This window comes from Puntigrus tetrazona, chromosome 7 (genome assembly GCF_018831695.1).
Source record: "Puntigrus tetrazona isolate hp1 chromosome 7, ASM1883169v1, whole genome shotgun sequence".
Classification (NCBI taxonomy): domain Eukaryota; kingdom Metazoa; phylum Chordata; class Actinopteri; order Cypriniformes; family Cyprinidae; genus Puntigrus; species Puntigrus tetrazona.
Window position 1 is genome coordinate 3,423,149 of NC_056705.1, and position 288,358 is coordinate 3,711,506.

A 288,358-nucleotide genomic window follows, 5' to 3' on the forward strand; every position below is an offset into this window, starting at 1 on the left:
TATGTGTATAAGTAAACTTTTAATTCTAAAAAATAAATAAACTGAGCTACGCCTGTTTCAATGAAGTCAGCAAAGTAAATTTGGAGAAAAAGGATTTCAAATTTTCTGAAGGTTCCAAAGCAAAATCACCCAGCACCCTGCATCTTTCCTCCCACTTCTTTTCTTAATATTCATTTGTGGGGGCTTTTTAGCAAGCTGTTTCACTGCCTTTTTTCTGTCAATCACAAAAGGAGTGTATAGACACACAACAAACATTAAAGTTGAACCTCCTCACAGGAGGCCCCAACCAGAATTAACTCCTAAGAGACCAAGTATACCCTTTTACACCCAAGGGTCAACCATCCCAAAACACAGGAAAGACCATATATAGAAAGAACATATACACACATAAATATCTACAGAATAATCAATATTAACAAGACGCATACAAAAAACTAAACAATAAATTTATACATACATTACAAATAAACACAATATACGATAAACCCTTGCTTAAAGTAGCCAGTAGGCTATTTCCACACTACCCAGAATTCCCTACGATGGCATTAAATGGGAAACAGGAACACGCTTCCTCTTAAACCCCCAGCCTTGAATCATGTTGCAGTCATAAGCCCAGAGGAAAGGTAAGGAAATACGAAATACATCTACTGATGTCTAGTTTTTTCTTAGACAAAAAAAAAAGAATTCAGTCTATATCAATAATATTAACAGATATAAAGATAACTTATCACATTGTCACATCATTACTAGATTAATAATCACAATAAACGGCATAGGTTTACTTTTGATACTGGATGTACACAACAGATGTACTTTCCACAGAAAGAAAGCAACTTGAAAGCACTTCACTATATCCTTAAGATAAAGGCCTACACTGCCTGGGGCCACGTAAAGTACATTTTCCTCAAGGTCCCCCTAGTGATACCTCCTTCTGACTGCTATTATAATTTCGTAAGAAAATCTGTACCATAAGCAGAACATTATTTTATTTTTTTATCATTTGGTGATAACTAATCATAAGGAAATTTTATTTCTATGTTAAACTCCTACTACTGGTATATACTAATTTTTGTATTATTTATTATCATTTTGCATATTCATTCTTTGATAGCCGGGCTAAATGAGTAAGCACTGTTCCTGCTGTAACTGTTATCTGTAAAACTGTGTTTTTCCATCGTAAAACAATTATGACCTATGCTTTCAAAGTCTAATGCAGAAATATTTATTCATGCGTTTATAACCTCTAGGTTAAATTATTGTAATGCTTTATTGGGTGGTTGTTCTGCACGCTTGATAAACAAACTTCAGCTAGTCCAAAACACAGCAGCTAGAGTCCTTACTAGAACTAGGAAGTATGATCATATTAGCCCGGTTCTGTCAACACTGCACTGGCTCCCTATCAAACATCGGATAGATTTTAAAATCTTATTAATTACCTATAAAGCCATGAATGGTTTAGCTCCTCAATACTTGAGCGAGCTCTTATCACATTATAGTCCTGCACGTCCGCTGCGTTCTCAAAACTCTGGCCATTTGATAATACCTAGAATATCAAAATCAACTGCGGGCGGCAGATCCTTTTCCTATCTAGCACCTAAACTCTGGAACAATCTCCCTAACTCTGTTCGGGAAGCAGACACACTCTGCCAGTTTAAATCTAGATTAAAGACACATCTTTTTAACTTAGCCTACACATAACACCCCAACACACTTTTATTATTCAAATCTATTAAAGGATTTTTAGGCTGCATTAATTAGATCAGCTGGAACCGGGAACACTACTCCTAAAATACGATGTACTTGTGACATTGTAAAAAGAATGGCATCTACACTAATATTAGTTCTGTTTCTTTCTTATTCTGGTTCACAGTTTGTATCCAGACTAGATGGTGGATCAGCACACAGAGATTATGTTCATCAGAGACCAGAACACCTAGATGTGCTCCGTGGACAGATCACCAGATCCTGAACTCTCAGTCATTTCCTAAATACCACCCTGTACTCATATAATTTTCATAAAACAACAAAAGAGAATCTAGGTATTACTGTAATTCACATTTATACTCTTCATTTCTGATTTTCATATAAATGATCACTCTCCTAAGTCCCTGAAAGGTTGAATTGTGACTATATTTTTTTCTTAATAATTGTTTTCTTACTTAATAGCAAGCATAACAGTATAGATAAAAGTGGGCAAATACTAGTCAAATGTCACAGGTTTTGTTTAGGTTTAAGTAATTTGTCTTAAATCATTTAACACATCTCCCTGTAGCCTCCTCTACTGGTAGTTTTATCATCACTTTCCAAGGGTGTGATGTAAGGGTCCCCCTTTTCCTGCAGAATGGAATCCAGAGGCCCTGGTTGAAGGTCAATCCGTGTTCGGTCTTTTCTTTGCGTCTCATTAAAAATCACTAATATTATAACAATATATTATAATATCTTTTGTATTTCCAGTTATATTACTGACCTAATACATAATTTTATCTGACTCCAATCTTTCATGATTTTATTTATATTTATTAAAAGGTAACTGCTGATCCCTCTAGTTGTCATTAAATTTGGATCATTAATTAACTATAATATTTCCTAGTTTTGACTTATCGTTCGTTAGGAGTCTGGGTCGCTTAGAGACCTTGTTTGGCCAGAACAGACTCACGACACATCTGGGCTAGTCCAGGTCTTAGTCAGAGGCTACCCCGTAGATCGCTTACCTTAATGCAGCCATCTCCTCGATCAAAAAGAGTCATTTTTTATGCGTTCCCTAAGTAATAGCATGCTAAGCCAGTTTGGTGGCCAGAAGTCAAGATCTCAAGATGGCTCCATCCATCGATCGTTGATCTGACTCACCCTAGCACGACAACAATGCAGAAAACCTCAGAAGTCACTAACCTACTAGAAAAGTTATTTCAGATAATATTATAAGTTAACCAAGATTAACATTTATTTTGCCAGGCAAGAAAAGTTTCCAAATTGGTATAATTCATAAACATTTGCACAACTGATCAGCAGTACAAAAATAACACAAAACAAAATAAAACAAACTTAAAAGGTCAGTATACCTGGTCTTTAAAAAGTACATAGTGTAGTTTACTACAAGGTGTTGTTTACTCTCCTTTTGAAGTCCTTTTGTTCCTTTGGATATCCCTTCTCAGATTAGTCTTATTGCATTTTACAGGTTTTGATTCACCTCCTTACAGTCTGTTCTGCACAGGTCTAAAAATCTGAGTCTTTTGGCAGGCGAGTGTATTGGTTATAATAAGATATAGTTTTACTATATATAGGTTAAATACATTACAAACTAAATACTAATATAAAATAGAAATAAAAAAGTTGTATAATCTGCGAGCTGGGTCATTCGGAGGCATTGTGGCGAGGCTGTCTGGCATCGGAGAAGCATGTCGCTGAGATGCAGCTTAACTTCTGGCTCACTTCTAAGTGCAGCCCTACTTTATAGGCTACAGGTGCAAGTCAACACTTTTTGGGAAAGTCCCGTACAGCTGGAGACCTCCCTCTCAAGAAGCTCACTATAAAAAGACAGCCATCTTATCAGTCTGCTCTTCTGCGAATATGTCTTCTTTTCTGTGTAGGAAACTCAGCACTAACATTCCTATTCTTCAAAGTTCTTACTAATACATATTTTATTTCTGGCTATACTTTAACTAAATGCTACATATGTCATACTTAATGTCTTTTCTCAATAAACTACTTTTAAATATGATGCTATGGTGGTCTTTCTTTCTACTATTCAATAAAGTGAATACAATACTATGTGTACTGTACATCTTATAAATACTTATCAAATAAAAGAATACAATATCCTGTGTGGTCTCTTCTTCTTGATAAATCAGTATCAAACACAAGGTATCACTCAAATAAACAAGGCAACCTTACAAAATCGGAAAAACTTTCTGTTTCCCTCAACACACTATAGTCTGAAATATGAAATAAAAATGATGTTCCTAGCATTTTACAAACTCCTATCTGTTTGTGAAATCAAATTAATTGTTTACAAAAAAAGTACATATTCGCTCCTCTTTCTGAGATGCTAATGGAATTTTCCAACATTGGTTGGCGTGTATTCGTGTTGTCCTTTCAGCTACTTCACAGCTGTGTGTGTAGTCAGAAGCAGCTGCAATGGTCCCAAACACCTTTTTGACTTCCAGCTCTTTCTACTTTTTTGAATAGAGTCAAATTTATTATAGTTTTTTTCTTATTCTCATATACATGAAAACAACTGGGAGAGCTTTAACCCATGTAAGTCCTGTTTCCTCACACACAACACATAGCCAATTTGTTCTTATTGCCTCATTGACAAAATGTGTCCTATTATGTGAAATGATTTACTCTGGTGTTCCCAATTTTAGGACTATTTCAGTCAGCAGAGCCGTTGCCACTGCTGCTGTGCATCCTGCTTTGATGTTGGTTTTTGACCACATCAAGAAAAAACTGACAAAAAAAAATGTACCTTCACATGGGACAAGTTCAATAAAGTCAATCATCAAATATTTAAACGGGCCTGTTGGATTTGGCTGTGATACTTGAGGCATTTTGATGCCATTTGCCACATTGTGCGTGTTGCCAATGATGCATTTTTTAAATTAAGCAAAATTTATGAAGCCCTCTGTAAACCACAATTATTTCATTTGTGATATAATTCTCCCTTTTGATGCATGATCTTTCCAGCACATTAATTTCATGAAGTTAGGAAAGAATTTTTATGGTAAAAATCGCATTACTTTTATCAGAAAAACATAAAGAGATGCACGCTTTTTCTTCATTGCAGAGAGCAATATCAGTGTACGTGTGTGTGTTGTTGTACTTGTGGGTTGTTTTCCCCTCTGGACCTCTCCCTCTTTCCCTGCTTTCCATTCTCTTTGCCTCAGTCAGCTTTGTCTTGCGAGCTCTCCAGATAGTCTTTGATCCATTGACCATCTTTCTTGCACAGTCTGCATCTGGTGCATTTTCTGGTCCATGATCATCAGTTTCAAAGATCAGACAGCCATGGCTCTGCCCATCAACCTTCTTTGCTGCTTGCATTTCTTCTGCATGCATAACGTGCTAAAACAGCATTCAAGAGTCTGTTTCTCCATTCGGTTGTTGGTTTTCACTGCTCGCGTAAGCTCAGGTCTCAGTCCATTCAAGAACCAGCCCCACAGATGACACTCCCAAGGTGTCGGGTGGATTTCCTCATTCATTAGGCTTTGTTAAGACACTGTATTTGTTGAATATCTCAACAATGATGATAATAGTCTTGTACAGACTTCTCTCTCCCTTGGCAACAACTGATCTTTGCTGTGTCCACAAATGCTGGAAAATTGTCTCTCATGGTTTGAGCCAGTCCTTCAACAGCTGTCCGGTATGCCACATTGGACATGTGTCCAATCGCTGTGCTTTCTTCGATAGTTCTGTCCCTACAGTTTTCTTTCTCTCTTTTTTGCTTCTGTTATCCATCTATTTACTGTCTACGAACAATCTTTACACACGTTTCACACAACAGCAACACTTTTACAATCTCGTAACAAAGAGTGTTCCCTTTTTTGGAAAATCATGATACTTAATTAATTTTCTCCATATCTTGCATGCATTTCTGGCCATAGTACTTTTTCATCTGATAAAATACAGATGTGTCACATTTCTCAATATGACTTCCCCATATTCCTGCCTCTTTCTTTGTGGGTTACCCCAGGCCCAAAAATCTGTTGAACATCTTCAGTAGATCCAGCTTTTTACCCAATCACCAGTTTCAAATTTCCGAAACACCAGCAAGCATCAACTGTTCTCAAGAGACGTCAGCTGTGCAGCATCTGTCCATGTGAATGTATTTCTTTATGTAATTTCTTGATTGCATTACCACAGTCAGAACCCAGCCAATATGGTTAATCTCTCCCCTTTTTTCCATTTTAGTTTAACAATTACTTTCACACTTAGTTTTTCTATAGAAATATTGATTTATCTCTTCCTGATGCCACTCAGGTTTGTTTACTGATTCCAGTTGTGTCCCTCTCCGGGCCCCAGGTGGCCGCTCCCTGTAACTGTAAGGGCCCTATCATACACACGGTTCAAGGCACAGCTCAAGTGTGTTTGCTAGTTTCAGTCTCATTTTCCTGTCCAGCACCATGTCATTTCATTAGCAAATGCATATTTTGCTATTTAAAGAGTGCATTAGTAGAAAATTCACCTCTTGGTGGGTCCACAGTGCATGTTGACTTTGCTAATTATACACAGGGATGCACAGCAGCACACATGCCAAAAATGTAAAACTAAAGGAATACAGTGTAAAGGAATATTATTGCACTGTCTTGTTGTTGTTTTCCACACCCCATGTGCTCTGTGTGTGACCTACCTTCTGTCCTCTGTTAATTGTCTCATTACGTTCAGGTGTGTCTTGTTAATTAAATAATTTCCTTTCTCCTATAAGAGTTCCTGTTTTTTCCATGTGATATCGTCTGGTCTTGTCTTTGTATGCGCGTTTCCTGTTTACCTGCCTTCCTTCCACTGTGGATCATTAAAGACTGTTAGATATAGATATAGATATAGATATAGATATAGATATAGATATAGATATAGATATAGATAAAAACTGACTCATCAGACAGAGCTTTTTGAAAGCCTGTATCCAACGCAGATGATTAAAAGATTGGCCACTTAACATATAATTTCAGTGAAACATCACTCATTGAACACCTCAGTTGAATCAAGTCAGTATATTATTTTCAAGTTGTTCATTCAAATATAGAACCTGCTCTGTCAAAGTATTTTGAGAAGCGTTCAGTATTTCCGCCAACAATATAATGTTGAAATAAATGGTGTTTTTTTTCATGTCATGTTATGTTATTTTGTTAAATTGTCTTGTATATTTTATATTGATACTATACCTAAAATGTCTCAAACGGTTTTCAAATGGATCTCAAAGAGCCCTTGAACATGGCGTGAGTGAGAAGTTATTTTGTTATTTCTTTCATGGTATGAACATCATTGCTCCCAGAATAATGTAAAATGTATATTTTTATTGTCAACTAAAACAATAAATGATTATTTTTCACAGTATGTCATACATATAATAAAATGTTATTTTATTACCACCTTCGTTAAAAGACATGATAGTGACGTGTGGTCATATTTAATTATATATTTCCATATTAATACACTGGCCTTTTGTCAGTTGACAAGCTCTTGTTAGTGCAATTAATTGAGCAGCCACACCAGTATTCGTTATCATCTGGTTTATAGCATGATCCATCTACATACCAATGAGTCCCCTCCTCCAGGACAGATGCAGACACATCTGGCCTTCAAGCCATAGAAATTTGAATCCTGATCAGGCAGTTGTGATCCGTCTCCTTGAATTCACCCTGTGCTAACAACAGAGGTTGGTTTCAGGGTTAAATTAGCAGTAGCTAATCAATCAATCAATCAATCATTTTTATTTATATAGCGCTTTTAACAACACAGGTTGCATCAAAGCACTGTACAGTATAATGTAGAGCAAATAGTATTGCTTCATAACCTTAAAGTCTTTGAGCAGTCATATGCTGAGTAGAAATGTTTTGCATAATAGCGCCTACCTGATGGGAAGTATGTACAATCAATCAATCAATCAATCAATCATTTTTATTTATATAGCGCTTTTAACAACACAGGTTGCATCAAAGCACTGTACAGTATAATGACAGGGATATATAGTGACGAGAGTGACCAATTTCTTATTAAATGCAGAGACGGTCTCTGTAGTCAATTCAACGATAGTCACTAGAAGTTAAGTGTCCCCAACCAAGCAAGCCAGAGGCGACAGCGGCAAGGAAACAAAACCCCATGCATATAGAATGGAGAAAAAAACCTTGGGAGAAACCAGACTCAGTTGGGGTCAGTTCTCCTCTGACCGGACGCCCAGCACTTAACCTCCAGTTCAATTTTAAAGCGCAGCTGTGTCAGGTAGTGTAAATGACTTAGTGTGTGTGTGTGTGTGTGTGCATCAGGATCTGGTGATCTGTCCACGGGCGCATCTAGGTTTTCTGGTCTCTGATGAACATAATCTCTGGGTGCTGATCCACCATCTAGTCTGGATACAAACTGTGAAAACAGATTGAGAAAGAAACAGGACTAATATTAGCGTAGATGCTATTCTTTTACGATGTCACAAGTACATCGTATTTTAGGAGTAGTGTTCCCGGTTCCAGCAAATCTAAGTAATGCAGCCTAAAAATCCTTTAACGGATTTGAATAATAAAAGGTGTGTTGGTGTGTTATGTGTAGGCTAAGTTAAAAAGATGTGTCTTTAATCTAGATTTAAACTGGCAGAGTGTGTCTGCTTCCCGAACAGAGTTAGGGAGATTGTTCCAGAGTTTAGGTGCTAGATAGGAAAATGATCTGCCGCTCGCAGTTGATTTTGATATTCTAGGTATTATCAAATGGCCAGAGTTTTGAGAACGCAGCGGACGTGCAGGACTATAATGTGATAAGAGCTCGCTCAAGTATTGAGGAGCTAAACCATTCAGGGCTTTATAGGTAATTAATAGGATTTTAAAATCTATCCGATGTTTGATAGGAGCCAGTGCAGTGTTGACAGAACTGGGCTAATGTGATCATACTTCCTAGTTCTAGTAAGGACTCTGGCTGCTGCGTTTTGGACTAGCTGAAGTTTGTTTATTAAGCGTGCAGAACAACCACCCAATAAAGCATTGCAATAATCTAACCTTGAGGTCATAAACGCATGAATTAATATTTCTGCATTAGAGGTTGAAAGCATAGGTCGTAATTTAGATATATTTTTAAGATGGAAAACGCAGTTTTACAGATGCTAGAAACATGATTTTCAAAGGAAAGATTGCGGTCAAACAGCACACCTAGGTTCCTAACTGATGATGAAGAATTAACAGAGCAGCCATCAAGTGATAGGCTGTGTTCTAGATTATTATATGTGGGGTTTTTAGGTCCAATTATTAGCACCTCTGTTTTTTTCAGAATTTAACATTAAGAAGTTACTCATCATCCAGCTTTTATATCGACTATGCATTCTGTTAGATTCTCAATTTGGTGTGTATCACCAGGCTGCGCTGAAATATAGAGCTGAGTATCATCAGCATAGCAGTGAAAGCTAACACCATGACTCCTGATAATATCTCCCAGAGGTAACATGTAAAGGTTGAAAAGTAACGGTCCTAGCACTGAGCCTTGAGGAACTCCATATTTCACTTTTGATCGATATGATACCTCCTCATTTAATGCCACAAACTGATAGCGGTCAGATAGATATGATGTAAGCCATGCTAAGGCGCTTCCTCTAATGCCAACATAGTTTTCTAGTCTATCCAAGAGAATGTTGTGATCGATAGTATCGAATGCTGCGCTAAGATCTAATAGCACTAATAACGAGATAAAACCACGATCAGATGATAGAAGCAGGTCATTAGTAACTCTAATGAGAGCAGTCTCAGTACTATGGTACGGTCTAAAACCTGATTGAAATCCTCACAGACACCATTTTTTCTAAAAAGGAATACAGTTGTGAGGATACTACCTTTCTAGTATCTTTGACAGAAAAGGAGATTAGAGATTGGTCTGTAATTTACTAAGTCTTTGGGATCAAGATGTGGTTTCTTAATGAGAGGTTTAACTACAGCCAGTTTAAAGGTTTTGGGAACATATCCTAATGACAATGATGAATTAATAATGTTCAAAATAGGATCTATGACTTCTGGAAGCAGATCTTTTAATAGTTTAGATGGAATAGGTCTAACATACATGTTTCTGGTTTAGATGATTTAACAAGTTTGTACAAGTCTTCTTCTCCTATAATAGAGAAAGAGTGTAATTTTTCCTTAGGGATCTAAAGCTCATTATCTGATGTGAAACTGTAGTTGACGGCTGCATAGTTACAATTTTATCTCTGATGGTATCAATCTTAGAAGTAAAGAAATTCATGAACTCATTGCAGCTATACTCTTGGGGCATATTAGCACCTGCTGATGCTTTATTTTTTGTTAATTTAGTCACTGTACTGAATAAATACCGGGGTTGTGTTTGTTTTCTTCTAAAAGGGATGAAAATAATCAGATCTTGCTATTTTTAATGCTTTTCTGTATGACAGCATACTCTCCCGCCAGGCAATACAAAATACTTCTAATTTGGTTTTTCTCCACCTGCGCTCCATTTTCCGGGCTGCTCTCTTTAGGGTGCGTGTGTTGTCATTATACCATGGAGTCAGATTGTTTTCAATCAATGGATGTGATAGAACAATGCGCTCTGCGTCCTGTGCCATGATCGCTGTAGCAGCCAATTGTGACTAACCCACCGCCTTCGAACCAGCCAAATTACTCAGATACGGTTCTGTGTTAAAACCTTTATGTTTCTAAACATCCAATTTCTTGGTGTTTCGCCCCTTTTACGGTCTTAAAATTTCCTGACCCATCATACAACAAAGAAGTCTCCTCAGATTTAATGCACTTTTCACAATTTTTAGGATGCCCAAATAAAACACAAAATAAATTCCACAGTTTAATATTACCTTTTTGATATTTAGGCCAAAAGAAAACTTTCAGATCTGTCTTATTCATGAAATCCCTCTTTGAGACCGAGAAACTCTAGCTAAGTGTGGGTACTGAAAAAATTTCAGTCTAATATCATTCACACTTCTTCCCACATACATTTTGTGAGGATAACCCCAATAAAACATACAAGAATATCCCTTTGTTTGCCAAATATGATTCAAACAAAATGATGTTGCGAGAACACATTAAATTTCTCTTATAGGCAGGAAGAAAGAAATTAAAGCATTTCTTACCTGTCACTTTTCAGAATATCCCAGAGGAGCCCATAGTTGTTAAATAATTAACATCTTTTACGGTCCCGTTGTTCTCGTAAAATAACTCTAGACAAATTCTCTAACATCTGTATGCATATATCTATGAGAGATGCTACAGAACAGTAAGTAAAAACTAAATTGCACGTACACAGAAAAAGGGAGGGAAAGCATCCATTTGGGATAAAGAATAAAGAAAAGAGTTGTAGAGAGGACAAGGACATGAGGATCTCCCAGAGGAGAGTGTCAAAATCAGTTATGTAACAGTTATCTAATGCTATTTACCTCAGCTAAGTTATTTAAAAAATATTACAATATAATAACAATAAAACAGATATTGTAGGAACAATAAACAATAGGTACATATATGCGGAAACCTATTGAAATATGGGGAAATCATTAAAAGCATTCAAAAGCAACTTATTATATTTTCACCCTTATCTTACCTCATGTTGAATCCGTTGTAGTATATCAACATCTAAAATGTAACATAACATAGGTATAGAAGGCAAAATGCTAATTTGTCTCAATATATTGTACAGTATATGTGTAAAGTTGCCATTTATTGCTGTAATATTGTAATTTTAAATGATTGTTATTGAGATATATTTGTTAAATGTCTGATATATTACCATATAACACAATTTATAGTTTTGAAAAAATAGAATTGATATACTAGCAGATACTTACAGAAATCAGATTTTATGCAATCTGACTCCACTGTGACGTTTGCATATGTGAACAGTTGGTTTTTGGTGAATAAAAACTACATTTTACTCTAAATTTTAGTTTATAATATATTAACATATTTGTCATACTTTACTGTACATACTAATATTATTTTTTTTCTTTTTGCAGATATGCCTGGGTCGTTTAGCACATGGCTATTGCTGTCAGCCATCTTGGATTAATGATGTCATCAAGCAATACATTTTTGGAATACAAGATAGTAGACACTGTTACTATATTGCCGTGTACCTACTGATACTGCCCTCAAGTGGTTTGGAGAAAATTAACATGAAATGAACCTTAAATTGCAGATTGGTAATTGCACGTTGAAGTTCTAGTAAAACAAGTAATTTCCTTTTGCCAGCTGGAAGCACCATGATTCTCAGTCATTTCATTCATTTTTATTTATATAGCACTTTTAACAACACAGATTGTATCAAAGCACTGAACACTATAAAGTAGAAGAATACAATGATAGGGATGTTAAGATTGAACAATTTGTTATTTAATGCAGAGAAGGTCTCTATAATCGATAATCACTTGCAATTAAGTGTCCCCAACAAAGCAAACCAGAGAAGACAGCGACAAGGAATCAAAACCCCATCCATACAGAATGGAGAAAAAAATGTGTAAATGACTTTTTGTTTGTTTGTTTGTTTGTTTGTGTGTGTGTGTGTGTGTGTGTGTGTGTGTGTGTGTGTGGATGCTGGATGCTGATACAAACTGTGAAACAGATTAAGAAAGAAACAGAACTAATATTAGCGTAGATGCCATTCTTTTACACAATGTCACAAGTACATCATGCTTTATGAGTAGTGTTCCCGGTTACAGCTGATCTAATTAATGCAGCCTAAAAATCTTTTAACAGATTGTTCCAGAGTTTAGGTGCTAGATAGGAAAAGGATTTGCCGCCCGCAGTTGATTTTGATATTCTAGGTATTATCAAATAGCCAGAGTTTTGAGAACGCAGCGGACGTGCAGGACTATAATGTGATAAGAGCTCGCTCAAATATTGAGGAGCTAAACCATTCAGGACTTTATAGGTAATTAATAAGATTTTAAAACCTATCCGATGTTTGATCGGGAGCTGGTGCAGTGTTGACAGAACCGGGGCTAATATGATCATACTTCCTAGTTCTAGTAAGGACTCTAGCTGCTGTGTTTTGGACTAGCTGAAGTTTGTTTATCAAGCGTGCAGAACAACCACCCAATAAAGCCTCAATAATCTAACCTTGAGGTCATAAACGCATTAATTAATATTTCTGCATTAGACTTTGAAAGCATAGAATGTTTTTAAGACGGAAAAACACAGTTTTACAGATGCTAGAAACATGGTTTGCGAAGGAAAGATTGCGGTCAAGCAGCACACCTAGGTTCCTAACTGATGATGAAGAATTAACAGAGCAGCCATCAAGTGATAGGCTGTGTTCTAGATTATTACATGTGGGGTTTTTAGATCCAATAATTAGATTTTTTCAGAATTTAGCAGAAGAAGTTACTCATCATCCAGTTTTTTTATATCGACTATGCATTCTGTCAGGTTCTCTAATTTGGTGTGCATCACCGGGCTGTGATGAAATTTACTGCATCATCAGCATAGCAGTGAAAGCTAACACCATGTCTCCTGATAATATCTCCCAGAGGTAACATGTATAGTGTGAAAAGTAACGGCCCTAGCACTGAGCCTTGTGGTACTCCATATTTCACTTGTGATACCTCCTCATTTACTGCTACAAACTGATAGCAGTCAGATAGATATGATTTGAACCATGCTAAGGTTTTCTAGTCTCTTCAAGAGAATGTTGTGATCGATAGTATTGAACACTGCGCTAAGATCTAATGGCACTAATAACAAGATACAGTCACAATCAGATGATAGAAGCAAGTCATTTGTAACTGAGAGCAGTCTCAGTACTGTGGTATGGTCTAAATCCTAATTAGAAATCCTTGCAGATACCATTAGCTAGGTATCAGTCAGACAGAGCAAATCTAGGTTCTGATCTTTTATCAAATCATTTATATAAAGTTATATAAAGCCAAGTTTTATCATTCCATTCTAATGGAATATTGGCCTTTAGATGTGTTCAGGCCAAGACCCTTATTAAACATGTGAAGTTTGGGGCATATTGGACATTTTATGGCTGAGATATGACAACTTCTATTTCCATGGCAAGACATCACATTTTGTGATGCTACCACGAACACGTCCTTAATCAATAAATCAATCAATCATTTTTATTTATATAGTGCTTTTAACAACACAGGTTGCATCAAAGCACTAAAGCACCTTAATGAAAATTGTAGATCTTCACAACTTACTTTCACAAAGGCTTTTAGATTAGACTGATCAAATAAAATGTTGATATCATTAAATCTCTAGGAAGAGGTTGTTACAGAGTAAAACATGTCACTTCCTGTTGCCAGGTGGTGGCGCTATGGCTATAAAAATGGGTATGTAGATCTCTTCAGGTCAGGAGTTGTATCAAATGTGAAAATTGGGGTGGACTGATTATTGTGTAGCTGAGTTATAGCAGCTTCCGGTTTCATGGTAAAATATTTAATTTTGCTAGGCTACCACGGATGCTGTTGAGTCATTTTGCCACACCTACTTCTACAACTCCTATAAGATGTCAATTTTCACAACGTTTGAGAAATATAAGGCCCCAAAAATTGTATTAAATCCTGGAAAAGAATAATAATAATAATAATAATAATAATAATAATAATAATAATAATAATAATAATGATAATAATAGAGTAATTCCAAGTGGGTCCTCGAACCACAGTATCTGGTTATGAATTATTTCACCCATGTGTTAAACTTTAAGATGTGTTGGAAACTTTTTAGCTTCCTTTAAGAAGAAACCAGGAGATTCTTGGTAAAGCAGGAGTTCCTTTTTATTTGGGTGCCGTAGTCATCTGCAGGAAGTCTTCAAGAAATCTTTAAGAAAATATTCAAGAAATCATCAAGAAAACTAACTAAGACCCAGCACAGTGGAGTATACAGGTTTCAGGAGAGGAATACATAGAGGTGGAGAGCACTGAAACAAAAGCATGCAAATATGGAACAGGAGCTTAGCCCAAAACAGAAACTTTTTCTAGCCTTGATCTATTTAGCATCCAAGTGTCATTCAAATGCATAGGCACTATATAAACCCTCAAAGAAAAGGTAGAGCTGTACCTTGAGAATAGCATTCATACTTAACTTGGGAAACCTGCCAGATGTTCTGGAACTGAAAGACAAAACATTACTTACTCTGGGCTTAGGTTTCCTGTTCTTGAAATGTAAATCACAATATACATTCAGCGTATACTGTTATATTGGAATCTGTGTTTAACCTTCTAAAGGTTAAATTTGTAATACAACAGATGTTTTGCGCAAAAAAAGTTACATTTATCAATTTATCTCCTTAAATATAGTATTGGGACTGTTGTACATTTAGGTATGCATGAACTCGCAGTTTGGATACCCCAAGAAAACATATTGACTTCCTTCATATACATTTCAATATTTTTAAATATAAAAATGATACAAAGAATATTTTTTTTTACCCGTTAGCTAGAACCTAATGAAATAAAAAAACTTTATGCAGGGACATGAATCAAACAGATTTTAAATAACAGACTTTCGAATAAAAACAGAAAAAATAGCAAAATGTGGATTTTTATTTGTGTTTATTATAAAATTATTTAAAAAAAAACAATAAAAAATGCAGTGCAGCTCGCAGCCGATTAATTATGTATGGATTAATGTAAAACAAGGTTTTTTATGTGCACACCCTTTTTTAACACATCTTGACTGTTGTACAATCTGACATTAGTCTTAACTGAGATCCCACTGTGTGACATGATCATCATGTTCGTACAGCTTGACAAGGACACAACAGTGGAACAGTGTGAGCTCAGCTTAAGCTCCATTATGAGAGGCATGTTTGAACAGCAGGCGGAAGGACTGCATTTATTGAAGCTGCTTCAGCACAGCTGCATCGTGCTTAACAACCCCTTCAGCTGTGATTTATTTACAGTGCAGCACAGCCTTTGTACCCAATTACTTTCAGCCAACAGCACTCTGACCGCTTTTCCCAATGGTTCTGTGCGTCACTGAGCAACACCATTAGCAACCACCCTTAGCAACATAAACAATCAAGAAACCAGCATTAAAACTGTGTGTTATGTATTTCAGTAAAATGAAATGTCTGTTATTTATTTAATGACGTATGAGTGACTCCTTCTTCTTTCATTTTGAGACTACACCCTTCCTCGTCTAATAAATGCTTCTGATGCAGAGATATGTTGATGCGTGCATGCATCTGAGATGGGATTATTGTGATATCTAGTTTTCTGTTTCCAGTATGATTATATATGTTCATATGTGCATCAGTTTACACTATAATGACGCATGCCATCTCATGAATCAGTCTGTTTTAAAACTAAAAAACGGAAAACAGATGTACTGAATGCCGATAAGCACAGCCTTCAAACGTTAATGCTTACATAAATTATATTGTATTAAGCATTGTTTGTTTACATCCTGTTGAGTCTCGCATTATGAAAACAATGTTTGGGATACCATGATCAAAATTCAGCATAGACAGTTTGATGTTTAATATTCATCCAAATTATGGCGTAAACCAAAATGTCTGTGTATTAAAATAGCATTGTGTTCAAAATATAAATAGATGGTTATATTAATGTCCAGCAGAGCAAACCAACACTGTGATGTCACTCACTGTGGTATTGCAAGATGGTGCTGCCTTTGTTCCAAAAGACATCCTTTTTTCATTAATTGACAAATATAAAACAAATATGATGTAGACATCACTTTACTAAATAATGTAAACTTAACTGGCTTCCACTTTAAAATTCTATTATTTTGTGATTGTAAAAAATGACCACTGTAAAAATGACCACCTGCATGTCATGTCCAGGTCTCTGTACTTAACTGCCTTTGTCATTGGATTTTTGGACATTTATTATCAACCCAGTTTGTGCTTGTTAGGCAACGTCCACTTTAGGGTGTCAAATGGGTGTTATAATGAGCAAAGGAATAAAATAAATAAATAAATAATAAAGTGGAATAATAATAATTACTATTAGTAGTAGTATTAGTAATGGTAGTGACCACAGGCCTCAGATATTTACAAAATAGATCTCCATGGACCATAATAATAAAAAAAACCTTAAAAGTGGGCCAGGTTCTAATATGAACCCTTTTACTATGACAGAACCTGTAAACTGAGCCTTCTTGATGGCTTAAAAAGTTGGTTTGAAGGTTATATTTTTAATTACATTATATTAGTGTTATATCTTAAATCTTTATATTCATCTCAAGCTTCAAATATTTGCATGATAAGGAGTACATTTTTAACGTAATAATGTGTGCAGTTTCACGATGAAGGACAATTTATTATAGACAAGAATGAAACTGAACAATGTCAATATAAAAACAATATAAAATATCTTTTGGGATGCTTGAGTACCTCCTATCCTTTAAGTATAAAGGATAGATAAGATACTATTTCATAAAATGAGTTTATAGTAAACTGGTTAAAAAAAGGCAAGTTGTCAAATACTGTCAACATTTGATCATTTATAATAGTATTGTTTTACCTAATATACTATGTCTGAAATATAGTTCATGAAATCCATAAAACCTTTCTCAATACTATGGCACTTCATTATCATATGGCAAATACAGATATTAACCAAAGAAAAAACGAACAAAAAACCTTCAATAATGCATGGTTTGATCTTAATAATTTATGTTTAAAGTTACTCTCTAGTGCAGATCCCTTATCAAGCCTCATCCATATGTGTATGCATGTATAAACATATTATTATGTTTAAAGTAACTAATTAAGTTCTAAAAGAAAAATTATATACTCCAATATAGACTAGGCAATTGAACACTATTTTTGAGGAAGCCATATAATTCAGATATTTATACAAAAAAAAGGAAATCTCTATGTCAGTCCAATAGGAAGGCAGGTCTCTGATAATCAAACAGGCTGAAGTCTCCCTGGTAGCTAGCATAGAGCCGACGGACATCTCGTTGGCTGATTCCAGTAAAATAGCGTTCCACCTTGGTGCGGTTGTAGCGGGTTATCCCTGGTGGAATATTGGGGTATGACACTAGGTCAGCAATACCAGCAGCTTTTAGAATATAAGGAGCATCACGTTCCAGGGTCTCATGGTGACCCACAACATTGTAAGAAATATCACAAGGAGCACATAGATCAGCATATGTCAGCCAGTGAATAATGTTGTCGCCAAACTGCCTGTCCAAGCGCTGTCGGCCTGACTTGTCACCCAAGTACCGTACAAAGTCTTCAAACTGAAGACCCACACTTTCACTATCATCATTGTGACTCCTGCGATATTTGCGAATGATGGCTGGGGCAATGTTATGTTTGTACCAAGGTTCAAATCTTGGGTTCTTCACAAACTTGTCCTTGAAAGCAGATATCAGACGCTCAAATGGGTCTCTCACAATAAAGAACTTGAAATAGGAATTTAACCTGTGAACCAAACAATAACACAAAGTCAGAAAAAGAGTATAAGATCAAATATGTAACAAATCATTCAACAATTTAGCATACCATTAGTTCTGAAAATGAAAATACACCATATACCAGTTATGAAATAACAAATAGCCTAACTTACACAATGTTTAAATAGCCTAGGTAGGGTAAAATCTACGTATAGCCTAAAGATTTTTATTAGCAAAACAAATAACAACGTTTGGATGCATGTAGGGCATACACCTTGATGTAAAATAATGACATTTTTTATATATATATATATATATATATATATATATATATATATATATATATATATATATATATATATATATATATATATATATATAAATAAAAAAACAAAAGCCTTCTATCCACAGATTCAAATTTGATGGCAAAAGTCTTGGCCTTAAAGATTGGATGGATGTATAGGAGACTTCATTAATTATGATAAATCGGGTTTTCTAAAGGAGATATTGGCTGTAGACGATATTCGTAGGCTCCTTTTATTATCATTAGAGACTTTGGCCCAAGCAACCAATAAGTGTAACTATGTAATTGCACCAATAAGTTGTATGAACACATCTCATAAAATTTCACTTTAAACAGATGATGTTTTGTTGTTTATTTTAAATATCACAGACTCTGTTAAGGAATGCTTAAAGTTATCATTTGGTGAACTGAATAAATCCATACTTAGACCCCTTAATTCAGCTGCTAAATCAGAAAGTCAGGCTTTACCCACTATGATTCCTTAATTATCTTGGAATTAAAGTTTTGTCCTCATTATCATGCATTTCTAAATGGAACCATCAGTCTCTATGCTGGTCTCCACTTTGGCTCTTTATGGAAGGATAGCCACTATTAAGATGAATATACTTCTGTGTCTAAGTATAATCTCTGGCTCAACCTATTGGCTATTTTAAAGAGCTCAATACAACAGTATCAACATTTTTGTGGAAAAGTAAATGGCCCAGAATTAATCTTAAATCTATGCACCAGTTGAAACCTCATGGTGGCTTATGCCTACCATAATTCTGGTCCTATTATTTAGCATACCAGATGAGACCATTTAGGACTCATCGCTTAAGATTCATCTGTGCCATGGCGGACCTTAGAATCCAATATTATTTACCCATTGCATCGACAGGATTTACCCATTACAGGAATATCTAAAAGACTAAAGCATCTGATATCAATTAGTACTGATAGGGGGCAGGGTTTCTCTCTCAATACTGACAGGTTTCTATGCCATTTTGCACCTTGTTATCTTCATGTGTTCAATACTTGTGTAATTCAATTCATGTGTAACTCTATCTTTATCTCACTTTGAATAAAAGCATCTGCTAAATGAGTAAATGTAAAGGTAAACATAAGAAGTCAATTGAACTGAACCTTTGATGAATTTCTGTGTCCGTCATAGAGGACAGGCGGGGTAAACCATTTCTTTCATGATCATGAACCAGGTTCTCTGGTATAGCTTCAACTTTTGAGAACATTCCTGAAATACAAAAAAATTGAACATGTTTTAAGTCAATGGAGATTTGCAGGTTGCTTTATACTTAAAATGTGATGCTGAATTAGGGGAATTATACAGTTTAATGGGAATTTTGCAGTTTCCAAATGTTATTTTATCATTATGGACAATTGGTTATTTTACCTGACGACATATCTTACCATTAAGGACAATTAGAACCTTCTTCCACTGAGTATTTCCAACTTTGGGTGTCTGACAGAAGAGAATTTTATGCTTGTCACACACAAAAATGCGGTCCAAGACAAACTTGTCCACAGTTGTGTGGGTAAGGTTCCACATAGTTGAGTTTCTGCAAACAGTTGATAAGAGCTCCAGACGCTTCTCATTCACTGACTGCCAGTCTATGGGCTCCACCACAGAGGGACCAACTGAGGACTAACACAATACCAATAAAACAATTTTACACACATGCACACATACATGACAGCCAAAAACTAAATTCACTAAACTCAATTAGATTTTAAATAAATTATAAGGGAACTCAGTGTACACCAGTGTTGGGGAAAGTTACTTCACAAAGCAATGCCTTAAAACATTGTGTTACTCCTTAAAAAATAACTAATTATGTTATTTAATTTTTATGGAAAGTAATGTGTTACTTTTTTAAATGAGCAGGGCTTGATTGATTGTTTTGAATATGAGACGTTCTATTCATAGCAAATGTAAAAGTCCTTTTGCAACAAAAAATCTAATGAATAAACCTGAGAAGAAAAAAGTAAATTCATGTCTGTACATTAGAATACAGACGAAGCTTCAAAACTCTTCAGCATTTAAACAATTCAAGTCATTTGTGCTTATTAGTACGGTTAAACAGGATCAAAGGTCAGCAGCAAAGTCATTGGTAAATAAAATGGCATACATTTGTATTACAATTTAATTATTGCAGGTATGCATCATTTTTTTATCAGTTTTGATAAATGCTAAAACAGTTTTTTTGCAAGTGAGATGAATTAATGCACATTTACATTTGACCTTCTGATTTCTCTCATCATGGGGACAGGAAGCCTGTGAACTTGCTTTACTCTACTTGCTTACTGTAATGTGTTACCCCCAACACTGGTGTACACTAGCAAGCGGTCTTACCAATATATATGGCTGTGATGCTCCCTTGTCTGACCACTGGACTGCAGTACGTTTTGTCGTAACAGATGGAAAGGTCCAAACAAACATCTCTCTCCTCTCCGCATAGTCTGAAAATGTATAGAAGGGAACTCTCAGTTTCTTTTGGCCACTGAATATAAATATACAAGCTGTGGAATATTTTAAAATGACAAATACAACATAGAAGAAAAGCAAATCTGGTTTGACAGGTGGGGGGACCAAAACTGAGTAAGGGGCTAGAAGAAACAATTATTCTCCAGTGTCTCCAGAGCTGTATTCTTAACACACACACACACACACACACACAGTGGTCAAGGAACCCCTGTAGTGAAAATTTCAGTCCTAGAAATATGTTTTTGTTTGTTTTTTACTGTCACAAATGTCAATAGCCAGTCACAACAAGGAATCCAATCATTAGCATATCATTAAATGGGCTGTAGGGTTCTCTAGTGAGAAAGAAGCCAGGTTAATTCTGTATTTCTTCTGTAGATGCTGGTATTCGTTACTTTTTTTCTCAAAGGTATGTGCTGTTAGTGCATATTTATTTTACTGCATATTTAGTTTGACAGTGTGCATTATCATAGACTTTCATTTGTTGTTTTCTTTCCCCATGTGCTCTGTGTGTCACCTAATTTATGTCTCCTGTTGATTGTTTCATTTGGTTCAAGTGTGTGTAGTCAATTATCGTCATTACCTCCCCATTAAAAGTTGGACTCTGACTGTTTGTCCAGTCTCATCAATGTTGTGCATTTCTATTACCCGTCACGTTGAATTGGTCGCTGTGGACTATTTTGTGATTTTTATCTTTGTGTGCTCCTGATTTACCCGTGTTTTATTTAAGGGGACTGAACACCACCACCGAGCGCAGTTGTCCAGGGACGGTCCTCCAGAGACCCTAGCCATCTACATTGATTAGGTGCTGATGTCATTCTCTCCATTCACCGTGGACATCGCGGAGGACAACAGTCACAGCCAATGCAATAAACATAAGCAATATCTGAAGCGTCAGAAAAACTTTCAAAAGATCTATTTCGATCACCATAGTGTTTATATCTTAACTATTAAGTTTGATCCCAGTATTTCTGTGATAATATGAATGAATACATAAACAATACTGTGTAACTTATTTGAAAAGACTGTTTGTGAAGCTGTTACCCAAACATGGTAACTGTCTGCTCTGTGTCAGCGGCAATGCAAACACAGACTTGAATGTTCTGATAAGAATTTTCAAAGGTTTATTAGACACGGGCAAATCATTGTCAATTAAAAATTATTTAAACGTGCAGCTCTAGTGTACCTATATCAGTATTTATTCAAGTACACACACTTTTTAACTAAAAGCTCTAATATTAGGATGCTGTTCATTGCAGCTATATGAACACAAACCACAGCAGATGTGGTTAAATATAAAGGCATGCTTTTATTCTATTTGCAATTCGTTTAGATCAACATGATCACATCCCACAATTTTAAGTTAACTCAAGTCAAAATTCTAAGGTCAAAATGCGTACAGGTTGGCAGTTCTGAACATAAAACCTGAGATTACAGATTACTTTGGCAGCTACTTCAAACATGTTTTTAATGTTGTCATATTGTGTGTAATTTTAATTTAAAAAAAATATTTTAAATTAATTTGCAGTAGGTATGTAATAAATTACAAACAACATTTCAAAATTTATTAAACAGCCAACTATGTTTATGGTTATGCAACACCCGTTTGCACCGATATTAATTTTTTGTTTTGTTTTTGTTGGGTTTTCTTAATGTTGTGGAAGTGCAATTATGGATATTATTTGGACCAGTTTGGTTTGACTATGGAGCCTATAAATAGTGTAAATAAAGCCTTGAGAGCTAATATAGCGTTCAGTTTTGTTTTTTAGAAAAAATAGAAAAAAAAATAAACGGGGGGCTTGCCATCAACGGATTTCTAGACCTTTCTGTTCCACCACAACACAAAAAAATAGAAGAGTATTTTTACTGTTTTCTGATTGTAATCAGATTATTTTTTCTGACAGGCTTTGAATACAATGATAGGCATGGATAGTAATGAGATTGAACAATTGGTTTTTAAATGCAGAGACGGTCTCTGTAATCAATTCGACGATAACCACTAGAAGTTAAGTGTTCCCTAGAAGTGCTAGAAGTTAAGTATCTTGCTAAATCACTTCACACATGAGATTGTTATTTAGCATAAAAGGTTATACATACCACCCCTTAGTTTAAAAATAATTTACTGATTGTTACAGCTTTATTCCTTCAAATTTTGCATAATACAATATACAAAAGTAATACTGCAAATTAGATTTACTTATGTTGTAAATTGCAGGCCGGAATCTAAAGCATTAACAGATTCTTAGTCATGTCTAATTTTTTTTAAATATTTAGTTTAAAGAAGTAGAAGAAAAGAAATAAAAAGAGAGATAGAGAAATCCTAAATAATAAAAACATTTGGAATTTTTTTTATTTTTCTAAATATTTATTTCATTTGTATAAATTGAGCAGTATATGAAGATTTCAATTGCAAAAACCAATGCCACTTTGAAAAACAAATTTAAAATTAAAATAAGCATAGTGCCATGCATTAGTGTTGTCCAGGTACCAAAATATCTGTATTTGACACCAATCCACAGTTCTTGGTACCAATATTAGTATCAAAGAAAAACACAAAAATGCTAATTAAACGTCACATTTTTTTAATTAATAAAGTGAAACAAAAATAACCTGTACAAAATCAGTGCTCTTCTTTGTTTTATGCTGTAAATTAAAAGTATGAAAAAAGTAAACAAGTTTCAATGAAAGGTATTTGTCATTTTTCTGCTGCTGCTGAAAAACAGCTGTGAACTGCAGTCTGTTTTAGGGTTTTCTGGGGTGTTTCAAGATCTTCCTTAGCCTGCAGCTGTAAAAGGAAAATATAGTATACTTAATAAAGAATGGACTGAGTCTGACCAAATGCAACACTAGATCACTGACTCCAGCTAAACTATAACATTTCAGTAAATTACAAACCTCAGCTTTTATGATACATTTTTATAAGATTCCATATATTTTAAGAAATATGTATACGAAATGGGTACTGTACTGTAACTATACTTTACAGTGAGAGTTTATTTGTTAGATAACATGACATTAACAAGACTTATGGTTCATTTCTAAATTTACTAATACATGAATGAGCAAGTGTTTGAATTAAATAACATTCAAAAACATTAATCAATGTTGTAAAAATATATTGTTAACTCACTGTAAGCTGATATTAGACAAAAACATGAAGTCTTTTATTAGATACAAAGCATGCTCACACAGAGACAGAGATTGTGTTGTAGATATAGATATTTGAAATAATAAAATGCTTATTGTGTTAAAGTGCTTACAGAAAGTGTCCTGTTTGTGATATTTTTCATGTTTACATCTAATCATAATATGGCATAATTGTCAAAATGTATGTGTGTATAAATTAAGTGGTAAGCTTTGACTAAATGCAACTTTAAATGCAATAATGTTTTTAAAATATCTGCGTGTCAGTACCTTAAAAAAACAAAACAAAAAAAACTAAGCAACAGAATGAGATGAGTGATCCTTTGCTGCAATCTAGTGGTTGCATTTGCAATGTCAGGTAATGCAGCAAAGACATGTACCATTTTTAACCTTTAACCATTTATGTATCTCAAAATAAAAAAACAAGATTAAACACATATTTGGCAAGGTTATCAGAGGTCGATCAGAATGAAACTCCATTGGCATGTTCAACTCATTGCCCAGACACCAAAGTTCTGTGAGGATTTTGAAATCATCACCCAATATACATATCATTTGATGGATCCCCTAATTATGCACATACCTTACCTCAAGAACCACTGTTGTCAATTAAATATTTACAAATATGTGAAAAACCCATTTTTTTATTTTATGAAACTGTGTGAAAACGTGTCAGTTGACTCCTAACAAGCTAAGCAGAGTTTCATGGAGATCAACCCATAGGTGACGCTATAACAGTTAAAAAGGCCTGAAAATCACAAAATTTCTACAGAAATTGATCTCAAATTGTAGAACATGTAAATATATTTGCACAAGCACTAGCTCATCATATTATATGATTAATCTCATTCTGAGCATTTTTTCCTCTGTGACTAATGTTGTCAATCAAACAGTTCATTAAACATTCTCAAATATTTCCCACCATTTTAGAGCATCACAACGCATTTGCACTCTTTTGTCCATTACATTCGGCTCCCTTGTAGAACTCCACATTTAAGTCCCCTTCTATCTGAATAACTTCTGTTACAAAAAAAACTTGATATATTCTCCAAATAAATTTGCATCCAAACAATTAAGCAATTACTGATGGTCTGCAATTTTTCCAAAAGATTGTTATCATCAATAAGGTCATGCAGCTGTAAAATCTAATAAAACTGCTCCACATATGCTTTTTGTATCTAATACCAATTTTTTCTCTTTTTGTCACATAATGGGTGATTTATTTATGCTGTTATAGATTAAAGAATCAACAAAACATCAGTGCTAATCTAATTATGTTTGTGTATTTGCCCCAGATGAGATTAGTCTCACAAGATTTCACAGGTTACCTGACATCACAAAACTTACAAAGTTAGCTTTACTATATAGTTAGCCAGCGTTCGGAAGCGTTGGCATTCACTCAGTTTATTCTTATTTTTGCCCGGTGTTTTAGGTGTTTGTGGAATATTTACAAAATATACTGTCATCTCTCTTGTGGAGTTTTCTTGGGTTTATTTTTCTCAGATATTAGATGACTCATCAAGGCTTTTAGCAATTTCAGCCACTACTTTGGATCTGCTCTTGGACGTTTGTTCACGATCTTCCACTGGTGAGACTGATTCAAATCTTGTATATAGTTTTCACAGACTTAAAGGCATACAACATTAACAAACACTGCTGAGACAAACTTTTACTAAGGAATAAATAGATCTTAAACAAAGGTAAGTAAGGGTGGGGTTGACCTAGCAGCAATGGATGATGTCAGCATGCTTTCTAAATAGGCACACAATCATTGGCTGATAGGAGAGGGTCTCTGTTAGAGATTTATTCATAGAAATATTGCAGACGGCAATTTTATGCTGCCACATTAAAAATAAAGTTTAAAAAAATAAAAACGTTAATTGCTACATTCAAATAAAGTCACAACAGTGTCACTAAAAATAAAATACATGTGTGTATATATATATATATATATATATATATATATATATATGTGTATGTGTATGTGTGTGTGTGTGTATGTATGTTACTTAATAGGCTTTTTTATAGAGTAGAATGGCTGATAGTAAGACAAGAACAACTGTTACTTCTTGCCCAACTGGTTAATGAAAAGAATATAATCTCTGACCTCGGACTCAACGCATGACATAAGCCTCATTCATAGCATAAGGTCAGAAGAGAATAGACAAACAAGGACAGAGCAATACTAAACACCAGTAACAAATTAAGTCGAAAACGACTTAAGTTCAAAAAAATGTGAAGAGGATTTCACTTCTACAAATGAATGCAGCTTACATTTTACGTCTCGCGCCATACATCGATTCTGTAGTCAGCTAAAAAGAATATAAGTATTTTTGTTATAAAAACCCATCAATCTGCTTTGGAAGACATGTTAACCCCCTGGAGGTGTATAGGTTAGTTTTATGATGGATATACAGGTCCTTCTCAAAAAATTAGCATATTGTGATAAAGTTTATTATTTTCTGTAATGTACTGATAAATATTAGACTTTCATATATTTTAGATTCATTACACACAACTGAAGTAGTTCAAGCCTTTTATTGTTTTAATATTGATGATTTTGGCATACAGCTCATGAAAACCTCAAAAAATTAGCACATTTCATCCGACCAATAAAAGAAGTGTTTTTAATACAAAAAAAGTCAACCTTCAAATAATTATGTTCAGTTATGCACTTAATACTTGGTCGGGAATCCTTTTGCAGAAATGACTGCTTCAATGCGGCGTGGCATGGAGGCAATCAGCCTGTGGCACTGCTGAGGTGTTATGAAGGCCCAGGATGCTTCGATAGCGTCCTTAAGCTCATCCAGAGTGTTGGGTCTTGCGTCTCTCAACTTTCTCTTCACAATATTCCACAGATTCTCTATGGGGTTCAGGTCAGGAGAGTTGGCAGGCCAATTGAGCACAGTAATACCATGGTCAGTAAACCATTTACCAGTGGTTTTGGCACTGCGAGCAGGTGCCAGGTCATGCTGGAAAATGAAATCTTCATCTCCATATAGCTTTTCAGCAGATGGAAGCATGAAGTGCTCCAAAATCTCCTGATAGCTAGCTGCATTGACCCTGCCCTTGATAAAACACAGTGGACCAACACCAGCAGCTGACATGACACCCCAGACCATCACTGACTGTGGGTACTTGACACTGGACTTCAGGCATTTTGGCATTTCCCTCTCCCCAGTCTTCCTCCAGACTCTGGCAGCTTGATTTCCGAATGACATGCAAAATTTGCTTCCATCCGAAAAAAGTACTTTGGACCACTGAGCAACAGTCCAGTGCTGCTTCTCTGTAGCCCAGGTCAGGCGCTTCTGCCGCTGTTTCTGGTTCAAAAGTGGCTTAACCTGGGGAATGCGGCACCTGTAGCCCATTTCCTGCACACACGGTTTTGAGTAATGAACCAGGCTGGGAGTTTTTAAAAGCCTCAGGAATCTTTTGCAGGTGTTAATTAGTTGATTCACATGATTAGGTTAATAGCTCGTTTAGAGAACCTTTTCATGATATGCTAATTTTTTGAGATTTTGAGGTTTTCATGAGCTGTATGACAAAATCATTGATCATTGAACTACTTCAGTTGTGTGTAATGAATCTAAAATATATGAAAGTCTAATGTTTATCAGTACATTACAGAAAATAATGAACTTCATCACAACATGCTAATTTGTTGAGAAGGACCTGTATATGATTTTCAAAATAGTGGCCACTATACACCAACATTAAAAGGGTGGGTGAGAGTGAGTAAATTATCACCGAGTAAAATTACACTCCTCAGCCTCCCTGGGAAAGTCTATGTCAGGGTACTGGAGAAAAGAATTCGTCCAATAATCGAACCTCAGATCCAGGACGAAAAATGCAGCTTTAGGGCTAAGGGCTGTCCAGTCACTGTATAATCTGAGCAGGAGCTTGGTTGGCATTGCCTGCAGTAAGTCAGACTTGTTCCTGGTGCATGTTGGACTCCGACAGGGTCTGCCCTTTGTCACCGGTCCTTTTCATCTTTATGAACAGGATTTCTAGACGCAGTCGTGGGCCAGAGGAGTCCACAGGATCTCATCTCACGGATGATGTTGTCTTGTTGGCTGCATCTAGCCAGGAACTACAGCGTGCACTGGGGCGGTTTGCAGCCAAATATGAAGTGGCTAGGATGAGAATCAGTACCTCCAAGTCTGTGGCTATGGTTCTCAGACGTACAAGGGTGGCTTGCCCCCTTCAGGTTGGTGGGGAGTTCCTGCCTCAGGTGGAGGAGAAGTATCTTGGGGTCTTGTTCTTGAGTGAGGGAAGGATGGAATGAGAAATTGACAGACTGATTGGTACAGCTTCTGCAGCAATGCAGTCAATTTAATGGTCTGTCGCAGTGAAGAAGAAGCTGAGCTGCAAGGCGAAGCTCTCGATTTACCAGTCGATCTACGTTCCTACTCTCACCTATATGGCTCTGGGTCATGACCGAAAGGATGATACAAACGTAGGGGGCGCTCCCTTAGAGATAGGGTGAGTCTCTCGGGAGGTGCTCAGAGTAGACCCGGTTCTGCTCCATATCGAGAAAGGCCAGCAGATGTGGCTTGGGCATCTGTTCCGGATGCCTCCCAGTCAGAGGTGTTCTGGGCATGTCCCACCATGAGGAGGCCCCAAGGAAGAACTAGGACACGCTGGATTGACTATGTCTCTCAGCTGGCCTAGGAGTGGCTCGATGTTCCCCTGGAAGAGCTGCAGAAAGTGTCTGGGGAGCGGGAAGTCTGGGCATCCCTGCTTAGACTGCTGCCCGCGAACCCGGCCCCCGGATAAGCGGTAAAAAAAAAATGGATGGATGGATACGAATCAAAATATTAAATTATAAATATTTTTAAAAGTGTATCTGGGTGAAATCTACATTTGTACATGAGACCTTACATGCTTTTTCTTTATATAAGTTGCCAGTAGCGCAAAATGAAGGGGAAAAAAAAATCTCTAATGTATTGATTCTTTCTTCAATGATTCTGAATCGATTTGGAATATTTCAGTTGCTTAAAAGGACACTTTTTTTAATTAGCAATTGTAAAAGTAGCCTACTTAATAAAAACAATAAAGTTAACTTTGCAAAAAATCTAAATTTAAATCTAAATTTACATAAAAATAAATATAAATTTTTTTTTTTTAATGTATACCAGGAACACTACTCATAAAACACAACTTGTGACATTGTAAAAAGAACGGCATCTACGCTAATATTAGTCTTGTTTCTTTCTTATTCTGGTTCACAGTTTGTATCCAGACTAGATGGTGGATCAGTACCCAGAGATTATGTTCATCAGAGACCAGAACACCTAGATGAGCCCCTTGGATAAACCACCAGATCCTGATGCACACACACACTAAGTCATTTACACTATTTGACACAGCTGTGTTTAAAACTGAACTGGAGGTTAAGAGCTGGGCGTCCGGTCAGAGGAGAACTGACCCCAACTGAGTCTGGTTTCTCCCAAGGTTTTTTTTTCTCCATTCTGTAATGAATGGGGTTTTAGTTCCTTGCAGCTGTTGCCTCTGGCTTGCTTTGTTGGGGACACTTAACTTCTAGCGATTATCATTGAATTGATTACAGAGACCATCTCTGCATTTAATAACAAATTGTTCAATCTAGTCATTATACATCCCTATCATTGTATTCTTTTACTTTATACTGTTCAGTGCTTTGATACAACCTGTGTTGTTAAAAGCTCTACATAAATAAAAATGATTGATTGGTTGATTGATTGATTGATTGATTGATTGATTGAAAAATTTGGCCATGTGCAGTGATATTGAAAACTGAAAATGTGATATCTTCCCAGTGGCACAGGCAAGGCTTAAGCTGGTCCCAGACTAAAATGTATGTTTAAGCTGTCTCAATTGAAAATATCTTGCTCTGATGCATCTTAAAGTATGTCTGTGTCATTGTTCTGTGTCAAGATGCACAGCTGTAATGTTTTTTTATAAATTTAGGAAAACTTGTTTAAATATCTTAATTTAACTAAGGCCTAGTCCTGGCTTAAGCTAAGCCCCATTTGTGAAACTGGGCCATTGAGTTGATAATAATAATCATAATTGACCTGAAACGTGAAATCAATATTTACACCCCTACTTTTAAGACAGCAATACTCACACACAGGTATTCCAACTATTAAAAAAAAAAAAAAGTGTAAAAACTTCAATGTTGGTTAGGACTTTAAGAGACATTTGCACAGAAGAATTAAATGGGGAAAAATGTAGATCAAAAAACGTTTTGGAATCTGATTGTGATTCCCAGAATCGGAATCAGATTGAATAGTGAAGTGCATGAAGAGTCCCACCCCTATATAATACTATATGCCGCAACCCACCCGCCCTGGCAGTGTTCAGTGTGTGGTTTTCACTCTCCTCATCATTGCACAGCTTGACACTCTTCTCAGTATTCCGCTGTATGAATGTGCTTTTTTGCTCATGTAGTAGTCTACCGCTTATGCTCAAAGTCCGATTCAATAACAAAGCGCTACTGTGCTGTAACATGCTATATACTGGGCAGCCTAATGCTACCCTCTCGTGATGCTATGCTCTGCTCACGTGCTCTGATAATAATAGCTTTGTAGGATTATGGACCTGTTTTGCTCCTGTTTCTGTTCAGTGTTTCCTTATTTGGTTCCTGTCCTCGTCTAGTCTAATTTGTTCATCCCCTGCACCTGTGTTTAATTAATTATCCTGTGTATTTATGTTCCTGTCTGTGTGATTCTCTCTGTTGGGTCTACTTAGTTACTCCAAGCTTCTATTGTTCGCGGTTAGTTCAGAGTGCATTAACTGCTAACAAGCAAAACAGTTGTTTTTAATAATGCATTGGTAAACGTGAAAATGAAACATTAATTTTGTATTTCTAACTACAACCTGTCACTAAAGTTCACAATTCCATCCGTCCGTGTCATCTATTCCTCTAAGGAAACCAGTGCTTCCCAAGCCTGTCATTTTGTATGCATAACTCACCTGATTCCACCCATCAGCTTATAAGTAGTGACTGTGAGAATTAAATTTGGTGTGCCTGATTAGGGAGACATACAAAATGCGCAGGGCAGTGGGTCCTCCAGGACAGGTTTGGGATTCACTGCTCTAAACGAAGACACACTTCGGTGGTGGTGCAGGATTTCCAGGCTTTTTTCAAAACTGTCTGCTCGCTCGTAATTATCTCTTTGCGACTTCAGTTACTGCCAAGCAGGGTTTTTCTTTTCAATGCAGAATCGCCTCGAATCCTGTCTTTCTATAGAACATTGCCAGAACATGTTAAAACAATGTGCATGGCCTGAGTAAGTAAAACAAGTTTTTTTTTAAACCATATAGCTTTTGTGTCTTAATACGTTGGCTAACGTTATATGAAAATGAAGAAATTCTGTTAGTCTATAGGTTGATTTTTCCATTTCTGCATTGCTTGAGCCAAATCTGAATAAATCAGAATTATCTGAATAAATAAGGTTATGCACTGGTGTATGTTTTGCAAGCTCTGCCGTTTTTTCCATTTATTGACCTGCATAAAATGAAATGATGATAATGAGCAAGCATATGGCATGATAGTGACCTATTTTTAGCAGAATTCATTGGTAAATTTGACAGTACATCAAAGAAAGCAGATTTCAAATAAAAAGAATAAAAATAAAAACTGTGTCTATATAACTTGAAATAGTTTTATTTTTATTCTTTTTATTCTTTTATTTTCTTTTTTTTACATTTTTGAGGGTTTTTCAACTATGTATTTTTAAATATTTAATTTTAACCTGTTGACCTATAACAACATCCTTGACATGAGGTAAATTAATCTACAGCCATATAACCTCCACTTCCCAAGGTATGATGTGTGTAATGAAGTAGAGGTTCATCTTTTACAGATATGTAATTCTACCACACCTCTACCATATCCACTACATTATCATCAGATGTCTCATCCAAACGAGTTTCAGAAAAAGCAACAACATGAATTATTTGACAGCAACTTCAAGTATTTTGTTCCCAAATCTAAAAATTTTCAAATTAGCATACTTTACATATTTTTGGCAAGAGATTCTTGTCAAATCCTTCTTCAAAGATCACATTCTGATATCTGGGCTGCTAGAAAGTCAGCTTTCCCATCTTTCACCATCCTTGTGGTTAACTTTTAAGTCCTGGAACTCTTTCACGACAGCGTCTATTCTTTTGCTCGTTGTTTCCATAAAGGTTTACATACAAACTTTAAAGTGGCTTGCTTGTTGTTGCAACAGTTTATAAAAGGCTTTCTGTTTCTCCATCGGTTCACGCACCTGTTCATGTTTGATGTACAGACTTCCCTTTGTCCTTATGACCATGCTTTCCCACAGCAACAACAAAATTTAGATGCTGACTCTACAACTGGTGGAAAAAACTGGGTGATTCCCAATTATATCATAAAGCAGAGATTCGAACGCCACTGACCACAAGTTTGGGCTCTGCTCTCACAGAGAATATTGATTTATATAACATACTTTATTTTAGAATGTTATATTAATTCAATGTTAATTTATATTATATGTTATGTTATATTTACTTTAAGTTAGAAATAAGGTTTAACTGATTAAGTTTCAACATTTTTATTTTTAAATGTAAGTAAATAACAATTGGTTGAAGCCAGCCAATGGTGAAAGTCTTTGCGTGAAGAGACCACGCCCCATTTTTGGATTTCCAGTCTGCAGTTATATCTACTTGGAGAATCTGACCTATGGCTGTTTAGGTGCATGGACATGCTTCATGTGTGAACAGCTTGATAGTGAGTTAACAGACACAGAATTAACAATTTTAACGAGTAGTCATTTTTTCATACTTTGCAATTACTATGGCAATGTCCACCTCAAGTGCTTGACATGAGCACTTATTTGACTTTTGGAGGCAATTGTACCCCTTGCCGTGTCCTGTGTAACTTCAGAAATGGGATCGATTGCGTTGATCATCTGAAATGCATGAGTGCTGTGCAAACATCATTTAAATCACCATATCATATTTAGTTTTGAGTAGTGTCAGGTTTCAAAGTATTTTGAATGCTTCTTGCTAATGTGTACGTTCACAGTGGGAGAGAAGAGACCAAACCCTTTGTGGACCTGACCTAGTGGATTAACCCTTCAATGACAGAATTTTCATTTTTGGGTGAACAATCCCTTTAAAAACCCATCACACCTGCACCATCTAAAATTTTATGAAAAAATAATCACGAATTGAACTGAATGGTACTCATTTAAATGTCACTGGATAAAAGTATTTGATAAATGTAAATGTATTTGAGTTATTGTGTTAGTTGATTTGAGTTAATGAGTTAATTTAAAATATTAATACATTTGCAAGTGTTATTTAGAGTTGGAAGTATTGCTTTGATTACATTGCTTTGTGTGAAAGGACAATTTGGGTAGTGTGAGGAATTGATTATAAACTATGGACTGTGAACTTTAAGCAAACATTAATTATAAACCAGCAGAATATTGTCAAAGTTGTGGCATACTCTCCACATATGGAAACACTCTCCCTGATAATGGTCCTTGAATGTTTGTGTTTCTAAAGATTACTGGCTGATTTTGGGACTGGACAAACAACACTCCATTAATTAGCCACTAAAGAGCAAGGACACAATGTGAAATCCACCAATTAGAGAGACTGTCAAATCTCAATTTTGGGGTTTTTTGGAATATTTTGTGTTTTCTGTGCCTTTGTTTTTTGACCTCTATAGAAATATTGCTGATGTTTCAAATGTTGCTGTATGGCAAAAAAGTAATAAACACATACCACCTGGTATTCTGAAGCTGAAGTTGATGAACTTGCTGATGAACATAAGGATAAGTAACACCCAGCCACAAGCACCAACCAGCAACCAATGACGGCGCATCATTCGCACATGAACAGGCTGTTAAATCCTACAAAAAAAAAAAAAACATAGCAAGTGTTAGTTTCTGTTATTATCATTTGCTGTTGTGTGCATTAAAATTATCATAATTACCACAGCATCTATATTTCCAACTACAATATAATGTACATTCACCACACATCATTTATGAACACCAAACAACAAAAAGACCCCACTTCAGAGAGCAGGCGTGCCTCATAGAGGGGGCTCTAGCCTGAGTGCTTGTATCCACCACAGCCTAGGAAAGGCCAGAGAGGTCTATCAGGCCCCAGATTGTGTCCATCCCCTGAGAAAGGACGTCCTTCTTCAGTGGAATCTTTCTAGGGACGGGCTGTTGAGAGGAGCATGGTATCTGTGAACCAGGTTTGGGTGAGCCAAAACAGCGCAAGCAGCAGAACCTGCTTCTCATCCTCCCCAATCTTGATCTGAGCCTGCGTGCAAGCAGGATCAGAGGGCAGTCAACAAAATAAGGGCAAAAAGGGTGACTTAACCCGGGTGAACGACACGTCCCGAAGTGGAGACAGGCTGCTGGAAGCAGCACTTTCCTGTTCTTCCCAATCACACAGTAGCAATGTTGTGTTCCGAGTCAGAGTGTGAAGAAGCAGTGCATCACTCACAAACTGTACCCGGAGCATAAGGCCCAGAGATGTGGGATCAGGGGCAACAGCAGTGGGAAAAGTCCTTGGCCCTCCCCCGAGGTTGAGGGCACAGATGTGGACAGATGAGGGGAAGAACCTCCCTCATCTCTGGGCATCTCTGGTTTCTGTACTGCCCAGAACTGCTGGGCAAAGTCCTTGACAGTGTCGCCTGAAGAGGACAGCCTGGGAGATGGGTGTGTTAAGAAAACACACTTTGTCAGCGTCTTACAAAGTGCAGGCCCAGGGTGATCCATGCACTGAATTGAAATCTCCCGCAGCTCAAAGTTTTCTTTCTTTTTTTCCTCCAGTGCTTGAGTAGCGATCGGCCCTCAGAAGCAGAAATCTTCTTATATACCCATATGTACGAAGAGCAGCCTGGCATGCAAATTCCACTCGCCAATTTTCATTGGCCTTTTCTCTAAAGCTCAGAAATTATTGGGTTCCCAGATGTCAGTCAATAACATTGTGACTGACTTAAAGGAAACCATAAATTTTACACAGCAATGCAGTATAACAAAGTATTGCATCACACACTGGTATCTCATGTAAAGTTAGCGAGAATAAATGCTGTTAATAAAGCTAGAAACCCACTTAATACAATTCGATGTGCTTACAGACATTTATTAATTCAAATATATGCAATGGTCTTATTTGTATTATATCGGTGTTATCTTTAACTTTGGTTATCCATTGCTTTAACTCTTACTGCTTTCCGTCTTCATGAGTCTCCCTCTGTTCTGCATGCGGAATACAAGTTAGCGCAGCTTTACCAAGAAATTAAGCAAATTCCATTAAAATGATTCATACAAGGTGGTAAAAAACTTTATGTTTTTATTGGTTAATCAACGTTTTCACTGCCGTTGCCTGTTGATTCTGGAGGGCTTTGGCAGATTTCTATGACTCTGGCAACACGATTGCTAAAAAAAAGGTTTGGATAAAAGCTCTAATATAAACATACACTACTGGAAGCAGCACAACCAATAGCTATGAAATCAAGAGAATAGACTACTGGAGATCAATTTAATATACACATTCATGGAAAAATAAAGTAAAACTAGGTGATTCTGATAGTGTTTAGGCTGGCCCCCCACCACTGATATAAACTTATATCTGCCTAATACTGGCTATCGTCCACCCTGCTTTCCAAGATATCGGCCATATCGGGCGACCATTAATGAAAACTAAAGCATAGCCATACGGCCTAGGTCCGACACTGAAGTATAAATCAGCCTGTAGAATGAGATCAGACGTCTGTTTATTTTCTATTATGTGTAGAGTTTTGTAAATACGTGAAACTAAGCATGTTTCTTCAGAGCAACTCTGTAAGTATGTTCTCTGTAATTAAAAAAAAAAGTTTGGCAGAGTTTGAATAAGGCACTGTTGCCTTTTTTATTGTTACTTTAATAAGGCACCATGGCAACACTGTTCAAGATATCCAAAATAATTTTAATGAAAGGTAGCTACACATTAGCGCAGTCATGAAATGTTTTTCTCTAGACTTCCACTACATGTGGACTGTGTAAAACTACTGAAATTGCTTGTTTGCCTCGTTATATTGATTGTTCACCAAGATGACTCCTAAACATTAACTGCTCTTCACCTGCTTCTATTCCCTCTTTTTGGTCTCACAGTTTAAGCACAGAGAAGTCCCTGTCTGCTGCAGTCTTTCCAGTACTGAAAACATTCTTAATTTCTTTGTCGGTGATGAAAGTATTTCTACTATTTTGAAAATCATTTTGTTTCCTTAAAATTTAGATGTCCCCTCCTTGCACACCTCTGCTTGGTTCAATCACAGTTTAGGGCAAAAAAAACCAAGGACCACTGGTTAGAAAGTCGTTATAAGAAAATTGGCCTTGTAATATACTCCTTGGAATATACTGAAAAGACTTCAAGCAGTACAGGAATAATACAGCTTAATACAGCTCAATCATTGTATTTCTATACTTTCATTAATAAGTATAAAAACAGGCCTAGAACATTTTTACTATGATTAAGAAGGTAAAATAGCCTTCTGTGTGTGTGTGTATGTATGTATGTATATATATATATATATATATATATATATATATATATATATATAGGAATCTGATTAAATGTTTGATGCTTTCATGTTTTTTTTTTTTGATACCTGTCAACACCCTATCTCTGTTCTTTCTTCTAAACTTTTTTCTTCATGCCATACCCATTGCTTCTTTAGTTTTGATGCTGTTGTCGACATAGTGGTTAATGAGATACTCAGGCTTTCCAATTCCTCTACTTGACTTCCTGACACTGCCCCTTTTACTGAAGAATTACTTGACTGCTTTGACATATGGGGGTCATGTGACGTTAGTAAAAAGAGCATTATTTTGTGCATGTAGCATAATGCACATACTGTACATTATTGTCTCTCCTCTATACCCCGCCTTCCTGAAAACATGCATTTCTACAAAGCTCATTGTTCTGAGAAGCAAGGTGAGCTCTGATTGGCCAGCTATATAGTGCGCTGTGATTGGCCGAATACCAGAAGCGTGTAACGGAAATTTTTGTAAACATTACCATGTCTACATTTGTGATCAGAGAAATGAGTAGCGCCAGACTACTCTGCAAAGTTTAAATTGTCCCACTATGTGCAGAGCCAGCATAGGATACTCTCCAGGTTCAGGTATTAGTCCTACGTAAATGTGCTGAACACTAATATTTGGATCGAACTGTTCTGGCAAAGTGTTATAAATACAACCTAACCACTAATTACTAGTGTCCTCTTTTGGAATCACAAACAAAATAGTTTGATTTTCACAATGAAACACAGCATCTCCAGAACATGGTGCGAATAATAGTTCTGCCTTCTTTCTTTGTGTAAACATTTGGGTGGTGTTATGAAAATAAACCCACACAGTGACATAGAGATTTACTTTTACATTTACTTTAAGTCATAACTTAAAAAAAAAAAAAAAAAAAAAAAAAAAAAAAACATATCTCTAAGACTTTACTCTTTCCAACTATAGGGTTCTTATCTATGCACTAATCTATGCACTAAAAGAAAACTTGAAATCGCATCATATGACCCCTTTAATACATCAATGTCATCTGGAACTGTACCATCTAAGCTTAAGATTTCTGCTGTCACCCAGGTTCTTAAAAAGCTTGGTCTCAAACCTTCTTTAAGTAACTATAAACCCATTTCTAACATGTTTTCTCTCTAAGATATTAGGAAAAGTTATTGCTTTCCAGTTACAGGCCTACTTAACAGCATAAAACCTTTATGAGCCCTTTCAAACTGGCAATCAGTCCTGGTTATTATTCTTACCAAACTTCTCTTAACCTCTCATACTGGTGCGTTTAGCGCTCTTCTTCTGTTAGATACTCTTCTGATGGCTTTCAGCAATTGGAATAACTGGCACAGTCTTTGAATGGTTTTCCTCTTAATTGAACAATTGTCATATCTCAGAAACATAAATCATCCACCAAATTCATCAGTTCTGGTGTACCTCAAGGTTCTGTTTTGGGCCCTCTTCCCTATATGCTACCAACTGGACAAATAAATATACGCTATGGAATTAACTTCCCTGTTATGTAGATGACATTCAGATTTATTTTAGTGTTCCTTCCACCTCATTGTTCACAGTTCACCCAAAATGAATATTACCATTAACCCTCAAGATATCCTAGGTATAGAGATGAACCTTGGAATTTATCTATTTATTATTATTATTATTATTATCAGGGCAAACTAAGGAATCAATGCATGTCAGTAAAAAAAAAAGAAAATTCATATTTTAAAAAATTTAATTAAAAAAAAAAATAATGTTTTTAACTTCCGCTTACTGTTGTATGCATATTCACGAGAGGCCGGCCTCTCCAGACAGATAGCGTAGGACACATGCATGTGTGAGTCTTGTGAAAATGCATGTGGTTGTTTACAGGAAGCTAAGTTTTACTTTACCAAAGGAAACCTCTTGGTCTCCTCTTGGCTTATATCGAAATCCGACATTGTGCTTCTAATTTGTGTAGACGCCCATTTTGTTCTCTCCCTGTCATGCTTCTACATTCATCCCTAATCATCACCATGTGCGCTGTGCATATCTGGAATGGTTCCTTCTATGACATTTAGCAGAAGGAAGAGAAAGGTGTTCAAATTGTTTTAAATATTTTTAAGAACAATTTTAATAACTAACTGATTTGATATGGGACGCTTTTATTCAGTTGAAAAAAAACATCTGCCCATACTATTATAAGGTTGAAAGTGCAAGGACAGTTTAATATAACTCCTATTGAATGCATCTGAAAGAAGAAAGTCATACACCAAGAATGCCTTGAGGGTGTGTAAAACATTTTTGAGGCGAACTAACACTTTTAACAGCTTGCATCAAGAACCTTAGCTTCACACATCTTCTTACAGGTGAGATGAGAGAACAAAAAAAAGTTGTTGCAGATCAAGATTGGACAGTTAATTCAGAGTGACGCATGACCAGGCCAATCAAACGTAAGCACTAGTTGGGATGTAAAACAAATGTAAGACTAGAGGCAACCCATTCAAACCAGCTCAGATACGGCTACATAAGGAGTTTGAAATATCATCTTGTTGTAGGACTGGTTGCTAATTTGATAATGATAATTATCCGGATATAATTTTCCTTGATAAAATAATATGAAGACTTCGATAAATGTTCAATTTAATGTTTATGCACCAAAAGCGGAACAAAACAGCTCGACTCATTTGAATCGTGCTACACGGACCATTTATCAGCTCAGATCAAAGTTCAAAGTGCCACAATGCTCGAGCTCACTAAAGCTGTCCTGTATTATCAACCTTGGAAAAGCCAGGATCATTTTTCTTAAAAAACGTTTGTGACTGTGTTTATCTGAAAAAAGAAAAGAAAAGTCATATACACTAGTATGGCTTTGGGGTGAGTAAAATATGCCATTATTTTTATTTTTGGGAGAACTATTACTTGAACTCTGAGAAGAACACAAATGAGTTTGTGATTTAACCTAGTTTAAAGTTAAACAGGAGAAACATTGTGTGCAACGAGACTGTCAGAAGGCTTTTAAATCGCCATCATCCACCATGGATGTACTGTAACAACACTCACTGTACCATGGTATTGTGACAGAAATGTGGGATATTCACATTGTATTTTATTACAGAGGTAATGTATATAATTGTTATGTTTGTGATGAAGCTATAACATGTGTGCATTTATACCAAATGTGTTTAGACTAACGTTACTGTTTTTCATACAAACAGGCTACCTTTAAAAATCATATATTTCTAAAAATCCTATATTTCTTATAATAGTAAATTTTATAATAATGGTTGTAAATGTGTTTATCATGATTTAAAATGTATGCTACTATGGAAGACCAATGCTTAATTTGTTTTTTTAAATACATTTAACGATTTAAAACTGACGTTGCTAACACTTTTACAGATTATTTTTATTATTATTATTATTAATATTATCAAACAATCCAAATCTGTTTCTTAATTTGAAACAATGTCAATCCTTAGAACATGCAGAAAGCAAGAAATACATTTTTCTATTTAGATTTATTTTTTGTTAAGGTCGTTAAAATAGTCATATGAAAAAGTGTTTCATATACATATGTAGATATGTTTTATATATTTAATTGAGGTTGACATATTATTTGATATAATTAAAAATGTCATTTTTTTACTTATTGGAGAGCATGACTGCTGCTTTAGGGATTTGTTTGTTTATGGGGATTGTTAAATTATGCAACATATTGAAAAATGTCAAAAAAATATTAAAACAAAAATGATTTATTTCCCTGCATGCTGAATGGTCAACCATACTGGCTGCATCCTAAAACTGAATGTAACCTAATATAAATTTTAGTTTATATATATATATATATATATATATATATATATATATATATATATATATATATATATGTGTGTGTATATATGTGTGTGTGTGTGTGTGTGTGTGTGTGTTTAGTTACATAAATTGGCCTAAACATATTTTTGTGTTTAAACGTTTGGGAATATTCATGCAAAATTTAAATACACAAAATAAATCACATAATATCATATTGAAAACTTTTTAGTTGAGAACACAACAGCACAGAAACAGAAGCGCATTGCGTAACGTTAGTCGTTTAGTCAGTGCGGTCCGGGGAGAGCTACTGCGGACTTTGCAGAAAGACTTAAGCATTATAGTTTGTGTATATGTCAGCTTTGGTAACGAATATGATTATTACAATACTAATTATCCGCTGGAAATAACGTCAAAGTGGAAAAAGTTTGTTAAAATGTACATTTTGACACAAAATGTTTTGTTTTTTGTTTTGTTTTTTTCAGCTGTCACGGAAACAAACACAACAGTGACATCTCATACCCCGCGTCCTAATGTGCATACTATCCATACTATCTGCCCTAAATAGTATGGAAATTACTATCTACAATTTAGGATGGAGACTATGCACACTGGGACGCAGGCAGAGGCAGTGAGTGACGCATAAATCAAGGACGCCTTAAAATGACGATTAGCTTAACGATATCTCCGTAGACAGATTGTGAAACGATCACTGCAATCAAAGGCGCCTTTCTGTCTTCATACATACATTAAAGATTTCGGACGCAGCCATTGACTGCCTGTATATGTAAGTTACACAATCTTAACAACTCCAGTCCCAACCTTCTCAATGTAAATCGTCGGTCTCTTCTGTCATCTCGTCTTGTCCGGTTTTCCACAATAACTGGGGCGCTGTATTCCGCTGAACATTAGCCGCGACCGAAATCAGTCACTAGTTAAGGCTGACCCTATTCTGTAGAGTAAATGTTCCAAACAGAGAAAGAGGGAAGAAAATTGATGTGCAAATTAAGACGTTGATGTAATTATAGCGCGCCAAAGAGCGCGCCGGAGCTGACGCTTTTTCTTCGTCTTCTTCTGTGGATTTACTGGGAATGAGGGGAAAACCGCCATACCGCCATCTACTGCTATAGATGTATATTGTATCCTTATGTTTAAACAAATAACGTTAAATAAACATGTTCTAGAGTTTCAGTTTCCTCACATAAATGGGGGGAGATGTCCCCCTTAAAAACAATGTGTGTTTTCTATATGTGGAATGATGATCAGCCATTATGTTATTACAGAAAATAAAAACATTTGTTAATTTAGCTATGGTATGCAAAAATTATTCATCTTTTGATTAATCTCAAAGTCAAAATTGTTCCATTAGCCTACTTGTTAATATCCATATTTAATTTTTAACATGCCATAATAGAAACACTATGAATGCAAACTTTATGATTTCAGTTAATTAGTCTATAGGGTTTAATGAAAAGTGAAGATGTCTGAAATGTCTGTCTAATTAATGGAAATATTTAATATTAACACAATTTATTAAAATATCCTTTTTAAAAAAGGGTCAATTTTTAAACATTCTGGAAAAGGTTCTAATTATAATCTTCACTTAAATGTGCATGAATTACCCTCATTAGTTAGCCAGCACTTTATATAAATGATTTGATCAATGTTTACAACCTAGATTTCCTTTGTTTAACAGAAACCTGGCTAAAACCAGATGAATACATTACTTTAAATGAGTCTACCCACCAAGATTACTGCTATAAAAATAAGCAACGTACAAAAGGTAAAGGGGGAGGTGTTGATAGGTGATTTATAGCAATATTCTTAGTACTTCTCAGAGGGCAGGCTTTAAGCATAACTTGTTTGAAGTAATGGTACTGCACATAACATTATCTAGAGAAGCATGTGCTTGTGATAAATCCTCTGTGATATTTGTATTGGCTACTGTATACAGGCCACTAGGACACCAATCAATCAATCAATCAATTTTATTTATATAGCGCTTTTAACAACACAGGTTGTATCAAAGCACTGAACAGTATAAAATAGGAGAGTACAATGATAGGCATGTATAGTGATGGGATTAAACAATTTGTTATTAAATGCAGAGACGGTCTCTGTAATCAATTCGACGGTAATCACTAGAAGTTAAGTGTCCCCAACAAAGCAAGCCAGAGAAACCAAAACCCCATCCATACAGAATGGAGAAAAAAAAAACCTTGGGAAAAACCAGACTCAGTTGGGGCCAGTTCTCCTCTGACCGGACGCCCAGCACTTAACTTCCAGTTCAATTTTAAACGCAGCTGTGTCAGGTAGTGTCAGGTAGTTGTCATTTCAACTACATATAGCTGTGTAGTACATAGTGAAATGAGACAACGTTTCTCCAGGACCTGGTGCTACATGGAGTCACACTTACAACACAATACAAAAGAACTCACATATTGAGCTAAGACAGTGTCTTAGCCACATAAAGTGCAAAGTGTACAGACTAGTGCAAACAGCAGGGGAGTAGAGTGCAAACCCAGTGTGCAAACTAGTGCAAACAGTGCAAAGACAAAAAAGTGCAAGGCAAAGACATAATTAGTGCAAGAACACAAAATACAAACAACAATAAATATGAAGTGCACAACAATAAATATGACGTGCAAGAATGAAACAGGAAGTCCATTCAGGTGTGGTTATTGAGGAGTCTTATGGCTTGTGGGAAGAAACTGTTAAGCAATCTGGTTGTGAGGGCCCGAATGCTCCGGTACCTCTTTCCAGATGGCAGGAGGGTGAATAATGTGTGTGAAGGATGTGTGGGGTTCTGTGCTATATTGTGGGCTTTGCGGATGCAGCGTGTGGTGTAAATGTCTGTGATAGAGGGCAGAGAGACGCCAATGATCTTTTCAGCTGTTCTCACTATCCTTTGGAGGGTCTTGCGATCTGATACGGTGCAATTCCCAAACCAGGCAGTGATGCAGCTGCACAGGACGCTCTCAATGGTCCCCCTATAAAACATAGTCAGGATGGGTGGAGGGAGATGAGCTTTCCTCAGCCTCCTCAAGAAGTAGAGGTGCTGCTGGGCTTTCTTGGTGATGGAGCTGGTGTTGAGTGACCAGGTGAAATTATCCGCCAGATGAACACCAAGGAAATTACACACCTGATTCAGATCATCAGCTCATTAATAGAGACTACAAGAGCTGAAATGGATGTGTCAGACAAAGGAGAGATGCAAAATGTAGAACGTGATTGGGAACCACTACGATAGGCTATATAATCTGGACCAGCAACACAAACAGGCTGTGCCGTCTGCCCTGAGTGGTAAGGACACTTTAATTTTGCTCCTCCAAATTTGATAGAACAAAAGAGAAGCAGGGATTTTTATTTCAAATTAACTTACTGCATGAATATATCAGTTTTACTGTTAGAAAGGCCTTGATAGGTGGCCTAACATTGAAAGGCAGATGGTGTAGGCAGAAAATTTTGATCAAGGGTGCACAGGGACAGTATGTTGGATATTATGAACTGACTAAAAAGAAAAAAATTCAAGCTTCAGTAAAGAAAGCAGAAGCAGAACAAATGTCAGTGATGTCTCCAGTAAGTGCTCCTCCACAAATTATTAAGCTAAGCCCACCTACAGCAATCCCTCCAGCTACACACTCAACCCCTGCACCCATAATTAATGTGTAAAAAGCCAGCACAGCGAGGGAAAGGCAGGCCTTATACTGGTCTTCCTTGCGTATATTGGGCATGTGGGCTGCCCGGACATAATAAAATTGACTGGCCCACCTATCCTTTGCCAAAGCACTCTCAGGGTGGAAGGTGGAGAATTGGCCACAGCCTAACCAGGTACAGTGCAGGGCCCGGTAAACTCAAGATTTTAAAAGCTTGTGGTTTGAAAGGCCTTAAAGATAGACATATTGTCATATACTCTGTGTTTGGTTTTAGTTATGTCCTTATTTAGTTCTTCCTGTTCCTGTCTTTATTTAGTGATTATTAATTTAATAAATTCCACCTGTTTTAGTTCTCCCTGATTGTTTCCTAAGCCCATTCTGTTCAGTCCTTTTTTCCATCCTTAATGTAGCTAAAGGAAGCAAGTTTGTATGCTGTGTGTGATGATCAAACTCTGCTTCATTGCAATTCTGTGTGGCACTCAGAACCATTTTATGTTACAAACGGCTGCATGGTCACAATTTTATCTCTGAAAGTATTGATCTCTGAAGTAAAGTAGTACATTAGTCATGACTGCTGTAATCTTGGGGAATGTCAGCACCTGTTGCCGCTTTGTTTTAGGTTTTGTTTGTTTTCTTCTAAAATAGACAAAACAATTATCAAATCTAACAGTTTTTAATGCTTTTCTGTATGATAGGATACTTTCCCCAGGATGCTAGACCAATTACTTCTAGTTTTGTTTTTCACCACCTGCGCTCTATTTTCTGGGCCTCTTCATGGTGCAAGTGTGCTCATTATACCACAGAGTCAGATTGTTTTCGTTCATCTTTCTTAAGTGTAAAGGAGCAACTGTATTAAAAGTGTTAGAAAAGAGAGAATACATTGTTTCTGTTACATCAAGTATTTCTGCAGTATTGGATGCGCTAAGGAATTGAGAAGTCAGGAAGATTACTTACAAAGAACTTTTTTGTGGTACAAGTGATGGTTCTACCTTACTTGTAACAAGGTGCAGAGTTTACGGTTAAGGATCAGATAATCAGAGGGTTCTGGTTCTGTCTGATCAGCCCTAGGGGACTTCTGTTCCATCTGCACTGCACTAAAGGGGCCCTGCTCCTTCTGCACCACCCTGGTGGACTCCTGCTCCAACTGTTCTACCCTTGGTCCCGGTTTCATCCTGGATATGCCTTAGTTCCGGGGACTACAGCATGGACCTGGCCCTCCATCTCTCCCCCTGTTCTGCCTCCGTTCTACTGCTCTCCTGGATTGTTCTATGTCTGGAGTGTCTGGAAGCCGTTCCTTGTGGGGGGGCTCTGTCATGAATCTGGCCCTCAATTCCCATCACGCATTGCGCTGACGACACACACACACCTGATTTCACTCATCACACACTCACCTGCTTACACAGCTGCTTCCAGCTCATGTTATATAAACCTTGGACTTTCTCCCATTCAATTCTGAGTATTGCTTCAGCATTTATCACTTTGTGATAGCTACATTAGAGCCAGTTTGTTTTCCTAGTTTTACCTTGTCTGTTGTCCCGTGTTCTGTTTCTTGCCTGTGTATTTCAAAACATATGTACACACAGATTTTAAAGCATATACTTCCTTTAAAACTTGATCAAAAGTTTACTAAATGTACTTTCAGACATTTTGTGTTCTAACAATGTCAAAATGCGGTTTTCTTTGTTTTATAAGATTTACTTTTATTACTTCTACCAGGGATCACACTACTTTTATAAGTTTGATTAATATGTTCTCCATATACAATGAAACAAGAATTAGGTTGCAATGTTTTTAAGTACAGTGTTTGAGGAAAAATGTTATTCGTGATAGCACACATACAACTCAGAGATGTCTTTTTGATGATTTGAGTGTTTGCTCATCTGCAATACGTCTAGAATGTTTCCATTTATATGTCAAATAAACATCTATCAGTTGTCTTTAACATGCTTAAGATTTAGAATGTATGTAAAACTGGCATCGGAAAGATGTCCGTCAAATATTTGTAGACAGATTTGTAGCAGATCAAGAGATTTTTAACAAACGTTTTCAGATGTATTTGTGCTATCTGGAATTTATTTTGTTTAAATCAATCATTTTTATTTATATAGCGCTTTTAACAACACAGATTGCATCAAAGCACTGAACAGTATAAAGTAGAAGAATACAATGATAAGGATATATAATGACGAGATGGAACAATTTGTTATTAAATGCAGAGACGGTCTCTGTAATCAATTCAACGATAATCACTAGAAGTTAAGTGTCCGCAACAAAGCAAGCCAGAGGAACCAAAGCCTCATCCATACAGAATGGAGAAAAAAAAAACCTTGGGAGAAACCATACTCAGTTGGGGTCAGTTCTCCTCTGACCGGACGCCCAGCACTTAACTTCCAGTTCAATTTTAAACACAGCTGTGTCAGTGTAAATTACTTTGTTTGTTTGTGTGTGTGTGCATCAGTATCTGGTGATCTGTCCACGGTGCGCATCTAGGTGTTCTGGTCTCTGATGAACATAATCTCTGGGTACTGATCCACCATCTAGTCTGGATACAAACTGTGAACCAGAATAAGAAAGAAACTAATATTAGCGTATATGCCATTCTTTTTATGATGTCATATCCAGCATGAAACTAAAAAGTTCTATATGCTGTGTCACATATTTGGATTCTTTGTTGTTGTTTTCTCTTGTCCTATGTGCTCTGTGTGCCCTACCTTCTGTTAGTCGTCTCATTGTATTCAGGTGTGTCTAGTTAATTTTGTAATTTCCTGTGTGTATATAAGTCGTTTGGTTATATTCTGTCAGCTTGCCTGCCTGCCTGCCTGTAGTATTATTGTCCTTGTGTAGAAGATTAAAATTGTTAAAGTTATATTTTTGTCAAGTGCTCCTTCCCTTAAGCACACCGTTACAAGCTGAGCCAGTTTATTACATTTTCCTAGGTTATTATTATTTTATTATTATTTTACTCAAATAGATATAGATAAGTAAAAAAACTGCCTATACAGACCCCAAAGATCCAATATTTAATATGTTGAAGTTGCTAAATACAAAGAGTGAAGTGCTATCTTCCTTGAAAGAGGACAGTAGCCCATCCAGCTCCTCCAGGAAGGAGCCTAAAATGTGCCCAGTGAGGCGCTAAATTACCACAATCAGGATTTTTATAGGAACTGTTACAGTGATCGCATGAAATTTGAATGAGTCGTAATTGCATAGGAGAGAGTGGGTAGAGTATTTCCAATAGTTTGAAATTAGCAGTCCAAACGGTGACAGTGCTAAAACAGCAAATAAATACACAGCAGTCTAGGACACTAACTAGACTGTGAAGCTAGACTGTGAAGGGTGTTGCTGCTTGTTAATAAACACATGTTCATTAAAAAGATTACCTTTACTTAAAATGGTGAAGTTTAATTCACAATTTTTGAAATCTAAAAAGTTACCCTCTTGAGCCCCTTGAGCCTCACAGTCAAAAACTGTTGAAAGCAAACTCAGTCTCACAGGCAGATGAGTGGCTGAAAGGATTTAGTCAGGATTTAGTCAGTACAATCCCACCCGTCAGTAACCTAATGGCAAGTACTGGCTTTTACCGGGCAATATGGCTGGTTTCTCCAAAATATAGACAGAATCCCTGCATTTCTGCTTCTCCTCTGACGAAAGGCGAGATCTGGCCATATGAATAGGCTCAGGATCAAGATAATTCATAATTTCAAAAGGGATATATGAGAAATGGCCCTGTGGGGGAATAAGTAATCCTTGATGTGTCTGTTGGAACAGCCACCTCAATCTGAAATCCACCTGAACGGCCAATTCTATTAGGTTATCCACAGAGGTGGGTAATAAATCTTGGCCTTTTTGCATTGCTTCTCACGCTGGATCCATACTGGTTGATTCATTCTGTCACAATGAGGAGTCTTAAGATCCAAGTGCGAGTGCAAACAAGAGTTTATTTAGGCATCAGCAGAAGAAAGAGATAACTTTTAGAACTCCAGCCAGAATGAACTCTGTAACATTAATGTAATACTCCCAGAAGTACAGATAATTCAACAGAGCAAGAACCAGGATACAGAGACGAGTTGCACAAGAAACAAGACAATATTAAAGAATCAACAAAGACAATATACATCATCATCTAGATCAAGCAGTGTAAACAAGCTGCTACAGAGTTCTCTGATGAGCATCAGCGGTGATTCTTGGCAACGGAGAGGCATGCATGCATACATACACAAAACACACACACAAGCAAAATGAACACACGACCCATAGACCGTGACACTTCACAGAACATGTCTTTATGTTTACAGAGTAAAACAGAAACTGCCTTTCCATGTATGTACATGCTCAGAATCATCTTAAAAGGACTTATGAGCAACTAATCATTTATATGCATAACTGCATATTATGCATGTAACCTACACATTTAACTATCATGTGCTAATTACTCATTGTGTATGTATTTTGAATAATTATTGAATGGTCTATAGGTTCATAATCTTATTTAGTATGTGTGTGTTTGAATCTCCTTGTTTGAAACGTTTCCTCCAATCAATTCTTAGTCAAATGTACCATTTTCTTGTTATTGTCACATCTTTGCACTTTTTGTAGTTGTTTTCATGTTCCACGTGCTCTATATGCCCTACCTTTCGTTTCATTTAATTATATCATTGTCTTCAGCTGCGTCTTGTTAATTTAGTAATTTAATTGATGTATTTAAGTCCCGTTTGTTTCAGTTCAGTTTGTCCGATCGTCGTCGTTAATACATGTGGTTCTAGTCTTGTCTGCCTGCCTGCCTACCTGCTTGCTTGTAACTATATTGTTTATTTCATATTTGGAAGATTAAAAGACTTATTTAAAGTACAGTGAGAGCACAGAGTAGAGCCCTGCCCACTGCACAATGGCTGAGGATGAGCTGATAATATATCTGGTGCTGCTGGATCTGCAAGAGGACCATCCATCGCCTCGGGATTCCTCTTCTCCAACTTTGCCTCATCTCTCCATCCCTCCGGCTCTGTCAGGCTTCTCCATCCCTCTGGCTCCACCTCTGTCACTCTGGTTCTGCTCCCTCCATCCCTCCGGCTCCACCTCTGTCACGCTGGCTCCGCTCCCTCCATCCCTCCGGCTCTGTCAGGCTTCTCCATCCCTCCGGTTCCACCTCTGTCGCTCTGGCTCTGCCGCGTCCTTCTCGTCCCCCATCTCCGCATCAGTCGCCAAAGCCTGAGGCGTTGCCTAGGTCCTCCAGCGCCTCTGTGTCACCCTGCTCCACCACCGTCGGTCGGCCCCATGGAGTCGATGGTCGTTCCTCCTCCATGGCTTCTCCCTCTGTTGGCTCCACGATGCACCCTAATGGCTGTGCTCTGGATCCCACTGATCTCCTCCTGCTCCGGATCCCTCCTGTGTCTTCCCTGGCTCCTCCCTCCATCTGTACCTCCTTGGACTCCCGTCCTCTACCAGAACCTCCTCCCAATATCCGTCATCCCCATTTCTAAGTTTTTGTTTTTTTGATGTTACTTTAGGTGCGAGGACGCACCATCCGGGAGGGGTGAGTAATGTCACGCCTTTGGACTCTTTTGTTGTTGTTTTTGTCTTGTGCCATATGCTCTGTGCGCCCTACATTTCATTTCAGTTCATTGTCTTATTGTTTCACCTGTGTCCAGTTAATTTAGTGATTTCCTGTGTGTATTTAAGTCCAGTGTATTTGTATCTAGTTGGTCCGATCGCCGTCGTTAATACGTGTGGTTTATGTTCTGCCTGCCTGCCTGCCTATTTCGTATTTAGAAAGATTATGTTTAGAGCATTCTCGTCTAGTGCTCCATCTCTAGCAAACCACACACTGACAATACCTATATTGTTTATTTTGTATTTGGAAAGATTATGTTTAGAGCATTCTCGTCTAGCATTCCGTCTCTCGCAAACCACAAACTGACAATACCGTTGTGTAATAAACTGCAGATGGATCGTCAAGCTTCTGACTCTTTGCACCTATAGTACAGAATGAGAGAATTCTTTCCTCAGGGGATCTATAGTGATCTATCTGATGCAATTCTGTAGCTGATGGGTTCATGGTTACAATTTTATCTTCAATGGTATCGATCTTGAAAGTAAAATAGATCATAAAGTCATTGCTGCTGTGATCTTGGGGAATGTCAGCACCTGTTGACACTTATTTTTTTATTAATCAAGTTAATGTATTGAATAAATACCAAGGGTTATGTTTATTTTTTCTAAAACAGATGAAAAGTAATCAGATCTAGCAAGTTTTCATGTTTTTCTATCCTATAGAGTACATTCCCATTAGGCTATATGAAATACAGAATCAGACTGTTTTCTTTATCTTTCTTAAGCGTAAAGAAGCAACTGCAAACAGATAGTCCATGGTTTTTGTTACATCAAGTTATTTTGCACTACTGGATGTGCTAAGGAATTGAGATCATCAGGAAGATTACTTACGAAGCAGTCTTTTGTGGTGGAAGTGATGGTAATATCATACTTATAACTTAAGTAACTTTTATAAGGTTCTGTCACACAAAAAAGGCAAACATATTTGATTGTGCTACTGTAAGGAGGTGAATCAAAACCTGTATATGCATTAAAAATGATCTGAGAAGGGATATTCAAAGGAAAAAAAGGACTTCAAAAAGAGAGTAAACACCCCCCCACCCCCTTTTGTGTTTATGACACCCTCTTCACCTCTGCTCTTCCTGCTTCCCCTCCTTCTGCCCAAAAGACTTGGTTTAAAGTTCATTAGGAATAAGGCATTATATGTAATGTCTTGTGAACCTATTGTTCTTCACTTTCATGTTAGGTCTCATTTGAAAGGTCTCAAATGAGACCAAATGAAATTGGCCTGGAAGATTAAGAACTTGATAGAACTGTGTTCTGTTGAGAAGGAGGTGTGTCCTCCTTTTGGGTCTCTGAAATGTTCCAGCCAGGTGTGACACTGGAGCACGGGAACCTAAACACCAAAAGGTTTATACAACTACATTTGGCATCTCTTTGTCTGGTCTGAGTATATAAGGAAAGTGACAAAACACAACAGGGTGTGATTCTGTAGCCAGATCGGCCCGTAGTGTGGTGTATGTTCTCTTACACTACACTATGTACTTTTTAAAGACCAGGTATGCTGAACTTTTAAGTTTGTTTTATTTTGTTTTGTGCTATTTTTGTACTGCTGATCAGTTGTGCAAATGTTTATCAATTATACCAATTTGGAAAAGGGGGACCCTTACACTACAAAGAAGTGTCTCACATCAAAGACAGAACAGAAAGACACATCTGTGGTCGGCTAGCTGGCAGGGTAGCGCAGGGATGCAATGGGCAGTGTAACTGTCACGATTGAGGGGCCTGAGGCGTGCGGATCCATGTGCAGGCTTTTATTAAACAAAGGCATGGTCATAGCAGGCAGGCGTCAATCAGGGCAAACAGGAGTATCAGAGGCAAGGCAACAACAAAATCCAAATACAGGCAGAGGTCAGGTCAGGCAGCAAACAATCACAGAATCTAAAGACAGGCAGGGTCAAAACCAAAGGATCTACAACTTGGAAAACTCGGAAACTCAGAAACTACAATACATCAGGCAAACAATGCAACCTGCAGGTGAGTGGCCTGCTTCTGAATTCATAGTCCAAGAACAGGAAGTAGTAGCAGAGGGAGTGAATGCAGATCACCCAGAGGTAAGGGCTCCCTCTGCTGGCTTGGTGACAGTAACATTTGGACCAATCAGACACAATCTATTTGTTATACTTAACAAATAATTCCTAATGCCCCTTTACCCAACCAAGGGGCACAACTATGGGTCTGTGGACCCCTCCCCCGAAATGCATCTCCAAAAGCCAGAACAGGCCCCATAACTCTGGTTTATGGTCTGAAGAATTGTTTGCAGAACAGTTCTTTTTTTGGAAAGAGACATAATGTCCTCAACATTGGAATTTTTTATAATTGATTCACAGGAAAACCTTTCTTTAAATGATCGCACATCCTTCAGGTCATTGAACATTTTGTAGTTGTTCTTGTGTATTATCTTTGGTATTGTATACTGTTTTATGCTTGTTTATGATAGATCACCAGTTAATATCACCCCTCCACCATTGGCTCATTGACCCACAAGAGGTGTGACCTTCACAGACCTCAAAAGGCCTCACTTCATTGCCCCACCTTAATCGTCTTCTATATTTTGGTCTCTTACATGTCTACTTCTCGTCCTCTGAAACTGGCACCCCTGTGGAACATCTCAGTTGCTGTTCTGTGGGATACTGAGGAGATGAGTACTTGAGTACCTCTGCAACCCTTAGGTTTGTGTGCCAGGCCTCATAAGGCCTTGACTTTCCATTTAACCAAAGATCCTTGGCTCTTTTCACCTTCTACATGGGAAGAAACTCTCAATCATCATGAGTCAGAATATCTTCGGAGTTCATCATTTTTCAGACCGGAAGAACATGAGAGCAAGTCCAAAACGTTAGTACCATCAAGACATTCATCTGAGACCGCATCTGAACCCTCACCATGAGCCAAAGCAAAAATTGTACATATAACTAAATTAAACAGAGATTTAGTAGTAGTATAAACCCCATTATAAATGGTGCTGACTTTTCTAGTATTTTTTAATTTTCTGCTTTTCATGATGGTTTGTTTACCATCAAGCCCTCATGAGTGTATTTTTGCTTGTGTGTTCAATGTGAGTTAGCGTTTAGTTAATAAAATTCTTGTGCATAAATTATATAAGTTTCTGGTTCTGCCTTGCAAATTAATGTTCCTTTATGATTTAGATCCTTGCTACATGCTTTGATGCCTTTGATACTGTAAGTATTTTCTGTGGCCACAAATCTTTTCTTATTTGAATTTATAATGAATGTTTGCTGAATTAATAGATTTGTTGATGGCAATGAAATCCTGGTACAGTTACTACTGGCAGCTTATATAAATAATTGCAATTAATCAAAATGAATTGTAATATATATAATGTAATATACATTTCCCTTAATGAGCTGATTTGCTACAGCAGACATCAAAGATTCCACATCAGAGAAGGGCTAGGGATCTAGGAATCAGGAGACATGCCAGTGAAAGACACAAAGAGTGCTTCTCAAACGGACTTACCCAGACTACATTCTTCCTAGTTCAGTCCTTGTTCAGTCCTCCACTGTGATGTCATCAAGTGCTGCCAAAGCCCATCTCAATTTGAAGGATCCTTTATAAGAAGCCTTCATTTCAGAACTTTTTTAAACAGGCCTACATACTCTTTATTGGGTCTGAGCTAGCATGATCTAACAAGAAACTGTTGCATGTTATTAACTAATGTTAAAAACGTAAGATTCTTGAATTAAATTCAAATAAAATTCATTAAATTATTTTAGAAAAAACAATTTTCATTTGATTTTCATCTTATTTAAGCAGAACTGATACTATTATGATACTCTGTGTACATCACTCATTAATTCATTCATTCATCTATAGTCATGCAGTGTAATGACAGTTCTTTGTCTTTATAAACAATAATAAATATCATTGTGTCACACTTTGGTTTAGGAGGCAGACACAGGCTAAGTTCAAAAGGGATGAACCTTTAATAAGGCAACTTAGGAGTTGGCAAACAGCCGTAGAATCAAACATAGGATGATACTTCAACACAAAAGGACATACAAGTAAAGATAAAGTTTCAGTTCTTTCCTTTAGGCAATAGCGGTTCCTTCGGCAGGCAGATCGAGAGGACAGAAAGGCAGATGGGAAGGTATATATATATATATACAATGTGAAGGTATATATATACAATTTATTTTGCACCCTAAGATTCCAAATTTTACTAGACTTTTCTTAGAGAAGATATGTCTGCAGGGCACAGTTATTCCACTCCAGGCAAAGAAGAAATTGTATAATTTAAAGAGGAAATAAGGTATTATTTCTCATTACCATATAGATTCTAGCTCAGGGATGGCCAACTTTAGTTCTGGAGTTTAGCTCCTACTCTAATAAAACACACTTGAATCAGCTAAGGTCTTACTAGGTATACGGGACACTTCAAGGCAGGTGTGTTGAGGTAAGCTGGAGCTAAACTCTGCAGGAAAGTTTGGGGACCCCTTATAAATTTACTGAAACATCACATGTAAATGTCCTGCATCAGGCCAGGGGACAGATGATGGGAAACCAACTGCAGCAACCTGGCCCTGCTTTGTACTGATGGTAGAGCTATTAAGGCAATCTGCTTCAGTGTCACCCCCAGTCCTAATTTCTTCCATCCAAAAAGAGAAGACAGGGCCAAACTCAGCTGTGCTGGAAGATGAAAGGACAGAGACATCAGACCAGATGGAGAACAGACTGTATCAGAATTATGGACAAAACAAAAGTGAGTTAAATGCTATGCAGTAGATCAATATAGCAATTTTATGATTTGCATACATCAATGAAAAATTTCACCTGTCAACCTTTCACACCATGTAGAATTACACCTGCAATTAATTAACAACACATCTGTCATTCCGCATGTGGGTAGAGATCTGTGCCATCACTTCCATTGAGGTAGTACCACACCATGAGCCACATTGCGGATAAGAATTATATGGCAGCCGGCCAAGCAGCATCTTTGATCCACACTATGGCCATTTTCCAGGTTTTCCATTCCACAGATCTGCAGACATAGGACGGAGAGCCCAGGGAATCCGCTGTATGTGCAGTCTGCTCACATGCTGACTGACATGAGGGAGTTGGTGAAGCTGCTGGACATTCCCATATCTCAGCTTGGCCTATTTAGGGATGCTGTGGGCTCGTTCTCCAAGAAGTTTATAGAGGCCCAGAAACAGTGAAACAGCCATTTTCTGCTTAAGAGTGATTGGTCCACTGCACCTCCATCGTATTCCAGATCTACTTTTGCGCTGCGCTCAAAAAAGCACGAAAGGCCGCTGCGTACTCCTTCTTCAAGAGCCTCTGTTCTAGATCACTGCCAAAGCGATAACAGATCTTTGCTCAAATTCAACCTGGGGACTGGTTTATTGGGATGGACTTAAAAGACACCTATTTCAAATCCAAAGACACAGGCTGTTTCCAAGATATGTGTTCAGTATTTTCAGTTCAAAAGACTTATCAATTCAAAGTTCCAATTTGGCTTGGCTTTGGACCTAAGAACTTTTATGAAAGGGGACCCGGAGCCAGCCGTGAGACTGAAAAAGATGGAACCCCATCCAGCATTGTACCACATCCACAGTCCCTTAGATAACAGGTGGCTTCTTGTCAACAGACAACGAGTTTTCTCAGATGCCTTACTAGGTGCTTCAACCCCTCTCTAGTAGCTTCCTGGAGTGTCAGAGTGGGTGCTGAACACCATCTCAAATGGGTATACACTTCAGTTTGCATGCAGACAACCCTGCTTCAGCAGTATGATGATGTCAAATGTGCAGGACAGAGATGCACCAGTTTTGTAAGTGGAAATTCTCTCCTTGCAAAACATACAACAGAACAGGTCCCCCGAAGAATATAGATTGTGGCCATTACAGCTGGTATTTTCTAGTCCCCAAAAGGTATGGGGGTCTGTGCTCTGTTCTAGATCACTGGTGAAGCGATAACAGTAAAACAGATCTTGATGCACATTCAACCTGGGGACTGGTTTATTGGGGTGGATCTAAAAGATGCCTGTTTCACATCCAAATAGCCCCTCGGCACAGGCCTGCATTCAAGGGCAGAGCTTATAATTCCTGAGTCCTGAGTCCTGAGTAGTTAAGAAAAGATTAAAATAAAAATTCTTTTTCTAAAATTGAACTCTGTAATGACTGTTGTCTGGGAACGATGAAAACTTGCATTACTGGATTACAGAAATTGCAGAAAGTTGCTCTTGTTGAAACTCAAGTTAACCAACAGGGGGCACCCAAGCTTTTTACACCATGTCAGTAGCTGACTTACAGAAAAGAAGTAGCATTCAGTATGTAATAAATGTCGGTGTACAAGCAAAGGAAAGTGTTTTTTGTTTAACCTATCTTTTTTCATATTGTTTAACAGGTAAGCTGATAAAAATCTGTATTGCAGTAATGCTCAGCAGTGCTTTGTTGTTATAGAAACATAGTTCACATCTGAACACATCTGATTTCAAATGTGATTAAGAGTATTTATAGTTATCAACACAGGGTTCATGTGAACATATACTAAATAACTCTTTTTTTAAGAGTTATGCTTCAGTTTATAGATTATTTGCTTGCTTGTACTCATTTTCAAAGAGTTTGTGATGCTTATGTGATGTTATTCATCATACTTTTCCATTATACCTTCATTCAGACCTCTTTGATTGTAATGTTTGTGGGTTTAGAGCAGGTATTGCTTGACATGTTATTGTTTATGATATTCTGTTAAAATAGCTGAATTACAGAACAGAAGTAGCATTCAGTATGTGATAAATGTCAGTGTACAAGCAAAGAAAAATGTGCTCCTTGTTCAACCTGTCATTTTTTCATATGGTTTAACAGAAATAAATGTGTCACCTCAAGAATAGACACCTTCTTAACAACATCCTTCTTAAAAGTGTAACATCTGCAGCATTTTGACCCAAAGGTTTCTTGGGAGAAATCTGTAACAACCCAGGTTTGAACTAGTGTGATGGTGGAGAGCTCTATTGCTGAGACATGGGAGTGATAATGTTGGACCCAGTATTCCAGACAATGTAGATTTATTTACATAAAATAAATGAGCGCTCCTCCGGCCCATAGCCCTACCAGTCCACCAGAGACTGCAATGAGTTGTAGACCCTCCAGAGTCCAGATTAGGGGCTCTCCAATGGTGGCATTTAACATGATGCTGGTATCTCTGGGAGGCCTGAAGAAGGGAACACCTTGTGGTCCTCCAGGTCTGCCGACAGTGTTGGAGAACACATTGTGCTGAGGTAACGCCAACCTGTGACTCTTCCTCTGAGAATATTGGGGGGTATACCCGAACTGGCAGTTGTGGTTAATGTCTGCCATACAGCACAGGGTGGTCTCCAGATCCTAATTAATTTGATTAAGTCTGGCCATTAAACTCTTGATGGAACCCTGATGATAGGCTGACTATGGCCCCAATCAGCTTGTATAAGGCCACCCAGAATCTGGGGCCCTTGATCGGAGACAATATCCAGGGAAATTCCAAACACCTGGAAGAAATTGTAAGGGTCCCCCTTTTTGCAGAATGGAATCCAGAGGCCCTGGTCGAAGGTCAATGCGTGTTCGGTCTTTTCTTTGCGTCTCATTGAAAATCACTAATATTTATTAATCTTTTGTGTTTTCAATTGTAGTACTGACCTTATGCATAATTTTATCTGACTCCAATCTTTTGTGATTTTAATTATATTGATTTAAATGTAACTGCTGATCCCTCTAGTTGTGATTAAATTTGGATCATTAATTAACTATAATATTTCCTAGTTTCGACTTATCGTTCGTTAAGAGTCTGGGTCGCTTAGAGACGTTGTTTGGCCAGAACAGACTGACGACACATCTGTACTAGTCCAGGTCTTAGTCAGAGGCTACCCCGTAGATCGCTTACCTTAATGCAGCCATTTCATCAATAGACTAAAAAAGAGTAATTGTTTATGTGTTCCCTAAGTAATAGCATGCTAAGCCAGTTTGGTGGCCAGAAGTCAAGATCTCAAAAACGTGCCCCTGGCTCCATCCATTGATCATTGATCTGACTCACCCTAGCACGCCAACAATGCGGAAAACCTCAGAAGTCACTAACCTACTAGTTATTTCAGACAATATTATAAGTTAACCAAGATTTACGTTTATTTTGCCAGGCAAGAATACTTTCCAAGGGGTGTTGTTTACTCTCTTTTTGAAGTCCTTTTGTTCCTTTGGATATCCCTTCCCAGAATAGTCTTATTGCATTTACAGGTTTTGATTCACCTCCTTACAAAATGGTTAATGAGTTCTGTTGTCTCTTTAGCCAATGGCAATTTGGGTATGAGAATAAATCGTCCAGCCTTAGAGAACGAGTCCACTACCACCAGGATGATAGTGTTGCGCTGGGATGGAGCAAATGTAGGGAAAGAATGCCTGGGGGATGGGTAAGGGGTGGAGCAGGCCCTGAGGTTGGTGACATGTAGACTTTCCCTGGTTGCACATGGGGCAGACCTCCATGTAGACATTTACATCCTCCTTGATGGATGGCGGCCAAAACCGCCATTGGAGGAAGTCAAGAGTGCAAGCAGTTCCTGGATGGCATGTCAAGGGAGACATACAGTATAGGTGTCCTACAGGACCACTTCCTGGATCTGACTCTTGCACAATCTGACTCTCGCACAATCCTTTTAGGTCCCACTGAAGAGGTGCAATGATTGTAGACCTCTGAATAATCGATGCCAGAGGCTTCTCCTTTGTTTCGGTAGAGTAGGCTCGGGACAGGGCATCTGGCTTGATGTTCTTGGTTTTGAGCTTGTAAGACAGGAGAAACTGGAAACTATCAAAAAACAAGGACCATCAAGTCTGACGAGGGTTCAGCCGCTTAGCCTCAAGCCAGTGGTGCCAATCCTCCAAGGCAAGTTTAACTGCAAGCAACTCTCTATCCCCCACATGATAGTTGCTGCCTTAAAAAGATGTAGCGAATTAGCTAAAACACAAATAATTTCAGATTCACTTTTTCACGGTGGATCACTGAGTTGGCCAGCGATTCACTGAACGAACCGTGTAACATGTGAAAACACTATTAATTAGCATGACAACAAGATCGGCAGTTAAAGACATTAACAAGATACTTCTCTTTTCAAAATAAATATGGCTTTATTGGATAAACCTGAGACACATAAACTAACTTACACATAAACAGACACATTCACACATTCATACGAGTTGCAGGGAGGAAGAAAGTAAGTTCAAGAGAATGAAAATGTGACATATATATAATATGCCATTGTGCATATCAGGGAGTATTTGATCAGAAGTCCTTTTTAAGATGATTTTGTGCATGTATATGCATGACAAAGGTGGTTTCTACCCCAGTTTATAGGTGTAAAGGCAGTTTTGTTTAAACCAAAGATTAATGGTCTTATCAGGAATTTCAGTGTCCAAAAAAATCTTAATTACTGTATGATGCTAGTGATGTGCTGTGTCTTGGACCATTATTCTTGATTACTTGCCCTAAAATTGACTGATGCCCTACACTGATGATAGGAACTTTGATTGGGACTTTAGACAGATCAATAGACTCTCAAAACTATGAACTAGAGGCTGAGGAGCTCTGAAGTAGACAGGTGAGATGGCAAGTAAAAACCCAGCTCAGAATGGTGCCAGTAAACCAGTCGATCCGGGGTTATATCTGCTCAACCAGAGGTAACTGGATACTCTGGTGAGTCAATTTACATAGAAAGTCTCCTTCTGCTGGTGTTGATGAATGGTAAGTCATAGGGACTGAGTGGCCTCTGTTACTCTGCCCAGTCTCAACATTCTGCCATCCAATGTTGTGACTGCATGGGGATGAGGAAGAAGTTGTGTAGGGATTGACTAAGTTCCTTAGTCAAGGATAGATCCAGGAAGTCACCTGCAGCACCAGAATTGATCATGGCCTGGACCTGATGTGGTGGTCCTGATGTGTCCTGGATGAAGCTAACAAGGTCACACAAGGAAGAACTAGGGCAGAAGGGAACACACAGATCTTTTAGAGGCATGGTGACAAAATACAGGAGGTTGGATCTTGACAGAATCAAACTGCATGCACAAGAGAACTCTCTGTAATGTATAGAACATGCCCTGACAGGGAAAAAATTAATAAAAGGAAAAGCACAAAGACATTTTATAAATTGTTCTGTAGTTTTCTCAGCCTCATTGTATCTGATAATAAAGTCTATTCTTCTAGCATCACAAGCCCAAGAGAGTGATTTTTTTTTAAACACAGTGGCAGAAGTGACTACAAAAGGCACACTGGAATTTGCATCCTTAATTATCTGGACGACTGGCTTGTTATAGCCCAATCGCAGGATACACTGGAGAACTAAACTTCTGGAACATCTGAAGCGTCTATGACTGGCAATCAATCTTCAGACTATAACATTTTTTGGAATGAATATGGACTCAAGATTGATGAGAGCACATCCCTCCCAAGAGCGAATACAGTCTTTGGTCAGCTATCTCACCTTGTTCAAACCGGGAAGAGCTGTGATTCTGAAATGTTCTCAGAGACTGTTAAGTTGTATGCCAGCAGCAGCAGCTGTGTTGTGTCAGCTTGGGCTCAAGCAATGCACTAAAAAGTGGCCCCTTGATTCAGCGCGAGGATGTTCGAGCAGGGAGTCTCAACGAGCAGAGTGGTCAGCAGAAAAATTGTCACTACAGATATTGACGGGCTGGGGAGCCCTTTTTGACAAAAGGCCTACTTATGGCACTTGGATGGCATATAAACTACCTAGAGTTGAAGGCAGTATTTTTGTACCCACTATGCCAAACCCTACTCTGCGAATTTATCTGATGAGGAATAGTCATTTCAAAGAGGACAACTATTTGTATGTTTCGGTGGCTGTACCAAGGGACTGTCAGTATCAAAACAGTGGTTATCACATTGAATTGTGGAGGCAATCACAAACGAGACCTGTTTGTGGGGACTAAGAACGAGACCTGTCTGTGGGAAGTACACTCCCACTCCACAAGGAAAATGGCTTCATCTTGGGCCTGTGCAAAGGGTATGTCGATTTAGGATATTTGGCTGGCAGCAGGTTAGTCTTCACAAGACACTTTACAACCTGGAGATTCTATCATTCACACCACTCATTCTTTCTGTGCAGTAATGTATCTACCATTATTTTTTATTATTTTTATGAATGTTCTATGAAGCAGTTAACAAGCTTGGATCTATTGGGTCTGGTTCATTATAATCTTCTCAACAAGTGTGGGGAATACAATACAGGAGCGTTCCCCAAACATAAGCTATGCAGTGCTGAGAGACCGAACTTAATAGGGAATGTTTCTGGTTACGTACTTAACCTTGGTTATAAGACACTGTGTGCACTGCTGTGTTGTAATTCTCTTGAGTCTTGAACCACACTCTTACATTTAAAAGATTCAAGGGTTCAAAGGTGATGACACTAAGCACCAACCTATACTAAAGGTGGCTCCGCCCCTTTTTCGAGCACTTGAGCAACATTGGCTAGCAAAGTTTCCTGGAGCGATGCAATCAGGCTTCAGTTTGGAAGGAGGGGGATAACCCCAAGCGGAAGCTACGCAATGTCTCGTTCCTTCCTTTCAGGGAGCTGAGGTTGTGTATGTAACCTCAGATGTTTTACTATAATTAGAGCAGCAGCAAGCATGTGAGGTTGCCATGGCAACAAGATACATTGCACGCAAATTACTTGTAAAGGCTATGTCTGTTTCCCCTGCGCTAGCATTAAACACGTTAAATAAAAGGCACCATTTTATTCAACGTGTATGGTGCCTTTTATTCAGTGTGTTGGACATTAAGTTAAACTTACAAAAGCAGGCACAGCAGTTTATATTCTGAAAACTAGGTTTTGTTCTGTGCGCATAAATTACATTTGGATGTTAGTGACGCAAAAACCTCTTAATCAAATTAATTTGGGAAAGTCATTAGTAAGTTTGATTTTATTTATTTACACAAAATAACAGTAAAATGTATAAAAATAAATACATTATATGCAAACTTTTGAGTTGAAAACATTATTACTGGTAAATAACAAATATTTAGTAAAATCTTTCAATTCTTCAATTGAGATTGTTCTTTTTTAATTATCATGAAACACTGTCAATGTTTTAAGAATATTGTATAATCTCTTACATCAAAAACATTCCCAAAACCTCCTTAAAATTTCAGTGTGAAAACATTTTACATTTAACATTATAGGAACAATATTTGAAATGTAAAAAATGCATATTTTACAAACATTCTTTAAATATAACATTCAAATATTTTCTTTAAAACATTAACCAAAATGTACAGAATGTTAAAGTTCAGGAAACGTGGTTCCCTGGTAGCTGAAATGTTTGCAAGACAGAAATGCACACACACACCTCGTTGGTACTGTTATGAATACATGTTGAATTCTGGAGTGGAGATCTGATTTAACGATTTTAATTATGATCTTAGGTGTTGTAGGATTACCACAGGGATTACAAACAGGATTCACAAACTTGAAAGATTGAACTTTTCTTTAAAATGAAGTCAGTTGATACCGATTTTAAGTATTTTAGTGTGTGTGTTAACTTGTATGCCAAAACTGATGTTAATTTTAGTAGCCTACATAATGTGATAAATAAAATGAATAAAAAATACTGCATGTTGAATAAATATCTACATTTTTACACAAGGCACAGTCCTTGTTACACACTGAAAGTATGCTAGTAAATGGCACCTTACATAAACTAAGAAAAATACATAAAACTTTGACAATGTTGTAGTAAGAAGCAAGTGAATATCTTGTCAGTTTTAGAATGTGTTTCAGGTGCCATAGAATAAAAAAACATCATATAAAAATGTATTTTATGTCAAATTATCTCCCATTTTCTACAAAGCTGCCCCTTTTAGGTTACACAACTGTTTTGTCATTATATAAGTGAGCTATATAACACACCAATGAGGCCTCAATCCTGACGTCACGTGCTTCTTACGTGAACGAGAGCGAGGCAGACGGTATCACACTTTCCCGTGTCAGTGCGGATCGAGTGGGAACGTCGCAGCTGTCTCCATTTTATTAAAACAACTGATTCACGTTTAATGTTTCTACTAAATGTATACGACATGGACATCCTCTAGAGTGATCGGAATGTAAGAAACTCGGAGAAGGACCGCTTTCAGGGGAATTCTAAGCCAAAGAGTTCGGGAGGATTACGCAAAGTGACGCTGCCGGAGACATTGAGTCTTACATAAAACTAATGGGTCATCTAATCTTTGGTCGTGAATATGCTTTATTCGGAGAAATCAAGAAACTCATCATCATCAGCACCGATGTCGATGTGTGAAAATCATCTTTCAACTTTTTCTCTCGTCGGTTGCTCACTTGTTTGGAGACTCCTGATTTCAAAACAAACCCCAGCGAACTGATTATTTTGAAGGCATAAGTTATACGTTTGTATCTTTTTTTTACCTTACAGCCTTACATGAAGACATTGCTAGATGTGTTAGGTAGTAAGCAGTGTTTAGTTTATTTAGTTTATTTTTTTATTTTTTTATTTGTTGTTGTTTTTTTGCTTTACCGGGAAATGAGCCGCCAGTCATGTAACTTGGGCGTTTTGTTGGGCCTAGCAGTGTGTGAATGGGAACTGAATAGTGTTTAAAAACATTTTAGACTTTGGTCTCGTGGTTATTTTTTTCAGTATTCGTATGACGTTAAAGATGGTGTTTTTGTGAAGTAACTAAAGTAGGACTATTTGTTTTTAATGTAGCCTGGATTTCACCAAAGCTTTCAATCGAAGCCCTATACGTTGTACTTTTGTCCGCTTTCCTAAAAATCATTAGCATTTTTATGCGGTGTAGCAGACAATGGATGCTGGGATTCAAAACCACACCGAACACTATGTGCACGACCTCTCAAACCCGACCGCGCCGGGATTGTGTGCGGAAATGCTCGGGGTTGCGGACGAGGCGTGCCGGGCCGGAGACTTCGATCTGGCCGCGGAGATCTATACCTCTCAGCTCGCCGAGCTCGAGCACACTGACCGTGGCCTCTGCCTGCGGAAAGCGGACGCTCTGGCCCGCGGGGGACGCATAGCCGACGCGCTCGACTCGTACTGCATCGCTGCAAATCTCCAGGAACTGAGACCTGATGAGCTGCAGATTTTAGTCGAAGTTATAGCACGTACGATCCGCATTAAAGAGCAGTGTGACAGTAAGGCAATAAGCGTGGCTTCCAGCTCAGAAAGCAGGTATTTTGAGAGTGACGAGTTAGACGATGAACAGAACTTAGACTTGTTTTCGTGCTGCCTTTGCAAGTGTTTATTGACGGAACCGACGTCCTTGGTGTGTGGACACACTTTCTGTAAGCGCTGTCTGGAAGATGACCTCACGAAAGAGTGCAGGAGCTGCCGCTCGAAACCCAACAAATCACCCAGACAGTTTTCTGCGGACGGACTCCGAGTGAACGTTATTATAAGTGGCTTGATTGAAAAATGGTTCAATTCGGAAAGCAAAGCGAGGCGATACTGGTTGGAAGGGGAAGGTCTTTGGAAGAAACAGGACGTATCCAACGCAGTACTGAAGTTCAACACAGCGATTGAACTAGGTAAGAGACTGTTACATTTACGGCCTTTCACCCAATTTATCGCAATGGGTATTTTATAAAGAACTGACCTACTTTCCGAGACTGTCGAAACGGCCACAGGGGGCGACACTGCGTCTCGTTCTCAATGATGACACTGTTCTGGAACAACGTGACCGATATCATTTACATAATCCGGTTAAATTCGGTTTGGATCGGAGTTCATTGAGCTGTCAGGTAGATTTGAATATGTGTGCAATGTTTAGTTCATCGCAGCAATTAGCAAGCAACAAAAGCTTTCTTGTTGGTTTTCTTTTTTTTTATTTTATTAACCCAGCCCCACAGCCTTCTGCATATGTAGTGCTTTCTGTCTGCAGAGTCAGGCACGATATTACTAAAACTGAAGTAATACAGAACATTTGTACAGAGTTTGTAAATTAAGTGTCGTTTTGTTTAGGTGGATGTCAGACTCTTAATTTAGGTCATATCTGGGCTTTTCAAAAGTAGGTCACTGCATTGGACCTGCTCATTGTTTTTAATGTATGCGTGTCTAATTTCAAAGGCTATTACATTCCAAAGAATAATAATAATCTTTATAATAATTTAATAATGTTAAATAGTTTAATAATGTTCATTCAGAATCACTCAAACAGAACCATTTCTGATGAGACACACAAATGAAACGGTCCTAAAAAGAAATTATATATATATATATATATATATATATATATATATATATATATATATATATATATAATTATTTTGACCTTTTTATACATTTTTATTTTATCATACACAGCAATAACAAGTTTTTCATTACATTAAAAGTCTATTTACCAAAACCTGTAAACCCCCCCAAAAATATATATATTTTAGACAATAAATATTACATATCACATAATAGTAATTGATTTAAGAAGTAAAAATTTTCCAGACAAGACAGTTCCAGACAAGATTCTTGAGTACAGTACAAAAATATTTGCACTTGATGAGGACGCATTAACCTAATTTTGCCTGTCTAGACTTTGGATTCCAAGCTGTATGTATAAGAGATGGTTGAATGCAGACATGGATCCAGTAGCAGGTCACTCAAAGAGACGGCATTAAGCAGAAAGCTGAGCTTGTGTCTCTCATGAGCATCACTGCTATATTTATGAATTACAGTATTGGCAGAAATATCTTCGGTCTTTCACATGGCTGTACGTAGGCGTTCTGTGGGCTGCATGTTTTCCTATCTCACAATATGCTCCTTAGGCAGTTAGACAGTAAACACATATGTTGCTTGCTTGTCCAGTACTGGCACACAGTCTGTCACAGTCTATGACTTCAGAGACACAGCTGAGTCATATCAAATCCTGTTAATGCTGAGAAACATTGCTCTCGAAAATGATCTTACTGCTTAACCTCCTCCTTAATAACTGGTTGACATGAAAAATGTTAACTGATGGATCTCAATCTCTGCGTTCTTGGGCCTCAGTTTTTTTGCTGTTAAGAATCCAAATCGCAATGGTATAGCACAAACACACATAATGGGTTCGGGTTTTCTGTAAATGGGTAAGAGAGGTGAACAAAGAGTGAAAATATAACAGGAGCAGGAGGTGGCAGGATATAACCTTGTGGGAGCAGGAGGGGGCGGGATGAAAAAAAAGCCAGTCCCACGCAGACCATCACCATTGCAACTTGTTCGCACTTCATGTCACACGCAACTTGAACATTTTGGATCTTGAGATATGAAAATCACTCTAAGCAATATCGCAATTCGTAATTAATGTTGGTGTATCATGCTGCCCTGGACTGAACTGTGTTTGTGTCATTAAAACACAAATATAGTTGCAGCCAAGAGTGGGATGTTTAGTGCGACCCACTAAACACCCAGTGCTTTGGCATATTGATGCCAAAGTTTGCCTGGGCCATTGTCGGCTCACACAGAATACACTGCATCGGTTTGCTAACAGCACCATCTATTGGTAAAATATGATACGCCAGTAAATTATATTACTAGTGGTATTTGACTAAAGTCCTCTTAGGATGGATTCAGCTACAATTATTTACACTCACACAAGTGCTCCCAAATATATTTTTTGGGGTTGCCCAGATTACATTTCAGGAGCTTATGTGACAAATGATTGCATTTTCTCCGCTCACATACTCTCATCTGGACTAAAGGTGAAGCTGTCCAATATTTTTGTCCTCTCTGCTATTTATATTAATTAAACAATTAAAAAAAAATTAGTCTCTTGTAGTTGGCCACGAAGTTTACATGCATCTCAGGAGGGATTTTGTCCCACTTTTTTGTAGATCCTCTTCAAGTCATTAAGGTTTTGATGCTGACATTTGGAAACTCTTAACCTTTAGCTTCCTCCACAGATTTTCTATGGGATCAAGGTCTGGAGACTGGCTAGGTCTCTCCAGGGGTTAAGTGCACCAGCTGGACGTACATCCGGTTGTAATGTAAAATGCACTGTAAGCCGTGCATAGAATTTATACCAGCTGCACCATCTTTCTTGGAAGGGCAGTATAGTCTAAATGCCAAATATTTAATGGCTAATTATTTGTAGCCTGTCAGCCATCCAACAATAAAGCGGCCATTAATACCTCTTTAATTCCAGAACTAAAGTACTGGGACGACTTTGTGCAAACTATATTTCCCAGTACCATTTAAAAGGGTGTCATTTACACCAACAGTTGGTACTAAAACGTGATGAAGCAGCAGCAATGCCGTTTGTGCGTGGTGTTCAACAACAAAAAAAAAAAGACAAAAATAACAACTTTAACAACAGGATCATGGAGGATGTTGTGCTAAGAGCTGTGTTTTTGTTGTTTTGTGGGTTCCACAATAATAGACATGGAATACTGATATAAGTCATTAAATGGAAAGTCAACTGACAGTGCTACATGTTGTTGAGACTGATAGAAGAAAGCAGAAAGCACCATAGATAGTTGATACCATGTTTACACAGTATAGGTTTACACATCGGTTTAAATAATGAAGGGTGAAGCAGTGTTCGGACTCATTTAGCCAATCAGCTTGCACTTATGGCGCTGATAGTTCTACTCAAAAGTAGGGATGGGTGATATTGTTTGCGATATACCATTGAATTAGCAATAATAACAATAAGTCTGTATTTTTGGGATTGTTCATGTCTGAAGTGAAAACAAACATTGGGAAAGGTGGACATGAGGCTGAGGAGGAGCTTGTTGTTAAGCGAGGAGGCCGAATAAATTATGCTGAACAATGACATGATGCAGCAAAAATGTTGGCAGTGTAAAAGCATCTAAAAGGGTCAGGGAAAGACAATACAACCATTTCAAGGACTGACAGCGAAACACTGTTTAGCACTGCAACTCATGTCTCCGATTAAAAGAGGTGGTTTATGATGGCTGAATTCACAAAATGGCCTCAAACGATTAGCAAATGAACTGCAGAGCGTTATGTTTTGTAATACAGGCACAAGTTACATGTCGCCCTCTATGATGTAAGTTAACCTATTCAAACAGTGCTGCACGAGCTCGTGATCTGTTTTTAGCCAAGGTTTAAAGTCCAAATCGGCACTAAAAAAGTGTTACTCGTCAGCTGCTAGGTAACTGTTTCATGCATTTTTAAAAGACAAAAAAGAAAATTTATATAATACTTACAACAGCTATTAATGCATATTATAACATCACACATAGTGTTCAAATTAGTATCTGAAATGTTTTTAATGTTTTCAAAGAATTCTCTTCTGCTTGATTTGAATTATTATGTAATTGTGTGTTCACAGTTCACAGTTGAACACGACTTAACTTCTAAAAGGTTAACGTGTTTTAGCCACACCTATCTAGCCTACAGTCTCCTTAAAATTACATAGTTAAATTCCTGTTCTGTTTCTTTTTAAAACCCTTTTTCCTCCTCCACAGAGCCCTGTATATATCAGCTCCTGGCTCGGCGGGCAGAGCTGCTTATGGAAATGAAGAATTTTGGCCAAGCCATCAAGGATGGGGACGCCATGTGTCAACTTCGTCCCCAGTGGCCAAAGGTAGGAATCCATAAGGAAACACGCATACACAAACCATGGCTCCCTGGGCCAAAATAAATATTCTCTCTTAAAGTAATTTCTATGAAACCAACGCGGTGTACAGTTTTTCCCTTTTTAACTAATTATCATTTCGAATAAACGTCCACGTAAGATGTGTGTGCATGTAAATGGCCACATCTTTTCCGCATAACTTGCCTGTTCTGTCAAGTAAGGCTGGTGGGACTCACTAAATATTCATGGCTATTGTCGCTCCGAAAATCATGTTTAATCAATATATTGTTTCTCTATCTATCTCTCTCTCTCTCTATATATATATATATATATATATATATATATATATATATATATATATCAGGCTTTTTGAACACACATACACCAAAATGAAAGTGATTAATCAGCGATTGCTAGCTTTAATCGATTGCATTTTTTGCACAATTAATCGACAATTTAATCGATCATCTCTAATCACAACTAAATCATGATGCAACAGGAAAAGTGATTGAATAATAGATTAGCCACATTTAATCTATTAATAAGAAAAGTGTGTACCAGACCTGCTTTAGATTATTTAAAAAAGACAAGGTCATGCCAGTGCGACTGCACCAGTCTATGGTGGTTTTCTGGATATTCGTCTGTCACTTTGCTGACAGATGCACAGGTCAAGTATATTGATAAGTAAACAAACAGAAGAGAAAGAAAACGTTTAATCATAATTCAAGCATTTTAACTTTACTGTAAGCATGTTTGACATTTTAAAGCAAGCACAATAATTTATGAATAATTTACCCCAGTGTCATTTCTGAACCCATAAAACAGGCGTTGGCAAGTCTGTTTAACTGGGGGCCAAAAAATAATTATTATATTATACTACTTGATTATAACTACTTAAGTCTTTAATTATCCTGAACATAGTCAAAGGATTTTAACTGAAAAATGCAACTGGTGTATTTTGTAACTGGTAGTGAGCTGTTACTCTGTTAAGTCTTATAGTAAGACGGTCGTTACCAAAAGCCACATATTGTTCATGAAAAATGTGTCAGTGTCTGGTAGAGTAGACTAAGTGAGCAGAGTGGAGTCTCTAATAATTTAATAATCTCTCCAGCTCTGCTTTGGGTTCAGCATTTCCTGCTCCACTCTGTGCTCACTACCTTGTCTCTGTGACCAAAGAAGGTTTGAGATATTACAGTTACGTTCACAATGTATAATAAAAGTGCACTCTGAACATTTTAGCTGCATCTAGTGGTGAGATTGTAAATTGCAACCAAAAGCCAATTAAAACCTATCCACAAAGCTGCAGAGACAAATCTTTACTAAGGAATAGAGAGAAGTATTTTTAATTTAATTTTAAATAATTGTACTTTTTTCTCTCTTCACAGGCGCACTACATTAAGGCTACAGCGTTTAAGAGCGCTGGCCGCAATGAGGAGGCTCTACAAGAGTATTTCTACTGTTTGGCTCTGAAATCTGACTGGATCGCTGTAAAACTGGAGGCCCAAAAGGTATATTAAAAATAGTTTTCATTTTAAAGTTTAAACCCTTAGTTTCTGGGATGTTGAACTTTTCATTTTTTACTTTGGTATAACTTTTTCTGTGTATTTACAGATCTTGAGTCACATGTTCTCTTCGGTCTTTGCAAATGATGGTCTGGCCACGTCCATGCAGCCCCTTCCAGCAGGACCCTCCTCTCGTATCAAACCTTCATCACTTCTCAGCTCTCTTCACTCCTCTCTTCCTAGAGATGGAGCCAGGGCAGGCTGCTCCAAGGTTAATGTGCGCAGATAGAAGTTATTTGAACAGCTACGTTAGATTCATAGCATAGATCACAGCACCAGCAAATCTAAAACTGTTTGTGTGTGTGTGTGTGTGTGTGTGTGTGTTAGGAATCAACAATCAGTTGCAGCAAGTTCAAAGATGGGAACTCTTCTGTTTCACAAAGATCTGAAAACGCAAACTCTGGCCTGTGTTCACTTTTTGTTCAACCAGTCCTCAAAAGGAAATGGACAGAAGATGCTAAGGCCTTTGAGCCACCCAGTAAACAGCTTAAAGAAGGTATGTGCTTTAAAACCATGATGAAAAATACAAATATTGTGAAGAAATAATTAATATCTGACTAAGATCTGTGGCTTGTTAAACAAACTCTCTCTCTCTCTCTCTCTCTCTGTCTCTCTGTCTACATTCTTCATTTCCAGATAAGGCATCTTCATGTAAAACCCTTCCTACCTTTTCTGGGGGGAGGCAAGTTCAATCACAGCTTTTGGACAGTGCAGACTTTGAATGTTCTCTCTGCATGAGGTGATAAACTCTCTGAAAATAAGAATAGTTCACACCGTAGTTACTGATAATTAACTCACCCCCATGTCATTCAGAATGTCTGTCTTTCTTCAGTGAAAAGGAAATGTAAGGTTCTTGAGGAAAACATTCCAGGTTTTTTCTACACATTTTAAATTTAACAGGTACCAATGGGTAGAAGGTGAAAACTGTGTTTTCAAACAGCTTTAAAGGGCTCTTATTATTTTGTAAAAGTAAAATAAATGTATCTTTTTTTTTTTTAAAACTATAAATTCTCATTGTGCACTAGCTCTGAGGTGTACCAAACTGCAATTTGGACTTTCAACCCATTGGTTCTCTTTTTAAGTTAAAAATAAATGACCTTTTTGGATGACATGGGGGTGAATAAATTGTCAGCAAACTTTGATTGTGGAGTGAACTAATCCTTTAACTTTGTAGATATCTAAATCCTCCTCCCTAATGTATTATTCCAGACTGTTTTATGAGCCTGTCACTACACCCTGTGGACACACGTTCTGCCTCAAGTGTTTGGAGCGCTGTTTGGACCACAACCCTAACTGCCCCCTGTGTAAAGAGAACCTCTCCGAGGTAGATATCAGTGCACTTGCAATATAGTCTACACACAGATATAAGGATTGATTCTAATTATTAATTTTGTTGGACCATGGGGCATTAAAATATCTTCTGAGTTTAATAGAATTACTTTGCTTTCTTTTTTTGTGTGTGTGTGTTTTAAACACAAAGATCCCAACTTGATTTTAATCAAATCTGATTAAAAGAATAGTTGAGAGTGACCAAAAAATGACAATTACCCTTTTTTTCACCCTGAAACCATCCTAGGTTTCTATTTCTTCTTTCAGACGAATACAGTTGAAGTTGTTTTTTTTTTTTTTTTTTTTCCAAGCTTAGTAATTCAGGTAGATAGTGTCCATTTATTTTGCAGCTCCGTAAATATCCATAAGTACTGCGACATGAAACTAAGCTATACGCCTTCAGGGGGGTTATCACAAGTCCTCTGAAGCAGATCGATAGGTTTTTGCAACAAAAATATTTCTAGTTTTAAAATTATAACGTAAATGATTGACTGACCACAGAGTTCCGGCTTTTTGGCTGACTTTTGACTCAATGACGTCAGCCAAGAAGCCAGAACTTGCCACTCAGTCAATCAGTTATTTTCGTTATAATATTACAATTAACAACTACTTTAGGTTAGTTTTACATCACAGTACTTGCAGATATATCCGATTTATGAAGCTTCCACGAGCATTACCAAGCTTGGAAAAGCCAGAATCAATCACTTTTATTTATTTTTGTTCATCTGAAAGAAGGAAGTAATTATACGCCTAGTATGGCTTCAGGGTAAGTAAACTATAGGGAATTTTTCATTTTGGGTGAACTATACCTTAAAAAAAAAAAAAAAAAAAAAAAAAACTGAACAATGACATTTAAAGATATGAGACACTGACAATTCCTGTGACACTCTGACAATCTTACTATATCTTTTTTTTCTGCAGTATCTGGCGACTAGAGCATACAACAAAACATTTCTAATAGAAAAACTATTGCAGCGCTTCTTTTCTGATGAGCTAGCAGAAAGGCGAAAAGTACATGAAGAAGAGATGAAAGAATTGTCAAAGTAAGTTGGCTATGGGTTTAATGGTTTTCCTAATGTTTTTCTTGTTGTTAATGCTGTCAATGTAACATTATTATTGTATTGCGGTCATGTACATATTTTTTTTTTTTTTTGTTTCAGCTTAAACCAGGAAGTGCCCATCTTTGTTTGCACTATGGCATTTCCTACTATTCCCTGCCCACTGCATGTGTTTGAGCCTCGATACAGGCTTATGATTCGCAGATCTATGGAAACGGGAACCAAACAGTTTGGCATGTGCATTGCTGATGAACTAAAAGGGTAAGAGACATTTGCAGCATGGGTCTGGATTAAATTTTGGAAACATCTGTTCTGTTTTGCATTTCAAAAGGTTAATACATAAGTAACTGTTATGTTTGTCTTTTTGTTTTGTTTTGAATTGCAGTTAAAGTTAAAAAGAAATATGTTGTGAGAATTTGTGGGGTTTTAATTCTATTCCATTGCATCTCATATGTTTTGAAATGCAGTCTGTGTGATCGGTGCTTCTGCTTTTTGCATTGTTTTTTTTTACATTTCAATGGATCAAAACTTTAATGTTTAATTGACACACAGTGGTTTAGATTTTTTTTAAATATTTGCATAAGGTGTACAATGTTAAAGACCACCTTCAAGTTTTAAAAAATTCCAAATTTCAAAAGATCCCATGCAACATTTTCTGTTTTTGTAAGAATTAGCAGTATAGCGGCACACACATTCATGTGTGGCATGATTTGCTGGTTCTATTTGGTTTGGTATTTATATCCAGAAACCAACTCCCACACCCCTAAACCTAACCATTGCATCTCAGAAGCGTGCCAAAGTTAGTTGCCATTTCATGAGGTCAGGTAATTCACTTTTGCATCTTCTTAAACAAGTAAGCAAATACAGACACATCGTCAAAACGGCTGTCTTGAAGATTATCCAAATTTAAGATGTAATGGCAGTCAGTTAAATAAACAAACAGTTTAGAAAATATCACTCACTGCTCTTAACTAAAGAATTGTCAATTTACTTTATACAGTAATACAGATTTCATAAGCACAATAAAATGCTGTTTACTTGGGTAACTTGTATCCTTGTATCTCTGAGGGCTTAGATAGATAGTAACTGTAACTGAGGTGAGAGTTTTCCTGCCAAAAAAAGAATGATTCACCCAGTTTAAACCAGTGTACACTCCGAATGGACATGGAGCACCTATAACATGCTTAAATGTTTGTGCCAAATTTGTTCCTGCATCTCGCCAGAAGATGGCATCCTATGAATCAAATTAGTCTGTTTTTCATATAGGTATACATTTTAATTATTAAATCATTTAAGTCACGTTTATAGATGCTAGTTTAGAGCACAAACTATGCAAAAGTGGCAGCCCTTTTGGTGCACTCAGTGTCCGAACTCATTCATTGCTTTAACTACACTAGTGCACTGATGTAGGGAAAGGTACAGGGTATAGGAGTTGTATCAGTGTATTCTTCTGTTTGATATGGTTCAGTGCTTTGACACAATCTGGATTGTTAAAAGCACTATATAAATATAAGTGATTGATTGAAGATGATTTTGAACACAACAATAGCCTGAACTGAACAAATTCAGTCCTTTTCACAAACGTTTTTCCTTACTGAAATTCAAATTAAGCTGAAGAACATGCCTTGTAGTGTTGTAATGGTACACAAAAGCAAGGATAAGTAATAAGATTTAGATAAAGGACTTCAGTTAAGTGCATGGAGGCCCTAATGAAGTTAATTGTAAGTCTTTGATGTGGAAATCTTTTCAAGTAAACTTAACCCCATTACTTTAGTCAAAAAGTGTCCCAAAGCTCAAAAATACCTTCTTAAATTCTTAAAAGCTTGTTCTACTTCCTGTTGGTAGTTGTGAGCATTATGATTGTTACTTGCAATAAGTCACATCCATGCCTTCATCAAACATACATCTTAAATTTGAACTACATCAGTCAACATGTAAAAGTTATAGCATCCTTTTTATTCTTTTTTTTTTTTTTTTTTTTTTTTTCTCAAAAATGTCCTACCTTCCAACCAAACCACTAAGTATCATAAATCATTAGCAATTCATCATCCTCAGTGTCTTGGCATTGTGTTGACTGAGTTTGGTTGCATTCACATTAATTCTCTAGGAGTATATAAAGGTTTAAGGTAAGACGACTTCTGTTGAACAGAACATATGACATGCAGTGCAAAAGTTATTTAGTGTGATGAGTCCTATATTTGCATTGGGTTTAGTACATGTATACTTTCATAGCTTTGAACCCTAATCAGAAAAAAGTGTGAATGAAGTGCCTAACATCTTGACATGGAGTTAAATATCTGAGGTATGTGGTTAACAGGTTTGCAGACCATGGCTGTATGCTGGAGGTGAGGGATGTCAAGTTTTTTCCTGATGGACGCTCTGTGGTGGACACCATAGGCATTGCTCGTTTCAGAGTGCTCAGTCATGGCCAGAGAGATGGATACCACACAGCCAAGATTGAATATTTGGAGGATAAAAAGGTATAGAGAGTTTTTTTTTTTTTTTTTTTGCAGTCTGAGCACAAGTCCAAATGAAAAATGGTGTATTTTGTGTTTGTGTGTAAGAGAGTGAGAAAATGACAATCACCAGTCTTCCACACTGACGATGTTTGTGCATGTGTTTTCAGGCTGAAGGAGAGGAGTTGACAGAGCTTCTGAAGTTGCATGACTCTGTGTATGATCAGGCTTTGGGCTGGTTCACCTCCCTTAAAGATGACATGAAGAACCAAATCATCAGCCACTTTGGGCAGCTGCCTGTCAAAAACTCTGATCCACAGGTGAATGTTTGGAATTGAATCATTGTTTATTCTAAACTTTTCTCTAAACTTTCTGCTGCTTATGACACTGTTATTAAATTTTTATTTTAAAATTCTTGCATTTTGCCCTTATAGCAGGGGTGCTCAGTCCTGGTCCTTGCGATCGACAGTCCTGCAAAGTTCAGCACCAGCTCTAATCAGACACACCTTAAGCAACTAATTACAGTCTTCATGATCGCTTGAAAATGAAAGGCAGTTGAAGCTAAACTTTGCAGGACAGGATTGGGCACCCCTGCTTTATAGGCAAGTTAATGTTGTCATTTTTAAAAGGGCAGGCTATTTTAAACGTGATGCCTGTTACAGCTCTTATAATAGTTTGGAAGAGGGCATGATTACCATGGTGTAGCATCTCCTCTTCTTTTCAAAACAGTATGAAAACTTCTGGGCATCGAGGTTATGGGTTTCTAGAGTTTTAATGTTGGAACTTGGTCCTATTTTTGTCTGAAAGAAGTTTCCAGCTGAAGAAGTTGTGGTCATCTTTGACATTTTTTCATTTAATGATGCCCCAAATGTTCTTTAAGTGAAAGATCTGGACTGCAGGCAGGCCAGTTCAACACATGATCTCTTCTACTATGAAGTCATACTGTTGTAATAGTATGTGTTTTGCAGTCTCCTGCTTAAATATACAAGGCCTTTCCTGAAATGGATGTAGTCTGGAGGGGAGCATATATTGCTCTTAAACCTTTATATACCTTTCAGCATTCATAGTGCTTTCCAGAAAAATACAAGTTGCCCATATCGTATGCACTTATGCACCCCCTATACATTCAAGGATGCTAACTTTTGAACTGAACACACTGGTAGGTCTTCCTCCTCTTTAGCCTGAAGGACACGTTGTCCGTGATTTCTAACAACGGTGACAAATATTGACCATAGAACCCTTTTCAGTAAAACAGTTATAGTACCTGCACACTAATGAATCATTAGTTAAGGTCTAGCAAATAGTCAATTCATCCTTTATAAAACATTGTTCCAACATTAATAGGCAATAATAAGCAGTTTACAAACACAGCTATACATGTTTTGTTCTTGTTTTAGATTGTACATTCAATGCTAATGTTGTGTTTTTTTTTTTTTTTTTAATTGCTCAGGATAATCCCAATGGTCCTGCGTGGTGTTGGTGGCTGTTGGCTGTGCTACCGCTGGAAAACAAGGCCCAGCTGACCATCCTCGCCATGAATGCTCTTAAAGATCGGCTGATCGCCATACGCAGGGTCCTCATTTTTGTAACTCGTAAGCGCCCTCGATGATAAATTAGGTCTTGATCTAAATGAGATCATCTACATCAACCCATAGTATGATTCAGGAATGCTGATTTAGGCTGGAGTCCCTGAGGTTTCTTCCAGCGGCCATCTTCATTGTAGCACACAACCCTCACTAGTTACTCAACTGTCATGTTCAGTGAAGAAGAAAAAAAAATAAAAAGCATCTAAATGTTAATTTAAGATCATCAGTTAGCAGTGGTGAGCTAAACTGTAGTCATGCTATGAAAGAGATGATCACTAATGGCCTACGTTAGGAAGTTCTCATTTAGTTCAGGTGCTGTCAGACCAGTTTAACAGTAGCATCAAACATGGGAAACAGTGGGAGGTTTTTTTTAAGCATGTTCGGTCTTTTGGAAATAACACCTCTGTTTTGTGCCTAGATAGTATGACTGACCAAATGCTTCTCATGGGCTTGCAAATATCAAAACTGGCCTTATTGTGCATTGGTGAAACTAAATCCACATGCTTCAGTTTGGAAATGAGCAGTCACTTCCATATTGTAAAAGATGATTAAAAGAAAAAAAAAAATCTTACATAATTTAATATTACACGTACTGCAGCCCTGCTTTGTCTATATATTTTTCTTATATACACATTTAGATGTCTGGTTCGTTCAGAAACCGTAAACTGTCAGAAATTATGACATTTTACAGACATCAATTTAATTTTCCCCCATGGGTTTAAAAGGACACACACTCCTACCTTGAATACAGCCTTAATGATATTTAGTAACAACGACAGGTGTTGTTTTTTATATTTCAAGGGAATGTTTGTGATTTTTGTCATGAGGTGAATATTGATTGGAGAAATGTAAACATTCAAAATGAGTAATTTGTGAACTGGAGCCAAATTGTGTGAAGTCCTACTATCGATCATGTTTAAACGAGCGCCAATTTTTATGTGTGACATGTAATGTACATGTAGAGTGCAATGTGTGGATGGGTGGCTTATGTCTATATGATAATCTTTATAGACTATAAGAGGCCTTTGAGCATTCACACTCATTTTCTTAATTGTTATTTTCTCTGTGATTTGCATGTCTTGTGTATTTTCATTATCAACCTTTTCCTGTGCAAATTACTACTTAAATGCTGCATTTTTGATGTAAATTTGTAAATCAATATGAAATAAATCCTATTTTATATTTTAAAGCAAAAACAACCTTTTTCCATGTGCCATTTCAGAGCCATGAGCTGAATGAGTAAAGTCTGAGACGGTCATCACGATGTATGTTAAAGGAAGTAACACTACGTGCTATGATGTTACTCATACATGTCCCTTTTATTATAGATTGCACAAATTTTACATGAAATGTGATAAATATTGCTCCGTTTCCTTTATCTTCCTTTGTGTTTGGCAGAACACAGAAATTCATGCAGGATTGAAAGTTGTGAACTCTTCTTTTATGACAGGCTAGTTGCTAATGCCTCATTAGACAAGAAACCTTTAACCTGTTCTCATTGTTAAATTTATTTTCAGTGTGTAAAAAATGATGCACCTGAGCTTGACCATATCGTATATTTGAAAATCTGATAGACCCTTTTACAGTATGCAAGTACTTCAGTGCATTACAGCACAGCATATTTATTTTTTAAGCTACAGGCGAGTCAGTCTCTTTTGGTCTTAAGTTTTAGGACAATTTTGATAAAAGAAATGGTTGATTACTGCATACCAGACACTATACATAAATTTAAGATATTTATGCACAACAGATGTATTCTTTACAGAGTGGGCACTTTTTCTGTACCCAACACACTATACCCCTTTCCCCGTTCATAAAATCTGAAAATCTTCTTAAGGGATGATGCTACGTATCTCGCAGGGTACCTGCTGGAAGAAGGAGACTCTAACATGTTCTCAGCCCCAGCAATTTGATCACCAGGATTTTTTTTCTTGTTGTTTTTATTGTTGTTTTATCTATTGCAGGTGACTGCAAATCAGACATTTGAGCCTCTGAGAGTGCAAAATGTATGATCTAAACTAGCATTTAGTACCCATGTAGTACCCCTGACATCACAGGGTCCTTAAATGTTAGTTTAGAAATCTTTCCACATGCATGGGTGTGTTTGGCACCATTAACGGCAGCAATACTTCCAGCGGTGGTGGTGTAACAGCATCAGATGCAGGAAGAGGTAGGCGGCTCAGGGTGTCAGTGTTGCCCATGTCCTTGCCAAGTATGATCAAACTCATGTCAATACAATACTCTGATTTGTTGAGAAATTGGTAGATTTGTTCGTAAATGTGAGCCAAAACAATCACAGTTAAAAGAACCAAACACTTCAACTACTTCAATCTGTGTGCATTGAATTTATTTCATACATAAGTTTCACTATTAAGTTAACATACTGAAATAAATGAACCTTTCCACAACATTCCGATTTATTGAAATGCACCTGTATATACAGCTGTGATATCAATAATATTTATTGATATAGCACTTTTAACAACACAGATTGTATCAAAGCACTAAACATAAAGTAAAAGAATACAACGATAGGGATGTATAATGACAAGATTGAACTATTTGTTATTAAATGCAGAGACGGTCTCTGTAATAAATTCGATGATAATCACTAGAAGTTAAGTATCCCCAACAAAGCAAGCCAGAGGAACCAAAGCCTCATCCATACAGAATAGAGAAAAAAAACCTTGGGAGAAACCAGACTCAGTTTGGGGCCAGTTCTCTGACCGGACGCCCGGCACTTAACTTCCAGTTCAATTGTAAACGTAGCTGTGTTAGATAGTGTAAATGACTTTGTTTGTGTGTGTGTGTGTGTGTGTGTGTGTGTGTGTGTGTGTGTGTGTGTGTGTGTGTGTGTGAGCGCATCTAGGTGTTCTGGTCTCTGATGAACATAATCTCTGGGTGCTGATCCACCATCTAGTCTGGATACAAACTGTGAAACAGAACAATAAAGAAACTAATATTAGCGTAGATGCCATTCTTTTACACAATGTCACAAGTACATTGTATTTTAGGAGTAGTGTTCCCGGTTCCAGCTGATCTAATTAATGCAGCCTAAAAATCCTTTAATAGATTTGAATAATAAAAGTGTGTTGGTGTGTTATGTGTAGGCTAAGTTAAAAAGATGTGTCTTTAATCTAGATTTAAACTGACAGAGTGTGTCTGCTTCCCGAACAGAGTTAGGGAGATTGTTCCAGAGTTTAGGTGCTAGATAGGAAAAGGATCTGCCACCCGCAGTTGATTTTGATATTCTAGGTATTATCAAATGACCAGAGTTTTGAGAAAGCAGCAGATGTGCAGGACTATAATGTGATAAGAGCTCACTCAAATATTGAGGAGCTAAACCATTCAGGGCTTTATAGGTAATTAATAAGATTTTAAAATCTATTCGATGTTTGATAGGGAGCCAGTGCAGTGTTGACAGAACCGGGCTAATATGATCATACTTCCTAGTTCTAGTAAGGACTCTGGCTGCTGTGTTTTGGACTAGCTGAAGTTTGTTTATCAAGCGTGCAGAACAACCACCCAATAAAGCCTCAATAATCTAACCTAATCTAACCTAACTGATGATGAAGAATTAACAGTGCAGCCATCAAGTGTTAGACTGTGTTCTAGATTATTATATGTGGGGTATATGTTTAGGTCCAATAATTAGCACCTCAGTTTTTTCAGAATTTAGCATTAAGAAGTTACTCATCATCCAGTGTTTTATATCCACTATGTATTCTGTTAGATTCTCAATTTGATGTGTATCACCAGACTGCGATGAAATATAGAGCTATAGAGTATCATCAGCATAGCAGTGAAAGCTAACACCATGTCTCCTGATAATATCTCCCAGAGGTAACATGTACAGGTTGAAAAGTAACGACCCTAGCACTGAGCCTTAAGGTACTCCATATTTCACTTGTGAGCAATATGATACCTCCTCATTTAATGCTACAAACTGGTAGCAGTCAGATAGATATGATTTGAACCATGCTAAGGTGCTTCCTCTAATGCCAACATAGTTTTCTAGTCTATCCAAGAGAATGTTGTGATCGATAGTATCGAATGCTGCGCTAAGATCTAATAGCACTAATAACGAGATAAAACCACGATCAGATGATAAAAGCAGGTCATTAGTAACTCTAATGAGAGCAGTCTCAGTACTATGGTATGGTCTAAATCCTGATTGGAAATCCTTGCAGATACCATTTCTTTCTAAAAATGAATATAGTTGTGAGGATACTACCTTTTCTAGTATCTTTGACAGAAAAGGGAGATTAGAGATTGGTCTGTAATTTACTAAGTCTTTGGGGTCAAGATGTGGTTTCTTAATAAGAGGCTTAACTACAGCCAGTTTAAAGGTTTTGGGAACATATTCTAATGACAATGATGAATTAATGTTCAAAATAGGATCTATAACTTCTGGAAGCAAATCTTTTAATAGTTTAGATGGAATAGGGTCTAACATACATGTTGCTGGTTTAGATGATTTAACAAGTTTGTAAATTTTTTCCTCTGCTGTAATAGAGAATGAGTGTAATTTTTCCTCAGGGGATATGTAGTTCACTAACTGATGTGATACTGTAGCTAACGGCTGCATAGTGACAATTTCATCTCTGATAGTATCAATCTTGGAAGTAAAGTAATTCTCGGAGAATGTTAGCACCTGTTCACGTTTTATTTTTTGTTAATTTAGTCAGTATATTAAATAAATGCCAAGGGTCGTGTTTGTTTTCTTCTAAAAGAGATGAAAAATAATCAGATCTAGCATTTTTTAATGCTTTTCTGTACAATAGGATACTCTCTCGCCAGGCAATACGAAATACTACTAATTTAGATTTTCTCCACCTGCGCTCCATTTTCCGGGCTGCTCTTTTTAGGGTGCAAGTGTTTTCATTATACCATGGAGTAAGATTGTTTTCTTTCATCTTTAAGCGTAAAGGAACAACTGTATCTAAAGTGCTAGAAAAAAGAGAGTGCATAGTTTCTGTTATATCATCAAGTTTTTGTGTTGCATTGAATGTGCTAAAGAATTGAGAGAAGTCAGTTACTTAAAAAGCATTCTTTTGTAGTGGAAGTGATGGTTCTACCATGTTTGTAATAAGATGCAGAGTTTACAGTTTTAGCTATACAGAATTCACACAAGACTACATAGTGATTTGAAATATCATCACTTTGCTGCAGAATTTCAACAATATTAACATCCATTCCATGTGACAGTATTAGATCTAGAGTATGATTTCTACAATGAGTAGGTCCAGAGACGTGTTGTCTAACCCCAACGGAGTTCAGAATGTCTAAGAAAGCTGATCCTAATGCGTCTTTTTTATTATTAACATGGATATTAAAATTGCCAACAATTAAAACTTTATCTGCGGCCAGTACTAACTCAGAAAATCAGCAAATTTTTTAATGAAATCTGTGCGGTGCCCTGGTGGCCTGTATACAGTAGCCAGTACAAACATGACAGAGGATTTATCACTAGCACATGATTCTATAGATAATGTTATATGCAGCACCAAAACTTCAAATGAGTTATACTTAATGCCTGCCCTTTTAGAAGTACTGAGAATATTGTTATACATTGTAGCAACACCTCCCCCTTTACCTTTTAAACATGGCTCATTTTTATAGAAGTAATTCGGGGGTAGACTCATTTAAAGTAATTCATTCATCTGGTTTTAGCCAGGTTTCTGTCAAACATGGCATAGATGTGGAATCAGTGCCAACTGAGTTTGGGGACCAAACCCAAAGTCCTGAAATTCCTCAGAATATTTAGCCAGTATTTCCTCTAAGGACTATAGCTGTACTCTGTGTACTCCTTTAACCACTATGCCTAAGGGCATCAAACCAGTCCCATTCCAGCAGACAAGGGCCCTGGCTTCTCATGACAAAGGCAGTGTGTTTTGCATTGCTTTGTACATTACTTCCACAAAATATTTTTCCTTTCACGTCCAAAATTGCTTGTGACCACTGTTTTATTACTCCACTGTCTGCATGCATTTCAGCAGTTTGAGAGGGCTACAGTGAATAAAAAATATGCCCACTAATCAAGGAGCATGGGTGTCCCTTATTTTGCCTCACTGAAAGCAGCAACCCTACCTGGCTGCCATACATCTTGAGGCAGTGATTCTTGTTGTTGATGAAGTAGAAAAGCATTTAACAACGTTGTTTTAGCGGCTAATGCCTTTTCCACTGCCTCTTTAAATGTGAGCATGGGTTCAGCTGGTAGGATTCGGTATAGAGCCTTATACACAACACAGCACATGAATCTATCACGCAGCATTGCATCTAACTGATCTTCAGAACCTGGAATGTTTCTTTGCATCTCCCTTAATGTCATTTGCAGGGTCTTTCTATGTATTCTTCAAAAGCTCAATAACTTAAGCATTCATTAAACTCTTTAATACAGCCAAGCATATTCATGATCAGTGAGCATTCATGAGCATTGTATTTTGTTCACAACTTCTTCATCTACTTATCTGCACAGTCTGTTCGAATCCGCTCATCAGCAGTGTAAGATACTTGAATGACAGGAGGAGGCTGTTGTAATCTGGAAACTTACTGAATTTAATCAAAGCAGGACAGAACTTCAGCCAGCACTTACAACATTCTAACCCCCACCCCCACACATTTGAAAAAAATAAATACAAAATTAGTTTAAGGCTCATTATTTTGACCAGGAAAGCCAATTTAGGTAAAGGATTTTCAGCACAGTACAATGGTTTATGTTTAGTTTTTAGCATGGTATACAATTTTGATTCTCATGTTCTTCCTATTCAAGTAAAAAGATATGTCAGCATCAACTGAAAGCTGTGATGTAATGTGTTGCCATTTTCAACACTCATAACATCATGAGATGGAATCAGTGTCTTACAGTTTGACAGAAAGGTGTGTTTGGAGAATGATTCAGAAATTATGCAAGAATGAATTTTCATGCTTGTCAGTGTTCACATTCAACTATTAAACATTTCCCACAACAAAACCATTACTGTAAGAATCATTTAGTTTTTAGCCGTTAATAAACATAAGTACTAAGCCTTTACAACTGGTGAGAAAACAATATGAAGCAATTTAAACATTTCAAAGCATAATTTAAAATAAGAATAAGGACCAAGCCCAACCCAACTCTTGACAAACAAAGTATGAAAGTAGATTAAAAAACCTGCAATTTCTGCTTGTCCGTTGCTCTACAGATTTTAATTTGCCCGATGGCCATCTGGGAACTGGATCAGCATTAATGCTGACTATGCTTACTGGCAAATTGCCTTGCTAAGGGCTCAGTGATCAGCTCAACTGCGTAGGAAGTGATCAGAAAGAATGAAATGGGTGTGAGCCTGAAGGACTCTATGCCCCTACTGACTGTGCTGCATTCCTCTTCACTTGTAAACATACACTTCCTTAAGCACTTCTCCTGTGGGGATTTGACCACCATTATTTTGAAGTGCGATTCACTTCGTCAAATGGAGGCAGATCCCTATTTGGGCAAACCAATAATTCCTTGATTTTGACCAAGGGAGCAGGTTAACACATATGTCACAGAAGATCACATTTATTTCCACCCCACACGTCTCTTGTTTATGTTAATTAATTTTAAATTAACTACATGTTACGTGTTGCTACTAAAGGGGTGGATTTTCAATCCTGCTGTATTATGTCAGACAGGGAAGTACAAATCCAGAGTGGATAATCTAAGCCATCTGGCTAACTGGTATCTATGCCATGACAGTATGTAAGGTAACTGTAACAGACAATAATGGTCATGATAAAATTGTTTAAACAACATATAACGTGATTGTGTAGGAAATGTGGGATTAGATTTCTCAAGAAATCCTGCTGTTGACTGATTCACAGCAAAGGGCAGGGCAAACAAACAGGGTTTCTTAGAAGACTCACAGTTTAGACAGGCATTTTAGAATGACTGTTGGTGCATTATTCAAGTCTATCAACCAGTTAAAAGACAAAGTTAACACTAATAATTAAGCTCTGCAACAGAGCTCTTTAATAATTCAACAAGATATAAAACAGCCCTTTTGCAGTTACATAAAGTTATTAATTTTTTCATGTTTAACTGAGTGTAATTTTAAAGACTGACAATCTGTAAGTTGCATTTGTTGGTCACATATGGGGGTGTCTCAAAAATGTAATCATTATAAAGCTCTTACATTTCTGAAATGAGACTGCATTTCTCATGCAGTCTCATATACCAAATAAAGTCATTGTAACATTATTTATGCACATATTCTTAACAATCTTGTAATTATGTATTCACCTAAATAATAAATTTAAAAAACAATTTTCAAAAATATCATTTGTGTGTAACTAAAGTTGATTTTAACTATTTCGAGGGAGGAACCGACTTCTCACGACACCGACTTCCTGTATTTAGCTCTAGAAAGTAAGATTCACTTCAGTGAATCAATGAATCGGTTCGTTCTAGTGACTTTTTTTTTTTTTTTTTTTTTTTTTTTTTAAAGGGTTCACTGACCCACCTATTCTTTTGAGCTATCAAAAGTGAGAGTTTAAAAAGTATGTTAAATGCATTTTGTTAGCACGGTTGAGTACAAGGCTGTTTATTTATTTATTTTATTTTATTTATTTATTGATCCCATTATTATGAGGTAGACCTACACATCAGCAATGTTGTTGATTTACATTATAAATATAAAGAAAATTGTCCTCACGTCACAGAACAAATACAAAACATATTAATGTAAGCTATATTACAGTGGGAAGATTTAGAAACAGCTTGAGATCGGCTCCACCGACTCCTAAAAAAAAGAACCGTTTAAAATGATTCACTTGCGAATCGGACATTGCAGGGCACAGGGATCTCCTGCTCCAATCCCATCCAACTCAACATGAATTGTCAGCGTGTGTCCTGCTTTAGAGAAATGTTGCTATAGTAAACAAAACGGACACAGGTATGAAGTTACGGCCGACAGTGTGAAGAGTGGAAGTGAATAGTATTGTTACAGCAAATATTATACAAATGAAAGATGGCGAACGACTCTCCAGCGAAAAGTCTAGTAGACATAGACCTTTCTTCACTAAGGGTGAGTAGCCTGTAGCGACCACATTAGCTTGTTTTCGTTGTCTTTTGCAGTCAATACCGATGATTTCAGAATCCACAAACGTATCGTAGTCTTTGTTTAAACGAGAGAAAGCGTTAAAATCATAATATTTATTTACGTTATATGGAATGGCCATCGTTTAAGAGTTTCGATCTTTCCTTTGTTTGAACTCCACTAGCATACGTGTTAAACACATAGCATGTAGAACTTTATTTATTAAATCCGTAGTTCTGATTTATACTGACATACTTTCGCTGTTTTTATTCGTACCTTTTGTTTTTACTCTAGGACCCAGCCGGGATTTTTGAACTGGTCGAAGTGGTTGGAAATGGTACATATGGTCAAGTGTACAAGGTTGGTTTTTAAATCTAACTTCAAATTAATATTTTTTAAAAGACGTTATTACATCGAAAAGGGGCGATAAGACGTGTCGTTCAAAGCTAGGGGGTGGTTTAAGAACATAGCATGGTATCGAGCACACTTGTGGAAGCTGAACTTCTTTGTCCGTAATGTTGCTTTACAGCTGTGTTTGGGATCAGAGGTTTTCAGGGTAGCCGGTCTAAAAGTATTAAATGACGTTTCAAATTAAAATAATAAGAGTCGTCAGTATCTTAAATTTGAAAGCCAAAACTCATAAAGAGATGTTTTTCACGGGCTGAAAAACAGCAGTCATGATACTGCCTTATATCACTTAAAGGGATAGTTCACTCAAAAAAGAGGATTAGCCTGTGTTTTACTCATCCTCAAGGCTAGGGATGGGTGAGACCTCTTCATTTGTTTTCAATATGATACCAATACTTTTAATGGCCAGTATCAAGTAAAATGTGTAATGATATATTTTAAATGCATTTGAACATGATTATAACACTATTCGGTTATATTTTAATTATACACAGTTAAAATATGTTTACTGTAGTGGAACACTATGGAAATCTACAAATACTAGTGTTAAACTTTGGTCACAGTAAAACCATGGTTCATTTTCATAAGGGATTGCCAGCGATAGCCTGTTGCATGCATAATTATTTATTTTTTTTATTTTGAGATTGTATGATTTATTAACATTAAAAAAAGTTCAGTATGAACTTTTAATCTTCAAATTTAAATGTATTGCACAAACTAGGATGCAGTTTCAATTTGTTTATTTATAATACTTCACACGTATAGGCCTATGTTTTTTTTTCTGCATTGTTCTGTGCAAATGTTTAGAAGGCAGCAGAATGAAAACATGACTATGCAAAGCAATCAATTAAATATAAGGGTTAGTTTACCCAAAAATGTAAATTAGACCGTGCTACTAACGGCACTGCTTCTGGTTACCACAGTTAGCAGAAGTGAGAGAAAAGTGTTTTACATTTAAGGATATTCATCTTTGAAAAATGCATGGATTCACTACAAAAGGCCGTAATTCACCTCTGGAGCCGTGTAAGGCAAGTTTTATTACTCATGTGCACACTTTTATTTAACATGTTTTGGACTGTTAAAGGGAAACACCGGCCCACTGTAATGATGGAGCTCAAAAATGCCAGGACAATTTTTAATGTAACTTTCTATCATATTTGTATGAATGAATAAAGTCACATACACCTAGGATGCTTCGAGTTAAACACAGCTTTGGTTTTTCATTTTTGGGTGAACTAATCCTTTAATTATGTATGGCTTCATACAGAGGTGAAAAGGAAAGCTTAACTTTAGTCATTTTAAAAGTTGGATATATTAAAGATAAAATTTGGTTTTAAGTTTGGTAAAGAACATCATGGCAAGTTTTTATAGAAAAAGAAACATGGTGGAGGATCAAACACATTTTTGTGTTGCTTTGCTGCTTCTGGCAGTGGATGCCTTGACTGTGAGAATTGTATCATGAAATCTGATGATTACCAAACTATTTTATTGCTCAGTGGTCAACGTAGTGGTCATTGTCAGAAACAACAGAGGTCATGGGTCTTCAGCAGAACACTATGTTTACATGCACACGAGTAATGCTGTTATTTCCAGTAATCAGAGTATGGGCTTAATCGTGTTATGATGTTTACATGTCAAGAGCAAATATCTTCAATCTCATTTACATCTAATTTCCATATTCATATTATTCATTAAGAATTAAGGGTTAATTTTTATACTGTGATATATTTACATCCCTCTACAAAGGATTTTTTTACGAACTCTAAAAGAGCGCAGGTGTGTTACCTAATCTGCTTTTTTAATTTATATTACATCTAATGCAATAAAAATGTGATGGCAATTTGTTTGCCTGTACACTGCTGTCGCATTCTACTTCCATTTCCTTCCATTTTTGGATGAGGGTAAGTAACTGGTAGTGGTAGTCTGGTGCTGGTAGTCATTTCTAATCTGAATATGTTCTTACTTCAGTGACGGATCAGACGGATTACAGCGTAATTAAAACACAACAGTCTTTAATAGTGAAACAAAGGCAGCACACAGTATAACATCAGTTACGGCTCTTTCACTTTGTTTGGCATGCTCGAGATGAGTTTTGTGTTTTGCCTTTGTTTAACTGCGCGCCAAAATGAAGTTATGGTGCCGGCTTGGAGTTATATGCTGTCAGTCAAATCGTTCATTAAATATTCTCAATTATGTTAAAAACCTACTTTTGCAAGCTACTCCCAGGTTTTCACTCAATCTTGATGAATCCACTACTGAACAATTCTCTGGACTCTCTGGATCTAGAGAGTCCAGAGAATTGTTCAGTAGTCTTACCCTGGAGGTCCAATGCACTGCAGAGTCTAGCTCCAACCTACCTGTGGTTTTCTAATGATCCTGAAGACACTGATTAGCATGCCTGAGTGTGTTTAATTAGGGTTGAAGCTAAACTTTGAGGTTTTGAGGTCCAGATTTGAGGATCCCTGCTCTAGATCAATAATGATCAAAAAATGTTGAATTTTGTCATTTGTTCAGCTATAATAGGGTCAGTTAAAAAGGGGCATGGCCACATATACCCTAAAACCTACAAAAACACCTTTGTGGTAGTATATAGAACCATAAGAGGTGTCATATAGCACTTTATTGCAGAGATTCTTTGGCTTGTTACTATTGGGGAACCTCTTTTTGCTACTTTTTGTATATCATTAAAAATAGGAAGCATGATAGCACATTTGTCAATGTGTTACACAGAACCATTAGATGTACGATAGATGGGCCAGTATGCTTCTATATGATGATTTTACTTAAGATGAATGATAACTGATCAATTCTTACCAAATTGCATCTTCAAAACATCACATTTCTGTGCTTAAATGCTTAAGCCATCTTTTCTTTGAACTAAACTTTTCTCTTCCTTCAATACACACAGATTTTCCCTTTTGCTTTGTTGGTTTCTCTAGCATTAATGTGTTGGGGCAGTTAAATTAATGTGGCTTAATTGTGGTTTGCCCATATCTGTTATGTGTCCTAAAATGTTACAAAGCTCTTTTCATCCAACTTGACAATGTACTGATGGTTTATACATTTCCTTTTAGATTTTTCAGTGAGTCCAGCAACAATAGGAATGTAATTCTAAACCCGTAAGACTCTCATTTTTGATGAACACAAAACAAAATAAAAACACAAAAAGTAGCCATATGTAAGGCTTGTCAGGTCTTGTGAGGTGACAAAATCACTTACTTGCTCACAATTAACTCACTCTGTATAGAAAGTTTGAGTATATATTTCATATTTCAAATGAATATTAAAATCGACGCATAAAAATAACTTTTATAACGTTTATAACTCTATTTGATATGTCGTATTTAAACAGGGCGTCTTGCTTAAGGAGATAGAATAAAGTGACTTTTTTTCTATCTCCTTATGCAAGATGCTCTGTTTAAACATGACGTATCAAATAATGAAATTGCAGTGGTAAAATATAAATTAAAATTGTTGTGACAGATGTGAAGGGAGAGGACAATTTATATATGCATCAGTACAATTCCAAACAATTCTTCAGTACTCGTTCCTCACAGTGCAATTACAGAAATCAGATGTCTTCAAAGACCCTTTCAAAGAAAGTCTGTTCACTCAGCAGCCATATTTGCAACGGCTCCAGGCAGACAAGAATGGAGGTATATCAGACTGCTTGCTGATCTCACAATTAAATGAGACATTTCAGATCAAAATCTGAAATGAACTGGCCCATGAATGTTTAAAAATCTTCAAATGTTTAAAAAGTTTCAAAGGCTAGACCAGATGGTATGCACATGCCCTGCTCATTTCCAAGTCCCCACTAACAAGGGCATAAGGATGATCGCTTTGATTTGGAAAATGCCAGTGGATTGGTCGATACACGATACTCGTGTCGGCACACTTCTACTATTCCAGCTTATTGTGCATTGCAGTACTCGCTGTCATACACCGATTGGTTGCTGCAGTGCCGCTTTTAAGTTAACCACACCTACTGTAGTGTCTCCCATTCAGTATTTTATAATTCACAGTTTTAAGTTAAAGTAGTTTTAAAGTGTTTTATTAAGTGTTGAGACATTTCTGAGTACTTGCTAGGGTTTTCTGTGTGGCTGAAGGATTGTTGCCAGGTGATCAACTGTTGTTCATACAGTTAAAGTCAGTGGGTTTCAAAATAACTTTCAGTCCCCATTGTATTTCATTGAATGGATTAGAAAATAAAATCTTTTCCACCTTCCTGTAACACAAAAAACAACCAGTGATTTAAGAAAGGTTCTATAATAGATGAGAAAGATAATTCAGTCTTGGGTTTAACTGTCAACGGTCATGCATTCCTACTGTACATTTACCAGGTAAGAATATTTTTCCATATGTGAGGCTGTTGACTAATCCTTTGTTTTCATCTACAGGGTCGACATGTTAAAACAGGACAGCTGGCAGCAATCAAAGTCATGGATGTCACAGAGGTAAAGAAAAAATAATAAAACAATATTTAGAAATGTCATTATATTGCCCCATTTTGGGCCTACTGATAAAAACTAAAAATGTAAATATAAAAGTGGTTGGTATCTGAGTCTGGTAGTAGGAAACTGGGTCTAGATGAGCACAAAGACAGGCTCTACTGCAGTGGTTTTCAGTCCTCATCCTGGGGATCCATCACTCTGTGTAATTTATGTAGGGCTGCACAATATTGAAAGAAACTCACACTGCAGTATTTAGATTTTCTGATATATACATTGAGATATGGAAAATAAAAATCCCCAGATGACTGGAGTAGCTCTAATTTGAAAAAATCATGGTGTCTATGTGTGAACGAAGAAAAATGTCAGTTTAAATATAATGATCAGTATACAAAACATTGCAATATCGATGCTGAAACCATAATTTTGCTTGTCACCCTTAATTAAAGGGTTCATATGATTTTGCTGAAGATCATTATTATCATAACAGAAATATATTACTCTTGTATTCCTTTTGTAGAGTAGGATGTATATCTTTACATGTTCCATTCACTGTAGTGAATGGAACTCCAATTTAAATAATTAAATAACTATTGAAAGCAACAACCGAAAGTTTACCGACAATCCTTTGTTCCCATTTTATGAAAATAAACTGACGAAAAATTAACTATTGTCTGAATTTATTATGAAATTTAAGACCGAAATAATGTTTTAATGTTAATAATGTTTTTTTTTTTTTGGTTTTGGTGTAAATTTATTAGTTAAGTGCTAAACTGCCAATAACTTAAGCCACAGAGAGACTGTAGGCAGCTGTGATTTATTGTATTGCATCAATAGAAAGCCAAATAATTTAAAGCTTTGTAATACAAAATACTTCCAAAACCAACTTTTATTCATGTTTTCGTGCCATGACTGCGAGGGCGGGAACATATGTGATGTACATGCACTCACTACACCATCTCATATAGCGTTTATATGCCGATGAGGACTCTAGCCTACAAGAATCTAAAGGACTGAACTAGGAAGGACGCAGCCTCCGTAGGATGCAACCTTCCATTTGAGATGCACCCTGAGAATTATATTTGATTAGATGATTCAGGTGTGTTTAATTAGGGTTGGAACTGAAATCTGCAGGTAAGTGGCCCTCCAGGAACAGGTTTGGACATCCCTGCCAAAAATAAAATGGAAGATGTCTTCAGTCTTGCTCCTGGAGGGCTATCTAAATGGAGAATTCCAACCCTTTTCCTAGTTAACACCTCTCTGCTAGGGTTGCAGTGAACTTTTTGTGTATGTGAATGTGACTAAGTGATGATTTCTTTATTTTGGGAGAACTCTTCTTTTAAATCAAAGATGGTACTATTCCAGGGGGAAGTCCATATGGGTAGCATAATTCATTTTTAAACGTAATATGCAAAATGGCAATGTGTTTTATATTTTTCCATACATGTATGCAATGTTTAGTGCAAAATTAATATTTTATTTTTCAATTTTAAACCATAATGGATTGTGTGTCTTGAGGCACCATATGCATCGTGCCTGCCTCAGCATTTCATGTTTGCATGCAGCGCGATGCACTGGACGCTCAATCCATTATGGTTTAAAAAGTGAAGAACAAATATAATGCATAGTGGCAAATAGGTAAATAACTAAATGAGAATGAGAATTTTGAGAAAATGAGGATTTTGCAACGGTTTTTGAAGGGGCATGCTAAATATATCTAATCAATTTGGGTAAAACTTTTTCCTTTAAATTTTGCAACTTAAAATGCACTCAAATGTTTTTCATGTACATATTAAAACTAGTGTAGAAAATGGCAAATGTAAATTCTATAATTGAAGACATGACTGACATAAACTCATTTGAGATGGGGGTCATTTTTGACAGAAATGAATGTAAAATTGTGGTGGACACCCATCTGTTAGTCATCAAACACATAGCCTGGAATAAGGGAATTCAAGAAAATTCTTGCAAAAAAACTATTTGCTTCCTATCACCGCCTATCTGAACTAAACCGAATTAGTAACAGATCTCCTTGATGTTTTATGGTTCATAACATTTTTTGTGTGTCTTTCTATCTGCGTTTAGGATGAAGAGGATGAGATTAAACTTGAGATTAACATGCTGAAGAAATACTCCCACCACAGAAACATTGCTACATACTATGGTGCTTTTATCAAGAAGAGTCCTCCTGGACATGACGACCAGCTGTGGGTGGGTATCTGAACATTTATCATGTTTTTCTCGATGTCTGTTTAAATGGTGTATTTCACTAATATTTCAAGGTTTAAGGCCTTGCAGTCTTTCAAGCCGATAGCTATGATATTGAGAGAATATTGGAATGAAAAGAGCACACACCCATGTTTCTCCAACGTTCTTGTGTTCAGAGATGGCAAGCTCATTTTCCAATAAGGATGAAAAATGACTAACTTCTAACTTCTTTCTAAGGTCTTCCCCCCTTTGATTTTCTGTCTGTGCAGTTGGTCATGGAGTTTTGTGGTGCTGGCTCTATAACAGATCTTGTTAAGAACACCAAAGGCAACTGTTTGAAAGAAGACTGGATTGCTTACATCTCCAGAGAGATTCTGAGAGTGAGTGACAACAACAGCTCTCCATTTCTCAGGACTTTCCATTTTTTTTTTATAAACAAACATCTCTAGTCTTTTCAATCTATTTCACCTTTTTCCTCAATGAATTATTTTACTCAGTGTTTGTCCCCAAGGGTGGAAATTTGTGTGATTTCCATAACTTTTACTTCTGAAGTTTATTGTGGAGTCACTTGTTCTTCTCAGGGTCTGGCCCATTTGCATGCCCACCATGTTATCCATCGTGACATCAAGGGTCAGAATGTGCTATTAACAGAAAATGCCGAAGTGAAACTGGGTGAGTCACATTATCTATTTATTTTCTTTAAATAAATTAAATATTAGAGATGCACAGATTGCAGTCTTTTTGTGTATGTGTGTGTGTGTGACCTGATGATAAAGATTTTTTTAAGAACTATATTTGACAGCATATACAAACAAAAATCAACTTTTTTTCCAATGCAAAAGCATCATAAAAGAAATTTAGTGTTCATATTTCAATTTCCCCAGTCAAAAGTTACAGATGTTCTCCTCATTGTGCAGTCTTTTACATTTAGACTTTTTTTAGAATCATAGCTTCATCGGAATTGGTATGAAACTCTGTGACTTTTATGACACTTAGTTTGTGAACACACAATAAATTAGGACATGATTCAACAAAGCTAAATGGTCACTCATGGTCTTTGGTCAAAAGTGGCCCACCATAGAAAATGAATGGGAAAGGGGAAGAAAATTAAAAAAAAAAACAGCTGAAATGTTTTGTGTGTACGATCTACAAATCCCTAACAATGCAGAAAATATTGCACAGCAATGAAGGAGTGAAACTCTAAAAATCATCCAGAGTGCAAAATCAATACATCCACTCACACAGACGCACACACACACACACATTTGTTACACACACACTCCTATGAACTGGTAACTGTAACATAGCAACTATGTAGTTAGAAAACTAAAAAGAGATTGAAATCAGATCAGACCCAGAAGGGTTAGGCTCTGATAAAGCATTTCTGTTCATTTTTGTTACATTTTTATTGGTACATCTCTTTCAAATTTCAGACCTTACTGGATCACTGTTATTTTACATCAAAAACTGACATACTTTTAGAAATTATACACAAAATAAAAAAATTAGATTTTAGAACTGAACGACCCCTTTTCGTCATGCACCACATTAACCAGTTTTGGTTTAATAGGCCCGTTTCACATGACATCAAGCTACTTCCGTTCTGACTCGAAGCAGGGTATTCTTACTTCCGACAGCAATTGCTATCGCTACCAGAATGGAGTTCACCCAGACTTCATCTGGCGTCTCAAATGAACCGAATACTGCTGAGATTTGTCGCTCGAAGTTGAGGGAGATGTTGAAAATGGAACACTTCGGTCACTGATTCCCACGACTCTTTTGCACTTTTTGCTGTCTTTACTGCAGTTAGATATATTTGTCAAATAAACCAAGTTTGTATGATTTGTGTTCTTCAAGGATCTGGATCTCACAGTGCTGTTTAGTGGCTGTGTGATCAGTGAGTCAGCTCTAGACTGCTCGCTCTTCACTGCGCCACTTTTCAAACCCAAGCAGATAAATGGTCTGTCTGGCACGGTTCAAGTGACTAGTGGCTGTTTTATTCTGCTTTTGCTGCACAGCTTTTTAAATCAAATATTTATTTATTTATTGAGGAAGATTATATCACTATAATTACAATTATCATTTTATCAGCCAGCCCTACCTCAAATTATATCTGCTCCTGTGCTCCCACTGTGAACTCTGGTTTATTGTCCCAGGCTGAGAACCACAGGTTTATAGCTTATTCTCACAGCATCTGGAATAATTAAATAAATGACTTAATTTCACTAAAATATGACAGGGAAATTTTAATCAGTATGGCTGAGATAACGTGCTGACGTTTATTGTTGTAATTAAGACCCCATCATTCAAATTGGATGTTTTGTTTTTGTATTTAAGGCTTCATTTTGTAAAATTTAAGACTTTAAAACTGCATTAATATTTTGTCAGTCATTACATATCTGGGTCTTTTGCAACCCAAACACAAGACACAACATGAATGGATCTGCTGCAAAAGTGTAAAACTCTTCTGATATTTAACAATAAAATAAAATGCAGTAATGCCATTCAAGCTGGTAAACTATTGTTTAATATTTCTTGCTCCAGAGCAGTCTGTTGACATATTAAAAGATATTAATCAAAACACAAATATTAAAAGATTTTTGCCTCCTTATATGTTCAGTATATACATATGGATTGACTTTTGAATGAGATTCCTACCCCCAATCTCACCCCCCAACATTAAATTGAAAAAATGCTAATTGTTATAGACTTGATACTGGCCATTTAATTCCTCTTTTAATCACATCACTGTGTCTTTTTTTGCAGTTGACTTTGGTGTGAGCGCTCAGTTGGACAGGACAGTTGGCAGGAGAAACACTTTCATTGGCACTCCTTATTGGATGGCGCCAGAAGTCATTGCCTGTGATGAGAACCCAGAAGCGACATATGACTACAGAGTAAGAGCCTGTCTTGAACATTTTGTACTGTTGTAATATAGTCCTTCTTTTCAGACCTCACTGTAGAAATCTTTCTCTCTTTTTTTCTTAGTGTCTAAGTGTTTATTGGTCTCAAACTCACTTCCTGGAGGGCAACAGCTCTGCACAGTTTTGCTCCAACCCTAATTAAACACACCTGGGGCCAGTTGCATTAACTTAGGCCACCATATTAAGATTTGTGTCTTAAAAACTAGATATACCAACCAGCAGTTGTCCTGGGGTAATCAGTCTCACTTTTCCAATAGAAATAAGACAAATCTACCTTTTCAAAACTGAATTTAAGAAGTTATGACCACTCTTGAAGGAGAAAACTTTTTAAGACAAGCCTACACAGTTCATGCAACCGGCTGATCGAGCTAATCAAGGTCTTTAGGATTATTAGAAACTTCCAAGCAGGTGTGATTTGGAGCTGGTTGTACATGAACTGTGCAGAGCTGTGGTCTTTGAGACCTGTGATTTAAGAATAGGACTAGTCTCAATTCTCGTCCTCGTGGGAAGAAATTTGGAATATTCACACTGTACTTAATTAGTAATGGTATATAATTCTAATATGCATTTGTGATTTAAGCTGCAGAATGTGTGCATTTATATGAAACATTTCTATACTGTGTTTCATACAAATAGTCTACCTAAAAACCATATAGTTATATTTTTACTATGGTATTGAGGTCCTATATGTGTGGGCTTAACTGTTTATCAGGATTTATATGTATGCTACCGTGGGATACCAATGCTTAATAATAAAAAAAAAGCTTGATTAGAATAAATTTAACCATGTAAAACTGAGATGCTACAATTTTTACAGATGTTACTGATTTTGATGATAAACAAAATTTTACCTCTGCATCCTAACTCAAGCTACTATCAAATGTGCAACTCTCCAGAAATGGGTGTGGAAAACTGTGGAAAAGTGGCAGTGTAGAGGGTGAGAAGAGGAGAGATAACCAGTAAAAACACAGACCTTCAGCACACTTATTACACAGACAGAGAATATTAAAACATCTTGAAAACAAAGACTGAAGGCAGTTACTTTTTGTTTAAGCTACTCTTCTTTGCATTTTTGGTCTTAATCATTTTGTTGTTTACCACAATAATCCGTCATGATCGCATTCATGATTAGTGGTAGTGCTGTTTATCAGCAGACGTATATGCGTGTATTTCAATTGCAAAAGACGTGATAAATGTATGTGTGCACTTTGTCCGTTCATGTTCATTTCTCCACTATAAGACGATCTCATGCATGATAAAGCTCATTGATCCAATGATCACAAGAGTGCATTCTCTCTGGTACAAAATATTTGCTACAAATTTGTGTTGGTAGAACACGGAAAACCAACTCCCTGCACTCAACCTTCAGCTCTGGTTGATAGGGTTGTTTTATTTGATACCGGTGGCAAATCAATACTTTTAAAATGGTACTGTGTCTGAACTGATGCTTTAAAAAAAAGCCACAAAATGATGGTAGATGTTTCAAGAATATCTTTTTATTAGACAAAAAAGTTATTTAAATTGAACAATATATTAAAAGTTTAAATTAGACATGAATATATAAGTAAATACAAAACCTAAGCAACCTAACCCAGCCACCATAATTAAACCCCTTAAAATTTTAGCAATTCTATTGCAGAAATATGACCATATTGTCCATATTCTCTGGCCTGCACACACAGGTATGTGTTTGAAAGTGCAGACAATATGAGAAGACTGTTCTGCTTTCCCCACCATCAAGCTTACAGGGTCTTGTCCTGATGAGATCTCAATCTCTTAATGGGCCTGTTCATCTATGGAGATGGCTCCACTTCTAGAGGTTGTTGCCTGAAGTAATTCTCGGTCCTCATCCTCAAACAGCTTTTCTAGGGCTGACTTCTTGGAACACTTCTTGTGATATGGAGACTGAAAATGTTTTAGACAAACTTGCTTCCAAAATGTATTTATTTTAAATAGTCTGTTTCAATATTACTTACATGTTCTTCTGCATTGAGTGACTTGTCCTCCTGATGGTCATCCAGTCTATCTTTCGATTCTTCCTCAGTGTTGTGATCCTGAAAGGCCTCCATTGGAAGCAGCAGAAGTAATATTGTGCACATAAACAGCAATACTTTGTTTTTAGAAACTGTAACATGGCACACATGGGATATAAGACTGAGCATAAAATACCTGATCTGTTCTTACATTGCAAACTTTTGCTTTCTCCAACCGGCCCGCAGCAACAGCACATCCAAGTTTGCCTTTGAAGGGAGGGTCCATCAGGGTGGCCACCTGGAGGAAGTTCTTAATGTCTTTATCCTGTAATAAAACATGACAGACTGTTAGTGTCTTACAGTTAAAATTGTTTTTTGCCTTCTTCCTTAAGCATAAGCTCTTATATGACAATGGAAAATACCTGATATAGTTTCTTCAGATCTCCCCAGACTTTTTCTTTTTTGCCCTATTCAGCCACCTTAAGGTTGACAAAACCTTGAGGTGTACAACAGCTTCATGATTTTAACAAAATCCTCTGCTTTCTGGAAGTCATCATCTGTGAGCCTTTCCAGTCTGGGGCAAAAAAGAAAATATGAAGACAAGAATAAAAAACAACTAATGCTGCTCATTGTTTCACAACTGCTGTTTTTGCCTGTTACTTATCTTTCTCCATTGGCTTCGTTGGTCGAGTCGTTGGTCAAGGGATGCTGCCTGGATGGCGTATACTGCCCAAATCCTCTCCACCATTACAATCACTATGTTCTGACATCCAGAATCATGTTATGTTGTGGCCGATCTGAATCACAAATGCAAATTTTGAATTACAATCTACTGAAGATGATGTTTGATTACTTTCTGAGATCCATGTGATGCGATCTGGGGAAAACTCATTGGATGTCATGCTGAGATGTTTTTAGGAAATTGGAAAAATAAGTTATGTTATTTTTTTTGGTCAAAATGATGTTTTCATTAAATTATTGTTCTATAACATCTTGTCTATCATCTCTGAAAATATTCTGCCAAATTTCACTTGTTTAGTGTAGGAAAATGGCGATTTATTCCAGCAAACAGAAAATACTGTGTCTTTCTCTAGAAGTAGCTGTGGAGCTGCTTTCTCTTAACATCACAAAAACAGTTAACCTACCATATCAAAATAAACCACATAACATATAATAAAGGTGCATCAATGCGAGTTTCCCGCCAGTAAACTATGGCAACTGTGTAAACTATGGCACTTAAAGTTGATTTATTTATTAATTTCAATATCGTGAGATGGCGGAGTGCAAGAAAACAACGCAATCTGAAGTTGCCTCTAAATTAAATAATGTCGCTTGCCTCAATCTGCTCAATCTTGGCGATGTCTGTTCCCTAAAACTGTGTTGCAATTAAACTGTGCTGCACTATTCCTGCTATCTAAACAAACAAGGGGTGATCAAAAGTTCAGAGACTATACCCATGATAAACAATGGAAAACTGTCCTTTTCAGGGCAACGTTATAGTCTGTGTAATGATGCAGTAAATCGCTACACCGTGCGTTGGGTTTTCCTAGATCGCATCACATATAATGACTACGCTACTTACTGAGAAGCTACTGCTTCTCCCCGCAGCACAGTCTTAGCCATGGAGGACCTCCTCAGACACACTACAATAGATCGAAATCTGGCACACCACTTTGTAATGGCACTGATGCTGTAAACCTTCTGTGCGGCTAGGTTTAGGGTGAAGGGCAAAGCACCCCAAATTTTAAGGCTTATGATTCTTCAGTCCAACATCCATATTGCTGGCGTTGTCTACTGTGGCAGTTTTTGCTTAATGTGGTCTTCACTGGTGTAGTGCACAGTAACTGTTAAATAGTGGTGCTGTGCCTATCACATGTGATGGCAGCCTTACTCACTTGTGCTAACTCCTGAATAAAATTTAGTTTCTCAACAGAGAACCATGCAGGAATAAGAGTGTTTGATGGATCATGCCTAGATAGAGTTGGTTGCGAGGATTAAGGGCAGCAGTCATCTCCCTATAAAGGATTAACTAAATTCTCTTAAACATTTTTTTCATTACTTTGATTACATATTTCATTACTTCATTACATTTTTTTATAACCTAAAGCATGGGAATTCCACAGTGGAAAAGTAATTCAGTCCCTTGACCACAAATTTGATCACAACCCTGTGAAGTTCCTCCACTTTCTCAAAGTAGCCTTCTTTGCCAGGGTAAATGGGGTCACTCTTGTACTACTAGCTAGAGAGCCATAATGGCAATTGACATTACATTAGCCTACTACTAACCTGCGGAAAGGCTGCTATCGTCATCATAATCTGTGGACTCCTTTTTGCTAGGGTTGGTATCACTGGGGCTGGGGTCATCCACACCAATAGTGCCAGCTTGTGCACAAGTTATCAAAAACAGTGCATCCCTCTGCTTTCAAGTTTATTTTGTGTTCCTTCAAACATTTTATTAGGTTTGGCATGTTTCTCCCTTTACACTCAACTGCTTTAAAAGATTTGCTGCACGTCGCAGGGTCAGAATCCTTTCTTGTGAAATACAGCCATACTTTAGAACGTTTAGTTTTAGGCATTTTAATGGAAGCATGTTTAATTTAGCTAGCAAAGCTAACAATAGACCACTTGCCACCGTCAGAGCAAGTGTAGGTGTTGCATTCACTCACTTCTCGGATGTTCTCTTTTCTAGACTATTTGAGCTTTTAATTTCTGCTTTTATTTGTGTATATACCGGTCATTTAGGTATTGCTATTTTTTCGGGTGCACCGAGGATACAGGCATGTACAGGCTTATGTTGAGACATACCTCTGAATGACACTGAGGGTAGAAGCTATAGTGTTCTGGGGTTTCATGACCCTTTAAGCATGTGTTTCAACAATAATTTTTGCAAACTATGAGAATAATGGGAAACAAAAATCTTTATTCAACAGTTCTTCTTATCCACTTCTCAGTTCTCCACCATTATAGAGAGTACCATGTTCACTACTGACATCAAACTTTCATAAACTTTTCATAAGAGATTTTGACTTCTGACTTACCACATACAGCAATGTAATTAACATGTTCAACATCCAGAAATGTAGCAAAGAGATCAGTAAAATAATCCATGTGACATCAGGGGTTAAACCTGAATTTTACAAAGCTATGAGAATATTTTTTGTACGTAATACGTTTTCATATCATGTGGATTCGTTGTTTTTGCACACATCAAAGCTTTAAAGACATGAACAGCGTATCCGTGTGACACAATATTGTGACTGCAATATTGTGACGTCTTCTTTGTCTCCCTCTTTCTCCAGAGTGACCTGTGGTCATGTGGTATCACTGCTATAGAAATGGGTGAAGGAGCTCCTCGTAAGTATTCTCAAATTTCCTGGTCTAGTCTGTCCTCTCAGTCCAGTCTCAGTCCAATTCCAGTACAAATAACTAATAACTCTAAATGCTAATTAGTATAAATGGTATTACATGTGGTGTAATGTTATAATTTAAGAGATTCAGTTTTCACTCCATGTAATACCTTATAAAGTGTTTTACTGCAATACTGCTGTCCACGGAGGTTACTGTAATTCAGCTTTTCCATAAGTGTTACCGGCTTTCAGCGAGTGGATTTATAGTCACATATATTCAGCTTGTGTGCAACAGTTTTTGTCTGGAGAACATTTTTTTAATTGATTTGATCATTTATGAATCATTTATCATTTTGACTACATTTGCACATTTGCACTAGTGCATTTTTGTTGTAAAATGGCATTTTAGAATTAAATCGATTCCTATCTACACTGGCATTTCTGCTGCATTTTATCATTGCTGCAAGAAATGCATGAATATTCATGCAGGTAAAAGCATAGATGTGTACGTGTTTACACTGAAACACAACCACTGAGTTTTCAAACTAAAACAGAATCTGCAGCGTTTTTGACATCGGAACCAAAAACAAAAAAGTTACGCATTTTAAAACGAAAACCCACTACTGTGAACAGGGCCTCACACAGTGATGTATTATGAGTTCAGTGTTGAACGGATCAGTAGTTTTAAACGTTCATTAAAAAGCATTGAATTTGCTGGTGTTTTAAAACTGATGAGTGAATTGTGCTTTACTGGTAAAAAGAGTGTGTGAACAGTGATTAAAGGTGTAGACCTGCCATGAGGCCTACATTAAAACTTGCATTCTGCATGTTGTGCAATTACACAGCAGCCCAACTTATACACGCATCCCAAACCACTGATTCATTAAACCCGCTTTGTGTTCCTCTAACTCTCTATTGTACTGGAGTAAAAGTATGCATTTTAATTAGGGAATGTAGTGGAATAAAAGTGTAAGTTGATAGAAATACAAAAACACAGTTTGCAACACAACTCTTCTATGAAGCCTGTATTTATAATACATTATTAAGGTATTCTTAAGGCATTGTAATGGATGTATAATGCATTATAAAAAAAAACATTAACATAGGTTATAACAACATCTCATGATTAATCATAGTAGCTATTTTAATACATTATATTGTTTTTATAAATATTTATTTTTTAATGAATAAATTGATTATTATAATATATATATATATATATATATATATATATATATATATTATATATATATTTTAATACTTTTAATAGTAGAAATTTTGTTCATGTAGCTCGCCCCTGATACTGACTGTTCAACCGCGAAATCTCATGCTGAGAAAAAATTATAATGAAAATGATGTGATCTAGGACATTGCAGTGTATAGATTTGTAAATACTTTAAGGCTCTCTTTCATAGCCATGTTTGAATACTTACTTTATTCAATATGGTGCCCAATCTAACTAAGGTCGAATAAGAACATAAAGTTGGCATGAAAGTATTCCATATATACCCAGTGGTTTAATCGAAGTTTACGTTTAAGGATTATGGAGGCCACTGTGCTCTTAGGAACCTTAAGTGTAGCAGAAATGTTTTAGTTTTTGTAACCTTGGCCAGATCTGTGCCTTGCCACAGTTCTGTCTCTGAGCTCATCAGGCAGTTCCTTTGACCTCATGATTCTCATTTGCTCTGACATGCACTGTGAGCTGTAAGGTCTTGCATAGACAGTTGTGTGGCTTTCCTAATCAAGTTCAATCAGTATAATTAAACACAGCTGGACTCAAATAAAGGTGTAGAACCATCTCTAGGATGATCAGAAGAATTAGACAGCACATGAGTTAAATATGAGTATGACAGCATGTGATATTTCTGTCTTTTTTTTAATAAATCTGCAAAAATGTGAACAATTCTGTGGGGTGCTGTGTGTACATTAATGAGGGGAAAAAAAAACAAAAAAAAAAAACTTCAATGATTTTAGCAAATGGTTCCAATATAACAGAGTGGAAAAAAAAAAAAAAAAAAAAAAAAAAAATATGGGGTCTGAATACTTTCTGTACCCACTGTATATGTGTATGTGTATATATTAGCAGCAGAATGGAGATCAGGATAAAGTGTAGTGTGTGCAAAGATAGATAGCGCTGCTACTGTATCCTGAAAAAAGGACTTGTTATCTGACTAGTTAGCTTATTTTTACAAAAAAAAAGGATATTATCTCTTTTATTAAATGTGTGTGCCACTTCTGAAGTTTTCTGTTTCTCCCCAAGTCTGGCTAAAGCTACACAAAAAAGTGTTTATTTTTATTGTTTTGATGGGTAATTTTTTTGTCTCTTTTTGCAGCTCTGTGTGACATGCATCCAATGCGTGCCCTTTTCCTTATTCCCAGAAATCCTCCTCCACGGCTTAAATCAAAGAAGTGGTAAGATGAACCTACAGTAAACCCTACCCTAAACCTAACCAGGCCATAACAAAAGCAAACTTAAGATAAAAACACATTTACTGTAACAACTATGCAATTTTAATTCTTTGAGCTTTTTTATCAAGACTAATGTTTCACAGGACATTTACAAATAAGCGTGTTTGATATATCAGCCCTAAATGTGGAGCTAATGATATGCCAACTTCAAAATGTGTTATATAGTAAAAATATTTTGCGGTCATAGCTTTGTATTGTACAAAAAATGATTATTTGATGTTCTCTATATCCGGTTGGTTCTTATCCTGATTTTTTCTATGTCAGTAGAGTAAGTAAATGACCAATGTGTGTAATTTTTCTTTGTTACCTCCACCGAGCCATTCCTGTTTGTCAAGAAAATTCTGCCATGATGATGTAAAAGGGGACTTTGACTTTTGATGAAACTGCAAATTTTGCTACACTCCATTGTATTATGGGTGTTATTATGAGTTTTCCTATCTATTTTCACTACACCTCTTTTCACAGTTTTCTCTAGTTGTGTAACATTAAAAAAAAGAATGCCCTTTTAATATATGGACATATTTTAATTTAAAAAAAACAATTTTGCCAATGGTGAATTAACAGACCAAACTTTGCTTTACTCTCTAAGCTTCTGTTCCCATTTTTTCAAAGGTCCAAGAAGTTCTTCAGCTTTATTGAAACCTGCCTGGTGAAGAATTACAACCATCGCCCCTCTACAGAGCAACTGTTAAAACATCCTTTCATTAGAGACCAACCTAACGAGAGACATGTTCGCATCCAGCTTAAAGACCATATCGACCGTACTCGTAAGAAGAGAGGCGAGAGAGGTTAGACACTTCAATACAGAAGTTCTTCTCAGGATTTGTTTTAGCTCTGGCACTAATGTTTCTCCTATCAGCTTCAACCGGTGAAGATGTCAACCATGTGGACACTGGTTCTAGTCTGATAATATAGAGTTGTTGATTTTCAAGCTTCATTGAATGAACCTAGATGAATCGATTTAAATCCAAGCTATGCAAAGCTGTGTTTTCACATGTTAACAAAACTTCACTAAACGTTATTTGTAGTGACTGCCATCCAATAATCACAATAAGCTTAGAACTTTGTTATGAACTTGAAAAAGTAAGGCAAGTTTATCTAAACTTTATATATCTGCATGCCAAAACTCTAGCAGTAATTATTTCTCAGTCATGTAGCTTGTTTTATTTGGTACTGTAGCCAAATTCCTTTTCCTGTGACACAATTCAGTTCATAGAATATATCATTTGATGAGAGGCAGAGTGAAACATGTATCTGTGGATGAGACCAAGTAAACTTTGCTTATTAGCGTTAGTTGTAAAACATACCAATACCACTGCAAACAATATAGTACAAACACATATAAAGGTTGCCAACTGTCTGTGTAATTCTGTTATCTGAATTTTGTAGTGTTTTATTTCATATAGTTTAAATTTAAATATTTTGCATGATCTTTTACCTTTTAGATGAGACAGAATATGAGTACAGTGGAAGTGAAGAAGAAGAAGAAGAGGCACAAGAACAGGAAGGAGAACCCAGGTATAGCAAAACTTGCAGATAACATTTTTTTTGCTCCAAAGTAGCAAATAGATGTTGAAGCTGTGTGCCTTCCTGGTTGGTTTGTCTCAAGTCTTACTGATGTGTCCCCTCAGTTCTATAGTGAATGTGCCTGGTGAATCTACTCTGCGACGTGACTTCATTCGTCTGCAGCAGGAGAATAAGGAGCGATCAGAGGCACTGAGGAGACAGCAGCTGCTCCAGGAACAGCAACTCAGAGAACAGGAGGAATATAAGAGGCAGCTGTTGGCGGAGAGACAGAAACGCATTGAACAGCAGAAGGAGCAAAGAAGACGACTCGAGGAGGTTGGGCTTCAGTATACTGTGTTTATTGATGCTTGTTCTGTGTGAACGCGCGTGTGTTTTGGAGAAAATGGAATTGTAGGTGGTTGCTGTGGCAACAAACAACAGTACCATTATGTTTTGTGATATGTTAACAAACTTTTTTGAGGAATGCTGTTTGTGAAATTTAGTTCTTTGTAGTCCTGTGCGGCCTATTAATTCAGCTGATTTAATATGTCTGAAGTTTAAATGTATAATAATTATTTTGCAAGGCAAGCACATGAAAAAGTGTGCTGATAGGTACTCGCATCACTGACAGTATGATTGTTGTATTACATGTTACTTAAGGTGCCGTTTTGAGTACATCACATAAAAAAGATTGGAAGACACAAGTGTAATTTTTTATAAAATTAATTTTATTAACAAAAGATAGACAAGCGTAACCGCAATTTATCAATGGAAAAGGAATAAAGTGCATAATATGCCTAAAAATAAAGTGATTATATTAGGTGGTGCTATCTCAGTGCCACATTATCTGGTAAGATGAGCTACTGCTACTGCTACTAACAAATAAGGTGAAAAACCTTATTATGCATCAAACAAATATGTGAAAGGATATTTAATAATGGCAAACAACTATGCAATATTTAATGTAAATTAGAAAAAAAATCATAAAATGTCACTAAAATAAAACAATGCCACTCAGAACCTGAATGTATCTGTTCTAGCCTTACAGGGCTGAGGGTGTTTTCACACTTGGTTCGATTGCCTGGTCAGAGCACCAGATCAATTGCTTTCCCCTTTCCTGCCGCCCCTGAGCAGTGTTCATATTTATTTATTTATTTATTTATTTTATATTTATTTTATAAATACAATTTTTTTGCATTGCATGTATACAAATAACTTTAACAGTTCAACATAACATTGTATGACATTGAGTACAGAAATAATAGATTAAAAAAATATATAAAAGAAAGAAATACAGAGGTAATACATCAAAATTACAAATCAGTCAGCAGATCACTATAGTATAATTTTCAACTTTTTTGTTTGTTGTTGTTGTTGTTGTTTTTACACAATTCATGAGGCAAGAGCCATGTTTTTTTCCCCAATCAATCTTATCTATTAAAGAATTCGAAAAAAATTCATTCATTTGTGGCAGAACTGTGGCTCATTTGTGCCATCAAGCCAGCACCCTGTGCTTAGTAACATCGGTGGAGAAGATGGCGAAATGCCTAACATTGCTCTCTGCATATATATATATATATATATATATATATATATATATATATATATATATATATATATATATATATATATATATATATTTACATCATTAATAGCAGTTCATTTCCGTGATTTGGTACAATTGCATTCACATCAGCAGCGAACCGTATGAACCGTACCCCAGACCACCCTTTGTTCACTCCATCAAAAAGAACCCAAAACTGATGTCAATTGAGTTCGAACATGATGAAAATGATTGAACTGTCTTACATTAATTTGTCCATAAATAGTTGAGTTTGTGTAAGATGAGCACACATCACTGTCACTAAGAATACTTATTTCTTTGAATAAATATAAGATTTGTGTGTTGTAGTTTTGTACAACTTTTGCTTGTGTCAGTTCACCAAGATCCAATCATTAAACCTAAAATGTAGCTACTGAGATGATAGAGGGGCTCTGCCATAAAATAGACCCTGGAATGTGCTGACCAGTACACACTTTACATGTATAGGACAATTTTACTGGCATTTAATATAGGAATTGATGCATAGATCAAGTAGGCAATTTCAAATAGAATTCTCAACATTTGAATTGGATCAAGAAGTTAAAAACATCTCTTGACTTTAACAGCAACAGCGACGGGAGCGTGAGATGAGACGGCAGCAAGAACGGGAGCAAAGACGCAAGGAGCAGGAGGACAAAAGACTCAAGGAGGAAATGGAACTTAGGCGTAAAGAGGAAGAAGAGCGCAGGAGAGTCGAAGAGGAAAAGAGAAGGATTGACCTTGAACAGGTGACTTAATAAGATATATTAAATTTATAATGACATGGAACTTCAGCTAATCAATGCCTCTGTTTGACTTTGTTTGTCTGACAGGAGTTCATCCACCGGCAGCTTGAGGAGGAGCAAAGACAACTTGAAATCCTTCAGCAACAGCTGCTGCAGGAGCAGGCCAAACTACTGGTATTAAAAACCTTTTTGTTTCAATTGTCATTGTTTTAGTCCCTGTTTTATGTTTTTGTTCTTCAAATGATAGTGATAGCTGGTTTGTGTAAAATCTAAAAAGATTTAGCTGTACATTAAGGTGTCACATGTCGGTCATGCAGTGTTGGGGAGTAGCTAGCTATAAGTAGCGACACTAACAACCTAACAACATTTTTCAGTAGTGTGACAGTAGCTTAGCTACTTTTTAAGTAGTGTAGCATTTCAAGTAGCTAACTACTTTTTCTAAAAAGTAGTAGTGTAATGTGAACAAACACTATATTCCATTTGACTGGGATACTTTTGTCATTGAAAAGACTTTGGAAATTTTGCTTATCTCCTTTATTTAACACAACTGAATGAAGAGATCCAAGAACTGAACAAATAAGCTGATGTTCTCATTCAGGTGTGCTAAGTAAAATGAGCAGAGCAGGGGGTCCCCGGGACTGGGCTAGAGTGTCCTCTTGTAGTCCTCTTTTAGTTAACATTCTGATTCTGATCATCATGAATTGTATTTTCTGATTGACACGGTCCCTGCACAATGTTCATTGCTCCTTACTCTTTTAGTAGGGGAAATCTGTTATTTCACTTCAAAGGCCTACCCCAAAGACAATACACATCTACACATGATGCACATGCACCAATGCTGTTTGTAGCATTTTTGTTTGCTTTAGTTTCGTTCACAAGAGACTTTTCCCACTTATCTATTTTGTCTTGGTCAGGCTGTCAAATATTAGTATGATGTCATGAAGAGCTTATCCTGACAGTTGTCTTGATACCTGCTGATCCTACTTTATCACTCTGTTCGTCCATCTCTCAGGCTGATGAGAGGTATCGTAAGAATCTTCAGGGTACACCTCATGCTGCTCCAACCAAACTGCCTCCTTTGCTGCAAGGATCTGAACCGTACACCAATGAAAACCCCTCCACTGAGTCTTCAGGCATGCACAGGCCGATGGAACCACAAGTAACCTAAAATAATTTTCTCCTGATTTTCTATTTCTCCTCCCATCTCTGTCTCTGTTTAACAGATTTTCACATTGTTTAAATGTAAGTGTAATGGCTCATTTCCACTAAGTAGTACAGTATGCAGTTATATCCGTTTCCATTGTCAGAAGTTGTGAATGGTTCCAAAATAACGAACTGTACCGTACTGCTTTTTTAGTACTCTTCCATAAGGGTATCTTGCAAAGCAAAGGTTTCCAAAAGGGTGGAGCTCCTGTTCACTCATTCCATTCTGCTGCTCGTGAATTTATTTACATCGGATAATTTTCATCAGAGGGCCCAAACAAAAAAATGTGTATTTTATCATTTTGTTTTCACACAGACAATAAGAACACACAGACAGTAAGCGTTCTTCCTAATTTTCAAAATATTGCTGCTATTGTGTCATGAAATTTTCAGATGAGAATATAGTTATTTAAAACTCAAATCTGAGTATTATTTTTAAAGTGTGCACCTATTTGAAAATTTTATATGCCGAACATTGGGTCCTCAGTGTTTATGTATCCACTTAGAGCAGCCTCAAACTCAGCTCGTCTTTTCGACATTTGCAGTGCAGTGATAAACATGAGATATGATTCCTTTTGAGTAACATTTTATTTCCTGTATATACCACACCTACCAAAAAAGATTACCGATGGCAGTGGAAATGCAAGTTGAATTGGGGTGTTCCGTACCGAATCAGACCATACTGTACTGTACTGTACTGACCTGTACCGCTCAGTGGAAAAAAGCCATTTTAATACCTTTGTATCCGTTCATTTACTTTGAGTGTTTGTTTTATACAGCATATCTTTTTCTTGTGTGTAAACATGTCGTAACAACTAGGGGTGGGACTCTTTAGACACCTCATCTGATCTGGAGTCAGTTTGATTCTGTGATTTTCTTTTTGTTTTGTTTTTTTGGTGCAGTTTGAATTAGAAACATGTAACTGACGCTTTGCCTGACATCTTCTTGATCAAACCAGTTGTTAAGACACAGCATAAGGGTTTCCTGTCGACACTTCACTCGTACAGGCTCTTCATCTGAATGCATCTTAGACTAGAGCCTCAATGAAACTTGTCTATTCTCTGAAATGGTCTGTGTTCTCTGCTTGGTGGGCTCTCAGAAACAAAACCCTTCTTCATGTGATGTATTAGTAATACTATTGTTTCTGCAAGAGTTGCTGGACAGGCGACACTCCCCTTCCATTCTTAAGATCTATGTGGCTGCCATAGCAGCCCCACATGATTTCATTGCAGGACACTCAGTGGGCAAAGACAACCTTGTTTTCCGTTTCATGAAGGGAGCCAGGCGTGTGGGACCCCCTCACTATCCCCACCTCAGGCCTGCCTACTGTACTTAAAGAGGCGCTTCTTTTCAACCTGCAAACGGCCACCTTGAAGTCCCTATCATTTAAAAGCATTCTGTTATATGCACTAGCATCTGTAAAAATGAATAGGCTATTTGCAAGTGCTTTGCTTAGCCCTGTCTGGAATTCGGGTCTGATGACATCCTGAGACCATGGCTTGGCTATGTGACTAAGGTGCTCTCTACACTGTTCAGAGTGCAGATGGTGTCTTTATCAGCACTATCCCCCGCAGAGAGAGATCAGGAATTTTACCCTCTCTGCCCAGTCAGGGCATTGAAAGCTTATGTTGAGCCATCCACCACCTTTAGGTGAACTGATGAGCTTTTTGTTTGCTTTGGCACCTGTTCCAGAGGGCTGCCAGTCACAAAGCAAAGTCTTTCTAAGTAGGTTGGTGATGCTGTCTTGCTAGCTTACTCTTCTTTGGGCCAACATTGCCCCATCCAAGTAAGAGCCCATTCTACTTGAGATATTGCCTCGTCGTTGCTATCCACATTCACCAGGTTTTATAATCTGAGTGTTCCGGCATTACATGACAGAATCCTCACTGCTTAATGGGTTTACTACTCGTTTACTCGTTTAATATGCCTGGCTTATAACTGCCTGCGCTCGCTTTCACTTACTTGGTTGTCCTTCTATTAGCACAGCGTGATTGGACTGTTACCATAGCATCTTAAGCAGACAAAGTACTTGTTCCCATGTCTCAGGGATTATGTTGGATTATTCATTTAAAAATAACTAAACAATTGTGTGTCTGATTGGTCTCCACACTACAGTGTCTAATTGGCAGCAATAATACAGCTCTAATGTACACAAGGGCCACAGAAACAATAAGCTCAGAAACATCAAAGAGAAAATCACAATTTCATCAAATCTTTTTTCTCCCATATGCTGATGAAACACGTGACACGTGGCAGACATGTAAATGAAACTAAACTCCTTAAAAGGTTCTGGATGACAACTGTGAATTAAGTCTCTCATATTTCACAGTTGTTCACTCATTTACTGCTTAGTGTATCTACCCTCCATGTCACTCTTACATGTTGTTCTTTCCCCCTCCCTTAAGGTCCAGTGGTCTCACTTAGCAGCTCTAAAGAGCAACTCATCAGCACCCCATGTGTCTCGCTCCCAGTCCTTCAGTGATCCTGTTCCTAGTTTTGCACATCTTCATCTTCGCCCTCAGGACACCTCTCACCAGCACCACCCAGTGCACACTTCATACCCTGACCACCCACAGCCTCCTCAGTCCAGAGGCCATGAGACCCCTGAGCAGACTCTTGATGAAGAGGTTCCCCCGAGGGTAAGAAAAGGGACCATGGAGTTTCTTTTTAGAGATCTGTGTAGCACTAAGGCCCGGTTTACATTAGTGAGTTTTTGTTTTAAAACGGCATTTTAGAATGAAAATGATCCTCGTTTCTGCAGTGTTTTAGAATCAATCTGTTTACACTACACAACCTAAAAAGCATGTCACATATCTATACTTGTACCTGCATGAATGGTCATATGTCTATATTGTTATTGCTTCAAAATCAAATGTAAGATAATGTGATATTTAAAAGATCCTCTTCTTACTTTCCCGCAAGGTGCCAATAAGAACAACATCGAGATCTCCCGTGCTGTCCCGTCAAGATTCTCCACTACAACCTGGGCTACATAACAACCAAGCTGGACAGAGGAATGCTGGAATGTGTGATCTTTAACAAAATTTCTATGCAGAAGAAGTTTATATTTTATAAGTGTATATTTCTCAAGGAAGTTTTAGTAATTTTGTCTTTTGACCTCTCATCCCTTTAGTAACGTGGAGCCACGGCTGCTGTGGGAGCGAGTTGAACAGCTCTCATCTAGATCAGGTAGTGGGAGCTCCTCTGGCTCTAGTAACTCCAGCTCTCAGACTGGATCACAGGCCACCTCAGCGGAGAAGTTCAGGGTCCGTTGTGAGTATAATTTTTTTTTTTTTAGGTTTTTTTGGTTTTGTTTTGTTTTTTGAAAAAACACACTGACAAACAGGAGTGTTCCTGGAGTGTTATTTTCCTGTGGTGTTGAGCTTCTACCTTAATTAAACACACCTGAACCAAAGTAATTGCTGTCTGAAATCACTCGTATACCTTTAAATAGGATACTGTTTGAGGGGACAGGCACTTTTAGTGCTGTCAGAACCATACTAGATATTATTGAGTGCTCTCAATTCATTCCAACATGCACAAAAATAATGTGTACAACAGTATGTTCAAAGACTAGAGAACACATAGCCAGCCAGTGTTCAAAACTATCGCCTTACTTGAGCTTGTAATGATGTTTGCTAATTTGAGTGGCCATGCTGCAGTATAAGTATATAATTATATTTAATAAATTAAAAAAAATAAACATAGTTGATTGATAATAAATGGCTTCGACCAAACACTTACCATGAGTGAAAGTGGTTTTGTGTTAGCATTCATATTCTCTGACAAATGGCGAAGAAATCCTAAATTCTGCCAGGGTATGTAAACTTATGAGCACAACTGCAGGATTGTACAGTAGAGGTGTGCGATATGTATTGTCTGCGAGATCATAATTTCAACAATGTGCAACTTTAGCAATTATTTAGCTAAATCTATTCAAAACTCTACTACAGAGTGCACACAAACTTTACATGAAGTCTAGACTAGTGCACATACGCATTTAGAGTGTGTTCTTTCACTGCATGATTCAGGCTAATGATATTTTACATTATACAAATTCAAGACATGGGGCAGAAAATTTGTATTTATATCATTTTAAATACCCTAGTTTATCAATTTCACACAAGTGTCTGTTTTCTCTGAAAACCATGATTACAAATGTGATATAGAATTTTTACAACAGTTCAATAAACAAGAAGTTGATTAAGAGACTTGCATTTTAGATACAATATTTCCTGTTTTTGGGCTATTTCGACAAGAACCCTTATTGTAGATACTATTTTATGTTCAATAATTTAATAGAAATATTTTAGAATTTAGTTTGAATCAAAAGGGACCAAATCCTGACTGGACGAGTTTGAGGAGTTGGGGATGGAGGAGGGTAATTAGTTACTGAGCAACGCAAAGCAAGCTTTTTCAACAAGCAGTGGCGACCTATCCAGCTTTGACACTGATTGTGTCCCTCCTGTCTACCTGCAAATAAGTCTTGTGCTCATTCACTCTCTCTGCAGCCTCTTCAAAGTCTGAGGGCTCACCCGTGCAGCGGCCAGAGATTGCTGGGAAGAAGACAGAAAAGAAGAAGGACTTTGTAAGACCAGTTAGACATGCTGTAAGTATCGGCTGTCCTGAATGCTGATTTTTTGTTGTTGTTTTTAAGAAAATAAGTAATCAAATCAAATCATTTTCTTTGTACTGTCTATTAGGGGTGTAACAGTACACAAATATGATGGTCTGGTACATACCTTTGGCCACAGTTTGGTCTGATTTTGGTACAGCAAGGGGAAAAACTAAACTCTTTTTTTTTAAGAGAATGGTTTACTAAACAAGCTGCTCCTTCTTTAAATACATTCAGTTATAGTTTTCTTTAATAGAAAATCTACCTCAGCTTGTGCCAACAATTAGACCTTTTACATTATAAGGCTACTAGGCTTAACACTAAAGATGACAAAACTTAAATTGAATTATTATTTATTCATAAATGGATGATTAAAATTATTTTAAAATAATATGCAAAAATGCAGATTTCTTGTGCTCATTAACTATGCATTATTTTAAATTTAACTTAATAAATAATAACATTTTGTTCAATAACACACTGGTTTGTTGGGGATGGAGGAGGGTAATTAGTTACTGAGCAACGCAAAGCAAGCTTTTTCAACAAGCAGTGGCGACCTATCCAGCTTTGACACTGATTGTGTCCCTCCTGTCTACCTGCAAATAAGTCTTGTGCTCATTCACTCTCTCTGCAGCCTCTTCAAAGTCTGAGGGCTCACCCGTGCAGCGGCCAGAGATTGCTGGGAAGAAGACAGAAAAGAAGAAGGACTTTGTAAGACCAGTTAGACATGCTGTAAGTATCGGCTGTCCTGAATGTCAAATCATTTTCTTTGTACTGTCTATTAGGGGTGTAACAGTACACAAATATGATGGTCTGGTACATACCTTTGGCCACAGTTTGGTCTGATTTTGGTACAGCAAGGGGAAAAACTAAACTTTTTTTTAAGAGAATGGTTTACTAAACAAGCTGCTCCTTCTTTAAATACATTCAGTTATAGTTTTCTTTAATAGAAAATCTACCTCAGCTTGTGCCAACAATTAGACCTTTTACATTATAAGGCTACTAGGCTTAACACCTACCAAAACTTAAATTGAATTATTATTTATTCATAAATGGATGATTAAAATTATTTTTTTAAAATAATATATGCAAAAATGCAGATTGCGCACTATGCATTTTTAAATTTAACTTAATAAATAATAACATTTTGTTCAATAACACACTGGTTTTCTTAACAGACATTACTTTATAATAACTACACACTATGAGTCATTAGGTATGCATTAGTAAATGGTCAATTCGTCTTTTATAAAGTATTGTTCCATCATTAGTAATCAGTTTATAAATACAGCTATACATGCCTTGTTCTTGATTTATTAGCATATCTATTAGAAATGAGATTTAAAGGCTGTTATCTTCCTAACAGAAAAATAAACACAACACAGAGAGACAGAACTATTCATTTCTAGATGCAAAAAATATATACAACCGTACACTTAAATTTGCAGAGGTTTGTTTTTCATTTATCAACTGTACAGTTGTGCTGTTTTTGCATTTCAAAAAAATATATTTCTATGTTCTGTATCCCCCTGTGTTGTTTCTTTGGAAAAAAAAAGTCTCTTTGGAAGATAAATGAGGCTTCATTTATCATGACATCTTCTTTGTAAATGATTTACAATGTCCTCCCTTTAGATGAGCTCTCCAAAACAGACTTCTGGCAACTGCTAAATGCTTTATAACTACTTGAATTAATCATGAATTACAGCAGCAACGTGTGTTAATAAAGCATTGCATACACTGTGCAACTATTATCATGTCTAAATATGTATTAATATACGTTTAAATAATTTATTAGTCATTTACTTACTTTTATAAATGTTCTTTAAAAACAGACAACTCCTAAATAGCTGGTTTGGAAATTATGTAATAATTTAGAAATGATAAATTGATCATTAGTAAAGTATCAAAATACAGTTATTATATATATGCTCAAGAATAAGGCATTTATAGATGCACTGAATTCCTAATTAATGTTGGAACAATGGTTTATAAAGGATGAATCGAGTATTTTCTAATGCTTAACTAATGATTCATAGTGTGTTGCTATTATAAAGTGTTACCGACATTACAGTTGAACAGATTTGGTAAAACATGAGTATATGGTGTAATATTTAGCAGAATGGCATTTTATTTCCACACTGTTTTGTTGATGTTTCCTCATTTGAATCACTGATTGAGCACTTACATGAGGCACAACATGTTAAGTCACGTTTATTTGTGTTTAAACAAGTTTATGGCCTGGACTTGCGCTTCACTTTGCACAAGTATGCAGCACACCACAACACATGGGAAATGTTGCTAAAGGCACTTGTGTTGGGTTTATACCAGCAGCACATTTCTGAACAGTGCCAGAAGCTGTCAGTAATGACACACCAAAGATTTTATTCTTTTCATTTCCTGAAAAGCTGAAATGAGGCCGTAGATGTTGAATAGTTCTGAACAAGACTTTTGACTATTTACTTCAAATTGATCTCTTTTACAGAAAACAATATATTGATTAAAATTTTTAAAGACATGTTGAAAGACATTGTGATCAAAAGCTTGTATGCAAGGAAATATTTAGTGATGCCTCCCCTAATGGGCCATCGGTGTGGCGGTGACATTGAAGCAGGTAAGAGAATGTGAGAAGATTGAGATTAAGCAATGAAAAGGATAATATTCAACCATCTGAAAATGGAGCCTCATTGGTATGCCCATATCTCTGGTACTGAATGATGCAGGGCCTTGAAAATTAGGATTCTAAAAGAAAAGCTTATTCATATAAAATCATATGGCAATATTTTTAATATTTCTTGAATTATAGGCACAGAAAAAGAACATATGGCTTTCATAAAGGTATGTTCAACGCAGTTGTTGATGGAAGGAAACAAGACGCATTTCTTGTTTTCAATATTATTTGCTTTTCAAACACTCTTCTTTTAAAAGAAAAGAAGAAAACCTAAGGTTCCGCTTCCCCATTTTTGAATGTCATCACTGGCACATAATGCAATAAAGATAAATCCAACAGATATTACTAATAGAACTACTAATCTCTTTGTAAAAATGTAGCATTGTGATCCTGCGATCTTTCTCAAGTCATTTTTAGCCTCTTGTAATTTGACTCTGAATCTTAGGTAAAAATTGCCATTTTGACCCATCTCTACAGATTACACCGTAAAATTCATCCAATGCATTTAAGAATTTGAGTTTTGAATTTGAATCTTTCTTCAGAAAAAATATTAAGTAAGAAAGTTTCTGGTTGATTTGATGCGGAATAATGCTATAAATACAACTTTTTAGTGTGAAAGACAGACAGGAATCAGTTTAAAAGTGTTACGTGACTGTTACATGTAACTTTTTCACACCTCCAGGATCTCACTGCTCTGGCCAAGGAGCTACGTGCAGTGGAAGATGTGCGACCTCATAAGGTGACCGATTACTCCTCCTCAAGTGAAGATTTAGATTCAGATGTAGATGATGATGTGGTGGAGCAGGAGCAGGGTAATGAATCCACTTCAGGAGCAGAGGACTCAAGGACATGGTATGTGACACGCTCCCATGATCCCATTAATTAAAGGCATATTAATTAAAACACGTCTTTGCAAACCATACAGAAAACCCACAAATCTTGGCATAAATTGTTTTTCTTCCAGCTCATCAAATCTGAGTAATGGTGAAACAGAGTCAGTAAAAACCATGCTTGTTCATGATGAATCAGAGAGTGATCCAGCCACCACACCTAGCAATGATGTAACTTTAATCGTTAAACAGGTACTTTTTCTCTTTTTTATTTGTCCATTCCATTATATCATAAGTATCATATCACACATTTAGTCTTCACCTGTTCCATATTTGTTTCCATAATGTCTGTGCAGATTTTTTATTTTGGGTTATGTTTTGTCAAAAAAGGTGTACTATTTAGAGCAGGGCAAGGTAAAAGACGAGTCAAATCCAGTGTTTAAGCTGTAAAACAGCATTCCATCCCTCAGACACTCGTTCTCTTTTTAGCTCCATTTCAGACTGAACTGTCCCTGTTCTTGCTTCCAGACCATAGCTGAGAGAAAGCAGTTGCGTCCCATTTCTGGGCCCAGTCTGGGTCCAGGTTTGAGCCCTTCACACAGTCAAAGCCACCAGGAGAGAAACTGCTATGCAGGCCGCATTCACCTGCTGCCTGATCTCATCCAACAGAGTCATCAGTCCCCTTCATCCTCCCCCTCATTCAGTCATGCCAGCCCATCCATGTCCCCGCAGATACCCATGGACATGCTGATAGTCAGTGAGGTATGTCCCCTGCCCCTTGGCACTAAATTCTGCTGCTGCACTATTCTGTTTCTTAAAAAAAAACATTATTTTTGAGGTCTTGCTCTTGCCAAAAAGTCTAAAGTGAGTTTAACATTTTACAAATTCAAGTAGTAGTCCTTCAAGCAACTATGATGACACTGAGAAATATACAGTTTTACTTTGATTTCAATTGTAACCTGTGATTTCAGGCAGTTCAATGTTGTTTCGTGGCGTGGTTGAAAGTTACTTATATTGCAGTGAAGATTATGATCAAATTTATATTGTGGTAAAGATAAGCAGATGAATTTGAAGCCTTGTGGGCAAGGGCGTAGGTTTGATTTTGACATTGGTGGGGATAATTCAGCACCAACCCCCCGCTGTAGCCAGCATACCTATAATTCATAAATAGAGTCAGGGTTTTCATGCTCATGCTCAGCAGCTAATTACACAATTTGATTATAAGTCTTAGAGTTATGGCTGCTCAGTTCATATTCTGGGCTATTCTGCTTATCTGTACATGGTAGGTTTTATTAATAATGTGTTAAATTATTATATAAATATATATAACCTTTTTCTTGCGTTTTTTTTTATTAGCCTTTTGATTTGTCCCGTTTGAAAAGCAAATTGAAGCCATCACAAAATTTGTACATGTAACAACTAATTAATTCTCTGACAAACCATTATTTAAAGATAGAGTGGGCAGTATTGGAAAGGTTAGCAATAGCAAGTTAGCTTTGAAAGCAAGATCCTCCACCCTTCCTGCATAATCACTCTGCAAACCATGCCCCCTCCGAAACACACAAAGGTTACTGACCTCACATGAGAGACAGAACTGGTAGAGGATTAAATCCAGCCTTGTCAGACTACCTCACATCTTATTTACTAGAGAAAAACATTACAATACAAAGTGCAAAGCATAGGAGCTGCACACACCCTGCTTAATTGACCATTGATAAGTTTTAATCAATTGCATCTCTTACCAAAAGTTAATCCAATTCAGATTAATGGTTGACATGCCTAGTTTATATAGTTTTTCTGTTTTTTTTATACTGTTCTCTGGTTTCCCTTATAATGTTAATTAAATTAATATTTTGATTAAAAAGAAAAGTCTATGTTGTCAGAACACACTTTTGGATAAGCATGGCACATTCTAAACTTGGAAAGATGTGATTGGATAACAGTTGCTAATTTCGGTTACGGACATAGCCATTAGCCTTTAACACTTAACTGAGCAATTACAGTACAATGACTGGGCACTAAAACCAACAAATATGATATTTGGAACGCTACGCATCTTCATAGGCCCATTATGTAAACCTTCGCTTCTAAGATAAGGTCTCAAGGTTTCGAAAGGACAGCTGTGTGCCCACCGATCCATCCATGTCTGCTTGATGGCCCCCAAGCCTTATCTAATTTAACTCGCAAAGGTTGTCATCAAACTTTACACACATTTGTTTCACTGCAATTACATCGAGTAGTTTTCATATTGTTAACCTCTGAAGAATCCCTGACCACAAAAAATAAACAAAAGTATAAGTGCTTGTGAGTGAAGGTTTCCCAGTCTTTAATATTGTCAGTTGATTTTACTTTTTCTTCTTTAACATTCTAACCATCTGTGCTTCCTGTTTAGTTACCACAGTATCATTTTTGGTTTTGAAATGACATAACTTGCATCTGTTACATTCAATTTTATGTTTAGATATGATGGACTTGAAGCAAATAATTTTTTTTAAGTAGCCAGTTTCAACATGTTAAATGAGAAGCTTAAATGCATCACCTTAAATTGTTCTTCCCTGTTTCTTGTCTCATTTTTTGTACTATTAATCCCAGGCACAATCTTGCAGCAACACGCTGCATAAACACAAGTCTTCCTCCTCTTTTACCCCGTTTATCGACCCACGTCTTCTGCAGATTTCTCCTTCCAGTGGCAGTTCCCTCAACAACATAGGTAAGTCATTCTGAAGTCATGGAGAAGTATTTCTTCAAGACTAAGGCTTCTTATGTGACAATATAATGTGTCTGTTTTATAGACATTTTGCTGTATCAAATATTCTGTGTTATGCAAATCTATAAAATCAGAAATCGATACCACTGAGTCTCACATTGAGCGGAAATGAGAGAGGCAGTTTGCTCTTAAATAAATTGTCATGTGACCGAAATCCAGTATAGTGTCTTGTGAGAACCTCTACAGATAATTCAATTTCTCTATTATTTTACCCGAATGCTACTGTTAATTATATCTGCTGTACCTGGAAAACAAAGCATTGTTTTTTCATCTGTATTTATTTTTTTCTTAACAGGATTTAGTAGTGATGGACGTCTGCAGGACCCATCCCGTAAGGGCTCTGTGGTAAATGTTAACCCAGTAAACACTCGCCCACAGAGTGACACACCTGAAATCCGCAAATACAAAAAGAGGTTCAATTCTGAGATTCTCTGTGCTGCACTTTGGGGTATGTAGTACACAGCAATAGGCCATGTTGATACAGAAAATAAACAACTTACTGTGTATATTTCATTACTCTACCTTTCCCTTATTTCTCTGTGTAGGTGTAAATCTGTTGGTAGGAACCGAAAGTGGCCTCATGCTGCTTGATCGCAGCGGGCAGGGGAAAGTTTATCCACTTATTAACAGACGACGTTTTCAACAAATGGATGTTCTTGAAGGCCTTAATATTCTAGTGACTATATCAGGTTAGAAAAGATATGACATAACCTACTTGTCAGAGCGTGTTTAAATACTTGTTCATTCCTTCAGTGAATATTTTAAATATTGTTTATAATCGTAACCTTTGTACAGGAAAGAAGAACAAACTGCGAGTTTATTATCTCTCATGGCTGAGGAACAAGATTTTGCATAACGACCCTGAGGTGGAAAAGAAACAGGGTTGGACTACAGTGGGGGATCTGGAGGGATGTGTGCACTACAAAGTCGGTAAGTAAGTTTCCAGCTGTACAATTGGAATCTGTAGGATACGATCATAACACTTCCTTTTCTTTCACATTCTAGTTAAATACGAAAGAATCAAGTTCTTGGTTATTGCCTTGAAGAATTTAGTGGAAGTGTATGCTTGGGCGCCAAAGCCATACCACAAGTTTATGGCCTTTAAGGTGAGTACAATATCTTATCTTTAGGCTGAAGGAGCTGTATGCAAAATTTAGGAATTTTGGAATAGATTCACCCCACAGATCTGACTGTAATTCACAATGTTGATTTAGACCCCACTTACCTGGTTCACTTAATGGAGTTTGCATGCTGCCGCAAATGTTCACGTAGTTATATGGCTTTCCGAAAGTTAGTTGACTTTTTATATATAGTAGACCTAATAAGACAATCTGACAGGTAGGATGAAATGCCAGGACACCAGAAACAACAATCTTGCACACTGAAATTGTCAGCAGTCTACTTCGCATAGCTTTCACATGCAATTTTTTATTTTTCCACATCCTGTTTACAATTGTTCTGGTAGAACTTGAAGGCAGCATTAACCTTACAGTGCCAAGAAGCTCTTTCAGAAAAAAGTTTATTTATATACACAATAATTCTTTACATTTATAAAAGGAATTAAACTCATCTGAAAAATGTAAAATGTAAAAAAAAGAATGATTTAAAACAGTTAAACCGAATGAAAAATATGACATGCTTGCTTTGGCTGGAGCTGATGTTTGTGCAGAAAGAGTTGGTATTGATCCCTCTTTTAAAATAAACTTTTTCTAAAATCTAATGTTGAAATGACCCTCATTTGTGAGGCAGTCTGGGCTGTGTCTCTTAAATGGGGCAGAGAGTGCCAAAATGGGAAGGACATTTTCCCTACAATGACATGCACGTAGAGACAATCTGGAATCACTTGTTCTGAGAGACTTTTTTTTTTTATTTATTGGGAATATAAAAAAAAATGAGTGGGTGGATTTTACCATGAATAGTGGTTTTACAATTGTAGGCTAATTTTCACACACAGCGGCCACAACATATACACAGTGACTTTTGAATAATAGGTCACATTTAACTCAAATGTTCTGAGTAGTGACACTATTGTCTTCAGGTGAAACTGATTGAATGAATACTGAACTGAATTTAGAGCTGCTTTGCATTTGAATTGAATTTGTTTTTATAACTGACAACCTTGCAGTACTGCTGTCATTTCATAAGTGAAAAAGATGTATAACCCTAACACTGTACATTTCTGTGAAGCTGCTTTTAACAAATATTGTGTATTATTTATACATTCCCATGCATGTAAGCTCTTTTAGAACTTTGACTACTGAATTAATGTTATAGAAATAAAGGCACCTTGACAATGAATTGCAGGTTGTAGTAAAGAAAAATGTTTTTTAAAATCGGATTGGTGGTTGTATCTAACTGACATTGCCATCTTGTTTTGTAGTCATTTGGAGACCTGGTTCATAAACCTCTCTTAGTTGATCTTACTGTGGAAGAGGGTCAAAGATTAAAGGTCATCTATGGCTCTTGCTCTGGTTTTCATGCTGTAGATGTGGATTCAGGGGCAGTTTATGACATCTACCTTCCCACGCATGTAAGCTCTTTTAGAACTTTGACTACTGAATTAAGTATTGTCAGAAACTCTTTTTTGATTCCAGCTTTTAACATTATGATCTTTACTGTTTTAAAATGATTTGGAGGACCAGTCATGCTTTCTATAATCACTTTAATCAAATGCTTTGCTTTTTTCCCCTCAGATTCAAACAAGTATCCAGACCCATGCCATCATCATCCTCCCAAACAGCGAAGGCATTGAGCTGTTGGTGTGCTATGAGGATGAAGGTGTGTATGTAAACACTTATGGAAGGATCACCAAAGACGTGGTGCTGCAGTGGGGTGAGATGCCCACCTCTGTGGGTAAGCTTTGTTCCAGATTGCAGAAAACATGCACCTTTCTTGTTTTCTATGCTTAACTAGGCTGACAACAGGGCAAATGGGAGAGTAATGTTTTTAGTAATGCATGCAATTTAAATAGCTTGTTTGAATCTCAGCCTTCAGAAGGATCCCAGCATCAGGAGTAAGGGGATTTTTTTCAATAGTTCTCAGGTTGGCGGCAGCTCACCGCAGTATACATGTGTAATGGTTTTAACTATATTGTGAGGACCATATGACCTCACTTATATTTCACTTAAAATATTTTGACAACCAACTAGTGAGCAAATTTTACTGGTCCTTACTAATTAAAGGGCTTGTACATCAGCCAAAATGTGTTTTTATTTAAATGTAATGTTTTGTAGAAAATATCATTAATCTGAAAATTAAAGGAAGTCTATGCAATGTCAATGCAATTTGATTTATGTCAAGTATATGAAACTTAATAGAACTCTAATTGGAGATTATGAACCCTTCTGCTTCTTTTTGTAGCTTACATCAGATCGAACCAGATTATGGGCTGGGGGGAGAAAGCTATTGAGATCCGTTCTGTGGAGACTGGTCACCTAGATGGTGTGTTCATGCACAAGAGAGCACAACGGTTGAAGTTCCTCTGTGAAAGAAATGACAAGGTTAGACATACACACACATATACAAAAAAGATTCTTGGCCTAGTTTATGGTCTATTCGTACTGACACTAATACTGCTGGTTTTTGACACTTAATTTCCAGCGATATCATCAACTTGATTATCCAGCTCAGTTCAGTTTAAATAGTATAACAGAATTCAATCATGAAATGTCTTTAGCTAAAAATTTTTTTTTTTGTCATTTTACATTACTGACACACTATTTTCCTATATTCCTTTCAAAAAGCAGCTTTAAAGCATCGGTAATGCAAGAGGATGACAGTAAACACTTTTCCAGTTGATCAGTCGTTGAACCATTGATTCTGTGATGTCATTATGCAGCTTAGCTCAGTTCAGTTCAAATAGTATCTGTGCAATTAAGTCGACAATATTTATTTTCTCCTATATTCATGTCTTTCCAAAACTGTATGACTTACTGTCTTACATGGAGTGTAGAAAGAGAGCACTATCTGCTGCAGATATTCTTTGAATACCAATCTTGAATTAAAATAGCAAGTGTTACATTATTTTCCTGACAGGTTAAAAATAGACCTTAATTAAAAATGTACAGCTCACTTAAACTGACTGATATAGATTATTTGCAGCTCAGCCTTTTTAGAACCTCTGGAATGTTGTGTATCGGAGCACCAAGTAGCTCCACAGGCTGTCCAGCAGCTCCTGGAGATCTCCCAGCATGCCTAGACGTTGTCAGGAGTGCATACAGACACTTGGGAGCCGTACATGCTAGCTTGTCTTCAAAATTTACAAAAAAGTTCAATCAGCCTGTAATTAAAATCTTTTACTTTCATTTTTGGTGTGCTGTTGACTCCAGAATTGATGATTTTGGTTTCCTCTAGCGGTCACATCTTTTTATTCTCAACAAATTACACACGTACTATTACACAGTGAAGCTTTGAATATCTTGTTCATTAAGATCCATTGTGGGATTTAAGTATTCCTTCATTTTTTGTATCATGTACTCAGGGATTAGGGATTGGTTTTAGGGTTAGTTGCGTGTGATTATTGTTATTATTGTAGTAGGCACATGTAAAGTGGAACAAAGATACAGTAAAAATGTCATCTTAACATCTGCCATGACTCTGTTTCTTTAGGTTTTCTTTGCCTCTGTGCGCTCTGGAGGGGTGAGCCAAGTTTATTTCATGACTCTCGGACGGAGCAACCTACTTAACTGGTGATGAGGATGCTTTCCTGTGAAACTACCAACAGACTCTTCCAGAACTCTGTGGACCCAGCATGACAAATATTAATCCTAAATTGAGTTCTGTTCAGGAAGTGCTGTCCTAAACACACGTACTGGTTTTGGGAAAACTCTGAGAATCTTATGTAAACATAAAAGACATTCTGAAAGGGAGGAGGAATGTTATGAACACAGCTCTACCATCGGTGATCTGCTGTATCTCTAATGTTGTTTTGCTTTTTTGTGTGTGTGTGTGTGTGTGTGTGTGTGTGTGTGTTTATTAAATCTTTGAACATTTATTATTATTCAGGGCTTTGTTTGCTCAGTCTTTGTTATATCAAGAACATTGAAGGGCTGAGAATGAATACTCTAGTGTATGTAAGTGTATTTCCATGGACTGGCCATCTGTAATGATATGTCTTTTTTTTTTTCAAGGAAACTGTCAAATCTCTAAAGACCTGGGTTACAGTATTATTATACTAGAGCCTGTTAATATAGGGATGCAGTTTTTTTTTTCTTTAATATCAACTATACATTTCATGAGTGTCATTGTTATTTTATAGGTATTGCACTTAATAATAAATTCCAAAGTATATTCCCTTTGTCATTTGTCGAATGGATTGTTTTTCGTTGATTGAAACATTTATAGACACGTAAGTCCTTAAAGTTAATACCAGAGGAGCTGCTTGACAAACAGGCTTTAGAACTTCATCACTTCATCACTTTATCATGTCAAAGCTCTAACTCCTCTCAGCTGGTGAATTTTGTACCATTTTAAATTATTTAAATTTAAGTTGCACTGCTTATATTAGAATTTATTAGTGAATTACCATGCATCTTTGTTGGCATGATAATATATTTGCTGACCATATTTGTGTCCATTAATATGGTCAAATAGATAAAACGCATTAAAACGGTTGCAGGTTTTTTTAAAGGGCAATAATCAAGAGGATTGATTCATAAGTGGTATGTTTATCAACCAATCCATTACCAAAGACAACCGAAACTGAGGGTTGTACTGTATACACACAGACTTATTCTGTGTTCAACAAGACTCAGGTGAACCTAATCAGAACCTATATAAACAAAAGAGAACATGCATAGAAACAGGATCAGTGGAATAAACAAATATCAATATTGTTTTTAAATCAATTAAATTGTATAATTTATGAATGTCATTTTGGCACTATCTACTCGTGTCAATGGTGTTATTACGGCAACTAGTAAATAAGCAGCTTTGTATACTAGAATGTATGAAATATGTTTGCCCTGTGCTTTTTTTTTTTGTTTGTTTTTTTTCAAAATCTTGACACGGTCCTCATAATCACATCTCTTAGAGCTATATTTTTCAGAATGCATTATTAAACTAAAATTAAGTGCGCATTCAAGAGTGAAATTACATCAAAGAGCTGCCTTAGAAATGTAACATATAGTCCGTAGCCTCCAGCAGTTGGTCTCATGCAGACACCTGTTTACTTTTGTCCAGAAAGCAGATGGTTGTCAGTTGGCTGATCCTGAGGGAGGAGGGAGGAGGGAGGAGGGGAGCTGGCAGCTAAAGATCAATTAGAGAGTCAGCACAAGTCATTAGCATGTCCAGTGGCTCTGGTGTTAATGTCTGTCTGGACACAATGTATTTATCCTTTTCTTCAGTCATGTTAACTGTATGACTGATAGCTCTTTTTTTCTTTTTTTTTTTTTGCATTATGTACTAACCAGTAATCAAGGGACATATTGAGTGCAACATTTTGAGGCCTTCTTTCTCCACTGACATCAGAATGTGCAGGTTCATGTAACTTGATTGAACTTGCTGTATGGTTGAGCTCCAAAGTGCAAGTGAATAGATTCTGAAGTCTGTTAGTGACCTATCAGCCGTGGTAAGTAGATGATAAGATTCATAAGTTTTACTGATTTCTCTCTGATCTTTCATACAAGACAATCACTACTATGAGCACAGTAGACGTCTCACCAGCACAAGGAAGGACATATGATAAATGTGTTGGATTTGCTTTTATTGTAGCGAATAAGCAATAACTGCAATTTTCTGCTCAGAATTGTGTTATTTTGTTCCTGTTTCGCAAAAAAACAGCAGATGTACAGAGGATCACGGTGTTTTCAGCTATTATCAGTTACATTCATAATAGCATCAAAGAAACTAAAAACCTACTACAGAGAATGACTTCATAGAAAAACACTTCCATAGAAAAAGAATAAACAATATACATCATTATTTCGTAGAACGTGATTACATTACATTAATTCTTCAAAGTAATGTTTTAGTTCAATTTTAAATAATGTAAGGTTTATTTTTAGACCATTTTCATTAACCAAATTTTGCTCCATATAACTTATATGGTAACACTTTATTTTACAGTTACACCTCTTAGTTGCTTATTAGCATACATTTTTCTATATTATTAGCCATTTATTAGTGCTTATCAAGCATATATTAAAGCCTTATTCTACCCCCCTAAACCTAACAAAAACAGCTACCTTACTAACTATTAATAAACAGCAAATTAAGATAATTCTTTAAGGGAAATGTCAGTAACTAGTTAATAGTTACCTATTCTAAAGTGTTACCAAATACATATTTACCAGAAAACAGAATTTGTTTTAATTTTGTACATTTAAATATTAGATATTCAATATCAATCCAGAACATTTGGGTACATAAAGTTTTGTGGATTTATGGATTCACTGAAAAAATAATTCTGTGAATTTCTGGTGTAACTATTTTAACTTTATTGGAGAGATTGTATTTACTGAGAGACTGAGAGAATGCTTTATCTGAATCTTCTTAATATCAAAATGAATCACCTCAAAAAACAATTCTAACACATTCCAAATTTTGACTTTAGGTTCCAGGTATTTCTTGATCCAGTCTGTGCAAGTAATCCAAAATAATCCCAATCTTCCAGTGTGCAGTAGGTTAACATCTCATTTTGATGGGTTCATCATCTCTGTGGCCAATAATTGATCCTATTAGAATGCATACACGCACTTTATCGTAACAAACCATCTCAGTTCAGTTTCACGAATGAGTTTTTTATTATTTATTTTATATATAATGTACTTAGTTACATCAAAGGTCTAATAAATGATACACTGCACAAAGACTGCGACTTCATGATAACCGCATTGTTTCGGTTGTTTTTTTGTCAACAAATAATAATTGAATGAAACTGATTTCGTTCTCTTTTGTTGGTTTGGTTTAGTATGTATTGATAAAGGTAAAGTTGCTGTGCACTGACTTTATGGAATCACATGCTTTCCTTGCCTCCTTTTATAACCTGAAATGACAACAACCCAGATCTTAAGACTCGGCCTCTTATTTTATCTGTCCTCTCTAAAAAGCCATTTTGTGGAAGTGTGGCACAACAATGAAGACGTTTTTTTCCCCCTACAAACTTATTGTGTGTATTTTTCTGGATCTGGCCCCCCTCTGACACACAACTACCCATCTAACCCTTTGCCCCCTCTCTCACACACTAGCACCCTCATCCTCCCTTTCACCCAGCCTTTTTTTTAAGACACACGCAATGCTTTTAACATAATTCAGCCCATTGTTTGTATCCGAACCAGACCCCCATCCCCCCAGTCAAATAAACAAAGAAACGAGAGCTGCTGTAGTCCCTAAGCGAGCCAGGTGTTTTCCACTGCCAGCCTGCTCCCTAATGACTAAGGCCTCGTGCTGCAGCTGCCTGCTAAGGCCTCTTTTGTGTGCCTCTATTGTTGACCGCGCACCCCTCGTTTATTCATGAACCGCGTGGGGGAAGACCTTTTGGACAGCCACTAGCTTATCCCCACACTCCCTTAGAATATCAACTGTGTGTGTGCATCAGAGAAAGCGAGTGAGAGTGTGTGTCAGTATTTACACTCAATTGTGAGCACTTTGCGCTCTCATTGGTCCACAGACAGCGACTGGCCTATCAGGGAATGGTAGACATTGTAGCTCCATCTGCTCAAGCTCTCATTGTCTTCGGAACACAATCTACAGCACAGAGTGTCGCTTCTTCAAACTTTTAGGGGTTTTGGGGCCCTTCATCTGCTTGACTGGATTTGTGCATCCTTACTTAGCTTCTGCTGCTTGGTTTAGAGTTGGATTGCAACGAGGAAAATATATGTTTTGTGCATGGCAGCTAGCCAGTGCTGAACTGAGAAGAGGTATTTTGATTATCCGCAAGAACTTTTGGGTTGGATGTTCCTGGACATATGGTAAGTCTTTTTAGTGCATTAAGTGTCTATGTAACAGATATTTATTCTTATGTAACATTAAATGTACATATTTCCTCCACATTGAATGGATATTTAATTTTGTGTTTTTTGCTAACTACTTGTTAGTAGTGACTTGCCTTATTTTGTGGGATACGCAGGTGTACAGTAATATCTGATCAAGTAAAACAGGTGTCAGAATATCTGAAGGATAGATGTTTCTGCTGCATATTCAGGCTTATTTTCTGCTTTATTTGAAAAATGTGCAGAGATCTTTTACAGAATGAAGTTTTGGCTTGCTTTGTCACTCTTTAGACTTTTGCAAGGCACAGGAGGCGCTCTCCCTTTACCGTCTCTTTTTTAATAAAGAGTTGTTTGATGTAATATGAGCTTTACGTTCTTTACGTCTAGCCAAAGGATAGCGGAAGCCATTATAGAAAGAGTTTTATATGTGTGAATTTGAAGTGGTCATCAAAAATCCCAGAAGGGTGTTTGCACTTTAGAAATAAGACAAGTGTTCATTTGTGTCACGTGACCCTAGACAGTTAAGAAAATGCAGCGACTGATTCTTTTGGGTGCTAGAAAAGGAGAATACCAGTTTTTGTTCCCCAGTGGCCTCAGTAGACATCTGTTGCCCTGCTGCCAGAGCCCCCCCAGTCCTCACTTGGCGACTGCCCTCTCTTTTGTCTGCACAGGGCTGAGTAGACGGCTTAGACAACGTTCCTCACAACCTCAGTAACTTCCAAGGCCCTCCAACACACACACACACACACACACACTGTCTTTTAGAAACCCTGCTCCTTCTCTTAAACATCTTACACACTCTCTCTCACACACATGTATACACATTTCGTTAAATGTTCATGTGTAACATAGTCATTACTCATCCATGACAAATGGTCCAGGCCTGGCTTGCTCACTGGCAACATTTAATAAATGCCAACATATTAAAAGTGATGCTACAGTCAAACTCATGTAGGCAGGGATTGGTCAGTTTAGATTATTTAAAACCTGAATCCATCAGATGCTGATTTTCCTAAGGGAATAATGTTTTTCTCCCCGTCCCTCCCCCATTCCCACCATCTGAGAGCGAGAGATGCACAGATCGGTCTGCTGAACTCTCTTTTTGGTAGACAAGCCAGACACATGGGGCACCTTTGTACAGCAGCTGCAGCCTAGCAACAATTGGACACTTGACAGTTTCAATAGCTTTTCATCTGTGGTTCTCAAAATAAGATATTTTAAAGAATGTTTCAGTTGACCATACAGTTAAAGTCAACAGGGAAGCTCCACAAAGAAGGTAAAAGGTAAACTGGATTTGCCCAAAGTAAAGTAAAGAAAGGTGAGGTAAATTATTCTTCTGACTCTGGATGACGGGGGAGGCCACAATGTTGGACTTTATTCTGAATTTCTGACTGAGAAAGTGGTCTGACTCTGTCAGGGCCTCAAGGAATTTCTGTTTGGTCCATTGCTTTGATGTTACTTGGTTTTTCCTGTTCGGTTGGGGAGTTTAATGGCTCTAGGTGGCATGATGCAACTTGGTCTCATCGGACTCTACAAAAGGAAGTAACTGATGGCAGAGTTTATTTGATCATTTTTAATTTAAGGGTTAGAGTTCTAGTAGTTGAAATCACAATGAATATTATGCCAAAACATTCAGTAAACAAACATGCTAAGGCAAACTGTAAGACTTTGTGAATGATGGTTGTTCTGCCGAAAATTGTTTCTAAAAATGCGCTTTCTGTTGGGCTAGTTATCACTTAGCCTGTGTGCATTTCAGCATCCTAAAACAAATCATACTTTTAAAATAAAATACTTGTCTTGTTAAAATACAACAGGGCCATTTCAACAATCATTTATAATTTACGAAGTGCACATTTAGACTTGTTCATTTAGCAGATGCTTTACTCTAAAGGAACTTTTTTAGCAATTTGGCAAGAGAGTCAACAATATAGTGTACAAAGACAAGTCTATAGTAGCTAGATTCATACGCAAGATAGATTAAAAGTGGAATTTTAAGAATGAATATTGTTCTTTGCCATCCAAAAATTCTTTAGAGCTAAATTATAGTGTTTTTTGTTGTTTTATCTTGTATTTTAATCATTATCAGTGTTCAATATTTTTTTTTACACTTTACATTATATAGCACAATGCAGATTTTGTCAAAGCAGCGTTATAGTATTAAACAGAGAAGTAGTGTGCCATTCATCTGGTTCCCATGGTCTTGTCTCCATGGCTGTCAAGATGATGAGGTGTTCGGAGGGGATCTGTCTATTGGGCTCATCTAGTTTACATGGTCTCCACTGACATTCAGGGCTGTAAGGTTGAGTTTTCTTCTCACATCGAGTTCCACACATATTAAATATAGTACAACGGTAGTTCATCTGTCACTGTTTACTCACCATCATGTTCTTCCAAACCTGTATGGTTTTGTTTATCCTTTTGTCCATAAGAAAAAAGTAAAAACAAAAAGTAAAATACAACTGGAATGGAGGGAGGTTGGGGAAAGTAAGAGGGAAGTGGGGAACAACAGCAAAAATACCACAAATCCTACAGAAATGAGTGAATATTAAAATGTGAGTAGAGATAAAGCCAAAAGTTCTGAGGATTAAATTTGTGACCAGGTGGAGGGTGAAGACGAATTGAACTGTCTCGCTCATTCCTCTCAATGCTAATGTCATAACCTTTAGTGGAGTTTTAAGCCCATCTGCTTCAAACATGCTTTAACAGTTCAGCAACTTGGATCCCTATGAAGTCTCCTAAAGTATTCCTCTATCTTTCTCCAGGTTTACCTCCAAAAGGCGATCTGAATAACAGGTGGCAGGGGTCAGCAGGACTCTCAGTCAGAACAGCATTGGATGTTTGTTGCAGATTCATGGGCCTGAAAGACCATCTGGATGATGGAACAGGCCACATCCTCGAACTGGGGTTAGACTACCTTCATGTGAAGGCTACAGATCAGCAGACTGGCGCTGACGCCGGACTTATCATGGACAGTGGTTCATCTGACACAGGTGATGTTGTGGCCCCCTGCACTAGGAGCTGCGGTTCTTCTCCACAAGATGACTCAGAGGAAAGTGCAGGGTCAGACAGTGAGCCTGCACATAGCCACAGTCAATCGCTTGGTGATGGGTCCATCCATGCAGTCCAACCACCAAACTGTTGGTCTCCAAGTCTGGATGTGGATTCCTTGGTTCTGGATATGGTACACCAAGAGCCAGGCCCTGTGGATACGCTCAGGGAATACCAGACCAAGATGGAGTTTGCCCTTAAACTCGGCTATGCAGAAGACTTAGTTCGGCTGGTTCTGAACAAGCTTGGGTCAGACGCACTGATCAATGATGTTCTTGGGGAGCTGGTAAAACTGGGCAGTAAGCTAGAGAATGAGGGTGGGACACAGACTCTCTCCCAATCCACTTCCATATCATCATCATCATCCTCTGGCACATCTTCTTTCTGCAGTTTCTCTGACTCACTTGACTCTCGACGGTCAGAGTCACCTTCTGTGGAAGATAAGGATAACCTCCGCCCAATTGTTGTTGATGGCAGCAATGTGGCCATGAGGTGAGAATCCAAAAACTAAAAAGCACATAAAATTGTATAGTTTAAAATAATGTTTATCCTAGATAATACATTAAACAATCAATTTAAGTGACAAGTCCTGAAGCAGCAGAGGTTATGCCTGTGGTCATTTTAATGATCGCAAATGTTGCTGCAAGTGACAATTAAGGAACAAATTGCTTCTGACAAGAAGCTTAGCAAGAATGGCAGAGAGCATCAGGTCAACTACAAAACAGAGTAATTAGATAACATTTGTTAATGATTTTAGATAAACATGATTGAAAACCCATAAATACAGTTAATTGTAATATGATTTCATTCTTCATAACTTTTAATTAATAGGTAGTGCTGTCGCTAAATGATGTGGTTGTGATCAGTGTGGGGTAATAATGACATTGCAAAAATACAGCATCAGATCCACTTTGTTGTGGTTAACAAAAACTGTTTAGTCTAGTCTGCATGACCCAAAATATCTATCGATGTCATTATCATTAAACTGAATAATTAATACTAATCAATAGCCTTTAGTAATTTTTTTTGTTTTTTTACAGTTCATTAGGAATGACTGTGGCTATTTGCACTTAGATGCTTTTTACACTAAGTAAAAATAGCTAATTTTCTTTGCAATTTGCAATGTGTAAACATCTATGCTATGTATTTACACTAGGTGAAAATAGCATCATTTTTTAAGTGCAAATCATTTTCTGCTATACTAGTTATTGCAACTGGCAATTATCTGCACCACAGTATTAAAGTACATATAAACAGAATGCAACTTACTGAGTGTAAATGTTCATTTTAATTCATTTAATATCAATAGATGCCATGGTTGACTCCCTTATTGGGACAAAGTCCTCCCTACACCTACCCTAACCCTACCCAATACTTTATTTTCAACTTTTTGACAATTTCCTTCATTATTAGTTAGCATAAATGGTTTTATGATGTGATTTAAAAATTAAAAAGGGAGAAAAAAAATGTTGTCAGAAGGTGGATTCAAATCTACGTCAGTCGTGCCAAAATTAAATCACCACCTGTTTTACCAACTGTGCCACTAGAGCTGATGCTACATGGTTCTTTTTTTATAAGGATGACTATGACAAACACATGTTGGTGGGTGGAGTTAGTGTAAATAGTCAGTGCCAACAAGTAAATACACACTCCATTTAAAAAAGGGTGCTAAAAAGTGAACAAAATCAGTATATATAGTGCAGTTTTATATTGTTTTAGAGAATTTAAGTAAATCTGCAATTAGCTTATAGATCATTGAATGTTAATCTATCTAAGATAGATAGATAGATAGATAGATAGATAGATAGATAGATAGATAAATGACCATTTAATGATCTATGTTATTAAAGCACTCACTGAGATGAACTGAGTTGAAATGGATGATGGTTTTGCTGTTAGCCATCTGAGCATTAGAAACTCATTAAATTAGTTAAATTGTTCTCCATATGTGCAATGTTTTGAGAAGTTTGTATTTATTAGGCATATTAGTCATTATGGGTCACAACCAACAAATGTAAGATTGTATCGGCTAAAAAGAGCAATAGATCAAAATTCTTTTAGAAGTTTCTTTGATTTTATTTGCATATCCGTTTAGAACTTAGAACCCCCCTCTCTCATGTGCTACTGTACCCTTACAGGCAGGGTAATAATAACAATACAATTTTTTTTTTCTCAAACAGACATAAGATTAGATATCAGATCAGATAAATGTGTAATATGACACATATTTCTTTGATTTTTTTTTAATATTATCAGTTTGATTATTTTGATGGTACCCTTTAGAAAGCTGTTGATAAGCAACTCTAATGAAGGCATGTCGACTAGACATGTAGTTGTAGAGTATTGTGTGTCTGCAAAATATATGCTAACACTTAAAATATAGCACATGCTGCTTAGGTGTTTTGAAGCTGAGATGCTGGTTTAAAGTGGTCATGTGCTGGCAAGTAGAAACCAGCCAAAGGACCAGCTTAAATAAGCATGTGCTGTTTATTTCAACAGGGTATTTTGATCATATTAGCCTCAATATTAGCCTCATAGGAAACACTTAACACTCAGCACCTAACCATTCACAAGATGTTGTAAGGAACTGTGCAGATCTTATAAAGGAAGTAGATTTAATATGGTGTTCATCGTATGCTTGTTCACAAATACATAAATATTATAATGTATTAGAATTATTTTCATGAGATGAATTATAATTTTTTTAGTGCATTATGCATGTGTGTAAATGTAAACCGACTATTTCCTTTGTTAAATTTAAATAAAAAAAGCAACACAACACAGCGAATACACTTTATTTAAAGGTTATTATGTATTTACAGTTACAGTTGTTTATTTTTAACTTCTCATTTTTGCAGCCATGGCAATAAGGAGATGTTTTCCTGTCAAGGCATTCAGCTCGCGGTCGACTGGTTTCTTGAACGTGGCCATCGAGACATTACAGTTTTTGTCCCAGCCTGGAGGAAAGAACAGTCCCGTCCTGATGCTCTTATCACAGGTGAAAAGATCTGCAATCAGTACATCAACTGAATAATCTTATTATGTTATATTAGGTTAATTTTTTTTTTTCTTTTATTACTATTTTTTTTAATCACAGTTAATACAACAAGATATCACAGCCTGTGTCTAAACTATATCTACCAATCAAACATCTTTCCCTTCCCCTTACAGATCAGGAGATTTTGAGACGTCTGGAAAAGGATAAGATTCTTGTATTTACACCCTCACGACGTGTCCAGGGCCGCAGAGTAGTCTGCTATGATGATAGGTTTATTGTTAAGCTAGCTTATGAATCAGATGGCATTATTGTCTCCAATGACAACTACAGAGACTTGGCTGTTGAGAAACCGGAATGGAAAAAATTTATTGATGAACGCCTGCTGATGTACTCCTTTGTAAATGATAAGTAAGTGTTGAATTATTATTAGTGTTGGTATTATGAGGTATAAATATGAATGCTGAACAGAAATGGTAATTTCAGTGTTTTCAGTATATTTTAATTAGCTCTTTTTCCTCATTATTAAAATAATAATAATAATGTTGGGGTAAAAAATCTCTTAGGTTTATGCCTCCTGATGATCCGTTGGGTCGACATGGGCCAAGTCTGGAGAATTTTCTTGGAAAAAGACCCATAATTCCAGAGCATAAGAAACAGCCATGTCCATATGGTGAGTATTATTTCTCATGAAATGTTTATTAAACTATTGTCTGAGTATGATAAGGACATTAAGAGACTGGCAGGAACACTAGCTTAAATCAGTCAAATTTCAACATTTTTATTTGAAAATATATTATTTACCTGAATATGAGTGGCTTATTATTATTTTCAACTGGCACAATATGTATATCACACAAATTGAGCCTGTACGCTCTGAGTAAAACCTTCACCTTCCAGTTTATAAATTAACCCCGCCCCCTTTTTTATTTCAATTAGGAAAGAAATGCACCTACGGGCACAAGTGTAAGTTTTACCATCCAGAGCGTGGTACCCAGCCTCAGCGAGCGGTAGCAGATGAGCTCCGTGCCAAGAACTCCACAGTGAAAAGTGTGGGAGAAACAGTTCTCGTGAAAAGCCACAGTGAGCCTGGAGGCTCCCGTAATGATAAAGCTGGAGACGGTAAACGACCTCTACCAAAGAGGCAATTGGACCCCAGTATCCGTGCCCTTTCTTACAGTGATGTGGAGGAAAAGCTGTGTTCCAAAACTAAAGCAGACCTGTATAAGAGCAACCTAGCTCTTCCTCCAGCTCCAGGAGGTCCTCCTTCCTGTCACGGGTATAGCCAGGACCTGAAAGATCTGAAGCAGACTCAAGCAGAACCACATACAAACTGTGAATCTCCCGATCTTTATTACTCCATGGTTAGGGCATATTCTGGCCTAAGCCTGCCCTCTCAGAGCAGTCCAGAGCGTCACTTCCTCTCTGATGCTGATCCACGGACTAGCTCAGTGGCATCAGATTGCAGCAGCGATGGCAGCATGAGCTCCGATTCTTATGGCATGGCAACCCACAATGAACATTCTTGCATGAGTTCTCCTGATTTATTACTGGATGAAGGAATCAAATGCCATCACCACCATCACCATCGTAGAAATTATCAGTTACCCTCTATGATTTCTCCAGGTTTCATTCTCTCTCCTGCTACATCTAACAACCCAGGATTTCATCACAGCATACCTCGTGTTCATAGCTTTCCTCCAGAAGACCAGCAAGATCCCCATTTTCAGCACTCTGTTTCTTACATGTCTCCACAACGCCAGCATCAAGTGGTAGGCTCCCGCTCAAGCTATCCTGGAGACTATCCTCCTCCCTGTAAGAGCAACACTCACTCCCAGAACTCTCCATTGGGTCGCGGCCTTGCCTCAACACGTGTGGACAGCGTGTCAGACTCCAGGCTTTACGAACACTCTCCTTTGCTGCCTAGAAAACCCTATGTATCCCAAGAGAGGAAGACCAGCTGGGATCCATATTACAGACAGCACCCACAACAACGCTATGAGCCCTTCAGTTTCCAAGATCTTTCAAAGAACCGTGAACAGATGTGGTGGATGCCCTGGGGCTGTTCTTCTGCTCCTCCTCCTCCCCATCTGCCCCATGCTTTATCACACCAGCACCAGGAGCCACTTGCCTTGAGTCGTTACCAGGAAGTACGAGAGAAAGTGTTTACCAATCTGTGCAACATTTTTCCCACAGAGCTAGTGCAGTTGGTCATGGGACGGTACCCCCATGTGACTGACGCCCAACAGCTTGCAGCAGCCATCTTGGCAGAAAAGAACCATGCTGGATACTAAGGTCTGAGGTAAAACGAAAATAATCATTTACTCACCCTCACATTGTCACAAATGTGTGAGTTTCTGTCTTCAGATGAACACAAACACAAAAAATATATGGGACCCCCAAAGATAATGCTTCAAAAGCTACACACAAAACACAATGGTAATCCACACTACTCCAGTTTTCTGAGGTAAACTATAAGTGCGTGTGAGAAAGCACTATTAGGTTAACTTTTTTAAAATATAAACCGTTTGACCATCTGTCAAATGTGTACCTGATATAAACGTCAGCATGTTATGAAATGTGATATAAGTGCATTGTGAAGTGTGTGAAGCACAGAAGCTTGTCTTTAAGAACATAAACCTTACATCTTGTGTTCATCTTAAGAAAGTTATATACATTGTGGGATGGCAAGGTGAGACTTTTTGAATCGGAGTATCCCTTTAACAGTGCCAGGCTCTCTGTTAACACCACGCTCTCTGGCATCTTCCTGCACCCTCATAAAACCGAGGTGTCTGATAAGTTTATTTATGTAAAAGTTGCATTAAAAGCATCAGATTTAAATTCTCAGCTTTGAGAAAGTAATGACCTCGTGAACACGGACACTGTAATATTAAACATCTTCTTCTTGTTGGTTGACCTAAGAGGAGAATATAGCTATAAAAGACGTTTTAAAGACTAGAAGTGTGAATGTTGTGACGCGTGTGATATTTATTTTTTTCCTATTTATTTTCTGAAATGTTTTACTTTATGTTAATGATTATGTTCAGGTGAGCATGTAATGAATCACAAGGCACTTTCTATTGCTTTTTATCAAATTCAGTGCAGTTTGATAACTTATGGCAATCAGTAAGAGGAGATACAAGGCCAGAGTATTTGTAGGTGTAGATAGTCTACAATAGAATCTAATAGAACAGCTTGGCTATTATATCTGAGAAGCTGCTTTGAAACAAAGCGCTATACAAATATATCTGACTAGAGAAAACCGGAGTTTAAAGCAGTGTATTCTGTGTCTGTTCCAACAGATCAAGCCTCGCTGATATGAAACGAGTGTAAAGGGCAGGACCCTCTTCACTTTGCTAGAATATGACGAACTTGAAAAAAAAATATTTGAGGAATATTTTTTATATACTGCAAGTTTGTTCATTTCAGAAAGATAATCACTTTCAAATTCAGAGGTGCTGTCATGAGAATAGCTTTATATTTTTATATAGCCATAATCCTGCAGGTCTTTGGCTCTTCCTCCTCTTTGTGATGTAATGCCAACTCTCACTTGAATTATTTGTGTGCTTTTTTTTGTTTGCTTTATTATTTTTTATTTTTTCCCTTGTTTCCTCTTAATCACATTATCCATTATCTAGTTACATTTAAATTTGTTTCTTTATATGCAAAAGTGGAGTAACGTGCCTATCACTGACTGCTTATATTGGCATTTTAATTATGATTTTGTGATGTTTCATTCATTGCCCTATAGGGTCCCACTTTATATAAGTGTCTTTAACACCTGTGTACTTACATAGCAACTAGATGTGTAAGTCGTGTGCAAGCGTACATTGGTACGTATCAGTATCTACAGCTCCAGTGTTTGTGTAACTACACATCTAACAACCCATTGAATGGTACAGGACATTGATAACGGCACCTTTCTGTTAATGAAAGTACAAATGTGTGACAGCACCTCTTGGTAAAGAAAGGGTTACAGTTCCTACAGATTTACCATTGAAATCCAGAATGTCCAGAATGGTACATTTTAGGTTAAGCGGACAGTTCCTGATATTACTCCACCAACTCAACATCCAACTAAACCTAACCTACCCATCCCCCCCCCCTGGATCAAATCGTCCTAATTACTCTACATTTTGTTGCAACAGTATGTACAGTACTAGTTATGTAATTCCTGTTTCACGTTAGTAAAGTAAAAAAAAAAGTGTTGTCACCAAAAGTCCTGTTACACATTAGGGACACAATATGAAGTGGGACCAGATATAGAGATGTGTCAGAGTGTGCTTGCTTGTTATTTGGGAATGGGCTTAGGTGTTCTGTAGTTCTGTCAGTGTTATAATAGGATTAATGGTCTGAATGTAGCAAAGGGTGTAGTGTAGTGAAGACAGTTTTGTCTGTGTACCTTAGTTTTAGTAAGGGACATCTCTGGCTTATGCGTGCACGGTACTGTATCCTGCTCTTGTTGAACGCAACTAAGGTTTGCGACCCGATTAGGTGCAGATTTCGTTTTTTTCAGGCATTAATTATTCCAGAATTGTTTTCATAACATGTGATATAGCTGTCCTTGTTGATACAAATTGTATCTTTTTAACTTAAATCCAGAGATGTTTATATACATATGATCTATGAAAAGTATATTCACTCACAAAGTTATGTACAATAGGTAGTACATGTATAAATTAAGAAATATTTTGGACAACATTTTGATGAAGATAACTGTTTCATGTTTTTGAGGGAGAGAAAGAGCATCAAATGCTTCTAAAATGAAGAAGGGCCAGTAATTAACGAGCTAATTTATTTTATTTTAAAGCAAATGTATTTACAAACTTATTTCTTAATTTAAAAAAGTAACTGGAGTAAATGGGGGACTGGATCTGAGCAAGTTATTGTGAACTTGAACCCTTCAGTTACTGGTTACTATAGAAATAATGGTTAAACTATTTAGTTCTTGAAATATGGGATTTTTTAGGGTCATGAATGTGCGTGCAAAGTTTCACCATTTTGCATAAAAAAAACCCCTGACTTGCAAACTGACCCCCACTGGTTTCCATGCAAAATTTGACCAGAAATCTGACTAAAAGACACAAGATTCAAATGTTTTTTTAGTTAAGGGTTCACTTCCTGATTAATCTAAAGAAAATTCGCTGTTCCTTCATAGATTCACAGTCAAAGGATGTTTCTCAATTAACAAAAATAATAACACAGAAGTTACTTACTTCTTGAACACACGGGTTCTGATCATTTAAATACTAATCATGGACTTGTTCTGTTAAACATTTTTACATCTGAAAGTTCAAATAGATATATATGAAGGCAGATGTCATTTTTGTTGCATTTAAGAGAGTTTAGTTTAAGGGCAATGAATGAGCTGTTAAGCTGTGGTAAAAACACTGCTTGACAACTTTTATTTTGAAACAAGAAGAGCCTTCCCTTTGGCCTTGTGGCACTGTGTGCCGTTCTTGGCGGTGGTGTGGGCATAGAGTATTTGCCTCTACATGGCATTGTGCTTAAGACACATCTGAATAATCTGAACCATGTTCAGTCAACTGTTTTCAATGAGATATTTTTGTTTACTAGCAATGTACTTGCAAGGTATCACAAATGCTTGAGTACGTGTTATGTTACCTTTAGTATTGACTGATGTTTAAATGTGGATAATGTTTTATAACGGCATGTAGTTCCACAGACTGATTGTATTTTTGGTCTTTACCATTGAAAAACGTGTTTGGAAGGGGTGCTTTATGAAGCGGTTTATGACGAGATGTTTGATGTGCATTCATCACGTACTTGTTTTCTGCAATATTGTAACGCTACTGCCTTTACATCAACAATTAATCAGCCTTCAAACGCCTAATAATGCAAAGGTCATTGTAGAAATCATTGCGGTCTGCGAGCTTGTGATGCACACAAAATAATGGAAAGAGTTTCCTGCTGACTGAGATGCTTCGATGTTGAGTATTAAGGTCTCCGTAATATTTGATGTGTCAGTGGGCTTTATGCTTAAGGACCAAAGGAAGCGGTGAGTTTGGTAACATTTTTAATGGCCACTGCCAATGATGCTTTAGTTGTTCGAAGCATCGTATTACAAAGAGTAATATGTGGTGGTAAATATGTAACTTGTTCAAAATGTTATTGATTTTGTATTTGCTGTCATCTCCAAATATGTATCTTTTTAGCAAAAATAAAGCTACAAAGAAAAACCTAATTTGCTCTTTTCTTAAAAACCATATTGTCCTTTTATTTGATGCATATTTTTTGAAGTCGCTGAAAGATATCATTTTATCTGTACGAGTCAACCTTTTATCAGTTGCTATGGTTTAGAAATATTAAAATAACATGGAAAAAAAAGAATGACATGAAAATAAGCAGAAAATAAATATTCAATCTTTATTTTCAACCAAATATTTGTCACAGGCAACATTTTATTTCTATGTAACAGAAAGCTATTAGAACAAAAAAAAAGAGGAGGAAAAATAAACTGTAATCCCGCCCCCCTCCAAAAAACAAATATTAAAATTAAAAAGCAAACAAATACACATTGTGACCTTGAGTGTTTTTCTCTCCCTTTCAGTAAATGCAAATGCTGCTGGTTTTGGTTCAGAAATCTTTAGAAGGAGAAAAAAAAAAAAAAAAAAAATGGAAGCACATTTATCTTGCTATGGCAAATACATCTGCTCATGGACACCTGCCTTGAGATAAAAAGCAGGACAAAACAAGTGCTTTTGAACTTTCCTGAACATTCTGGTATGAAGGTAACGTTAAAACATTTCCCCAGCTGTCTTTAAATAAAAGATGACATCTTTGCACATTAGTGCAAAATAAAATCCAGGTGTATATATATATATAAGGAGTTTTTTTATTGGCCTACATTATCTGTATATGCTGAAGATATTTTACCATGCAAACTCTGAAATAAGACATACAGGCCATGAATACTGAGAGTTACTGGGTTTCTACTGCACTACAGCACACGTACCAGCTGAGCAGAGAAAATATTGCATGGTGAAAAAAGCCTGGAGAAGTCCATAGGTCCGAGACCCGTTAGCAATTCTGAGAAGGTTCTGGGTGGGTAGGATCTTGAGAGAAGGCTCATCAAGAACAAGAAATGGGTCAACACACTGCAGTAGGACCAGATACCACACAATCTGCCATAACTGTTGTCATAACTCCACATGCTAAATAAGAATAAAATACTGACAAGATAGCTTTGGTATTAAACTGCAGTTTTTCTTGAGGATAAATTATCAGCCGCTTATCTATCTTAGTGCTGCAAAAGAAAACAATTCCATACGATCCTAACCAGCCAAAGCAACATTGTAAGAGTACATCTACCTACAGTCAATTTTTAATAGATGTTCAAAAACAACAAGCACAAACGGCAAGATTATGATCGGGGTGAGACCAACTTAAAAACGAAATAACATGTGCCTCTCTCTGCCGTACACCAAGTGTTTGACTAACCAGTCACCATGTTTGATAGTAATGAGGTAGCGATTCATCCTGAGAACAGGACTGATGTTTTCATATGCTCCCCAGCCAGAAAGGCCACAGGTAGTGCAGAACAACCACATGTGCGTGCAGGTGTACTAATACATTCACACAAAAATGAAAGGGGAAGAGGGAAGAGGGGGTGGCAGAGATGAACAGAGAGACAAAGCGCACACATGCACACAACTCTCCATCGATGCCGCAAATTCATTTCCTCAAGCAGTTTCCCCATAATATTGCTATCAAATGGAAACAAGCTAATCAGGCGGTTTGTCTGTCTGTCCATCTGTCGGCCCTGGCCTTTGTGAGCCGGCAGGCAGGGAAAACCATCGATATGGAGACTGGACAAGAAACACTGGGTGTTTGGGAGAATTCTACCGTCAAGATCAACGGACCCAACACAAGCGCTCACAGCTGCATCCCGAATCAAACAACGTCTTGCACTGAAGAAATAAAAAAGCAACGAAGGTCTTGTCCCGTCTAAATCCACAGTAATTACGGACGTACGCACGTGGCTAGCGAGAGCGATAGCCTCCCTTTGGTTAGCCATAGATTTGGTTCACATTCATTCAAAAGATAGGTGCCTCTTTTTCTACATTCTTTACTTGACTTCGGTGGCTCTGAATTTGATTTGATGACAGGACTTTAATGTGGAGAGGTGCTCTTTGTGCTCTTCGGGGTATGTGGATGTGGCACTGTGATTCTTAAGTTGCACACAACTTTCACATGACCCTTTTCTTCCAAACCCTGAATGCTGATTTCCACATCGTGAGCATATAGCTGTAGCCTTAAAAAAAAAAAAAAAAAACCCAAACAAAGCAAAAAACAAACAAATGGCAGTTTCATAAAAACTAATTTTGCTTAAACTCATTTCAGGCTCTTCTAAAATACATACTTCCAAGCATTTAGTAAAACAAAATCATCATTCAAGAGTTCAGCGTGATGCACCACTTGCTCCTAAACTGGACGATTCTGGAGTAGGGCTGTGAGGAGCTCAATACGTGGAAACAGCTGGATGGGCTGTTCACAGGCGGAGAGAGCTTTGGCAAAGCTTGAGGGAGGGGCAACCGTGTCCCTCAAGCTCTCTGAAGGGGGTCAAAGGTCAAGGATCATCGGTCTATAGGAGAAGTAAGGGCAGGTAAAAGCTGTGCTTGTAAGCCAGCCATGAAGGCATCAGGGCTACGGGGTGGAAAGTGGGGCAATCAAAGAGGATGTACAGCCATCACATGGACTCGAACTCATCAATACGCTGCTTGGTGTTGCCCTGGCGGATCTGGCGTAGGGTCTTGTATTTATCCCGGCCGGCCTTCACATTCTCTGCATGCAAAACATCATTTTGGGTCTTCTTGGAATCATCACGGGCCTGGGCCAGTTCTGAGCTCAAGGCCTGCAATGAAGAACACGTGTAAGCTATGCTGGTATATAATATTTAGACTGGTATTTATTCACATCCCAACAGCATAACCTCCAAAAACATGTCTGTTAACATATTTCAAAATAGTTCAGAGGATCATATTGTGCTTTTTGGAGTCACAGAAAGGATTATGTTTTGGGTAAGCAAAAAAAAAAACCCCAAACAAAAACTAAAACATATTTATAAGCTATAAATTTATATATTTACAGATACGTATATTTATAATTATACACAGAAATTAGAGTTTTTTTTGCTTATGCAATCTTAAACGGTGAACAAACGGAGTTCTTTCATTCTTATTCTTTATTAAACGTGTAAACTGGCATGCATGTAATTTTAGATTAATTTGACAAACTGTGGGGTTCAGTCCGTATGCGTCACAGTAAAGAAAAGATTGCTCTTTATCAGAAGTATCTAATTGAACATTTAATTTACATAAAATCGCTACTCCATAGCAGATCGCATACAACCAAAGTAGAGAAGAGTTAGAATAATCAATAATGTGCAATAAATAAGAGTGTGTAACATCTTTTCCCAGAATGCTCTTGTGTTGGGTCGTGACCTGGTGGTCTGGGAACTGTGTGTTAGCAGATGGTCTAACCTGTAGTTGTTTTTTGACACGTTCGTTCTTCTGGGTCTCTGTAAGCCGTTCTTCCTCACTTCTCTGGTGAGCAACTCCGTCGTTAGAGAGCTCAGCACTGGCCTCTGCGCTGCTCTCGTCATGCTCGTCATGTTCGTTCTCGGACGCACCACCGGCTGTAGCTGACATCACACACTTCAGCTCCTCTTTAGTTTTTTCTAAATCTTCCTGAGCAGACAACGCCTACAACAAAGATGAATACAAACGCATTAATAAGCAAACATACAGCTTCAACTGGAAAGACGTGGTGGTGAGCAAGCGGTAAACTTGACGGAGAATGATAAATTAAGGGAGCCTACGTTACGTAACTTTTTTGTTTTTGTAATTTCCCGTTACATTTTGGTTTAGGAAAAAATTAAGCATGATTGCTCTCCTCACAGATGTTGAGTTTGATGTGGCTTGCCTTAGACTTTTATGCCACTTCCTGTCTGCTATTGTGTTTGCAGTCAGTTTGTATCTCATCTCGTTCAGCTTGTTAGCCTGATTAAATCTTGCTACAATTATTCCTACCCAATGTAATAAGCTAAAGCAATCAAATGTTAGGGTTTTTGCTTTGAAGAAAAAAACACACACGCAGCACAACATGATAATTTACAGGAAAAAAATAATACAAAACGTTTGCCTCGATCTTGCGATCACTTAGCCAATGTACATTTGATTGAAATCCTGGCAAAATCACATCACACACGTTTATAATTTTTCATAAATTAGAGAGAAAAAAAAACCCCAAAACATTCAAAATATGAGCCTTTACTGTTAAATGCGGTTGGCTTCATCATTCGTCCCAGTTATGATTTAGGCGGCGTTCTTCACAAAAAAGTGATCAAGACAGCACAGTTACAATATCATGATTATGGGTAAAAATCATCTAACCATCACAATAGAGTGTTTATTGTCCTTCACAGTCATGACATGCTAAAAGATGGTAGCATAAAGAGGACTTCCCCATATTGTATTCTATGCATCTTACTTTATGCTGCCATTCTGTTGCCTCCTCTTCCTTTTTCCTCTTGGCATCCTCCAGCAGGGCGATTTTGGCAGTGAATTCTCCCAACTCAGCTGCCTGCAAAAACCCCGTAGAGCAGCGTTACAGCACACCCACAGCTGCTGACCATTTCAGCACAAGCCCCATGTACCACCAACATTAACCACACGTGTGGGAAACACAATCTCTGCCATCACTAATTAAGAGTGTGATTGATTGAATGCCTAAGTGTTGCAGAATACATGTACGTGCGCTGTGTATATTCTGCATATATAAATAAACATGCATGTATATATTTCAGTAAAATATTTTTAAATTTTATATATATATATATATATATATATATATATATATATATAAAAAGGTTAGATTTAAGTTTCTAAAAATTTCAAAAAATATTATAAAGGAGTAAGGGTGATGAATTTTAAGTGGTTTTGTCCATGTCTTGGAAAAAGATATTTTGTTCGTCCTCAGAACACAATTCAAGATATTGGATGAAAACCGGAAGCTTTCCCAAGTGTGAACATTATAATAGAGCTGTTGTAATCATCATTATCATTATTATTTAAATACTTTTCAATTTTATGTAACAGAACAACGGCAAAATTACAACAGTAACATAGAATTTATTCAATAGAATTCATTCAACAGTAACATAGAAAACATTTTAGAATAGATTTCCTTCGCAGTTTGGACTTTGAACCCTGGCTAATGAGTTTGAGCAGTGCTGTTTGAATGTGCAATGTGTGCATGCATTAGAAAACATACCATACCAGTTCATTGTTTAATTGATTTTAATTTGTCATACAGTAACCAAAGAGAAGAGGAAGGGCTGGTTGTTGCTTTTTTATCATTTAAGATTGTATAACGGTATTGTAGTGTGATATGGTACATCCATGTTCAACACTTCTTTTAGCTGTCGACACAAAGTTTATAATTGGAACACAGTAAATTAATGAGTTGACGAGCTGCTTTAGAACATTCATTTTATTTTATATAGAATTATTAGAAGATTCACGAATCATATATAAATAGAATTTTTTATGCGCCCCTAGTTTTGAAGGCATGGCAACAGCTCTTCCTCCTCTCTAAAGCTGGCCGCAAATCTTAACCGATTTTAAAACCATGGGACACCACAGACACGAAGAGATTCAATTTTTAGCCTCATAAGCTGGCTTTCTCGGTGAACATTCTGTTTCACAAAATCCTCTAGTGTGCGGACGGCTTAAAGCAGAGCAACACGGCTTGTCCACTTTGTCGCTTGTTCCTGCGGACGAGGTTTATGTAAATGTTTGTGAAGTCACCAACCTGGGAAGTAGCCCCTACCAGCCATAATTGCAGGCATTAAACTGCTTAAATTTTGATGAAAACAAAGATCTTTTAAAAATATGGCACTGTAACTCTGCAGATATTGTTTATGCTCAAACAGCAAAATTAAGCACTCAATTTAAAAAAAAAAGTGAAATCACAATCAGATATAAATGCAGAAACATTGAGTGAAAGCTACAAGTGGTTTCAAACAGCTCAAACGTCATTAATTCCAGTGTAGCATCAGTCAATAAATTGTTGTGTTTCTGTATTGGCTTCCTAGGGGGTTTTTCAATAGCATCAGCTGCTCATATGTCTTCCCAAGGTTACATACCCAACAGGGACGTTCTTAAAAGGGTTTATACAAGTCGGCAATGTATCCATGTGTACCAGAGGCATTGCTAGCTTTTAATCTTTCTTTATATATGCATTCATGTCCATTTACTGCCTATTAATGTTAATATGAAAAACTTTTTTGATTTTATTGTTCAAACAAAAAAGGCCAAGGAGACTTACCAATTGCTCCTGGTTCTTCATCTGGTCAGCTGCTTGTTTAGCCAGTGCCGCTTTGGCCTCCTCGGCTGCCTGTTTCTCTTTCTCCAGCCTCTCGGCCTCTTCTTTTGCTCTTTTTCGCTCTTGTTCAAGCTCTAGAGCTTTGCGTGTTTGCTCCTCCAGCTCTACACAGACACAGACACGGATAGAGCATACCGCGTAGCGGTTATATTAATCGGAATGTAGCAGAAATCAGCACAATTCAACCTGATGTAGATGTTGGAGAATTAAGGGAGGTGCCGTTAATTCTCTAACATCTACATCAGCACACTGATCAGGAAGACACATTCTATGAGGACAACTTCAACAGGCAACCACATGAGACATCATACACACTGGCATGATACTACGAAATGCCCGTGTAGCTGGAGATTGTTTTTTAGATCCCTCAGATCTTTCCTATGCCAAACACAGACAAATCAGCAACCAACCCAAAAAACCGCAACAAATCTAGCTAATGGGAAACATGGGAACTCAGGAGGAGGATGTGAAAGGAAACAAATCTTTTTTTTTTTTTTTTTAAAGGGACTTCAAAGTGTTTTTTCTGGTTCAAGAAATTTACCTTCCTCAGAAGACAGCCCTATGAGAGGCGAGAGATTTAGGTTTAGTTTACCAACGTGGAGAAAATCATTTAGCCTCTGACATCACTTTTTTTAATAGCTGCTCTCAGCTTGGAATATAACACATTTCTATCAAAATAATAATTCCCAAAAACCTCTACAATACACAAATAATAACTACCAACAACATAATGGACGGAAAAATAAATAGAACAAAAAATGATGTTGATGTCAAGGTTGTCAACTATTAAACATTTTGGTCCAAATTGAACTTATGAGTACAATGTGTTTGTTCCACTCTATAGGCTTGCAATTGCCAAATACTCAATATACATTAATAAAAGCTTCCTGTATTTATTTATTTTTTGACATTTTCTCATTGTCTCAAGTCCATGCAGTTTATTGTTATTAGGAAAGACATGGTTTATGTATTATAACAATTTTGGTACTGTGCAAAACTGGAATCCTAAAGCCAAACCATTCTAGAGGCAGGAATCAACTCTCACAGTGAAGTCCAGATATGTTTGTACCTTTCTGTGCTTTTATCGTCTGTTCCTCAATCTGTCTCAGCCTCTCGATTAACTCATCCTTTTCTCGCTCTATTCTCTCCTTCTCCTTTTCTGCATGCTCTCGTTTCTTCTTCTCGTTCTCAAGCTGAGCTCTAGAGACAGGAGGATACAGTAGATCTGATTTATGCAGGAAAACTTCAATGTTACTTTGTCATCACTTTTGAAAAAAATTTGCAAGTAACTGAAAGTCTATATATATGTCCTTATGAACTTCTTCAAAAAAAGTTACTCATAATTAAATTAAGCATACTTAAGTCTGGCTGTCTCAAAACCATAGAGCTTTTTTGGACAGAAAACCACAGAGCTACACACTTCCTTCTGGTAAAAAAAAGAGCTTTAGAAATGTACAATTATTTGATTATCTTTTGAATTTTGAGAGAAATGACCAAGAACAAATACTAACATGTAATTGTAAAGAAAAAACGTTTATGTAAATGTCATATAAAGTGTTGACTGTCACCTCTCGATCTGCTTCTGGTGTTTTTCTTCTCTGGCCTGAGCCTTCATCTGCTGCACCTCAATGGTGTCAGGCTTCCTCCTCCTCATGTACAGCTCATGGTTGCCCATACACAGAGCCAGGATGCGCTTGTTGATTCGCAGCCGTGGTGCGTAGAACACAAAGTCCTGCCATCACAAATGTAAAGATTGAGTTTATATGACTGATGTGACTGATCTCACTGATACAGTACGACTGATGATTGTTCTCCTTTAAGCTTAGTTTTGTGTCCACAAATGATATTGTGCTCCAAAAAATTGTATCTGCTAAATGTAATAGATCAAAATTAATTTGATATGTGTTTTTTTCTTGAATATTAGAATGGCAGGGTAGATAATAAAAATGAAAAATACTCTACATGTGTTTAAGGTGTTCAGCAGAAGCAAGAACTCTGTGGATTTATTAGTAAAGTGCCTTATTATAGTGCCATCCAACGTCACATCATTCCACAAAATTGGTACCTTTTCCACTTGGAAAAAAATGTACATATAAAAATAGTTGATTTATCTTATTTTATATCAGTGAAATGAAATGATCTATGCCTATGTAATTTATTATGCTTTGACTATTTTTCTGCCTCATTTTTGCGTATTTTTGTCAACCCTGTTACTGACATAAGCATTTCTTATACTATACTATAGTTTAATTAGAATTATGTAGTAGTTTTCTCAAATACATATACATTTTCACATTATGCAATCATATAGATATCATCCCAGTAATGTACAGAGAGTGACCTTTAAAATGTTCAATTTATACACAATCTAAAAAACAGCATGACAACTAATCGATGTCATTTAATCAAAACATTACTTAACAACAAAACTATATTTCGAACAATATGCAAATGTAATTTATTCCATTGCAAAATTAAAAATCCTGCTGAAAAGGAGAACTCTTAGTGAGGGGCAGGACAAGAACCTTACCCTTATCAGCATAAATGATATTCAAATTATTTTAAATATTTAATTGACTAATATTGTTGGAAGAATACAAAACATTGTTATGTTTTTAAAATGCAAATGTATTTGTTGTATATTAAATGTATTTTTAAACACAATAGATACCGGTTGAAGTGATGAAATATCCCCTATGCAAAATTATGTACCTATTTTCACACAATGTACTAATATGTCAATTATAATAGTTTGCTATTCAGATTTGACATGTAGACACTGAGTTTTGATTGGCTGCTGATTAATATTAGAGAATGTGTCATGACATCCAAAAAGGTGACTCGTATCAATTTACAACTTTAAGGTTACAGCATTATTATATTTTTTCATTTTCAACCACCACAAACATCTTCGTGCAAATAAGGCTTAACCAGAATATGGATATTACCACAAAATGATCTGCATGTAAACACGGTCCAAACTGTGTTTAACTCCTGTAGTTCAAACTGACAGAATTATCATAAATAATAATACTTACGGGTGCTTTTTTATCAATGGGCTTGATGACAAACTTCTTATCATTAAAAGAAATGTTTCGGATCTCACTCCATGGGAACCCAATCTTTGGTGTGAGCCTTAAAAAAAAACAAAAAAAAACAAGAGAGGTGAACAAGCTTGAACATGTATATTCATTTTATTAATATAAATCAAAAAGATCAGACCCTTTCTTTCAGAACACGCTTCACAAGCTCTTGTTCTGTCCAGGCTGGACTATTGCAATGCTCTCTTGGCAGGTCTTTTTTTTTTTATGAGTCAAAAAGAATGCACGCTGCATTTATTAAAGGGTTACCCCCATACTATTCCAAACCTCTAAACGCTTTGTTACACTGTCATGGACCAGACAGGTATAAAACACATTGTCAGAATACTCTATAAAGTTTCGGTTTAACCAATGATAGAGTAGATAAAGCGACAAGAATACTTTTTGCACAAAAATAAACTTTTTATTACCAACTTATTTTTCACATTTTTAAAACTTTATCTTTTATGGAGTTGTATGGAGTACCAGAGAAACGAAACAGCACTGTAACGCCATTTTGGATAGTATCTTCTGTGTCAGCCATGACACAGGGATGTGAAGTTTCCGCTCAAATCAAAGCATAAATACTTGTAGAAATGCGTATCCTGTGGGGATGACACAGAAGAGCGAATGTATTTTTTACTAATGACAAAATGTTTTATTTCGGAGTAGACCAACCCTTTAATTACCAATAGATGACCACCTCGGGCTTTGCACCTCTTTTTCCTAAATTCATTACTTCTCTCTCTCTCTCTCTCTCTCTCTCTCTCTCTCTCTCTCTCGGCTTTGCTCTCTCTCTTTTCCTAAATTCATTACTTTCTCTCTCTCTCTCTATCTCTCTCTCTCTCTCTCTCTCTCTCTCTCTCTCTCTCTCTCTCTCTCTCTCTCTCTATATATATATATATATATATATATATATATATATATATATATATATATATATATATATATATATATATACAAGCATCCGGTAACCTAATGTGTCCATTTTGTTGAATCCGTTTGGACACCCCTGCTGTAGACACTGCAATTCTGCAAGTGCTTTGGATAAAAGCATCTGCTATATGTCTAAATGTAAATGTAAAATCACAAAAACAGCCAGCAGTGGGCAGCAGAGAAAAACACTTAGTCCATCTGCTGACAGACAGACAAATCTGCTGACCTCTTAGAATCTAATATGAAAGTAATTTATGTGAAGTTGACTCACATGCATGCATGTACTATTACGTATGACCCCACAACTGCATAATATTCCCGATTATGAAATGGACCCACACTGTAAACAGGAATCAAGGATATATTTCCCTCCACCAAAGGGCAAAAGGCCAAAGCGACACATGATGTGTGACTCACTCTGTTCTAATGTCTGCCCTATAAGGCAGGGAATGGATGGGTGCTAAAGCAGGAGGGAGAGGTTAACTCTAATAATACAAATAATACTCAAAAGATAAATGTATTTTCCATGCGTCATGCATTGTGTTCCAATTATTGCTTGGATGTATTGCTAGCCTAAATTCATAACCCTTTAATATATTTTCAAATTTTGGTTGACTGAACTTTCAGTGAAAGTAGAAACCTCTCAGGATTCATTAAAAATTAATTAGCATCTTATGTGTTTGAAACAAAATAACAAAGAGTATGCTATTTTTTTTAATGAACTTTGCTAATTCCAGCACATTCCTTGAAAGAATTTATTAATGTTTCTGAAACTTCCAATGTCTATGCTAACAACCTAAACCATAAAATGGCCATACACACACACACACACACTATATATATATATATATAATTTTATGTGTTTTTCTTTTTGGTGAGCAGAAAAAAAATATATAAAAACCAAAAAACAAAGCAAAAACGGTAACAACAAAAAAGAAAACTTACAGGCCCCCTATTTATCAGTACAGCTTATAAATACAGCATGCGTGAGACATTTCAGACTTACTTGTCTTCATGTTCATAAATGTTAAGACCAAGAGCATCCACTCCCAACCAGAGCTCGGTTCCCTTCTTATTTTTGATCTCAAAGTAATTCACTCCATACATCTCCAGATCCTGAGCGATCTTCAAATACTCCATCATAGAATCCTCTCTGTAAACATAAAATCATGCTGGGAATAGAGATACTGCTATTAAAGTGAATTAAAAATGAGAATTATGGCTTATTTTACTTACCCCCAAGCCATCGCAAGTGTACATTACTTTCAGACAAACACGGTCTGAATTTTTACAAATTTATCCTGGCTCTTTCAAGCTTGATAATTCTGGCCATAATTTTGAAGCTCCGTAATTTGGATATATCTATTGGAAAAACTAAGCTATGTGCCTTCAGTTGCTTATCGCATGTCTTCAGAAGCAGGCTTATGGGTTTTTGTACTGACTTATGGCTTGACTATGTCAGACGTTGTATGTTGAGTCAGAAGTCAGCCAAAAAAACCCCCAAACAAGTCAGATATTTATGTTAGAATTTTAAAAACTAGAAATATTTTTGTTACAAAAACCCATCAATCTGCTTTAGAAGTCATGTGATAAACCCCCAAAGGCATATAGGTTAGTTTCACAATGGATATATCAAGTTTTACGAAGCTTCAAAGTAATGGTCACTATCTACCAGCATTACCAAGCTTGGAAAAGCCAGGATCAATTTTAAACTCAGACTGTTTTTGTCTGAAAGAAGAAAGTAATATACACCTAAGGTGTGAGTAAAATATGCTGTAATTTTCATTTTTGGGTGAACAATTCCTTTAACTGTTGTCAAGTTCACAGTGTGTGTAACTGGGGAGTGAAAAAACACCATTGCCCCAGGTGTGCTCTCGTATTACAATTCGTGTGTGCAAGCCTTACCTTAGCATACCCCTGTGCTCCTCATGCCATGTCTGTATTCTGTCCTCCCACTGTTCTTTAGTCAGTTTGTGTTGCTCCAAAACTCTACGTAATAATATTCACAACACACAGAACATGATGAATCAGTCTGGCATCACTGTAGGGGGTGAGAAAATGGACTATATAATCATTGTTGTGTAGAACCCTAAAACCTGAAATTCCTGAAGGCGGCGGAAGTCTTTGTGTGGGGTTAGATTTGTTACATGCTTGCAGATAAATGTATTCTGATCCCCAAATTAATATAAAGAGATAAAATAAACATTGCAAATGGACAAAGCAAATAAAACCCTTGCAATGTGTTTTAATTTAATTTGGATGTATGTATGCCTCATCGCTTCTAGTTCTGTACTACCCAGACACGTACAGTGGATATTAAGAATTACAACTAGCTCCACTACTCTGTATTCATCATTAGGGGTGCACCCATCCTATCCCAGACATACTGAGTATATGAGTGCATCCCTTAATCCCTGATCCAAATCCCATGTTGTGTGTGCTGCTCTGTGTTTATGTTAAGCACCACAAAAGGCATAAAACAATATATAACACCATAAAGCTTTTGTGCACTATAGTCTTGTGAAGCCATTTGATAGCTTGACGTGAGGTACTGATATTTAAGCAGTTAAATGAAAATTCATACAAACTGTTCTTTTTAATATAGCTGTCAAGTCACTCTCCTTTTAGCATTCAGTTATGACAGTCAGCATGGTAAAACACTCTCCAACGTCATTCAGTCTTCCTACTCTTATACAGGGTTTGTAGATAAAGGTGTTTGGTTTGACAAAATTTTTTTTTTTTTCAACTAATGTTACTTGCTACTAGGTGTCTGTTCACAACACAGGACTAGAAAAGTCTATGAATTGTTCATCACACAACTGAAATTTAAAAATGTTAAAAAGGTTCAAACTGTTACATTCATATAATACACTACGCATCAATATTGCTTCCATTTATGCTTTGAACCTTTCACTGTCAAGCGCTGCACGCTTAATGTTGCCTTAATTGCTGTTCCAAAGATGAATGAAGGTCCTATGAATTTGGAACGACGTGAGGGTGAGTAATTAATGACATCATTTTAATTTTGAGGTGAACTAACCGTTTAATGTAGAAAAAACAACAAAACAACAACAAAAAAAAAATCATTATTTTTCAAATACTGTACATTATTGTGGTTTTCTACAAAGACCGTCCTTCTGACAAGCAGTCTGTTCTGATTGGCCAGCTGACCCAGTGCATTGTGATTAAAATAGCTTTGGCTTTCAAAATAAAGACAGTTAATCTTAAACCTTAGTTTTACTCTCAGTTCAAGAAAACAAAAGAGGAACAATAACATGACGGACACAATGATAACGCTTGGATGTATTTGTAGCACGCAATTAAGAAAGCGGACCCTCACCCCCAAGCCATCCTATGTGTCTATGACTTTTCCAGATGAATATAGTCCAAGTTAAAAAAAAAAAAAAAAAAAAAAAAAAAAAAAAAGTATCCTTGCAAGAAGAAAGTCACACCTAGAATGGCTTGGGGGTCAGTAGTTTTTGGAGGAATATAAATTTTTGGGTGAACTATTTCTTTAAACTAAAACCAATTCATACTTACAGTTGTTGATTCAGAAGCACCGAATTGTCAATAAATAGCCTTTGTGCACAGCCAGCCTTGTACTCTCTTGGGTTCACAAAACTGTCTCCATAGAATGGATTGCACAAATTTAAATACTGGGGTTGTGCTGTTCTTAATGATTCCTAACTGCATTTACTTGAAAGCTAAATAAAATGCAACGGCACAGAAACACAGCATCTCCCAGACATGGCAGCATCAACACTGCTGTGATTACTGAATCCATGCCTTCTTTCTTTGCGTACACAAATGGGCTGCATTATGTAAATATTTCCATATCGTGACATAGACATGTGGGGGTGTGTTTTCGTGAGGCGTTTTAGCCAAGTCTGGATCAGCCTTCTACTTTTGTTGCAGACTTTAAGCTTCGTAACTCTGCAGATCTTACACAAACAGCTACATAACGCATAAAAAAAGAAAAAACTAAATTTACATATTCTGTATTAGAGTCTTTAATATTATAATACTTGGCTGATATTATTGGAATTTTTGCTGTATTGGAATTTCAGCTGGCTAAAAACACTTTGGGTGACACATGGCCTAAGAGCAAGCAAAAGATCTCATAAGAACCTCATAAGAAATTGATAAAAAACAAATTAGAAAAATGCTGCAGAAACTAGTCAAACTCAATAACAAACTAGTCAATTATCTTGACTAATCCTAATCATTTTCCGCAGTTTCAACTGTCTGTAAACCGCAGTGCTTTTGCAAGGTGATTCAACAAGAGGCCATTAAAGGCTTGCCAAGGCACAGGGACATTTAATTATAGCCTGCAATGACGCACTGGGTTCTGTTTTAACCTGTGTACAGAAGCATGAGCAAAAAAAGTCCACCCTGATATCTTCATCTTCTAAATATAAAAGTAGCTTATATTTTTATAGTAGCATTATATTACCACATTAAATTTGCAAAAATAATCGATCTACTGATGGGGAGGGGCATCCAACTTGTGTATAACTGTATTAAGAAGACAGGCTCACCTCTGTGGTAGCAGCCTGTCATTGGTGAGGTAACCGGGCTTGTGGATGTCTCTGTTGTAGTCGGCGTACTTGGCCTGAACAGAGTAAGAGGCCAGTAGAACTGCTGTCTCCGGAGGGCAGTAAATCTCATCATTCAAAATGGCTTCCTTCACCTAGACAAAATAAAGAAATTTAATTATGCTAGTTTTCCTCTTTTGAAAATTTATCATGTAGATCATTTGGTCCCACTTTATATTAAATGGCCTGTGTACTCGCATAGTAACTAAAGGTGTAAATAGTATGTAACCACAGCGTAAGACTTAGGGTTGGATAGAGATGGAGACATGGGATCCAGAGGCTAAAAAAAACGGCTAGGTTTGGAATCAGAGTTGGTGCACTACTGTAATACCAGTGTACATACTAAATCCTTAGGAACTGTCCATATAAAGGTGTAACATTCTGTCCACCAACCACAGTTTATATGTAAAGCCTAACTAACTGGCTGCTGCTATGTATCATCAAAGTAACTACATGGTAAATCCATAGGAACTGATTACTTAATATAAAAGTATAACACTTTCTTTTACCAAAAGGTGCTGTTAGTTCTGTCACACATTTGTACTTTTATTAACAAAAAGGTGCTGTTATCAATGTCCTGTACCATTCAGTGGGTTAGATATGTGTAGTTACACAAACACTGGAGCTGTAGATACTATGTGCCGATGTGTGCTTACACTGGTTACATACTTCGTATGTAATTGATACATACACACATATACGCAAAAATACAATACATACGGCCTAGGTATTGTGTATGCAATCACAGTCAATGCAATGCAGTTTTAACATGATTTTTTTTGTTTGAAAAACATATATCGTTATTTTAATTCCATATATACACATGCTCACTGAAACGTGGTAATAATAATCATTTTGTATCATAATATGTATATTGTTTGGTAGGTTTTGCACTGAACTGTAAGAAAAAAAAAAGTTTTACTCAACATAAAGATTGCTCTTCCTTAAAATCAAATCTAAACGGATGAGTTCAGTTGTTTCAGAAATTCTGTTTCAAAATGAATCACACCGTTTTTGGTTCAGCACCACTGAAATTACACAAAATATTAGTCAAGTCTAATGAATGCAATTTCATGGCAAGTGTGTGGAAGGCAGGTTTACCAATACCTGTAAGAAGAAGAGACGTTGAGTTATCTCTTGGATCAGCTCTTCAGAAACATCTTCTGGAAAAAACTTTGCCCGGAACTTGAACTGCAGAGGGTTTTCCTTTCTAACATCCTGCTGAGTTACCTGCCAAATTTTCACAGAAATACATTAAAGAACTATATTTGCCTTGCTGATTTAGGAAATTTGATGTACACTGCATGCAAGGTTTTAGTTTGTGCATTTGCTGCGAAATGAGATTTGAATCCAGGTCCATTACTAGGACCACACTCTACTGTCTGTGTCAAGTCAAGTTACTTTTATTTATATAGTGCTTTTAACAATACAGATTGTGTTAAAGCATTTAGCAGTATCAAAATCTAGAACAGAGTGGATCTAGGCTATCTAGTGGGCTGGGCAAAACAGGTGCATCGCAATAAATTAGAATGTTAATTGATTTCAGTAATTCAACTCAAATTTTGAAACTTGAGTATTAAATAAATTGGCTCACATTTAACAAAACCCACCAATTCAATCTCTCAACAAAAGTAGAATACTTCATAAGACCAATTAAAAAAAACATATTTAGTGAATTGTTGGCCTTTTGGAAAGTGTGTTCATTTACTGTGTGAGAACTCAATACTTGATAGGGGGTCCTTTTCCTTTAATGACCTCAATTCAGCGTGGCATGGAGGTGATCAGTTTGTGGCACTGCTGAGGTGGTAAGGAAGCCTAGCCTTCAGCTTATCTGCATTTTCTGGTCTCTTGTTTCTCATTTTCCTCTTGACAATACCTCATAGATTCTCTATAGGGTTCAGGTCTGGTGAGTTTGCTGGCCAGTCAAGCACACCAACAACATGGTCATTTAACCAACTTTTGTAACTTTTGTTACAAACAACATTGTGGGCAGTTGCCAAATCCTGCTGGAAAATGAAATCAGCATCTTCAAAGAAAAGCTGGTCAGCAGAAGGAAGCATGAAGTGCTCCAAAATGTCTTGGTAAACGGGTGCAGTGATACAGGTTTTCAAAAAACATAGTAGACCAACACCAGCAGATGACATTGCACCCCAAATCATCACAGAAACTTAACACTGGACTTCAAGCAACTTGGGCTATGAGCCTCTCCATCCTTCATCCAGATTCTAGCACCTTGGTTTCCAAATGAAATACAAAACTTGCTCTCATCTTAAAAGAGAACTTTGGACCACTGGGCAACAGTCCAGTTCTTCTTGTCCTTAGCCCAGGTAGAATGACTCTGATGTCTGTGGTTCAGAAGTGGCTTAACAAGAGGAATATGTCAACTGTAGCCAAATTCCTTGACAGGTCTGTGTGTGGCGAGTTTGAGGTGAATTACTGAAATAGATGAACTTTTCCACAATAGTCTAATTTACTGAGATGCGCAACTCATCAGTAAAGCAGTTTATTTGATTAGCTGTATCTCTATCACCTGTTTTTAAATGGAGCGCCAGTTAATTGATTGTAGTAGTTGCACTGCCAGAAAGCTCTTGGACTTCATCACAAATTTTTACATTTGAACTACTATGACACATGGCTAATTAATATAATTGACATTTTTGGGTGAATTAACCCAACTTGTTTTTGCAAGTTGTCTATAGAAAGGTTTGGGTTTATGCACAGACTTTTACAGCAGGACAACTTTAACCACAGGCTAATTTTCCCCCCACTGCTGTTTAACAGTAAGCCAGGTAAAATTGCACACCTGTGATGGATTTGTGGCTTATAAGAGCATCAGTACTAGCAAGAGACATGGAAAAGTGGAAGGGAGAGCCTTACCTTCTTATTGAGCTTCAGCCATGTTGTGTAGCCTTTACTGTCCACGTACTGCAGACCGAAAAACCAGACCTCTCGCAGACCTACTGTCTTTACCACCTGCAGATGAACAAATTAATCTTATTCAACAATAAACAAAAAGGTGAAAGAGCTAAAATAGACCTTATTTTTAACATTGCAGTTTCAATGTCTGAAGGACTTGAACTACACAACACATAGGGTTGTGTACCGAATTCAATACTTGTCTGTGTCGACTGAATTGCTTTTGTAATGCATGTCTTTATATATTCTATTCACTGTCAAATTTAACCACATTAACCACTTCATTCTAGAAACAATTATTATATAAATATTATTAAAACTTTTTAAAGGAATATTTACGCCATTTTTCTACCATTTATTAATGTATTAACAGTAAACCACTGTTAGTTTGCCAACAATTAAAAGGGTTTCATTTTCATGTGATTAAAAAAAGTTGCATGTCTTGATTTGATTATCAGAAAAAATAAAACTAGAAAAAATATTTTCTAGAAGAAAAAAGAATTGCAGGGCCCTAACGTTCAAAATGCTGAAATTGATAGTTTGGCCTTAATAAATGTTTTTGTTATTACACAGAGTAAAGTACAGAAAAAAGGTACAGTTGAGAAGACGTACCGAATACAGGCAAAAACGTGAAAGATACCCATTTCTATACTGCCTAAAATATCTAGGTTTTGGCTTTGTTTGCATGCAGATTGGTGTATGACATCGGTTCCTTATGTTTTTAAAATGCTCTCAAGGTACTTTCATTCAAATCAGATATCCTGGCAAGGACGTGTCTGGGAAAAATGGCACGTATGATGAATATAGATAGATAAATAAGAATAAAAGAATGAACATGTGAGAACCAAATGCTGGTCAAACAGACATCATTCAAAAAGGACTCTTCCTGATTATATCAGTCAAGGTCAGGAAGCTTTAAGAGGTGAGGTCTGAAGTGACCCTTAATATGACCCACAGTCATGTTAAGTCTTTTTTATTTCAAACTTCAGGATATTGTGCCATTATTCAGCTACAGTCAGGTTGCTTCAGTGTGTTGAAGGAAGTGTTCTGAGTGCATAAATATTGCTGTATTTTTCAATCTATGGTGATGCAACCAGGGAAATGCTTGAATGAGTGAATATTTTATTTAATGACCCAGGAGCTGGTTAACTACAACCACATTGAGAAACATTTAAATGCTAGATCTCAAAAGTCAGCACTCTAATAAAGTACAAAAATGTGTGTGTGTGTGTGTGTGTGTGTGTGTGTGTGTGTGTGTGTGTGTGTGTTATACTGTTATATTTGAAAAAAAAAAAAAAAACACTTCTGAAATATACAAAATAAGACAATATTAAAATCAAAACATTTGAGGAGGAACACAAAGCAAGGTCCTAGCTGGTAAATTAGTGTTAAACTGAAAACAGTGGAATTTGAATGTAGACAGTTACCTGATCAAAGAGCTGTTTGCCAGTGGTGTTGGGCTGGATGGCAAATTCCAGCTCCGCATCCATAGTAGTCACACGCACATTAATCTGTACACAAGAATAAAAATATGTACCTATTATACATTTTTCTTTTTTCACTGAACACTGACCAATTAAGACCAGTATAAGATTAGTATATTAATACTCGTGAAATATCACACTTTCAGGATCTATATATACACACACATTTATTATCACCACAATAAACCATGTCACTGGTATGCTTCTATTTTGATTGGGCAGTCCCAGTATATACTTTGACATATTGTAGCAACAGTTTTTTTTTTATCTTATACTCACAATAAATGTGAGTATCTATCTTTCTCTCCCCCTCATACAAGCATGCACATAAGAGAAAGGTGATCCAACGAGCCGTGCTGCTGGGATTGAGTTACAGCAGAGTTTTCAGCGGCTCTGTCTGCCATATACCGCAGCTTGGCCCTCCTTTCTCCCCTCTCATCCCTACTGTCATTAATTTCTAATGAAAGCTCTAGGATGCATCACATACTATACGATGAATACAGACATCGTTCGTAACCTGCCTATCTAGGCATTTCATGCGAACAGAACTGGTTTTATCGCATATGGATTAGCATTTCTTTAGTGCATGGCATGTATACTGCCACCCATACCAGAAAATGCTCGACTCTCCAGCTCTCTTACATTAGGCTACATTACTCATAGAATAAAAACTAATAACACTGGCATCATATCCTTAATTAAAGGTGCTGTGTGTAAGTTTTTAATGCCAAAAAGTAACATTTTTGTGGATATTTAGGAAACGTGTTATCATTACATAGCCATTTATCAAAAAAAATGCTATAGCCAGTAATTCTACTCTAAAATGTGCCCGTTTCAGCCTCTACCTGGCAATATGACATACTGCACCTTTAATCTGTACCATCCTGCGCACTTCCTGTTGCTGTTAAGAAACCATATTATGTTTACATAGCTGTTTCTTTGATTCTACTCTGAAAAGTGCGTTCCAAGTGCCCATTTCAACCGGCAGCTTTCACCTTTAGCAACAGGGTGTTTCGTACCACAAGAACTATTTCACAGTACCCAAACTAATTCTGGTACTAGCCACTTTTTGGAGTGTTTGCACTGCAGGAACTAGGAATGATTCATCATCGATGCATTCAATAATTAGAAATGCTTTTTTTTTTTACCAGAACCTCCTAATTATTGCCCTGATGGTAGAAATGTGGATTTTCAATGCTTTAGCTTTTGTCTAGCAACTTTCTATTTTGTGAAGCTCAACAAGTTCTTGTTTCGCACATCAATTTTTTAAAACTCCTTGTGATGGATGATTAAGGAATTTTGGCCTTGTTTTCTTTATATATACAACATGCACTGGAGAAAAACGTTTTCCAATGAGATTCCAATGAGATTTATTTTCACAGCCAGAATTACTTTTGCTCAGAAATACCAATGCTGCCAAAGAAGTGGAGGGAACCGTATAGGACAGTTATCTTTTTAAAAGGTCATGAACTCTCACAACAGATATTTAAGATGTGGACAGATATCAGAATCACTTTATTGCCAGGTGTGTTTACACACATACGAGGAATTTGTTTTAGTGACAGAAACTCTACAGTGCCACACGATAACAAGACAAGACAGAAAATAAAGAGAATTATATACAATATACAAAATACAAAACAGCAAAAATAACATGTATATACTATAAACAATAATATGTACAGACTGAATTTCAGTGCAAACACACTGAATGTTATTAAAAAAAAAAAAAAAAAAAAGTGGAAATGGGTTATTTTCATTCTTTCGAGTTCAAAAGCAAAGTGAAGGTTACGTCACAGGATGTGGTGCAGGTGCAGAAGAGGGCCATATCTATGCCACTCTGAGATTTTTCTGCTCAATCCAATCTCTGTGCTGTACTATGTGAAAATATCTGATGAATTAAGCATTAGATAGTTCTGTTTCTTCCCTCAGTGTCATTCAGATACAGACGAGTGTCCTCGTGCGACAACAAAAAAAAAAGTAGGCAATTGTTTTCCTACATAGCCAAAGTTTTGGTGCAGGCGGTTGGTTTTCTGTGTTCCACCAACACACACAGAAAATATTTTTGCAGCCAACATTTTGTACTGAAGAAAGCGTCATCTTTTTGTTCTCCTGTTAATATGTAATAAATTGACAGCCATGATGAGCGCTTGTTTCTTTAAATCCAGTTCCCATCTACATTTTAATTAACCTACAAAGAACCTTGCAGTTTCCAACAGGAATTAGGCCTGTGTTCTATCATACTGTCCACGATAATACTGTTACAAGATTTTACATCATATTGCTATATCAATGACATAGAGACGCAATGGTGTTTATTAGGGATGAACCGAATGTTCGACAGCTGCCAAAATAATAATCTGAGCAGGCAAAAATACAGAATAATGATGCGACGAACAATTAGAGGCGCACACCAAAGCACCAAAGCAAAGATGCTAAACATTTCAAGCACAAACTGCAAAAGACAAAAGAGAAAAGGAGGGGTGGTTGTTGCTGGTTACCGTATAAAGATTATTAATCGCAATATGGCCTTAAGATTGAACTGCAAAACAATACAGGCACATATTGCACAGGTTCAATCTGCGTCGCATGAACTCAAGAAGCTGCCTCGAGTCCAAACCGCGAGGGAAATTGTCAGTAACATTTTTACAAGGTATTTGACAATGTGATGCATGCATGCATGGTTATGAGAATAATTTATAAATCTGCTGCCGTTCAGGTTTCAGTCCAAATAAAAGCTCATTTATAACATTTAGAAATGTTTGTAATTTTACTGTTTCTGTAAAATGTGTGTATAATATATATATATATATATATATATATATATATATATATATATATATATATATATATATATATATATATATATTATGTGCATAATAGTGCACAATGTTTAAAAGTATTTATGTCCATCATATAGGCATCAACATTATTTGACATATTTGAACTTGAATTTCCTTTTAAATGACACAGTTACTTTCCCTGGTAAATGGTTACTTTTAGAATGATTTAACTCAGTTGCTAACTCATTTCTTATTTGTAACTGTATAACTATAACTAATAATTTCCCAATACTGGTCACTACCATGCTGCTGCTTCTGCCACCTTTACAACACATTTAAACTTTGTAGTCTACTTTGTAGTCAACCTTTCTACTAAAAGGTTGCATGTCGCAGCAAGTCAAAGTTCATGCATCACTATCATCTATCAAAAGACGAATATGAATATGCAAATTTGTACAAGCATGTAAACTGCTGAAATGTAAACTCCTTAAATGTTAAGAAAAATCAAAACGGAGTTACAAAAGCAGGCCCACGGAAGCATTTAGCAGGCTGTGAGAGTTTAGGAGGTGAATTGCATGTTCGGCTGAATGGAGCTGAATAATTGACAGCAGGAACAAGAGCTGATCTACCACTCACACTATTTACACCAGCTTTTTCACTCTCTGGATGACGGTCATGTAACAGCTGAAGTAAAATGAGGGGTGGAAAACAGGGCCGCTGTTGTCACCACTATTACAGATCAGATGAATTACTTGTATCTGATGCTGCGGAGGCTGTTGAATTCAGATTTTCAGTTAAGCAATGCCAAAGTCCCTTTAAGGCAAGTGATGTGACTCAGCGGCCATCTTTGAAACGCCTCTCAGGTATGCAAGTGTTTAAATAGGGGAAACATCAAATTCTACGAAATTTTTCCATTGTTACCAAATCCTGTGTTTTAGCATGTCTAAATATTTATAATGCATAACACAACTTAGTTTATTCAGGTTTTTCTTAAAGTAATAGTAAGTATCCTTAGAAATTCTGTGTCAGCTCAATTGTTTTTCTGGTTATCAAATAAAAGGCATAAAAAAAAATGATAATAATAATTACTTAAAAAAAAAAAAAGATGGAAAAAAAAATAACAGACTGCCAGATGAAAAAATATATTTATGAACTAATATTAACTATAGATAACTCAAAATGCTAACTCCTCAGTTCAGCACAATTTTGAGATATCAGACATGTGTGTAAATAGAAATGTATAGCATAATCTTATTAATGATTGTGTCACAATATTAATAATTTTATTAATTATTTTTGGTGACATTTTTTGTATAAAAATCTAATTTAAGCTTACAAACAGGCATTAAAGCTTGGAGTGACAGAAATAGAAATAAGACAAGATATCTGGGCAAGACCAGAACATGTGCTAAATAGCATCTGGGGTCTTGTAACACATTTAGATTTAGCAGGGCCTTACAAATAAGTTTTGAGAGGCAGTGGCCCAAACCAAAAAAAAAGGAGGGGGAGCTTGTTAATACAGATTACAGTTGTTAAAAATTTACAATTAAAAGAGGAGAAGCGGCTCTCCCTCACTTCAATGGAAGTGTAAATTTTATCTTTTTCAGCTATTTACAGGCCTAATATCAATTTTAATAGAACATTATGAATAGCTTATGATGCGTTATAGATCAACTAAGACACACTTAAATTAAGAATTAAAGTGTGAACAACTGCTAAACATTCTATATGATGATTTTACCTGCTGATTGATGGAGATTTGAATCCATGTCTGCAATGTTAAACTGTCTCTCTCTCTCTCTTACTAGAGCTTCTCATTTAATGAACGCCTGCCTATCTGTTAATCTTCTCATTCATTCCTATGGCATCCATTAATGGTTACAGCGCAACTTCAAGGATAAAATGTGATTGGTTAAGGCACACGTGACTCAAGTTAACCGTTATGCTTCCTCCAGTAGTAAGTAATACAGACGCACTCATAAGAATCTCTGGGAACACAGATTGTGAATGATGACGCTCGGGAGAGGGCGGAAAAACAAGGATCGGAATAACGGAGCTGTAACAGAATACTTTGAGCCGGCGTTGGTGGTTGGTGCACGGCCCTTTTATTTAAAAATATCTTTTTTCTTTAAAAATAAGTTCATCCTTTGGACTGTATCAAAGTTTATAGATGCAGCAGATATCTTAAAGCGCATAAATGGCCAATATAAAGCCATATCACAGCCAAAGAGCAGGTAATGTTAAAGTTCTAATAGGTGATTGTCTTTAGAAAGATTTTACGTGTTATGCTGGCTGGAAGCCTCTTCACATTCTAGTGCTGGACCACATGGCCAAAATTTAAATCAAAAGATATTTTTTAATTTTGGCAGAGACAATATAATTTCAATATCGATATGAACACTATTAAAAGAACCCTCATAAAAACTGCCAAGAATGCCCACAACAGATAAAATGCCAAGTCTATGAAACCTCTTCTTATAAAACTATATAAGATAAAGATAATAATATTAAAGATAATAACACTAACAGTCAAGTTTTTTCTACAGTTAGATTTTTTTTAAGAATTATCTTTTGCTCGCCAAGCCTGAACTTATTTGATCCAAAATACAGCAACATTATGAAGTATAGAAAGCTGAACTGTTTATATCATTGCTCCTGTCACATGATCCTTCAGAAATCATTCTAATATTCTGATAAAAAAAACCCTGAAGATCAGATGATCACATGTTCCCTTCACTTACAAACTTTTGGAAGGGCCCTTCCTGAAGGGATTTGGTTGCTCACTTTCGTTTGGAATGTCCCTACATATGACGCCCCCTTCCCAAAATGCCAAAAAAATCAATTTGGAATTCACCCATTGGTTTGCAACAACTGATGAAGTGCTGAATGCTGTACATATGAACAACGTTGTCAAAATAACGCTTAGTCAGTCATTTCCTTTGCCAAGGGAGTTACAAATGCTGATGAGATAGTAATGCCTTAAATCCTTAAAAACAACACACTTTAAAGGGCTCTGCATTTTGAAGAATCTAACAATGCATAAAAAATAAAAAACTGGATGATGAGTAACTTCTTAATGCTAAATTCTGAAAAAACTGAGGTGCTAATTATTGTAATAATGAGCATGTAATAATCTATAACCCTGTCTAACACCTGATGGCCGCTTTATTCTTCATCATCAGTTAGGAACCTAGGTGTGCTGCTTGACAGCAATCTTTCCTTTGAAAACCATGTTTCCAGCATCTGTAAAACTGTTTTTCCATCTTAAAAACATTTAAATTATGACTTGTGCTACGTAATCAACGTCTAATGCAGAAATATTAATGCATGTGTTTATGACCTTAAGGTTTTATTTTTGTAATGCTTTATTGGGTGGTTGTTCTGCACGCTCAATAAACAAACTTCAGCTGGTCTAAAACACAGCAGCTAGAGTCCTTACTAGAACTAGGAAGTATGATCACATTAGCCCGGTTCTGTCAACACTGCACTGGCTCCCTATCAAACATCAGATAGATTTTAAAATCTTATTAATTACCTATAAAGCCCTGAATTTGAGTGAGCTCATATCACATTATAGTCCTGCACATCCACTGCTTTCTCAAAACTCTGGTCATTTGATAATACCTAGAATATCAAAATCAACTGCGGGCGGCAAATCCTTTTCCTATCTAGCACCTAAACTCTGGAACAATCTCCCTAACTCTGTTCGAGAAGCAGACACACTCTGTCAGTTTAAATCTAGATTAAAGACACATCTTTTTAACCTGGCCTACACATAACACACCAACACACTTTTATTATTCAAATCTGTTAAAGGATTGCTAGGCTTCATTAATTAGATCAGCTAGAACTGGGAACACTACTCCTAAAACACGAGTCATTTACACTATCTGACACAGCTGTGTTTAAAATTGAACTGGAAGTTAAAAGCTGGGTGTCCGGTCAGAGGAGAACTGACCCCAAACTGAGTATGGTTTCTCCCAAGGTTTTTTTTTTCTCCATTCTGTATGGATGAGGCTTTGGTTCCTCTGGCTTGCTTTGTTGGGGACACTTAACTTCTAGTGATTATCGTTGAATTGATTACAGAGACCGTCTCTGCATTTAATAATAAATTGTTCAGTCTCGTCATTATACATCCCTATCGTTGTATTCTTCTCCTTTATACTGTTCAGTGCTTTGATACAATCTGTGTTAAAAGCGCTATATAAATAAAAGCTTGATTGATCGAAGGCAGTAGGGCATAGTGGTGGTCACTTCTGTTTGGAATTCGCCCATTATTTGCTTTGTCCCATAGTCACATCTGATGTAGACACGGTCAGGCAGTGTCTGCTTTATTACAGATCATTTCAATTAACAAAAACAAAGACATTACAAAATGGAAATATAAACTACAACCATGACTCACTGAGGAGTTGCCAGTTTTAATCTTAACAGCTCTTAACATTGAATGCGCATTGGATGGTCATACCTGATGGGCTAGTTAAAAAGGTCTTTCCAGCATTAAGGTTATCCTGCTTTTGCACTTGTATTTAAAGTTATGGTGGAAAGCAGCAGTAGTAAACAGTAGGAAATACACATTCACAGTGTAAACAGGTGCATACATCTCCAGAGAGACCACACTAAAAGAGTGCGTTTATCCCCTTTCTAAAATGCTCCCTCTTAATTGAATGTGCAGCTGTTGGATACAGTAAGCCGTTTATAGAGGCTTTGCTGAAGGAAGCTTCAACTGGCGACATGCTCCCTCCCCCTGTTCTGAACTACAAATCCCCCTGCTGCACCTGAAGGCAACAATATCAATGCAAGCAAAGAGCAGGGCTGAACAATGATGTTTCAATTCAATTAACAAATCAACTGCTCTGCTAACGCGTTCATTTTAATAAGTGCGACCACTGCCTTGAAGTCGTCTACACTATGCACTAAATATATTATTTACATCACGTTTACGTCATTGGCAATTAGAATAAAAGATCAATAAAAAGATCGTAAATCTCATATTGTACGAATACCATTACATGTTATTGTTAAGTCCTGAGAAAAGCACCATGGGCAGAGCTAAAGATTGACAAGCACTTGCTCTGATTGCCAACAAAAACAGACATTTGGTTTTGCTCAGATTTTCTGATGAAAATAGTTCCAATCAAAGCCACTGCAGAACCGCTGTGTGTCTCTGAACAACAGTGCTTCGATACTGAATGAATCCACGTTTGTGAATGAATCAGGTGAATAAATTAAATGGCCCTTTCAATGTTAATTGTGTCGTCTCTGAATCGGTTGAATAAAGGACTAAATGACACTCTCATTAAAAACAACACCTACTAGTGGTTTGCTCATATTTAAAAGTATCAATACATTTTTCCCAGCATTTCTTATTTGTATGTTTGAAGATATTTTAAACAATCTTAAAATTATTTTTGCAATTTTGTAGTGTAAATATATTTATGGCATTTCAGCTTCATAAACATATTTAATGACCATTTAAAAACTGTGGAAATTTACATTTGTTCTTTTATACAATAACGTATTTTCAGTTAATTCTTATTTCTACCTTTCCAGGTCACAGCACTTTATTTTGAGAGCCGTTTAATAAGAGAACATCTGTAACTTAGTCCAGATTGTGACACCTGTAAATGTTTATTTTTTGTATTTTTTTTTACGCAAATAAGTTTTTTGCATTGAAAAAAAAAAAAAAAAAAAAAAAAAGATTTGCATTTATATATGATGTCAATTGTAGTCCTGATACCACAGCCGTGTCACCTTGCAGCCCAAGACATTGAAGCTAAGCAGGGTTGAACCTGGACAGTACCTGGATGGGAAACGTCCTGGGAAACCTAGGTTGCTGTTGGTAGGTGTTAGTGAGACCCTTCGGATGAGACACTACGGGAGGTGCTGACTCTCTGTGGTCTTTAAAAATCCTATGACACTCATCGTAAAAAGTAGGGGCCAAATTCCCTCCACTGGCCCTTGTCAATCATGGCCTTCCACTAGGGGTGGAACGAGTCACTTATTGTACAATTCGTGGTCATTTTCCAAATCATAGTGATCATCCTTATCCCACTTGTCGAGGTAATTTCCTTATCTTTAACTGGGATGCACCCTCTGGCCATCGGATGGAGATGAACTCCTGATGAACTACTGCACTGAACGATACACACGACAATCGCAGATCCTGTCTAATCTTGATTTCGAATTTCAAAACTTCCACAGACAGCATTGCATGTGGAAACTTTGTGATCAGGACATATCGACCAGCAATTTCATTTCCAGTCACAGACAGTCAAAAATTCTGAACTTAATAGTATGTGATTTATGACGAGTAGTCCCACAACACATTGTTTGTTCTTTCAGGTTCAGTCTTAACACAAGGATTCAAAATGGACACCTTTCAAGTGACACAGGAAAAAAAGACACAGAAAACTAAATGAACATCAGAACAGCACATTTCTGGTTAACAATGAAAGGCCACCAACTGACATTTAAAATGGGAAGCATCACCATTCAAATCAGCAACAAGAGCGCTTTTATCAATACATATAAGCACTGAACAGTATCAAACAGGAGATTAGAGTGATAATGTATAATGACAAGACTGAACACTTCATTTTCTATTAAATTCAGAAATGATGTATGTAAACTGATGATAATCACTAGAAATGAAGTGTCCCCAACAATATGGTGGTGCTTTTTTGATGCATTGGCTACATCAAAAATTTTTGTATACATATTTAGCAGATTGTGTTTAATACATAAAAGTGGTATAGAAGTATAGAAATTCATTAAAAATTATTTAAAAGGGAAAACAACTGTTGTATCAGATCGGAATAAGCAGACCTATTAGTATCACTGCATTCTTCAATAAGACATTGCAGTATACACAGAATCATTTTTTATAGCATTTTATTTTTATACATAGAATTCCCTAATTCTATATAATCAGCAAAAATAGCTGTATCGCTAATATTCACATGTACTGCCTACCCTAAAACATTTATAAAGAACAATGCATTTCTCAGGGCCTATGAAAATGTAGCCAGAACAAGACAAACAAAACCATAGACAACAACACCTGTTGAGCCCCGAAGAAGAACTGCATGATGGAGTCAAGGCTGATAGAGATGCATTTGTTGACCGGGTTTACAGCTGAGACGATAATGGCAATGTAGTTTTAAACCTGTAACAGGCATGTGAGATTAAATGTCTACGGGCAAGTCTGCGGTCTTAAGGACAAAAATAGATCGAGGAATCATAAAGCTTTACCATCTGGTCCTCAAGAAAGACTAGTTTACTTAAACACACCTATTAATCCTTTCACACACACACACACATAATAATATTCAAACCAAAAAAAAAAACACCACTTGTTTTAGAATATATTAAGGGTGCTCCAATCAGAATCTTCAGAGCTTTTTGATCAGCGGTTGACGGTCACAGGACACTATGTACTAACACGAGCACCAATACTTATATTTTTGAAACGTTCTTTTTAACATGTAGAATTCAGGCTTGTTAATAAAATGTTACTTAGTTCAGTGAGAGAACAGTGCAGCGTATCGAACGAACGACAGTCATGAACAGATCAGATATTTATTACTAGAGATGCAACCTGTTAAAACATTTGGGATTTTGGAAAGCCTGTTGACTTCTGCCATCAATCTGCTTGATAAGGTCAGTAAACCCCCCAGTAAAACATCTGTTTCTCATTTATCTGGTTCCACAGTTTTTGCTGATTTTTGTTTTAAATTAACAAAATTAAATTAATTAAACAATTTTTTTCCCATTATTCTAGATCAAGATGCTTGTCTTGTTTTGCTAATAGATTTGATACGTTTCACAAATATTTGTCCTTATTCTTTACTGATTTTTAGTTTTGTATTCCTATTTAAACGTTTTTAACGCTATTTAAAAGAAAATCAAAGAAAGAGGGGAAACCTTTAAAACCAGAAGTACGGGAATAGTCACGCGTCGACTAATTCAACCCTAGTAGAGTGATGCTCCAATCAGGACTTCATTAAGGACCTGAATTTCATTGGTGACCTTTGTGGTCAAAAAGATCTAATGGTTTAGAAGTTGCAGTGCAGTTTTGATTTTACAATGGTGCAACTGTTGCACAACAGCTTACACACAGCACAATTCTGATTTTTTGAGCTGTTCGCCTTAACCCCAAAGTACACTTTGAAACACGTTGGGTTTAGATAGTTTCAAAATACCATTTATATACATACATATACTGTACATGTGAACATATATAAACATGCATATATGAAACGTTCAAGACTTATTCTGCGCCATTTATATAAGACTTTTGATGGGTTGCGCCGAGGCTACACTCACTAATTGAATTGTGTTTGTGCCGAACTCCTATTACAAAGCAAAAGAAGAATTCAATTCGGTACCATTTCGGTGCACCATTATCTGTGCATGCAATAAGAACACAAACAGCATGCAAGGCCAGAATTCCAATTCTTCTTGCGCTTGAATAGACAAATACATACAAAATTATGTCAAAATACCATTTTTACAGACTATTGTATCTTCAGTGAAAATGAAGGGTATCATAGTAGACTTATACATTATGCCCTAAAGTGACCACAGCCACATTACCAGTAAATGATCAGCTCTTTAATACTAAATTGACACTCATTATATAGCCTACAATTGCAAGTGAATTTGAATAATCAATCAATCAATCAATCAATCATTTTTATTTATATAGCGCTTTTAACAACACAGGTTGCATCAAAGCACTGTACAGTATAATGACAGGGATGTATAATGACGAGAGTGACCAATTTCTTATTAAATGCAGAGACGGTCTCTGTAGTCAATTCAACGATAGTCACTAGAAGTTAAGTGTCCCCAACCAAGCAAGCCAGAGGCGACAGCGGCAAGGAAACAAAACCCCATGATGAATAATAGGGCAAGTTATGACAAATAAACCCAAGCATAAATATTGTCATCTTTTGCACATGATTATTGCACAACGGAGACACTGAATCTTTGTGTTTGTCTGTTCTGGTGCTCGTTGCATCAACCAGACGGCAACAGTTCAAAGAGGCCTGGATCCGAGGGGTTTTTACGCTCTCTGTATATGTACATTTCCTGGAGAGCGGAGTGTACCAATTTTATTGGGATATACCAATGATTCTTCCAGCAGTCCGGACTATATTCTGCGCTTTTCTGAGGTTGGATTTGGTAACCTAGCCAAACCAGACAGTTACAGAAGTGGACGGATTCTATGACTGAAGAGTAGAATTGCAGAAAGCACCTGTGGCAGGTCGAACTTCCTCACACCAGTGAATAAAATATAACCTCTGATGGGTTTGTAGGGATTCTGAAACTTATCTGGTAACTACATTTTGTGTTTTGAAATAAACTTCATTAAAATACAATATAAAGGGGTGAAAATGAATAAATCGTTTTATACAACAATAATAGTAAGCACTTTGTGGTGGTGGCCAATGAAAATATTGACAGGGCAAGTGAAGCTTTTATTTTTAAAGCCTTTATAAAGATGATGTTATTAAATTGAGTTATGGGCACCAAACTGGTAGTTTGCTTTTACAAAAACACATGAAACCGAAAAACTGGTAAACTGGGGAAAAAAATATAGTAATTAAATAAAGATACATTTATTCTTACACAATGCAATTGGAAGAAAAAATAGTTTTAAAAAAAGACTTAAACATTAAATTGTGGTTGAAAATACTGCTCAGTTTCGATACATGTTCTTGTTCTTCATCACACCAATACAAACACACAACAAAACATTCCCAAATTTCCAAGGTTATTTATTTTAATATTGCACCATTCCACCAGAGGAAACAAAAATACAAGGCTGCTTGTGGGGGCTCGTTCTAGGAGGTCTATTAGGTCATAATCACCCCATGCAGGGCAGGATCGTAGGGTTAGAAGAGTGACGGGACCTTCCCTGTTGCTCACATGAATAATACATTTCAACCTCACACACTCTCCCACTGGTCTGGTCACAGCGGTGGACTCACTAGGACACCAGGCAAGAATGTCAGAAGTTACATAATCTGAATACACAGCGAGGCAGAGGTTAAAGCGGTCCACTTTTTAATTTTTTTATTAAACCAATTTAGAGTAATTTTACCATTTAGAGTAATTGCATTTAATAATTCTAAAAATTATAATGAATTAATTTCCCCTGATGATTCTTGTTGAATAAAGCTCAACTGGACAAAAAAGAAGTTTGCATCAAGAGCAGCTAATGTTTTAATACAGTATCCAATTAATGAAATAAAACAGATGTAGGTACAACTACAAATTACCTCTGTGTCTTTTGGGTCTAAATTAAATTTAAAAAAAAAGTTTAAAGTTTATATTTCATTTTTTTGTGTTATCAAAAACGCTATCAGTCTTTATTAACAATTCATCTTTATGATCTGTTATCTGACTTATTTCCCCATTTATTACACTGAACTTGAAGCATTGGCAAATATTGTCTATTGCTAAATTAAACAAACTGCATTCAGCAACATGCATCCAGGAAGGCAAGCTTACCCAAGTGAGACCATTTCATTTACATTAATTAACATTGCAAAATTCATTACAAAAACAAAACAAATTTAAATGCGCGTGTGTGTGTGTGGGGGGTCAGGCATTGTTATGATTGGTTCATGTAATTGCAGTATCAATAAACAGTATGAAAGCCCTCTTGCTATTGCATGGAAACAATCCTAATAAAACCTAATGAAATTATTGTGATGCAGCTGCAGTCAGATCTAGTACTGCTTCATCTTTCAACACGTGTGTCTTTGCGTCTCTCCATGACGGTGTGCCTCGTTTACAAAATGCCCTGATCAAGCCTCAGATATGATCCGGACAAGCCACATGTTCCTAACGCTGGGATCCTTCTGATATCTATAAACCAAAATGTGCCGAAGTGAGCGTTCTTTCCCTCGATTTGTCCTTTAACAACATTCCAAGCACCGGTGACTTTAAAATGATTAAACTTAGATCATTTCAGAAGCACTGTTATTTCATACAGTCAGCAGCTGGAATCTTACTGTATTCCCAGTTGTTTGTCAAGACGCTTCTCTAGTTCTTTGGAAACAAGTCAACTTGAGGTATTTGGATCTGCTTTAAATACATGAAAAACAACAGCTCTTTTCCAGGCTATGGTCATTTCAAATGGGAAAAAAAAATAGATTTCACATTTTGGGAGGCTGCAACGATAAAAGCAAAAACATTTAAGACTCAGGAACATGATTCACCTTGATTCAAAACTGCCAAACTCTTATTATAAAACTTTTACAGGAGAGTGGAGTTTTAGTGATTAATGTTGCTGGAGTCTCTGAGCTGTTGGTCAAAGCATTCCCACTTGGCCATCCTATCCAGGGATGTAAGGCAGCAAAGTACTATCTGCGCTCCAACTGTGAAGCTACAGCATTGCTTCACTGCTCACTGAAGTGAAAAGCTGAAGCTCTTTTTTTGTTGCATCATCAACGGTTGATGTTCCACATAATCGCCAAAATTGGCAACCCTTACTGCAAAGAAATTACTACGGGTGGCACCGTTGCTTCAAATTGCTGTCAGTGCAAAACATCCTTTTATGCTGCGGACGGATGGGCAAAAACAGTACCTCACAAAAGACTTGATTTGAACCTAACGCTCACTGAAGAGCTCTGACAAAACTCCTGTCAAAGCAATGCCGTTAAAGTCAAGAGATAATCTTTTCTTAATCTTCCCAGACTTATTATTTGTTCTAATATCCTTCATTCATTTCATGCTCCTGTGACATTATCAGCATTAAATAAACACACACAAAACAAGCAAATGTTCACTTTATTATAAAGAAAACCCCTTTATTTATCCTTTTTGCATCCATTAAGTCAATATTTCAGACTGCCGAATGGGCACCCTCCAGAACTCGCCATCTCTGACTGTAAACTAACACACTCCGTAGTGTTAATATATAGAGTATATACTCACTGGTTTCGGCATCTTGTCTCCTCTCCTCCCTTCCCACGTAATCAAGAAAAGAAGAAAATCTTGTCCTCTATCACAGGACTGTAGGCCCCTAAAAAAGGAGGGGAAAAACTGAATAAGAACACTTCTACAATATTTTACATTTCCACCAAAAAAGGTGACATCTTTATTACGCTTCATTCACAACAGCTGTCAATAGCCGTGTTTCCCCTGTGGTTTCCTCTGTCACTTCCGGGGCCTGATCGTGCCTCGTTGGTGCTTCCTTGAGGCCTGGCTTTTGTTGGGCAGACACTTAGAGCTCAAGTGAGCCAGCTGGGGCTAAAGGAATGGTCAGCGCCGTGGATCATTTCATGAAGTTATCAGATAACACCAGCATTAAAAGACTTTTAAAATGACTTTTAGCTCACTTAAAGATAGCAGCGAGAGAGTTTGGTCACTTCTGAAACACCTCCCGATGGGAATTCAGAAATATTTTGTCATTAACATTACCATAGTAAACATACAATGCATTAAAAACAAAATCAGGGGTAAGCTTCTCATTCTCTATCACAATTGTGTATTTATTTAGTAACATTGTATCGGTCATAAGTCTCGTCTACACTCAGTGTATGTCATAAAAATATAGAAATGATCATTCTTTGTAAATGCGATGTAGAGCGAGGCTATGTGACTACACTAGACCGAATGTATCCTCTGTCTTTTGTGAAATAACGGTTCATACCACTTTATTTCGGTGACAAATTTCCAACCCCGATAAAGATTTAATCACAAATGATTTAAACACAAAATGCAATGCAACTGTTTTGTGATAAAGCTAGTTGCAGTGACTAACATCTGATTAGTGTTTTAGTGCGCTACAGGTCCGAGGCTATTACCCGCCCGGTACGCACTGGCCCGACTGTGGAAAAAACAGCTTAGGAAGACGACTATCATCATATTTGGATAGATATTAGTCTCAGTGGAGAGGAGCAGGATTCATGTAAATATCTCTGCATAGCATTACTATGTTATTAACACTTTATTTTCTCATTCTCTGCAAGTTCCTTGATCTAAAGTGTACGACATGCCATGCGTGATGCATTAAATGCAACACGCAATCAAAAAAAGGGAGTGAGTGTTGTGCTGGAGCTGACTGACTGTGTGTGTGTGTGTGTGTGTGTGTGTGTGTGTGCAGCAGCACGGGCTCATCGTGCTTTCATGTTTGCACCTATGCACAAACAACATTTTAATTTCAGACCGTTGTTACTGAAAAGACTTTTTTAGGCATTGTGACTCAGCTAAAGGCAACCGATATAAACAATGTATTACACAATACTATATAGAACAACCTTGATGTTCTTCCATAATGAATGCCATCCATTATGCCACCTTGTTTATTCAAAATTCACTTTTTCCCTGCTTTAAGCATAGCCAAGAAGTTACGTATTGACTTTAAAACACAGTAGACTTTAATTTTATGCATTTAATGTGCAATGACTGTATCTGTGCCGACGCAAGTACATTTTTACTCCTTTCACTGTTATTCAGCATACAGCACAGCAAAAATGGATGCGGCCTAAAGAAAGGAGCCGGCGAAACGCAGCCCTGCCATCTTTCACAAGCACACATGATAGGAAAGATGCTCACTAATAAACAGAAAACAAACATTAGCTTGCATCCTGCAATGGCAAGAGAAACTCATTCAGAAATGTTTGTGGTGGAATAAATATTACTCCAAATAATCACAGTATTACGATTATGACAATAACTGCATTCATTCATTTCACAATATTGCTTGTGTATAAAATCACATGGACCCTCTTTACATATTAAAGTGTTATTTATTTCTGGCTTTTGAAACAGAAATAACAATACAGCACAAAATTATAGTGAACAAAAGGACAAACAAAAGTCCATCTCTCCCATTGGAATAAAAAGTGACCTCTGTGAACATCCATGACTGTATTTCTCATTTGAAAAATAACTAAATGAAAATAGATCACAAAAGTATGTAATGTTTTCTGTTTTTACATTCTTTACATTACCTTTGGACCTGGGATAAAGAATTTGGAATCATGGTGAAAAATTGGTTTGTTGGAAAATTGGGAAAAATTATTTTTACTTTGAATTATACTACAACAGGGATAATAAATAACAACTCAAATAAATAACTCAAATAACTCAAAAAAATTAATGAGGTATGAGTAATATTAACTATTTATCCCAAAGGGAAAATGTTCCTAATGATGGAAATAAACTGAAATATTATTATAATCAACTATCATCCATAGGCCTATGCAGGCCATTCATTTTAATAATGTTTATAATAATTCATTTGATTTTACATGTGGCCTGAGGAAATGATGTCTATAATTGTATGTTTGCGAGGTCGAAGACACGCATACACAAACCTCTTGACAAAGCTCTGAAAACATACATTGTCTGCTTTAATACATGTCTTCAAACTAAATGCGATCTTCCCGCACTTTTATCTCTTTCTTATCTGAAGCAGGCAGAACGCTGAACTAACGAGTCAGCTTTGGGTTGTGACCGTGCATTAACCCTTATGTATTTGCTCTTTAGCAGCTGTTGTATACAATATTAAAAAGACTCCTTGGTGTCTCAAAATGTGTAGTACCCTCGGTGGTCCGTGTCTCTAAGAAAGTCATTTTAAGCTGGTGCACTGATAGTGTAACTCTTTTTTTTTTTTTCCTGTTTTGCGCAAGCTGCAACAGTTCCCATTCCACGTAACAGAAACACTCCATTTAGCGGAACCTTTGCGATTAATTAACGGTGATGTTATAAAGCGGTTAATCGCTGCATCTCTACTTACAGTTTAGACACAATATTTATAGTTTTTGCTAAAGGTTTGAAATTAAATGTTCATTAGACAATCAAAGACTTGTTAAAGTTATATAAAAGCACATTTGCTGAATGCTGATGGCAAACGAGACATTATAATAATGTTTGCCTTTAGTATTAAGGCAATCCTTACATATTTTAATATACAAGTAATATTACTAGAATACCAGCCATTTAGTAGTGGTAATTAAGCAAATATTCACCTATATTTGAGCCTTATTGCACATGACCTTATTCTAAAAACCTTATCCTACCCAACTCCCTTATTAACTATTAATAAACAGTAAATTAATGCTTTATTGAGAGAAAAGTCGTAGTCAAGTTAAAAGGTGTTAGCTATTTTAAAGTGTTATCAATTGTGTATGTAATTACAGAATTTTGTTTATGATAAAACGCCCCCAGTGGGCAATAAGCAATTACTGTAGTAAAAATCCTAAAATTTTCCCATCAAAAAAAACTAGTTGGTTGAATAAAAATATATGAATTTGATATTTTAAAATTACCTCAAGTTATCATCAGGTTGCTTGTTAGCTAGCCACTTAGCATCAGCTAACAATGTTTCAAAAAGGATATTATAAATTTGTCATTCATAATTATTGTTTATACCGTTTTTATTTTAAAGCAAAAACTGACTGCGGTTCATATTTCCGCTACCAAGCAAGTGGGCGCTTTCTTTGAAACAGGAATCGTTTCTGTTAACATCCTCACTAAAACTGACCAGCCAGGTGTTTGCAATCATGGGAACCTGAAGACTTCTTGTACAAAAGCAAAAACCCTGTAAATGCAAATCTAGAGTAAACACTGTGTATGACGTTTGAGGTCATTTGTAAATTCCCATATACTTATAGCCTAAATTTACAAAAAATGCGACTGCTACTGTCATTCCACATAAACATTTGCTAGCATGTATCTATGCCTATGAAAGACAATCAAGCCAATCAGAGGTGTGTTCCCCTAAATCAGGGGTGCTCAACCCCGCTCCTGGTGATCGACTGTCCTGCAAAGTTTAACTTCAAGTCTAATCTAACACACACACACACACACATAAAGCAACTAAATACAATCTTTAGAATCACTTGAAAATTAAAGGCAGGTGTGTTTGATTAGAGTTCAAGCTAAACTTTGCATGACAGTCGATCACCAGGAGCAGGGTTGAGCACCCCTGCCCTAAAGAAACTATGGTTGCATGTTCCATCGTTACCAGCAGAGTTAAATGAAACGTAACAACACTTTTGGTAAGAACACCCCAGAGCAGGTATGGGCTGCTACTGCATGAGCACCCTGCCCCATTCTGCAGGCCAAAAAAAATGACTGCAAATGAGTGAGAACGGGCATTAGACAGCATGCGGTCACAAAAAGAACGCTGCATATGAATAAAATATTGCCTGGAGAGCGAATATAGTTTCTATTGTGTTGACTCTGACACATGATTAAAATACTTTTAGATTTATAAACAAAAAGGTTGACTGGGCCACCCTGGGCTATCATCAAATTGAACCTGGGTGTTTAATTGTGTCATTAACAAATGGTGGCAAGCAGTCATTTGACACCATTGTCTTCAACAGCAGGGCTACAGCTATACCGCAGGCAACGGAATATGAGTTCAGTGGTCTCTCACAGGTCCTGGGACTTCTATTATGGCACCGAATGCTCATCGAAGAGTCAAACGAAAGCATGGAAATGAAATAATAGAATGAGCCACAGATTCCACCTGACTGATGTATGTCAAGCTAATCTGAGAATGAGATTGTTGGCCTATTTTAGTTGTCACGTTTTTCTTAAAATCAAACAAAAATAACATTTGACTTAAGACACGTTGATGACAGGGGTACAAAAGCATTCAGTTAATTACCCCCCAATTTATAAAGCCTAAAAGCTAAATGACTCATGTGCAGTTAGCTGGTCTCTTAGGAGCCCGGCAGAGGAGGTTTTCAGATCTACCACAATTTAAAGATCGGGTATGAAGCTTAAATTTCCACCACTTGCCCGATGCAGCGCACTCTTGTCGTTGGCTGGATGAACTCGGGTAACGTTACGTCTGCAGTCCTCTGAAATCTCCATACGTGAACAAATGTACGCAAGTGATCTGTAACCGCGCGCTCTTAGCCATACACGCTAAGAAATGTGCGTAGAGACGACGCTCTCCAGTGCTAAATATACACCGAACGCAGTCCCTGCTGGCAACGTACGGCTTTTTAGAATGTCTCGTCGCAAATTGTGGGCTATCCTGTGTCCCGTGAGCAACTTAGTGTCCAGTAAAACAAGTCCGAAACATTGTCTCAGCCTTTTTACTGTACCTTAATTATTGACATTTCCACAGGCAATCTAGTAACACTATTACGAGATTAGGCTCTATGTAAATTAGCTGCTAGTGTTTCGCCTTGTTCCGTCGAACGCCAGCGCTTTTCTTAACGTTGTGAGACCTCTAAAACGGCACAAAAAGCATCTAGATAGTGAGCTTGAGATGCAACGCTTATCAGAGACAAGGCTGTGAGGGGGAAAGTTCAGTTGAGACAAGGACTCTGATACACAACAAACTGCCTTCACAGTGGCCAGATATTCTCAAGGTGGCCAATAATGTTTTTAATACATTAAAATTACGTTGCGACAATACGTGTCCATGGCACGTGCGGCAATCACATTTAAATAGAGGTCACAGGCAGTTTCATAATAACTGGCTTTCCTTCCACTGCAAACCTATCAAGTGCGGATTAGGCCATTCCTATGAAAAGATTGATTTACGTTATACTTTGAAATGTCATTGGGGTCTACTGGACATGTGCACACAAGCGGTGTTTTTTTTTTTTTTTTTTTTTGATGGCTTGGTGGACCGTCCATGCAAACGCTGTTTTGCTCTCTGCGGAGGTGGTGACAATGAGGCGGCTTAAAGGCAGGAGGCACCTTAAATGAACGCGTACGCAGAACGTGCTCAAGGCAAGACACTCAAACGGATTAAAATAAAAACTCACCTCAGGAATGCACTGCGTTTTCTAAAACAATACAAATGTCCCCCGAGATGTAAGTCACACTCCGGATGAATGCGAACTGTTATTTCCTAGTGGCGATCACCGTATATCCAATGGCACGCTGTTCTAACGGTGATGATCACAGAAGCTCCACAACCTACCGCAAGGAGATTAGCTAAAATAGTCAATATGGCCGACGTTAGAAGGCAGCGTGAGGCGTGGTTCGCTGACAGAGGAGAAGGGGAGCCGTGCGCCCCTCCATGTTAGGTTAGTGTTAGTTTGAATTTAGAGGGGTCACAAGAGAAACTCACTAACGTTTACAACACATGCAAGGCTCGGCTTATTCTATGCAGCGCCGCTCCACGCCCCCTTCTTTTACGTTTTTTTTTGCCCGGTTTTGTTGCTTTGTTTTGGGGCGCTCGTGGACTCTACCTGACAAGGATAAATATTTGAATTTAAATAATTTTAATAATTTTAATAACATAATTAGCTATGGTTAATAGGTCTAATTAATGGCTGATATATCTCGTGTTTGAAAAGCAATTAAAATGTGATTTAAAAAAGTATAGCCTATTTCAAAAAGTCCCTATGTGGTGCCATCTAGTGAAAAGTCGCCGTTTGTTAATTCTCAGTTAACTATAAATGTAACATTTTTACTGAATGAAGTATGATGCCCCTTAACTGGAATGCTATCCTTAAGTATGCACATGCATATCACTGAAATATATATTGAAGCAGATTTTATTAATCTATAATTTGCCTATTGGTCAAATTAATTTAGTTTGCCTATTATTGTATCATATAGTATATACTGTGTATATTGACTTGTTTGTGTCATCTGTTGAATGTTTGCACATCCATCTTATCCGTCTTATGTCTATTTAGTATCAATTTGTCCTGTTTACACTAAGGTTACACGGCAGCATGACCCAGTCCTTCAAGTGGTGTGATAACTCCAGTTTGGAATGAAATGTGAGCTAGTCTAAAGAGATGGTAGTAACATTTTCTAATAAGCAGAGGCAGAAGGCCACTAATGTCATTCATACTGAGATTGTATTGAAGTACAAATACTTTAATACAATTTTTGTTGTTCAACAATGTTGAAATTGAGGAGATTACATTGAGGAAACGGGAAAAGCTAAAGAAAGCTCAACTCATTTGGCTTCAGTAAGAAGACTCTCACTAAATTACATTACATTCATTTTCTGCTGGTTCTATTACATCAATCTTAAAATAAAAATCGTTTGGATCATACAGGATATAAGGATATTATTCCATCTGACCTTGTGAATTGTCCCCAAAGGATAAATAAAATTTCACTTGACTTGAAGCTGTTTCTTGCCTTGCTTTATTCTTCACAACCAAATTTTTCTGGACAGATCTTTTGAGGTGCAGGTTTGATCTTTCCTGTAGCTAGAATCATTGGGCTTTGATATGAATAGTACTCCGGACCAATAAACACCTTTACACCATCAGCATCACAGAATCCAGCATCAACTTTGGGGAAGGGAATAGATCTCTCCATTTTAACATCTCGAGGGGTGGCCGCAAGATCAATGTCATACATCTTTTGACCTGAGGAGGAAAATGAGGCAATCGTCATATCAGGAACTGAGAAAAACAGGAGAGTAGCGATTTTAATATTTGAAGAGTTTATTTTAAAAACAGAAAACTCTGCATATACTCACCCAAGACATTTGAGAGAATTGATTTGTGAGCTGACTATTAACATTACTACATTATACTGCGTATAATTTACATTTTCTGCAAATCTGTGCCAATTATGAATAGATTCAGAGCAACTTTGGAGCTGGTGATTGGTTAATCACAATGTTGTTCCTTTGTCGTCAAAGATGTTGACCTAGGAACACGTCGAGCTCAGAAAAATCAGGTTCTGCAGACACAGTGCTTTAGACTTTAGCTAAAACCCTAATGAAACACACCAGTTCCAGCTCATCTCTTCCTTCAGTAGACTGGGGGAACTATGATGTCACATTGTAGCTGAAAACCCTAAAGAGAGCTAGCATTTTAGCACTTCCGATTCCGGTTTGGTTAAATCCCTTAAAATAAGGTCCGTGATTCACACAAGCTCTATATACTTTCAGGTTTTATTTTATGACATAAACACACCAGCTCCACTCCACTCTGTATTTCTTTTAAACGATTACGTTTTTTTGAAAAAACGGTTGCTAACAAGTTGCTAAATGGGACTGCAGGTGCTGTCAGAGACATTAAACATCATCACGCTGAACAGGTCATTCATTTACAGTATTTTTCCAATCATAGTGCATAATTTATGTATAAAAGTACAATTAATTGTAGAATAACCAATAACCCGCATTTTATATTGTTGTTTTTCCCCAAATTGCAACGCAAGTCTTCTGTTGTAGGATGCTTGTTTTATCCCTTTTCTACTGATGTAAAGACTCTGGGTTCAGACCAGAAGGTAAACTCATGCATTGGACTTACAGTCACATTAAAACTATGTTTGAGCCATATATGAAACATAGTTTGAGAATTGTTAGAATAACATTTTGTGTATCTACCCTAACAAAACGGTGTGAAATGTGATACTTTATTCATAATAAGTTCAATCTTCCCATATCCAAAAACTTGCTCACTCTGCTGTTATTTAACAGACTAAATACACTAGAGTTTTATTGAATAGTATGTGAAGACACGTTTTTATTTTTTATTCACATTAGTCAAAGATTTATTGACTTTCAATGCACCTTATTTTGAAACAGCAATGCCTGCGTTCATATGTCTCATTCACTATGCTACTTATTACAAATGTCTCAGTTTTAGTTTGGTTCTCGTTTTGTATTTATTCCAGCTTATATGAAAAGGTTCATGTAGCGTGGGTTAAAGTTCATTTACAAACTAAATCCTTTTCCCTAAACACGTTAAAAATAAGTCTGAAAAAGTTGTCAGAAGCACAGTAGTGGTGACGTTGAAGGCGAGCGACCGTGGTGCTGTAGTTCGTTTATTGCCTAAATTTATCATATAAGGTTTATTATTTTGCGAATGATTATCTCGATGGACAAAACATTTAAGTTTTATGAACTATGATTGAACACAGAGCTTATTTTTTTTGCAATAATCAAAGGCTTAATGGAAAAATCCTATTGGCTTTTTGTCGAGGAAACCAGTTTCATGCTAACAACCGATTGGCCTACAGAATGACATTATAGTTCTCCACTCTATTTCTTATTTGAAAAGTGTGTTTGTGTTAAAGCAGGGTTAGAACTAAACTCTGTAGGGCTGAGGGACTCCAGGAACTGAGTTTCACACCCCTGCATTTCCCACACACACATAAAAATATATGTTATTAAAATCACATATTGCTCCCACCTTGAATAACGTTTACTATTTCCTGATTTGGACACAAAAATGCTGCGTCCACAGGACCATCGATGCCCAGCTCTTCCTTCAGAGGTTTAGGGTAACCCTCTATGAGCGTATAATGTGCTGCTGACTTGTAGATATAGATCTGATCACCCTACTCATGCAAAAAATAAATAAATGAAATTAAATAATGAAATAAAAATACGACAAAATGTAGAAATGGGAGAAGAGATTGTTTAGAAATCTATCTACTGTATGTATTTATCTATTGATTTTACCTGGATAATGTACATATTATCTCTATAATTAAAAACAGCATCCACCACACCAGAAATGTCCTTCCATAACCTCAAAATAGGGAAATGGTGGCTTCCATCACGGTGTGTGTCCAAACGCATGTACGTTGTATCTGTATATATAGTAAAATTGTTGTAAAGTTGTATAATAATATTAGTCAGTTAAGTTTTGCATACTAATAACAGTTCATTAATCAAATTTCAATTACCTTGGAATGCATACGATCTCCCTTTGTCATCTGTGGTGATAGCATTCAGCTTGACCTCACTGCAGCGCTGTCTTCTTGCACCACCTCCATGACCTAAGAAACAATTTCAAATACATATTAGGTGAAAAAATAATTTTTTTAAAAAGCAGGACATATAATAGAGGTATACCTTGTGAGGTATACATTAAGTGACTCACCAAATCCTTCACCACACCTCATAAAGTAGTTTCGAGCATCTTTTGGGTATGTTCCTGTCACATCCCCAGAAACAGGATGGAATCTAGTGAAGTTGTAACCATGGAAACAGTAATAATGCTCCAGCCAGCGAAAAGCAGATGTGCAGTTTGGCAAGTGTGCCCACACCTTCTTCTTAACAGATTTTGTCTTGATGTCGAAGTTATAAATTTCATTTCCTAAAAATGGTTTATTGTGATATATTAATATGCAGATCACGCATACACGAAATACCCATTATAGCTGTATAAAGCCACCAGATCTCTAAAGATTTGAACTGTCATTGGTAATGTGAATGTAGAGTAAATCTGATTCAATAACCTTTGAAGAACAGCACTGAATCGGTGATGCATTCTCCTTTGGGACACTCAACAGCAGCGTCTAGATGGCTGGGGATGCCAGGAAACTCCTGCTGGATTTCCACAGGGTAGCCTTGCTCAAGGGTGTAATTGTAATAGCTAAAGACTTTGTCATCCTTGAAAAAAAATCAAAAATACTCGTCAGCACCGAATTGCATGTCAGTTGTTGTTGTTATATTATATTATATTACATTATATTATATTAGAGGCTTGGATGTGCACAATGTGGACGAATATTTGATAGGTTCTTGGTTCATATGCAAAGAAAAAAGTTCATTTTTTGATTTGAAAAAAAGACAGAAAGTTGATTTTAAAATATTTTTATGCTCTCTGTATAGAAGCAGACTAGATGTACGTTGTAAAAAAAGCACCAGAAAAAAGTAGACATGGTCATGAACATTGAGATCGTCCTGATGGTGCATGCGGAAGGCTGCATCAACATGACCCAGGTGATGATAGTCATCCAGTTCTTTAAATACACCGTTTGAGAGCTCAGCTGGTCCAGAGAAACCTTTCCATAAATGATCACCTGAAAATAAATTAATTAATCTATAGCTTAACTTTACATTTTCACTTGACTTGGCATTGCAATCTAAGATATAGAATTATTATAGTAGACCTTTGAAAAAGAAAGTGTTTCCCTTTTCATCTGGAGTGATGGCATCAAACTCGATGCCTTTACACCGATCAGGTTTGGCATCATGGTGGTGCTCTCCATTAGGATGTGAATGGCCTTCAGGGGCGTCTATGATGATATCATTACATGAATTTATCATTTAGGAAATCCAGAGCATGCAGTAGATCTAGAGTGAATATAGTGCCAATTTGTTAAGTTTGACTATCAAATGGATGTTATCCAGTTGATAGTCAAACTTAACAAAGTGAAACGCTTCAAATAGCATCAGCATAATATGGTATTAGCAAAAGTCTTTAGAACTGTGACAAGAACAACCAAGAATGTCAGAAATGTCAAAACATACCTTTTATCATGGCATCATGCTCTCTGAAATAAAGAAAACAATTTAAATGTACTTGTAAATTTCAAAGGTGTCCTGGGGTCACCAGACTTGGTCCTGGAAGACCAGCTCCCACTTACTTCAACACACCTGCCTGGATTTTAGCAAGACAAACCTCTTCATAAAAGAGATACATTTTGCAGGACACTGACCCTCCAGGACCAAGTCTGGTGATCCCTGATTTAAACTTTGAGATATTGTCAGTTAAATGACAGCATAATGCAAAAAACAAACCCAAACAATTTAATTACATGCCTAATTGCAAAGTTCTCATGTGTTGAAGACAGAAACGTATAAAAAAAATACTGATGTGGACTTAAACCAGTTAGTATCTATATTATTGATTGTTCTCTGTAGTGTTCTGCAACATCACGAACAACGACCAATTTTAAACATGCAAGTAAACAGAGCATTATGCAAGCAGGCTGTTCAAATATGAATTGAAATATTTTTCATAAACCCATTTATTCGACAGAAAGCAAATGTTATAACATGAATAGAGCTCTGCATGTAAATCATTCATAAAAGCACAAACTCCTTAGGCTACAGTACGAGAGCGCTGTTATTAAACTGCTCGCCATGTTTGCGTCATTGCATTTAAAGATCTTGAAAAAGCTAAGAAGAAAGGCTGTTTTGGAGCCCTTTCTAGATGGAAAGTGATATTGTATCAGATACTCACACTGGAGCCGCATTGCTCAGAGCTAGAGCCAAGCATGCATACAGGGAAAGTAACACCGCAGTCATAATGAGCTGTTCACTTGATCCAGGTGAGCTGAACTAAGCCAAAGGCACTGAAGCAGGAGCCGCAGCGGCCTTTATACTGCTGCTCTCAGTGGGTGGATGCAATGAATGTTTGAGTGTGTGAAGCAATCTTTTGGTAAACATGACACAATTTACGGACAGTGCTATCCAGAAAAGGGGAGAATATTCCATTGTAATGAAATCCTCACTTTAGATAATTAATCATTAACCGTAGTAAAAAAAAAAAGTACAAACATGCATGCGACCCAGAAGCAAGAATTTTTTCCATTAATGGTAAGATTTTCCAAGAAACTTCTTTTTTTGATGGAACCATTGCTACAACCCTGCAACTAAACCTTTAGTCTTTGCACTAATAGTCCAAATTCTTATGTAATATAATCCTAAAATAAATAAAGCTTTTGAATGAGAAACAAACCCCTTGTCTGCTTATAGAAATGGTTCCATAAAAATATTTTTTTTATGTCTTTGGTTTTTCTATTTCTTTAGAACTCTCTCTCACACACAGATTACTAAATTAATAGACTAAACAAGTTTGCTAATGTGAGCTCTTCTGGAAGATCCCAAGGGGCTTTTAATTGCACCTACAACAGTTTAGAAGCAAATTAAAAAGCATAATGTCAAAATGTATGACCTTTATTATAGCTGTTAATCAAACAACCCCCTAACACTGTGCTGTTTTTGAGTCATTTATTTGTTCGAACTCATTTAAGCCTTTTGGGAACTATATAACAAATAAGCTTGAGCTATTACACATAGGTAGTTGACAAATAATAACTGGACTGTCCTATGGTGTGACAGCAAAAATATAGGGGAAAAAAGTTACATAAATACCATGAGAATGTATATTCATTCTTAAAGTTACAAACATCATGAAGGAGGTTTATCTTCAATGTCACACAATAAGACACATCATCTATGCCCAAATGTATTGGAAGGCTATAAAGATTCTGTCCAAAATTTGACTTTTGGGTGTTAAATGTTTAAAGACAAACAGTTTTTTCATTTTTTGTGAAACACTTGAACATGTAAACTTTCTAGTTTACTGATGTTGTTGAAAAAACTATGTTCTTGGCAGCAAAAAATGTTGAGGGGGTTGAACAATTTTGATTGCAACATTTTGGAATCAAATCTTTCACCCCTCACTATCACATCACTATCAACTACTAAAGATAAGGTTTGAGAAACACTATATTGTTGTTCAGTTTGTTGTTCTGCATGAGGAAGTGACTTGACTCAGTGTCTTACATAATATGACGACAATGGTTTTGAACATGCTGTTTAGTTTATTTTAAGCAATGTTTTTACTGCTAAGCACAGGCAAATCAAGATAAAGACAAAAACAAAATCTTCAAATACATGACTAAATAGAGATCTTAAAGGTTATCACAACCTACTCAATAATAGCTGGCGATTATTTTTAAACAAGTCAAGTTGTGTCCCAAATTTTGGGTAGTTATTTTACCATTAAACAGAATCTGATATGACATGCCCTCTGCTACATAAATAAAGCAGCAATAGCTGAATACAAGAAGTGTCCAACATTTCCCCACATCTATTTTTGATAAATAAAGTGCATCTTCTGGGTATTTAAAGGGTTACTCCACCCCAAAATTTATTTGAATGTGTATCTGTGTGTTACAATTGACGCAGAAGAGCGTATGATACATACATTAGCGGATGTTCTCCAAAATGTCACTACTGTGATTTTACAGTGCCGAATTGTTGAATTCTACTTTATACTGTTATTCAGTGCTTTGATACAACCTGTGTTGTTAAAAGCGCTATATAAATAAAAATGATTGATTGATTGATTGATTGATTGATTGATTGATTGATTGATTGATTGAACCACTTGTTATGGTTGAACCACTGATGGCATATGGAATATTTCATACTTTTCTAGATATTGACAGTGCATTTTACTTGCCAGGTAAAGGGACAGTGACAAGCCCCCCAGTTTTCATCCAAACACAGCTTTTTATGGTTTGGAACATGGGGGTAAGTGATTAATGATTCAAATCATTTCATTTTGGGGTGGAGTATTCCTTTAAAGTGCACCTTTTTTGTAATTTTAACACACTAACCACACTATTTATACAAAAAAAATTGTAGAATAATGCATAAGTACACAAAATTAGACGCATCTGTAGTTATCCCATAGATAGCACATTCATTTATTGTACACTTTTTGTCATTGCATCTTTAAAATGGTCAAACATAGATTTTTTATAAAATAGGCTTTTACTAAATCTAAAAGTCAAACAAATAGAACTAGAAAGCATTTTCCCAAACTATATGATATGTTATAATGTATTATTCTCCTCGTAAAATATTTAATTTCTGGCTAGGATTAAACATTTTTAATACTACTACTTAAGTCATACAAGGTATTTAATAGAATAATCAAGCAAGCCCAATCCACTCATTTTTGTAAAGAACTGATAAATGAATGTTACTGACAGCATGTATACTTCACTTGTAGCGATAAATCTTAATGCAGTGGTTCATGCTGTCTGATACTACAAGGTGGCCACCAGGCAGCGCAGCAAGGCCTCTAGGGCTGCTTAAACCTTGACTCACAATAGACCGACCAACACCTACAGAAGGATAAAGCACAATGCAGTGCTGCTTTCCCCAGTCTGCCACCAGCACATCTCCATCTGCATCAATACAAATGCCCCATGGATTTGAAAGGACAGGGCCCATGCCAGAGCAAATACCCAAGATACGAATGGTGTTCCACCCAGGTTCTAGCACCTTTATACAAGGTGACCTTCCAGTTTCATTGCCTCTCTCCGAAACAGCTATCAAACCAGATGTTAAGCAAGTTGCCACCAGGTAAGGCCTATGGAAGCCCGTAACGACTGTACGCTCCATCTTAGCTCCTGTCTTAGGATCCAGCTTCAAGGCTGTTAAGGTTCCACGGCGAATATCTGCCACCAAAAACTCATCTTGCTGTGTTACAGTGACTCCTCTTGGAGCTTCCAGATCTTGCTGAGCACCTGCTGATCCTCCAAAGGTCTGCAGATGGCGGCCATGGCGGCTAAACACTAGCAGTACACGTTCAGCAGCACAAGTAAGGGCTATTAAGCCTTTACTATTTCCAGCGACATCAAAGAAGTTACGGCAATGTCTGGAAGTGCCCTCACATGCTGGAGGTGAGATTTGTTGCACAACATTTCGTTGTAGATCAGTTATCTGCACACGGACATTTCCACAGTCCACCACAAACAGCTGCCCTTGAGGAGTGGCATGAACTCCACTAGGTAAGGTGAAATCAGTGCGTCCTGATCCTTGCTTGCCAATTTTTTTGACCAGATGTCCAACTTTTAAAGTACTCTTCTCCTCCTCAACCATAAATAGCCCAGCATTTGGTCTCTCTCCACTTCTTTTATCCTTCTGCTCACATCTGGTTTGTTGCATAGTTTTTCCCTCTATAGCAGACAAAGACAAAGATCTGCAAATTCTACTGGAAACCTCAGAGCAGCCTGCTGTTGAGTGGTGTTTTGATTCCCAGTTTTCAGAAACTTGAGGGCCTTGTTCTGAATTAGTACAGGGAGGACTCTCTGACAGGCAGCGACTCATTTTTCTCTTTACGTTCTCTCCTTTTCCGTTGATCAAAGGACGGCCCCTAGCAGAAAGGTCGGCTGTAGAGATAGATCGTTTTTTTTCTTCTTTCATAGACTCACTACGACTGCTTCCTGACCTGACAATGAACGTGTAGTTTGAATCAATGCTGTCTGCTGGAGAGGAAGGCCGTCTTAGTTCACCAGAGCATTGACTTAACTGTGCTGCTTCCTTAGATGAAAGATCTAAATAGCTGTGATAGCTTGATTTAGCACCCCTGTAATCAGACTTAGTAGGTGGCGTATTATCATTAACATAATGTAACATTCCTCCTCTGAATCCTTGACTTCCTTTATAGTGTTTGAGCCCATTATCCTCAGGGGGACAAGAAGGTTCTTTGCTAGAGACTGGGAGCAGGGTCCTTTGATTTCTGTAGTCTCTGGAGTGTTTTCTGACTCCATTTTGTCCAGTTAATGACCACTTGCCTCCTGACTCTCCTTGGCTTGACACTGGATGGATAGCCAAAAACAGGTCATCTCCACGGATGTCAGAACCAGGTGATTCCAGCTCATCATCCTGGGATGACTCAGAATTATCCCGTTTGCAACCAAAAAAACGTTGTGGCTTTGGGCTTGGGAGTTTTGCATCTTGCCCCAATGCATTCTCTTCAGCTGTTGATATGCGAATCTTCCTGACAACACGGGAGGTTCCGGTATTTGTCCCGAATGATTCTTTGTCCGTTCCACCCACAGCTCCCTTACATGGAGTATGCAGTTGTTCAGACATAGCCACATGGTTCTCACGTGGCAAATCTCCAGAATGGATAGAACATTTGTGGCCCTGTGGTCCACACACACCAACTGGAAAACTAAGGTTGTTCTCCTGCACAACAACCTCTCCAAAGGGTATGGTACTTGGCTGTTGGCAAGGGTGGAAATGTATATTTTTTAGAGAAAGAGAGATTTCCCATGGTTGTATCAGCTCCCGGACACCTCTCAGTAACTGACTTTTATTGGGCCCACTGGGATATCTACCCCACATGTGGATCTGTTCTCTCAGTTGGCCCACCTTTCTCAGCTGCCTGTCTACCAGAGACTGTCCTACCCGAACTGCAGCTGCATTCTCTCTTTTAATCTGTTGCATCTGTTGCTGGGTATCCCTATGTATTTGTTCCACTCTCTCCAGCAGGTAGCGTTCTTCTTTTTGAGCTCCAAGAATTGCAGAATCCAAACCCTGGTTTACTTTGTCCACTTCTGCAGTTTGCCATTCCCTTAGCTGCTGTAGTTCCTGCTCACTCTGCGATAGGTCACATAGTGCTTGTGTTATCCAGGTAGGAAAGGAGCTAAGAGACTGGGAGGAGACCTCATGTTTCTCAAAGACTGAACTGGAAAGACGGACAGGGGAGCTGGACACTGGTTGAGATACAGTTGCTGGAAAGGGTCTCCTGTGGAACTGTGACCCAAGCAGCATCATTCTAAAGCAAGGGGGTGTCTGAACTTCCGATTCACTGGTGATACCTGTTGGAAAAAATTGTGAAATTCTTGTTACAAAATACCACACGCATGCTGTGTACAATTAATACATACAACTAAGATTTGTTGCCTAATATGTCTGAATTATGTTGTTCTAGGTTTCGCTACAGATTTCATGATATGTCCATAAGAGGGATCATAAAATGAACGTTGCTTTTTATTTTGTACTGACCTAAACCAATTTCACATAAAAGGCATTGCTGTTACCTGGACGATTTTTGTTTTTTGCCTTTGTTTTGTGATAGTTGTTCATGAGTCCCTTGGTTGTTCTGAACCATTAAACTGGACTCTTTTGAACCTGTATTTGAACACAAACACTGTATGGTTTTGAGATCCATCTTTTCACACTGAGGACAACTGAGGGACTTACATGCAACTATTACAAAAAGTTCTAATGCTAATTGGTGCTCCAGAAGGAATATGTGCCTGTTAGTAAAACATTTTAGCAAAATGATACTGCGTTGTTTGTAATGTTCCACTTGGAAATTTACTACATCAGAAAAGCTGCGCATATGGAGTGTTTTATGTGATGCAGATATCAACATGTCCGTACAAATCACAAAGCACTGTGGTGAAGAGTGTTTTGAGCTCATGATGTAATACTGTGCCGGGAGCTGTGCAAAAATATGACTTCATTTTTTATGACTTTGTTTCCATAATCACAGTTTGTGGAAAGAGAAATGAAGGTATTTGGTGTTTTACCGCCACTAGTGTTTATTTCAACTGTACATTCCTGTTAAATGTTTCTATAGGCACATTTAGCAATTTTGTAATCATCTCACAGAGATACAAATAAGTTATTGTATGCGTTGGTTGCTTCGTTCCTTGCTGGAGAGGTCATCACTTTGTAATACAGTCCTTTGTAGTCTCTTTTTTGGCAGAACACTAATCTTCTGTTGAGTCGCACACATTTTACTGATAACCACTGGGGGCAACTGAGAACTAGGACAGTCTCACAAAAGCCTTTAGCCTCCTGAGTTTGACAACTGATACCACGGCCATTGACTAACATGGTAACATTTTGTGTGTTTATGGTCTGTTCAATGCCTATGAAATCTGAATGCAGGACGTCCAGATATAATTTATGTTGATGATCATGGAATCTCACACATTAGTAGCCTGATGCATTCTCCCTATCTGACAAAAACAGCAGTATTTCAGCAGTGAAAGGTGAAAAGTATTGAATTTACAGTGGCATTTTAGCCAAAAAAAAAAACAACAGCAACTCTTTTTGGAAATTTCTGACCCCAGTAACTGAATGAAGGACTAGCCCTGGTTCATAAATCAAACTAAATGTTATTTTATTGTTTATGCATGTGTAATCTAGAACAGATTAAATGTATAGCATAAACAAATGAAACGATCAAGGTGATACTCTGCAGCAGGTTACAAAAATCAACAACAAAAACACAATGGAACATAATTGCCCGATTATTGACCAGTGCAATAAAGGACAAAAGAGACTTTAAAAATCCAGATCCTTTGTGTGTGTGTGTGCGTGTGGTCACTTGGGCCCTATCATGTTCATTCACATTAAAGATGAATGAAGGCTCAGGTTGCTAACCTACTAAAGCTGTTGCATAGCATTAGTGACCAGAAACGTGAAATAAACATGCATTTATATAATAAAAAAAAAAAAAAAGAAAACATACAAAAAACATTGATTTTGAAAAAGAGACTAGTCGATTAAAAAAGAATAAACGTTTGAAGAACGCATACAATATAGGTTATGTTTGCCAAAATGCTGTGCATTGTACAATTTTGTATTGAAAACGGCTTTACATTATTGTACATAAATGCATGCATGTTGACATTCTTAATACAAAGAGTAAAATAGATACATTGTTCAATAGATAAACTCATTAATAATATAACAATGGAAATAATATAACAAGGTGTACAGTTGTTTTTATAAAAAATACCTTAATGTTTTTTTTTTTTTAAGATGCAGTAAGAAAGAGAGATCAACATCCTACCTGAGTACAGGTGTCTCATGTTCTGTGTTTACACAGAGAGCCCCTCCTTCATTTTTTCCAATCTCCTTTTTCCATTGGCTCATGCACTCTCCTCCCACATTCCTGCGAAGACTAAAATTATTATTTTAAAATGCTTCAAATTTATAACTCAATGAGAAGCATATTAATTTTAATAAATATAATATTAACCACATTAAATGAATGAAAAAATACAAAATAGAATCATATTTGCTGTTGTTATGTTTCTTGATATTACTAGTAGGAAACTACACCCCCTCCTCCACCTTCATCATTTTTCTCTAAACCACAAAATCTGTTCTTAAGCACTTTTAATTCATGCCTACCGGATTCTTCATTTTGGCATTTCAGAATTTAGTCTGTCCATATTTTAATCCTCAATAAAATTAATATGTAATTATAAATATGCCTGACTTTAAGTCATAGAATGTGTTGACCTTTCGGATGATTCTATTTTGTATGTAACTCCTTTTTCTGTAATAACACATTGGTTGATGCACGGTCATAATGCATATGATAAACCTGCATCTAAATATTTTACCATTTAAAAGTAAATCTACATCGTACTCAAATGTTTATTTAATTTGAAAAATGCTTTAAGGGTTAAGTGAACATGAATGTAAATAATATGAAAATATTTAATATTTAAGATTAAAAAAATCACTGATCACAAGCGGATTCGTGCAGCGTGATTTTAAATAGTCACCACTAGATGTCATCAAACGACAAGCCATATAATCATTTATCAACTAATCTATAGATTAAAGAGGAATTCTGTCATTGTAGGGAACTTTTCCACACGCAACTATTCAAATATGTCTGCTGGAAATTAATTTTAGTATTTATCATTCTGCATTCTGACTTTATACTACGTTTAATGAGTTCGAATAATAATAAATAATAAATAAAAAAACGATTTTCCTCTTGGCTAAATACATTCATGACTGATCGTGAACAAATGCCGCTCTCTGTCACATGCACGCGGGGAAATATCATTTTCAAAATCGAAAACAAAAATGAGTGTTACACATTTCCAAGAAGATAGGTAATATTCCAAATTGCGTCGTTTGAATGTGTGACAATGTGTATAATCGTGTGTGAATTTAGTCAGTGAGTGTGTGTGGTTTTGCTCCAGCGGATCCTCGAGCACGCGCACACGACGACGCGCGCTATAAGAATCCAGCTTTACGTCCGATCCCTTCTTGCTTTTTCTTTTATTTAAACGTTATCTTTTACTGTTTAATAAATGCCAAGTCTACGTGATGTATTGACATTAAATCTCTATAAAAACATTATGTAATTAAAAGAATTTCAAGAGGATATTTTTTGTGACGTAAACTCCGCTAACACACCGAGCATATATTTTATTTTATTTATAGGCCTAGTTTAGGGTACTTTAACAGCTGGGTCGTTATTTTGCCATATAAATATACATTTAAGACGACTGCGCATAGCTGACTTGTATGCACACATTTAAAAAATCAGTAAATGTTCTCATTTTAATTTTCAAATCAAATCATTCTCGTTTCATTTCAAGCAAATAAACAGCATTAAATTCCCTACTTAGAACTGTTTCGATATCGTCCTTGCCTTTTGTCGTCATCTCACATCAGAACACTGCATCAGAAAAGTAACCTCAAACAAATAATACTTACATTTACATTACCTGGTTTATATTTTTTTATCAGTAATTAAAATGCTATTTAAAATGTATTGCTTAGTTTTATATTTAAAACCATAAGCATCACGTGACTGCAGTCAAAGGGGGGGTGAACCTGTAAAACCTCATTTCAGAGGAAATCATTATTTGATAAATATTGAGCGTCATTACCCAGATTCTGCAGGAGACGCCAGGCTTACGAAGCTGAGACACAGAATGAGCCGTGTCCTGCGCTAAATGACATTCTGGATAGCGATTTGAAATTGAAAAATTCTGTCTCCTTGTGTAGATGCAGCGTGATAAAATCGTCCGCCTCAAACAGGGCTATATAAGATGAACAGACCCGACAGTCAATTCACTCTGCATAAAACCACACTGAGGCCGCAATATATCCAGCCAACCTATCACAGCAGACACTTAGCCCCTTTCGTGGTCCTCAGCCGCTACCCTCTCCTCCTCTACATCTGTCCATCATGCTTCTCCCTCCTTCCATCCTCTCCCCTCTTCTCAGCCATTCTGTCTACGGGACATCAGGAGCTTTTCTCAGAATGAGCTTGTTCGTTTTCTGCTGAAATATGAACACGGTCGTACAGAAGTTGTACCTCATCACTTGTTATTTCTCGCACATGAGTAATTGTTGTTATTATTTGCACGCCACAGCTAATTACAAGTTTTTTTTTTCTATAGGACTCTTCTGTTTCAAATAATCTTTTCCGAGCACCTGCACTGCAAACAATTTAATAATCGTGTTTTATTGCCCCGTGTCTGTTTGACAATGAACAATGAGGTGAGAGGGAGAACAAATATTGCAAAAAATGCCAAGGGGGTTTATACGGGATGAACTGTTGAGAAATATAGTACAATCGCAGATCGAAGCACGTTTTCACAAATATTCAGTACTTTACCAACAACCCGTATCTGCAGGATAGTCTCTTCTTCGTCTTTTCGTCATCTCCACACCAACAGAAAAGTTCAAAGCATCACCTCAGTGTGAAATTTGACATACTCGCTAATTCTTTCATTCAGCATGCATAATATTATAGGAACAATTGTAGAAACAAAACGAGCTGGAGCTACCAAGATGGGAACAGATGGCCCATAATTGCCTCGTAGAGGAAGCCAGGGAGTCAATTTTTACAGGTCTCGAGGGAGTGGCAGATGCAAAAAGTGCAGGTGCATTTGTTTTGATCGGAGATGGCCTAAAGGAGCGATCTGAAAAAAAAAAATGCATCACACACATTAGTGCAGAATTTAACAAAGCACGATTGCTTCGTCTCGGCAAGACCGTGATAAGGCAGGGCGTTTTCATTAGGGGCCAACGAGGTAAACATGGGAACGCTCGCTCATGACAGGCGTGTGAAACTGCAACAGATGCGGCACAAATTAAAGCCGCATCATCGTGCAGAGATAAATCAGGAGCACATCAATAGGGTAAAAAAGCGTGGCACAGTTTCTCTTGTGTCGCCGCAATTTCACATTTGAAGACCTCATCCTTTAAATCTACTCTCAGCAACAAAACTTTTTGTACTTTAAAGTGTATTAAAAAGCATGAATTTTATAATAAAGGCCTGTTACGCTTATTTCGTTTTTTGAAAATCGGGAAAGCCAAAAATCGAATAGAAACCACATGCGCGTACATATACAAAAAAGACGATCCAGTGTCATGTGTTAATAGATCTGTTAATGAACTAATAATGGGTTTCTTTCTTTCCTCTAAATTGACCAGAATCAACATACTGAGCTCTGATCCCTCAGCTCTATGCCATACGATGCATCAAACATAGCCCAGGATTTCATTTTTATCAGTCTTTTTCGATTGTATATCACATCTGAACATCATAAGTGCTCCTAAAATACAACCCGCATCCTGAATACGCTTTGTTCCATCCACTACCCCTTTATAATCTCAAACTTGAGCTGCCTGGCAATATCAAACTAATAAATTACATCCTGCCTCCTCTATAACTCGCTAATAAATAAAAAAAGAAGCTCCACTTTCCTCGTACAGCTGTGACCCAGGGTTACCTAGCAACAGGTCATGCCCAGATAAAAAGCACAAGGTAGTGATTCACCTATGAGGAGATGGAGAGACGGGGGCATCTTCACTCTCTGACCCTTGACAGATGGAAAACGCACTCAGAGGAAACGGTTCTTTGATTGACAGGGCGGTTCTGAGGATGCCTGCATCACTCCTTCACTCCTTCAAAATTGTATTAACACAGCTAGCAAAGCGTGCTTGGGAAATATGCCTCATCCGTTCCTCACTAGCATTCAAATACAGAAGAAATTTGTACAATGCTCATCAAATTCTCCAGCCTTTTCCCACCCAATGCAAGAATAACCCTAATGTAGACAACGTACGTAGACATGTCGTGTGTGAAACATCCCTCCGGAAGCTTTAATGGCACACTGAAGATATGAAACATTCAGACCGCATACGTAAAGCACTCTAACCTTTCACAAATCTCCGTCCTCCCTTTCCAAATAAATACGACATACCAAACAAAGATGTCACAGATGTCAAGATTTCTCCCTCGTGTTGTTGAGACTTTAAAACAACTGTGAACCCAGCAGAGTTCCTTTGTCATAGAAAAATTGGACGTGAGGGTGAACTGATAACACTATTTTCAATTTGGAGTGACTAATGCAATTACCATCAGATTATGAAAAGCAGCTGTTTGCTTTAACCATTCCCTTTAGAAAGCAAAAATAACTGGATCTTAATGATATTCAGAATCGTTCACATTAAGGCTAATACATAAAGCATTGAGAGATTTTACACACTCTCTAAATATATATATATATATATATATATATATATATATATATATATATATATATATATATATATATATATATATATATATATATATATAAATCTCTTCAATGCTCAATGCTCAATGCTTCATATATATATATGAATGGACTTTGCTCTATATGCCATTGTTGTAACTGCCACCCCGGACAACAGCTAAAACTTAGCATTAATCTTAGACTGTCATATTTTACAGTTTACATACAAACAAATCTGCTAATGATATTTTACATGTCTTGTTATCACTTTTATTTCAGCACGCATCAAACGGTCAGATTGAAACAGCTTTGCAGTCAGTGCCTCTGCTGGCTGTTCTCGGTCCCTCAGGGGAGCCACACAGCTGTGTGAGTTTAGCTCACGGTTGAGGTGAGGCCACACACACAAACATACACTCCTTTTCATGCTTAAACACACACTACCAAAGCTTTAATATGCAGCTAGACCTACATTTCGGCTACATTATAGACAGTGTATTACAGCGTGAAGCTGGCTTCTAATAAGAGTTGTATGTATTGTGTATTTCTCATCATAGCAAGATGGGACTGAAGTTACAGTAATAAGCTTCAGCAGTTGAAGGTTAACAACCGGCCCTTCAGAAGCTAATGGAAGCTTTATGGCAACCAAAGTGAGCTCTGTCTGCATGTAAGTCTGAAATTTGTTTTTTTTTGCTTCTGTTTCTATGAGCAGAACACAGAAGTCTAACCTACTCCAGGGAAGTAAATTACTGATCGCCTGCACTTTGACTTCTTACTTCTTATTTTCTGCGTATATGCACGTTTTTAAATAAAGGATCGATCAGAAAACCAGGATCTTCAAATGGCTGTGGCAAGTATTTCCACGAGCACCTGTGGCACAGAAAGAACTATGTCTATTTTACTATTACATTTTGATGAACATTTTTGATATATATACTCTACACACAAGGAGACTCTCAGAAGAGTTGAGGAGCCAACAGTAATAACAGATAAAGGCTTATGGAGCAGAGAAAATGGGTATTATGTTGTGCCCTTGGGCTTGACTGTTAAACCTTATACAGGAACACAACAGTCACATGACAAACAATGCTTCCGCAAGAATTTCAGCTAGAGCTTATTCCTTCAAAACTGATTAGGAAGAGAAAGAACAACTTGAACTCTTGGACAAGAAAACAGAACGACAATTAGCATGCTAACTGATAAGTCGTCAATTATAAGAAACGTGTTACTAAAAACTTAAAAGAAAGGTTTGAAGAAACTGAAAATCTCATCACCCTTAGGTCCTTCAAGTTTTAGATGATTTTGGTTCTTCGTCAGATATTGAGAATAATCACTCATGAATGGGTGCCGTCAAAATAACAGTCCAAACAGCCCATAAAAACATGACAATAACCCACACGTTATCCACATGACTCCAGTCTATCGATTAACATCTATTTCAGTTCAGATGGTGCTTGAGCTGTGGATATTTCTCAGCTGATTAATTGTTCACTGGAGAAACTTGATTTAAGCATTATGGATCCATGACCTGTATTAACGTATGCAGGCTGTACAATCTGGATGAATACAGTTTGTATGAATTATACACTTTCTTCTGCAGCATGGCCGAGTCAGAACAAATCGTTTCAGTTTGGCACGCACGTTGTCAAAGACTATGTTCTTCTTGACGCCCCACAAGGCAGGATGCAGAGCCCACAGGTGAGGGTCTGCAGTGTTACCTGTGTATCATGTGTTCGGTCAAACACAAGAACATCTGTATAAAGTGTTTTGGCAACCATGATAACAGAACCCCCCTTCTCTCCACGGCCAGTTTTAGTCAATGGGCATCCATCACTGATGCTAACAGCTCTGATTAAAAATACATCAACTGCAACTGGCCTCCTGATGGCAGCGCTTCATAGCGAGCATAATTAGGGGATGGGGAACTGTGATGATGAAGGGCAATGCACACCTGCTCTCCGTTAAATCACACTTCTGTTGGTGAAGCTTGCATATTTCACCCCAGCAAATTAATTAATACCAAATTACGGATGGGACACCTTATTTATTTATGGTTGGAGTTGTCTAAAGTCAGCAAACATACCCGTTGTAGACTTTTCTGCTTGTTCTCATATCGACTCGTGAAGGGTCGGGTGCGCTTTAATAAATGCAACAAATACAACATTTTGAATTTAATAGATGGAACTTAAAATTACAGTAAAAATGAATTTCATTAACTGAAATAATGTCAATATATCAAATTACTGCAATCTGTTTCACCCTTACAATATACTGACAACCACTTTAAACACAGATTCTAGAGAGGAAAGATTAGAGAGTTTCTTAATGCCTCGGGTAGTATCCGATCACACTGAGATCACATGACCAGATATATCACCTGTAATGGAAGCAGACCAATCAGTGTATGACACGGAAAGTATCATAAACAGTATTTGATATCATCATTGATAGGTCTACGCAGTGCCACTTCAAGCAGAACATACATGTTGCCTCTGTAACCCCCATATTAGTGCAGATTTTCTCTCATTTGATAAATGAAACATGGCTGACTGTACCTGAGGAAAGTCTGCAATCAAAGACTGCACACTTCCTAGCATAACAGAGAGAAAAAAACTAAAAACTGTATAAACAGTAAGCTATTTGAAAGGTACGCGGATGATCTACTGTTTCCAGCTAGATTCTTAAATGCCTCTGAGATGGCCATAAGAGAGATTTGTTAATCGCATTGAAACGATTCGACACATCATAATAAATACATCACAATGACAACATGTCATGACGTATGTAGTACATCTACATTACATTCAACTTGCTATTTAGTAATTAGCCTATTACTAGTCTCCTGGTCTTATAGTGTAGGCCCATACACGAACCAGAACCGTTTTTATTAGGCTCCCAATACGATTTCTTATCAGAAAATATATATATATATATATATATTATTTTTTTTTTTTTTTATGAAAATGACCGCATGCGTCTTGATCTCCCTCAAGAGTCTCTCACAAACACATGCTCACGTTGTTTCTCCCTTGTGTACGACAACTTGCTGATGTAGAAAATTCACTGAACTAACACAGTCCAGCCTCACCCAATTTGCACCTTTGCCTCTCCTGTCAGCGCCAATGCGTTCCCTTTGGCGACAGCACCATGTCAACTGCCAACTCCCCACGAACCAACGGAGACGAAGCGGTCTACAAGATGTCACAAACAACACGCGCGCACAGATGCGATCTTTACATCCTAAATTCCAAAGAATCGAATCTCGCAAACTCGGGGGCCAATAAAACACGCTTAATATCAACTGATCGCTTAAAAAAGTCCCAATCGTTGTTTGTTTATCTTAACGAGATTAGAAGGAAATTGAAGTGTTTGGTAGTCGCAGTTAATTGAAGCGGATGGGGGTTTTAATAAAGCATGCAGCGATTACAGCTGACAAACAGGTCTGTTGGCTTTTTAGGGGCACGGCGCTTAATATCAGAACTCATTGCATTACATTTGTTTTCCTATTCACGCTTACCTAAATCGTTAGGCTTTTTTCCACTTGAGTTTTAATTATGTTTCATTGGCTGAATTACATGGGGAATAAGGGACAGTCTGTCAGATGAGCTGGAGAGAGATTCATTATGACAAACTGCCTTGACATCATTGTGCACAGAAAGTGTCACGTCTCAAAATACTACACAAACTCCACAGGGTTTGAAAATTGGCTGCAGAGTCATATACACTGTAAAGAGTGGCTACCTGCAATTGTTTATTTATGCCTGTATTATATATACCCGATTTGACGATTATTGTGTTGGTGTATATTAATGTATAATCCTATATTTTGGTCGAGTGATGATGAATAAATACACATTTGCACTAGTTTATTCAGATGCTACCATACCATTTGTTTTTCAATGTACTAAGCTATTCGAACTTGGCATGGCTTCTTTCACTTGAACATATTTTATATCAAAAGTATTTCCAGTGATGTGCACAGATGCTAAATCAATGATTTATTTAAAATATGGGGACAAAAAAAAGTTAAGAATTGCTCAGTTCTTATTAAAGATCTGACATATAACATTCATCATGAGCAATATCTCACCTGTACCCTTCTTGAAGGTTTACAGGAGCATGTGGCCTTCAAAAACCTTAATGACAGACATTTAGAACAACCTCTTCCTAAAGCTCTAAAACTGAGCTCTCGTTCGGCTCCATAACCATCAGATGGTTGAATCTTCACTGCAACACTTCACCAAACCAAGCTTTTATGGCAGCTTGTCCACACTCAGCTCAAACTAGGCACAATGTCTTTGGGAGACCCAGCCAAAGCTCGGACCCAATCAGTCTTTTCTGGAGAAACCTAAACATGAGCTTGGGATGATCTGCACAGAAAATCCTCAAATGCAGGTATGCTAAGTTTGTTGCGTCATATCCAAAAAGACTTGGTGATTCAAATAAGTATTGCGCAAATAAGGGCATAAAAACTCGTACTTAGTTTCTTATCTCATTATAGTGTATAAAGGGGAAATGAAAGTTGAGAACCCATTTTAAAGCAGATTAATATAAGGCTGCAACAAAACACAAAATGAAGAGGTTTGCAAGGCATTATATATGTGCTGTGGCCGGCACAAGGCTACAGTGGTTAAAAGCACAGGCTTATATCTTTTGTCCCAGCCATCTCACTGAGTAAATCAATCAATAAGGCTCATGATTCACGTTTCTGGAACTCACTTGAGCCATTTAGAGTAGAGGCCGTGGCAATTGGTGCATTTTCTTGATTGTGAAGAAAGGCATATAGAGGGAAAGGAATAGCAAGAAAACAAATAGGGACCAGAATAAGAAAAGCAGGGGTAGAACATTGGGACTCCATTCAAAAGCTTCACTGTCTGCAGGGTGACTGTCACTCTTTATTAGAGGGTGGAGAGAAGTGTAGCTCGCAGGTACAGTGGGAGGGAATGAAGGATGGCAAGAAGGGGTGGCAGCTGTGGAACAATGACAGGGTCTGTGTCCAAGGCTCCTCAGGCAAAACACCAGTTTTCCTACTGCTGTGAATTCATCTCACTCTCTCCTGTGGATAGTGAGAGAGATAGAAAGGTGGAGGTCACTGCCAATCATACGTGCTGTCCATCACACTGGATGCTGTGTTCACAAAGGCAATTAAATATGCTTTGTCACCGCCACATAATTATTTACTCCCTATGAATTAAAGTGTGTAGAAACACAATTACGGACGATGCATAATTCAGTTATGTATGTGAAAAGCATGTAATTGCTTCAGGTTTTCAGGATTCGGGCTGTTTCCAACACAAACTGAAACAACTAAGTGGCTTGTGACTCTGTAGATTTCGTTAAGCCTTGTAATGCTCTGCAGATCTGCATTCATCAGGTTTCCGTTACACACAGCGGTGGCCAAAATGATTAGAACACTAGTATTTTCAAAATAGTCAATAGTGAAATAGTAAATAGTAATAGTAAAGACAAAAAGGTTTTAATCTTCCTGTTTCTGTCTTTTGCTGCCACTATAAAAAAATCCAAGTTGTTTCAACTATTTAGTAATGTTTTGTTCGTTTATAATGATATCTGAATTGTTGCTGTTTTTGTCGTTGGTTTAACCTTTACTGAACTAATTTTATAGTCTATTCTGCTAAAGTATTTAAGTGGTCAAACATTTAGAAAACTACTGCAAATTGTGTCAATTATAATTTAATCATTTGTACAGTTTTTTATGTTACCTAAACTAAGATTATTTGGGCATTATAAGAAGCTGCTCAGTAACTAGTCATTACAATATATATATATATATATATATATATATATATATATATATATATATATATATATATATATATATATATATATAAACAAAACAATATTCTGGTGTTTATCAATCACTAAAAACACACACATTACATCGCATAATAGTATTTATTTAGTATCTGCATTTATAACGTTTTTCATACAGATTAACGTAAAGGCTTGATGAGAAAAAAAAGTCACCTACATCAAGCTCCAGTTGACAAACATTGTATCTGCAATTCGACTGAAAAATTCAGTTTAAACTTTGTTTCATAAACTAAAAAAAGAATAAAACAGCTGCTACAGTACTTTTATTTACATAGCACTTTATACAATACTGATTGTGTGAAAGCAGCTTTACAGAGTCAAGAGAACAAAAGTCAGTTCCTTGTCGATGTCATCATCTGTTTCATTTCTTTTTCAATAGTGTCTGTGAAATCAGTCAAACGTCCCCAACTAAGCAAGCTAAAGACAACAGTCGCAAAGAACCAAAACTCCGTCAGTGACAGAAATGTGAAAAAAAAAAAACAGGTTCAGTTGGGGGCCGGTTCTCCTCTGTCCAGATGAAACCAGCATGGCATGGTTTAATTCCAGGCTGCAACATGGGTCAGACTGATGTGGTCTTCACGGGAGATCTGTTTCTTGGGCTCATCTAGTTAACATGGTCTCCGCTGACTCTCTGGGCTCTCAAGGTCATCTCTAAGTGCAGATCCACCATCTAGATTGAATACGGACCGGATCAGGGTGACCGTCTGATCTGGATACAGACTGGATCTGGTGCATACAGTGACCTTAGAATAAGAATGAAACAGACTAATATAAGCATGATGTCAAAGCACTAATGAAACATTTGGAAACACTCTAAATGGGAAAGAAAAGTACAGTTGATCAAAAAAAAAAAGAAATTCTGCCATTTAAATAATTTATAATCTAATAATATCAGTTAACTAAATTTATGATGAAACAGAAGTTACAAACTATTTTGGCACACACACAAAAAAATTACAATCTATCGCACAGCACAGGAAGTATTGATGTTCACCGTGATTATTTGTTACAAGGATTTAATTATTTCATATTCATATTTTTTAGGTCTACATTAAACAGCATGAAATTAATACTAAAATATAACAGTCCTGCCTTGTTGAGAAATACCAATGCTAAATCTTAACAAACTGATTGATCAGTTGTCCAAAATCCAGTGCACAGCGTACTGATTCTTTACCTACCTAACTGTGAGGCTTTGATAATGGCCTTGTGAAAGGATTCGGTTCATTTTCGGTCATTTTCATTGAGAATGACGACGTCCCCTTCCGAAGTGCCATTCACCAGACTAGAAACATCTATAATGTCATCTTTTAACTTCACAGGACTTGCAAAAGTATGCACATGCTATTGAGGTTCTTGAGGTTTTTCTCAACTAATCTCTGTTCTACAGCTTTGATCTACAGCTCTCTTCCTCACCATGCATTAGATCCTTATGCACATGTCCTCTCCCAGGTATAACGTCTTTAGTTTATCTGAACCTCTTAAATATTGCTCTGATGGGGAATTTCGAAGTTTAAGCTCAAGGTCAACAATCCTGTTCTTTAACAATCTTATTCGGCGTTGGAGGAAAAAAAAACATTTTCTCTCCACCTTCAATTGTTTTTCTTCAATGAAAAGAATTTCTGTGAATGTTTGGGAAAGACATTGAAAACGATATGTATACAGTCCCCGTGTGTGTGTGTTATCTTTGAATTAGGGACAGTGTTATGCGTTTGTGCGGTGACTTGTACAGTTTAATCAAGTAAATACCAGTGTGGCTTGTGCAACAAAAACACAACTCACACACACTTTATTGCTCAGGTCAAACGCAATCACAGCTCAGCCAAACGAGGTTGGCTAATTATGGGTGGCAGCTGGCTCTGAGGGCTTCCTTTAGGGGCCCGGGTCCATGCATGAGTTGTGTATGTGTTCAAACGCCATGGATGAAGTATAAATCTCGCTCTGCTGTCTAGCTCACGAGCTGCGCGACAGCCCCCTTTTTACAAGATAGCTGAAGATGGAAATGCAGAGTTGAATTAACAAGGTGAATGAGGCATTAAATGAACCTGATATAACTCTGTTCCTCTCGGCGTGCAGGGATGCAGTTGCGTGTGCATACACGGTGCATGGCTTGCTCACGATTCTAGTTTTGAAATATGTTTCACACAGTTTGCTTGGAAATGTGTCCACTACGAAGCCCCTCTTGGTGTCAATTTATTTGATGGAAAATTCAATAACTTCGAAAAGAGAATATTTCTGCCACACACTGGATGTTCTGTAAATTGGACAGCACAACGACAAAAAGTAATTTCCATGAAAATCAATATTAATATCTGTCTGTAAGGCAAGAACATTACACTGTCACCCTTAACCTACTGTTGGTGGAATATGAAAGGCAGGGACGCTTGGAGAAATAAAGGAAACATTCATCAGACTAATTTTGTCCGCGAGCAAACAGCATGCTTTTCATCGACTGAAAAATCTAAAGAAGGAGAAAATGCATTCAGTCTGGCAGATCTAGATGGGATATATCCAACGAATATATTTTGAAACCCGCTGATATAACAGAACGAGAAGCTCAGAAGTGTGGAGCTTTTAAAGAGAGGTAACATTTCCTGAAGCAGTAAAAAATGAATGAATGTGTGTTTAAAATAAGTGAAATATCTCCCTGTTATTTCCGCCACCGAGTCCGACGGGACATATACAAAGTAGGCAATTTGCTCATGTCAAATGATGTCTCTCTGGCCTGTTTGCCGTTTGAATGCTCGCGCGCACTGACACATGCTTGCTAGTTTAAACGCATCTGATATGCTCGTCGGATATATCGATCACCTTCATCCTCACCAAATGAGACGCAAACAGCCTCGTACCAATCTTTAGCAACCATAATCGTGATATAGGCTAATAGTTTCTTCCAGCCTCAATACCTCATTTGGATACGATGACATCATTCGTACGATGTCTTATTACGCCAAGTGTAGCTGCAGTTTTTTTCAGCCGTCGTATTTCATATTTGGCGAGACAATACAAGATAGTCTTTATTTATAAAAGACGGTATATGAGACTACTTTTTACTGTTTAAAAAAATCTACTTTTACTTTTCCCAAAATGAGTTAAACTTAATTTCTTTTCCCTCAGAATTTCAGCACCCTGGACAGCACTCTCCGTCGCTTTATGAAGACAAACGTGCTATGAACCTACGTTTTTTTTATTTGCATTTTATTTTTTTTCTCCAACCAACACTTGTGAACCCACACACAAAACCAGATCAAAGAAATCTTAATATGACTTTAAAAATGTCAAAGGGTGAACTAAAACCCTCTTCAGCAGCCACTGAGTCAGGCTGGTTGGCTGATTGGTTAAGGATGGTGGATGTGGGCCAGGTCACAGAGGCTCAGTGGCTGTTTGCCTGCAGGACTCTAGTCTCTGATGAGAGGGACATGTCACATGTTGTTTCTTCATCTGGCCGAGAGGCCACAAATTTATTTGAACACAGACTGAGAGCCAGTCAGAGATGTTCCCAGCTGTCTTAGTCAACAAGCCTGTGCAGAGCAACACATCTGAGCCTATGTATTTATAGAACAAAAACTGATACTACTTGTATAAGCACTGTGTATTAAGAGATACAGATTTTATAGGGTTTGGGGTAACCTTAAGGAAATATTTCTACATGGTTTACCCAAATAAAGTATAGCTTTGGCAGTTAGGTTAATAGATCATATTATTAAATCATTTGTATGTTACAATCTTGAACTGCAATACCAAATATGCTAATAACTGTTTTTACTATCATGGTAATCTTTTATATGTTTTGTTTCCTCAGAGTGGCAAAAGAGAACCGTTAAAGAACATCCATACGTATACAACAAAACAAGCATCACTAAGTATTTTCTTTTCTTTATGTGTATTTCAAAGCTAAGAGTAATTAGAACGAAGTGAAATTTGAAATTGAACTTGAAAAGATACCACTCTCTTAAATATCCAACACAAATACAAATTCGTATGACCTTGTTCGATTTGTCTAAACCCCAGTGATGGTAGGTTTAGGATTGGGGTTAGATGTGGGTCGTTTGTACTAATTCATACGAATTGGAAACTTGTAAAATGCGTGTGATTTAGCAATCCTCGTATGAATTGAGGTCTTACAAATTAGCCACCTTGTAAATATGTACAAATTGCTGTGAGGCTCCGATATATCCTAAAATGCTCTAAATATAAACTGGTTTCAAGTCGGAAACAACAATAACGTTTCTGAGTGTCTAAATACACAAAATGACATTTAATGGTGATCAAGCATGCAGTAGCAGTTTTTAGATTACACTCTCTATCCCGCCATAGACATAGAGGACGCTAGGTGTTGTGTACAGGGTACTGTGGCAAGACAAATAAGAGAGGCCAACAGCTTCAGAAAAGAAAAGAAATAATAAACAAACAAACAACAGACACAAGAATAGCCATCACAAACACACTGGAGTGCTAAAGAGGTGTGATTACACAAAATGGTGTGAATAAAATTAAATGAAGTGAAAGGAAAATTAGAATGAGAGGAAAAAGGGGAGAAAATGTTATTAGAGAAAAAAACAGATGGCCAAATTCAGCGTACCCTGGGGAATACAGGGGACAATTCACTGCACCTACGGTTATGAGAGCCAGGGAGGTTTTTATTAAGTGTGTGCATGTGTACGTGCATGCGAGGCTACTTTATGCCTTAGACTAAGACAAAAGCATTCCAGAAAATGAGCTCACGCTACATGAATGATGATGTCATAAAAAGGTTGAAAGATAACACCAGTGAATGCTTACTGTCCTACCAAGGTATACACATCGCACACACAGAGCACTCTCAGATGACAGGCAGTGAGTGGAAATGAAGGATTTGGGGTTCCATCCCGTTACATTATGCAGCAGATGGCGTGTAGGCCGAGCCAGGCCGGGGCAGTCCCAGAGGTAACACGCACACACACACACACACACACACACACAGGATGGGAAGGGGAGGGGCCAAAGCAGTATTGCCCCTGTCCAGTGCTGTTCTTCTCTCTTGCTCTCATAGAGCTTTCTTTAGTCTTGTGTCTGGTTCAAGGCATCAGGCAGGCTCTTTTTGAGCACTGCGTCGTTGAGCTTCCTGACTTGGTGGTTCCAAAGGTTCTGATAGGGTCACGTTTAGCAGAGAAATACGAATAAATAACTGCATAACTGTGCATTCTATACTCATAAACGCAACGTAAAATGCAACATTGAACCATATTGCTCGGCCTTTGCAGTTCACGGTTATTTCTGACATTTTCCATCACACGTTCAAAGACAGAGTGAGTAATTGAATTTTTCACTCGGCCAGTTTGCCAAAAAAGCCAGATTAATTCAGGAACACCACTGTAGTGTGTTTCTCAGAAACTGTTCTCGCTGAGCAGAAGTGACGATATTACTGCCAATAGAAGTATAAGTTATTTAATATGAACTTTTTATTTATTAATCTGACGCAATGCAGTATCGCACGCATAATCATTGTTCTGGTCTAAACATCAGCACAGTTTTGTCACTTGATGTCTGTTGTGAACTCTGGGTCCTGAAGCAGTGCTAGTTATAAGATAACTCTCTTTCTCCGCTTCGTTTTCTGTCTCCTTTCCTTCCACTCAGCTGGAACTGCACCTGAGGACCACTGCAGAGGACCATGACCCTGACCAACATGGAAAAGTGTGTGTGTCTGCGCTTGAGAGGGAGATCACGTGGACAAGGTGTGTGGGTTTGAAAAATGAAAACAGCGAGTGCGTTCATGGGAGAGGGAGACATTTATAATTGCAGTCACCATCAGCATGGTTCCGCTTGCTAGTTTTAGTATTATGTTGATTAGTGTCGTTATGTTCGTGATCATATTCGCTGTGCAAGTTCATACTTTTGCTCGACTGATTATGGACCTCGTGTACGACTGGATCACATGTTCACACAAACATAAATCAGTCTTGCTTTCAGATGGACTCTTGTGTGGATTCACAGCATAACAAAGTATTTTATTATTATTGTTAAGCATTATTACAACACCATAATTAAAGTCTGGTTTTATTACACAGATAGAGTGAAAGACCTCCATCCTGTCACATTAGTTTGCTGGATTCCCTGGCATCCCAACAGCGTGAAAAACACCTTCAGCTTCCTCGTGTGCGAAGACGCTTTCAAGCGAACTCGTTTTCACACCACAAACACAGAACACGACACACAGGGAAACTCTTTAAAGATGTACGTGACCATTTGTATAAGCAAGTTCCAGTTTGGTATTACTTTACTCGTTTACCACAAAGCTGACTTCACACTCAGTAACCTGTAATCAGTGCCAAGAATGGGCATAGATCTTTCTCAATCGGCAACTGACGAAAGAGCCAATTCACTGACAAGTTCATTAAAGCAAGAGACCCAAATCAAAACCCGTCCAAAATGTCCATCCCACTTTGCACACTACCATGTGGTCATCTTGTCCCAGTAGCAAAATAGATGCCAAGGGAGCAGCAAGCCACCCCTCCCCAAACTACAAATACACTCTTGCGCACATGCCCCTTTGATTTAACCGAACCATCCTGGAGGTTTGGCATGGCGATGAGTTTAATGAACCCATCAGCCAGCTGGAGCAAAAGGACAAGAGTCGGTTAAAGAGGAGTGAAGAGAGAGAGAAAGGGGTGACCCATTCTGCTACATGCATCTCAAGCCAAAGGGCCAGAACGATAAGAGGGGAGGAAAGCCAAGGGCAGGAGAGCACGAGCAAGGGCATGACAAAAGGAAGCTAAATGTAGTGAAATGGGCCAAGAGTCAAGAAAAGGAAGAGACAGACTTTGCAAAGCAGGGCACACAAAGATAAACATTAGAGAAACGTGAAGAAAACTAAACGCTAAAATCCCAGAGAATGTAGAAGAAAGTGAGAAATGAGAGATCGTGGATTGTTGCGTCCAGATGCTTAGACATCTGCACCCACCTGAATCACTGGCTGACTAATGGGGCCTCCAGACTGCAACACATCTCCCATGCTTTGTATCCGAGATTTCTCCCCACTGATTCTGTTGGCTTTATTGTATGTGTAAATTGGTCGTACTGTTGACTCAAACTTCACAATTAATCCAAATGTTTGGCAAACAGCAATGAGCAGTTGTCTTGTAAAAAGCTGTCAACTAAGTAAATGAGGATGATGTGGCACACAGGCGCCAGAGACCCTTGTGGATGTTAATATACCTCCCAGTGCCTCTCTCTCTTTGTGCAGTGCACTTTGTGTGCATTTGTGTATGTGTGTGTGTGTGGGCTCCCTGCTGAGACTACAGATGGTAGAAGGGGCTGGCTAGGGCCACGGTGATGGTCACATTCTCACATGGGACCGCAGGCCCCCTGTTCTCACACCTACACCTCCTGTTCGGTACTGGCCAGCTCCACTGTCATTACCACAGCCTGCTGCCCCTGTAAACGCCAAGCCAGAAGCAGTGAATACGGCAAAGGATGTGCCAATCTATTATAACACACATGCACAACACATGGTTATGTGGCTTGAATTACAACTATAGTTGCCATAAGAGCCTCCCTTTAGATGCAGTGTGGAAAGGCGTTAGAAACCTCCGTTTAAAGTAGGGCCTTTAATAGCTTCTGAATTTAGGCAGAGATCGGTTTCACTTCATTTGAAGCAGCAATTAAACTTACCTTTTCAAGTTTAGCTGTCGCCTCTAAATGTCTAGTGATTATCATTGATTTGATTACACAGACCGTCACTGCTTTTAATAAAAATGAAGTGCTTAATCTTGTCATTATACATTACTATCACTCTGTTCTCCTGTTTGATACTGTTCAGTGCTTGACACAATTTTTGTTGCTAAAAGTGCTAAATAAAGTGATTGATTGATTGATTGATAGTGGGTTGAATTTTGATCATTTGAAGAGCATAACACAGTGAATTAAAAATTCTTCTGAATCAGATTTGAGATGCATCTCATTGACCTCAGGTGACACCCAATTCCACGAATGCAGAAACCATTTATAATTTAAATACCATATCCTTATGATGTTGTCTGTGGTTCACTTAAAGGTATAGTTCATTCAAACATTTCAATTCTATACAGTTTCTATTCTATTTACAATTTCAATTCTTACTCACCCTCAAGTAGTTATAAACCTGCATGAGTTTAATTTTTCTGCACATCAATGAAGATATTTTTTTAAAAAAATTATCTTTTTTTCATGTAAGTCAATGGCTACCAGCAACTGTTTGGTTATCCACATTCCTTAAAATATCTTTATTTGTGTCTGGTAAAAGAAAAAAGAACTTGAGGCTGAGAAAATAAGTTCTGATGAACAATGTGACTTTATTGTCAACCCATATAATAAAGCCATGTATATACATAATATAGTAAACCCATGTAATACATGTAAACATACCACACTTTTATATGCTTATCATAAAAGTAAAAACATATAAAACTTGTTACAAACTATTTAATATATCATAGATATCTAGCCCATACAATTATGTATGTTTACATATTACATAACACCATACACATGTATATCCATCCACAAAACCCAGCAATACGTGTTGATATTATACAACAAAAATTGACATTGTCAAATATTATTTGCCTTTTGTCTCTTCGAAGCACTCCATCGTTATCCATTTGATATAAAAGTTATGTGTGATGTTTCAAATGTAACTGCTTTTCAAGGTTGTTGGCTTTCCACTGGCCACTATGGCATTTCAAAGAAATGTCCTTTTCGTACAGTTTTTCGACCTGTGGTCTTGGCTTCATTTATGTTTGCTTTCAATTAACTCTAGGTGTATGTTATAAACGTGTATCTACCCAGTACATGAAAATGATATATCACCTCGTCGTGAATTTCACTCTTCATATAGGAAAATATACGTCATATATTGCTATTCTGAATGGAAAGATCTATCCAAAAGAAAGCACACATTGGTGAAGAGGGCTACAGTAGGGAATACTCATAGGTCAGTGCAGCAGTGGTGACTCTAGGGCTGACTGAGAGTGAATCAGCTGTTCTTAAGCTGCTCATGTTCTGTAATTGCTCTTGTCTGACACAGATCTCTGACTTGTAGTTGCAGGACAGTCTGCCCCTCTGACCCACTGCAATTAGACTGAGTCCTTGTGTGCTTCCTGTCAGTATAGCCATTCCGTTGTCGTATGACATGCACGAAGACACGAAACTCGGATATAAGGCTTTAGGCCCGCTTGTCTATCACAGTACCCCCAGCCCATTCTTCCGTTGTCAGCACCGGTTCTTTGTCTACATACATCACGGCAATATGAAGCAAGTTGCAACTAGCCCTTGTCTCCCACCCTCCCTTCCGTGGCTCAGGGCCACAGCAAGTCAGTGGAGCCTCCCTCATCATTTTAATCAGCTTGTTAGGCATGGTCGCTCACCACAACACACAGATGCCTGATCAACAAACACACATACTTCTTTGATCCTTCTTTGCGATCTGGGAGTAGTGCGCACATAATCTCAGTATCGCGTGGAAAATATTGATGCCGAAAAGGTTTGGGAAAATTGCAATTTACTTTGACAAGATGGGGTTTTAACAAAAGTTGGCTGTTGGGGGAAATCGTACGTTCGGGAATTGTGCAAATCACACATACCATCTGAACTTGCCTGATTCCCCCAAAGCCATAAATCCAGCAGGGTCTCCTCGGCATCATCTGGACCCACCGACTGGCCCCCAGTCCCTACTGTCCACTTGGTCCCCACCTCTCACTATGATTGACATTTTACTTCAGTTCAAACAGTTCGGGTCCACAGACAACCTCTTGTGCATAATTGTTTGAAGTGCCTTGGTTAAGAAGATTTAAATTTAGCTTTTCGCATTTCGTACAAAAATGTACAATTCTGCAATTATTTGTTCATTTGAAAATATTTTTTTTTCCTGTGTCTTTCTTACTGTGCTATCTGTGTTAACGTTATAAAGAAGCATGTGCATCATGTCAGCGATGTTATTCATTCAGTCGGTCAATATACAAAGTGTATGCGTGTGTGTGTGTGTGTGTGCGCGTGCGTGTGCGCGCGCGTGTGTGTGTTTCCAGCGGTCTGACATCTCTGCTCGTGGACCGAGATGATGTGTGGAGAGAGGCAAGGGGAAGGTATGATGCGAAGGGGCGGTGTTAGACAATACCACCTCACAAATATATCCCAACCCTCTGTCATTCTGAAGAGCTTTCACCAAGAACTATTCTCTCAGACCCTGATCCGTTATATCCCGACCAGGCGACGGAGCTTCAGCGAAACAGAAGAGAAGACCGGATTTAAAGGAGATGGTTTTCGAGTCGAGGGCTGTTTTTGTATCGCCAGTTCACTCCAAATAATCGTAGTCTCGCCCAAGAGGACTGACAACATTTCAGTACTTTTCTACAATCTTATCGACATTGCCATCTCTATTGTCTAGAGTCTGGGGTCACGAGGCATCACCTCCAATTTTTTATCTCAAGATAAAAGGCATCATCCACTATTTTTAATTTTTTTTAACAGACGATTAACAGTGAAAGGCAGAATTGCTCAGCATCACAATTTCGACAGAGACAGATTTTACTCAGTTTGCTTTCGGTGGATTTCAAAGTAGCCGCTAAATGAAGAAATACTTAAGACGGTGAGATGCTCCATGAAAGAAATTACAGAAAGACACGAGGATAGAGTAAAGAGTTGGACAAGAATCTTCTTTCTGGAGCTGTCAAGTGCATTACACGGTTTGTCGAATTATTCCTCTAAATTATATTTTTAGAACTGTTTCTTTCTGCTTGTATGTTTTCGAAGGTAACAATGTGACATTTATTATAGTTTATGAATCAGCAGGTTACAGTATTCGTTTCGGTAGCTTAAATATAATATTAATAAACGTTTCGCTTGTTTTAGACTACAGATATTTTTGAAAAAAGTGTTCGGGCGAACGCTTTGTACAACTGTTGCTTTACACCTTTTCTTCTATTTAAAAGGCATTCGAGATTTTTTTAAAACTAACAAAAAAATGTAAAACAATGTACGATATTTAAACAAACGGGCATGTAGACGTCGCGGATATTTAGGATAGATGTTGCACATAATAACCGTGGCTCTCCACTAGCAATTGTGAGAGAGAAATTATGCTGATCTAAAAGCAAAGTTCCCACAACAGATGTTAACCTTTTGAACCATTTATTATTCCGGTTCCGTTTTGTCCTGTCACGCAGCACGCGCCAAGCGTTATAGTGTGACAGATGGATGGCTTTAATTGCAGAACGTGACTCCAGAATTATCATATTTGCACTTAATATCGCGTATAGGAAGGACAACAAAAGAGGGTGCACATTTTCCATTTAAAGCGATGTCGCGCGCGCGCGTGCTATTTAACGCTGAATACAAGCTAAAACTATTTTTAACAATGAACTTTTCGTCTCTTATTTTTTTTATTTATCTAATTTCAGACGCTCAAAATGAAAATATACATTTCCCCCAATGGCTACAGCAGCAGCAGCGTAAGAGGCTTTAAAAATGTAGCCTGCGCCGATATTTACTAAACGTCGCGTGCAATTTAGTGCGAGAGCTGTTGTGAAAATGTTAGTGTTATCTTCGTATATTGCGCAAAGAAGAAACGATACTATTGGCTGTTTGGGGGAGCATAGACGCAGAAAAAAAAAAAATTAAAAACACTTCAAAACTGTGTCAAACTAAAATTCGTTCCCTTTCTTTATTAAGCCGACTGTAATTATAAACCACTTGTGTTTCAGGAGCAGTGACATTTCTAAGTTGAGAGCGAAAATGATGCTGAGTCCGGAACAAACTGATTCAGATCTGCCGTGGAGCCAGTCAGACGCCGAGACAATGCTGAACGACATCAAGGTTGGCTGCATCACGGACGAGCCCATGGAGGGAGAGGGCAAGACCAAGTCTCTGGCCCCGCAAGCCCTCAGCAGGGAGGAGAAGAGGAGGCGCAGGCGCGCCACGGCGAAGTACCGCTCAGCCCACGCCACCCGCGAGAGAATCCGGGTCGAAGCCTTCAACGTGGCCTTTGCCGAGCTGAGGAAGCTGTTGCCTACGCTGCCCCCTGACAAAAAACTCTCCAAGATTGAAATTCTGAGACTAGCTATTTGTTACATTTCCTATCTGAATCACGTGTTGGATGTTTAGCGCAGGTCCCTTTCAGTGATGATCAACGCACTCCGGGGACACGTGGGGGCCTGTCCGCAGCGAACCACGCCGTATCCTAATTTCGCAGTTTGCAGCTCACCGGAAGCGCCGTCGGGAGAGGTGGCCATCACCCAAGTGTTCGTTAGACTTTAGACAGGTGTTATTCAAATTTAATGAGATATTAGGCTATAGCTTAGAACGAAGAGAATGCCCTCTTCAACCAAAAATGGGGATCGCTCAAAGAGCCGTGAACCATTTAAAAGACTGTGGTCCCTGCTTTAAGCTATACACAGAATAAACGATGCAATAAGGTCGAGAGGGACTTAAAACAAATCTAATAGCCTGTGTTGTTATATGTGTAGCCTGTACGGACAAAGTGCATCGCTCTGTAGAACAGTGAAGTCCTCCTCTTAAGAGCTGCTCCCTGCATCTAGTCACCAGTTCTTTAATCAGGAGGAAATGACGTATAAGTGCCACTCCAATTATGACATCGTGACCACGACCACTTGCGTTTAAATATTTATTTGTTATTTATTATATACTTGTTGGATATATTTTAATATGATTCATGTCATTTTTTTTGATTTGTTGAAAGATTGTCGTTTAGATGAACGTGCGTCGGTTGTGTGTAGCTTAAAGACGAGATACCTTGTGTGTTAGACCTCGTCGTTCAGTAACGACGAGATGAACATGTTCAGCATCAACTTGCACCTTTAGTGTTGATTGATTTCATATATTTATATATTTTGTGATGGAGTTAGATAGATTGGCTGTTTTTGCTCATCGGTTTGTAATGCGTCAGAACAACAAATTCATCACGAAGAAATTTTTAAATAACATATATTTAAATCAGCGGTCTATTAATGTCATTCGAATTGTAGACCCATGATTTATGAGACAATAGACTGGCAATTTATTGTATGACCAAAAAGTACATCGTAAATTGAACTTTTTTTTTTTTGTTTGTTTTTGAGTGTTCACGTGCCGATGTCTGAGACGTTTATGTTCATAACCCCACTACAAACACGTGAGTTATATTAAGTTATAGTGAGTTCTTTTTTTTTTTTCTCGTGAAAAACATATCTGCTATCCAAAGATTTATCTTGTATGTCCAGGGTCGTGCCCTTTATTGCTTTATGCACATATTTTGTAGTAAAGTTGCCGTGACAGCTTTTTTTAATCAAAGTATTTTGTTTTTCATATTTTGATGTCGATTAGTTTTTGTTTTTTGTTTTTCTTTTTCCAATAAAATAACAATCAAAAATGGTTGGCTCTTCAATCACAGATACCGAAAAACAAAACAATACAGTCTCGTGTGAAAACGAAACGGGTGATAGCCTGCGTCGTGCAAACCTTATTCTTTATTAGAGGACACGTATTTCTCTAATTTGCTTTAGGGTATTCCGATGAGTCTGCCAAGAGATGTGACTGAAAATGATGGCGAGTGGTCAGTCACGGTAAGCGTTGTCGTGTAGGTTTTGCTCTCCGTGTGTTTGCTCCTCGTTCTCCCTCTTGGCTGAAAGGCCGTTTCCCTAGAGAGGGGGCAGGTGTTACTCCAGACGAGCCAAGACAACCAAATTACTGGCCGTCTGGCACCTCCCGTGGGAAACAGAGAGAGAGAGAGAGAGAGAGAGAGAGAGAGAGAGAGAGAGTGAGAACACACAGAGAAAGACAGATTTATTCTCACATACCATTTACACACATATGATCATATTATACATCCAGACTATATCACTTCAGTATATGCATTATAAGCAAAATCATGCAAGGGTTAACTTGTCATGACGGCTTTTTTCAAAAGCACTGTAGTTTCTGTGTTATTAGCCAGAATGGTACTTTTGCGACTCATTTTTTTGGTAACTGTACATGTAAGACTAACTCAATTCTCAGATCCAAAAGAAACAGCAAGCTAACAGTTGCCTGCGTAGTTTCTCAAGCATGCCGGGAAGATTAGCACTTGTTTTTGCCCTTGTAAGTTCACGGTGTTTTCTTAATGATGTAGTTTAGTTGATATTTTTGATTTGATATAATGATGCTTTAACTCTGCTTTTGTTCAATATCAATAAAAGTCCATTTTAGACTTAAACAGCAGCACTCACGTGTAAACGCCGGCTCAGTGATTGAACGATAATGGGTCTTTGTAATGTCTTGAGACCCCCAGAAAGGATTTAAAAGAGCTTCTCTTGTAATCCATGACTTAACATGCGTTTTCCAGATGATAATTAACTTGTGGTTATAATAGGCCGGTGTCCCTAAAAGGATTTGACAGTACAAGTTGTAGTGCATAATAACATAAATACTGTCCTATAGCAAACAAAACACCGGTTCATCGTCAAAATCATGTAAAGGGCAGCATGTTTCTTGACTCTGGAGGAAGGCAGTCCATCCTTAGAACCCATGAAGCACCAAATCAAATACGTGAGTATGATTTTTAGTTCAAAAATGAACAGCTTAAACAAGTTAGTTTTTCTCTTTACCAGACGTTTATTAGATTTAGTTACTGAATTTCACGTGTTTAAAATGTTTCATCCTCAGAAAGTTTACTTGATACTTATGTGTTTGTCACGTATCCTAATGATCAGACTCTATAAGGGTTTTCTTTCCGTCAAAATTGTTGTTTAGCCATTTATTATTATTTAGTGCGGCTGAAATGAATATGAATGCTGAACCAAATACATCGCACGGACAAATCCATCACCGACTGATAATAGTTTGTATGTTATTGAGGAGTATTTATGTGACAAGGGGGTATATCTGTTCACTTTATTTTTGTCCATGCTGTAGCTCTAAAACGAACCCCAATTTAAAGCTGTCAGCTGCAGTCTTGTTTCGAGTGGGTAACAGACTGTGAATGCAGCCAGCACATGTGTGTTTGTGTATGAGAAAAAGCCATATTGCCTCTCTGTTCACCATGGATTATGTAATGGCAAAGACCTACAAGTGACCATATGTCAGGAAGTGTACAGACGGCTCAGAGTCCTATTCACTATAGTCCTATTTGTGGGTTCTTCCACGATCTTTATTCAGGTACACACCGCTAGAATCAAACGTGGGGCGTTGAACACGTTCCAATTTGTAGAGTTTTTTTTTTAGTTCTTCCAACTAGAGAGACACAAGAAAAAGCAGCCATATGTCCACGGGTCTTACGCAGCGTTTAAAAAGGCAGAAGGGAGTGTTTGCATCTTTCCTCTCCTTCCATTACGATTGTGCTCATCTTCAATGCCTAGAGCCCATCTCCCTTTGCACCTCCAAACTAGCCCTTTCACTCATTCCCTTGATATCCATCAAAGGTGTGTGTTGTGGAGTGAGCGTTGCACTAGCAGTGAGGTACAAAGGCAGATCCATGTGTTGAAATGTGGCCCCTGGGATGGGCCACATTATGCTTGCCCACTTCACCAGCAGGGACCCAGGCTGGAGCTGGCTCATGGCCCTTTGTCTCCAAACAGATGGAAATACACTAGAGTAGAGAGAGTGGGAGAGAAGGAGAGAAAAGAAGAAAGGGGATACAGAAAAAAGAAGTCAGTCTGTTCTCATTACCTCACATATTGAGAGCGACACGCTCACAATACGTCAGTGTCGGATAGGCTCTGTCTTATTCAAGCTCATGCTCGGGCCATCTGTACACAGCACACATGCATTTACACATGCACATCACTCAACTTCATATATTTAATTACCTTTATTGCTACATGTCTAAATTAAGTGACAGTTTTTTAAAAGCACGCTTACTTTGTACGGCCGTTACTGTTTGTATTTTAAATTCAGTGTTTGTAGAGGTTTAATGTAGTTTATTTTTCGACAAGAGATTCGACAAGAGATTCTCATTTTCCCTAAACAGCATAAAACTTGTAAACACAGGCCATCCGTCCCTCAGACTCCAAACTGAATGGTCTCGGGGCCCAAATAGTGTGAATAGCGGCCATCTGCACAATGACTTTGTAAAGCACATATGTTTTAGACCCCCTGCGCATCCTTTTTAGAAAACAAAAAAGGTGCCGTTCACATTCGAAGGTTATTCAAACGTTGTTTTTACACTATATTGCCATATTTGCCACTTCAAGGATCCATTAAAAAAAATGATTAAGACGTAGATCTTTCTGAAATTGCATCGCCCTCTGTCGGTCACTTTCAGTCGTCGCGTATTCGAGCGCTATCCTCTGAAAATAGACGTGCACTACATGCTTTTGTCCACAAGATAGTGATCTTTGCTTATGCAAGCGAGAGACGTTTCTTAACGTTTGGGATACGTGTGTATTACCAATAATTCACATTTGTTTACTCGCTAATACGCTGATGCTAGCGCTTCGGAAAAAAGATACACAACACAAAACATTACAAATGAACCTGAATGGATGAAACTACTGCTCCTCTCAATTCAGTTACCATTTATATTTATATCTGTCTGCGGCCTGAAGAAGTTTGCCAGCATGAATAATATAATAGCTGTAATGCAACTGGTCTCGCCATGTTTGTGTAGCTCTAGAGAGGTCTTGAAAAAAAAAAGAAAAAAGAATCAATATATATATGAATGCTAGCATCAGCTTATTTTGAGCTGTAAAATGTCTTTGGTTAGTTCAATAACAGGGTAAATCTTTCAGCTATAGGCAGTTCACTGAACAGCAATGGAGTTCTTCTAAATTCAGTGTAGTTTTTTAGTGTAGTTCTATATTATTGTTGACGTGGCGAGATGCAATTCAGCTATAAAAGAGCTCTACAAAACAAAAACAATAGTGCCATCATCCCGCTTGGCCCAATTAGTTCCATCCTACAATGGGTTTAATCAATAGTATCATATCGATATTACAAAAATTAACTTTACTTTTTATTTATTTTGCTTTTATTAGTTTTTCTTAGTCTTGCTTTTACAAACGTTAGTTTGAACACTTGAATAGAACCGTGCAGTTGTAAACTGCAGCCTCTATTGTGCACATTGCTTTCGTCGTTCCGCAATGAATTCTATTCTATTCTATTGTACTGAGGGATTCCTAGGCTACCTACAGCAGGCGTTGTTAATCCAGTCTTCCTCTGTTGTTCCCCTAGCGCGTCGTGCTCGTACTGCACTTTCGCCTCACTTCTGAAGGAAGCACTGCCCCTCAGCAAATCCCAATGTATCGAGCTGATTCTACCACAGGAAATTCGGTCACTTTAAGTCTCGGACAAACCCAGGGATTATATTTAATAATAATAATAACAATTTCGTTGTTCCGTGATTTCCATCAGAGTCCAACGTTTCGGGAGAGGTGAGTTTGTTACATCGACGGACTGCGATAAAACATTCTGCCGCTGTGAGCTTAGCTTGCTGTAGAACTGCTGTGACACTTGTGAATTCTCAACCGAGCATTGTTTCAGTATCTTCTCGTCAAGCGACTATCAAATATTGTCCGTAGGCTGCTGTTTTATTTATTTAGTCTTATCATGTGGGTATACGCAGAATTCATTTTGACAGTTCTTCTCAGTCTGTTGGCCACCAGCTAGACGGCAAAACCCGACTAGATGCCCATACATGTAGGTACAGTGATTTTGACTGGAAACGACACTTTATTTGCACAGTAACAGTGGAAAACGCCTTGGAAAGTGTTTGAAACAGCTTTGGAGAAGCATGCCGAGGGCTTTAGGACCGGTGTTGTTACGGAAACACATGTCGGGTTGGATATGTGGGCACATTTGGGAAAAACTGCGTTGTTATATTAATAAGGGGGTAGAGGGTGATCATAGGTGTCGCTGGCACGCTTCTTCTGTGACAAGATGAATATCGCTTCTTCTCTTTCAAACTTAATTCTCTCCTGCTCGGGAAGAGTTTTATTGTTTTACAGCGGTCTTTCCCCTGCCCAGGTCGCTTAGTCTTGAGGTGTAGGCTAACTAATGAATTTTCTGATTAATGGAGTAAGGCAAGACGCTTCAGGCCTTGAACAGACCGGGGTTTTTCCTGCAGCGTCCGCCATGTATTGGAGTTGCGGGAGGCTACAGGTACAGTTGGGAGTTGGCAGACAAACAGTTATGAGGGTTAAGTAAAGCAAAGGCTTCACTTGACCGGTACAAACAAGTACTTCAGAAAGTCAAGGTTGAAACTGAAACGCAGTTTTAATTTGAGCAAAATAATACATTTTTAAATGCATTTTATTAATGTCTTCTGCCTATTTTTTATGCTTCACCGTTCACTTGAACACTTGTATTGTTAATCTGCAGAATAAACTCATCTTTCTCAGCTCTGACTATCCGAAACATTCCAGCAGTCATTTCCTGAAGCTCAGTTCTTTGTAGCTTGTCATACAGAAAAATGCGGCTCGATAATGTTATGCGCAAGTTGCAACCTAAGAGAAAACCATTTAGCAAATGGAGATTCCCACCGTCCTATGAATTATTCAGCGTTGTCAGTTATATAGATTATATAACCTTGTGCTTCAGCCTCTAATGGCTGGAAATTTCATGATTATTATCTGTACAGTTTACACAGGATTACACAGGACCGTGAAAGAGTCTGCTGCATACCTGTCATGCAGCTACAATTTCAAAGCCGTTTAATAATCGCTGCACTCTTTTTTTGAAAGACAGCAATAAAATGGCTCTTTAAGCGATAGGCCTCTCTCTTAGTTGTTAAATGTAAGATGTGGTTAATGTCCCAAAGAGCAGCGTTATTCAGCCTCAATCCACAAAAAAGACAACAATCAAATCAAGATTTAATCCGCACCAATAGATTTGTTTTTTGGGGGCTAAAAATGTAAAAGATATCAGTGTTTTTTTCTTTACCTCTCTGGCCAGAGTGTGTTTAAGGGACCGTTGACACATAATGTAGAGTTTAACATTTAAAAAGGAAAAAAACTAGACCTTGTGTTTTCCTCACTCCTCTCTCATTTTAAATGCAGACGTTTATAATTTTCCATTTTATATTTTTTTGGTCTATTTTAAAGTCTTCCAGACTGTTCAATAACACTTTCTACTCACCATAATTGTCAGTATTGCTCAAACAGTACAGCATGGGACTAGTTTGATTCTTGAAGCATAAAAGCATAAATAGAAAATCTTTAGTGTTTACAGTAGATTGCAGAAGAGTGGAGAAGTGGGAAAATGAGTTGACATGTCTGAGGTTTGTTGCTTTGGGGGAGCTGAGGGGAAGCACACAGTCAGAACGATTTTTTTGTCATGTAAGAAATGTCATGTGATTTATCAGCGGCATTTGCTTCTCCTCACTTCCATTCACAAATCTTCTGCCTTGGCCTCGTGGGATAGTAAAGACGTAAAGGTAACAGTGAAGGAAAGTTTTAGACAGTGCAAACCATTGATAATCAGAAAATCGTTTGCACTTACCCTCCTAATTATGAATAACTCGGAAATACTATTCTTTTTGCATTCAGTTTTTCACCTACTATATAGGTTATGCATATTTCATCATTTTTACTTCAATTTGTGAGGCTTCTGGTGTTGTTGGAGTCATTTGAAGTGACTTAAAGGGGTCATATGATGTGATTTCAAGTTCTTCGTTACTCTTTGGAGTGTTACAAGCTGTTGGCACACCTCGCATTTTTAGAACGATAAGCTTTGTACAAATTGACCTGTTTCAGAGGGCGGGGCTTAGAGGAGAAACAATAATGTACAGTATGTGGGAAATAATGTGTTTTTGGCCCCTTAAACAGCATAAACACATTGCATTACACCAAATACACAAAATAATGTTCTTTTTAGCAACATCATATGAATCCTATAAAAGTGACCCCAATCTAATATTTGCTGCTGTCTTTATCAGTCAAAAGTAAATAAACATGAGCAAAGCTTTTGACTGAATAACATAGTAGTTACGGGATATATATATATATATATATATATATATATATATATATATATATATATACACAGTATATACAGCTATACAGTACAGTCCGCTGTCATGACTGGATTTGTGCTTCTGTGTTTTCTGCTTTACAGAAATCATAGGGCCCCACTAATGTAGTAAACGAGTATGATAAGCTCATTTTGAGAGTAAAAGATGGGGACACCGCATTGCTGTCTATTGGACTGCAGAATGATACTAACTTTTCAGTCTGCTCACAAAAATGAGCTCTGGGATGAGACGCGGCTGAGTGTGACAGGCACTGACTGCTGCGATCAATTCCAGTGATACACCACAGACCTGCTGTTAGAATTAACTATCCATTCATCATATTATTTTTATAAGAATCAGTTTTAGATGAGCAAAATCTGCATAATTCCAAACATTATGACACATTCTGTGTGAGATATATAATTGTTGTAATATTTCTATCAAAAATAAAATTCATATTTGTATTTCAGTAGAAATAGACGTTAAATACGCATTTCATATGGAATGAAACGGCAAGCACTTTGATTGTGTTGTTTATCATATTTTTATTCATATAAAAACAGCAGAACTGAAATGATCACTTTTATCAGCAACACATTACAAGAGTGAAAATAACGCGATGTCTGCCTTTGATCTTGTAGTTATCTGTTTAACTCAGAGAGGGCAGATCTGTCAGTCTTGAATTTTATTGCAGTATGTATACAGTATATTTTTTTTCTCTCAGTCTCTTTGGGTGTCTCGTAGAAATGTTAGATTCAGATGTGCTGCAAGTACTAGCATTAGTGTGCTGATAATTTGTCTTTATTGCTCTTTCTGCAGTCTTGACTTCTCACATCCGCCAATCCAGCACCGCAGTGCCAGCATATAAACAGGAATTGACCCCTGATCACTGAAAATATCTCTTCCTGCAGACCATACTTTATAGGTCTGTTAATAAAAAGCTTTTTTCTTGCTGTTCATAGACTGATTGTAAGTGGTGCTCTAATCTAGTGTATTATCACTTTTAAATGCCTCCGAAGAAGAGCGCTTGTGCTCAGAATGCTTTTACAACACAAGATCTTCTAACTTTATGATTGATTATTTTAGGTTATACTGTCTACGGCAGGGTTTTTCAAATCTTGCCCTGAAAGGCCAATGCACTGCAGAGTATGGTTGTTTCTGCTCAGTATGTGTGAAATGTACACTACCTAATGAGTCAATGAAGCCCTCATAATTGCACTATGTGCAAGTGGCCCAACACAGCTGAAGACAATACATTTTGTTGTTAGAAGAGATTCTTACTGTACTGGATGCATTGGCCATGTCCGATGCAGACACTGGATCTCATTCAGTAACAATTGTGTAGATTATTCATATTTATATACGCATTCAAACCTTTCATGTAAATGTTCAGCATAATTCATACCATGAATTTGTTCTTAACCTCGTCCTAGTGTTAGTAAATGTGAAATATTCTAAATGAGCTGCCCTGTGCACATGGTTAGTCATTTGCATAAAACAATCACCCAGACCATAACTGTAAGGGATTTCCACACATGCTTTTTTTTACAGCCTTTCGTCACTCCCGTCAAATATGTTTCGTGTAATCTGATATGATGTGTGCTGTCTACAGACGTGCTCTCTCTGGAATTTTTAAGCAATGCTAAGTGCTCCGTCCACAAAATCTGACTTTTGGGTACATGTGAGCATTGAGCGTTATAGCAATTATTTATAGTAATAAAAACTGAGATGTAATGTGGTGATTTCAAGTAAATTAAATTTTTTTAATAGACATGAATTATTGTGTATATTAATTATTGTTCTGATGTGTATAAATATCTATATATATATATATATACATTAGTGGTGCCAAAATTAGCTCAAAATAATTTTTTTGCTGAAGGACACAAATAAATTTTTAAATAAAACATTTATAACGATTGCTTTATGTGAAGATTGTTTGTATATGTGAAGTTAAATATTACATATTAAATTGATAGCTCTTAATTATGCTATAATTTTGAATGGCTGTAGTCAGTGGTAAATATTGAGAAATTCATAGAGGCATTAGTTGGTATCAGTGATTTAAAAAGCAAAATTATAAAAATCTAGTAGTCTGTTCCCGACGATACTCTATACCACGAGAAAAAATAACAATAATACTAGTGTTGTCAAATGAATAATCCAAAACCAAATACATTGGCATGGCAATTGCTAATCTCTCCAATAGTTCTTATGATGGAAGTTTTTAGATTGTTTTCACTGTCCTCAGTCTTGCTTCTCATTCATAAAGCTCTTGCAAGTAACTGGTAGGAGTCTCTTATTTCTGTAATTATAATAGCTCAAATGAGAAAGGACGCTTATGCCAGGCACAGATTGCTCTCTCATTACTACATCCCTTTACCATGCCCATAAAATCACAACATGATTGAGTCAGAGTCTCTGAGTTTAAATTTTAGGATTGAATTATTCATGGTAGAAGGCGGTTTTTAATCTCTCTGGGCCAACTTGATGTTAATGAATGGAACCAAATTTGCATAATCCCTTGAAGTGATGAAATGGAATGAGGGACATGAATGGAGTGCATGAATGTGTAAGTCGACTAGCATAGCCCAACTTAACCATCATGATGGATTTAGTTTGAAACTTTGTAGTGGAAATGTGCTAATCAGTCTGGTGTAATATTGACTTATTTTACTTATTCTAGTACCGGTTCATCAAGGCAGTCATCTTGTTTATAAGGGCTTGGCCATCGTACTTGAACTTTTCTGTAGATATCTTTATCTCTGATCGGTACTCACCACAACCACACTTCCTCAATCACTGCCTTGTGATCTTCCCTTCTTGCCAATATTTTAATTTGGTTCAGAAGTATGAGTATGACATTTTTTCAAGCATTGGGAAATTATGAAAAGGGTCACAACATGCACAGTTTCAACCAGTCTCATTGTTAATCTTGATTACCTATGGAGCAGGGTTCCTCAAATCTTACCCTGGAGGTCCAATGCACTGCAGAGTTTAGCTCCAACCCTGATAGAACTCACTTACCTGTGATTTTCTAATGATCCTGATTAGTATGCTCGGGTGTGTTTAATTAGGGTTGAAGCTAAACAGGAAAATGAATCTCGAGGTCCAGATTTGAGGATCACTGCTATAAAGTATTGCATCCTTCATACCTCCAAAAAATTAGTTGTGTCATATGATAAAAGAAAGATACAGCTTTACGATTCTGTGTGTGAGGACCACTTGAGGGCAGATTGTCAACAAAACACACAGGCTTTTGATGTTGATTCACTTAACATCTGCAGTTCCAAATCAGGACTGAAATCTTTTATAGCTGAGGCCGCTCAGTATCAAACGATGTGCAAATACAGCATCAAACTAAAACGTTTGTCAGCAAACACACTCCGTTGCTGCCTCAGAAAAACAAACTGTATCCACTGTTCACATAACTCTGGGTTCTTTAGGAAGCTTAAGTGAAGCTTAGAGAAAAACACGGTTCTTTGGAGACGTTCTTCACGAGCGAGTCCCATGCAGTGCAGCCAAACAAAGGGAGCTGATTGGAGTCTCTACTAATGAGCTGATGATCTGAATCAGTTGTGTTTGATTAAAGAGACATGGAAAACATGCAGCGGACAGGGAGTTTGGGGAGTTTTTCCCAAAGTATTTTCTTTCCTCCATTCACGGATAGGGTTTTGGTTCCTTGCCACTGTCGCCTCTGGCTTGCTTAGCTGGGGATGCTTAATGTCTAGTGATTATTGTCGATTTGATTACACAGCCTGTCTCTGCATTTAATATAAAATTAAGTGTTTAATCTTGTCATTATACATATTACGTAATACTATCGCTCTATTCTCTTATGTATACTGTTCGGTGCAATACAATCTGTGTTGTTTAAAAGCGCTTCAGAGATGTTTATCAATCAATCAAGTCAGAGCTGGCATTTAGCTCCAAGCAAATGATGATCTGGTCCCACATCAGTACCACTTTAGATTCTAACATCGAGAAAGATGACAGACAGCACTTACCGATACGAATATCGGTTTCATTCTCATACAGTCCACAAGGTAATCGCCACATCGTCTTGTGTTGCTGCTTATGTTGAAAGTATGTATTTCCAACACATACACTATTCACAGTGCAGAACAAACACATGTGCAATTGGCGTTGAGCTGGGCGTTATAATCCTCGATCAGTAGGAGGACATTTTGACGAGGGACGCTAACAAATTCCTCTTTGAGTTGGTATTAGAAAGCGTCTTTTACTACATAATTTTGCCAATTAATACAAATAAGTGAAGAAAAGTTTTTTCTTTCTACGAAATAATAATTCACAAAACATTGCTTCAAATCACAAATGGCATTACTTTGAATCTACACCGCCGCACGACCCAACAAAACGCTGAATAACAATAAATTGGCTCTTTGAATTTAAATAATGTCTTCCGACAAGTCTGTTAGTTGGAATATGTTTACAACCTTATAGTTATACATGGTCCAAACAACTACGTGAAGTGCTGTCATTGTGAGAAGATCTAATTAGAGAATGTGAATGACAGTGACAGATGTACTGTAATGTACAAGTAGTAAGGAATGGAAGTAGATCATGTAAGCACATGGTATGGATTATATCAGATACAGAGAAAAAGCTCAGCTTAATTCTTTCAGCTGTAGATCTGAAGGTCTGTGTATGGCATTAGTAAGTGTTTTGGGGATTTGGAGTAAATGTTCATTTCGAAGCCCAGATCTTATTTTTTGCTTCCAATTCAAACCATCCCCCACTCTCATATGCCAGCCTAACCAGACAGGTTACAATTATTGTACCATTAGTTATTTGACCAGAATCTAAGTGCAATGTCGCTTTAAAGAAAGCATTGTAAAATTTTCCCAACAAAGGCATCTGGGATGTGAACAATTTCCCAATTATATTTTCAAAGAACTCTGCCTTATATTATCATCTTGCCTAACAAGCTCAAAATATGTGAAAATGGAATGTGGTAAGAAAAGAGAAATATAATAATTGATGGTTGATATGCAGCCTCTCAAAGAGCATGTTCTCTGACTATTTACATTTATGTTTTTGCCAGACACTTTTATCCAAAGTGACCTACATTGCATTGAAGGAACACATTTTTCATATTTTCGCTTTCTCTGGGAATGAAACCCATGACCTCAGCATTGCTTGTGTCATGATACCGTGAGCTGCAAGAAGGTGAGTGTTGGGATGGCATTCACCCAGACAGCAACAAACTGAGTGACCTCATATAACTTTAATGAAGAGTTACTGATTTTCTGCTACAGCAATCAAGGACAATTCACACAAGATGCTTTTCTTTTAGTTCATGTAGCTACACCCAACAAACCCACAAATTCGCTCACACACCTATGTGTTTAGACAAGGCTCAGCTTGTTACTTTCAGTCCAAAACATGTCATTGTGCACTTCAGTTTTTCATCCACCCAGCTTTAGAGATTGTATTGAAAAAAACATGTTTGTCTGTCTGAAGAAGATTCTCACAATAATGTGATTCTAAAAATAAATGTCTGGAGTTTATCTCCTTCTCCTTTTCACCTCAGAGATCCTTGAAAAATAGACTGACAGCCATATAATGAGAAAACACACCACGTAATTTATATTTCAATGCTTGAATCTGATTGGGTTCTAAGGTGTGCAATTATTTTCAGGGAACTGCACAGCGAATGTAGTTCCAGGCAGCTCTTTGACCGCTTTACAGTTCCATATCACTTCGCCAAATGGTTTCTATTATTTCAAAAGTACTTACAACAGCAACATAACTAAATCCCACAATGACACTGGCCGAGGAAATTAATATAATAATCAGTGTGATAAAAACAACAGCTCATTTCCATGTTTTGCAGCAAAATTATGTTTTATTACATACGGCAAGCACATACTCTATCTCTCCCGCGCACACATTAACATGCGCTAACGTTACTCTGATGACTTTATTCTTAACATCAACTTAAAAACCACAGAGGTAAGTAAATTACCTTTTAGCCGATGAGTTTTCAGAGTTGCACAGACTCAGAGGTAATGCACATGCGTGCTCTCTCAAAGAAAATAATATTATAAACACTGTATCTCTCTTAGCAAACTTTAAAGCCACTATTGCTGATAAGAGAACCATGACTTTACTGCTTGTGCTTTGGATACTGCGTCAGAGAACTGTGATGAACCAGGATTAGTATTTCAGCCATAATGGGTCATAAATTATACCAATAAGTAAATTTTGACAGTTCTACTTTATGTGACAACAATAAGAGACTATGGTTTCTTTAGCTTTATTTGCTGCAAAACAAGCAGATTTAGGTAGGTGATTTGAAAACAATCTAAAGTGTGAGGTTTATGTCTTCTGGGTGTGTAGTTGGATTCTCTCCAGTTAACTCGAGGGAGGATATTATGCTGCAAGGGAAGAGTCCATCACCAGCTGTGGCCAGTGCCTGTTTCAGTGTGACGTCACAATGTAGCCATAATGCAGATTGACTCATTTTGATGCAATATTTTTAGGGAGTAGGAGTGGATGAGCGCCGATAGCCTTGTGGGCAGCGTGCCAGAACACAGCACCGTTGCACAACAGATGTCCTGAGCTTGAATCCTGACCCGGGAACCTTTCCCGATCCCACCCCCCTCTCTCTCCCACTTTGCTTCCTGTCAAAAAAAAGCAGACGTGAATAAAAAATGTAGAAAGAAGTTTTTAGAATTTTCATTATTAAACATTGCTGATACACATTTGTATTCAAACACCATGTAAATATACTTTTTGCTTAATAGCTCCTCTTTATCTTCTGCAATTGTGGAGCTGAGCATTTCATGTTTTGGCAAAGCCATTGAACCATTAAGCCATTGTGATATGTCACTGAATGCAGATACATTGACTAGACGGCGTTTACAATTCTGGTCCTCGGGACTCACCTGCCAGAATGTTTTAGATGTTTGTTGTCTCACTATGCAACTCTCTAAAGAAGCTGAGGAGTTACATTTCTGATAGGTGGGTACCCAGAACATGTTTTCACTGTACTGAGAGCCAATCATGATTTGAGCTGTTCTCATGTAGGCTATGTGAGTGGAGCGGTGCAATTTTGAATGGAGCGAATGGAGCTCCTTTTAAAAGTAGGAGAGTCGTGGTTCGTTTCACTCACTCCGAGAGCACTCAGACACTCCATCACGAGTATAATTCATGCCAGCGTCCTGCAGTATAACTGCATATTTAAAAAGAATTCCCATGTTAAACATATTTAGCTCGCTTGATAGAGAACTCAGATCAGAAAGAATGTGAAGCCTCGGATGACTTGAGAGGGAAAGGAATCTGTTTGTCCTTCTAGATAGGCTACTGAATATTTTTTGGTCATATTCATATTTCGAATGTCCATACTTCGAGTTCTAAATACAGCGATCCGAAAACGTTGGGCTATTGCGCAATGTTATTAGCTTGGCCTGTGGAAGAAAAAAAGGAAAGCTAAGGAAGTAAGCCAGTGTTATTTTCTTCTTTTAATACGTTACGAGCAGAACTGTGATATTTCATTAGGTGTTTCTGATCAGCTGAGCGGGGAATGGAGTGATTATTAAATGCCCGCAGCACGGAGGGGAAATTGTTGCCGCTCCACTCCGCTCACACACTCTGTTCTCATGCACATCCTAGAAAATATCGCACAGAGACAGCAGAAAACACCAGGAATAGCCAGAGAAGCAAAATCTGGAAACAGGAAACAGTCAACTGTATTCTGCTGCTCTTGAGGGAAGGCTCTTTTGACTGCAGTCCCACAACTAAACATCAAACTCTGTCTTTTCAGAATGGACCCTGCTGGTGTAGAGCCCCCAGGCACACGTCCAGTATTGAGAGCTGACAGATTACTCTCACTGTTCATCTGCTGAGTAAGCCTCTTTCCGATAAGACTCTCTAAAAACTTCTGCCGGCCCTTCATCCTGTCAACTTCAAAAAAGCCCTCAGCCATTTGCTGGGGCAAAGCAGCGTCACCATGGATACAGAGTCCACCTACTCTGGCTACTCATACTACTCTGGACGGTCGAGGGGATCTCACAGACACGGGTAAGTTGTAGAGACACTGCAGTATGCAGCAGGTCACTGGATACCGTCTCATCTTATGAGATCATTGTCACTCTTTTCTGTTTGCTCTCACTTTCATTTTCCATTTCTCTGTTAATTTTTATATTTATATCACATGTCCCAGTATCTGTTTACTTATTGAGGGGTCACTCGGGGTCTTCTATACACTATGCATTTCTTTAGACATGGCATGTAACCCAAATGTGTCTCTTTCTGTCTCACTATCGTTCTTCATTGGTGTCATTTACACTGAGTGATACAATTTCTTACATTTGAATCAACATCAGTTCTCTTCTGCTATTTTTTTCCCCTTACAGTTGTTTGTGTTACAATAATACAATGCATTTAACTGAAAAATGATAATAGATTTAATAATGGATACTGCAAATCTAAGTTCAGTAAGCTTGCATTTTGAAGTTTATTTGACCACAAATATTTACACAAAGTTGAAAGTTTATTTCTAACCCAGGCCTTGGCATGTAAATGTGGTCTAATAAACCTGCCATGGTATGTTATGTCATTAATAATAATAATAATAATGATAATCAATCAATATTATCAATCAAAAACAGAGAAAAAAAAACACTGGATAATTTAAAAAAAAATTAAGCATTTTGTTCTGTTGCTGTATTACTTTGTATTATTGACAATGGTTACATTTTATTTCAATTTTAATTTAATTTAACAAAGGAAGATATTTAGAAAAACATTTTAACCTAGTTTTGGGTCAGCAATGACTTTCATAGCAGAGAAAGAAATACTATGGAAGTCAATAGTGACCCAAAACAGCAAATGATTTCTTTTACGGAAAATGGCTAATAAAGTGTCAAGAATTCAAAAACAGTGGGAAAAAAGTGTTTGCCGTGCTCAGACCATAAAGAGTAGTTTAAAATCACAAAATCACTGCCTTTAAACTTGAACAAAATAAGGGTTTGAATTTTATTGTGATAATTATCAGTATTGAGTGATACAGTTTTATCGTGACAGTTTCTTTTGACATATTGGCAGCCCTAAGGGGAATGAAGCATCTGATTGATTCTGTTCATGCATGTTGGGCTTGTTTACAAAAAATTGTCTATTTTCAAATTGTATCATTTTTAGAAAATACAGTGTATTTTAGAATTTTATACTTTCACACACATACACAAAGACAATGTTGCACTTTCTTCTTTCTATGGGAATGACATTGATTGCTACTTTCCAGCATACACCATGCCTATTAAGTAAGGGTGCTATTGGCGGGGGAAAACCCATCAAGATGTACTGTCCTGAATTGCATCGTGCTGTACTGACCTGAACCGCTTACTTGAAATTAGCCATAAATGGCATCTTAATTTTACTTTAACTTTAGGAAATATTGCTCAAATCAAGCCAAAGTATCTGTGATAATCACATAGGAAATGATTATGCTGCAAATAACTTCCTCGTTGCTGATCATCAGTTATCAAAACAAGCAAGCTTATTAAGCGTACAGTTCTTCACTATCAAACTGTGCTTTGATCCAGCTGTTTCTTATGCTAATGGATTATAAATATGATTATATATTCATTTATTATATATATGATTTATATTTTTGGAGATTTTTTTTTTTCAGTGCGCACAAACAGTGGTCCACTGGTTAAAAGCACTGGTTGAAAGTTGTAGCTGGGTGTGCTAAGCTATAAACAGAGTGGAAGTGCATGCTACAAATCATGAAGCGTACTGTTAATCTATAGGCCACACTAGCTTAGCTGAGAGCAGAAGTGCATTGCATGTGGAACATGAAACTGGTTATCCTGGTTTCACCTTCGTCACCCTGCCAAGCTTTGATTTATGGTCACCACCATCTGGAGAAACCGTAATTTACTGTCAAACCCAGTAATGCGTGCTGTCAGATTCCACACACACATACTGTACATGCTCTGCACATGTGTAGTGCAACACAGTGAGAATTATTGACTAGCTCCACGTACTGTTGCATCCAATGTCTTCAGGTTGAAGGACGTTTGCGACTGAGCAGCGCCACATTAAATCATCACCAACTGATTGTCTGTAATCATTTTAGATAATTTGTCGTTGGACTGCTTGTATAGCAGTTTTGACTTCACAGCATGTTGCAATTGATTTAATATCATATAAAAAAAAAGTGTGATATGTCAACAAAACAATGGCTGGATGGTTGGGTTGGGCTCATTTTGTTTTAGCCTAGATTTCGATATAATGTAAGCTCTAGATCTTCTATTAAGCCTCACTCGTGTAGAACTTTGAGCTTTTTGATTCAGCTAATTCTAATTATATGGTACAGCACACTGATAATGAAATTGGGGAACTGAATGAAATTAAAAATTCAAGCCCTACTCTACAGTACACTGTGACTTATAGGGTCCCAGTAGGAGCTTCCTGTTAATTTGGATTAGGACCGATTTCCAAAGACTTCCAAAGGCAGACATGAGTTACAAGAGTGTAGTTTGTAATTCATTTGCAGTTTGCAAACATTTATGTTTGAGTTTCCATACTTTCCTGTTATGTATATGTCATTTTTTTTGTCACCAATAAAATGTGTTATGACCTGGTAAGCCAGTTCTTGTGAACAATGAGATGATAACTGTTTGTCAACTTTAGTTTGGCTTCTTGTTCCCATCTTAAATAAGCAGAGCAGGAAATGGGCAGGACACATGGAAGCAGATGAGAAAGGGAGGTGCTTAACATGCTGTGCTCGTTTTGACAGGATTGAGCCTGTTTTCAGTGAGAGCATTGCTTTTTAGAATAAACCTGTAAAGGATTTACACTGACTTGAGAATGACAATGGTTGATTTCCATAGCTTTGTAAAGGAATAAACTGAAATCAATTAAATTATTTCATACAGTGATATTTAAGAGATTGTTTTATTATAGAAGCAAACTCAACATTTTCTAGTTTGTCTAAAAACAGCTAAAAACAACAGGTTGTGGAATTTGCCACTTTATGCCATTATATAGTGTGACTAAACACAGAGGTGGACAGTAATAAATGACATTAACTTGAGTAACTTTTTTGGGTGATTAATACTTTAGTAAATGTAAACATTTGTACTTTTACTTTAACTCAAGTAAATAAATACCTTAATGCAGTACAATTTAAAAATGAGTTGGAAACGGTTTTGCTGCCTAATATTTTTTGGAACCTGTGACATTTTGTTCAGGATTCTTTTATGAATAGAAAGCTAAAAAAAGAACAGCACTGGTAGTAAATAAACATATTGGAAGGATTTCTGAAGGATCCTGTGACGGTGAAGACTGAGGTACAGGCTGATGAAAATTCGGGTTTGCATCACTGAGATAAATTGCATTATAAAAAAGAAACATATTTTGTGTGTGTGTGTTCTTAAAAAATAAACTATAACATGGAGACTCAAAGCAGTGTTGCTTAAATGCTGTCAAGGAGGATATTGTGAGAAAGGCATTGAACACAGCTCGTTCAAGTGCTTTTCCAATGAAAGAAAGAAGAGAAACCAGTTTGTAATTCTCTAAAAGAGATGGGTTAAGGGTGGGTTTCTTAAGCAGTGGGGTTGTATGAGCCTGTTTAAATACTAAGGGAAAAACATCCATGTGACGCGATGTGTTAATGAGAAATGGCTTGAAGTAGATGACGAACAATTAATAGGATGATTAAAAAGAATGGGTTTAGAGACTTTGGAGAGCATCAGACAGCCAGGGGCAGAAGGGGTGGATTGGGGCGGATCGTTTCTACACAAGACTTAAGAGTGGAGCAGAAAGTATCAGTAGCTCTGTCAGCATCAAGCTATGATAATTATTTATGGGGAAGAAGTGAAGATGAAACCATAGCAGATAGCCAGATCCACAAAGTTAGCTAGTGGTCCTCAGGGTCAATAAACAACAGCAAAATGGATTTGAAGAGAATGGGTAGTAACTGAATGTGATTCAAAATGAGCTATTGATACCCAGAGATGGTAAAGGATTACATTTCCAGTCTTTAAAGATAAAGAAGACCAGTACCTCCACCTCTTCCAGTCAAGAAAGATATGATTTTTAGGGACCAGTCAGGACATTGTTTTGGTGTCTTTTCTAAAGGATGGGTGATGGCAGCTTTCGTTGTTCTGTCACAATTACTTTTTGTGTAGTTTTACGCACTGAGGTGAGAGTGTGTGGATTACACACACACTCGAGGATTAGAGCATGACTGTCTGTGCCTGCTCTCAGCATATGGTGACCGGGGGTATGAAGACAGCGCAGCTAAAAGTTGTTTCAGATTAATGTTTTTCCAGAGCGCAATGGTTTACTTTGGGCAGACATGAGGTTTGGGGGCTGGGTGGTCTGGCTTATGACAGGATAATGGGCTGAGACAGGGTGATACTTAGTGAATTACAGGGAGTAGTGATGATTTTATAGATAGTACAGTGATGGAATAGGCATATATCAGGGTAATGGATAAAAAAAAAGTGCATTATTATTATTTATTTCTATTTTAATTTTTTTTGTAAATGGGATAGTGTACTGTTCCTGTTACACTTGGCCACATTCATTTGTCTACAACAAATTATGTTCACTATATATATAATGGAATTTACGTCTGTGAGAGATCTAACCAGTGATGAATTTTTGGATGAATTACTCCTAAATGACGAATGAATCTCCTTCCTCTCTCTCTGTCAAAAGGGACTATACCTAACTTCCCTGTTGTGCCCATGTTTCTCAGAGAGCGTAGCCGGGACCGCCACAAATCCCGCAGTAAGGAGAGCAGTCGTTCGGAGAAGTCCGTCACAATCAACGCTCCCCCAGCAGAACCATTGTTAGGAGACCAGTCAGTGCGAGCAGAAGAGGTTCAGGTGAGACAGCTTTCTGTTATTTACAGGACGATATGGTGTGAATCATGGGTTAACTATCAGTTTTAATCAGTGTTAACTTCCATTTAACTTCAAATGTATTTTTAATTAAAGTTATTTGTATTTTTTATTTATAAATATTGATAAATAAATGTGCTGTGGCGTTCTCTAAAAAGAAAGCAAATTGCTCACATTTTTTCAGTCCAGTTTAAATTAATGTACCAATTACATGAATGTTAAAACATTTTTGACTAATGTTCATGTAGTGTTTTTACAGAAATATTTAACTATATTTCATAGAGTTCTTTTTCTTCTTCTTCTTCTGCTGCTGCTGCTCTTGGGTCTGTGACATCCCACAGAACAACTTAGTAAAGAAAGTAATGGAAGTAATTGAAAGTAATGAAATTTGACAGAGATAGAGAACAATCTCATTAACCAGTCTCTAACTCAACCTAGGGCTGCACGAGTAATCTGGGAAAAAAATCACGATCTTGAATCATACATTAATGTAATTTCATTTCTAAATGACAGGGAATATTAGGTTTCTGACTATATTTTAACATTATTTAAACAAATATGAGATATGCCTTTTTTTATAAAATGCAAAAATTGGTGACTTTTTCATTGTTTTAATTTGTCATTTTAAAAATGAATGTCATTATCATATACAGTAAAAGAACAATATATATATATATATATATATATATATATATATATATATATATATATATATATATATATATATATATAATTTATTTAAACCTGCAGTCCGTAACTTTTTTGGGTTAAAATGATACAAAAGCAATATTTGAGCAAATACATAACCAGCCAGTGGTCAAAACCATCACTTACTTTGGCCCATTTCACAATGCTTAGCTTGTAGTAATGCTGTTTAATTTGAGTGGTACGGGTAGGTTTTCACTGTGAACGTAAAGAAGCTGTTCAGGCTATGGCCTCATTAACATAAACATCAAAAAATCATTTTGATGGCAGACTGTAATACAGAAAAGATCATCTGAAACACATGAATGAAATTTGCAGGGTTTGACGGAATATGAGCTAATTGATCATTCGATTTAATCACCATTTGTAGCACAATTTATTGTAATGCTTTTACTCTCTGTGTCAGATCTGTTACTTACTTGTTCAGATGACAATATCCCGTGAAAATTCTTCTTTGGGTCATATATTCCAAGACGTAGTCTAGATTCTGTGATTGCTAGGTACAGGATTCAGCTACATATTCACCTCAAAACATTAGATTCATCCGCGCTGGAGCCGCGCCGGACCACAACCCACGCATGGGATGTAATTCCGCAAGCAACTGCAATATCAAGTTCTCAAACATAGATGGCCACAAAGAGGCAAAACCTACAGACTTGCACTATTAATTATTAACATTTTTGGATTGCCGATAAAAGGTGAAACATAAGACAAAACAGATTGGCAATCAGTTGGACTACTTTTGTAGCTTCTTGCTCTCAGAACACTATCATTTGTCAGACTTGAGTCACAAAAATGTAGAACTGAATCAGACTTTAATTTAAATGTGGCAAATTTCTCACAGTTTTTTTTTCCAGTGACAAATTAATACAGTTTTGTGTAATTTAGAAAATAAATATGTATTCTTAATTTCACTCAGCTGAGTGATCACTAAAAGATCTATATTTTAGGTTGGCTGACACAATATCATATTTCTGCTACACGGCGATTGCGATTTTTGATGAATTTAGACATTTTCCTTCTTTTTTTGGCCTCTTTTGTCTGTCATGCCCTCCAGCACTAGTAGCTCCATGTTACGTCGTCAACTATGTTAATTCTACCAATCAATGCTGCAACGTGCTAAACGATGAAATAGCCACCTCTGACAACACAAACACACCCACTGTCTTTCATTGTTCTTTTTTTAACCCTCTTCCTTTCTGACCTACTTGGCTGCAATCTTTTAATGGTCAGACTTTGATGTTTGACTAGTGCCAAGAGAATCAGATTCTGTAATATTAATGCGTAGAGCAGTTGTTCCTAAAGCCTTTAAGGCACAACACAAGATTATTTTTAGCTGTCCTCCATAAATGTAAAATTGGTGTTGACTTATTGATACAACTGAAACTGGTCCTTTCTCTGAAGATATTTGTTTGGAACAAAGAGAAATGTTTGACTCTATTCCCAAACCGCAGCATCCACCTCCGAAAGCAATGGCCGCATTCTTTGTGTTTTGTCTGCTCACTCTGAAGTTCAAATAATTTATTACACATGGAAACGGTTTATCAGGAAGTGATGATCGAAATGGTGCTTGTCCACAAATGTTTTATGTGATATTGACTCTCTCCTAAATGTGAATGTGAGCACAATACGCAACACAGGATTCTAGTTGTATTAAGGCCAGGTCACATTGCAGCAAAAGATGCTAGATTATAATACGTTACTTCTCAGACGTTTCACAACACATCAGGTGCCGATTCGACATGTTGGCGAAAAACAGACACAGACGGGGGAACAAACTGAAACAGTGTTTTGCTGTTTGTAAGTGTGTTGTAAATTGGCCTTAACAGAAGGGTAAGTACAGCCATTAGCAGTGTGTATATATACTATATTATTATATTCATATAGTTTGCAGTACATTACAGCATACAGTATGGAAGTTGTCTGTATGTTCAGATTACTCATTAGCATTTGCTGAAATGTCCAGACAGTACAGCAGAGTATGTAGAAGCCATATCCCACAGTGCAGTACACCCATCTTTCCCTCAGTAGAAATGGCTGATTGGATATATAGTGTTTAATATAGTGAAATAGTAAGCGTTTTAACATTATTAAAGGGGTTTGATCTGTTATTATCTAATGTTGCTGTTTGAGCATAAACAATATCTTCAAAGTTATGACAGTGGAAGTTTAATGTACTGCTGCTGCTTTGAAAAGTCATGTGAGCTACATAAATGACTGTTAGTGAGTGTCTGACCGGCCTAACACTAGTGGCCTATGACTGTGAGCCTTGGCATGGTGGCTACATGTTCTTGGGCTACCATCCCAACTGCCTTAACTATTACAATATGTATCATTTTAATGAACAAAATGCATATATACATTATATTATGCGAGTAGTCAAAGCTTTTATGCTCTTCAGACGGCAGATCTGTGACCTGAGGCAATCGGCTGGTTATACCACATGAATGTATTTTGTACACGTGCGTGTGCAGCCCTTTTTAGTAAACATGAATATTTACTCTCATTAAAAATGCTTATTGCTGCATTCCTACTCATTTTGTAAATTTAAGCTATACTTTCACGCGTTTCAAACATGTCACGCATTTTTGATAGTGATATCAGCTTCATTAATTATGAACATAGTGGTCTTCCTCCATTCACTGTGTGAAAAAAAAAAAAAAAAACAATTCTATATATTCTCATATGCTAAATACCCATGTTCCGGAGTGACATGCAGGATGGAATCTAAAAACCTTGATAACCATTAGCAATAAACAAACTGAAAAAAAAAAATTTGAATGTTACAGTAATAAGTTACATAACTAAACATTTTGTAAATGTGTCATTTGTGTAATTCAATAAACGTGTAGTTGTGTTGCTTTACTTAATGATTAAAAGTCAAGTCTTTCTCACTAAAACATACACTTGCTCATTCAAAAACACACTTTGTCGTCCAAGCCTGCAGACTAAAAAAGTACGTAATATTAGTAATATGATATGTGTGAGAAATAAAATGACTCTGAAGAAATTGAAAGGAACATAACAGACAACAGTAAGTGATAAACAGAGAGATATAGGGATGTTGTCTAAACATCAACAAGGCTTGCAAGCTATATTTTATAAGAGAAAGTTGATTGTAACTAGAAGTATTAAAACGGGCATCTACACAGCCCCTAATTGGACGATTATGTTGTTTGCCATCTCTCCCTGGTGAGTAGAATTGTTTATTCCCTCCTCCTTCCTTCTCTTTCCTCTCCTTGAATATCACATGTGACATGCCCTCCCTCATCTCTTGGACTCTTCCTAAGCCTTTTATTTAACCTCAGCACATGGGCATGAAACAGATTAGATTGCATGATGGATCATTTTTTGTAATAAGTCAAAAGCTAGTCAGTGAATGGTGACCGGATTCTGAGTGTTTGCCTTACTTCCTGCCTCAGAAAGTAAGAAAAAACACAGTTCCAAATATAAGTTCCATTGTAATGGCAGAACCAAGGCAAGCTGAGATCAGTATGGAAGAACTGGCATTAAACAGCGAACGTTCAGAACAGCGCCGATCGCTGCCTGCACAACCTCATCAGGTAGGACAACTACTGGCATGTAGCTCTAATCTCAGAAGAAAATGACAGTTTCTTGTCCAGGTGCCTGCTACGAAATTTCTCGACTAGTCACTAGTTAGCCACTGTTAAGTGTGTTTTGTCAGGCAATTTCTAGTGTTATATTATAAAGTTGCGAGATGCAGAACTGTAAGAACACTATAGTCTATTGCGTCTGTGAAACTGCTTAAAGTCGTGGAGGACTAATTGCATAGCTTTTTGTTCTCATTTGGTTGTGACATAAGTAATGGTATTACTATTACTTTATTATATGACTTTATTAAATTCACAATTTTGTGTGGAAATAGACTGAGCTTATTTTTCTTTTTTTTTTTTTGCTATATATAAGTCAATATCTTTCCATCTGAGAGCATCTATATTCTCTCTCTCTCTCTCTCTCTCTCTCTCTCTCTCTCCCTCTTATATGCCTCTAAAGTGCACCTCTGAACAAAGCTTCAAACAAAAAGCCTAAACAGATCGAGGTTCATCACATCCCTTGTGTAGGCCTGATGTTATTCTGTATGCTTAGAGCATCTGTACACTTTAGAACTGCAGTATAGGAATGGGGTCAGTGCTACAGTCATACTTTTGTTGCTATATAAGTGATTTATATGTTTTTCTGTGAATGACAACATAAACATCAAGCAGCGTGTACTTTTTCAATATTGTAAAATTACAATAGAATATATATTGAATTAAAATACGTTCATTTAAACATACAGAAAGCATAAAAACATGCACAACTCCAACTCTTTTGAACAAAACCTACTGACGTCTTTATTATTACTTCCAAACGAATAAATACAAAATTAAGCAAATTGCTAATTTACTCAGATATCACCATTTTACCATTTTTTCCAAACAGTACGAATGAGACATTTGAATGAGTAACTGAATAATGGCCAATGAGTGCACAGTTTCAGCTCTGATAGGACCTTTGTATGTTTGGAGACTGGCTTAATGACTGGTTGTGATGAAACTTTGCATTAGTTACCACCGGGGTCAAAAAAGGCTGTGTCGTTGCCCCTACTCTGTTCTTTTATTGGTATAATCCTGCACGTCATAAGTGAAAACTTGTGCCAGTAAGATAAAATCATACTTAGAACAATGTGTAGATTCAGTCTCTTAGTCTTCCCATACAATATCGGACTTGCAAATGTAGATAAAATGTTTATATACATACATTATTATAGTATTTATATAAAATACTATCTAGGATATAAATTATAGACTACTGTGTATTTCTTCTTAAAAGTCAACATTGCTTTTGAAATACAACAGACAGGTCTTTGCAAATCTTGGCCAGCAGACCAAAACTGAAATATTGTTCTGCAAAGCTTTAATGCTTTCAGTCCATATGCTCAGTCAGGTTCTTGTGGAAACCATGTTAATGTGTCTCTCAACCCCAGATGCACTATATAGTTTCCTCTCCAAGGTATCCAATCATTTAATGCATGTCTTTGTGTTACAGTACTCTAGTTATAGATGTTATATTAATACACATTTTATCTCAAATGTCTCAAGCCTGGCACACTTTCTCCCTCCCCATATCTTATCTTTCCATATCACTTCATCCTTTTATGGAATCCTGCTTCATACAACAACACTAGTTATTGTCAAGTGCACTCATTCAATCCCACGATGCATCTAAATAATGAGTATATAACCAATGTACAATCAACGGCTAACCTCAAGAAAATACCCATGCACTGTGAGCAATGCACCAAATTCCTGCATCTCTCATTCAAGGATTTCATCCACAGAACTTCCCAGTTTGTTATCCTGAAAGCAGATCTGCCTTTGTGTCCCTCAGGGATCTGCCTTGAGCTTCTTAGTATTTGTATGCTTCCTCTAGAGCTGATACCTACATTTTTTATTTTTTTTTTTATCAGCCCATCAAATTTATATCAGGCTATGGAATGCATTTCATTCTACTGTTATACATCTTTTTAAGCTCTATACTAGATAAATGAAAAAAATATATAAAGATAATGTTAAACTGATTAGATGTTTAATAGTTTTTACTGTATTTCACTGTTATTCTCTTACTTAGCTATAGTGAACTTTGCTTTCGCCAACCTAGGGGTCGAAGTAATGTACTCAGATCATGTGTAGAATGCCCTGTTAGTGTCTCACTGGACACGGAGACTTAGAACCTTTGCAGAACCAGACTCTCAGAACAAGGAGTGTCCTTTGGAAGGGTACCTTTTTCCGAAGGGGGATATGGTGCGGCCCACCCTTCTTTCTTCCTGTGGAACTTATTTGCGTAGTCCAAACACAGTTAGAAAAGTGTCGCTAAAGTTTTAGCGGTGCATTTGTCACTTACCAGAACACAACCAGAATCCAAACCAGTCCAAACATGATGGAAGGAGATTGAACTGTCATGCATGGATTCATTTGTCCTTCAACAGCTGAGTTAGATGTTGCACTACACAATGCCGTCACTGAGATACTTGTTTTGCTGAATAAGTATAAGGTGTGTGCTGTAGTTTGCTTCAGTTTACTGTAAGATTTGAGAACATACTTATGAATGGATTTGGATGGATCTTTTCGCTTCACACACTTCTGCTGCATCCAAAGGTCCAGAAGAATTTTTATAGCGGTCACAGGCCAAAACCTTAGGAATCAGTCTGTTGGTGGGTGAAGGGCAGAAACTGCATTTTGTCCAATGTGAAGTGCTATCTTTCCCTGGCTTTTTAATTGTCCAGTCTTTTTCTTGCCCTTTAGGGGGTATCTGGCTGTTGTCCTGACATCTTTATCTGATGACGTTGGACAGTTTGCAGTTTGCTGCAGATCCAATGAACATGTGGCAAACCTTTGTCCGCTATAGTGGTCAGAGAGGGACCCCACCATAACCTGGGCCCTGGAATGTGCTACATAGCTATGAATTTCATATCATTCATTTTTAATTACATCACTCTCCTCAGACTAATTAAAGAAACATGCTAATTTAGATCTCTCAGAGCGTATTTGAATACACAAACAAGCATTCCTAGTTTCCCTTGCACGCATATTCACCACGTATCACTTTAGCCTGAGGCGCTGAATGCTTCAGTGACTCTTTCTGGGTTCAGCGTGTGCTGATGTGATCTCGTAAATGTATGCTGTTTGTATGATACTCGGCGAGGAAGAAAAATAAACAAAGATATGATCCAGCAGCTAAACTAGAACACGTTTCTGTTACATTATGTCAATAGTTTTGCATCTAAACGTTAGATTTTTGTAGTGCTTTTATCTTGTTCGTTTCATAATAGTTAAATCGTTCTTTTAATGATATCTTTTAAATATTTCAAAGAATTCAACAAAATTTGTATTAATAAATTAAAAAAGCAAGTAATCAAGTTTAAATCTTAAAATAAGCTAGTATCCGTGAATACTAAAGCACAAAAAGACTGCTGCATGTTTGTGTGACAGTACCAATCTTGAACCGCTTTGAGAGTCACTTCACCAGCATTTCTGCCATTATGTTGCATCAGATATTGACAGAACCAGATACTTTTTTAATGCTCCGAGAGGTAGATATTTATCAACTTAAGCTTAATAAAAAGTATGCTAAAATGACTGGAAATGGTATTTTGGGCAGATGTACATTTGCTTTTTTCTGTCACGTCCTGTGCTAATGATGCCGATCTATTCATTAGACTTGAGTCTAATCTCTCTGTATTTCCCTCATCCCTCTCTCTTTCCAGGATGATAACTGGGGGGAGACTACGACAGCTGTCACTGGCACCTCAGAACACTCACTATCTCAGGAGGACATTGTTCGCATCAGCAAAGACCTCGATGACAGCGTGGGCCTGGACTGCAAACGTTATCTCAATGTGGCCCTGTCTGTCGTCCTGGGACTCGTGGTTTTTCTGACTCCACTTGCCTTTCTTATCCTGCCTCACCTCCTCTGGCCTGACAGACTGAGAGCCTGTGGAACGGCCTGTGAAGGTCTCTTTATATCTGTGGCATTTAAACTGCTGATTTTATTGTTGGCGGTGTGGGCTCTGTTCTTCAGGCCACCCAGGGCTGGTTTGCCTAGAATCCTCGTCTTTCGAGCCTTACTAGCCACATTGGTGCTACTGTTTGTGCTTTCCTATTGGCTGTTTTATGGAGTACGCATCCTGGACTCACAGGTGAGGCTAAAAGTGTGCCTATCAGAAATCCTGTAAATGTTACATCCTCCTTTATTAACCTTTTTTGGAGAATGTTTTAATTTAGAGGTTTTGTCCATACAGAGTAAGTGGTGTCCGAAAACAACACTATGCTTAAATACTTAAAGTTTTGAAATATTTACTTATTTATTCCACATGCATACAGGTTTAGAACTACATTTAAATTAAATTTTGGGTTAAACCAAAAAAGTGTGCCGTTTCAAACTGTCTCAAAAGTGTCTGTTTTTAGTGTACAGACTAACCCTAACACTTCTGAGTCATATCTGTGACTAAATGTGAATTGCAATAATGAGGATTAACCTTAAATCTAGATTAAGTTAAGGTTAAGGTTTGTCTAACAACAAATTGCACCAAATTTAAGTTTGTTTAAAATAAGGCATACTTGCACATTTATCATTGGTTTTAAATTGCAGTAGATATATTGTCTTTAATCCTGTTGCTCCATCACTTTACATTTTTATATATAAAACTGTCAGAGATGAGCTTTAAATATAAGGAGATGAGGAAGTTTAAATAATAAAAACAATCACCTGGCTAAACAAAGACATGCGGTGTAGATGCTTTTACATATAAAAACTGAAGTGTACTTTTGCTGAACTGCACCAGCACTAAAAATATTATGCTAACTAGCATGGCCCATTCTGTAAAAATACTGCATCTATGTCTGAGTCCTAGTTTAAAAAGGCCAACATATCACGGAAAACATTTCCAGTAGTGTTATTAGTACCAGCGTACTTTATGTAACAGTCACTGACGGTCTTTCTATCTATTCCAGGATGAGGACTACCAAGGGATTGTGCAATATGCGGTTTCACTAGTGGATGCTCTGCTCTTTATCCACTACCTGGCCATCGTGCTGCTGGAGCTCAGACAGTTACAGCCCTTCTTTTCTCTCTGTGTCACACGCTCCACGGATGGAACCATAAAACACTATAACTTGGGTCAACTCAGGTCAGAACACTGTCAACTAACTGCTACATTATTGTAGTTGGGAAAAATTAGTTTTGAAATGTTGTATGCAAAATGGATTTGTGAAATTCCCAAACATGAGTGCGATGTTCAGTGCAAATTCAAACTGAAAATTCTATTGTATGATTTATATTTTCTACTTAAACTACATTTATCATGAGTATTTATTGTAAATGCAATTTAAAATTTTAATTCATTCAAATTCTCACTGCATTTTGCTACAATTATTATGTGGTATTGTGATTTAAAAAAGTAATTCTAATTTAGGAAAAACTGCTTTTTAAGAGTAACTGTTACAGTTACCATTAAAATATGTCTTAAATTTACTTGTTAAAAATAGTGTAGGAAATTTATTTTGCATTACATGTTGCACATATGGAAAAATATGCAATTTTACATATTGCACTGACATTTTGCATTTTACATTTTCATTTTTTTCTACCCATATACTTCTATAGATTTGGATTTTTAGAATATATCTGTTAGTTTTTGTAATATGTGTGTGTGTGTTCAGTAAGAGCTTTAAGACATGGTCACATGGCAAATTTGTAAAATCTGACAAGGACTGTTTTTAGAAAGTCGGTGAAAGAGACGGTGACCGTAGAAAGCTCACTGCCGTGCGAGTGTTCAAGCTCATACTACAGCAAGCCCAGAACTATTAGTATGACCTGATAATTCCAAAACCATATGGACGTGTATTCAATGCACTTTATTCTCGATAGATTGTTAAAACATTTATTTTCTGCTTTACATTTAGTTTTTGGGGGTTTTTTTGTCTCTATTTCTTTTCATATTCTCATCTTGTTTTCGTCTGCGAATATTACAGCTAATCATTTCCACCTCTATACATCTATGCCAAATACACCAATCAGACACATCCTTTCCTTTTCCCTCTAATGTTATTAAATGGATGCTCTTCCTGTTGTTTCTGTTCTGCCCTACTTTGTCACCATTATAAGAGCAGGAGCTCAGGCATCTGTGTCTCTTGTTAGTCGTCTGGCGTAGATGCTGTCATGTTCTTACACACCCATTGGCTTGTTTATATTCATGCTACATCCTGAAATCATTGTAACCCTAGTCTCAGATCAGCTGCAAAAAAACTCTCAGCAAGTGCCAATGGCACAAAAACCTGTTCCTTAAAAGAACTAGGCCACCTCTCCCTTTTATTTTCTCATCTTCTGAGTGTCTATTGTGTGGTGAGGTGTCTGCTCATCCTCAGGGTGGACAGTAGAGCGTCTGTAGCATGCATGTAAATAGGAAGCACATGCCGTGATCAAGCACCGGCTCACTACAATCAGGTTAGCATGGCTTAACAAATCACACAAGCTTCTGGCTGAGGCATCTGGCTCTAGTATAATTGTGGCAGTGTTGAGTGACCCAAACACACTCACACTTAGCAGCTGGTGGAGTCTGTTATCCTGATTTAAGGCCAAGTGTGTCATTTTCTCTTCTGTCTAGGAGACATGAACCACACTGTATTGCCGTGTTTCCCTCTGGCATAAACCCAAAGCACACATGATTTCCAGTGAAGCAGCATTGCATTTGTTTAACTTCTACAGTTTTGTTTGACCAATTTTTTTGAATGACCCACAGCAGCAAAACTCAAACATGTATTATTACGCTCTAAAAAGCACTGGGTTGAAAGTAACCCGATTTGGGTTGTTTTGCATGCCACAGATGAAAGTCAAATATGGATAAACCCACGCATGGGTTATTTTCATTTAACTCATAACGATGGGTTCATTTATGCTGTTCTTTTTTTAAAATAGGAATACAGTCCTATTTTTATCTCATGCGTAGCTTAAACTTAATTCCTGTAAAAAAAAACACTATATAACCACTGTGTTTAGCTTATTTGGATGAATACAGTTTTTAATATAACATATTTTATGCAGGTTTTATTAAAGGCGTTATCGGATATTTAATTCACTTTTATATTATATATCTAGTTGTGAACTGAAAAGTGTCTTGGCAGTGTGTGCACAAATCTTTAAGGATTTTATAAATAAGAAGTTTGCTGAAATGGATTTTAGGATTTTTAAATGCCTAAAAAATCATAATCAATCCCTTTTCTCAGATTAGGCCGTTCTCAGGTTCTTGGCTGTGTGATGTCACCCAGGCCCCTCCCACATATGTTGACAGACATTGGTGTTTTACTAGGCATTAGCGAATTTTAATTGTCTACCTCTGCCTTAGCGTTGAAACAGGAATGATCTTAAATGATTGAGGTGATTTGTTGTTAGATGTTATAATGAATATAGAAGTTGTCTTGTACTCTCAATTTCTGAGCCGCTGAAGACACAGTGGATTAAGGTTACTTTTTTTTTATAAATCTTTGCAAATTGTGTTTCCTAATAAAACTAGATAGTAATTTGTACGATGAATGTGGCTGAAGTTTACAGTCTCATGAGGATGGAAGAGAGAGACGGGTGAGCAGTAGCATTTAAAGGGACGTGCACCAAAGCGCTTCGCTCTGGACAGTTTCGGTCAAAGTAAAAAGGGTGTTTTTTTTTATTAAGATGTTTAGACCCTAAAGAATCGAATCATGTATAAAATTTATGAATGTATAAAATAAAATTACTTTTTATTTATTAATCTATTAAACTATTAAATAAACTTTAAAAAAAAAACATTTTATTTAAAGAGTAATCAAGTGTTTTATAACTCAAAATATGATCCAATAGTCTCAACAATACATCTGAATAAACTTTCAACAACACTAAAAAAAAAAAAAAACTAGAAATCAGAGAAAATACTATAAAGGAAAACTATTTGGGTACTCCGCTATAACTGGTGACAGTGATTTTGTAACATTAAAGCTCAGTGGGGGTTTTTCCTAAAAACACAACAGTATTACTGCTTGGATCTCTGGATAAACGTCACTGACATAGTCATTGAACCAGAGATTTAGATGTTGTTTTGCACATGGATTAGATGTTCACTTTAAAAGATTAGATGTTCACTTTAAAAGATTAATTCTTATTGGAGGATAAATATATATTTTCATATAAACAAGGTAGCGTTATGAACTTTTCCCCTATGGGAACATAAAATGCATCATGCAAAATCATTTTGATAATATAAAGCCACTATTAACGGCACACTATTATTTGTTTATTGAACAAATCTGAATCAACACTAAACTTAACACAGTCAAAGATTGAAGTTTTTTTTACCGGCTTAACAGCCAAAACGATCTCTGTTTGCATCATTGAATCTGTATTGCCCTGTTTATTCCTGTAAAGCTGCTTTAAAACCATCAGTATTGTATAAAGCACTATATAAATAAGTGACTTGACTTCTTCTTCTGGACTTTTCTATGTGTAGCATCCAGAGGGCAGCAGTGGTTATCCTGGAGAACTACTACAAAGACTTCCCTGTCCATAACCCTGCCATGCTAACAGCTTCCAAGTCCCGGGCCGCAAAACACCTGGCAGGCCTTAAAGTCTACAATGTGGATGGTGAGTTTATAACCACTAGAACATACAGGAATTCTCTTAGAAATGTGTTTATTCCTCTCAAATGATTTTCCTGTTCATTTGACTTTGACATGACCGTATCAGTTGTACTAAAGAGATGTTGTGATAAATTCTTTGACGATCACGCTGTCGTTAACATTGATCTTCTCTGGTTTTGTGTCCCTATCTAAAAGTCTTTAAAATGAAAATGAAAGCTTACCTTTTGGAAAGTAAGTAGATCATTAAACGGTATTGTCCCTTTATTTTGGCCCTGAACACCATGTTACTGCACAGTAATCCCTGACGAATGAGCACATGTTTTTGGGCACAAAAGCGGAAGTTTTGGAAGAATTTTGTTCATATTTTTATTTGTTTGTCTGCACCAGTGAAGTCATATATTTCATATATTACTGCACAGAATGCATAATAGTTACTTCAGACCCCCAGTTTTCAGATAAGCTATTGTAAGGAGTCACCAATAGCATGAGTGAGTATATACATGTGTGCACCTCTACAGCTGGATGTTTAGATGAACTTAACATCGTAACAGCTTAAACATTTTGACATTTTTAAATTTCATACTCTGTGAGTCATACATATAATTAAGTTAGTGTTTGTAATCGATGCGTTTACCTTCATACTTGGGCAAAAAAGTTTCCATAGTCACCCATACGCGTGTGTATGTGTGTGTGTGTGTGTGTGTGTGTGTGTATATATATATATATATATATATATATATATATATATATATATATATATATAGTTATTGTTTTCAGTAGCCAAAAGCCAGTTTGTCCTGTTAAATACCAAATAAACATTTTGATTATGTATACTTGATGGTTCAATCAAACATATGTGCTGAATAATTTTTCACTGTAGCATGGCCTGTTCTTCTTTGTGTAATTTAGCTGCTATGTTTTTAGATGCCTTCTTACGGGTTTCCTCTGAAAATGCAAAAACATTTATTTTTGTGTGATGTCCAGAACATTTCACTGCATACACTTTTCCACACTTCTTGTAGACTTTGATCTGTATGTCTTCCTGCCTGTCTTGTACTTGACCAGATACACATTCCAGCATGCCCCCAAACAATTCCACTCTGTCCTGAATTAGAAATGGTTGGGTCGTCGATAGTTTGCAGGGTTGTTCATGGTAGGAGGCATTTAGTGAAACTCCACCCTGGCATCTGATAAAGACCATGACATACCAAGCCAACAGTCAGCTGTCATAGAGGGTTTGTCAGCTCAGTTTTTTTGCTGACCCCTGTGGGGCTTCTTGCCTACCGAGCGTGCTTGAATTGGCATTGAGCAGTTGATGATCACTCTGATTGACTGCTCAACAAATTTGCATATATTTTCATAACAACATGGCCGTCTGAATAAAGTAATCAACATGGTTCTTATTCCAAAAGGTGTGCAAATGCTGCTTTGTTCAGGGTTTGTATGTCTGAAGTCCTAGTTTCGCTTTCTCTCTTTGAATGATGAATACAGACTACTGCCACCTGCTGATATAGACAGTTTGGGGTTTTTTCCCAGACACATGGTATTTTATTGCTGGCGGTTCTTTGTTGTCAGCTTGGTGTGTAACAGTCTTAAGAACTCCCTGGACACCTTACGGCTCATCACATCAATCTTGCAAATGCTTTCTGCTTCATTGAGCCAATAATCTCTCTGTTTTGATGGTAGAGTTTAAGCAGGACATGGGAAAAAGACATCACATCTGTACCAAAGAGCCTCTATTATTATATTTTGCTGTTTACCGGGTTTTCCAGAGTGTTCTTATCTGTTTGAATTCTTATTGAATTTATTACAATAATGTTGTATACAACCATTCATTTTTGCTTTTAAAAATAAACAGAGTTTTTCTTGCATGGGTCTTAAGTATATTTAGTATATTTTTAGCTTGCCTACTTCAATTTCAGAGATGAATAAAGTAACGGATCTGAACTCCCTCATCTCTTATTCACCATCCAGCCTACTATCAACACACATTGACAGCAGCTCCTGGTAGACACAGATTCTGCTGCATATTAACCAGCTGCATATTTATTACATGCACAAAATATAATCTTTGAAGTTTCCATAGATGAATATGGGAACAGACTTTTGACACCTAGACACAAGAGAGGCTGGATTTGAAAATTGTAAAAATAGTGGCTAAGGTGAAGGAATTTTGAAGACGTAGTTTTTATAACTTGTGTTATTTTTATTTACCCTTCTGTCATTCCAAATCCACATTATTTATTTCTGCTGTCGAATACAAAGGAAGAAGTTCTCTGGTAGCATTTCTTTCAACCTTTAACAAGTACACAAAAACTCTTTTTTTCTTTGAAAGCAGAACGAAAGATTTGTGTGGAACAAATTTAAACCGTGAATAAATCATTTATACCAGTTTTGTTAATCAATAGCATCTTGAAAGCACTGAAACTTTAGAAAACAGAAACAGGAGAAAATGTCTAAGATTTGTAGCCAGGCAAGAAAACTGGCCGTACATTACAAGCCAAAACAACCAGCCAGACAACCGCTTGAGTTTTCAAGTTGTCTCCACTTCTTCAATCTTTTTCTTGTTCATCACCGTGAAGGTGCTTTGACACTGTCAATGTAAAAAGCCCCGTCAAGGTCACTTGACTAAACAGTTTTAACGCATGTGTGTCCCATCTTGATCAGGTCCAGGAGGGAATAATGCAGCTGCTGGTATAGCCCAGTCTCAGTCTCGAGCGATGATTGCTGCTGCTGCCGGCCGGAGAGACACCAGTCATAACGAGCTCTACTACGAAGAGGCCGAGCATGAGAGACGTGTCCGCAAACGCAGGGCTAGGTGAGAGAACACGGGCGTATAGATTTAGAAAGACATTTGCCAAATCATTTTACTTATAAGGAATAAACGATGAAAAGATAGACAGAAATAGCGTCAGCTTATGATATTTGGCATAGATTCTCAGCAAGAAATGTTTTCATTTCTAATAGTGATTGTGATTAAACCAGACAAAAGATTGCAGCACTTAGTCTCTAGTGCAGAGGTTCTCGTATGTTTGGTGATTCTGCATTTTAAGGTAGCAGAGCAGTACGTTTTTGTCCTGCTGTACACAAGCACATAATAGAACAGGAAGAAGAAGTATGAACCGCACACAAACATTAAAAATTGAAAATTCGTTCATTAATGACTCACCCTCATGTTCTCCACACCCATAAGACCTAATTATTGATGAATTTTGAAAGCTCCCTGACCCTCCCAAGTATACTACCATAGTCAAGGTCTTGAAACGATTCATGGATATTTGTAAAATAATCCATCAGTGGTTCTACCGTAATTTTACGAAGCTGTAAGATTGCTTTTTGTGCAAAGAAAACAAAAACACCAGCTATATTCAACGATTTGTCTCCTCCACTTCGCTCTATAGTGCCATTTTGGGAAATATCCACTGAATGTAAACACTGTTTGCTGTTCTGTGTCAGAAGTGCTGGGCTAATTTGTTGTCTACATTGTTTATGCTTTGATCTGAATGATAGCCATGTATCCACAGGACACAGCCGACATGGGACAGCATACGTTGTTTTCGTTCAGCGAATATGCGGAGGAGACAAATTGTTGAATAAAGTCATTATTGTATTTTATTTTTATTTTTTTGTCCGTGGTGCATTTCTGGACCTTGACTGTAGAAGCATGCTTGCTGTCCATGGGAAGGTCAGAGATCTCTCAGAATTCACCAAAAATATCTTAGTGTTCCAAAGATGAGTGGAGGTCATTCAGGTTTGGAACGACATGAGAGTGTGTAGCCTAATTAATGCCAGAATGTTCATTTTTGGATGAACTGATGATCATGAAAATGATTTGAGAACTACACTAAAGAATTTAATGTAGGATTTTAATTCAGAAATGGTACATTACTTTTTAATACAGCGTACTTCTGCTGCATTCCCCAGTTTATAAATTGGCTTGAGAAGACACCAACAACTCTAGACAACAACAGATTGTGAAACTGAACTTGAGAAGCCTGAGACTGTGTGATGACACCCTGTCCTTTTTCAGGCTGGTGGTGGCCGTGGAGGAGGCCTTCACACACATTCGTCGCATGCAAGAGGAGGAGCAGAAGAAGGCACCCGGTGACGTGATGGACCCTCGTGAAGCGGCTCAAGCCATCTTCCCTTCCATGGCCCGAGCGCTGCAGAAGTACCTCCGCACCACCAGACAACAGCACCTCCACAGTATGGAGAGCATACAGCAGCACTTAGCTTTCTGCGTCACAAACAACATGACCCCCAAGGTGAGACCACTGGCTTTATCACTAAATAATATGAAAACTTTCTTTACTTAGTCTGTTGTTTTTGAATTTGGCACGTTGACGTTGTCACACTCTTTACTTGAATGATAAAAAAATAGTTGTTGGAGAAAACTGGTAAAAAAAAAAACTAATAGGTGATATTGCTGCTGGTGTGAACGCTAATATCTTTATAGTTATTGCTCTTGGTGTGTGATTGCTCAATATCTCATTGTCTTATTGTTTTGTAATGAATTGCTGGGAATTCTTGTGTTTTTGTTTTTCAGGCATTTCTGGAGAGTTACCTGACCGCAGGCCCTACACTACAGTATGGAAAGGAACGTTGGCTTGCCAGGCAGTGGACCCTTATCAGCGAAGCCTCAGTTACCAGTGGTCTGAAAGATGGGACAGTTTTTCTGCTCAAATGCATTGACTTTAGCCTAGTAGTCACTACCAAAAAGATACCTTATATTCAGCTTGCTGAAGAATTCATCGACCCAAAGTCACACAAATTTGTTCTTCGACTGCAGTCTGAGACTTCAGTTTAGAGCTTCTTCTTTTCTTTTCTTTTCTTTTTTTGGTTTTCTTCTGGGATGTATTTTTATTTAACCTTCAAGTAATATATATGTATATCAAATATTTCAACATATTCCTTTTTGTTTTATGATCTCTCACGTTCTTCGGAATTAGCATGTTTGCGGTCAACCCAAACAAAAGATCAGATAAAATGTAATGGAGGTTGAGCATAATAACTGATGACTGCTTATCAATGTTTGTAAAAACACAGAAACAGTAAAGGGTTGAGGATAGTGGGTGGACCACGGAGAGATGGATGGACTCAAATGGACACGTCTCTGCCTCACTTGTCTTTCTAAAAACACTCTGGGAATATGATCTGCAGTCTTTCTGCAGTCGGAGCTGCACAGATGAAACGTTGGCCAATTACTGTATCGTTATGGTGTTTTCCCAAGGTTCACAAGCACATCATCTCAGCCAAATGACCTACTACTGTAAATGCACATCAGAAATTTCACATGCACATTTTTAACTAACTTGTTTCTGCTGAAAGGACACGTGTCTTTGTTTATATATACAGTATATGCACGTTGTGTATACCAATGGGAGGGGTTGGAGTGTGTGTGTGTGTGTGTGTGTGTGTGTGAGAGAGAGAGAGATTGGCAATCAACACAATGATCCACTTAACACATTTTGTTCAATATTCCTGATCAGATGCAATGCTTTTACTAAGCATTTTTCTCATTAGTTAATTTTGGGCTTGTAAAGATTGTATAGTTTTGGATTATTACGCATGAGATGTGGCAAATGAATGATATCTGTTATTGAGCATTAAGGCAGAGCAGACACACGTTTATATAGCACGTCATAGACATTACACTTTGAAAAAGTTACAATTATGAAAAAGGTATGTTGTCATTTTGACTTTCCAATCTTATAATTGTGATTTAACACTGAACTAAATATGAATGATGAGAATTACGATACTAAAAATAATGATGAAAAAATGAAGTCAGTCATGTAAAAAGCATGACATGAAAAGCAGATATTGAGATTAAAGGTCTTGGTGAGATATAAAAAAAATGGATGCAATTAAAGTTAAGATAATGGTGCTGAATGACACTGTCAGAACTTTCAAGAAGTTCATCTTTTTTTTTTTTTTTCCTCCTGACACTTAGGACTATGATTACTAAAACCATATGTTAAAAGAGCTGCTTGGCCTGGAGCCCTGCATGTCATGTATTTTAAGAGGTCCTCTTTACAGCAGACCGTAGGGAGTTGTAATTGGACGTGGACTCGATTTGAGATGATGTGTGATCTCTCGTGTCCTGTCCTGTTTCTCGTTTTATGCCTCGCAGCAGTGTAGCTGTAAAAACTGTCACTGAACGGCTCATGAGAATGTCGTCTAGGTCTTCGAAAGACAACTGGAATGTTTTCAGCCAGTGTTGATGAACCGCTGAGAAGCAACTGATTGCTTATGACCACTGCTCATTTTACCTTCGTTTAAAATGCTGTTTCTGTCGACAAAATTGGTTTTAAGCAGAGTGGGTAATTTTAAAAGGTTCAATGTCATATCTATGCATTACATACAATGTCATTTTCTTTTGATTTAGAAACATGAAATGTATATCAGTTAAAGGGATAATTTGACATTCTTTCTTCTGAGGAACACGCACACAAACGCTCAAAAGCTCTTTTGAAGCATTGATTGTAACTATAGCAGGTTTGGTTGACATTAACTTCCATTACATGGGCAAAAAAAGTTCTGAGACCTGTTCGTGTTCCACAGAAGAAAGTCTGTTCATACAAGCCCGATGACAGAATTTTACTGTTCATCGCTGCGTTTCTCTGTCATTGGAAGACCCTCTTTAGGTGGACAATGGATGTGTTAAGGTTGTCACTGACCTGTTTTTACTCATAGATTGGCATTTAGGTTACACTTTATATTATGGGTTTTTTTGTCATGGGCTATTAATATTCCTCACTTGTCCCTCATTCTGTTCTACATTCTAATGTCATCAAATGCTATTTTTTCCTAAAGCTTTTATATCAAGACAGTGATGGTGTGGACTGAGTTACTTTATATAAACCACTCATAATGTGACCGTGCCTCTGCTTTTTACACACTGTGTGTATGTACGTGTGTGTTATTAACTCATTCACAATTTACGTCTCACTTGCCGAAGACCACTGTTTGTATGCCTGATTTTATAACAAACGCTTTAAAGCTCACATCGTACATTTGAATAAAACAGACATTTTTAATAACACTGAAATTCATCTGTAACCTTTCTTTCTGCCAAGTGTACGCATGTACTACAGCTGTACTTGCTTTGAATTCATTAGGCCAGATTATAAATATTCCTTCTGTTTGCAAAGAATGAAAGTGTAATCAAATCAGCAATGTGGCACTCTAAGTTTAGAGTGCTCTTTTAACCCTGTGAGACACCGTACCGAATGTGCAAATACATGCCGTGGCAGTAAATCACTCAAGAATCCTTTCGGTGAAACTGCACTTTTAAACTTGCCACACAGGATTTTCACCTAAGCTTTGCTAAAGATTGGCTGCCTTCAAAGGTCACGTCGGTCATGTGGTTGGTCTAATTCATATGGGCGAGTCATATGGGTATGAGTCATATGGGCGGCATCTGGATTATGTCATAAATCTGGTTGGAAAGCACATCCATGTGAAGTGTTCTGCATTCCAGTTTAATCTCTCAGTCTGGTGGTGCGCAGATGGAGTTTCTAATGGATTCAGTTACTTTTGGGGCTCCGTCTGTAGCTCTTGCTCCTCATATACTGTCATGAGAAAGTTCAGAAGAAACTCAAACACATTTACATCCAGTACACACCAGTCGAAGAAACGGCAAGTCTCTTCTGTTCACCAAACCTGCATTCATTTGATCCAAAGTACAGCAATAACAGTAAAATTTGAAATATTAAAAATGAACTTTGCTATTTTAACGTATTTTTGAATGTGATTTATTCCTGTCATTAGCATCGACGCTCCAGTCACATGATCCTTCAGAACTCATTCTAACATTTTGATTTGCTGCTCAAAAACGTTTATTTTTATTATGTTGAAAACAGCTGAGTTGAATTTTTATAGGTTTCTCTCAGCGATAGAACGTTCAGAAGAACAGCATTTATCTAACTGAAATAGAAATCTTTTGTAACATTATACATGATTTATCATCAAAAGCATCCTTGCTAAATAAAAGTATTAAGTTCTATCATTTAAAGATAATTGATCATCTTTGGATGATTCTATTCATCGGTGAATCCTGAAATAAATGCAGTTGACTGTTTTAGATACTGATGACAATAATATTAAAAAATAAAACATTTACTGAACAGCAAATCAGCATATTAGAATCATTTCTGGAGTAAAAATGCTGAAAATGTAGCTTTGATTACAGGAATAATATTTATCATATAATATTACAAATATTTCACTATATTAACGATTTTGCTGTATTTTTAATCAAATAAATGCAGAGTTGATGAGCAGAAGTACAAAAACCTTTGTCTGGTAGTTATAGGGACATTCCATGTGGCTTATGATATTTTTATACACATGTATTTATGAATAATATAATCTTAATGTAGTGCTTTTGCCAAATAGGGTATTGCTAGATGTCATCAAAAGGACGTTTAATCAAATTTAGCTCACTTTCCTGGGTTTGTCCCCTAGACATGAATAAGTAGCCTATCATTGTTAATACAAACAGATTATATATCTGAATAATTGTGTTCTTTATTGAGCATGTTGATACATTTCAACAGTCCCATAAAATTCACAAATAACACAATAGAACACCATATTTCTTGTAGCCATACAGTTCCACACAGTTTCAGATGAATAAGCAGCACCAGAATTAGAATGTGTCATTATATGTTTTTACGCTTTGCATGATCATATGTCTCTTGCTGGCAATGCAGAGAGTTCTATAATAAATCATAATAAGCCAACTCTGTAAGTAATAAACCATCAGTCATTAAAACAAACAAAATCCCTACAATCTGTGGAAACTCTGTGGTTACAGTTTTTCTTTATAACATTTAATCATCATCATCATCATCATCACCATAAATGTCTTCATCGCTACTATCGTCATCGTCATCGTCGTCATTGTCGTCGTCGTCGTCGTTGTCGTCGTCATCATCATCATCCTCAGTGTTGACCTTTCCAGAGAGAACATCCTCTATCCAGTCCTCCAGCTCCTCCGCTGACGGTAACGCTTCATCATTAGGCATGTTCAGCCACACACTGTCAGCCTGGTCAACACACACAGTAAAAGATGACAAGAATACAGAATACCTTATTTTGCCACATGGAGGTAAGTGGTAAGACTTCTGATTCAGTAGTGTGCTACAAAGAAGTTTGTTTATAATTATCATAATCATTTAACATGCTAAGAAACACCGGTTTTCAATATCAAGCAGTAATGAACTAAATAACTAGAAGTGAATGAGGAATGTCTACTTTTCAAAATCAAATCAGACTTTTTTATTACTGACAAAAAAAAATGATAACCCTTTAAGAAAAAAAAATGACAAAATTAACTTTTAAGACTAGTCAAGCAATTTATGCAGCTGACCACTGATCTTATGTTAAAAATCAGGGGGATCTGTTGAGTGTGTATTTTCTAATGAACGAATTAATAAATAAATCAATTATGAAGTATATGTTTTCAGATTTTTGCAGTAGTGTTACTCTGTATATTATTTTATTATAAAAGTTACTTTTGTAATATAGTAATCTGCCAGAAGGTTTCACTGTTGTACCGATGACATCTCTGTATTTCCTTTTCTTTACTATTTCCTCTTTCTGCTGTGAACAATAAAAAAACATGTGAAACTTTAACAATTTATGGGCCCAGATCTTCACTAAAAATGTGCTCTTTTTTCTGTGGTAATAGACAGTGTTGTGACTGTTTGTTAAAAAGCTGAGCGGGTCAGAGAACTGGGCAATGTGTAAATATCAAATGGAACATTTTAATGAAACAAGGACTATGAGGCATGGTGGTGGAGACTGCCCAGCAGACACAAAAAAACATCAGGGGAACAAAATCCAATGTAAATTCAACATCTAATGTCAATGTTAAATTGATGTCTAAGCTGACATTCAAAATCCAACGTTAAGTCAATGTCAAATTGACATCAAATACTGACATCAAATACTGACGTCAACCCAATTTTTGTTTTCAACCGAAATGAACAACATTGCCAGAGGAAGCAAATTCAGATGTGAAATGAAGGAAGAAGAGAGCATAGCAGAATGTTTGAAACCAATGAAAGAACTAACTGACTAGCTAGGAGCAATGGGTGCTGTAATTGAAGATCAAATTTTAACACTGCTAGGTAGTTTCCCATCCAGCTATGCTACAATTGTTACTGCACTGGAAACTGCATTGTTGGCCAATTTAGCACTGCAGTTCGTTCAGCAAGCATTAATAAATGAAGTGTCTGCTGATGGTAAATATGGCAGTGGCATATCCAGTGGCGCTGTGTCCAAGAGTTCATTAGCGATGTTAACACATGTTCACAGTGATATGCAACCCAACTGTGAAAACACAGTGAAAGCTGACAGATCCAGCTCATGGAGATGTGTGGGATAGAGGGACATATCAATCACGAATGTCCAAGTAAAAAATGAGGAATAAAACCCACAAGGTTAAAAATGTAACATGTCAAGATGCCGAAGACTCATCTGAGAGTACTTTTATCACTAAAGAGGTAAATTGGGATAAAATTAACCAACAAAACGAGTGGTTGATCGACTCTAGAGCTTCAAAGCACATGACATGTTATAAAGAAATCTTTCAAAACTACAACCAATTTCCAAGACCACAGTCTGTGAAGAATGACATTCAGTGATGTAAAAAAAATTGCAATGTTTGATGTTCTGTATGGTCCAAAGTTTTAGGGAATATCTTCTCAGTGGGAGCTGCTGTGAGAAGAGGAAATATGGTGCAGTTTAAGAAGTCTCGCTGTTACATTTGTAGTGAAGATGGAAATCTGACAGGTTGTATCAGGTAGATGCTAAGGGAAGTTCGCCTGATTGTCAATGTGCATTATGTGCTTTAGCAACAGCCAGCTTGTGGCACCAGTAGCTGGAACACACCACCAAAATGAAGGAACTTAAACATTTTCCTGCAGAGAATGACATTCCCTTCTGTGAAGCCTGTGTAGGTTGGGTTACGGTTAGTCTAAGGCTAGGCAGGTTTTCTAGGAAGCCTCATAAGCCAATGGGAGAAATCCATTCCAAACGCAAACTCCAGCTGGTCCATAGTGACGCCTGCGGTCCCATGCCCACTGAATCTATAGGAGTCCTTTAGCAAGTTCAAGGAGTTTGAGAAAACGTTATCCAATGAATGCAGACAGAAAGTGACAAGGCTAAGAACAGACAATGATGGGGAAAAAAAACGTCCAAAGAATTTCTAAAATACTTGAAGATTCAAGGTATCCATCATGAGACAGCTGTATCTCACACCCCTTAGCAAAATGGTGTTGCAGAAATAAAGAATAGGACATTAGTTGAAGCATGCTCTCCCATGCTAAATTGACAAAGATTACGTACAGAACAGGCTGCCCACGTCTATTCTAAAGCAAGAAACACCCTACCAGAAGTGAAAGTGTTTGGTTGCAAACCAATAATGCAAAGAGCTACTGCTTGTTTGATAAAAAAAAGAAGGATTCTAATTTGTCAGGATGTGATCTTAGTGAGTCAGACTTCAACTTTAACAGGTGGACATTTCTTGTTCAGAGAACAAAGTTATGACAACTTATGAGAAAACATCAGTAGATGTTACTGTCAATAAAACTGCTAAAGAAGGCAGCAGAATCAAAAAACCATAACACTAAGATGTATGGATATGATGAGTTTGCTGACCTAGTGACTGTTGATCACTATGCTAGTGTTTGTTTTGTTACAGAACCAGGCACACTGAAGGAATGGCAGTCATTCATGGAGTCAATGGAAAGCATTAAAGAGCTGAAATTTACATTACAAAATAAAGGATATGGGAGAGCTGTCCTATATATTGGGTATCTCTGTCATCCAAGACAAGAAAACTGTATTTCTTTATCAGAGGTATTACATCGAAGCCCTTCTTCAAGCAATATGGAATGCATGATGCCAGTCCTGTTGCAACTCCAACTGATGCAAATGTGAAGCTAAAAAATATGATAGTGTAAGCGAGCCTGTGATCTCAAGCACTAGTGTATTCTGCAAAGGCCACAAGACCTGACATAGCACAAGCAGTGAGTGTTGTATTAAAGTTCAACGCAAATCCAAGTGCTACACATCTGATGGCAATGAAGAGGATTCCACGGTACTTGAAGTGTACCCTGAATCTTGGTCTCAAATATGAGCTTTCAGATTGGAACTTTGATTGGATACTCAGATGCTGACTGGGCTGGTGACCAGATGATCATCGCTCAGCAACTGGCAATGTGTTCTTACTGGGTAGAAGAGCAGAGAGCTGGCTCAACAAGAAACAAGAAACATTTAGTCAAGCACCTCAGGAATGTGCCTAGCTTAGAAGACTACTGAGATATTTTGGAATGGATGTTTCACATGAGGTGATTCTGGAGAACAACCAAGGAGCCAATGCAATCCAGTTGACCATTCACAGACTAAGCACATAGACATTCTTTATCATTACAGAATCCAACTGCAGAACCCCCCTACAGATACCATGAAGGCCGATATTGATAAAGCCATTAGTATATTAGAAGTAAGATTGGACTTTGTTTTATTTAAATCTTTTTAGTCTAACAGTAAATAGACTATACTGTGTTTAGTGTTAAGTGTGTTACAATGCAAAATGTTAACATAATAAAAAAATGTATGTTAGTATGATTTATTGTATTTTGACATGGTTAAAAATAGTATTTTGGTTAAAATGTAAATATTGTTTGCTTCCATTACTTAATGTTATTGGACACTGAAGTGGAAATGTTGTAATATAGTTGTAATATAATTTGGTAATAGGTGTCATTGTTGTACTGATGATCTCAAGTGTCGCTGCATTTCCTTTTCTTTACTACTTCCTCTTACTGTTGTGAACAATGAAAAACATGTGAAACTTCAACAGCTACAATATGTAAAATATGTGATTATATTGTTTATTGTGTTGTAGATCATGAATATATTATGTGAAACTTTTAGCAATATAGCAATATAGGATGAAGAGACTTTTTCAAATGAACTTACATCAGTGACATTCACCACACCAATCTGGGGTCTGAAAAGGTCCACCTTAAAGGTTTTCTCCCAGTATGTAGTTAACTGAAGACAAATGAACCATTACAATATGGACAATATGGTTTAAATTCAAGCAGTGAAACACTGTGTAAATGGATAGAATATCCAAAGGAAATCCTCTCACCAAAGGAAATTCATCAGGATCAATCCAAACTATGCTAAGATCTGGGTTTTTAGTGTTGTCCCTTGCAACCTCCTTTAGAATTTCCAGGAATTCATAACCGTCTATGAAATAAAAAAATAAGCACAAATTAAATGTCAATATACAAATACAACCATTCTGTGCTACTAAATCTAGTATTGGTGATGGCACTGAGACATTTTCTTGTTGTAAGAAATTAAACACCTGGATCTTCCTCCTCAGCAAAGGCAACAATGTGAATTCCGTCCATGTCATCCTCCTGTTGATTGAGCACATACAGATCACTTCAAGTAAGAAACAAATGGCCATTTGATAAACAGTTAACATTTCAATAGGCCTATAGACACTCCATCAATCCAATCTTGCTTACCCAAGTCTCAAACATGTCCTCAGCACGAAGCTTTCTTAAAGTAGGCCTGAGTAAAGATCAAACACTGTGTTTTTAGAATGAAAATTCATATTTTAGACAATTATTGGCAATGACAAAGTTCTGTGGATGCCACTGATATCACCTTCTGTGCTGATTGACAAAATCTACTATCTCCTCCTCTGTGTTGGGTTTGCCAGGAATGGTGACAGGCTCATCCATGAAGGGCTCATAGAAATCGATTTCATTCATTTTTAGTGTCAGTTGTTTAGCCACCTGCAGCATGTTACAAATGGCAATAGCTATAAATGAAGCCAATGAATAATATTTTTTTCCTTAAAGATGAAGGACACACAAGTATCCTCTCAGTCTTGTGGTTAGAAATACACAATCTTCTGTACCAGAATAACACACCTCATAGTTTCATTCTTGTTATCATAAAGGAATGTACGCACCCCTTTGTCAAAGGTAGCAAAAAACTTCACATATGGTTGGAACTTCTCTGCAGTCACCTGAAATGCCTTATAATCTGAGAAATAAAAAGAAAGTATGTAAAATACATACACAAAATATAGTAATTAAGTAAAATACAATCACAAAACTTAAAATTGTAATAACATGGTTAACAGTGGCAGTGCTAAAGCACCACAGAGCTGGCCAACATAACCACAGGTCACAGAAAAGTTTTCCCAGCTAAAATGGGATTTAAAAAGAAAATTGAATAGTAATCTCTGCTGTGTCTTTTCTGTGTCTTCACTGTCATTTGTGCCTACGGGCCCAATGGCAGTGTAGAGTACTCGGCCTTCTTGGAGTCTCTGGGAGGGGTGCTGGAAAGTGCTCAGACTGGGGACTCTATTGTTCTGCTGGGGGACTTCAACGCTCACTTGGGTGATGCTAGTGACACCTGGAGGGGCGTGATTGGGAGGAACAGTAGATGAGGGGCGGAGCTGTCAACTGTCAACTGATCACCACCTGGTGGTGAGTTGGATCTGTTGGCGGGGGAGGAAGCCGGACACACTCGGCAGGCCCAAACGTACCATGAGGGTCTGTTGAGAACGTTTGGCAGAGACCCCTGTCAGGGAGATCTTCAACTCTGGCAGAGCTTTGTCCAGATCATTGAGTCCGAGTGGACAATGTCGACGCAGCCATCCAGTGCTGTGGCCGTAAAGTCTCCAGTGCCTCACGTGGCGGCAACCCCCGAACCTGGTGGTGGACAACAGAAGTAAGGAATGCTGTCAAGCTAAAGAAGGAGTCCTAGCGGGCCAGACGGCCTTGAAGAGGTTCTGGCAAACCGTCCGATGCCTCAGAAGGGGGAAGCAATGCCCTGCCAACACTGTATACAGTGCTGGTGGGAATCTGCTGACCTCGGCTGGGGACATTGTTGGGAATACTTTGAGTATCTCCTCAACCCCGCCAATGCGTCTTCCTCTGAGGAAGCAGAGGTCAGGGACCCAGCAAGGGGGGGACTTGACCATCACCCTGGCTGACATCACCGAGGTTGTTAAGAAGCTCCTCAGTGGCAAAGCTGTCTTGGCTGACACGCATCTGCAGCATCGTGGGGAGGCAGGGTACAGTACCTGGTTCTGGTGGTTTCTCTTTTTAAGAAGGGGGACCAGAGGGTTTGCTCTAACTATAGGGGGATCACACTTTTCAGCCTCCCTGGGAAAGTCTATGCCTCAGAGAGGAGAATTCGTCCAATAGTCGAACCACGGCTTCAGGAGGAACAATGCGGCTTTCATCCTGGACATGGAACACTGGACCAGCTCAATACCCTTTTCAGCGTACTGGAGGGTTCCTGGGAGTTTGCCCAACCAGTCCACATGTGCATTGTGGATTTGGAGAAGGCATTCAACTGGGTTCCTTGCCGTGTCCTGTGGGGGGTGCTCCGGGAATACAGGGTTTCAGTATCTTGGGGTCATGACCGAAAGGATAAAATCCTGGATACAAGAGGCCGAAATTAGTTTCCTCCATAGGGTGGCTGGATGCTCCCTTAGAGATAGGGTGAGGAGCTTGGTCACTAGGGAGGAGCTCAGACTAGATGGAGCTCCTTCACATCGAGAGAGGCCAGCTGAAGTGGCTTGGGCATCTGTTACGGATGCCTCCCAGATGCCTCCCAATGGAGGCCCTGGGGAAGACCTAGGACAAGCTGGGGAGACTTTGTCTCTCAGCTGGCCTGGGAGCGCCTCTGTGTTTCCCCGGAAGAGCTGGAGGAAGTGTCTGGATAAGCAGTAGAAAATGGATGGATGGATAAAATTACCCATTTATTACCTTTTTGTTACCTTTTTTCGAACACATGGACCTGAAAATAACATTTCCAGAAACTGAAATTGCCATGAACCACACCTCTGTGGCTCTCTCTGTTGGCCACCGGAGGGAACACTCCACTGAGTACTAACCACTTCCGAACTGCATTTTCCATCATGCCTCATGCCTAAGACTGATCCCCTGCCCAGGTGTGCCTTATTTACTAACCTATATAAACTGTGCTCTGACTCTTGCTCAGTGCAAAGTCTTATTCTTGCCCCGGGTGGTAATTGCACTGATTTCCAGTATTTAATTTTGGACTTTTCTGATTGTTTGCTGCCTGCCTCAACCCAGGCCTGCTGCTGTTTCCTATTACAATGTTCCCTGTTTATTAACCAGCAACCAACCTTTATCCCACAGACAACAGTAAAGTATCATTTGTCTGCTCATTGTTGACTGGGAGAGCGCTGGATTAGGCTACCACTATGTGGGAGGGAAGACAAATGACTTTTCCCTCATACTCTGATTTCCTGCGTCAGTTCAGAGATGTGTTCAAGCAATCAGCTGGTGGGAAAGAACCCGGGGAACAACTGCTTTCTATATGGCAAGGTAAAAACATGGCCGCAGATTACACACTAACCTTCCGTTCACTTGCAGCTTATACTGGCTGTGGACCAGATCCCCTGAAGCTGATGCACTGCAAAGGGCTCAATGTCGAACTGCAAGCTGAGCTTACTTGCCGTGATGACGGGAAAACCCTGGAGCAGGTTATTGAACCCATCATCTGCATCAACAATTTGATGAAGACTCGTCAGCATACATACAAACCTCCTCCAACCAGTCCTGAACCTGAACCCATGGAGATTGTATATACCAGTTCAGAGGAATGTGAGAAACATGTATACAACCACCTATGCCTCTACTGCAGCCAGTTGTTACTCCCGAGCTTCCTGCTCTAAACGACCTTCGCACTCAAGCAGTTCTGTAGTGAGTTCCACATCTCCTCCTGAGCCTCTATGGTGATGTGAAACTCTGCACCTTATTAAAAGTATGGTAGAACCATCACTTCTACTACAAAAGAGTGCTTTGTAAGTAATCTCCTTGATTTAAAAACAAAACTTTTGCATTGCCTGGAAAGTATCCTATCCTACAGAAAAGCATTAAAAACTGCTAGATCTGATTACTTTTAATCTCTTTCAGAAGAAAACAAACATAACCTACAGTATTTATTCAATACAGTGACTAAATTAATGAAAAATAAATCGTCAACAGGTGCTAACATTCCCCAAGTGTATAGCAGTAATAACTTTATGAACTACATTACTTCCAAGATTGATACTATCAGATATAAAATTGTAACTATGCAGCCGTCAGCTACAGTATCACATCTGATTGTGCACTATAGACCCCCTGAGAAAAAAAATCCACTCATTCTCTATTATAGTAGAGGAAGAATTGTACAAACTTGTTAAATCATTTAAACCAGCAACATACTGTATATGTTAGACCCAATTCTATCTACACAATTAAACGAACTGCTTCCAGAAGTCATAAATCCTATTTTGAGCATTATTAATTCATCATTGTCATTAGGATATGTCCCCAAAAAATTCAAATTGGCTGTAGTTAAGTCTCTCATTAAGAAACCACATCTTGACCCCAAAGACTTAAACTACAGACCAACATCACCCCACACCCTCACGTCAAACCCTACGATTGTGCCATCGACCTACCAGGGGCTGTACCCACCAGGGGTGCAATTTTTCCCTCTCACAACCGAATCAGAAACCATGAAGTCCTATATAGAGGAACTGACCAAAGGCTTCATTCGCCCTTCCGTGTGACCTGCTTCAGCAGGCTTTTTCTTTGTTAAAAAGAAAGATGGGGCATATTGTATTGACTACCGTAGCCTGAATGTTATCACTGTGAAGTACAGTTAGCCTTACCTCTCATTCCAGCAGCCCTGCAACAACTTTGGAGCGCAACATACTTCTGGGACATGCTAAACCAACACCTCATTGTCTACATAGACGGCATTCTGATCTACTCTGAAGACTACCCATCCCATGTGCAATGCATAAGATCAGTTCTTCAATGCCTAATTCAGAACCAACTCTACGCCAAGATGAAAAAATGTGGCTCAAAGACCAGCAAGGCCGATGGACTCTTCAAGAAATTTGATTAGATAGTGTGAAATAATCACAGAAGCACTCAATGTCGAACCACCTCCACCAGAATACCCTCAAGACCATGTGTTCGTACCCCAACATCTCTTCACCCGCATTCTACATTGGTTTCATGACACTCCCAGTGCAGGACACCCAGGCATTACAGCAACCATCCAACTAACCACTAATAGGTTTTGGTGGCCCACTCTCCAGAAGGATGTTGTAAATTTTGTTCAGCAATGCCCCACCTGTAACATCACCAAGTCATCTCATCAGTGACCTGCAGGCCTACTCCAGCCATTACCCATTCTTCAAAGACCATGGTCACCCATTGCAGTAGACTTTGTTGCTGATTTGCTACCCTCTAATAACTTTACCACCATTCTTACAGTTGTTGACAGATTCTCCAAGGCATGCAGGTTTGTTCCACTTCCCAAACTGTCTACTGCCTCGGAGACTGCAGAAGTGTTGATGAACCAGGTCTTCCCCTTCTACGGTTTACCAGATGACATTGTATCTGACTGGGATCGTCTGCCTGACGGGTATGGCATGCTATCTGCACTCAATATAAATGTGAGCCTAACCTCTGGTTATCATCCTCAGTCAAACGGACCAGCTGAATGCTTTAATCAGGAACCTTAATCAAACCCTCTGGTGGCCAGAGAGGAGAAAGAGACCAGGATGAGGCAGCGGAGAGCAACTCGCCTCCCTAGATCATCGAAGGTGAGCAAGCTTATTAAGTGAAGGAGATTCTTGATTTAAAAATGCTGAGGTCAGTTCTTGCAATATCTCATAGACTGGAAAGGATATGGACTAAAGCAGGGGTGTCAAACTCAATTCCTGGAGGGCCGGAGCCCTGCAGAGTTTAGATTAAACCCTACTAAATCACATATACTATGCATGTCTGAAGTACTTGATTAGCTGGATCAGGTGTGTTTAATTAGGGTTGCATCTAAACTCTGCAGGGCTCCGGCCCTCCAGGAATTGAGTTTGACACCCCTGGACTAAAGGAATGATCCTGGATCAGTGCACAGGACATCCTGGACCCCTCGCTAACTGCTGACTTCCACCGGGACCACATGGCCTCTGTCATAAACTGTGCCTTTGTGGCTCTCTCCAGTGGCCATTGGTGGGAACTCTCCCCTGAGTACTAACCACTCTCAAACTGCATTTCACATCATCCCACATGCGTAGGACTGATCACCTGCCCAGGTGTGCGTAATTTTATTTCAAATATATATATTTTCCAAAACATGCTTTCTGTTAAATTCCAAGAAAATCAAATCCATAAATCTAAAAAAATGTTGTTCCAAATCTAAGGTTGCTATCTCAAAGAATTTGGTTTCAGTAAGATTTTGTTTGAAAATGGATTAACAAATCTGTGTCCATTATTCATGTCAAACACACACTAATTATACATAATTTAACATACTTTTTTAAAATAAATAAATTCTAAAAACACTCAAGTCTGCTGAATGACATTAAAGCTTACTGTACTTATGGATAATTGCATTATATTTCCTCTAGTTTTTGCAGATTTTTGCTAGGTGTCACAGTAGATCAAGATTTGGTCAGAATTTGAGTTGGACTTTGAGTTGGTTTTTCACAGTTTCCGGTTCTGTTTCCTATGTTTACTTTTGTTACTAAGTGACCATCTCTTTCCCTGCTTTTTTGGACTCTGTTAAGTGCATTGGGCCAGGGTACTGTCACAGTATATCACATTTTTGTTTAAGTTTGAGTTGTTTTTTCTAAGCATAGCTGCAAAATCATAATTTTACATTTAGAGTTTATTGGTAAGCAAAAGAAGAAGAAGAAAAAACACTCACGTTCAGATTCTTCACCCTTAAAGTAGCCAATTAGGCGTATGTCTTCATCCATTCGCTCAAAGGCACGTTGTTCCATGGGATTACTGATCAACTCCACTGGGTCCTCCAGCAGCTGAAGAATTATATGAAACACACACAGTACTTGAAATTAAATGAAAAATTAAGTCTTGTTGTAAAAAAGAATTGATTGTTGTAAAAAAAAAGGATGTATAATTATAGATTAAATTATATATTAAAAACTGAAATAAATATAAAGGGAATTTAATATTACTAAATTGCTAATTGCTACTTTAACTTCTTTAGGATAAATATGTTGAAAAGCACCTCTATAATATGAACAAATTGCACTCACATCTAGCAGGAATTCAACCAGTGTATCTGCAGAGAGCTCTCCATCAAACTCAATCACTCTTTCATCCTTAAACACATAGATGCTTCCTTCCTCCTCCAGACCTGATGGAAAAAGATCACATGCTTCAGTGAGAATGCTGTGTGTCAAACCTCAGTAATGTCAAGACATATCGAGCGTTTGTTAATGTAATGGTTAGTAAGAAAAATCTAAAAAGCAATGTATTGCAAAGCCTCTTACCAAGCTTTTTGGCAACCTTAGCATCTTTATGTGAGTCTACCAATCCAAAACCAATATCCTTGTCTTCAAGAACTTGAGCAGCAAGCTGGTGATGCATGGAAAAGACACATCAGTATATTCACAGTGTAAGAATTGTACACTGTTGAAATAGCAATTTAGTCTGGAGCAACACATTCACTATAAGGAGTCTTAAACCTTGATAGGTTTTGAATATATGGCTGATATAAATCTATACTTCATTAGGTTTGTTATCATAAGTAGACCCGGCATTGGTGTATGTGGAGCCTTTGTTAGCCTCCAAATCAGGTCAGATTTTGCACATTGCAAATCAGGTATTGCCTAGACACATATTTTCATATATGGCTCATTTTGAATATATAGTTTATGTAGTTCTTCAGCTGCTTATCCAGAAGAGCTTCAGATCTAGTATTTTAAGCTTATTTTTTAAGTCAATGATTAGTACCAAGGGTACTAATGCATGTTCCACAGATTGCTTAAAAAATTGCATTAAAAAACTAAACTGAAACTGTCAATGACAAATTATTAGTGTTTCAACAACAAAGAAAAAGTACTTTAAATGAATGTGTAAAGTTGGTATAAATGTAATTTTTGCATTATGCTAACAACAAGCTGTCAAAATACACACTAAGTACTAATACGGAACCAAAATGGATTTTGAAAAGGTAATGCCCCAGTGACAGCTTTTGTACCTTTATTTATGTCAGTGTAATTCAAAACTTTCCTACCACTTTATATTTAAAAAAAATTACCTTATATGACCATCCAATAAAAACTGATATATATATTGTCATACACCTTGAAAACATGAGTGTACACATTTTAACCATTCTAATTAGATAATGTTTTTTGAAAAAATTACAACCTGGACTAACATCAATGTCACATCAGAAAATTTTAAATTAGAGACTCATGACTCATGAGACAGAGGTTATTCAGGGGGCTTCTTTGATATAATTTTCTGTTGTATATATTTAATTAAAATTGTAATTATTAAAGCTAAACTGTTTATATTTAAATAAATGTAAAACTAATCATAAAAACAATCAAAAGTCAGATGTCAGATCTTCTCCCACCCAAATAAAAGTTCAACACAAATAATGGTAAATATCTGTCCATCTTCATCCACCAAATTCCTCTTTCTCTCAATAATTTCTTACCTCCAGAACCATCTCCCTCATGTGAAACTGCTGCTGGAGCTCTTTATCTGAAGGCAGGGGTTCATGATACAGCAAACACATCATGTCATACTTCTTTAATGCCTTCTTATAATTCCTCTCATTGACATTAAGAACTCTGCCCTTGCCATCGAAGCTGGGATACTCCAGACCCTCCTCTGCAGAAGAGTACAGGAAAAAATCCATGCAAGAAACCAACACGAGCCAAACAGACAGCATAGTAGCAATGATTGAACAGGTGAATGAAAAGAAGAAACTAATGGAAAGAGTCCAGGTAAAATCCTGTAGGACAGTGAGGCTAACCAACAAAATGAGACTCAATGTGTAGTTCTTCAGCACTAAAAAACATTGTATGCTCTCTTCCTCCCTCTGCCACCTCACCTCTTCCCAACAATTAGGCAAAGACATGATAGGATGAGATACTTGATAGTTCCATTGAGTATTCCCCTGGTGAATTAAGGCCTCTTTTAGTGACCCAGTCATTTAACAGCTAAAAATAAATCATGATCTGAAGAAAAAGAGGACAGACATGAGTACCATAGGGAATGACAGTACACGTCTCTCAACATGTAGATGATAATCATAAAAAAAATCAAAATATAGGTCACCTGAACACATGAGTCTATGTACCTACCTTTAATGTACACTATTAAAAAAGTACAAGGTACAAAAGCTGTCAATAGAGCAGTACCCTTTGAAAAGGTACATGTGTGCCTTGTTTGTTGTGTGCATAAGTGCCTTAAAGATACATATTAGTATCTAAAATGTACATTAGCCCCTTAATGGAACTTATGTCTAACTTTCAAAAAGGTGCCGCCCCAGTGAAAGCTTTTATCAATGTTGATTTAGTTTTGTTTTGGGTTTTCTTCCCAGTGTAATAGAAATATATTTGGATAACACCGATAACATAGCATACAGAGAATCAGACATCTTGAATTAAATGTTATACTGCATATGATTTTATAGCATTCAAATAAAAAGAAAAGAAAAGAAATCATAATCTCCAGATTTAGGCTCATTTTAGAAGGAGGGTAAGGTGTTGTCCTTTGGGCGCTGCAACTGGTGCAGTCACACCGGCCCGTTAAATGCCATTAACTTAACTGGTAAAATTGTGCATCATGGCAAAGTCATTTGAATCTATTAACTTTAATGGACTGTTTCTTTAAGACAAATAAAGTACAGAAGCATATTTACAGAGAGAGGAATATGAAAGGAAATCACCTCACAATATAGCAACAGCGCAGTCAGACTGCACTACACCACTGACTTTTAGGTTGTAATTACCTTTTAAGAAGGCTGTTTTTTAAGTGTAGTCTGAGATCAGGGCATTAAAGTACAACATTTATGTTAATAATGCAACAGCAGTAATGAGGCTATGTAACAGTTCCCTGAGGAACTGTTCTCTCATCCTTACAGCGTCTGTCAGTAAGGGCAGCATGATTACTGTACAAAAAATTCCCTAGTTATTCCAAAGGTTAGAGATCCATTAAAATAATATATTATGTTTACTAGCTTTCATGTCAAAGCGGGGACTTTTCAGTTTCAGACCGTACTAGTACATTCATCGACTTCTCCTCAGATCGAGCCAGTCACGCTTAATGGATGCAGAAAAATGGAGCTGCCATGGCTGCTCGTGCCGTCTTTTATCCTTCTGCTGAATGGAGTTGAATTGTGTCGTTCAGATAATGGTGAGAACTTACTGAATTTTGGTCTGAGGCTGACGAATTTCTGCCTTTGGTTGGGTCTCGTTTAAATTTCTCATCTGACTCTTAATGCTGTAGATTGCTGTAGTCTTTAGCATTAGCGGAGTTAAGACCCAGCAAATCTGACCCAGGAAATCTTCAGTTCAGAAAGTCAGAGCATTAAACGTTTTATTCATTACAAAAAACATCTTTCTCGGGATTTTTGTCTATTTTTGCAATAAAAAAGTATTAAATTAATATTTGTTTGCTTGTGATGCGAATTAATTATGTGAAGTCTTGTTTTCTGAGGACCAAATGTGAGTTTGTGCTTATGTGAGTTTATTAAACTTGATCATTTTGATCAATTTCTCAGAGAACAAATTGTTTCTTGTCATGATTAAGACATTACACTGGAAAAAAAAAAAACTAAAATACGTAAACAGTAAAGGAGATCAGTTGCAAATTGCATTTTAAATTTTTTTATGTATTATATATTATTTAAATTTAGAGACCCCAGTGATGTATTGTGTTCCAGTTAATTTATTCCTTGGTCTTAAATTTACCTTCATAAAACCTGCAAGAACTCTGTTTTAAATAATACTGTATGTCTTACTATTTGTGAACAATCTGTTTGTATAGGAAAAAAAATACTGAATGAATCAAGTTTGTTGTTTTTGAAAGATTTTTTTCCTCTTGCTTTCCGTCAGCCAAACTCTCTCAGTCATTCATCAGAAAGATCACAGAGGCCGCAAATAATTACCAGCCATGCAGTCAGGAGAACTGCAGCTGTCATCTCAGGTCAGTTTCTAAAGTAGCCCTTGTTCGTAGTAGATCTTCCCTAAGAATACACACACTGCAGATGCATGCAGCTGTATAATGTAGACTTTCTCCATCACTCTTTACAGTGCTTTGATGCAACCTGTGTTGTTAAAAGCGCTATATAAATAAAAATGATTGAAAAATGATTGATCTTGATTGCAGTGTCCTGAGAGATGACCTCAGGCCGTTTAAAAATGGCATATCTGAGGGGCTGATGGCAGACACAGTCCACAGAGGTGTCGGTACTCACTACCAGATCATCGGCAACAACTTGTACAGAGAACAAAGCTGCATGTTTCCAGCAAGGTTGGAGAAATATACATTGTTGTTATTGTTGTTATAAAACCGTGATCCTGTTGTGTGCGTACAGATTTTACATTTCAGACGTATCCATTATTTGCAGATGCAGTGGTGTTGAGCACTTCATCCTAAAAGTGATTAACCGGTTGCCAGATTTGGAGGTGGTTATCAATGTGCGTGACTATCCACAGGTGCCTGGATGGGTTCAGCCAGCCTTGCCTGTACTTTCTTTCAGTAAGGTGTGTAGTGCCACTAAACAATGTACTAATTTGATTGTATGGAAAATAAGAGCATGGTATATGCTGATTCATTATATCAAGACAGGTAACATTTGACAGACAGCTGACAGACTCAAACATTCAAAAAGTGTTTGGTTTATTTTTTTTCCAAAACAAAATGAAGCGCTAATTGAATGTATATTAACATTATAGTTATACTTTTTGATTAGACAGCAGACTACCAGGACATCATGTATCCTGCGTGGACGTTTTGGGAGGGAGGTCCTGCTGTATGGCCCATTTACCCCACTGGACTGGGCCGGTGGGACCTCATGAGGGATGACCTGAAAAAGTGGGTAGCAAAGATTTAAGAATGCTTGATGGTATACAGAAGGTCTGCTACATTACAGTGGATTTCAGGCCATTATGTATATTTTCTAATGTTTAGTTCACACTCTTCAGATCAGCTGCTCAATGGCCCTGGAAGAAGAAAAATCCAAAAGGATTCTTTAGAGGCTCTAGGTCAGTTGTGTCTCCAACATACAGTTAAATGCAGTGTTCTTTTTATCATAAGCTGATCAGTTTTGCCAATATTTGTAGGACAAGTTCAGAAAGGGACCCTCTGATCCTTCTCTCAAGAGAAGCCCCTGACCTCGTGGATGCTGAGTACACCAAGAACCAGGCCTGGAAGTCAGAGAAGGTTTGTTTATCCTCATTTAACGCATAAAAGGCATCATTCATCAGTTTCATGCTATTCGTTTGTGATCTGGTCCCTTGACTGAGCCTTGCTTTTGGTTGCCTTGCTGCTGTTGTCTTTGTTTTGTTTAGTTGGGGCCTAAAAGGCACTTAAAGTAATAGTTCACCCAAGAATGAAAATTACAACATAATCTACCCGCAAGCCATCCTAGGTGTATATGACTTTCTTCTTTCAGACGAGCACAGTCAGAGGCTCATCCATGATTTTGAAGCTCCGTAAATCAGATATATGTACAAGTACTACATCAGAAAACGACACACTTTTTATTTAAATATACGCTGCGTCATACATCGAGTCAGAGGTCAGCCAAGAAGCCGGAGGTCTCAGGGACGTGTATACGGCCGGTGACGGAAGTCAGTCATTTTGGTTATAATTTAAAAAACAATTCTATTTTTGTTACAAAAACATATCAATCCGCTTCAGAGGACAGCGGAGGCGTATGGGTCAGTTTATCGGTTATCTTTCTGCTCTAGACTTTGTAATATCAGAAGTACTATTTAGTTTTGTTGTTGTTCCTCAGGACACTCTGGGTAGACCTCCAGCCAGAGAAATCCCTCTAGTTGAGCACTGTGAATACAAGTAAGAACTGTCTCCATTCTCCTTTTGCATTAGCACTGAGCCAGCTTTTAGACATTTTGTTCTCTTTATTCCTCAGATACCTTTTTAACTTCAGAGGAGTGGCTGCTAGCTTCCGTTTGAAGCATCTGTTCCTGTGTGGGTCATTGGTTTTTCACGTTGGAGAGGACTGGCTTGAGTTCTTCTACCCTCAGCTCAAGCCTTGGGTTCACTACATTCCTGTCAAACAGGACTTGTCTGATCTGAGGTAACGTACACATCTCCTACATCCCCCTTTTCTTTATCGTAAGTGTTTTACGTTCTGTGCTTTTAATTGTTAGCCGTTGGAGGTGAAGTTTGTTGCTTTTGCAGAATAAAATACTTTACTAAATTGGAACATTTATCTTTGTTTTCCATGCACATGCAAGCCATTCTCTCAATTCACACTTTTGCGAAGCTTTAATTATGGGCCTAGTAACAATGAGAAAGGGTTCAAATATAAGTTTGCGCTTAGCATTTCACAAAAGTATGCTGCTTTTGTATTTCTATGTAAAATGTCAAGACCTTGAGCAATCAAAATGACAATTCTATTCTTACATGTATGACAACACATGCAATACATTGTAAATATAATCTGTATAGCGTCCTCAGCTGAAATGTGTTTTTCCAGAACCGTGAAAGTAATTAACATAAAACAAGATAGTGTTTCTAGTGTTAATGAGAACAGCTCTAAACTGTTTTCTTCCTGTTTTTTAGAGAGCTGCTTCAGTTTGTGAAAGAAAATGATGCTGTAGCCCAAGAAATTGCTATAAGGTAACAATCTTTTCATGGGTTTATCCTTTATTTTAGTTTTTCAGGTATATATAGCTTATATGAGATTCATAAAAATACATTTCTGTCAACGTTCACACACCTTCACGTTGTTCCAAACGCGTGTGGCTTTTTTTCTGGAATATAAAAGAAGATAGAAGCTGTTTTAGTGTCTGTCTTGTTCATATAATTAAAGTCAGTGGTAAAGCAAACAGTTGGGTTACCAGTATTGTAACTGTAACTTTTCGCAGAAGAAAAGGCTGCATATAGTTTAGCAACAACGTTGATGGGTAAATGATCCTTATTATCATAGCGTTTTCATTTTTGACTAAACTACCCATGTCGTACATTGTCCTGATACTAATATTTACTTCTTTAGGGGCCAGAACTTTATTTTGGATCATCTCCGTATGGAGGATGTGTCTTGTTACTGGGAGAATCTACTGGTTGACTTCAGCAAACTGCTCAAATACAAACCCAAGAGAAAATCTAATTACAATCAGATCATCCACAGAGGCAGCAGATCTGAACTCTGACCTGAGGAAATCATAACACGGGAGACCACCCTCGATTTGTTTCCCTTGACTGTTGCTTTTCATTTAAACTGATCTTAACAAGCTGAAAAGAGGGTTTAAAGGCAGCTCTGTGTAGTCAATCCATTGAATTCTGCCAAATGTCTCATAAGACTGTCTGTATTGCTTCAAAGGTTGAAATGTTTCAAAATCAGTTAAGTGTTCTGCCTTATTAAAAAAAGCAGACCCTCATCCTCTGGATGTCAGAAATATCACATAGCTAAAATATGCCTGGTGTCTTCATAGCATTCATCGGACTCAACACAAATCTTTATGGTCATGAGAAGTCCGTTTGAAATGTGCTGTTAAATCTGATGCGGGTGTAGCACAAAGCAATCCTGTTAGCTTAAAACTCAACCGCTTCATCCTGGTCTTAGTGGAGTTGTTACTGTTTAAGCAGCACGTCTTTTTCCCCCTGTTGAAAGTTATGAAAGTTATTTTTCCTTTGCAGACTAACGGTTTATTTCAGCCGAATAGTTAGGGACTAGTTATTTAAAGTGTCATAAGTCAAGCCAGGTCCTGCCGTCTAGGTCATAAGAACACATTCAATATGTTTATTACACGAAGTGATGTTAACAGATTACTTTGATCAAGTGCAGAATGGTTTTTTGTAGTAAAAATTCTCTGGAACTGGATGATGGTGATTTTGGTAAAAACTATTTTTACCATTTTTAATCGTTGGAACAATACCAGCAAAACCTCAGTAAAACAGTGTTGGTAAAGTATTGACATTCATTTTGATTTAACACTTAAGTGCCACTAGAGGATTGTTTGAATGTAAGCGTAGCTGATTTGATACTGAGATGTTGAATATGTTCTAGTATTCCAGTAGGTAATTTTTTTTTGTCATCTTGTCTGTAGATTTAATTTTTCAGTGTTTCAATAAAGGTCATCCTGAACAATAAAAGTAGTTTTTCTTTATTCTTTTATGATTTGACTGATTTGATGTATAACGTGCACGAGACGTAGATGTAGAAGTCTAGATGAATTATTCGGGTCCTCCAGCACTAGGTGGCGCAGCTGGACCGTTGTGTAAAGGAAGTGAAACATGTTGACATTGTGCTGGTCCGTGAAGGAGCGTTGAATAAAAGCAGGTGAGACATGGCGGGTTTTAGGACTATTTGTCCATATCTAATTTGTTTTTGAATGTCTGTTACCATTCACTGTGGGAAAAAGCTGTTTTTGGGGGGCATTTTAGCAGCCATATGCTAAAGCGTTACATGCTGTAAAATATACGCAGTAATTCAGAGTACTAGTCTAGGATTCTGCTTATTGAGAAAGTAGAATATCATTTTGTGCTTCGTTACACACACTTTTAATATGCATTTAATATATTGCCTGTGGTTTAATTCTGATTTTATGGGAGTCTTCGCATGTACAACTGTGTCTTTATAGAAAATGACAGAACTGTGAGATTAAAACCCTAGGTAAAAAGACCTATGCTGTAATTTATTTAATTTACTTTTTATACTAATAATACTTTAAATCCATTATCATATTTGCTGACATATTACTTAAGACATACTGATGTCAAATTATAATTAAACGTTACGTAAAAAGTTCTTTATTGCACAACGCACATATTTTAATGTCTTAACATACCGAATTCCATCATTTGCCCAAAACTGTTAATAACGTCTTTAATGGCAAGATATTTAAAGTGTAGCTGAAGTATACCAGCAATATTGCTATATAGTTTAAGCAGTGTATCTTTAGTTAGACCTCAGCACTACTAGTGCATTAAGCACAAATTTAGTTGTTTCTATTTAGCGTTCTAAGTATACTAGTTTAGTATACTAGCATAGTGTACTAGTACTAGTGTAATTGCAGGGAATTTTTATGCACATTAAATGTGTTTGTAGTGTACTTAGCACAAAATCAATGTGTTTTAAATACATTTTAGTATATTGTTTTTCACCAGGGAGGTTACAATTCCCTAAAATATTAGTGCTGTATAAAATATTAATATAAAATATAAATATATGTAAATATTTTCCAAATATATATACTGTATGTGTGTGAATAAAGTCCGTATAAAAGTGGCAATTAGTTGTTGTTGTTTTTAATCCTGTGAAAACAAGCTCGTGTAATTTATTTCTCTGTGATGCAGACACTGATTTTGACAGCTGTGTTGCTTCAGGTGTTAAATTCAGCCTGTCTGTGCGATTCTGTCGTCTAACCATAGGGCATCCGTGTCAGTGTGGATGAACATGCCTAAACACGCTCCTATACCTCTGGCCTTGTGTTTCTGTGATTGAACAGCTTGTTGATGCGTACTGCAGGCCGACGGGATTCGTCACCCACATGTGGGGGGGCAGATGCACATGGACTTGAGGGCTCACATCTGAGTCTTCTGGGGTCCGCTCTTCCTAGGGTCCATGCGTCTGATGGTGCCTCCACACAGACCTCACCACGGCACCTAGGTAAACCGGAGTTCCCTGACACGGGATGGGATCGTATCAAAGATCTTTTCTACAGGGAGTAAGTATCAATAAAGTGTATGCAATACGTAACGCACTTTTGCCTTGCTCTGCTGTTCTAATGGGAGTTTAAATTTGTAGTTCTTTGCCTTTCGCCGGCCTTGTTTGATACACGTGATATGAGATTTTATTAATCACGGCCAGTTCATACGCCATATTTGTAGCACACAGTATCAGAGATACCTTCTGTAGGACATTTGTGGGCCTCTCTTTGATTCTGATCTGCTTTCCACACAGCGAGGGGCAGATGTACTCAGAAGAGTTAAGGAATATAATAAAAAGTGGCGTTGCTGCAGCTCTGGTTGGGATGGTCTATGGAGGCCTTCCAGGAGCAAGACATGCCCGCGAGAGATTCATTCAGATCAGCCAGGCTGAAATTTACCAAAACAGGATGGATGCAGTGGTAAGGCAAAAAGAACCGAAAATATATGCATCAAATGTGTCTTTTTTTGTCTTGCAAAAGATATTTATTCACATCTGCCCATTAATGCATCAGTATACTTTAGTACTTGAAAGTATGGTTTTTGATGCATGAATTGACTTTTGTTTTTATATTTCGTACAGCTCAGAAAAGCACATTATTATTTTATGGGGGTGAAATAATGTTTTATTTTTGTCTCCCTAGCGTTCAGTCCATAATGCAGCTATTCGTGGGTTTGTGCGCTTTGGCTGGAGGTGGAGTTGGAGGGTAGCAGCTTTCGTGACTATGTTTAAGTACGTTTAGATATATTGTGAAACGTTAACTTGTTCACCTAAAAATGAACATTTGCTTTAAATGTACTCGCCCTCAGCTCAGAACAGATTTGGAGATATTTAGCATTATATCATGAGCTTAGCAAAGCGTCCTCTGCAGTGAATGGGAATGAGATTCATCACAGTGATCCACATGACTCCAGTCCATCAATTACATTAAATTAAGTTTTCATTAGGAATTTAACTTCAAACCATTGCTTATGGCTAAAATACAACCCCATAATTCATAATATGACTTGCTCCAGTTGAAAAAGTCCATCCCCTGTTGTCGTCTTATATCAAAATCCACCCATATGCAGTGTGATTAGAATTTGAGACCAAAAATTAGATTTCAGATTTTGTCCTGACCGAGTTATGTTACATACCTCTATGCATTCAAAGTTATCTAGCATTTATCACGATGAATTTGGTCTGACACAGTTTAACATTTGATTTTGTAATATTTTATTACCTAAAATACAGCATATAAACTGTGATAATGTGAGAAATGCTTAAGGTGTCTGAATAAATGTTGGTTTTGCTGTATTTGTTCAGACGACAGGGGCATGGACTTCTGATTCAGAAGTGACATCTTGATGAATATGTATCTCACGAACATGCAGCTTTTCATTTCACAAGGTTTTATTTGAAGGACTGATGTAAGGTGTGTGTTTTATGGGGATTACTGTGATGTTTTTAAGGCTGAAAGGGTGGTTAAAAAAATTAAAAACTACCTTTCAACAGCAGCATTATTTCAACAGCACTTTTGTGTTTTTCAGAAATATATGCAGAATGTGTTAGGACAATAGGTTTAGAGCTATACTGCATATTAGAACTGCAGATTGTTGCTGCAGGAAAATGAATAGCATATCAGATTTCCGAAATCATGAAAAACACTTCTTTTTTTTTTTTACAGTACTGTAAGTACTGGATTGACAGTGTACAGGGACAAAAATTCTCTGAGTCATTTTGCTGTTGCAGGCGGTAAGTTCACGAACTCCTGGGTGATGGCGCTTTAGTAGGCCTGTGTCTGTGCCTAGTTAAGTGATTTTAAAATATTTCTGCTCAAGATGACAGGGTACGATGACAGTGTTTGTGTTCAGCTCTCACAGGAGGAGTGTTTCGGATGAGTCTGGGACTTGGAGGGCTGCTGGCTGGTACGGCCATAGGAGCTGTACTGGGGTGAGTGGAACAGAGAGAGTGTGTGTGTGTGTGTGTGTGTGTGTGTCAGCTCTGCTGCTCTCCCCGGAGAGATGTGTGTACCCTGGAGCAACACTGCACTCTTTGCCCCCTCACACTAGCATCTCCCTCCCTCTCCGAGGGTGTTCTGTCAGTCAGCTGTGGCCTTCCCTGTAACCCTCTGTCTTACATCTGCATCCCCCAGCCAAAACACTTCCCTTCCCCCCTTTTGTTCCTCCAGTCCTCCTCTTTTCTTTCTTCATGTTTCATTACCGGGGGTACCCATATGCTAAACAGAAGTCTTTGATCTGAAGAACCGTTAGCTGCGCTGTGCTCTTTTCGGCTTATTCTTTTTTTTCAGCGTTCCTGCTATATGTGTTTATGCTTTAGGTTCATTATTACTTTCTCCCTCTTTCCCCTCATTAGCAGTTAGAAGTTCGAAGCAGCTGTTTAACACACACCTGGAGCACACAGTGTGCCAGCAGACAGACCTTAATGCCTCAGTCTGGTGCAATAAAGTGAAAAAAGGCTATACATAGTACATTGTGCTCTACAAAGTGTGAAGACTTTTACACGCTAACATGCTCGCTATTATTGGATTTGGAAATGGGTCAGTGAAAGATTGTGGAGCACTTCATCAGTTTTACTGTTGTTAACAAAAACAAAACAAACAAAAAAATGATTTAAAGACATACTTTAAAAATACGTTAAGATTCCGAAACTATTACGCACGTATATTTTAGTTTTATTTTTTTAAATAAATATTTTAAAGTGTTATTATATCTGCTGCTGTCATGAGTCATTAATGTTAATTAAGGAACAAAATAAAAAGAGAAAGTCACTGGTTAAATCTGCTTCACACTGAATAACCTACCTAGCTTTAATAAGGGTTAATAACTATTAAGTATATTATATTTATACATTATATTCTGTTCTTTTGAATGCTGTGTGTGCTTAGCAAGAACATTCTATTGAATGTGTGCGCGTGTGTGTGTGCGTGTGTGTGTGTGTGTGTGTGTGTGTGTGTGTGTGTGTGTGTGTGTGCGTGTGTGGTAATTGGAATTTGTTTTATTATAATTTAATTACTGACTCTTTACTTGCCTTTATTCAACTTGTTTTATGGTGGAGCCAGTGACAGATTTTGTCGCACATTATGCATCTGTCAAAGCATTTGGATTTATCATTTTGCTCACTTGAGATATGCTATCGAAAAAAACATTCTTAGCATATAGTTGTTTTATTGTTGATTATACGTCGCATATTAAAATAACATTTTAACTCAAATGAGAATGCGTTGTTATTCTGTATATAAATGCTGTTATTGTAAATATCATCATGGCAGCAGCACTCTAACTCGTCTGATATTACTGAATTATATTATTATAACAGGCTGCCGGCTGGAGTTGTAATCATTGGTCTACAGAAGCTGGGGGGCGAGACCATGTATGAAAAGAGACAACGAGGAAGACGAGAGCTACATGAGCTTAGAGTCTCCGAATGGTTAGTGATACCAGGAAAAGAAAACCTTTTCATGCTTGGACAGAATTGATAAACTAGTCACCAAAAATTGAGTTTATGTCTTCATTACAGGAACGCTCGTCTCAAGCTTACAGAAGATCTCATTGGGGAAATGAAGTGCGATAAACATCAGGACACTGAAAATGACCTTCGACGAATAGAGGAGCTCCTCAGCCAGCCTAGGAATGAGAAAGGTGCAGAGAGCTCTGACAGCCAATAACATCAGAGACTGAAAACCCTGCTGAGCATCCTGACTGTGATTTTTTTTTTTTTTTTTTTTTGATGTTCTATTCAATTCCTGAAACCTGCTCCCAGTATTTGTGTCAGTCCACCATCATTATCAATTGCTGCATTTATGTCAATATCCCTAATTCTATTAAAAGCTGCTGAAACTTGATGAAGCTGATGCGGCTGGGTAAAGTATTTGAATTAGACACATTTACAAGCATTTATTGTATTGGGTTGATTTAATTAATGTAAAATATCAGTGTCAAATAAACTCGGCAAAAAAAAACAAAAAACAGTTTTTACTTTTTTTACAGAATATTGTGTCTAACTAAAAAGATCCTTTGAAGGATTAAGACCAAAGTCAAATAAAGACCAAGTCAATTGAAAGGGAACAAAATATGATGATTATGTTGAATTTCTTAGAAAACAAGACTTCATATCTTCATTTTGCATCTCAAGTAAATGTATAGGACCTTTTCAGATGTTTGCACTGGAAAAAAATCACTGTAAGATTTATTACGATGCATTTTTCTTCTCTGATTTAAGATACTTACAAAAAAATCGGCATAACTGCTCACTGAAGTTAGCATGAAGAGGATAGCTATATATGAAAATGAGTGTTTGACAGTCCAGCATATTGAGCAGGGATGATGCCTTGAGCTTGTCAGCTGCTGGGGTAGATCTCCTCTGTAAACAAGATGTGACAACAGCTGGCTCTCTCTCAGATGTACAGTAATGCCTAAAACAGTCTGGAAATTAAAGGGCCAAGAGACAGTAATAGACAGGCTAATGTTCCTCGTTTCCAGAAAAGGTAGTTAACTTTTGGCAAACAGCAGGCAAGAAAGAATTAGCCCATGCTCTGTAAAAAATGGCCCTGATTTTAGCAGTAAAAATGGTTAATTCCCAGAATTTCTTTAAAAAATCACACTTTCTTATATAAAAATAACTATATCAGTTATGTTTATTAGGATTGTGTGTTACATGTAATGTTTATTGCATATTTTAGTTGAATGAGTCTTTGTGTGTCTTCTATATATGTTCACATTTACAAGCTGCTTGTGATGGGATTTGGTTCATCATGTGACTTTTTCACCACCACCTGCGTTTGGTGGTTCTCATTGTGTTTCAAAGGTACAAAACTGATTTCAGTACTTTAATAAGTTGGTATATTAACATTATATCAGTTAATGAAATTACGGTAATTAAAATGTTACCATATTTGTTGTGGTTGAATTCCAGCAACACAGCTGCAATTTCTTTTTTTTACAGTGTGCAGTATTAAAATCACCGTGAATAACTATAGACATTTAAAATGCGCAATACATATTATAAACTCAATTTTACACACTAGCAGCTTTTTAATTACTGGCTAAACCAAAGAATGTCTGATTTGATTAAAAAGTGCAGTGCAGTTACACATTCATGTGGATATTAGACGGATTTATGCAGCCATTTGATTGACTGGATGCTTGTGAAATACGCTACTCATGTTACCCATTATTCCGGTCAAACTGAATCATTTGAGTGAATCATTCAACATGCCCAGCAGCTTTTTTCTAGTTATCTAGAATAAAGAGTGGCATTGACTGCACAGACCAGACTCCTCGGAGCCTCTATTACTGTAATTACTGTGGAAGACCAATAGCAGCACCGTGAGTACAAACTGTGAATTGCACTTTTTTGCTCAAAAACCTTTGTTTCATTCTGATTTGAGGGAATTAAGTGCTGTGCCTCGTTCACAAATGCCAGAAATAAAAAAAAAGAGTAATGGGATCCCACTATGTAAAGGAGCTTATATTATCTATATGGATGGAAGAAAAGCCCTTGAATCCCTTTCTCCACTTTCTGAAAGCAAAAAATCAAGCTGATAACAACTAGTGACTCCTAATGGAGAAACAAAACCTGGGAGAAGCCAGGCTCAGTTGTGGGTTCTCTTCTGGCCCGGTGAAGTCAATGACTGCGGTGAACATCTGATCTAGATATGGACTGCATCTGGGTGCATTCTTGCCATCATGCCATTCTTCTAACAATGTAACATGTAGACTAGTACATGTGGTGTTGCTGGTTCCAGTTGACCTAATAAATGTGGCAAAACACATTTCTTCCACAAACACATTTTGTAAGTAGCATTGGATGTAATGTAAAATGTACTTGCATGAATTATTAAAAAATAAGCAATTATTATTTTTTTTTTAGAAATAAAGCTCATACCTGCTCTGATCTACAGTCACAAGTATGTCAAGTCTCCATCATCCAAAATGCCATTGTTGTGCCAAATAGTTGGCATGTGCAGTTTTTTTGGAATAGGCTACACAGATTGGGAATAAACAGAACACAGGCTTATGAATGTCTTACATTATTATCATTACTAGGCTACTATTATTATGATATAGATTTACAATCAGGGTGCTAAATTGGGTCGGTTTGGTCTGATCTCACTAAAACAATGTGGGGTGAGGTAAAAGCAAGCTCTTAATATGAAACTTTGTGAATATGAAAATACAGTTCTAAATGGCACTGTCTGAATTTTGAATTGTAAAAATGAGCTAATGAATGTAAGTTCTATTAAACTCTATTGGTAATAGCAGAACTTGCAACCATAGTTGGCTTTTGGAAAACTCAAAATACAAGATGCAGGAGGTTGGATCCACATAGGGTGGAGATGGGTGGGTTTAGGGATCTGGGGTGGAGATTGGTAGGTTTGGGGGTGGAGATGGGTGGGTTTAGGGATCAATGGGTGGAGATTGGTAGGTTTGGGGGTGGAGATGGGTGGGGTTTAGGATCAGGGGGTGGAAAAGGGAGGAGTTGGCTCTCCATCCAACCTTACCCCTGGGTCTGGTGCTCAGCAGTGAGGAACATCAAACGCACGCAGCAGCTCTCTCTTTACAATAAAAGCGGTCGCTTCTAAATTTTCAAGTTATGTAGCAGCAATAATACTCCATTATATCTTATATTCAATTTAATTTTTTTACGTAATTTAGAATCATGTGCAAATGTGTAAAACGTTAACGCTTTACTAATCACAAAACCATAATGCCCGTCATAATATCAAATGATTTATCGCATCTGTGCAGTTTTATTACAAACTTTATTACATTTCTCTATAATAAAAAGTTGAAACTCCAAAGTTTAGATTCCAGCGTGTTATACCTTTTGGTAAATAGAGTATGCCACATTGACGTTTATTAATAGGAAACCCCGCCTACTGCAGTGGGGCGTGTGTTTACGTCATCACGTGCGGCGGCGCGTCCTCGCTCACGTCAAAGCGGGAGTAAGGGCGGAGCGCGAGGCGGCGAGGCCAGCGTCCAGTCTTATATTTCTGGCTGCTGTGGTCATTCACTGATTCAATGAACGGCACAATGGCTGCATCGTCTAACAGGATCATGCTGGGCCCCCTCGTAGCCGCTATCGACCAAGGCACGAGTTCCACACGCTTTCTGGTAAGTCGTCTCCTGAGGACTTGTCTTCATGTTGTGGTGGAGCCCAAGTGGTTCGCATAGAGACAAAGATTGGAGAGTCCTCCGTGCCCTTGCCGACATGTGCGGGTAAATATTTCGGAGCCGGTTCAGCTGGACTTCTGTCATGCCAGTTACCCACGTGGATTACATCCAGGTTGTGAACCTGCTCATTCGCGCAATGACGATCCTGCTTAGTCTTCTGTCTACTCCGAATCTGTCATTCATCTCGCTGTACCCAGTTTTATCCAGTTACACAGTTTTTGGATGCAAGCAGCATTTGCAACGTACAAATGTTTACCTAAAACACTGTAATTCCCACAATAATGAGAGCAGTGATTAGGATGTTTTTGTGTGAACATCTGAACTTTTTAAAGGACCGTTTCTCCAAAAGATAATGTAGGTGTTTTCTTCTGGTCTAAAAAGTTTTCAATTGCTGTTTCAAAAATGTTTTTTTTTTTTTTTTTGTATTTTAGTTATTCAAGCTTCAATCTTTTTTTGTTGTCATTGTTAAAATGATTTAAAAAGCAGTGGAGATCTGTTGGAGTTGAGTTCCTTAAGTTTCCCTTCAGAAACCTTGCTTGTTCTGCTCTGTTGGTGATTGTGGGATGTAAGTCATAGATCTGAGAGGACTGTGGCACTAAAAGTGGACAACGCAGTTCAATATATTTTCTTGGCGTGTCCAGTGAGAAGACATTTGTGTTTGAAGAGGGTGTACTTGTAATTCCAGGGCCTGAAAAAGCAACATTCCTCATTGTTAAAATGTTGTGGCTGGAATTGTTACTCAACAGAAAATGCTCAGAATGAAGTCACACGCTGTGATTAATGCCTTTGTAATTAATAGTTGGAAATTCCGGTTTTCAACATCAGCGACAAATCTTTCTGAAACATTTGAGTTTCTTTACCAGTGAAAGTTGAACTGGGGCAGATTAGAGTTTTCTGTTATTAAAAATGGACTCTCTTATGATCAAAAACTTGCAAGATTTTTCAATAACCAAAAGGTTCTTTGTTTTTTTAATTGTAGGTTTTCAATGCAAAAACAGCAGAGCTTCTCAGTCACCATCAGGTTGAGATTAAACAGAGCTTTCCTAAAGAGGGGTGAGTATTGTGTCCATTGTGTTGACACGCACTGGTTCAAAGGGGCAATGGATTATGCAATATAGTACAAGTACAACTTGTGATTAACATCGTAAGATCACTATCGGTTCATATTGTTATTCTGGTTGAGCTGAATATGATTTCTTCCATTCATATGGATGGCAAAGATGTCAGCTGTGTTCAGTTGTGCCAAGTGTGCTATATTTAAGAATCATGCCAATTTCATGTGGCTGGTTGGAGTGAAAACCAGGGTTATTTTTAGTATCATTGAGATCCTGTTGTAGTTTTTAATTTTATATTTGCCGTTTTTATTTTAGTTTTAATTAGTTATAGGCACTTTGTTTTTTTGTCATTTCTTTGTGTTTTTTAATATCCGTGTAGTTTTACATTTTATTTCAGTTTTACTTATTTTAGTAGAACGATTATAAATAAAGCAAAAATGAGAAAGTTCTATAAATTTTGTATGAAATGAAGCTTTTATCTTGTTTCACTTAAAGTTTAATCAAACAACAAAATGGTTTGTGTTTTTAGTTTTAGTTAACTATAACAAGCATAAACACAAACGACCATAATCAAACTATAACAATTAAAAATGAACTCTTCCCTTAGCTGGGTGGAGGAGGATCCTAAAGAGATTCTTCAGTCTGTGTACGAGTGCATGGACAGAACCTGCGAGAAACTGACTCAGCTCAACATTGACATCTCGAACATAAAAGGTAACAAGACAACTTCTTTCTCTGATCACCTGTTGTTCACGGTCATGGTTGTTTGCTTTCATTTCTTCACATGTTTTAATCTGTCTGCAGCTATTGGTGTGACCAATCAGAGGGAAACCACCCTTGTTTGGGACAAGGAAACGGGAGAACCACTTTATAATGCTATAGGTAAGTATTATTACCTTCATTTGATATATTCCCAGGGGTGGACTGGCCTTCTGGAGCACTGGGAGTCAATTTGAGTCAAAATCTATTATGCATGCCTGTGCTTGGAGCAGCAGTGTAACGACAATGACAAAATTATTTAAATGGCCAATCAAATCAAAGCAGAGAAATCCTGCATAGCGCCGTTTAACACTTGAAGAATGTTCAGCTGCTTACGTCTTGCTTCTCGATCTTATGTCGTATACACCGAACAAAATTAGAAACACTCTGTCCCTTTTCCTTGAGCTGAATTCAAAGATTAAAGACTTTTCTATGCTCACAAGGCCTATTTCTTTTAAATATCGATCACAAGTCTGTTTACATCTGTGTTAGTGAGCACTTCTCCTTTCCAGAGATAACCCATCCACCTCACAGGTGTGGCATATCAAGATGCTGATTAGACAGCATGATTATTACACAGGTGTGCCTTAGGCTGGCCACA

The 288,358-nt window shown here is 37.4% G+C and overlaps 12 protein-coding genes across 30 annotated transcripts in view; 8 read left to right on the forward strand and 4 right to left on the reverse strand.

The window, feature by feature from the left end:
* Positions 1-15,600: 15,600 nt before the first annotated feature.
* chst10 (carbohydrate sulfotransferase 10) lies at positions 15,601-42,438 on the reverse strand. 2 transcript variants are annotated; one of them, XM_043244711.1, is made up of 6 exons: positions 41,089-42,438; positions 33,689-33,813; positions 20,669-20,775; positions 19,726-19,960; positions 19,444-19,549; positions 15,601-18,045 (listed from the first exon to the last, which is right to left on the reverse strand). In XM_043244711.1, the coding sequence occupies exons 2-6, from the start codon at positions 33,786-33,788 to the stop codon at positions 17,496-17,498; spliced, it is 1,098 nt and encodes a 365-aa protein (XP_043100646.1). In that variant the 5' UTR covers positions 33,789-33,813; positions 41,089-42,438; the 3' UTR covers positions 15,601-17,495. The 2 variants fall into 2 exon arrangements, with proteins under 2 accessions (XP_043100646.1, XP_043100645.1); XM_043244710.1 differs by having other exon boundaries at positions 33,686-33,813; positions 41,089-42,436.
* Positions 42,439-62,464: 20,026 nt separating this feature from the next.
* lonrf2 (LON peptidase N-terminal domain and ring finger 2) lies at positions 62,465-77,244 on the forward strand. Of its 2 annotated transcripts, none has more exons than XM_043244016.1 (12): positions 62,465-64,074; positions 67,948-68,066; positions 69,443-69,565; positions 69,669-69,836; positions 69,947-70,115; positions 70,256-70,358; positions 70,829-70,943; positions 71,870-71,991; positions 72,109-72,267; positions 74,324-74,486; positions 74,633-74,782; positions 75,913-77,244. In XM_043244016.1, the coding sequence occupies exons 1-12, from the start codon at positions 63,336-63,338 to the stop codon at positions 76,069-76,071; spliced, it is 2,289 nt and encodes a 762-aa protein (XP_043099951.1). In that variant the 5' UTR covers positions 62,465-63,335; the 3' UTR covers positions 76,072-77,244. The 2 variants fall into 2 exon arrangements, with proteins under 2 accessions (XP_043099951.1, XP_043099952.1); XM_043244017.1 differs by having other exon boundaries at positions 62,466-64,074; positions 69,669-69,830.
* Positions 77,245-84,850: 7,606 nt separating this feature from the next.
* On the forward strand, positions 84,851-124,090 carry LOC122348935 (mitogen-activated protein kinase kinase kinase kinase 4-like). 3 transcript variants are annotated; one of them, XM_043244825.1, is made up of 31 exons: positions 84,851-85,092; positions 85,399-85,464; positions 89,913-89,969; positions 92,049-92,174; positions 92,441-92,551; positions 92,753-92,843; positions 94,938-95,068; positions 100,368-100,422; positions 102,749-102,827; positions 103,497-103,672; positions 104,330-104,402; positions 104,516-104,726; positions 106,560-106,721; positions 106,806-106,892; positions 107,731-107,877; positions 110,327-110,560; positions 110,844-110,947; positions 111,055-111,194; positions 112,433-112,530; positions 115,887-116,056; positions 116,169-116,286; positions 116,563-116,796; positions 118,627-118,744; positions 119,097-119,249; positions 119,347-119,490; positions 119,597-119,731; positions 119,807-119,907; positions 121,182-121,331; positions 121,495-121,654; positions 122,162-122,301; positions 123,410-124,090. In XM_043244825.1, exons 1-31 carry the CDS (start codon positions 85,036-85,038, stop codon positions 123,491-123,493), a joined length of 3,912 nt encoding a protein of 1,303 aa, XP_043100760.1. In that variant the 5' UTR covers positions 84,851-85,035; the 3' UTR covers positions 123,494-124,090. The 3 variants fall into 3 exon arrangements, with proteins under 3 accessions (XP_043100760.1, XP_043100759.1, XP_043100758.1); XM_043244824.1 differs by lacking the exons at positions 100,368-100,422; positions 102,749-102,827; positions 103,497-103,672; ... (19 more) ...; positions 122,162-122,301; positions 123,410-124,090 and adding exons at positions 97,140-97,178; positions 97,315-98,030; XM_043244823.1 differs by lacking the exons at positions 100,368-100,422; positions 102,749-102,827; positions 103,497-103,672; ... (19 more) ...; positions 122,162-122,301; positions 123,410-124,090 and adding an exon at positions 95,160-97,106.
* A 3,421-nt stretch (positions 124,091-127,511) lies between these two features.
* LOC122348301 (probable ribonuclease ZC3H12C) lies at positions 127,512-139,941 on the forward strand. The gene is made up of 6 exons (XM_043243618.1): positions 127,512-127,710; positions 130,494-131,271; positions 133,638-133,777; positions 133,951-134,185; positions 134,341-134,447; positions 134,714-139,941. Exons 1-6 carry the CDS (start codon positions 127,617-127,619, stop codon positions 136,066-136,068), a joined length of 2,709 nt encoding a protein of 902 aa, XP_043099553.1. The 5' UTR covers positions 127,512-127,616; the 3' UTR covers positions 136,069-139,941.
* A 206-nt stretch (positions 139,942-140,147) lies between these two features.
* On the reverse strand, positions 140,148-180,643 carry LOC122347824 (radixin). Of its 3 annotated transcripts, none has more exons than XM_043243056.1 (15): positions 179,736-180,643; positions 173,929-174,006; positions 159,137-159,220; positions 157,671-157,766; positions 155,901-156,023; positions 154,737-154,888; positions 152,104-152,187; positions 151,205-151,351; positions 149,221-149,317; positions 147,751-147,914; positions 147,252-147,382; positions 146,126-146,286; positions 144,287-144,379; positions 143,278-143,499; positions 140,148-142,649 (listed from the first exon to the last, which is right to left on the reverse strand). In XM_043243056.1, exons 2-15 carry the CDS (start codon positions 173,938-173,940, stop codon positions 142,485-142,487), a joined length of 1,731 nt encoding a protein of 576 aa, XP_043098991.1. In that variant the 5' UTR covers positions 173,941-174,006; positions 179,736-180,643; the 3' UTR covers positions 140,148-142,484. The 3 variants fall into 3 exon arrangements, with proteins under 3 accessions (XP_043098991.1, XP_043098990.1, XP_043098992.1); XM_043243055.1 differs by having other exon boundaries at positions 173,929-174,016; XM_043243057.1 differs by lacking the exons at positions 154,737-154,888; positions 155,901-156,023; positions 157,671-157,766; positions 173,929-174,006; positions 179,736-180,643 and having other exon boundaries at positions 159,137-159,195.
* A 421-nt stretch (positions 180,644-181,064) lies between these two features.
* hpxb (hemopexin b) lies at positions 181,065-186,018 on the reverse strand. The gene is made up of 10 exons (XM_043243058.1): positions 185,874-186,018; positions 185,159-185,181; positions 184,798-184,923; positions 184,550-184,707; positions 184,141-184,294; positions 183,783-183,998; positions 183,586-183,678; positions 183,359-183,489; positions 183,087-183,234; positions 181,065-181,307 (listed from the first exon to the last, which is right to left on the reverse strand). Exons 1-10 carry the CDS (start codon positions 185,936-185,938, stop codon positions 181,081-181,083), a joined length of 1,341 nt encoding a protein of 446 aa, XP_043098993.1. The 5' UTR covers positions 185,939-186,018; the 3' UTR covers positions 181,065-181,080.
* Positions 186,019-213,434: 27,416 nt separating this feature from the next.
* On the forward strand, positions 213,435-216,709 carry LOC122348330 (helix-loop-helix protein 2-like). Its single transcript, XM_043243676.1, has 2 exons — positions 213,435-214,028; positions 215,046-216,709. Exon 2 carries the CDS (start codon positions 215,077-215,079, stop codon positions 215,443-215,445), a length of 369 nt encoding a protein of 122 aa, XP_043099611.1. The 5' UTR covers positions 213,435-214,028; positions 215,046-215,076; the 3' UTR covers positions 215,446-216,709.
* Positions 216,710-220,502: 3,793 nt separating this feature from the next.
* Positions 220,503-256,061, forward strand: LOC122349319 (vang-like protein 1). Its single transcript, XM_043245311.1, has 9 exons — positions 220,503-220,685; positions 231,051-231,307; positions 236,001-236,130; positions 244,118-244,549; positions 245,364-245,539; positions 248,885-249,018; positions 251,682-251,832; positions 253,045-253,279; positions 253,561-256,061. The coding sequence occupies exons 2-9, from the start codon at positions 231,237-231,239 to the stop codon at positions 253,819-253,821; spliced, it is 1,590 nt and encodes a 529-aa protein (XP_043101246.1). The 5' UTR covers positions 220,503-220,685; positions 231,051-231,236; the 3' UTR covers positions 253,822-256,061.
* Positions 256,062-257,521: 1,460 nt separating this feature from the next.
* Positions 257,522-270,981, reverse strand: LOC122348166 (calsequestrin-2-like). Its single transcript, XM_043243436.1, has 11 exons — positions 270,576-270,981; positions 269,398-269,482; positions 269,161-269,261; positions 268,809-268,920; positions 263,026-263,099; positions 262,716-262,846; positions 262,574-262,619; positions 262,408-262,462; positions 262,186-262,286; positions 262,011-262,085; positions 257,522-258,067 (listed from the first exon to the last, which is right to left on the reverse strand). The coding sequence occupies exons 1-11, from the start codon at positions 270,810-270,812 to the stop codon at positions 257,852-257,854; spliced, it is 1,233 nt and encodes a 410-aa protein (XP_043099371.1). The 5' UTR covers positions 270,813-270,981; the 3' UTR covers positions 257,522-257,851.
* Positions 270,982-272,103: 1,122 nt separating this feature from the next.
* Positions 272,104-277,213, forward strand: poglut1 (protein O-glucosyltransferase 1). Its single transcript, XM_043245585.1, has 11 exons — positions 272,104-272,281; positions 272,983-273,073; positions 273,257-273,400; positions 273,498-273,633; positions 273,843-273,964; positions 274,075-274,134; positions 274,213-274,312; positions 274,890-274,948; positions 275,025-275,192; positions 275,681-275,737; positions 276,114-277,213. The coding sequence occupies exons 1-11, from the start codon at positions 272,206-272,208 to the stop codon at positions 276,268-276,270; spliced, it is 1,170 nt and encodes a 389-aa protein (XP_043101520.1). The 5' UTR covers positions 272,104-272,205; the 3' UTR covers positions 276,271-277,213.
* Positions 277,214-277,328: 115 nt separating this feature from the next.
* On the forward strand, positions 277,329-282,740 carry timmdc1 (translocase of inner mitochondrial membrane domain containing 1). The gene is made up of 8 exons (XM_043245586.1): positions 277,329-277,400; positions 278,569-278,787; positions 279,024-279,189; positions 279,412-279,500; positions 280,435-280,502; positions 280,622-280,700; positions 282,087-282,197; positions 282,288-282,740. Exons 2-8 carry the CDS (start codon positions 278,576-278,578, stop codon positions 282,433-282,435), a joined length of 873 nt encoding a protein of 290 aa, XP_043101521.1. The 5' UTR covers positions 277,329-277,400; positions 278,569-278,575; the 3' UTR covers positions 282,436-282,740.
* Positions 282,741-285,706: 2,966 nt separating this feature from the next.
* The window catches only part of gk (glycerol kinase), a 13,118-nt gene continuing 10,466 nt past the window's right edge, over positions 285,707-288,358 (forward strand). For 10 of the 13 annotated variants that reach the window (XR_006251358.1, XR_006251359.1, XR_006251360.1 and 7 more), the window contains exons 1-4: positions 285,708-285,883; positions 286,923-286,996; positions 287,606-287,712; positions 287,803-287,880. Coding sequence is in view for 8 of the 13 variants with exons in the window: in XM_043244445.1 (XP_043100380.1) it covers positions 285,791-285,883; positions 286,923-286,996; positions 287,606-287,712; positions 287,803-287,880 (352 nt within the window). In the remaining 5 variants the exon portion in view is untranslated. Of the gene's footprint in view, positions 285,884-286,922; positions 286,997-287,605; positions 287,713-287,802; positions 287,881-288,358 lie in introns of all 13 variants that reach the window. The other 3 variants (XM_043244451.1, XM_043244453.1, XM_043244448.1) reach the window with 2 other exon arrangements.

What these genes read in the sequence shown, in the direction of transcription:
- LOC122348330 (XM_043243676.1), top strand. Translation starts at nt 215,077, where the DNA reads ATGATGCTGAGTCCGGAACAAACTGATTCAGATCTGCCGTGGAGCCAG.
- LOC122348166 (XM_043243436.1), bottom strand. Translation starts at nt 270,812, where the DNA reads ATGCTGTCTGTTTGGCTCGTGTTGGTTTCTTGCATGGATTTTTTCCTG. An exon ending in TAAGGTTGCCAAAAAGCTTG is followed by an intron (nt 269,262 to 269,397) that starts GTAAGAGGCTTT and finishes TTTTTCCATCAG; the next exon opens with GTCTGGAGGAGGAAGGAAGC. An exon ending in TGCTGAGGAGGAAGATCCAG is followed by an intron (nt 262,287 to 262,407) that starts GTGTTTAATTTC and finishes TTTATTTCATAG; the next exon opens with ACGGTTATGAATTCCTGGAA.
- LOC122348301 (XM_043243618.1), top strand. Translation starts at nt 127,617, where the DNA reads ATGTTTTGTGCATGGCAGCTAGCCAGTGCTGAACTGAGAAGAGGTATT. An exon ending in TACTCCTTTGTAAATGATAA is followed by an intron (nt 134,186 to 134,340) that starts GTAAGTGTTGAA and finishes AAAATCTCTTAG; the next exon opens with GTTTATGCCTCCTGATGATC. An exon ending in GAAACAGCCATGTCCATATG is followed by an intron (nt 134,448 to 134,713) that starts GTGAGTATTATT and finishes TATTTCAATTAG; the next exon opens with GAAAGAAATGCACCTACGGG.
- LOC122348935 (XM_043244825.1), top strand. Translation starts at nt 85,036, where the DNA reads ATGGCGAACGACTCTCCAGCGAAAAGTCTAGTAGACATAGACCTTTCT. An exon ending in AAGCGACATATGACTACAGA is followed by an intron (nt 95,069 to 100,367) that starts GTAAGAGCCTGT and finishes CTCTTTCTCCAG; the next exon opens with AGTGACCTGTGGTCATGTGG. An exon ending in TAACTTTAATCGTTAAACAG is followed by an intron (nt 116,287 to 116,562) that starts GTACTTTTTCTC and finishes TCTTGCTTCCAG; the next exon opens with ACCATAGCTGAGAGAAAGCA.
- lonrf2 (XM_043244016.1), top strand. Translation starts at nt 63,336, where the DNA reads ATGGATGCTGGGATTCAAAACCACACCGAACACTATGTGCACGACCTC. An exon ending in TTCGTCCCCAGTGGCCAAAG is followed by an intron (nt 68,067 to 69,442) that starts GTAGGAATCCAT and finishes CTCTCTTCACAG; the next exon opens with GCGCACTACATTAAGGCTAC. An exon ending in CAGTAAACAGCTTAAAGAAG is followed by an intron (nt 70,116 to 70,255) that starts GTATGTGCTTTA and finishes CTTCATTTCCAG; the next exon opens with ATAAGGCATCTTCATGTAAA.
- LOC122349319 (XM_043245311.1), top strand. Translation starts at nt 231,237, where the DNA reads ATGGATACAGAGTCCACCTACTCTGGCTACTCATACTACTCTGGACGG. An exon ending in AGGGGATCTCACAGACACGG is followed by an intron (nt 231,308 to 236,000) that starts GTAAGTTGTAGA and finishes CATGTTTCTCAG; the next exon opens with AGAGCGTAGCCGGGACCGCC. An exon ending in TACGCATCCTGGACTCACAG is followed by an intron (nt 244,550 to 245,363) that starts GTGAGGCTAAAA and finishes TATCTATTCCAG; the next exon opens with GATGAGGACTACCAAGGGAT.
- chst10 (XM_043244710.1), bottom strand. Translation starts at nt 33,788, where the DNA reads ATGATGCGCCGTCATTGGTTGCTGGTTGGTGCTTGTGGCTGGGTGTTA. An exon ending in CAGCTTCAGAATACCAGGTG is followed by an intron (nt 20,776 to 33,685) that starts GTATGTGTTTAT and finishes ATACATTTTCAG; the next exon opens with ACTATGCGGAGAGGAGAGAG. An exon ending in CATCACAGCCATATATATTG is followed by an intron (nt 19,961 to 20,668) that starts GTAAGACCGCTT and finishes GTATTGTGTTAG; the next exon opens with TCCTCAGTTGGTCCCTCTGT.
- poglut1 (XM_043245585.1), top strand. Translation starts at nt 272,206, where the DNA reads ATGGAGCTGCCATGGCTGCTCGTGCCGTCTTTTATCCTTCTGCTGAAT. An exon ending in AACTGCAGCTGTCATCTCAG is followed by an intron (nt 273,074 to 273,256) that starts GTCAGTTTCTAA and finishes TCTTGATTGCAG; the next exon opens with TGTCCTGAGAGATGACCTCA. An exon ending in AGCTGCATGTTTCCAGCAAG is followed by an intron (nt 273,401 to 273,497) that starts GTTGGAGAAATA and finishes CATTATTTGCAG; the next exon opens with ATGCAGTGGTGTTGAGCACT.
- timmdc1 (XM_043245586.1), top strand. Translation starts at nt 278,576, where the DNA reads ATGCGTACTGCAGGCCGACGGGATTCGTCACCCACATGTGGGGGGGCA. An exon ending in GCCATAGGAGCTGTACTGGG is followed by an intron (nt 280,701 to 282,086) that starts GTGAGTGGAACA and finishes TTATTATAACAG; the next exon opens with GCTGCCGGCTGGAGTTGTAA. An exon ending in GAGCTTAGAGTCTCCGAATG is followed by an intron (nt 282,198 to 282,287) that starts GTTAGTGATACC and finishes TCTTCATTACAG; the next exon opens with GAACGCTCGTCTCAAGCTTA.
- LOC122347824 (XM_043243056.1), bottom strand. An exon ending in GCAAACAGCTCTTTGATCAG is followed by an intron (nt 157,767 to 159,136) that starts GTAACTGTCTAC and finishes GTTCATCTGCAG; the next exon opens with GTGGTAAAGACAGTAGGTCT. An exon ending in CACCAGAAGCAGATCGAGAG is followed by an intron (nt 147,383 to 147,750) that starts GTGACAGTCAAC and finishes TCCTGTCTCTAG; the next exon opens with AGCTCAGCTTGAGAACGAGA.
- hpxb (XM_043243058.1), bottom strand. Translation starts at nt 185,938, where the DNA reads ATGACTGCGGTGTTACTTTCCCTGTATGCATGCTTGGCTCTAGCTCTG. An exon ending in CTGAGCAATGCGGCTCCAGT is followed by an intron (nt 185,182 to 185,873) that starts GTGAGTATCTGA and finishes TCTTTATTTCAG; the next exon opens with AGAGCATGATGCCATGATAA. An exon ending in AAACACTTTCTTTTTCAAAG is followed by an intron (nt 184,708 to 184,797) that starts GTCTACTATAAT and finishes ATTTATTTTCAG; the next exon opens with GTGATCATTTATGGAAAGGT.